Raw genomic sequence first — 274473 nt, 5'->3', positions numbered from 1 at the left:
AAAGAAGTAAGAGTGTCAAGAGGGTGGGAGAGTAGGGTAGAGGAGGAGTGGGGTGAACTTGACTCCAGGGTCTGCTCTGTGTAGGGTCAGCAAGGGCTTCCTTCAGAGGGAGAACACTTCTCATCACTGGAGGAAGAGACCTTGTCAAGGGGACTCAGACATACTAGGATTCCTGCCAACCTTGGCATCTTACATACTGCCCCCACCCCCATTTTATTTACTTTTGTTTCTTGGTTGGTTTTCTTTAAACATCTGTATGCATTTCAAGGTACAGATATAAAACTTGCCTTTTACAAATATTCAGCCTACTGGAATATATCCCTTCTATCCCACTCCTTAGAAGTGACCACAGCTCTCAGCTTAATGGATGTCTTTTCAGACTACTTGCTATGCACATGTGATATCCCACCAGCTTACAAACTTTCTTGTGTTAGCAATGCAGAGTCCCAGGCCCTGCCCTCCCCCATGCTGGTGAATGAGAACAGCCTCAGTGTGCTAGATGCTGAGTTCACAGTGTCCCCTTCAATTCCCCAAAGACACTTGAGGTTCAGGGAGGGGAGGTGGCCCTCACACCACATAACTCAGAAGTGGCAGAGCTGAGATTTGAACCCATGTCTATCAGACCCCAAAGTCCATTCTCTAAATGCCATACCTGTTGGTTTGCAGAGCTGTATCTGCTGGTCCAGTCATTTTTTCCCTTTTTTTTTTTTTAAGGAGTAGGGTGGGCATATTCCTGGAACCTGGCTTGGATGGTGCCAACTTGAAATGGGCATTCACATTGAAGTGTTTGGGTGTCTCATCAATAAGACTTGAGTCTCCTAAATCATTCACAGGAGACTCCAGATGTATATTCAAAAGGCAGCATTGGAAACATGAGAAGCATTCACATTAAAGCTAAAAAGCAATGCAAAGATGTCCTCTATGAGTTCCGTAATTTAACATTATCTTGGAGGAACTGGCCGATGCTGTTAGACAAGAGAAAAAAAAAAAAAGCTTATATAGATCAGAAAGAAATGAGAAAGATAATCTTACTTGGGGAGATAAGTAATCAGATGAAAAACTATTATAAGCAATAAAAATTCAATAAGGTGGCTGGATACAAAAGTTAAAATACAGAAACTAATAGCACTCATGTTTATGCCAGCTGCATCTAGTTAGAAGACATACAGAAGAAAAGATTACATCACAATAGCAGCAACACAAGTGTTTTGGAATTAATTTTTTAAAATGCAAAGTCTATAGGAAGGAAACATCTAAATGCTCTCTTCTCCCTCAACATCTTATTATAAAAATTTTAAAACATACATAAAAGTTTAAATAATTATACAGAGAACACCCATATACCCACCACCTAGATTCTCCAATTAACATCTTTTGTATTTCACATGTATTACACATATCAGTCCATATATAATCCTTCTGTTCATTCAAAAATCCGTTATTTTTTAAGTACTCTTTTTAGAAGCACACAAAATAAGTCTCAGACAAAATGAGAGGGCATTACCAGGGAGGGGAGTGTTGAGATACGATAGGAAGGCATTGTCATAAAATGCAAGTTCTGGCTATGTTAACTTAGGAGTTTTACTGATCCCAACTACAATAACAATCAAATTCTTTTTAACTAGAGAAGTTGATTCTAAAGTTCACATGGAAAAGCAAAGAAGAATCCAGGCAGGTTCTAGAAACAAAAATTAAACAGAAAGGGAAGTAGAAAACAGCCTTAGAATATGCTAAAATATGTTATAAAGCCATAACGATTGAAACAGTATAGTACTGACCCATGAATTGGGGAGGGGGGGTAGAAAAGAAAGTTGAGAAGTGGTCCATATATTTGTGGAAGTTTGCAATATGATAATGATGACATTTCAAATCAGTGGAGGAAAAATAGTGATGAGATAAGCAATAGCTATCTAGAAAAAAATAAAATGGGAACCTTATCTCATACTTTGAAGCAATTTAAATCCCTGAAGAGTAAAATTTACATTTATAGAAATAAAACATAATATGGAAATGATACAATAAGAGATTAATAGATATAAAGTACTTAACAATTTTTTAAAATTTACCTGGGAGAAAAAAATAAACACCAAAAACAAAGCCAAATGACAAACAAAAGACTGAGAAAAATATTTCAATTCATCTCACAAAGAACTCCTACAAATCAATAGGATTGACAACCAACAAACCAATAGAAAAATGGGCAAAGATTATGAGCTGTCAGTTCACAGAAAAGGGAGTACAAATAGTTCTTTTTCTTGTTTTGTTTTGTTTATTTATTTATTTAGGCTGCGTTGGGTCTTTGTTGCTGCATGTGGGCTTTCTCTAGTTGCAGCGAGCGGGGGCTACTCTTCATTTTGCAGTGCATGGGCTTCTCACTGTGGTGGCTTCTCTTGTTGTGGAGCTCGGGCTCTAGGCACACGGGCTTCAGTAGTTGTGGTGTGCAGGCTTCAGTAGTTGTGGCTCACAGGCTCTAGAGCACAGGCTCAGTAGTTGTGGTGCACGGGCTTAGTTGCTCCGTGGCATGTGGGATCTTCCCGGATCAGGGTTCAAACCCGTGTCCCCTGCATTGGCAGACGGATGCTCGACCACTGAGCCACCAGGGAAGTCCCCAAATAGTTCTTAAATAAGCAAAACGATGCTCAGTTTCACTCATAAGAAAAGTGCAAATTGAAACCACCATGAGATCCCATTTTAGCCAACAGTTTGACCAGGATCAAAACATGAGAGTGGGGGAATCAGGAAACAGGTTGCTGTCTCACAAACACAGCTTGCAGGAGTGTAAGTTGGTCCAACTTCTGTGGAGATCAATTTTGCAATATTTACCAAAATTAAAAATGCACAAACTCTTTGACTCAGCAATTCTAACTTCTAAATAACTATCCTACAGACATATTTGCACATGTACGCGCAGATTTATACTCTAGGAAATTCACAATAAACATTGTTTATGATAGCACAAGATTGAAAACAACCTCAGTGTTCATCACTAGGGGACTGGCTACATAAATCATGGCTCATCCATATAACGGGCTATTCTACAGCCAATAAACGTGTGGAACCATCGCCAAGGTAGATTGTTAGGTGGAAAAAGCAAGATGCAGAACTGTGTATATCACACTATCATCTGGGTATTTAAACACATACAAACACACACACACACACACACAACACACACACTATAACGGGAAGGAGAGTTAAGAACTTCCTAATGGTAATTGCCTCCTGGAAGAACTGGGAAATGGTTGATGGGTGGGAACAGAATGTAATTCTCTATAAATACTCTTGAACTTTCAACATTAACTTATTCGAAAAAAAAATTTTTTTAAGATAGTCAAGGTTGCTTGAGGAGAGCAATTTGATAGAATATCTGGTGCTAGCAATTCCGTGTTTAAGGATTTCCCACACACTCTGAAATACCCCAAGAGTGCCACGCTGTTCATAGAGCCATACTCAGATAATCATTACCTGTAATAGCAAATCATTAGAAATAACTTAGATGTCCATCAGGAGGCAAGTGGGGAGGGTAATTGTGGTGCATCCTCTGCTGAAATGCTCTCCAGTTAGCAGCAAAAATGAGATAGGTCTATATGTGGCATGTGGTTAAGTGAAACAAACACCCACTTTTATAAAAAAGTATTTTTTTTAAGTTATCTGTGTCTTTTTCTTTAAAGAATCATATAGTACAATATTTCTTCAACTATACTGCACTGGCCACCTCCATCAGAATCCAGTTGGACATATAGATTCCTGGGCTCCACTTTAGAATTACTGGGTCAGAATCTTTGGGGATAGAGCCCCAAACCTGGGCTGCTCACAAGCTGCCATGACTCAGATGGCCCCAGGATTAGGTGATGTGTGGGCCCCAAGAGGGCAGCGGGCCTCACCCATTTCCAGGGATCCTGATGGGGCTCCTGAGTTCCTTCCCCCTTTCCCTGGACCAGGCCTCCGTTATCCCCTGCCCCAAGCTGGCTTCTTACTGAACTGCTGGGATGACTCTGCACGGTCCCTGCCCTCTGGTTAGCTAATCATAAGCTAGTGCATACTAGCGGCTCGGCGCACAGTCAGTCCTGCCCTGTGCTGGGAGGGTCCAGCCCCTGGGTTGAAACTTACTTGACCCTCTCTCACCTTCTGAAATGGGGCGTCCCTGCCTCACATTCTGAATCCTAGGATGAAGGATCAAGAATAGGGGGTGGGGCAGATGGGACTTCCCTGGTGGTCCAGTGGTTAAGACTCCATGCTCCCAGTGCAGGGGCCCTGGGTTCAGTCCCTGGTCAGGGAACTAGATCCCACATGCCGCAACTAAAGATCCCACATGTCACAACGAAGATCCCGCGTGAGACCCGGTGCAGCCAAATAAATATTAATTAAAAAAGAATGAGGGAGCAGAGGCCTGATCCTTGCTGTCAGTTTCCCCCATTCTCACCCAGCAGGGGATGGAAAGGGAGGTTCTGGGGTAGAGTTGAAAGGGGAGCCCTGTGAGGGTCCACACCTGAGGGCAGCTGGGCAGGCAGCGTGGGTAGGGTTTGGGTCAGAATTCAGGGCCTTGAAGACCAAGGGAGCTCGGGGGCTGGAGTCACTCAGAAGCATGAGAACTGCCAGGGGCACTAGCTGTAGATGTGGCTGCATGTGGGTATGAAGGCCAAGAGGAGGCCTGCACATCTGAATTTAGAAAAACATCTCCCCTGGGTTATTCTTATACTGGGGGACAACTAACCTGGGGGTGTGAGGGGGGTTTTCTGAGCTTTCAGGGCAGGGCCTGGGGACCCCCTTTAAGAACTTCCCTCTCCCAGGTCTCCTGTTTCTCTGCTGCCCCCTGGCCCCACCCCCCAGGCTGCCACCTCCAGCTCTGCTCTGAGGTCAGCACACCTTGGCTTTGGCTTCCACATAAAAATCACAGCAATATTAATAGTGGCCAGAATTTTCCAAGTGCCTCCCATGTGCCTGCTGTGGGCACGTGGGCACTGGGCTGTCGTTAAGAGGGTCCCATTTCCCTCAACAGCTTTACTGAGATATGATTCACATCCCATTCAATTCACCCATGTAAAATGTACTATATTAATATTTCATTGGTTTTTTGTTTATTTACACGTTGTGTAAATCAATTTTAGAACACCCCCGATCAATTTTAGAACATTTCCATCACCCCAAAAAGAACCACATACCCGCTAGTAGTCACTCCCCATTTTCCTTTCCCCCAGCCCTGGCAACCACCAGTCTGCTTTCTTTTTTTTTAAAGGAGGAGGGGTCTTTTAAAAAAAATTTATTATTTTTAGCTGCTACTCTTCGTTGTGGTGCATGATCTTCTCATTGCGGTGGCTTCCCTTGTTGCAGAGCACAGGCTCTAGGCATGCAGGCTTCAGTAGTTGTGGCACGCGGGCTCAGTAGTTGTGGCGCACAGGCTTAGTTGCTCTGTGGCATGTGGGATCTTCCCGGACCAGGGCTCAAACCCGTGTCACCTGCATTGGCAGGCAGATTCTTAACCACTGTGCCACCAGGGAAATCCTGAGCTTTCTGTTTCTATAGATTTTTTTCTCTTCTAGACATTTCATATAAATGGAATCCTACAATACATAACCTTTTGCATCTGGCTTCTTTCACTTAGAATAACGTTTTGATTATCCCTTAGAATAATCCACAGTATAGCATGTTATCAGTACTTCATTTTTTTTATTGCCAAATAATACTCCAGTGTCTGGACACACCACATTTTATTCATCCACTCATCAGTTGATGAATATTTGGGTTGTTTCCACTTTGGGGCTGTTATTTATGAATAACACTGCTATGAGTGAGTATTCATGTACAAGTTTTTGTGTGGACATATGTTTTCAGTTCTCTTGGGTATTTACCTAGGAGCGGAATTGCTGGGTCATATGGTAACTCTATGTTTAACATTCTGAGAAACTGCCAGACTGTTTTCCCAAGAGGCTGCATCATTTTATAATCCTACCAGCAGTGTATGAGGGTTCCAATTTCTCCATATCTTTGCCAACACTTGTTATTCTCTGTCTTTTTGATTCTTGCCATCTCAGTGTGTGCAAAGTAGTATTTCTTTATGATTTTGATTTGCATTTCCCTGGGAGCATTCCCATTTTACAGAAAAGGAAACTAAGGCTCAGAGAGATGAAGAGCTTTGCCCCGGGTCCTGAAACAAGGGTGGGCAGAGGCAGGATTCTAACCCAGACACTGTTCTTTCCCCTGAGCTGCATTCCTAATAGAGCAAGAAAAATCCCTCCAAGGAGGTGGGGACCCCTCTAAAGGGGGAGGGGACCGGAGATGAGACACAAGCCCTTGGGAGGGTGAAATGAGATCCTGTGGAGCCTCAGGATTTCCTGTGGAAAGTCTTTCACTAGTTCATAGGAGGTGCTCAAAACCTGTAAGTATTATCACTCTATGATGAGCCTGTACCCTCTAGACCTTCCCAGAGGGACCTGGGCTTTTCAGGGTCTGCCTTGCACTTGGGCTTTTCTAGAAGGGACCATGTTCATGGAATAAAGACTGGCTGCTGGCCTGAAAGGACCACAGGTCATAGACCATCCAGCCCAAGGATTCTGCAACCTGTCCAGAGCCCTGCCTGCTTCATAGCCTGGTTTATCCATGTCTTCATCCAGCCAGCCAGCCAGCCTCCAACCCACTCTTCTCTGAACTTCAGTTTCTTCATCTCAAAACAGGATACATGCCTCCCTTTGGGGCTGCTGTGGCAGTCAGCACAGTGCCTGGGACACAGGGCTCAGCCAATGTCAGTCATCATTTCAACAGTTCCCGGTCCCTGCCCTTGAGGGAGGCTCGCTCAGTCTGGCTGGCAGGGGAGCTCAGGGGCAGCCAGATGCCCCAGGCTTAGTGTGGGTGATGCTCGTGATTTCTGTAGATGCACAAAGGAGTCGCCAGCTAGCCATAGTGGCTACCAAGGCTTTACTGACATGCCCTCAGGCAGATTCTCAGCAGGACCACGGCGGGTGGGACTCTAGGCTGGGATGAGCCAGGGGGAGTCCAGAGCCCAGGGCATAGTGGGAGCAGGAGCTCAGCTTGGCAGAGCAGGGTTCGATAGCTGTGACCTTGTGACCTTGGGCGAGCCACTTAACCTCTCTGAGCCCATTTCTTCAACTGTAGTATGGGGATGGTGATACCTAAGGAGAAAATGAGACCCCTAAAGTGCAGTGCCTAAACCGCCAACCTAGCCAGTCCACCCTCGTGCTCACATGCTCGGGGCAGTGCTGTTAATTATCGTGCACCCAGATGGGACCACAAACTTTTGTCAACAGTATAATGGATAAATAAGTTGATAAGTTGTAGATAGTCATGCAGTAATAAAAATGGACAAATTACAGACACATGAAACAACATGGATGAACCTCACAAATACAGCAGTGCGTTAAGGAATAGATATGGTATGATTCCATGCATGTAAAGTTCAAAAAATGTAGACAAAACTCAACTATATTAAGATGATATACATATAGGTAGTAAACGTGTAAAAAGAACATTGAGAATGGGATGACCTTAAAAATCAGGGTGGTGGTGACCTCTAAGAGGGAGGGGGGTGATCTGGAAGGCATGGGCTGGGCAGAGGGTTCAGTTATGGGGTGCTGCTTGATAAGCTGGTAGCTCACCCCTACTTGCTTTATAATTTATTTATTCACAGAACAGCGTACACATATTTTATGCTCTCTTCTGTATGTGTAGTTATCTCAAAATCTGAGAATAATTCAAGTGCCTGGTAATTGGATTGGCCCTGGACAAAGGCTGGTTTTCCTTTGACTTCTTGTGCCCCCTCCAGTGCTTCTTCTGTGCTTGAGGGGCAGAGAGCAGGAGCGAGAAGATGCTGAGTGAGGCAGGGGTGTGGGCTGGCCAAGCCCTTCCCACCTGCCCCTCTCTGGTGGCGCTGCTCCCAGATACAAATGCCCCAGAAAGACACTGCCCAGAGGCTTTTTTAAATCGCTTTATTCAGGTTGGCCGGTAGTCACGGGCTGGATCATGTGTACAGGGTAACCCACACACCCCTAGGCAAATCCTCTCCCACGTCCCCTGACTCCATCGCTGAGGTGCGGCCAGAGGTTTGAGCCAGTTCTGAAGTGGTGTTGGGCCCAATAGAAATATTTACAAATCACCAGGGGGTGGGTGCCCCCTGATCAGGAATTGTGAGGGGATTGGTATTGGGGGGCCCTTGGCTCCCAACAGTCCCAGGCCCTTGGGTGGATTCGGCATGGGTCCTGGGAGGCGGCTGGGACACTAGGAGCTGGCAGAGGGGGCTCCTGGAGAGCCTCGAAGCCCCTCGAAGGGGTCCTGCTGGTGCAGAACTCTGCATGGGGCCGTGGGGTCAGAAAGGAAAGGCCCTCCTTCCGACTTGCCATGTGAAGGGGCAGATTCCTGCCCCGGGGCGGGCAGGGAGCTGTTTCTTAGTATAAGGAGGCTGAACATGAAGGACCCACCTGGAGGCAGTGGGGTCTCCCTCTCCTCCCAGGGCCCCTGTGAGCCACCCTGGCAATTGGCCACAGCTCTCCTGGGGGCTCTGCTCCCAGTTCTTTGCCAGAGGAGAGGCCCCAGTTCTGCTCAGAAGATTCAAGTCCGAATGTGGGGAGGGGTCACTGTCCACACCTCCAGGTCCAAGCAGGGGATGGTTGGAAGGGGGGGGAGTGAGGCTGGGAGGCCCCAGCTTGGGACGCGATGGGGGACAAGCAAGCAAAGCGAAACACTGGACTCTACTGAAGCTGGTGACACAAGGGGGCAGCCTGGCCCCGGCCTGGTGCCCCACCCCAGCGTTCCGGGGCGGTTGTCCCCTCGGTGCCCGGGCCACCGTCTCTGAGCCAGGTCACGGGGAGGGTCTGAAGGGGAAGGGTTGGGCGGGCCTTACATGCTGAGCCAAGGGGTGGTGGGAGGAGGGCCGACGTGGGGGCCACAGGCGGTCTCGGGATGGGGAGGCAGCTGGACCCGGGCAGTCCCGTCCCCAGCGGTCCAGCGGCTCCTCATGCACTCGGTACAGCCGTAGGGGCGCAGGGCGGGCCGGCGGCGGGCTGGGCATCAGTCTAGAGGCTGCAGGCCTCCTCATCCACCGAGCGCTTCCGCAGCTCCTTGCCGGGCTTGGGGGGCGGCGGCGGGGCGGGCGCTGCGGGCGGGGCCTTGGGCAGGTGCAGGACGGAGTTCTCTCCCGGCTGCACCCGCAGGTAGGCCTTGACCTTGTGGTGCCGGGCCTTGCCGTCACTGAAGTCGATGACACGGCACTCGTAGGTGCCTTCGTCCGTGGGCTTCACCCGCGACAGGCGCAGCTTGTGGGAGATGTTGCTGCCCACCACCTTGACCACCTGGGGGCGACAGAGAGACGGTGACCTGGCCACAGGAGCCGACTCCGTGGGTGGGGCCCCAGACACACTCCCACGAGGGCACGAGGAGTTAACAGCAAAAGAGTAGAAGCAACTTCAATGGCCATCAACAGATCAGATAAATAGGCAGTAGTCAGTTCATTCAGTGGACTATGGCACAGCAGCGAAAAAGAATGAGCTAGAACTAGGCGTGTTAGAGCTCAGGGACATGCAGGAAGTGAAAAGATCTCATTGCAAAACTCCTACATACAGTGTGATGCCATTTCTGGAAAGAAACACGGGAAAATACTCTACACTGGTTTTGATGACTTGTGTGTGTGCAAGTTTGAAAACAGATGGGAGGGAACACAGTGGCCTCACAGCCATGGTTGTCTCTGGAGTGGAGCCCAGGGAAGGGCCGAGGACCTGGGGTAGACTGCAAAGTGAATTCTTAGCTTTGTTTCTCAAACAAACAAACAAACAAATAAATAAATGCTGATCACAAATATATCAGGATGCTAACAACTGTTCACTTGGGAGGGAGCAAGAGAGTGACATCTGTCTTTGTACTTTGGCTTTTTGCTTGTTTATTTGATATGGTTTTAAAAATTTTACTTAAAATTAAAATATAATTTATATAGAGTAAGGCACACACAGCTTAATGAGATTTTACTCGCGTGTACACCAGTGTGACCACCATCCAGAGCAAGGCATGGGACACTTACAACCCTCTGGAGCGCACCCTTGTGGCCCCTCCTTGTCAATACTCACCCCCGAGGGGTTACCCACTAGTCTGATTTCTATCAGCATAGATTAGTTTTCCCTGTTCTTGAACTCCTCCGTGTGTGGCTTCTTTCACACAACATAATATCAGTGAGATTCCTTCATGTTGCACGGCTCAGTGTGTTCTTTTTTTATTGCAGTGTAGTATTCCATCATATGGATATACCACAATCTGTTTATCCAGTCACCTGTTGATGGACATTTGGGTAGTTTTCAGATTACAGCTCTTATGAATAAATCTGCCACAAACATAAAGCTACTGTGAGTTTTTTTTCAATTAAGAAAGAAAAGGCAGTTTCAATTAAGAAAGAAAAGGACGGTCATGTAAGATAAATCGTTGGGGAAGCTGGGTGAAGGAGACAGGGGACTCTGTGATCTCTTTTTGCAACTTTCCATGAGTCTGCAATTCAAAATAAAAAGCTGGGAAAAAAAAAGAGAACAGCTGGGCCTATAGAGTGGGGGTGGTGGTAATGGGAGGGGGCTTCCATCCTTCCTTGTCCCCTTATTTCTTACAACCAAAATGAGCCTTGTCCCACCTCCTGTAGCCCCTGCCCCACCTACACAGAACAGGGGAGAAAAGTCCCCAACCGCCAGCCACGGGCCCCCTGCCCAACGATTTCACCACCAGTTGGCACTGCAGGCTCGCCAGGGCCAGGATGGAGCTGAGTGGGATTCAGACCTGTGGCCCCAGTTCTGAGCCCATCTGGTCCCTCTCCCCTTGGGGGGGGGGCAATGGGGACAGACAACCAGCCTGCCTATTCTTGCCACACCCCAAATTCTGGAGGAGGACACCCCTGCCGATCACCCTTGCAGCGAGGAGGCCAGGATGAGGAAGAGGACGGTCTCTGAGGGAGTGCATTCACTGTGCGGCCGGGCACTCACGCACATGACTTCTAATCTGCTCCGGCTTCCCTGGCCCCTTCCTCCCAGATGCCAAGCTCCTTCTGGCCTCACAGCCTTCTGGTCTCTGCCTGGGTGCTGTCTCCTTGACTCCCATTCATTCTCAAACATCACCTCCTCCAAAAAGCCTTCAGTCACATCTCCCTGTCTATTTCCTTCCTAGCAGTCATCACAATTTGAGAACCATTTTGTTTACTTGATTTTTGTTTCTCTCTCTGGCTAAACTATAAACTCCACGAGGGCAGGGATGGTACCTATTTTGTTCATCTTAGTGACCATCGCAGAGGCTGGTACCCTGCAAATAATAACGATAAAAACATTTGTTAAATGAATGATCTCACTCTAGCTCCTTCCTTCTCCAAATGAAGTGGTACCCAGATAGTACGCTTTCTGATTTGAGGCCATGCACATATGATCCTACCCACTTTACAGATTGTGAAGCTACGGCTCTGAAAGAAGCGACTTTCCCATGGGCACTGAGTCAGTGAACGGCAGAGCCGGCAACTGACCCCAGGCCTGAGTCCATGCACTCTAACCCTCCAAGGGCATGACAGAGGCCCACAGAGGGTCACGCAGAGCTGGCAGGGCCAAGGGGGGTTTCCCAGGCTCCAGAAGGGAAGAGAGCAGTGGGCAGCCACAAGGAACCTGGCCCGTCCTCCCTTATTCTGAGCCTTCCTGGCTGGTCGTCATCCCCCCACGAGGCAGGAAAGCATGGGCTTACGGCACAGCAGGAAGCAGGAGGTGGGACAGAGGCAGAACTTCCCACCTTCCCACCAGAGCAAGCAGCGGGAGACTCTTCCAGCTGCCCGCCTGGGCAGGGGACCCCTCCTCTCCGGGTACCGGGGCTGGGCCCAGCTGGAGGCCATCAGCCCTGCTGATTCCATCACCTCTGGCCAAGGGCACGGAGAGGTCCTGCGGCCCTGCCAAGCTCTCAGGAGAGTTAGGAGATGCTGCTGCAAATGCACAGCGGGGAGTGAATTACCTCAACATCTGTTTCCCTCACGGATATTAATTATCCTTCATTTGTCAACCCTACAAGGCGCTAATGGAGTAATAATGTGAAGGCTGGGAGCAGCGCTAGGGAGGGAGCACCGAGCCCAGCCCCCTCCTCCGCCCAGCCCTGGCCCAGAGGCCAAGGCCTGGGCACCAGCTCCCTCCTGCCCTGTCGCCCCTGTGTGTGGCCTCCCCCCTCAGGGAGGAGGAGGGAGACAGGGAGCACAGCAGACAGTGCTGGGAGGCTGATTCTCTGACAAGTCACCAGCACCCTGGCCTCGGTTTTCTTGGGCTAGATCCATCCATCCATCCATCCAGCTGACGATTAGCGAGCGCCCACTCCGAGCTGGGCGCTGGGGATACCGCTGTGAATCAGCCAGACCCCAGCAACATCCGCGCGGGCTCCAGGTCTAACGGAAAACCCAGACCTCACACCCGCAACCGAGCACCCCGGGGAGCTGGTTTCCAACAGGACGAAGGGAGAGGACACACACCAGGGGCTGCTCCCTCCCAGCCCCAGGGGTCTGCGCCTTTAAGCACCATCCGGAGAAGGCAAGTAATAAAAACAGTAACAACAGTAAAGGTATTGCTGGTAGCTAGTGTTTATGGAGCGCTTGATCCCTGTGAAATGATGCGCTAAATAGTCTACACCTTATTTAAACCTCATAATAACCCCATGATGTAGGCACTGCTGGGATACCCACTGTATGGGTCAGAAGACGGAGGCTCGGAGAGGTGAAGTGATTTGCCCAAGGCCACCCAGCTGGTGACAGAGACCAGGCCTTAACCACATCTCTGGGGAGCCTCCCGGAACCAGTAAACCACAGGTCTTTCTACCCCCTCCCCCGTCATTCCATAGGCCCCCAGCCCTCCATGTCTTGGGGGAGCCCAGTCCCGCCTCAGAAGCATCTCCTGTGGGAGGGGGCCCATCATCCTACCCAGGCTTGTTGTGGGTGGTGGAGCAGCCTGTTGGATTTCAACATTCACAGACTGGGCAGAAAAATCCTGCGGCCCAGGCCTCCAACACAGCCGGAGAGGCTATGAGGGGAAGAGACCCCCAGGCGGCAGCCTGGCTGTAAATCGTAATCACCTCGGCACAGGCATCGACAGGCCTTAGCAGTGCAATTAAGCACCTAATTATGCTGAAAGAGGCAAGGCCAGTCCACACCAGGACCAAGCTCAGCCTCCTCCCTGCATGCCCACGGCCCAGGCCCTTCTGGACACGGCAGGAGCCCACAGACCATCAGGTGGGCAGGCTGGGATCTTTCTCCCGAGCCGAGCCAGGAAGAATGGGTGATGCTAATTTGCGACCATGGTGCCAGACCTTTCCTCCACGTGGTCTCAGCCTAAGAGTGACGTGGTGGCCCTGGGAAGGTGCTGGGTGGGAAGGTGCTGGGTGGGAAGGTGCTGGGGGGGAAGGTGCTGGGGGGGAAGGTGCTGGGGGGAAGGTGCTGGGGGGGAAGGTGCTGGGGGGGAAGGTGCTGGGGGGAAGGTGCTGGGGGGAAGGTGCTGGGGGGGAAGGTGCTGGGGGGGAAGGTGCTGGGTGGGGAAGAGGGGTCAGTGGGCCCCCGCCCCAGGCCAGGGCTTGCCCTGAGCTCCGCCACTCCTGTGCCTCCGTCAGCAACACCCAGCCGCCAGCCCCTTGGCATGTCCAGAACCCAACCCAGAGTCTCCCCAAATCTGGGCCCCAGAAGGCTTCACCCATTCCAGCTAGACCTTCCCAAGTCGTCATCCCCACTGCTCCTTTCACACTCTGGCACAATCCATCTCTGAATCCCACTGACCTTCCCTCTAAACATCACTGGGCCCCCTCCCCTTTTCTCCAGAATCCAGATCCCCAGGCACTGGCCAGGACATCGCAGCCTCCTCCAGGGTCTCCCCAAAGCCATTCTGGCTCCTTCCAATCCGTCGTCCCGTGACAGCCAGAGAGATCTTCCCAAAACGCCCCCAACTGAGGACGCTTCCTTTGATGGCTCCCAGCAGTGGCTGCTGGGGGGACCTTTGGGGTCTCATCCCCATCTTCCCCTCAGCCACAACAGCCTCCTGCAGTTCCTCCAACACACACACCCAGAGAAGTTCCCCCTACTTCTAGTCAACCTCTCTACACTTCAGTGCTCACTTCACCTCACTCCACCTCCTCCAGGAAGCCCTCCAGACCCACCAGACTAGGTCAGGTCCTCTGTTACTGGCTTCGCTCCTTCTCATTTTGATGGTCATAGTTGTAATTTTACTTTTTATCATGAGGGATTATTGGATTAACATCCATCCCCCACACTGACTGGGAGTACCGTGAGAGCAGGGACTGGGAGTGTGTGACCACGGCCTTCACAGAGGAATCTTTTCAGTCCCAGCCAGAGGCCGGCTGCTCTATGGATGTCTCAAGGGATTTCCAAGATGGATGGAGTGATTTTTGACTCCACATGAATCTTGCCTCCCTTTCAGACATCAGAGTTCCATGCCCTTTGTATATTGTGGATCATGGCAGGAATTTCAAGAAAATACAGAAACGTCTACTGCAGAAAATAAAGTCATAATATACCATGACCTGCCGCTTGGCCTGTTAATCCTTAGTGAAGGATGCAGACCTCACGTGCTGCTCCAGTGGTCCCAGCCCCCATCCCCCACACCAGAAAAGACGCGGGATCCATATGTGTGTCATATCTGTGGGGCAGCCAAGCGGGGTAAACAGGGGTTTGACCTATAGGGTCAAGATTGATCTGACCAATGAAGCTGCCTTTTAACCATTTATGGAGATGTGGGGACAGGGGGCTGCAGTATGCTTCCCGAGGCCACTTTGGATGTACCTGGCTTTTGGGGCTTAGCTGGAGAGGAGGCGGGGCTTAGGGTAAGTGGGCCGGAGCACGAGGCCACACATATATGGAGACCCAGGCTGCCCACGGCTATTTTGGACTGAAACAGGTTAACATGAACTGAATCTACAGCACAAATGACTTTGGTTAGACCAAAGGAGGAACTAACAGCAATGAAGGCAGGTAAGCCCCCTGGGAAAAAAGGTGTGTGGAGAATTTCACCTTATTTTACAATTAGGAAGTCGGGGGCCATCTCAACTTGCAAAACTGGTTAAGGGGAAATTAACCTAAATTCCAAAAGACAGAACTTCAGTTAGGTCAAAAGAAAAGTTTCCAGAACTTGAAAATGGACATAGCAAAATTTACCTGAGCCACAGGAATAAGGTCCTGATGGTAGAATCCTCAGCATATACAAGCTCCCGAGGGAGATACTTTTAAGGCCAGGGGGTCCTTTCCCAGGCCCCAAGTTAAATGAGATAATTCATGTAAAGTACTCATCGTGGTTCCTGACATATGGCGGGCACTCAATAAATGTTAGCTGCTTTATTATTACTATTATTATGATTATCACCATCGTCATCACAGATGCCTGTCCTCCCATATAAATGATCTCTCTTTTCATTCCCTCCCATTTCCTGTAGAGAAGCTGGGCCTCCTTTCCCTGCTCCACACATGCTAGGAATGGGAGTCACGTGATTCGAATACTCAGTTTCTACTCTACTACCCACTGTCATTCGCATGGCCAAATCCGGAGGAATTTCACAGTTGCCAGAGTGTTTTCATATATTCATTAGACAGCTGTGAAGGGGGGAAAGAGAGGCCCAGGGGACTGGCAGAGCTGGACCAGGACTCAGGTCCTGTGACATTCAGGGCTGGCTCCACTGTGTCCTCGCTGTCGCACCCCCGCACTCAGCACTGCCATATCTCACCCTGCCCAGGGCCACCATGGCGGCCCCAATGGGTTACAGAGCCCATCATGGAGCCCTGCCCACACCAAACTCCCAGAAACTCACTGTACTTCCTCCTCCGAACCTGAGGCCCCCCCAGGTGCTGACGCTACCAGCGGGGAGACTGAGCCGTTTTGTTTTCACAGTTTTTCAAAAATCAAATTAGGTCCCAACAGTTAAAAATTGGGAGATTATTCCATGGAACTCGGGATTTTTAGGTGACATGGGGCTATGGGGCCGGAATTCCTGCCTGGCTCATCTAGCTCCTATAGATACAGGGCCTGCGGTCCCCAGGTCCCATAGTTTCACACAAGCCCCTTCATGGCTGCACGTCCCCTGTACACATCCATGCACAGGCATGATGCACATAGTGTTGGCATGTCCGTTTATCAAAATCTGTGTCTGGGGGCTTCCCTGGTGGCGCAGTGGTTGAGAGTCCGCCTGCCGATGCAGGGGACGCGGGTTCGTGCCCCGGTCCGGGAAGATCCCACATGCCGCGGAGCATCTGGGCCCGTGAGCCATGGCCGCTGAGCCTGCGCGTCCGGAGCCTGTGTTCCGCAATGGGAGAGGCCGCAACAGTGAGAGGCCCGTGTACCGCAAAGAAAAAAAAAAAAAAAAATCTGTGTCTGGCTTTACACTGCCACTGGCCTGGGGGTGTGTGGGTACGTGTGACAGTCACCTGATAAATATTTATTGAGCACTAACTACCTGCCAGGCGCTGTGCCAGGCTCTGGAAATGTACCAGTCAATCAGGCAAGCACAGTCCCAGCCCCACTGTCTCCGGGGAAGACAGGCCTGAGACAAATGCTCACAGGCATGGATAAGTGCAGACAGAAATGCAGCCAGCAGGGAGAAGGGAGGGATGCCGGCTGAGTTCCAGGGTCCAGGGAGGCTTGCTGAGCTGAGCTCTGAAGGAAGAGAGAGGAACGGTTTTCTAGGCAGAGGGACTGGCCTGTGCAAAGGCCCAGAGGTGGAAGGAATGGGAGGCTGGAAGGCAGCGGGTGGAAGGGGGCAGTGTGAGCCGGGTCAAGCGAGGTGAGATAGCCCAGAGGGTGAGCAGAGCAAGTTGCACAGAACCTCGAAGCCCGCAGAGAAAAGTCTGAGCCTTCTCCTAAGCTGCAGGAAACCGGGGTGTGCCTCTGCTTACAGGTGTCCACTAACTGCGCGTCTGTGTATTTAAGAACGGTCACGTGCAAGACGCTGTCTGCACAAGGAACTGGGTCTGTGCTTGTCTGTGAGTTTCCTAGCCAGAGCCCCAGAGCCCCAGAGCCCCAGAGCCCCCGCTGGTGCAAGAATCGCCGGGGCTAGGATGGGGTGGGGGGGGGGATTGCACAGTCATGCTGAGCACATTTATTTTATTTAACTAGTTAGCACCTTCGCATTCCCCTCACGTGGGGCCCAACAGCCTTGAATTCTAATCCTCTAAGTCAATTAGATTATTCTCTCCTGTGCCTGAGACGCTCCTTAAACCCCAAACAAAATCATCGGCGAGAGAGTTGCCATGAACGGGGTATATTAATACACACACAGATTTCTACCTTCCTGGGCTTAACTGATGGGCAAGAAATGGGGTGCTGCGTATGGGTGTGCCCTTGGCAGAGAGGGAGGGTTAGGGTGAGGGCTAGGGATTTAGAGAGGGTGGACCAGCAGCTGCCCTGAGCTGGAAATGGCTCAAATTTCCAGATCGCAACTCAGAAAGGCCCCGGGGCAGACTGCACAAATGATGCTTCGAAGGCCCTTGTCTGTCATCTGCCTACCTCCTGCTTGAGCTTCTGTGGGAGCCTCCCTCCTGGCCTCCCTGCCTCCGTTCTGCCACCTCCAGTGCCTGGCACAGCACCTCATGCCTCCCAATGCCCACTCTTTACACTGTGACTTCCGCTCAGGGAGCTCCTCTGCATCTAACTGGTCTTGGGGTCCCGAGCTCCCCCGCGGGTCCTTGAAGGACTTCAGAAGGAGCAACAGAAAAGAGTGATTTTGGAGGTCATTCCCACACATGCACATTCATACCCCGGCGGGCACCTGCATCTTCTATGTGTCCAGTGGACTTCTAACCTCCTGCCAGGCTGACCACATGCCCCGTGCACAAACCCAACCTGGTCCCATGGCCACATGTGTCACCAGGCCGGTCCCCTCTACACAGTCTCTTTTCTCGATCCTGCCTGCCTCTTCCAGGCCCTGCTTTGGGTGCCCTCCTCTACAAAAACTGTCAATCCCTGAGTCCCCTGGGTGCCCCACCTCACTGGGCTCCAGCGTAGCCTGAAGACAAAAAGCTGGAGGCAGCTCAGCCAAGTCACGACCTCCAGCAAGGCTTTGACCCCTCTAAGCCTCAGTTGCCTCACCTGTAAAATGGGTGAAAGCTTGCCCTTCCCCATAGAGACGGAGCAACGATAAAATGAGTCAATGCATTAGAAGGCCCGGCCAGTCTTGAAATCCTTCAGCTGTAGTCCCCCTGTCCTGCCTCACGTCTGGAGCCAGATGACCCAAGTGACCATGAGATGCCACAGCAGTCATTCGTGATGGGCCAAAAGAAGCCGGCTCAGTCTCATTATACCCTGTTTGTTCCCCAAATAAAAAATGCTGCTGAGACAGACATGAAGCATCAGGGATGCACACAGCCTTGGCCCCAACAGGAGAGAATGCGTCTTCTCTCCCCCTGTCATTTGTTTGTGCCTGTCATTCAATGAACTTGAAAAACCTCTGGCTTTTAAAAAACAGAGCCAGGCCAATTTTTCCCCCTTCTTTTTTCCTTCTCCTCCATCTTCTTGCCCAAGTTCCCTGCTGAACTGGATTTTTTTTTTTTTTTTTTAAATTACAGCTGTGTCCTCCATTAGAGCCCTTGTGAGAAGTCATTACCAAAACTCACACTTATTTTGGTCTCGTCCTTCCCTGCGTCTTCCTGCTGAGATGCTTTTAGCTGTTGGGAGCGGGAGGGTGGAGAAAACAGAGACAATGTGTTAGGATCACGGGGTGGGGATACGAGCAATGGCTAAGATTCTCGTAACCACAAGTGACGCTCTGGGGACTACGGGTCTAGAGGTTGGGGTCCTTCAGCTCTATGTCCACTCAGGGCATGGAGGTGAGTCAGAGCAAAGGAAGATAAAGGAGGTGCCTATAAAACTGACTGTGCATGTGCTACACATTCTGATATATACGGTATTTAGAGATATACAGGGAGGGTACGTGTGAACAGGCAAAAATGGTATTCGGGCTTGGTGTGTCTGTAGGAGTGTCTGTCTGTACACTTGCATCTCTCTATCTGTGAATGTGTTGTGTTTTCAGGAGTGTTTGCAGCAGACGCTGTCGGAGCCCTGCCCACATACTATCCCCCGGCAAGCTGACCCCAGAGGCATCCAACTACAAAGCCTGCAACTCTTTGCCTAAGGGCTTTCTCTGACCACTGGAGTCCTCTGAGCCTGTGTGCTGGGGGGTTGACACCTCCAGGAGCTAGGTGAGTTTAATATATATTTGTGAATATGTTAGAGGCCATTTCATGAAACATGCAAGAATGTGTGAGCATGCCTGTATGTGCATATGAAGGTGCGTCATGTAAGTGCTCATAAGTGAACAGGTGGGCAGACACATATGTGTTTGCATAACATTTACATATACACAAGCGTAAGAATGAGAGTGTCTTAGTTTGTTCCCCCAGAAGCAGACCCTAAGACAAAGATTCAGGTGCAAGTGGTTTATTTGGTAGGTGATCCCAGGAAACATCAGGAGAGGAATGAGTGAGTGAGACAAAAGAGGGAAGGAAGTCAATGATGGGTATGTCATCAAGCCAGTTACCCCCCTGGGCAACTGGAACTTACTCCCACTGGGCACATGGGGGAAAGGGAGCAGGATGCTCTTCAGTTATCCCAACCGAGGAGCAAGGGAGCTGGGGTATTTACCCTCCAACTCCCGTCAGTCATTGATAGGGCGCTCCTCCAGCCTGCCTTGCTGGCCAGCAGGCTCTGTTGTCCAGAGAAAACCCTCAGCAGTGTTGGCAGCGGGTCTGGTGGCAGGGGATGGTGCTTACCCGGCACGTGGGCGGGGACACCAATAGCGTCCGCACTCCGCCACCCCCTCCCCCGCTCCCCGCCGCAGGCTGGCACAGTGTGTGCGTGGGAGCGTGTACGAGTGCAGAGGTGAACGTGTGTGCCGTGACTGGGCGGCCTCGTGTGCCTGCACGTATGTGGAAAGGCATGCATGTACACGTGTGTGTGACAGCTTCTGTCCCTCTGGCCTGCTTCCCCACCTGTACACGAAGGGAGGGACTCTACTCCTTGGAAGGCCCTTCTTACTGGGCCCATCCCAAGTGCTCAGCCTGGCTCCGCCCCCTGCCCCTCCCCACAAACAGGCCTCCGTTCCGGGAAAAAGGGAAGGAGACAGCTGGGGGCTTCAGAGGACGAACATAGCCGGGGCCCACGCCCCTCCGAGGAGATGAGGGGCAGAGACACACTCCTCCCCGGGGGTGGGTGGGCCAGGGCTCTCCCAGCCCCACTCGGAAGTCTCCCCAGGGGCGGTACCTGGTTCGAGGCCCATCCCTGCTTGTCCGTCCAGTCCCTGTGGCTCCGCACGTACCACCACTGGATCTCCAGCGAGTAGGAGGGGGAGCCGCTCCCGCGGAAGGAGCAGGCCATCTCCACGTCCTCGCCCGTCCGCGCCGTCATGTCGTGGGGCGTCTCTGTGAACAGGGCTGTGCGGAGAAACCGGGGGAGGGGTGGCCGGGGCTCAGGAAACAGCGGGGCCGGCGGCCCGGGGCTGGTGCGGGGGCTGGAGCTGAGAGAGAGGGAGCGGCCGCGCCTGCGGGCGGGTGTGGCCTGGCTGCAGGTGGGGCACCTAGACGAGCTCCGCGAGGCTGCGCAGAGGCCTGTGCGGCGGCAGCTGGCCAGACCTGGGGATGAAGGCGTAGGCCCGGGGCCCCGAAGGCCCCACACAGCTGGGCCTTGATCCCGGAGCCCGCGGGCACCAGATTCTCAGGAAGGGAGCGATGGATCCGAGGAGGGCTTGGTTGGAAGGTGTGAGCAAGGAGGTCAGGGAGGAAGCTGCTGTTTTCGTCAGTTCTTCCCCGATTTCTCCAGTTGCCCCCATCCTGGATCATTCCCCACCCCAGGGCACAGCGTTCAGCACCGTCTTTGCAAAACCAAATCAGACCTACCCCCCCCCCCGCCCCCTCGGAACCCTTCCTCGGGTCCCCTCTGCACCAGGTTGGGGGGCAAGCCCTGCCCACCTCCCCCTGGTCTCCATTCTGTCCTGTGAACATGCCTCACTTTCTCACCTCACTTTTGCCCTCGCTGTTCCCAATGCCTGGAATGTTCTTCCCCTGGTCCCTCTTCGTCCAGCAAGTCACTCAAAGCTCAGCTGAAACTTGGTCCCCTCAGAGAGGCCTTCCCTGACCACGTGGGTAGGTTCCCCTCAACCCCCCACCTCCCACCTGCCTGGGGAATGGTCACGGTCTTGCATCGGTTCACTGCCTGCACTGCCTGTGCAAGCTGCATGAGAACAGGGACCAGCTCTCCTGTGGCTACACATCTCCTGGCACCTCGTAGGTGTGATATATCCTCCATCCTCTCAAGAGCCCCAGGAGGCGGTGGGAGACACATGTGCCTCCCATCCCTCCAGCAGGGTCCAGCTCGCCCACCAAATCCCAGAGCAGGTGGTTCCTGGGACCCAGCAGGAGCCCCACCCACTGCCATGCCCACCAGGCTGGCAGGTAAGAGAAAACAAATCCCCGCTCAGTGCGGCCCAGCACCGCTCCCCACCATATGTTCTGACACTCGTCTCTCCAAACAAATACTGTCCTGAGATGTAATTAGAATCCTTTCATCTTCTCAGGAGAGATTTTCTCACCCTGGAAAGACACCTGGCAACAGGCAGGTCACCCAGGGAATGCTGCATCCATCAGTGCCCCCATCCCATGCCCACCTTGCTGCTGCAGCCCGCCAGACACCCCGACCCAGCGGGCAGACAAGCCCACCTTGCAGCCCCGGTGGTCCCTCAAGGCACCGCTCAGCTCAGGGCAGGAGGAGGACAGAGTCTGACTGGGGGCGGGGGTCCTGCTCTGGGGCCACCTCCCTCCACCCCCTCCCCATGATCCCGAGGGCTTTGGGAGGTTCAGGATTGATAAGTTGCTTTTTCTGCTCTGCACACAGGGTTTCCAAGTGGAGCCTGACTCCAGCAACGAGTCTCTGGGCTAAGAGAAAGTCTGTGACATCCCTGACCTCCAGGGTCATGCGTTCAGGCTGCCCACATCCTCTGAGGTTCGGGAGGGACTGGCCGCTGTTGCATAACAAGGCCCATTTAATAAGAATGGGTGTTGTTGGAGTTACTGAACACAAGCCAGGCGTGGTGTGCGGTCAGCTGAGAGCTGGGCAGCAGGCTCCCGGAGGAAGGTACCCGCCCACCCGCCTCTGCCTTCCAGGTGCCCAGGCCCCAAACTGTAGAGTTGCCCTTGCCTCCCTCGTTCTTCCTCTTACACCCCCTTTCGACCTCTGGGCAATCCCATGGGTTCTGCCTCCAGAACATCTCCTGAATCTGGTCCCTTCTGCCCACTCCGACTGCCCCACGCTGGGCCAGCCGTCACCACCTCTCACCCGTAACAGTGGGGGAGCCTCCTCACTGACCTCCCTGCCCGCTCCCCGACAATTTATTTTCAACACAGCAGCCAGAGGTAATTTGGCAAAACACAGATCAATCCCTGTCTTTTCTGTCCTCAAGCTACTTTTCCACTTGCTCATTCCATTCCTGACACGATGGCCTCCTTGCTGCTTCTCCAACGTTCCAGCTGAGATCCTACCTCAGGGCCTTTGCGTGTGCTGTTCCCTCTGCCTAGAAGGCTCTTCCCCCAGATTCTCACATGGCTCCCTCCTTCCCCTGCTTCAGGACTCTGCTCAAATGTCACCTCCTCATCAAGGCCTACCCTGACCACCTCACTTAAAACTGCATCTCTGGGAATTCCCTGGCAGTCCAGTGGTTAGGACTCGGGCGCATTCACTGCCAGGGCCCGGGTTCGATCCCTGGTTGGGGAAATAAGATCCCACAAGCCGCATGGCCAAAATAAACAAATAAATAAAATTTTTTAAAATGAAAATTGCAAAATTGAATTTGTATTTAAAACAAAAAACTGCATCCCTTGCCCCAACCCAGTGCTTCAAATCCCTCTTCCCTTCCCACATACTAATAGTGCTGTCCACTAGAACGTTCTGTGACAAGGAAAATGTTCTATATCTGAGCTAATACAGTAGCTACCAGCCACATGTATCTATTGAGCATCTGAAATATGACCAGTGTGAATGAGGAACTGAATTTTAAGTTTTATTCCATTTAAATTCATTTAAATTTAAATGTAAATGGCCACTTGTAGGTAACGGCTACTGTATCGGACAGCACAGCTAATATTTATGTTTATGGTCTGCTTTCCCTTCCAGGAGGCAGGGGCGGTGCCTGTCTTGTCTACTGATATATCCCCAGCTTGGCACATAGTAGGTGCTCAATAAATACTTTTTGAATAAACAAATGAGCAGACCTGGCTGGTCAGTGGTGGAGCAGCGTCCACAGGCAGGAGGGGCCCTGTCCGAGGGTCCCAGGCCAGGCTCAGCCCTCCATGCCTGCTCTGATGCTGACTTGCCAACTCAAGCAGGACTGAAGGGGGCCGCCGAGGACCGAGCCACCAGGAGGGCTGGGAGGTGATCAGAGCGAGCCATTGGCCCCCGGTTCTGGGACAGCCGGATTCGGCTTTGATCCGGGCCCCTGCCCACCCGGTACCCTTTGCAAACAGAGGAAGGAGAGTGGTGAGGCCCCCTAGTTGGGTCCAAGGTAACCGGCAGTGTGACCCTGCTGACCAAGAGACAGTGGGAGGGACACAGCTGTGACCCTCTCCAGGTGCCACTGCCTGAGCAATGGGAATCAGAAAGTACCCACACTTCTCCCTCCTGCAAATGGAGAAAGGGGGTCCAGAGCTACTGGGCGGTGGGGGGTTTGCTCATCCCAGGATCACAGAGCTAGGAAGGGCGAAGCCAGCCCTGGAGCCTGGGCCTGCGTGACTCAGCCACGGCCCTTCTCCTCCCAGAGATGGCTGAGTGGAGGAAGCACATCTGTCCGACAGGAGGATGGGAAATGGTACATCTGGGTCTCGTGGGTGGAAGAAAGGGCAGAGATGGGATGTCCTTGGGTGGGGTTTCCATGAGGGTGAGCCGGGGAAGGGCCAGCCTCCATCTACCCTCACTCAGCCTCCCCCTGCCCATAAGCTCCCCCAGTTGACTGAAAAACCCTGACCCTGGCCCACCAGCTCTTCTTACTAATGCAGAAAATGAGGTTCAGAGCGGGCAGTATCTGGCCTGGGGCTACTCAGCAGCCAGGAGTCGGCAAGGCCAGGCTTCAGGCCCTCTCAGCCCAACACACAGCCCTTATCCCCCAACCCGGGTCCAGTGGCTGTCCTCTAGAGGGCACTGTCCAACAGACACCAAACGCAAGCCATGCAGGCAAGACATACGGCATGTTTAATTTTCTATAGCCGTATTTTAAAAAGTAACAATTTTTTTAAACAGATGAAATTAATTTTAATCATTTATTTTATTTAACCCAAGATATCAAAAAATTATTTCAACAGGTATAAAATTATTAATGAGATATTTTACATTCTTTTTTGTGCTAAGTCTTGGATATCCAGCATGTATTTTACATGATTACAAACACATCTCAATTTAGACTAGCCACATTCCCACTGCTCAGTTGCCACGTATGGCGGGTGTCCTGGCAGGTGGTGACGCTGTGCCAGCCTCAGCTCCCCTCTCCCTCATATGTCCCAATTGCTCAGAGGAGGCGGCCCAGGCCCAGCATAGGGTGGTAACCCTTCCAAGGCCATGCGGCAGAGCTTGGATTTGAATCCAGGACTGTTTGACTCCCAAGACCATGCTACTCCCAGAGAATTCTAACTCTTTTTGGTGGTAGGGCTCTTTCTTGAAAAGGAACAGTCCCAAATGGCCAACCCTGCCTTGGAAGGTCCTGGAGAGGACCCTTCCTCTGGGACAGGGTGGGGAGTCTGTTTTATTCTGAGCGTAAAGGCCTGGGTGGGTACAGAGGAGGCATTTCACCCAGGCTGAGGCAATCAAGGGAGGCTTTCCAGAGGGGGTGTTGCTCCCCCCATCCCCAGGTGGGCCAGATGGTCCTGAGCTGGAGTGGGGAGGGGCACTGGCTGGGAGAATGGAGGGAGAACCCAGCTCCAAGAACTCCTGGGAGCCAGGAGAGTTGTCTGCAGGTGTAGCCACCAGCTCTTCCTCGCCACGGTGGGCTCTGATCCCCTCAGACCCTGCCTGGAGGCACTTGGTGGAATGGGTTGGGGGAGGCACCCTCAGGATCCCATTGACTCCAACCTCAGTGGTGATGGGGGCAATGCATCCTCAGGACAAGTGGGGAAACCGAGGCTCTAGACATTTGATGGCATATCTGAGTCTTCTTGTTCCAGAGGCAGCAACACAAAGGTTTGTCTGGGCTCCACCCCAAGGAAGCCCCTTCCCCCCAGGGAGAAGCTGTGTGCAGATAACTGCCAGGAGCACAGGACTGAGCTGGGGAGGAGGGACTGAGCCTGTTTCTGCCAACAGACTTGCTGTGTGACCTTGGGAGAATTTCTCCCCCTCTCTGAGCCTCAGATTGCTCCTGTATACAATGGGGGTTGTACCTCATGGTCTGAGACCCCCACCAGCTCAGACGGCCTGAGGGAGAAAGTGATGTATGTCCTAAGAGCCATGGTTTGGGCATTGGAAGGGGAGGGGTCCCTCCTACTTGGGGGAGAAGGGGACTCTGGAGGGAGGAGGAGGTGGCCTGGTCATTCAGCCAGGCCCCGAAGGAGGCGTGGATACTAACAAGCCAAGGAGGATAAAAGGGATGGTGTGAACCAAGGAGGAAAGGAGGGAAACCCAGGGAGCCTTGTTTAAAAATGATAATAATAGGGACTTCCCTGGTGGTCCAGTGGTTAAGACTCAGCTTCCACCTCAGAGGGCATGGGTTCAACCCCTGGTCGGGGAACTAAGATCCCACGTGCCGCGCGGTGCAGCCACACATCGTCGTCATCGTGCACCATTTGCGGAGCACCTACTGCACGCCTAGCATGGTGCAGACATCGCCTCTAACAGTCTCTAATCCACTCACTCCCATTAGACAGATGAGGAAAATGAGGCTCAGAAAGGTGACATCATTTGCCCTAGACACACACACAGCTGGAATTTGAACCTGGGTCTGACCAGCAGGCATGACCAAGACCCAGGGGTCCATCAGCTCCCATCAGAATTTGTTCTGAATTATCAGGTTGAGTTTAGTCACCAGGCTCCACACGTCTGTATCCCACTTGTACACCTCCAGAGATGGGGAACTCAGTTTCTCCTGCATCCACTGAAAGTGGGCAGCCCTAATCGGCAAGAGGTTCTTGCTCCCTCTCCTAACTCTGTGACGAGGACATGGCATCAGCACCCGAGACTGGAAGGTGATCCACATTAATTTTTTTTTTTTTTTTTTTTTGCGGTACACGGGCCTCTCACTGCTGTGGCCTCTCCCGTTGCGGAGCACAGGCTCCGGACGCGCAGGCTCAGCGGCCATGGCTCACGGGCCCAGCCGCTCTGCGGCATGTGGGATCTTCCCGGACCGGGGCACGAACCCACGTCCCCTGCATTGGCAGGCGGACTCTCAACCACTGTGCCACCAGGGAAGCCCTAATTATAGATTTTTGAAAAGGATGCAGTTGTGCTCTCCAGCCCCAGGGCCCGAGCAGGGCTAGGCTCGCTGGGAAGACAATTAAAACCACTGCCCACAAATTAGGATTCTACAGGAGAATGAGAAAGGGACTTCATTGAATGCAACATCTCCTTCCTTTCTGCTTTTAATTGTATTAATTAACCCCAGGACTAGTTAACAGGGCGTCATCTGCAGGAAACAGCTTGTGACCCTGGCCTGAGTCACTGAGTTTGGCTTCTGGGAAAGGCAGGGGATGATGACCTGGAAGATCTCACCCGCCCTTCAAGAGCAGGACCCTAACCTTCTTCCTAACCTTTCAGGCCCTGGTTCAGCACACACACCTAGGGCTTGGCCTCAGGTCTGGATTCGAATGCTGTTTCCTCTAGTCCCTAGCTGTGTGAGCTGGATAAGCCCCTTTACCTCTCTGAACCTCAGTTTCTTTAGCTGAAAAAAGGGGAGAATGAGAGGACAGGGAGAGGGTTATACAAGGCAACATATGCCTCACGCCCAGCACATAGTAGGTGCTCACCAAATAGCACTCCCTTCTCTCACCTTCTAGCTCAAAATTCTACCATCACCAGAAAGATTTTAAAAGATGCTCCTTTGTAGCCTCATCAGATTATACGGTGGATGCAACATCTGTATTTCACTCACACCTGGACCACGAGACCTCTCATCCATCAGTCCTGTACCTTCTCTCCTTCCTCATTTGCTACCAACAGCTGTCCCCCCGCCAAGCCAGGGGGATTCACACAGGTCCTGAGGGGCTTGTCAACCAAGGTGACCCCAGCTCAGGCCCCACCTCCCTCCATCTCTGAGCTCAGGTTCCCCATCCCAGACCCTCTGGTCCAGGAAGCCTGCAGGGACTGGACCCTAGCCCACCCATAAGTCTCTGCCAGAGCGACAGCAGGATTCCCCTTGGGGATTGGTGGTAGGGGCATCCCCTAGTCACGGGAACCAAGGCAGAACTGGAGCTAGAGAGAGACAAAGGAGGCAGAGCAGAGAGAACCAGTGCTGCCCCAAGGGCCCCTTGGTCATCCCTATCTCAGGCCCCATCTCTTGACAGGACATATTGAGTCACCGCTTACTCAAAACCTCCAATGATGAATGGATAAGCAAAATGTGGCCCCTCCATACAGTGGAATATTATTCAGTCTTAAAAAAATGCAAGGAGATTCTGACACATGCTCCAACATGCATGGACCCTGAGGACATTAGGCTAAGTGAAATAATCCAGGCACAAAAGGATAAATACTGTATGATTCCATGAGGTTCCTAAAGTAGTCAGACTCACAGAGACAGGAAGCAGAATGTTTGGGCTGGAAGAGGGTGGATGGGGGAGTCATTGTTTAATGGGTACAGAGTTACACTTTGGGATGATGAAACATTCCCAGATGTGGATAGTGGTGACGGCAGCACTGCAACCTGATTATATCTGATGCCACTGAACTGTCCGCTGAACAACAGTTAAAATAGTGAAATTTACATTATGCGTATCTTAGCCACAACTTTTTAAAAAACACCTCCCGTGGCTTCCCAGCCCTGCAGCGGTGTGTTTTCAGGGATCTGTGCCACAAGGCAACTTTCCACTAAATCTGAGCTGTCCAGTAGGGTGGCCCTGAGCCACATGTGTCTATGGAGGGTTGAAACACAGCCAGTCCAAACTGAGATGGCTGTTCAGTTAGGTCCACACTCAATTTAGAAGGTAGTATAAACATAAGAATGTATCAATAGGGCTTCCCTGGTGGCGCAGTGGTTAAGAATCCGCCTGCCAATGCAGGGGACATGGGTTCGAGCCCTGGTCCGGGAAGATCCCACATGCGGAGCAACTAAGCCCGTGCGCCACAACTACTGAGCCCACACGCCTAGAGCCCGTGCTCCACTACAAGAGAAGCCACCGCAATGAGAAGCCTTCAATGAAGAGTAGCCCTTGCTCGCCGCAACAAGAGAAAGCCCGCACGCAGCAACGAAGACCCAATGCAGCCAAAAATAAAATAAATAGATTTTAAAAATTAAATTAAATTTAAAAATTAAAAAATAAAAAGTGTGACTCACTGAGGGCCATTTCCAGAAAGGCTGCTCTGTACCCAGCTCAGCAGGGTGCCAGGGCCAAAAGGGTGTGTGACACAGGGTCAGGAAGGCCTGCAGCCCCCGGAACTCCCAGCTGGGAGGCAGAATAGGGAAAAGGGTTGCAAAGGGAGTGTTTACAAGGAAGCCCCAGCTCACAGGCGAGTCTCACAGAGCTCCTGAAATCAGGGGATGTAAAATGTCCGTAAGAGGAAAACCTAAATAAGTGGGATGGAAAAGCCTCCAGGGAATGAGGAGGCTGGAAGGGATGGGTGCAGGGCACCTGCCCTGGGATGGACCCAGGGGAGGCACCTGGGGTTCTCTTTGTTTCCTCCTGGGCAGCCCCCAGCTTCTGGCAGGCGGCCTGCAGCAATAGGGATCGAGGTGTGAGTCAACGAAGGCTGTTTCATCTTGGAGTAGACAGGTTTCCCCTTCTCAAGAAGTGACAGGGAATGCAGTTTGTACCAAAGCTTGAGGAACTGCAGTATGCCTTATTGGGAAGATGGGGGGGCTGGGCACACAGCAGGGGCTCAAGTGCTCCCTGCAGAAGGAATGAAAGAGATCAAATTTCATGGACTCCTACCCTGAGCTAGGCCCTGTGCTGGGCTTCCTAAGATGCTTAGGTCAGGCCCTGACTCTCAAGGGGCCCACACTCTGCAGGAGTGACAAACACACAGAACAGTCTGGACGAGCGCTGGGACTGAGCCTGGATCGGCACGTACAGTTGTTCAGGGTGTGCACCATTCACAGAGCCATGAATCATAGTGCACAGAGATGTGCAGGGCACAACTGCACGCAGAAGCTCTGGATGGAGGTGCACGTGCTAAGAGAGGAAAGGGCAGGCCCATGTCTGCCTGGAGAGTCAGGCTTCTGGGAAGTGGGGACATGACTGGACTTAAACACTGATGGGGTTTGCACAGCTGGGGGTGTTCAGGACAGGAAAGGGCATACCAGAAGTAGAGTTTCCCAAGTCCAACCTTTGGGGGACCACCTTTACCATTTCTGTAGGATCCCGGTACCACCTGCACTATCATTTACTTAATATTTATTTTCGAAAGCATCTTTCCCTTTTTACTAAATAAATTCAGCTTAAAAGGAGAATTCAGCTTAAAAGGAGACTTTTATTACTGCCATAAATGGAAAATCAGCAACACGTGCCATAAAGAGAGGGTAACAGTACAAATAAACACTACGAAAACCAAACAGCGTTCGTAAATTCTAGCCAGGGGAGGTTGCCTGCTGAAGGCTACGAGCCTCAGTCCCCATTCCTCTCATTAACAGGGGAGACTGGCGAGAGTTAGGCGTTAAATTCAGAGCAGCACCGAGCAGAAACTTTCTTCTTGATCAGAAGGGCCTGGGATGCAGGTCCAGCTGACACCAGTGGGCATCAGTGGGCAACCACCGCCACCACTGTCCCCGGCTCTGGCTTCCTTGGCCGCTGGCCCAGTCCCCCACGATTCACCTTTAGCTGGCACCTCTAAGACCTTGCTCACTCTGGCCCATAGACCTGGAAGCCTTTCCTGCCACTCACCTATACGGGGCAGCATCCTGTCTGATTCACTGTGCCTTGCGCATGGGGAGGGCTAACACCCATTTCAGGAATGAGGAGGCCCGAATGCACACTAGTAGAATGAATGACCGAAGCAATGAATGGAGGGCTCCCTTCTGTGCTGCACTGCTCAGACCAGGGCAGTGACTTCCTGAGGCACTGGTTTCCCTCCCGCAAGTGGGGACAGAGCACTGTTTTTGTATTAAAACAAACATGAACATATTATGGCATAGAATACAGAATTCATGCATTTTGAATGAAATAGGAGACATCAGAGAAATACTGTCCTTGGCTGGGAGCTGTTTACTCTCCTGCATGGGGAGAAGCCCTCGTCAAGGGCCTCCATCCGATCCAGTCAGAAGATGCTTTCATCTCTGCAGCCTCAGGCTCCTCAGACCATGCTCTGCACGCTGGAGTGTTGATGTGTTGGCGAAAGGGGCAGGGGACCAAGAGGAAAGAGAGGGGCTGGGGGAGGGTGAAGCCCAGGATTTACAGGTGCAGATGCCAAGTTGCAGCTCCACGCTGACTTGTTGTGTGGCTTCGTGTAAGTTGCTGCACTTCTCTGGGCTTCGGTTCCCACATGTGTCATTGCTTAAAGGCTTATTTTTTGAGGATTAAATGAACTCACGCAGGTGAAGAGCCTGTTTCAGTGTTCGGGACACAATAGGGCCTCAACGCCCACTCACTGCTAAGTGTTAGGGACACACAAGCACATTCACCAGGTGGGGCCCCTGCCCAGCCCTGGCTGATGAACCCCCCAATAACAATTAAAACAGCTAACACTTTTGAGCACTGACTATGTGCGAAGTGCCTGGAGATGCTGTGCCTCAGTTTCCTCATCTCTATAATGGGGATAATAATAACCACCACCTCATAAGGCTATTGTAAGGATTAAATGCGGTAACATTTATAAAGTGACTGCCTGACACCAAGTATGTGCTTATAAAGATGTTCCCTTTTTATTTATTTATTCATTTAGTTGTAATTGAAGTGAAATTCACACAACATAAAATTAACCATTTTAAAGTGTGCAAGTCAGTGGCGTTTGGTGCAGTCACAATGCTGTACGACCACCACCTCTATCGAGTCCCAAGACATTTCCATCTCCCCGAAAGGAAACTCTTTACCCACTAAGCAGCCACTCCCCCTTCCCCCAGCCTCTGGCAACCACCAATCTACATTCTGTCTCTATAGATTTGCCTGTTCTGGGTATTTCACATGCATGGAATAATAGAATATGTGGTCTTTGGGGACTGGCTTTTTTCACTTAACATAATGTTTTCGAGGTTCATCCACATTGTAGCGTATATCAGATTTCACTCCATTTTGTAGAGGTGTTTCTTTAATAAAATATCTCACTGAATCCCCAATACGACCTGGGAAGTAGCCACTATCACCCTCGTCTTCTTACAGATGAGGAAACTGAGGCACAGAGAAGGTGGGGACTTGCCCAGGTCCCCTGCCAGGCAGCCCCAACACAGCCAGGTGGGCAGTGCTGGCACCTAAGGCCGCGGGCAGAGTGCCTCCCAAGGCCACCAGCGCATATTGAAGGAGACAGCAGTGGAATTACAAATCTAGGGAGATGTAAGGAGAGTGAAAATATTCTGGCACTTGCAGGATTGTGGGAGTTGAGCAGGTTTCCCCAGTGGAATTCCTGCCGCCTCTTCCCACACATCTGGGCCACAGGGGATGAAAGGGTTTGGGAGGGAGAAAGGCAAGTGTGGGAATGTGCAGGGAGGCGGGGACAGGGTGGGGCAGCCAGGGACGGGAGAATGCAAATAGGCATCCTGATGTCTGTGCAGGTACCATTTCTTTTCATCCTCACCTGTACATCCTGCAAAGCCAGTGGGGTAAGCCCATTGCACCGATGGCTAGTAAGGCTCCGAGAGGTTGAGTGGGGGCCAGAACTTGAGCCCAACAGTGTCTGATCTCAAAGCCCAGGCGTGTACCCATCCCTAATGCCTGTCACAGGCAGAGAGGGGGCGAATGGAGGAAGCATAGGGAGATTGCATCAGCCATAGTATGAGTGGTTACCCCAGAACCCCAGAAAGGAGCATCCCCAGATCCACTGAGAAGAGGAGAGAAAAGCGAGCAATGTCTGGAGGCACCAACTGTGGAGCCAGGGAGGCCAGGGCCATGCAGAACAGAGCAGAAGGGGAGAGGCAGAGACAAGGGCATCTGAAAGCCAGGTGCAGAGACCAACTGGAGAGGTAAAACTGAGGCAGCCCCCAGGGATGCTCCAGAGCAGAGCTTCTCAGGATGCCCAGCAGGCAGGGGCAGAGAGCAGAGTGGCCATACTGCCCCTCCTCCACACCCTCCCCGCCAGGGCCTGGCCTGGGTTACACCTGGCCCTACTTGGGACCTCGTTCCTGCCCCCGTCCCAGCCCCTCCTACTCCTGTCCAACTGTGTTTGAGAAATCCAAGAATGCAGCTGTAAACATGTGGGCTCTGGAGTCAAGCTGACCTGGCTTTGAACCCCAACTGCACTTCCTCGAGGTAGGCAAATCTCTGAGCACCAGTTTCCTCATCTGTAGAATGGGTATTGTGGGCACTCAACAGGATCATACATACCATGGAGTATTATCATGACGGCAATGACCAGGCTGCTATTCCTCTCTCAGGGGGTCTTGGTCCACCTCCTGCCTCCCCAAGGCTCCCACCTCCCTTTTCCTCACCTAGAAGACTAGCCTGACCTGGCCTTTTAAACACAAGGACTATTCTAGAACCAAACAAGCCCTAGTTGAAGGGGTTCTGCCCCACCCCAGGGCCTTTGAACTTACTGTTCCCTCTGCCTGGAAGGGGACTTGACAGAAAGCAGCAGAGCTGGGATGGGGCTTGGGGCACCCAGCACCTAGCTGGAGTTCAGTGACCACTGCTGGGGGTCTCTGGGGGGCATAAGGAGACCAGCTGGTGAGTCTCAGGGCCCCTGCCCGCCCAGGGCCTCCTGTCAGCTGTCAGCCAGCCCGCCCTCCCCCTCCCTCTCCTCTGCCTGCCTGAGACCATTAGTGTGGCTTTGTTTTGAGCACTATTTCCACTACCATGTGCTCTGGCCGCCGGGCCTCCATTAGGGACCCTTTCCTGGGGCCGCTGACAGGCAGCCAACAGCTCCCCAGCGAGCCAGCCGTAATTGCTGCCGCCTTGAAGGTCGGAAACGATTTTTTTAAAACCTCACAAAGCAAAACAGACACCCTGCCGTCTGCTCTCGCCTTCCCCGCCCTCAGCCGGGAACCAAGCCTGAGGTTTCCAAGAAAGGGGGGTTAAGACCCCCCCAACCCCAGAGACACCCTTAACATGCCAGGCTGGGGGAAAATAAAGTTTGGGCTCTGCTCCCTTGCTTTGAACTAGGTGGGGGGCCCCAGACACCTCTCCAAGCCCCAGTTTCCTCCTGGTCAAGATGGGTGTGTTGATGGGTGCCTGGGGTGCCTGCTGGGGTGACCATGACGAGCTTCTGACAGGAGGTCACGGGCCTCTCTGAGGACGTACATGAAGCAGAGAACCAGAATGCAGGAGAGGCAGGAAGAGAGCCTGCCAAGGGGAGAAAATTGCTCGGGAACAGGTTCTGAGGAGGGAGGAACTTGGGTGTTCAAGAAAGGAAGCGAGTGTACCTTCACACACACACACACACACACACACACACACACACACACACACACGGGCTTCCATCTCCTTTTGAGCCCACATTCCCATCATTCCCTGGACACCTGGACCAGCCCCATCATCCTATGAGCCCAGAAACTCAGCCCCCCAGCCCCCGGCAAACAGTCTCTCCTCCTGCGCTAGCCCCTCCAGCCTCCAAGTCCTGTCTGAGCCCCCATTTCAACTCACAGGGCCATCCCCACCCAAAGGCCAGCCACGCCCTGTGCCTTCCCCACTCAGAAACCCTCCAGGGCTGCCCCTGCCCCGGGAATCAAAACCAAGCTTCCCAGCCTGTTCTCAGTACCTCCAGCTGCAGCCTGCTTTTCCGGATATGCACACACGACTCTCCAAATGAAGCCCCTCCCAGGGGCTGCCAGGCAGTCAGGCAAGGCTCCCTACTGACCACCAGTCTCCTCTCAGCCCTGATGGTCCCCGGATACAGGCAGAAAAGGAGTCCGCCTCCCCCAGGAAGTCGTCCCTGACTGCACCAGGACACAGCAACCACTCTAGCTGGAAACCTCCAGAGACCTCCCTCCAATGGCTCACCTGCCCTGTTTCCTGGGCTCCCACCTCTGGCTGACTGTCCTCCATTATCTCTCCCAGTACTCACCCCCTGAAGACACTCACCAAGGACTTGCCAGGAAAGTGAATGAAGCTTCTTCCAGGTCACAAGAGAGCACTGTGTGGGGGAGTGGGGGGAAGGACTCCAGAGCCTGGCTCTGCTGCACACCGGCCCTGTGTCCTAGGGCCAGCCCTGGCTCCTGTCTGGACCTCAGTTACCTCCCCAGTGAAATGAAGGCTACTTCCCTGGAGTCCCACAGGTGGGCTTTGGGGGCAACAAACCCTCTGATGCTGGACAAAACCATGTGGCATTTTTCTGAGGAAACAATCCAGTTTTCATCAACATTCCAGCTCTCAAGAGGATCACGACCTCCAAAAAAATTAGGAACCACTAGTCTAGACAATATCCAGCGTCCCTTGTAGCTTCCCCACGTGGTCATTCACTCGTTTATTCGCTTCATTCATTCAACCAACATTTCTTGGGTGCCTGCTCGGTGTGGGTGTCGTCATCATGCACAGAATCTGTGTATGTGTAATCCTGAGATGTCCCCTGAAGAGAGAAGCATACGTGTGTGTGTGTGTGTGTGTGTGTGTGTGTGTCTACAGACAGAGAGGGAAAGGGAGGACCAAGGTGGGAGAGATGAGAAGAGGGAGGGAGAGGGATAGAGCAGACACAGGGAAAGGGACAAAGAAAGATGGAGAGAGACTGAACAACAGAGATAGAGATCGAAAGAGAGAGAAACCCACGGAGAGAGATCTGGAGGAAGAGGGGAAGGCAAGCATGTGCCACCGATGGGCAATGCCAGCCCCCCTAATTGATGGCTCTGAGCGAGGCCCCCCTCCCGGCTCCGGCTCTAACCTTCCAGATGCTCCCAGAGCCTCCACGCCTCGCATCCCAAGGGCACCAGCTTGGAGGTGGAGGCTGGTACTGACTCAAAGGCAGAGGGCACCCGCCTGGCCCCTTAGGCCAGCCCACTAAAGGACCTCCCAGGCCCCTTCCCCCACTGCCACAGCTCCTCCAACTGCACGTGAGCAAATACCCTACCCGAACATTCACTCTAGACTCAGGCTCAGACAAAAACAGCAGCCCCCAGTAGAACACTCGGGCAGGCACGCCCACACCCCCGCTGCTCCCCACTGACAATGCTGGACTTGGATCCAGGAGCTTAGACTCTCAGCCCTGGGCTCTTTCATCCAGACCCAGGCCTTCTCAGCATTCTGGCATCACGGACCCTGAGAGAATCTGACGAATCCAGGGCGCCGCTGCGGAACAAAGCACCTGCCCACAAGCCCAGGCGGTTTGGCAGCCGGGAAAGGACAGATGAGCGGGTGAAGAGCCACAAGCTGGGCTCAGGCCTGGCTCTGCCATCCAACATCTGTGTGTCCTCAGGCAAACTGCATCATCCCCCAAGCCTCAGTGTCCTCATCTGTAAAATGGGAGCGCCCTCCTCACAGGCCAGGTGAGGATTAGATGAGAGGAGGAGGGGGAAGTGGCAGGCACAGAGAAAATCCCCCATGAGTGCTGGCTGGTGTTTTGGTTCATAGCCCGAAAGGCCACTGAGAGCTAAGCACCATGTGCTGGACGGAATCCCACGCCACCGTCGGCTCCATCCTCACCTGTTGATTGGAGGACAAAGAATAGGGCTTGGGAGGATACAGATGGAGGTATTCTAGATGCTTAGAGCTTAGGAGAACTCGGCACTGTTCAGGTGGGGAAATTGAGAGGGGCAGGGACGTGCCAAGCCACCCAGAAGGTGGAGGCAGTGGGAGGGTGGATAAAAACCCAGGTTCCATTCCCCGCCCCAATTCTGGCACTTTAACTGGGGGCTGAAATGACAAAGGAGTCACTATCCCCACCTCTCAACATGGGGAGCAGCGAAGGCCCCACTCCCACCACGTTCATTCCCTGTGTGGGACCAGGCATCCCCGGAGTCCGGAGCTCCGCCCACCTAAGCCCTTGTCCCAGCCCCACCACTAAACTGCTGGGTAAAACATCCTTATTAACCGCCCACTGTGTTCTGCCTTCTCTGCCCACTTCACCAGTCTTTGCTCCTTTGGGAAAGAAGGCAGGAAAACCCCCATGACATCCCCAGCTAATAACTGGTCCAGCTTACATACCTTCTGTGATGGGGAGCTCACCACTGGGTACCTTAACTGCTCCAGGAGTGAGCGCCTTTCTCCAGGCTGAACATCATCCCTGCTTCTTAACTCATCACAATTTATACTTATATGTATCTTATAAGTTTAGTTGTCTGAGCAAGAGCCTTAACTGTCTTCTTCACTGATATGTCCCCAGTGGCTAAAAGAGCCTGGTCCATGGCAGGTTCTCAACTGATATTCGTTGAAGGAATGAAGGAAGGAAGGAATGATCAAGCTTCCAATAAATGGCAGCAGCCCCTGTTAGGCCTCCCAGTATGAGGAGTACGGAGTATGAGATGGGAGGGGCTGGCCTGCAGGCCAGCAGCCCCCAAGTTCAGTCATCCCCGCACACAGATGGGCCTGGGTACCACCCGTACTAGTATGTCGTCTGTGTTTTTCTATAAACTAACCCACTATGTGTTTTTTTTTTTTGCGGTACGCGGACCTCTCACCGTCGTGGCCTCTCCCGTTGTGGAGCACAGGCTCTGGACGCGCAGGCTCAGCAGCCATGGCTCACGGGTCCAGCCGCTCCGCAGCATGTGGGATCTTCCCAGACCGGGACACGAACCCGTGTCCCCTGCATCGGCAGGCGGACTCCCAACCACTGCGCCACCAGGGAAGCCCCGGGGGCTTCTTAAAGAAGGGTTTCAACTGGGTATGGTGGAGCTGAGTCCTCTGCTGGCTTCGAGAAAGGGGAGGGGACACAGTGGTGGGCAGGGGGACCCAGAGGAGGAGCAGCCCCTCTGCCCCCCCATCCCCACTTCCCTTCTCCACAGCAGCAGGTACCAGAGGGATCCCGGGATCACCAGCTGGGAAAGGAGCGGATTTATTCCCCCAGTGAGACCACTGCCCCTTTTCCTGTTGGAAGAATTTCACTGGGGTCTGGGGGAAGAAGATACATCCTGGGACCCCATTACCCTCAAGGCTGCAGCATCTCATATGCACCCCAAGGGACTGGGCCTGAGTCCACCCACTGCAAGGTGAAATCAGCCTTACCCACCCCAGATGTCCTTGTTGTGGTCAATAAGGATGAGGAGGGGTTCCAGTTTTGTGATTTTTCTACTAATAACATGGATTTCTAATGAAATTAAAATTATGTGAATGTTTAAAACAATACTGACTTGGAATGAGCAAAAGCTGAAGAATTTCAGACCTTAGACCTCTGCCTTATCCTCCTTGCCACCCATTCAGTCATTCCCTGCCACCTCCCTAGGCTGGGCATTGTGGAGGGTACCAGGACACAAGGGAATCTGACCTGTACCCCCAGTCATTACAATGGGAGTGGTGAGAGTGGCCGGATGCCGGCCACTGTATAGCCAGCTGGCTCCAAATCCCCTTAGGGGCCGAGAGACTCTTCCCACGACCCCCTCAACAGCTGGTTCGGTCCCTGAAGTCCAAGGTCATGGCCAAGCACCAGGAGGTGGGGTTGCTTCATGTCCCCTTTCCCCTCTTTCTGACACCTGCCCCTCACGTGGGTGCCAACGTCACTGTCCACACCACGTGCTTCCTCTCCTTACGCATATGATTTTCTCAGCCTCCAACAGAAGCTGGAAAGTCACTGAGGCAGGGTCCTGGTCTGGGGGTTGCCATGTCTGCCGCTGCACAGCTGGGGCATGCAATGTGGAGGTCACCATGCTCACTCCTTCCACCACAGGAAGTCTCGTGACCTTGGGCCTCTCCCTCGTCCTCTCTGGGACACAACAGCACTGTGAGCGTGGGCCCTGGAGCCACATTCTGGGCTCCGCCCTGGGCTCCAACACTTGCTAGGTGCGTGACCTTGGGCAAGCCTCTAACCTCACCACGTCTCAGTTTCCTCATGAAAACATCAGGCCAGGGAAAGTCCCCTCCCCTTAGGGTTCTTATGAGGATCAAATGAGACAATGCCATTTACGGCCCTGGCATGACAATAAACATTTGCTTGCGTATAATTTTCACTCTCTTTGTATCGAGCTGGGTCAGGTGATCCCAAAAGCCAAGCACTAACCTCCCATGCAATTTGGGCACACGCTCTCTTGCCCGTGGCCTTGGTCTTCCCCTCTGTTAGATGGGTAGAAGGAGATGGTCCCAGAGGTCCTGCTGGCTTGGCCTGAGCCTTAGTGATTCATTCCAAGCGCTCTATCTCCTGCCTCGGTGGCTGGTGGGTGGGAAGGGACCACTCTCCTGGCACCCCCGATCCTGCCCACTTGTTTGTCAACAGGAGACTTTCCCCAACAACCCTGCTGTCAGGGTGGCAGCGAGCCAAATTCCCCGTCCTGCCGGCTGCCTGTGGCTCCCCTTGCTTGGGGAAAAGGCTGAGGGAGCCGCTGATAGGCAAAGTGTCAAAAGCAATTGGTGTGAAGGACTTGGGGAAAACCGCTTGCGAGGGTCAATTCCCTACCGGAGGCCGGGAAACCCTCAGCCCAAGGCGGAGTGTTTACGGGCGTAATTGATAGAATAATCACCAACACCGGAGACAACGGCGAACACATTTTTAACATCATAACCTTCAGAAGACAGCACTCAGTTTTCTCCATCTCCCAGCCACCAAACTAGCCAGCTTACTGATAGGGAGATACCTATAGTTCGTTGAGGAATGCGAGAAAGCCAGAGTCATTTTTCAGTGCACAGGCTGTTTGCCAAATGGCCCGGCGGCCCCCGCCACCTCCCCCAGCGCCCCGCTGCTCCCTCCTGGCAACAGAGAAAACCTCAGGACAGTGAATCACTCAATGGACAAAGCGCCAGGCCAAACCAGGATCTTTGTCTGCTGCAGGGTGTATTAATAATTTAGGGTGTGTGTGTGTGTGTGTGTGTGTGTGTGTGTGTGTGTGTGTGTGTGTCAGGGCAGGGGCGGGAGGATGCATGTTTGCTGCAGTGTAAGGCTTCCTGGGGCTCCTCTGAGGGTCCACATACCTGCTCCAGCCTGGACTTCTTCCTCCCTTGCAAAACCAGACCAATCCAGCAGCCCCTGGCACCAGACAATTTCCCATCCCTACATGTCTCATCAGGTTTGAGTGAATACTTAAGGCAGTGGCTCCCAGACTCCAGGCTGCTTGGTAATCATCTCGGGAGCTTATTAAAATGCAAATTCCAGGGTCCCATCAACAATCATTTTGGCCAATGGGTCTGGGGAGGACCCCAGGATCTGCATTTTAACAAACTCCCTGGGTGATTGCAATGCAAGAGGTGCACAGAGATCTTCATAAAGATCCTGCCTTCCGGGGACTTCCCTGGCAGTCCAGTGGTTAAGACTCGGAGCTTCCACCACAGGGGAGCATGGGTTTGATCCCTGGTCTGGGGAAAGTAAGACCCCACATGCCGTGCAATGCGGCCAGAAAAAAAGAAGACAAGATCCTGCCTGCCGTGGACAAGATCTAGAAAGAGTCCTGGAGAAGGAGGCTAATCCAGCTTCCTGCTTCTAACTTGCATGTGGCCTCAGCAAGATCCCATCACCTTTCTGAGCTACTGGCTCCTCCTGGTGGAACCCACTGCCTTACCAGTTCTCTGGGGAAGTGGAAGGGAGTCCCTTGGGCAGAGCTGGGCAGAGGAAGGAGACCCATCACACAACTGGCCAAGCCTGCCTCAAGGCTGTCCCGGAGGAGGCAGGCCCAGAGCATAACTGCCAGACACACCTTCAGTGTAGGCACAGCTCCCCAGCTCTCTGTACAGACTCAGTGACCTTGGGCAAGTCACTGGCCCTCTCTAACCTGTTTCCTCATATGTCCAGCACCAGCCTTGCACGAATAATGTCAGCCTTAGTGAGTTAACACTGGCAAGGGGTTTGGTAGCACCCGGCACACAGTAGGCAGTTCATAAATGTCAGCTCCCTTTCCTCCCACCCGCTGTGCTCATGGCAATGAGCTAACCCTGTCTGATGAGGAAAAATCAAAGTAGCTGCCATTAATTGAATACCTACTGGGCATAGACACTGACCATCACCACCCCCGCCTCCCACTTCCCTGAGGGCTACCTAAGAGGCAGGTACCACTCACTCCCCATTCACTCCTCATGCCTTTAAAAAGCCCTCTGCGAAGCGAACTGAGTGGAGGTAGTGGAGGTAGCAGGGAGAGGGGAAGCGAGATAGATGTCCTTGCGGACCCATCTGACCCCGGGCTTTCCCTGTGACAAGGCGTTAGCCTGGCGGCTGGGCTGGGACCGAGCTGGAGAGGTGAGCAGCCACCAGGCGGCTGGGGTCAACGGACTCCTCCCCGGGACCCCCACTGCAGCCTCCTACCCCTACCCGAGACGCAGAGACGCCTGCCTAACCCTGCATCAGCTGAGGACACGCGGAGCCCAGGAATAATGAAATGATCAGGCTCCAATCTGCTAAACAGCAATTTCTGGGCTTTTTCGGCACACATAGCTTTTATTAAATTGGTATTCTCCTCCTGAACACAAACGGCTATTAGACATGACCCACTTATCCGCCGTGTCTCACTATCATTAATAACAGTTTCTTTTTGTGATTAAGTGAGTGGCTCCAAACCCTTCCCGTGGTTTCGGGCGTTTGGCCTGGCAAAGGGGCAGCACGGGGGCTCCTCGGCATCTACTACTTGGTGACTTTGAACCTGGCAGTGTTGGGAGATGGCAGTCTGGCCCCTGCAGAGCAGCCTGGCCTCCTCGCTTCTTGGGGGACAGAACGAGCCCTAGAGGGGTGACTCACTGGCCCAGAACTGCATGGCGGGTCACTAAGAGAAGCCAGGTTCCCCCGCAGCCAGTGCTGTGTCCTTGACATCCAACCCCTCCTCTGGGCCTCTGCTGGCCCTCCCCAGGGTTCAGCAGGGACGTTACAGCTAGTGGGGCAGAGCTGTGCCCTAAGCACGCCTGGCACCAGGGGGCAGGCAGAGACTGCCACACAAAGGGCAAACCCTGCTTTCCTATGGGGGGGGTCACCTTGGGGCCTCAGGAATGACAGAGTGGCACCCAGATCCTAGGGGTCTGGTGATCCAGCGACAGGATGATGGTAAACCTCAGAGCCCCAGTCCTTGTATGTCTCGGGACCGCAAACTCAGGAAAGCCCTTCCTTGGAAAACCCTCCTAGTGTAAGTTCCAACTGTGCCAAGGAACTGAGCGAGCTGAGCAGAGCCAGAAGGGGAGCGGAAGGAGGAATTCCCAGTCTCCCTTGAATGGGAGGGAATCTGACAGGGAGATGAATGTCCTGGAAAAAGCAGTGTCTTTGCCCGACAGACCCTGGGGCCAGTCTCAGCTCAACCACTCACTCACTGTGTGACCTTGGGAGAGTCCCTTTACCTCTCTGAGCCTTGATTTTTCCATCTGTAAACTAAGGATCAAAATAAGCCTTCCCCTATTTACCACCACTGCAGCCAGGTCGGTAGAAATTAGATGAAGGATAAGAAGGGTACGTGAATGGTACACAGAGCGGTTTCTATTTAACATGGTAAGGAAGAAGGGTGCAGGGAGTCATGCTTCCCAAAAGCAGAGTCCCTGAGAAGGGCTTTGGAAGCGCCCTCTACTTTCCGAAGCAATTCCACCCATGCATCATGCCCCAGCAGCCTTCTCTGATTACCTACTACCATGGCCCTCACTCTTTTCCATCAGAATAAATCACCCAGTTCTCTGCCATTTGTGCAAACCTCTCCCCAGCCCTGGGCATACAGTGCCCAGCATTGGTGCTGCAGCCTCTCTTACCAGATTGGAAGCCTTTGCAGGGAAGAGATGGATGGACAAAGTGTCTCCATTTTCATCTATGCCCTGGTCCCCATACCAGAAGGAGCCTGGCTCATGGGGGCAAGGGGCGCCCCCAGAGCTGCCAGCTTCAGACAATCCAACTCTACTGCCAACTTGGGCTCCTCTGGGGCTAGAAGGAGCTTCTGACACTCAGGCAACCAGTGCTGGGAATGTTCTCTTGCTCCCTGGCTCTCACAGTGGCTGAGTTGAGATTTCCCACCTTTCAGTCCTCCAGGGTCAAAGATGAGGACAGGTGGGTACCCTGTTGAGGGATGGCAGGGGCTTCCTGTCCCCCTGCCTCCCCAGAGGCAGACAAAAGCTCCTGGCTTCCCTCTTCCCCTTCCATGCCTCTGGCTGGAAGCAACAATGCCAACTATTCCAATGTCTTCAAGGGGCTCCCACCAAGCCTTCGTCCCCAAGATGCCACCCACCTGACAGGGGTGGCTGCAGCCCAGGCTACCAGTTCTCAAGAGGTGGGGTCTTCTGTCCCCCAGGACCTTTCCCAGTGGGGGAGGTGTGGAGAAGGAAGGGACAAGGACAGCTGTGGGGTTAAACCCACAAAGGGCAAAGGCAGATGGGCGGAGAGCGGTGGGTGAGCAAAGTGTGTTCACAAAGTGTTTGTATATGCCAATGTGTCTGCAGGCAGGCGGGCAGGCAGGAGTTGTGCGCTTGGGTGCCAGCTGGCAGGGTCTGAGTGCTCCAGCCCTAGTGCCTGCTGTGTGTGTAGTGAGCATATGAGTGAGAAGGGGTATCTGAGATGGTGTCTGGAGATGTGTGAGGGAAGGAGTTGTGAGTGTGAGAAAGCAGTGAGTGTGGCTGTGTGTCCGTGGCTGTGAATATGTGTGTGGTCGTGGAGGTGTGTGTATCGCAGGGAGTTGGGGGGGGATGGGGGGGTTGGAGAGAGCCCTCCGCGAGAGGGGCATAGGGGGTGCCCCCTCCTCCGCAGGGGTGGCCAGGGAGCCAGGGCCGGTCCATAGACCCGGCAGGGGGCGCCCCGGGACTCCCGCCACCGGCAGCACGGGTTCTAGCCCGGGGACGGCCAAGTTGGAGCCGCGCGGCCCAGGGTGGGGTTTGGCGTGGAAGTCCGCGAGGGCGGCGACCCAACTCACCGTGGCCGGAGATGTGGTTGTCCCAGGGCGCGTGGCCGGCGGGCCGCGTGGCGCCGCCGAGTTGCAGGAAAAGTGCCAGGTAGTGGAGGGCGCCCAGCGCCACGCCGAGCAGGGCCCCCATGGTGCGCGCTCGGGCCGCGGGCGCCGCCGCCTCACATCGGGGCTCAGGAGACCGCAGACACCACGCCCGCCGTCCCCTGCCCGGTGCGGCCTGGTTGCCCCGCTGCGGCTGCTGCCCCTCGCCCGATGAACCCGGTCTGGCCCCGGCTCCAGTCCTCGCCCGGCTCCGGCCCAGCCCCGGCTGCGGTTAGCAAGCGCACGCCCTGCCGGCCGTCTCCGACTGCGGGACTCTTCCCTTCCGCGGAAGGCCACTTCGCTTGGCGCCGCTGCCGCCGCACCCCCTCCCTCCCACTCCCTCCCGCCCGCCCAGAGGAGGCGGCGGCGGAGGGATCTGTCTCTTGATTTATCATCAAAGTTTTGCCCAGGCTGGGATTTTTAAAGCGGTACCCGCAACTTCCCCGGCTGGAGAGAGCAGGCCGGGGGGAGATGGGGTGGAGGAAGCCACCCCAGGGACCCGGTTCCTGCAAAGCATAACACCGCTGGCTTCAGAAACAGAAATGCTCTCCATCGGGAAAAGGAGAAAAACCAGTCGACCAGCCGCCAGACCCAGCGCGCTCAGGAGGGTCTCCTCAACTTTGCTAGCAGGGCGGTGCCGGGGTCAGGGAGGCACTTGGGGGTGGGGTGGAGGTGAGGTTGAGGTAGGATGGGAACCTGGGCTGAGGCACAGGAGACCTGGTTAGACCTGGTTAGACCTGCCTGCCTTTGGCTCCCAGTGTGATCGTGTCCGGGTGTCTACCCCTGTCTGAGCTTCAAGGTCTTCAACTGAGAAGTGGGAATAATAGCTGCCTTCAGGGATCCTGGTGAGGATTTACAAAATCGTGTGTGTAAAGCGCTAAGCATAATGCCGCCTTCGTGGTAGGAGCTCAATAGTTATTACTGTTGCTGTTCCCCTCTCTGGGACTCAGTTTTCGTGTCTGTAATAGTGGGCGTAAGGCAGGCTAGTTGCTGGGTCTTCTTCTAGCTTAGAGATGCTGGGCCCTGCACAGTGGATTGGATCGCCCCCTTCTGGACTGTAGGGTTCCCTTCCTCGGACAGATGGGCATAGTGGAATGTTGGGCGGGTGGTGAGGGGGAAGGAGGTGGTGGTGAATGAAGCCATTTTCATTCCCAAGAGCAGGAATGCAACGAGATACTCCGATTCCTTCTCCAACTGCTTAAGTGGGGCTGCTGGGACAGACCTTCAGTACAGACACAAGGCGGACCTACTGTGGCCCCATTTAAAAGAAGATTAAGCACATTAAATCAGAGAAGTAGCTTCTCTGAGGCCCCACAGCGAGTCTGGGGCTAAGTCCCTGATTCCCGGACAGGGTCCCTCCTGCTCTCATCCCTTGTGCTTTGCCAGGCATCATTCCCGACGGCCGTGTCCGCCGCTGTTTCAGCACCACGGAGGAGGACAGCGTTAACCCCGACACCCATTTTTTTTTTTTTAAATAAATTTATTTATTTGTTTTTGGCTGTGTTGGGTCTTCGTTGCTGCACACAGGCTTTCTCTAGTTGTGGTGAGCGGGGACTACTCTTTGTTGCGGTGCGCGGGTTTCTCATTGCGGTGGCTTCTCTCGTGGAGAACGGGCTCCAGGCGCGCGGGCTTCAGTAGCTGTGGCCCGCGGGCTCAGTAGTTGTGGCTTACGGGCTCTAGAGCACAGGCTCAGTAGTTGTGGTGCACGGGATTGGTTGCTCCGCGGCATGTGGGATCTTCCCGGACCAGGGGTCGAACCCGTGTCCCCTGCATTGGCAGGCGGATTCTCAACCACTGCGCCACAAGGGATGCCCCACGGACACCCATCTTTTCAAGCTCACCGACCGCACCTCCGCGGGCTCTTAGATGGGCAGGTTCAGCACCAAGGACTGACCTTCTGATTTCCTCCCTCGCCCCTGCCGAATGGGAGTCAGCGCCTGAGACGGCCCACATCCGTCTCCAGACCACACACAGGTGGATCCCGCATTGTGGACAGCACCCCAACTTTGAGAATGAAGTTAAGCCCGAAGGACAGCTTCTCCCTCCACCCCTCCACCCCTGTCTTTACTCTGTCCTGCACACCCCTTTACAATAGTATGGCGGGCAGCACACCAGTTGGGGCCTGTGGTCACCAGCAACAATACAGTTTATTTGAAACTATGCTCAGCACCCTGAAGTGTCGCGCACTTACAAATACTGTTTCTGCACAACTGACAGCCCTCACAGGACCGGTGGCGCGGCACTGCCTTCAGCACGGCAGAAGGACAAAACCCCGTCCTAGCTCATTCCCACCCATATTATCTGGAGGAAGTGGCCTTTTATTTATTTATTTATTGCCTGATTAATTTACTTCTCACTTCCTTCCCACTCAGAGGTGGTATTTAGGCTATCCTGGGTTGACCAGCTGTCTTGGGTACGAAAGTATTTCCTCATTCATTAATTCGATTGACTCTCACTCCCAGTGAAATGGGCTTCATTGCCCCCACTATAAAGATGGAGAAACTGAGAATCTTCAAGAACACATAGCAGGGACTTCCCTGGTGGTCTAGTGGTAAACAATATGCCTTACAATTCAGGGAACACGGGTTTGATCCCTGGTCAGGGAACTAAGATCCCACATGCAGCAGAGCAACTAAGGCCACCTGCCACAACTACTGAGCTCGCCTGCCTCAACTAGAACCCGCGCCACAAACTACAGAGCCCACGCGCTCTGGAACCCGCGTGCCACAGCTACAGAGTGCATGCGCCCTGGAGTCTGCGCACAACAACCAGAGAGAGAAAACCCACAGGCCACAACAAGAGAGAAGCCTGCACGCCACAACCAAAGATCCCGCATGCCTCAACGAAGGTCCCACGTGCTGCAGCTAAGACCCGACACAGCCAAAAATTTTAAAAATAAATAATAAATAAATAAATCTTAAAAAAAAAAATTGATCACATAACAGCACCAAGAATGGAACCCAGGATTCTTTCAATCCCAGGCTGAAGCCTCTCCAGGAGAATGTAACGGCAGAAATGGGGCCCAAACCCAGGGCTTTCTCCTCTTAAACCTCAGATTGGAGGGAAGGGGGCAGAGGCAAGGGGACAGGGAGAGATCGGAGACTAGAAGAGACAGGAGAAAACAAGAGACTCTGCTTGCGGGCTGCAGAGGAACGAGGTCAGGGTGGGACAGCAACTCCGCCACTAACCCACTGACTGACCTTGAGGAATCCTTTTTTCTCATAGTCTGGGACAGGGTTAAACTCTGTAACCTCTGAGGTTCCTTCAAGGAGAGACCTCCAGGGATTTAATGAGTTTGAAAAGGCTCATGCTGTAATAGCTCTGCTCAAAACCCTCTAATGGCCTTGTTTATCACAGAAATCTTGACGTCTCTGGTTTGCATTCAAGGTCCCAGCCTCACCTCCTGCACATGCCAGACATCATTCGCCCCATGTTCTCTCCCTGAACATGCCCTAGCTTCATCCCGTCCTTACCCTTCCCAGTGCTTCCCCCTCCAGAAGCATGCCTTCCCCTCCGTCTAGCTGAGTCTTCCATTGGCCAAGGTCCAGTCTGCATCCCCCACAGGAAGAAATGCCTGCTGCCTTCTCCCGATCTCTGAGCCTCTGTTGGCCCATTACTGTCTACCCAGCGCTGTGCTAAGAACTTTACTTATCCCACTTAATCCTCAGAACTACCAAGCCGTATAGGGTAGAATAGTGTGGTTATAAGTATGGGCTCTCATTTTGAATCCTGCCAACTGCTAGCTGCGTGACCTTAGATAAGTTACTTAACTTTTCTGTGCCTGAGCTTCCTTACCTAAAGATAATACCTCCATCACAAGATTATTGTGAGGATTAAATGACTTGCTACATGGAAATCACTTAGAACATTGCCTGGCACATAGTAAATAGTAATACACAGTAAATACATAGCCATATACATGTTGGCTATTATTATTACTGTTATTATTAGTTACAGATAAGTAAACAGATGCTCTGAAGGTTAAGTATCTTCCCCACTGTCTCACAAGACAGTGGTAGAGCCGTGATATGTTTGACTCCAGAGCCGATGTTCTTGGCATAATACACATCCAGTTCAACCTACCCAGCTTAGGAAACTAAGACCCAGAGAGGATGAGTGAATTCCTCAGTCACAGAGCCAACCATGACAGAACTAGATCCAGGACCTCTGACTCCCAGCTCAGGGCTCTCCCAAAATACCAGACTGTCCCATTTGTATTTCTTACAGCACCTAAAATGTACTTTACAGTTTATGAATCACATTTACATCCATGTCTCATATAATTCACGCAACAACCCCTGAGGCCGCTATTATTTTTTATTTATTTATTTAATTTATTTATTTTATTTCTGGCTGCATTGAGTCTTCGCTCCTGTGTGCGTGCTTTCTCTAGTTGCAGCGAGCAGGGGCTACTCTTCTTTGTGGGGCATGGGCCTCTCATTACGGCTTCTCTTGTTGTGGAGCACAGGCTCTAGGTGCTTTGCGGGCTCAGTAGTTGTGGCTTGTGGGCTCTAGAGCACAGGCTCAGTAGTTGTGGTGCACGGGCTTAGTTGCTCCACGGCATGCGGAATCTTCCTGGACCGGGGCTTGAACCCGTGTCCCCAGCATTGGCAGGCGGATTCGTAACCACTAAGCCACCAGGGAAGCCCGAGGCCACTATTATTACCTTCCTTCTTTTACACATAGGAAACTGAAGCTCAGAGAGATGAAGTAGCCTGTTCAACATGGCACAGGGAAGCAGGGCAAAAGCTGGATGTGAAAGGACGAATCCTCAGCCCATATTTCTCCTTTGTGTAATTCTGCCTCTTTTCTGCTTTGCGATCCAAGTGCAAACAGCAGACACTGTGGAAGCTAAGAGCTTAGTGGAGGCACAAGGTAAACAAAAACTATTCCAGGAAATAGTCTCTAGGAATTCACCAGGGCAGGTGGCTGCTGTCACTCATTTCACTCTGGGAACACTCTAGGAGACAGTGAGCTTCCCATCCCTGGAGGCAATTAAACAAGCATCTAGTGATCACGTGGATGCCAAGAGGCAAATATCACTGTTATTTCCATGACCCAAATGAGGCTCAGAAGGTGAACATCATGTTAAGGATTTCAGTCAAGAAAGACGATCTTTTAAAAGTTCCCCTCAAGCAGGGGATCTCGCACTGTCCCTTGCCTCTGACCCAAGCTCCCTGGAGAGTCCCCAGCCTCCCCTTGACCCAGGGAGGCCAGCCTCCCTTTCCTCCTTGAGAGGTGTCACTTGAGCATCATGGCTCTGTCAGTGGTAACAGCCATAAGATTTGTCCTTTTAATCCAGAATCAATAGCAAATTTCATTTAAAAATAAATTAAACCAGGCATTGGGAATCACTCACCACGTGGGCCAGGGAGCTATATAGCGCCGTCTAAATGGCCCCCTTCTGCTCATCTATCAATGCCAAAAGGGGGGAAATACCTAAGCTGCCTGATTCATGGAGAAACTACCTGAATGTATCATCTGCTAACAATGAGCAATTGAGCCCCGAGTTGCCCCTTTTAACACACCAATAACATGTGCAGCGCGGCTTCATGAGAGCTTATCGGAGACCCCACGGTCGCTGGCTGGGAGGGAACCCATTTATAAGGGGGAACAATGGCTTCAGTATGTAACCGCCTAATTTCCAGAATGCATTACTGAGCTCAGAGGAGCAATGGAATTCTATTAAACTCTTATCTGTCATGGGAGGGTATGAAACCTGCGGGGAAATCCAGACTTAGCAGAGACATGCCCAGAAAGGACTAGGGCTGACCCTGGGAGGGGGTGAGCAAACCCAGAGGGGAAGAGGGGGCAGGCGGGGCCCTGCATGGGTAAAAATATGTGCGTTAATAGAGCTCTGGTTTCCAGCGATTATGTTTACATCAGCGAATAAAACTTGGCAATAAAACATCGGAGCTGTGTCTCAGACAGCATTTCCTTTTACAGCCTGGTGTATTTCACTCATTATAACAGGAGGCAAGGAGCTTGAGGTGTCCCCATTTCTCCCCCTTTAATTAAATTTCCTAAATTACTGCCCAAAATTTGGATAAAGCAAAAGACTTACAGCTCTCCTAATCTCCATCACGGCTCCCATCCCATCATTGTGGTGGCCCTGACTGTACCAGGATCCAATATTATTAAACTGAAATGCTGTGGGCATTGCCTGCCTGGGCTCTGGTTTGTAAAAGGAGATGCAGCCTCAGGAGAAAAATTGGCCCAGGCTCAGAAAAGAGGCCTGGGTTCTGGGACTGACTTTTCTATCATCTTGCTGTGTGACCTTGGGCAAGTTACTTCCCCTCTTTGGGATCGATGAGTTCCCTTTTTCTGCAAACATTCATCTGGAGGCTTTTAGAGTTGATTGGGGTCTGGGGTACCCTTTTGAATGCACACTGGGGTGACTTAGGGAGCTTTAAAAAACTAATAATGTTCAGACCACACCCCAGAGATTCTGACCCAACTGCTTTGGGTGAGGCTAGGCCTGGTATCAGGCTTTTTCGAAATTTCCCAGGTGATCCCAGTGCACAGCTGGGGTTGAGCACCACTGGCCTAGACACAGAGTTATGAGATGTTAGTGGACTTCAGACTCTCTGGGGAGGCTGGTTGTGTCTGCAGAGTCCCAGGCCCCACTCCTGGGGGGTCTCTTCCAGTATGGCTGGGGGAGATATCAGGGACTCTGCCGGCTTACCAAGCTCTCAGGTGTACCTCGAGCAGGGATCCAGAGGGCCACAGTGAGGACCCCGACAGGATGGGAGGACAGGGGCTCCTCCTCTTCTGGTCCTTGAATTGGGTCCAGCCAGCCTCTTGGGGCAAGGAGGCCACCTGCTCTCATGTGCAGTGCAGCACAGGGGGCCGAGCTGTGACCCCCTCCCACCCAGGTCTGGGACACTCTTCTCCTCTGATGACTGATTTCTTTATCCGTTCTCCCACAAGCTGGGCAGGAGCCGTGAGTGCCCTCTGCAGTCAGGCCATGTCTCTGTCACGTGAGCCTCCAGGTTTCCTTCTGCCTAGGTGGCTCACCCATGATGCAGACCCAGATCCTCCCATCTTCGTGGATTCTGAAACGTCATCTGCACTCTGCCTCCCTCAGAACTCATGGACCAATTAGGAAGCCCCTAGCTAGGCTGAGGGCCATGCCTGGGCCAGATGCCAGAGACAGGGGGAGGTCATCCAGGCTGGCCCCTGTCCCTTCTAGGCTGAGTAACCCCATGAAGACCTGTGGGGCCACTCTGAGGTTTTCTTTCTGGATTGCAGCCTGGGTGGACCACATAGAGTGAAGACATCATCTAAAACCTAGAATTTAAAATAACTCTGTTTTTTAACAGAGAAGGGTCATCCAGGATCAACCACGGTTGCCCCATTGTATAGATGGGGAAACTGAGGCCCAGAGAGGGGTGAGGACAAGCCTAGGGTCTCACAGGGAGGAAATGGCAGAGCCAGGCCAAGGACCCAGGTCTCCTGACTCCAGCTGGAGTCTTCCCTCCACATGTCATGAGGAGAGCAGACAGAACCCACCATCAACTTTGCAGCCAGGCAGCTACTCCAGAGGCATCCCACTCTGGGGTTTCCCAAAGCGGGCACCTGTCTGAGGTCCAGAGAACCCCCCTAGGCCTTGGCTCTCAGGTTTGAACCCAAGCCCATAAATTGCACTCTACCAAGGCCAGTGAAACGTGCACGAGCTGTGTATTTGTGTTGTCCCAGCAAGGAGCCTAACGATAAGCCCCATCAAGGGCAATTAACTGCATCAGAAAGACGGGGTTCCTAGGGCCCTTCACCCTGCCAACCGGGTGCTTATTAAACACGACAGGACAGCAGGGTCTCTGCCAATTTCGAGGCTCTGCTTGTGGGAGTGTTTTTAAAATCCTGAAATGACGTTAATGGTGTGGTTAATGCCAGTCTAAATATTCCATGGCTGTGAGTAATTAGCTAGACCAACACTGTCCAGTAGAAATCAAATGCGAGCCTGCATGTGTAATTTAAATTTTTCGGGAATTCCCTGGTGGCCCAGTGGCTAGGATTCCTCACTTTCACTGCCGAGGGCCCGGTTCAATCCCTGGTTGGGGAACTAAGATTCTGTAAGCCACGTGGCGCAGCCAAAAAAATAAATAAATAAAAATAGCTTCTAGGGGCTTCCCTGGTGGCGCAGTGGTTGAGAGTCTGCCTGCCGATGCAGGGGACACGGGTTCATGCCCCGGTCCGGGAAGATCCCACATACCGCGGAGCGGCTGGGCCCGTGAGCCATGGCCGCTGAGCCTGCGTGTCCGGAGCCTGTGCTCCACAACAGGAGAGGCCACAACAGTGAGAGGCCCGTGTACCGCAAAAAAAAAAAAAAAAAAAGCTTCTAGTAGCCACAATAAAGAAAAGTAAAAAGAAACAGGTGAAGTTAATTTAATAATATATTTGATGTAACCCCCAAATATTGTCATTTCAACACATAATCAATATAAAACATTATTCATGAGCTATTTTACATTCCTTTTATGTATAAGTCATCAGATTCTGGTGTGTATCTCACACTGATGGCACATCTCAATTCGGACTGGCCGCATTTCCGGTGTTCGGTAGCCACATGTGGTTCTTGACTACCCTAGCAGACAACAAAGAGCTGAACCACTCAAGGGGGAGGCTGGGATGTCTCCACAGACCCCACACAGAGGGAGGGAACAGGAACCTAGTGAGCACATACTATATGCCAGGCACTGGGACTGATGTCACTAAATCCCCACGACGAATCTGGAATGTAGGTGGTGTTCACCCTATGTTATAGCTGGGACAACAGAGGCTCAGAGAGGTGAAGTGACTGGGCTGAAGTCACACAGTGGCTGGGACTAAGGTCCGCTGCCCGAGACTTCTGCTGAGGCTCAGTGAGGTGGCCTTACATGAGCCTGAATCCTCAGGAGTTATTTCCCTCTCTTTTCCCCCTCAAACATCTTTTTGAGATTTCTGGCTGCCGAGCAAAGGGAGCCTGTGGAAGGGGTTTGGCCAGCCTCGTCCTGAGCTTTGGAGAGGGAGCAGGGCACCAGCGCCAGGGTGGCAGCAACGACAGAACCCGTATCACGATTTAAATTAACTAATTAGTTGTACAACTAGCTGTTTAGCGTCTGTCTCCCCTCATCGACTGTGAGCTCTTATAAGGAAAAAACAGTGTGATCTTTATTCCTCATTATATCCTCAAGGCCAAACAGCCTGCCCCAGCCAGCTGCACCTGGTAGGCTCTGAGTTCGCTTCTTCTGCAACCTCCTCCATCACAAGGAGCTCCAGAGGAGGCTCCTTCCAACTCTGAAGGGCATGATCTGTTTGAAAAGGCAGCCCCAGGCCTGGGCTCAAGCTCCTGCTGGGCCGTTTACTTACATGTGGCTTTGGACAGGTCACTTAAGCCTCCTGAATCTCAATTTCCTCACTTGTAAAATGGGAATAAAAGAGCCCATTTCATGGGGTTGTTTTAGGACCAGAGGGAAAGGCACATGGGACGCACTTTGTTCTCTGCTGTGTCTGTGTCAGTTACCACTGGTGCCTTTATTAATATCATGGGACTTACATCACAACCACAGGTGGGCCCTCGGTGGACTCTCTGGGCCAGAGAAGAGGGCTCTGTTCCTCTTAGATGTCTGAAGACAGGGCCCAGGCCCGCATGTTTTCTTGTCTGTGCCCAGGTGTCCCCAGCCCCCTCTACCGCCTGAGTGCCTTTGCTTGTTTTCTTTCCTTCTTTCCTTTCAAGTGTGTCTGGAGTGCCTGCCATGTGCTCTGTACCAGAGCTAGACCTGAGGGGTCCCGAAGCTGGTGACTCTCTTCACAGTGCTCATCTTGTCACTCAGGCCGAGACCGGGTGCTCACCACACCTCACAGGACCCACCATGATCTGGGCCTGTCACTCATCACCTCTCTGCCCTTATCTTCCTTGCTGTCCCCTCGCCTCCCCTGCTCCAGTCACACTGGCCTCCTTGCTGCTCCTCAAATATTCCAGGAACACTCCTGCCTCAGGACCTTTGCATTTGATGTTCGTGTTCTGCGGAACACGGTCCTTTCAGACCCCCAGCCTCTGATCAAATGTTGTCCTGACCACGTAATATAAAACTGCGGTCCCCGCCCCTCTGAAGCCCCTTACATTTCTGTTTTTCTGAACTCTGACCATTATCTGCCACATTGCGTGTTTATTTCTTGACTCTCTGTTGCCCTCACTACAATGGAAGCCCCATGAGAACAAGGGCAGTGGCTGTCTCGTTCTCCAGCCTGGATCCTGGCACAGAGTGGGTGCTCAAGAACTATTGAATGAACACACAAATGTGGTTTTTGAAACTTGTTTGTGCCGGTCTCCCCCAGGGACTGGGATGTCCTCGAGGGAGGGGCCGAGCTGGTTTTGCTCATCACTTTGCTCCTGCAGGGCCAAGCACACAGTGGGCCCTCAGCTGCTACTGGCCGTGTGGAACTGGGCACATCACACTCCGGGAAGGGTTATGACTTCGTGTTACCATGACTCGCAGTCGTCGTTTGCTGAGGGTCTGGAATGTGCCAGGTCATACGTCAAGCGCTTACCTGTTTTTTCATTAAATCCTCACAACACTGAAATGTAGATATTTCATGCCCATTTTACAGATGAGGAAACTGAGTCCCGAGAGGTACCCAAGGTCTTCTAGCTGGCAAGTGCAGATCCGGGGTCCAGCATGGCTCTTCCTGACTCCAAATAGGAAATAACACTCCCTGCGTTGGCCCCTCTGGGCACTGAGCTGAGTGCGATGTTCACTGTCCTCCTTGCAGCCACAGTGACCCCATGAAGTCCCACCACTGACATCCTTGTTTAATGATGAGCAGCCTGAGACTTAGAGGGATCAGACGTGTGCTGAAGATGACACAGCTTGTGGCCACCAGGTGACCTGTCTCTAGGGCCTGAGCTCTTAATCGCAAGAAGGGTGTTGTTTGGAGCCAAAATCTCTGTTGACTGGAGGGGAGAGGGTCAGCCTGGCCCACTCCTGATGATGTTGGGATTTTGTCCCCCATCAGGTGGACCTGGGAGTCAGGCACGCCAGGCCCTAATCAGGCCCTCTTTCCCTGCATTCTAAGTCACCCCTAGTAGCCATCCTCTCTCTGCACTACAGCTTTTCCCATCTCGAAAATGGGAGGGTATAGCTTGATCATCACTGCAGAGCCCTTCCAGCTCAATACCATAGAAGGAAATGAGGGATAATGACTTGACCAAGATATACAAGGTTTCCAACATAGATCTTTAGACACCTGGGCCATTGTTCTCCACCCTGAAGAAAATGCCCTTTAAAGCCAGAGCTGTAGTGTTAAACCAAAGGAATGACATTCTAATGGTGAAATTTCAGGCAAGGTTGGGGGTAGGGACAAGTCTTGACCAACTTGACCCAAGCTGCTGGGCCTGGGTGGGGGGAGAGGGTTTTCCCCAGGGGTCCCTGCTGAAGTGAACACATCATCGGGCATCCTGGGTCTCTCATATTAATGATCTATTGGGAGAATCCGGATGGAGGTGCCGGGTAATTATATTTAAACAGCTGGAACTTGCTCCGGAGTTTCATGCCACTTGCCAAGGCCTGTAAATCATGCCACAGCAGCTCAGGGAGGGGATAAATTCCCCTCTAATTCAGGAACACCTCCAGCTGTGATCTTGAATGCAGTACAGCACCTTGGGGGTGTGTGTGGCTTTCAGAGCTTCCCCACCCCCAGGGGAAGGCAGCCTTCCAGGAGCAGAAGTAGGCGAGGGACACAGGAGGCTGAGCAGAAGCCCATGATCCTGGAGGTGCAGCCCTCCCACCCCCGCAGGAGAAACCTGGTTAAGAGCCACAGGGCAGCTTCAGAGGCTCTGAAGAGTTCCCAGGACTCTGTGCATGTTTTCGTTTTTCTGTCCATCCATCCATCCATCCAATTTTGATCATCTATCCAATATCTCCTCTTTGCTAGTGCGGTGTGTGCAGTGGTGAAAGGTCACCCACTGGCTTCAAATCCCACCCTGTGTGACCTTGGGAGGGTCTCTTCACCTCTCTGAGCCTCAGTTTCCTCGTCTGTGTACCTCCCCTCCCCCAACCGTAGGGCTGTTGCAAGAGCAGATGAGACAGAATCTCAGCATTCATTTTACCAACAGGCACTGTGCCTATGGCTTTAAATATATCATCGCATTTAAACCACCCAGGGAGGGAGGCCAGGATTACCCCCATTTCACGATGGAGACTGGAGGGGGTAAAGAAACTTGCCCAGAGCCACACGCTGACTTATTCTTGCTAACTTCTACCCACGTTCACCGCACTTTTCTTTCCATACTCCCGTCCACCCCTTTCCCCCAAACCCCACCTGTTTCAACACCCTTGAGGGTGGAGTTCCGAAGGGACACATGCTCACAACCCACGTGCAGGGCTGTGTGCAGCAGAACAAACACTGGCCTCGTTTGAAGCCAGACAGAGGCAGGCTTGAAGTTGGTCTCACTCCATCCCAGCTGTGTGATCCTGAGAAAGCTACTCAACCTCTCTGAGCCTCAGATTCCTGATCTCTAGAGTGGAGATAGTGATCCCTATCTTACTGGGTTTCATAAAAATTAAGTGAGATAAGCATGAAAAGCCCTTCTTCAGCACACAGTAGAGGCGCAATAAATGTTAGCTCTTGATTTGTCTGTCCTCACTCTCTCTAGGATACTCTAGGATACTCTCTCTAGGATAATCTATAGCTGTCAGGGTCTCTGGATGTCATCTTATTGCCCTACTTCATTGTACAGATGGGGAAACTGAGGCCCAGGGAAGGGCAGAGACTTCTGTCACTCTGGAGTTTTGCTCCCTCTCTGCGCCTCAGTTTCCTCAGAAGAATGAGGCAGTTGGGTGAGGTGACCTCTAACGTGGAGGGTAGCAGGGGGTTATGAAGGAAGCGGGCAAGTGGCCGAGCTGGGGCCTGGAGGTAGGACTGGAGGGAGTTTGACCGGGTCCACATAAGGACAAATGTTCCCACAGTCAGAGCTGTCCTGCTGCCGGACCGGCTGCCTCATGAGGAAGTGAGCTCACCATTGCTGGAGGTATGTAAGCAGGGGGCGCTGTGGGGAAAGACCCCCGCACTGCCTGGGCAGTTGGACACATGACCAGGCACACAGCCTGGAATTGGGAAAGACACAGACTCTAGAGGTCAGTCTTAGCTCCATCCTTATTAGCTGTGTGACCTTGGGCAAGCTGGTTTAGCTCTGAATCTCCAAGGGCACCTAATCTAGACAACAGAGATACAGCCTTGACCTTGCAAGGTTTTGAGAAGCTGCACAGGGCCTGGAGCCATGTAAGTGTTTGGTAAGTGCGAGCATCTTCCCCAGCCCAGCCTGCACATCGAGGATGCAACTTCTGGCCGTTCACAGGACAAACCAGCTGCTTCATTCCAAGCCCAGCAAGGGCCTGGGCCCCATTTACAGGGCCTCACGGAGTGCTCACCTGGGCCCTCGTGCCCAGGTGGCCCTGGCCTTGACCCTGGAGCCTAGGAGAAAGGGCAGCCTTGAGTGGGCCCCTCACCACGCTGGGTGCCCCCTCCAGATCCATGGGCCTGTGAATTTTTTCCTCTACCCGCCTCTCCCGTCGCCTCCGTGCAGGGAGGCCCAACCTTTCCACGCCTCCCAATCACGGCAAACTGCCTCATCAATCATGCTCTCTCTAATTAACTTCTAATTTACCTCTTTAGTCAAATCTGTTTACAATCAGAGACAAGAAAACATGCAGCAGCTCCAGGTGCGGACGTGGGACCAGCTCCAGGGAGGTAGAGGATCAATCAGCCCTTGACCGGGGTGGGAGCCCAGTAAGGGGTCTACAAGGCAGGGGCAGGGGTACCACTTGGCCCAGTGCCCTGGCCCCCAGCAGCCTGGCATCCAACACCAGCCCCGCATCCCCCAGAGGGCTTTCCTGCTGGGGCCCCCAGCCGCAGATCGCCAGCCACCACCTGCCCTCCCCACCCTTGTGCTCCCCTCTCTCTGGTTTTTCTGCCTCACTAGGTGGGGAGCGCCCCATGGGCATGCATCCTGCCCCTCACTGGCTGTGTGGCCTCAGAAAATGACTGGACAACTCTGAGCTTCTGTTTCCAGGTTTGCAAAGTAAGGGGTAAAGTCACATCACCCAACTTGCTGGCGGCAGCCTGGCCAGCCGTGCCTAGACACCGAGCTCCGGGTGGAAGGGCACAGGCCTTGTTTGTTTGGTTTTTGTTTCTGTATTTTGGATGTTTTAAATTTAAAAAAATTTGAACTAATGTCCAACTTACAGAAAAGTTGCAAGCATGGTATGTGATATGCTATTACCTCCAAATTTCAGTGTGCATTTTCTAAAACAAAGACGTATTCTTACATAACCACAATATAACCGCAGGGATAGGGACATTTGTGTGGAAATATCACTGTGTCTAATCTCAGCCAGGGCCTGAGTTTTAAGCCCACTGCATCACTTGCTGGCTGTGTGACTCCGGCCAAGCCACAGGGCCCCTCCTAGGCCCCGCTTCCACATCTAAAGCAGGCGGTCAAGGTAACAATCTTATCTCTATCTTGCAGGGTTGCTGTCGGTGTGGATTCAACGAGTTGCTGGGTGATGGGTGGGAAGCAATGTGGTAGAGGGGGTGCGGGTACTGCCCCTCTCTCTGTGTTCAAGGTGGAAAGGGAGGCTAAGGGGGACCTGTAACCTGTTCTAGGTCACACGACATGAAGGCCAGAGTCAGAGCCCTGGAAGAGCCTGGCCTGGAAGAGGCTGGACCCTGGGATGGGGGACCCAAGACTCAGACAGCCCAGTGACTTAGGCCCTTTGACCTACGTTAAGGTGGAAAGTAGGGAATTCCCTGGCGGTCCAGTGGCTAGGACTCGGCGCTTTCCCTGCTGGGGCTCGGGTTCCATCCCTGATCGGGGAACTAAGGTCCCACAAGCCGCATGGCACAGCCAAAAAGAAAAGGTAGAATGTGGACAGCAGGGAGGCAGTCGAGGGTTGATGATTATTAATGGTGCACCAATAATACTAACAGTGACCAATGAACAAGTCACCTTGGAGGAGGCCTCTCACGGGGGCTGCGGGAGATGGAGGGCGGAGTGAGGATGCCCTGACGGTGCACCAGGCCAGTACATGGGACTCTCGGAGAGGCCTGTGAGCCATCGAGCATGCGGGGGCCGATGGGGGGACACCTGCTTGGCCCTGGCTCCCAGCCTGTCTTCTCACAGGAGACGCCCTCCTCCTCATTCACATGTACACCCACTCAGGGGTTCATTCTGTTCACACTCGTTGTTCTCTCTGACTGGAACATTCCTCCAGCTCTGCCCTTGGCTGCCCTGCTCACCTTTCACGTCTCAGCTGGAACATCACCTCCTATGAAAGGCCCTCCAGAACCATCTTATCTCAAGTAGAACCTTGCCACTCCCATACAACACACTCTCTAATTTGCTCTTTTTTTAAAAAAATAAATTTATTTATTTATTTTTGGCGGCGTTGGGTCTTCGTTGCTGCACGCGGACTTTCTCTAGTTGTGGCGAGCGGGGGCTACTCTTCGTTGCAGCGTGCGGGCTTCTCACTGCGGTCGCTTCTCTTGCTGCAGAGCATGGGCTCTAGGCGTGCGGGCTTCAGTAGTTGTGGCACTCGGGCTCAGTAGTTATGGCTCACGGGCTCTAGAGCGCAGGCTCAGTAGTTGTGGCGCATGGGCTTAGTTGCTCCACGGCATGTGGGATCTTCCTGGACCAGGGCTCAAACCCGTGTCCCCTGCATTGGCAGGCAGATTCTTAACAACTGCGCCACCAGGAAAGTCCCTCTAATTTGCTCTTTACCTCATTACCTTATTTTCTTCATCTCACCTATTTCTATCTGAAATTATATCATTTCATTCTTCTTCTTTTGATTGGTTTAGCTTGCTCTGTGCCTGTCTCCTTCCACTCATGAGTTCCTTGAGAGCAGGGATCTTTGGGCTTCCCTGGTGGTCCAGTGGTTAAGACTTTCCGCTTCGACTGCAGGAGGCACAGATTCGGTCCCTGGTTGAGGAACTAAGATCCCACATGCTGTGTGGCCAAAAAGAAATAAAAGAGTAGAGAGCTTTGTTTTGCTCCTTTCCATCTCCCCAGAGCCCGGCAGAAACACAAAGCTCAACAAATATGGTGGAATGAACTTTGAATTCACCTGTTCGTTAATATCCGCCTTGTGCCTGTCCATGTGGGGGATGCAGAAATGGAATTAGACCGATGTTCTGCCCTCACATGCTCACAATCCTGCCTAGTATGTAACTGCAGGATCTCAGCAAAGCCCAGCCCCCTGTACCTAACACTACTGATGGGATAAAACCTCCTGGGGCAGCCCTCTTGGGGGGGTTGGCCAGATGAGGGGCAGTGCGCCTGGGGCAGCATCCAGACAGAGCCCTGGGTCCTGTCTAGGTCAGAGCACTGGGGCCAGGCCAGTGTGGGCTCCAGTCCAGCTCTGCCCAATCTCACCCGGCCCCGATGGCCCTGGCTGGAGACCTGAAATGACACCGGCTGTCCGTGAGGCTCTGGAGGAAGCTCTGAGAGGGGGAACGGCTCCAGTCCAGCGTGCACAAGCTCCAGTTTGTCTCTTTGTCTTTTGGGGTGTGTGTGTGTGAACCCCGGCTGGGGAGCCCCTTCCTCGGGAGCAGGCATCTTATTCAAGGACTGGGAGATGCATCCTGTCTGGAAGCCTCAGGGATATGATGGCTTCGGGTGACGGAGAGGGCACCTCAGCTGTCTCCCTGCACTGTTTGTTCATATTTCTATTCCCTGCCTGTGTTCCTCGTTTCGGCCCATGTAAGTAGGTGTCCAGGGGTGTCTCTGATTCTGCTCCGATAGAATTTGCCTTGTTTAATCAGTAACAGGATGGCTGCCTCTGACAGCTGTTTTTCCCAGAAAAAACAATGCTATTAGGGATGGGGTGAGTTGGGAAGCAGCAAGAATGGGGCCTCTTGGCTTAAGTTCACCTTAGCCACAGATTTGTGGGCGACCCCGGTGCCTGTCACTTCCTGTCCCTGGACCTCAGTTTGCCCATCTGTAAAACGAGGGGAGTCAGACTCTGTGACCCCTCAGCTGGGACTTTGAGACGTAAGGGTTGGAGGTGGTGCCACAGTGGAGGGTGGGCTGAGTTCGTGGAGCATCCCTCACTTGGATGCCGGAGGAGAAGAGGCATTTAAACCCAAGGTGGCATTTTTATCGCTGTGTTCTTAATTGTAATTACCATTTAATTAGATTAATGATAATTAATAATACTAATAATGTACTGTCCTTTGTCTGGGACAATGACATTGCAGACCCACCGTCCCAAAGTGGAGCTGGGCTGCACTGAACCTCTCTCCTCCTCTTCTCTCCCCCCCAACCCTCTTTCTCCAACTTTGTCTCCCTTTTCACCTGTGCTCGGCACACTGGGTTGTGACCATCTCTTGTCACGATGGTCTCCCTATTAGACCACAAAGTGCTCCAGAGAGCTGGGGACCAGTCCAGGCATCTCATGCCCCGCTCCACCCCGCAAAACATAGAGGAATCCTCCCAGAGAGGGGACTGATACCTACTAGATGGCAGGAAGGGTAAGTGGGCGGGTGTGTGGGTGGATGGTTGGAAAGATGGATAAATGCATTAATGAATGGCTTTAGTCTCGGGCCTGGGAGGTGACAGTGCTATCCGACCCCCAGAGGGGACCCACCTCTGCTCTCAGCCCCCTTCTCCCTGACCGAGCCTGGCCCGCTAGAACTCCATAATAGCTCTCAGATACATCTCCTCCTCTCCATCCTCAAGGTCATGGCCCTGGCTGAAGCCACCAGCACGCTTGCCTAGACAGCAGTACCAGCCGCTGCCTGGCTCTCACAGCCTCCTGATCTACCCCTTTCTATCCATTATGTGCAAGACCGGAGCGTTTTTCGGACTCATATACATACGTGACCTGCCTCTCTCTGGTTCAGAACACTTCCAGGGCCCCTCTGGGCCTTCCGAAAACAGTACAAACGCTTGGCCTTGGCATTGGAGCATTCCTAATCTGGCTCCTGCCCACCTCCCTGCCCGCTGCTCTGGCCACCCTGGAGCGGGCACACTTCCTCCAACACGCTTTCCCTCTCTGGGCCTTTGCCATGCTCTTCCCTCGGCAACCTCTCCCCTCCTGCCCCGCTCCCTCCTCTCCACCCAATTCTCCACCCTTCACAGTTGAATTCAGATGCCACCTCCTCCACGAAGCCCTCCATGATGCCCCAGGGAGAATGAGCTACTCTGCTTGCCCACAAGTGTTTTTGTGGGTCTTTGAAAGTATCCTCCCCCTACTCCCCACTTGCTTTCCAAGTAGAATCCCCATTTCCCACAAGAATGTGGGGATGTATTTTATTAACCCTTCTTGGGCTTTGAGTTCAAGTCTCAGCTCTCACCTGCAATAGCCTGTGACCGTCCAGCCTCTTCCTCTTTCCGACACTTGATTTTCCCATCTATAAAACGGGGACAGCAGCTTGCCCTTCACAGGGCTGTGGTGACAACTAACTGGATTTGGGTCTGTAAGGTCCCCAGCTCATAGCTGGACTCTTTCCTGCCTCCCCACCTCTGCCTGCTCATTTCTGTTCCTGGAAGCCCCTCCTGTCTTCTTACCTGCGGAATTTCCACTCTCCCTTTTATTCCTGGGCCAGAGCAGCCTCCTCCAGGAAGTGGCGGGGACCTTCCCAGACATAATTCAGTTCAGATGTTCCCACTGCTTCCCACCCTGACTCAAGACGCTTTTGTGGCTGCCGCTCTGACCACTGTGAGCCCAGGCTGGGCGCCGGCCCCTCCCGACAGTGGGCCAGAGGGACAGGAGGGGAACAGATCCTGTCCCACACGGTGGCGCTTCCTCCATGCAGGCGGCCAGAGTCTCAGTCTCCACCCTTCACTCCATCATTCATCCTCTCATCCTCCCTCCCCTCAACCATTCCCTCCCTCCCTCCTTGACTCAGTCATCGTATTCCACACATTTCTCTTCTCTGCGTAAAATCCTCCGATGGCTTCCCATTGCATGCGGGAGACAATCCAAACTCCTTACTGTGGCTGACAAGGCCCTGTACGGTCTGGTCCCAGTCCCGCTCTGCAAACTCATCTCCTCCCGCTCTCCTCCTCATTCTCATGGCACATCTGGCCGTTCCTCAATAGGTAAACCACACTCCTGCCCCACGGCCTTTGCGCTTGCTGTTTCCTCTGTCTAGCATCTTATTCCCAATTTCCCCTGGCAGCTGCTCCGTTCAGCAGTCCTGTCTCGACTCAACATTACCTCCTCAGAAAGGCTGACCATCCAGACCAGAGTAGCTGCCCTTCCTTCCAGTCACTCTTTTATGTTCTTTATAGCTCCTAAGCACCATCTCAGGCTGCCTTGCTGGTTTATCTCTTGCTTGTTTACTTCTGTCTTCCCTGCTTGGAAGGCAGCAGGGCAAGGAGCATGTCTGCCTGTTTGCTCTCTATTCCCATGGGCTCCAGGAGAGTAAGTGCTCAGAAATTATTTGCTGAAGAAATGTTGCAGGAGCACCACCTGGGTGGCAGGCCCTGCGCTGGGCACAGCAGAGCAGAAATGGATGAAACGCGGCTCCCACCCTCAGTCAGTTCATAGGGCAGGTGGGGAGAAGTGGGCTCAGGGGAAGCTCACTGGGGGTCTGGGGAGGGCAGAGAGGGGGTGGAAGAGGCGCTGGCGGGGCTCAGGGCTGAGGGCAGAGTGTGTGGGGTTCTCGGCACCTCTGCTTATCACACTCTGGCTGATGGGGGTTATATCTGCCTCTGTCTCTCCCATGAGGCTGGGAGCCCCCCAAGGGCAGGACCTGTGCTCCTGCTTCCCAGATAGGGAGCCAGTCTCAAGGAATGAGTAGGGTCAACAGGAGTTTGGGGAAGTGGGAAGTGGGGCAGGTTACAGAGAAGGAAGGGCGTGGACAAGGGCCTGGGGTCGGGGACATCAGTGCGGGCTGTAAGCAGTGGCTGGACAGTAGCTCAGGCCCACCCATGGCACTTCGGTTCAATTCCCCAACCCCTTAAAGAGCACTTGTTGGGACTTCCCTGGTGGCGCAGTGGTTAAGAATCCACCTGCCAACCTAGAAAAATGGTACAGATGAACCGGTTTGCAGGACAGAAATAGAGACACAGATGTAGAGAACAAACGTATGGACACCAAGGGGGGAAGCGGTGGGTGGTGGTGGTCGGATGAATTGGGAGATTGGGATTGACATATATACACCAGTATGTATAAAATAGACGCTAATAAGAACCTGCTGTATAAAAAATAAATTAAATTAAATTAAAAAAAAAATAAAAAGAATCCATCTGCCAATGCAGGGGACACGGGTTCGAGCCCTGGTCCGGGAAGATCCCACATGTTGCGGAGCAACCAAGCTCATGCGCCACAACTACTGAGCCTGCGCTCTAGAGCCCGCGAGCCACAACTACTGAAGCCTATGCACCTAGAGCCCGTGCTCTGCAACAAGAGAAGCCACCGCAAGGAGAAGCTCACACATGGCAATGAAGAGTAGCCCCCGCTTGCCACAACTAGAGAAAGTCTGCAAGCAGAAATGAAGACCCAAAGCAGCCAAAAAAAAAAAAAAGCACTTGTATAAAATACATTGCTCACTCTTTGTTCCTAAAGGACCTTCCTTGGCTTGGGTGTTCGCTGATGGATGGATTGATGCCCTCATGGGTTTTCTCCTTCATTCTGGAAGGTATAAACAAAGATGAGTCAGCTCCCAGTCCAGTGGGGAAGGTGAACAAGAACACCCAATAAGATAAGGATATCAGGGAGGATGATATGACCACTGATCAGCACATTATAGGTGCTCAAGCGCTTCCTGTGTATCAGCTTGTTGCTGGTCTAGACAGTGAGTAGTATTGTATAGTATGATCGCCCCATTTTATAGATGAGGAAACTGAGTTAGGCAGGTGAAGTGACTCACCCAGGGTCACACAGCTGGGGAGAAGCAGGATTAGATTTGAACCCAGGTAGCCTGTCTCCAGCATCCACGCCCTGTGTTCACTGCCCTTGTGGGTCCACGAGGCCAGCCTGGTGAAACTTGTTTGTGCATCTTTTAATCTTTCCCAATTACAGAGAGACTTTTGCTTGCAGCTGCTAAAAGCAAGAACCTGTCCTCAGGCCTTGCTCCCAAGAGGGCCGGAGCAAGGTTGGGGGTAGGGAGGAAGGCAGCTGGCACAGGCCATGTCCTGCCATGGCCACTAAATGAGCTTAACTGATAACCACAGGCCCAGGCAGGCTGCCGGCTGGGTCTGTTCATTTGGCCAGGCTTCCTGGCCTTACACCCACTGGCTGGGGGAGGGTGGCATTGGGGCCAAAGGAGGGGCCTGGGGATCTCCAGTTGTTTAAGTGCTGGCAGCCATGGCCAGCATCAGTGACACGGTTGTGTGACCTTGGGCAAATTCCTTGATCTCTCTGTACTTCCTTATTTGTAAAATGGAGGCGAGTGTGGCACCTTGGAGGATGCTACAGGGATGCAGCAAGGTGCTGGGGACAGTGGCCTTCAGTTCAGAGACTACCCGGCATGTAGTAGGCACTCAGCAAAATTTCCACCCCAGTCCTTCAAAGGCCTCAAGAAAACAATCTCAGCCCTACCACGCTTGAATAAAGCAGAAAAAGCCTGTGGTGAGAGGCTGGAGAACTGGACTCTCATCTGGCTGTCTCTAACTGAAGGGGTGACCTGGACCCTAGCTCTCTCTGGGCCTCAGTATTTTCATCTGCAAAATGGTATAACGATAGTTTCCACATCGCACGAACGTGGGGAGGATTCGAGGAGGCAGGCATTTCGTTGGCGCTATAATGTAGCTGGCACTAGGGTAGTTTTGGATGGCTGGCTCTGCAGATCCTGTGTGATTTTAGGACAGTCACCTACTTTCTTGGGGCCTCTGTTCTCTCATTTGTAAAACATCTGACCCCAAGTTCTGCTTCCCCCCAGCTCTGTCGTTCCAGGAGTTCAGCAGTGTTGATCGCTGCTTCCTCTGAAACCCACCCAATCTGCTTTAGATGAGGAGAGAGTAAAGTCCTCGTGTCCAGGGGAGGGGGGAAAAGTGGGGGCCGGAATTTTTGTGCCCATTTCCCAGCTAAGGAGACTGAAGCCCCTGGATTTTAATGGCAAGACATATGTCACTGCCCACTGCTCCCTCTTGTCTGTTCAAGCTGTGGGGCTGGCGCAGGGAAGGACCAGACTCCCCTGGGCCCCAGGAAGGCCTGGGGAGAGGGGTCTGGGTCTGGATTCTCCAGGGCGTGGGGCTGCGTCAGCTCAGAGTGGAGGCAGGGCCTGAGGGTGGGTGGGCACGTTGATTGCAGCCACTCCTCTCTCCCTGCAGCACCTGCTTCTGATGAAATTTTATGGCAGGTGGAAATGATATGACTCCATCAGCCCTAAAAGCACTTCTATTTATTCATTAAAGATATTTGTTACTGAGCAGCCCTGTGGCGGCCCCACCTGACTCCTGCCGGGCCGTGAACTTGCTCCCACTCCTCAGTGCTGGGGGAAGCCTCCACAGGGCAGGGGGCCCCTCCCTATAGAGTGACCGGCTGGCTCTGCCTCAGCCACATCCCTAACCCCCTGTCTCTAACCCACTACCTCTTCCCGGTCCAAAGCGCCAGTATCTCCTCTTCTTGGGTCTCCTGCTTCCATGCTGGGCTCCACAGTGTGAGCTCCATCAAGCCGTCAAAGGGATCTTTTCAAAACCAGATCGCATCCCTTCCATGCTCAAAACCCCTCAGTGGCCCTCCAGGCCCAGCAAGACCTGGCCCCTGCCCACCTCTCTGGCCTTATCCTCCACCAGCCCTGCCTCACGCATGGGTCCAAAGTGGCTTCTTTCGGCTATTTTCTGGAGAATGACGGTGCTCTCTCTCTGCCTCAGGACCTTTGCACCTGTGCCTTTGCTTAGAACCCTCTTTCCGGCTCTTGGGCTGCCCAGCTCCTCGACATCATTCAGAGCTTAGCTCAAAGGCACCTCATTGAGGAGGACTTCGCAGACCACCCATCTTCAGGGTCCCCCATTAACTAGTCTATCATTTTGCACTGAGTTTGCTCCTTGACAGTAATCACTCTACATGTTTACTTGTTTATTGTCCTTCAGTCCGTCCCACGAGGACGAGGACGTGAGCTCCTGGAGAGCAGGGACAATGTCTGTTTTGTTTCCAGCTCTGGTGGGTGTTCAGTAAGTGGTGTGGGGGAGGTGGGTGATGAACTCCCAGGCACCATGAGGTGGTCACAGGTGTGGAGTTCCCCGGGCTGGGCCCTCAGAGACCCTCTCAGTCCCCAGATGAAGGAGAGCTGAGATTCTGAGAGGGTGAGGCTCATGTCTCACAGAGGGTGGGCTGGAGGCTCCTGCCCCTTGTCCCCTGCTGTCCTCCATCTGGGTGTTTCCTGGATGGGTGGCCTTACTGAGGCCTCAGGGGCTGGAGCCGGGCTGGAACCTTCCTCAGCTGTGGCCAGATCACGGCCTGGTTTCTGAAGACCTGCCTCTGGTGGCTCTTCCCCAGCTGCTCTCTAGGGCTTTAGAGCAGAGCCTCTTCCCAGGGGCTGTGGGAAGCCTCCTGCAGCCTTCCCGCTGCCTTAGGGGTGGTGGCCTTGCTCCTTGCTCAGTTAATATCAGTGTATCTGGGTCCTGGGCACTTTCTGCATGACGTGCGAGGCCAGATCTTGCTTGAGGGGTCAGAATGGAGGCTTCATCACCATCCAATGGAATCTGTTTCTCCATCACTCAGGGACTGGAGATTTAACTAGAACAAGCTGTGACTCTGGACAAACCTGACCCCCGAACTCCTAGGAAATCACCACGTATGTGGTTCTGTCAGGTTCTGCCACAGAACACAGGTTCTGCTCACTCAACCCCGGCCTCGCTGGCCTCAGGGTAGCCAGGGCCTATCCAGTGAGGTAACTGTGAAAACCCCCTCATCTCCAAAGGCCCCCTGCATTGTCATGGCCCCGTTCCTTTACCTGCGCAGTTCCCTCTGCCTCCAATGACTTTCTGTTGATACCTCTTGGGTGTTGAGACTCACGGCCATCCTAAGGACCCTGAAAGTCCGTGAAAGTCACTCAAGACACAGTTATGGTGCTGGGTCCCATCTCTCCCAATCTCTCCTGCTAGGTTTGGGGGCCCCTCTCTGCCCCTCACCTCTCTTGAAGCCCATCATCGCTCTCTCGTGACACCCTGTTCGGCTACCGTGGGGGGGTGGTTCACACTGCCTTTCAATCTGGGGGGCACGGTTCCAGAGCCCAGAATGGGGCCTGGCACAGAGTGGGAGCTCAGCAAACGCTTCCCGGGAGGTGAATGGCGGGAGGCAACGTGGGACGCGGAGCGAGGAGCAGGGAGGTGCTGGGTGAGGGGTGTGAACTGGTGGGTGGGCAGAGGAGGCGATGATGTGAACGGCAGGCAAGGAGCCTCGCTCCAAGCGTGCCTGTAAGTGGCTTCTCCTCCTCGCTGCTGCGGTGGGAAAGCCTAACCTTCTTCCAGGGAAGAGCAGCCAGGGAGCCTGGCCCCGGGGCCCTCACGCAGGTGAGTGTTGCAGCCACTGCTCAGATGTGGCGTGAGAGACACGGGGAGAAAGCAGGGACCCTGCAGGGCCGCTGGGGGATTCAGTTACGAGGCTGAGCCGGCTGCTTCTCTGGGGCTTCTGCTTCCAGTGCGATAGGGCGGAGCCCCTCCTCTGCCACGTAGTTGGGGGACAGTGTGGCTCTGGGGTCAAGAGTGTGGGCTTTGAAACCACTTTGCTGTTCCCCTCCCAGCTCTGTCACTTTGTAAGCCACTGACCCTCTCGATCTGCTTTCCTCATCTGTGAAATGGATTGATAATAAAAGTACCTACACCTCACGAACGAGGGTTAAATGTGCTAATTTGACGAGCTTATAGCAAGAGCTTCAATGAGTATCAGCTAATATGGCACACACTCAATAAATCCATTCTTCCGAAACACCGAATGACTTCACTCATAAGAGAAATGCAAATTAAGACAGTAAACTCCATTCCCCGATCAGAGAGGCAGAGATGAAGACAGCTAACACGGCCACGGAGGGTGTGGGGCAGCCCTCACATACACCACTGATGGAAGGAGGGCAACGTGACAATATGCATCACGGTGAAAATTGCATATCCCCTCTGACTTAGCAATTCTGCTTGGGAATTTAAACTCACACATGTGTGAAATGACGTTCTATACAAGGATGTTCACTGCGGCATTGTAATAGCCAAAGATCGAAGACAACCTAAATGTCCATTAACGGGATTAACTGAATTACGGTACCGCTCTGCAATGGAGCTCGGCTATTAAAGGAGTAGGGGAGGGGACTCTGTGCGTTGGGTAGATGTAGAGTGAAAAGCAAGGTGCAGACCAGAGACCAGGAGATGCCACCGTTTGTACTGACTATATTTTATTCACTTGAAGACACTGAAGACTGCCTCCGAAAGGATACTCCAGCTCATTAGCACTGGCTGCTTCTGGGGAGGGGCCTGGGTGGGCCGGAGATGCAGCTGGCAGCGAGACTTATGCACTGAATCTCCTTATGTACCTTCTGAAGTTTATGCCAAGGGCATGTGTTACCTAACAAGGGAAAGGTGACTGGAGGAGCGCTTGCCATTTTCTCGGCACAGATAACGAAGGCCCACCTCTGTGATACCAACCACTTTCCATGTGTACCGGGGAGCAAGACAGATTGAAAAACGTGGCTCCACTTTTATCTCTACTGTGGAGTAAGAAAATCTAATCAAGAAGTTTTTGCCTTTAGGAAAGCGAGTCTGGTCTCCCTGTTGGCACTAAATTGACGCTTTGGTAACGGCAGGAGATGCCACCTGGGCACTGGTGCTGCTGTGAGGGTGACTGAAGGTTGCCTTCCAGCTTCCCTGACGATGCATTTCCCCCAGATAAAGAAGGAATGCAGCCTGCATGCAAATTTCTCTAAATTAGACACGGCCCATCTTGACGCCGCTGAATTCAGGCCGACCACCGTGAGCAGAGCAGCAAGCTGCAGAGGAGGAGGAAAATGAAATCCTCATTTCCCTCAGGAAGAAATTCTGGCTAACAGTGCTGAAAGACTATTTTAGTGCCGTGTTTAGATAGGAAAAGGAATACCGCCTGGCTGGGGTGCCATGTCCCGGACTCAGCTATGGACACAAGGATGGACACGAAGGGGCTTTGTTTGAAGGGGAGAGCTTGGGAAGCCCATGAGTGGCAGACGCAGAAGTCGCGTTCAGAACCACAGGGCAAATGGGGCCTTTATTTGAGCCCAAGAAGTCCTCCTGGAGGGGTGGGGCTGCTTGGTAAGGCAGAATCTCAGCCCTGAGCAGACACAAGAGGTAGGACCACACCCCTCGAGCCTGAGGGTGAGCAAGATTAATGATGAGGATCTCTCACTTGTTCTTAAAGCTTTTCTCAGCCTTGAGTGGAGGGTTGTTAAAGTTAGCTGAGTTTAGAGATTTCTCCTCGTCCCGTCTCCTTGGTCTCCCAACCCCTGGAACCGTACGCTCTTTCTGAATCCTAAGGGATTGTACCTCACATTCCCCTCAAACCCTCCCATCACAAAACTGATGGAAAAGGGGACCTCATCCTCATTTGAAAGTGAAGGTGTGAGTTCAAACTTGCTTTTAGTACAGGGACTTATTGGAAAAACAAACTCTCAGGAGGCAGTCTAACATAGGAAGCGGGGCAAAGTGTGTGTGGGGCTTCCCTGGTGGCGCAGTGGTTGGGAATCTGCCTGCCAATGCAGGGGACACGGGTTCGAGCCCTGGTCTGGGAAGATCCCACATGCCACGGAGCAACTAGGCCCGTGAGCCACAACTACTGAGCCTGCGCGTCTGGAGCCTGTGCTCCGCAATAAGAGAGGCCGCGATAGTGAGAGGCCCGTGCACTGCGATGAAGAGTGGCCCCCGCTTGCCACAACTAGAGAAAGCCCTTGCACAGAAACGAAGACCCAACACAGCAAAAATAAATTAATTAATACTATATTGCTTGCAATTATATAATACTACCTTGTCTCACATTTTGAAAAAAAAAAACAACAAGGTAGGGGGGACTGTAGTTGAGGAGGTCAGTGGCCTGAAGCCCTACCCACCTTCTCTTCTATGTTGGCTTCTGATGCACTTGTGGGAAGCCTGGGGCTCAGGTAGAACACAGCTGGAAAACTGCTGGACAGAACTTCTCTGGATGGATAATCAGGTGACAGCAGTTTCTTCCGGGGATAGGGAGGCCTGGGGGCAGGTGGGAGATGGGAAGGGAGACTCCTCTCTGCATACCTATTGTTAAAATTTGAACTTCTGTACCATGTACAAGCATTACCTGGGTAAAAACAAAATTTAAAAAGAAAATAAAGCTGAAGGACTAATGATCTAAGTACAAACCTTAGTTCAAAAAATTTAAGATTCTGAACTTATTTATGAAACAGAAACAGACTCATAGGCATAGAGAACAGACTTGTGGTTGCCGAGGGGGAGGAGGGGTGGGGGAGGGATGGGTTGGGAGTTGGGGATTAGCAGAAGCTCACTATTATATATAGGATGGATAAACAAGGTCCGACTGTATAGCACAGGGAACAATCATTTTGCTGTACACCAGAAACTAACACAACATTGTAAATCAACTATATTTCAATAAAAAATAAAAAAAATTTAAGATTCTATAGGTTACATTCGTTGTGAATTCATTAAATCCCATATGGACAGTGGAACAGATCGAAGCGGACTGTATCAGTCAGGGACCTGTGATTGTCTCCTGAACAGAGGCAGCTCAAGGGTGGGCAGAGCACGGGCTGTGGAGTCAGACCTCGCTTTGAATGCCGGCTCCGTGCGTACTGGTCCCAGGGCCTTGCACAAGTTACTTACTCTCTGGGACCTCTCTTTTGGCTTCAGTAAACCGGGGATAATGATGCCAGCAGGGCTGCTGTGCAGGTTAGAGAGAACGGACGTAACGTGAGTGCACATAGCAGGTGTTTGATACATGGTCGCTATTATAATTACAGGAAAGTGAGATTAAAAGATAACTAAATCCATATGTGACTGTAGGGCAACTGTGATTCTGTAACGGGCCCTGGAGCAGGCTCAAGATGCCTCCCTGGGGAGTGCTTACCTCATGGTGATAACAGGCACACCGTCCATCTTCCCGCCAGGCTGGACGTGAGCACCGAGAGGGTAGGGCCTGCCTCACTCACTGCTCCGTCACCAGCCCAATCCGGGGTGATACAGGTGCCATCTTAATACGAGTCCCCCTGGGGCGCTGCCTGGGATGGCAAACAGTTTCTCCCGGCGTGTCAACTCTGGCCAGACGGTGGTGGCCGCCTGGAGCCCTGTCCCTGGGGGCTCACTGAGCAGCCAGAGCTGCTCTGACTGAACGGTGGCCACGGGCACAGCACAGAGCATGCGGTGTCCCTCGCAGCTGGCCTGCTGACCCTGGCTAGACACTTCATTCTAAGTCGGCTGTCCTCCCACTCCTCACTCAACGAGGACTCTATGCTCTGTGACAGAATAAAAACACACCAAAGGACCGCTGACTTCTGTAGAGGAGGAGACCAGCTTTCTCACAGTCCCTGTAAAAAGGGTGAGACTGCAATTCTGAAGCCACAGACATGTGAGGGAAGGACAAAAGAAATCACCAAATGGGTATTATTACCCCCACTCTGCAGATGAAGGAAGTGAGATTCAAGAAGGTGAAGTCACTTATCCAAACTGCCACAGCTGGTAAACAATGCAGCTGGATTTGGACGCCCTGTCTACTCTAAAGTGGTAGCTCTCACCCTGACACTAGGAACCACCTGGGGGCTTAGGACAGTACCAGGACCTGGGCCTCACTGGACATTCCGATTTCATCATTCTGGGGTAGGGCTCAACACTGATATGTATTTTTAAGCCCCCTTCCAACCAGAGTGACTCTGACATGTGGCCGGGGTTCAGACCGCTGCTCTGAGGACTGTGTGCTCTGCGGGCGGCCTCGCAGTGCCAGGAAGCCCTCCCCAGGGTGCTTTTGCAGGAGCCACGTACCTCGTGTTACATGCCCAGGCTCTTCGTGTCAGGGCCGGAAGCCCCAGAGAGGTCCCCAGTCCATGCCTTCCCCTTTCCAGCTGCAGATGGGCAGCCTCACCGCAACCCCCCGGGCAGCCACAGTGGCCACTTTATCACTCATCTGCTCTCAGAGCCTCAGTTTCCTCACTGGAAGGGGGAGGCCAACCACTAAGCTTCCTCAGATGCGTTCTGTGAGCACTGCTGGGAAAGGTGTTGGGTAAAGGTTAGAAGGTACAGAGAACACCAGCCCAGGAATACCAAAACTAGCTTTTATTTGTCCAAAAGTCACATCGAGCTCCGTAAAAACTGTTTCTGGGGGAGGCCCAGAGAGAGTCCCTGCTGCCCAGGGCCAGGGGCCGCTAGAAGTTCTCCAGCAAGCCCAGGATGCGCTTCTGCTCGCTGTCCCGGAACTCCGGGCTCCGGCCATCCCCGATGTTCTCCGCATACTCTGGGGAGACAAAGGCAGGGTTAGGCATGAATCTGAGGCGTGGGGTCCTTCGTGGCCGGGTCACATCATGCCTCTCCCTGAACCCCAGCTCCCGTGGGGTGTGTGCTGCTCTAATGCCTCCAGTGGCAGCCACGGTGGCAGTTGTGTGCAAACTCCTTGGTCTTGCATTCAAGGCCCACGGGGGAAAGGGCCCAACTCCCCTGTCCCTGCCCGCATTCCCCTCCTAGCTGCAGCCTTTCTTCACTTAACACACACAGTGGATGCTATTACGGGCAGGTGCTGCCCAGACCCAGTGGTTCTCAGAGCGGGAACCCCAACCAACAGCAGCGACATCACGCAAACTTGTTAGAAATGCAGAGCTGGGGACTTCCCCGGCGGGAAGTGGTGAGAACTTGGCACTTTCACTGCCGGGGCCTGGGTTCAATCCCTGGTCGGGGAACTAAGATCTCACAAGCTGCGTGGCGCAGCCAAAAAAAAAGAAATGTAGAGTTGGGGGTCCAATTCAGACCTACTTATTAGGTAGCTCTGAGGACGGGGCCCAGCAGTCTGTGTGAACAAACCCTCCAGGCGGTGCTCATGCTGCTCACATTTGAGAACCACTATCTGAGGCAACGGGGATAAAGTCCTGATCAAAACAGGACAGGTGAAAATCTCTGCACTTGTGGAGCCTACTTTCTAGTGGAGGAGACAAACCGAAAGGTAAATAAAATATATATGGTGGCTGTCAGAAGGCCTCACAGAGATGGGGGATTTGATTAAAGACCTGAAGCAGGTGTGTGGGGGAATATCTGGGAGCGAGTGGCAGAGGGGCAAGCAGAGCAGGGGCTGAGAGGGGAGTATGCCTGGACCCTCTGCGGTGAGCAAGGAGCTCAGAGCCGGGGAGGGGCGGGGCACAGGTCGTGTCGGGCCACTGTAAGGACTTTGGACTTTCCCCTGAGATGAGAAGTTATAAGAGAGTTTTAAGCAGAGGAATGACATGATTTGACTTTAGCCAGCTCACTCTAGCTGCTGTGTGGAAGATACCCTTAAGGTGGCAAGGGCAGAAGGAAGGAGATGTGATTTGATTGGTGGTTTGGTCCAAGGAGGTCATGGTAGAGGTGAGAAGTCTTCAGATTGTAGATGTATTCTGAAGGTGGATCCAGCAGGATTTACTGAGAGACTGGAAATGGGGCGTGAGAGAAAGAGATGTGGATAGTGAAGTTGCTAAGAAATACGACAGGGTAGTGGAGAGGGTGACAGGGAGCTTGGAATTCCTCCAGGGAATAAGGGAAACAGGTGTCTGCACCACCAAGGAGGGGGGCTGGGGTACAGTCCACTGACATGAGATTGAAACAAATGGGTGTTTTTTGGAAAGAGGGAGGGAGAAAGAATGGTCTAGAGACGCCCAGGAGGAGCGTGGAAGGCCCCTCCTCCGTCTCCAGTGGTAAAAGGCATGTGGGAGAAAGTAGGTACCACTTGAGAGGATCCATCCCCGGTAGAGACAGTTTTAGTTAGAGCAGGAAGATAAAGGAAATACGCCTAAAGAGGATGGGAATACAGGACATGATGTTGATGACAGAACATAGTCAAAGAGTTGTAAGGTGGGTAAACATACGGTCCCGTTTCCCCTGTTATCCCAACAGAGTACTTAACACACCTCCATTTTATTCTCAAAAGTGTCCTGGCCCCCCCAGATTATGTGGTCAGCTGGTTTTAGGAGGCGGGAAGGGGTGCGATATGGCACAGAAATGATGTGTGGAGCTTAGGGATGAGCGTGCAGGGCCTGTGTGGTGAGTGGGGCCCTGGGTTTCCTGTGGTGGCTCCCAGAGCACAGTGGACGGGGACGGGGGACGGACAGCCAAATCCTCTGTGTGCTGACCGTGCCCTGCCCCCGCCCTCAGACAGGAGATGGTGCAACACTGTGGGCTGTGTTTGTATCCTGACTCTGACTCACAATCCTAGGTGGCCTTGCGTGGTCTCCCCCTCAGCAAATGCATGTAAAGAACCTATAATAACAGATGTTCAAGATGTTCAAGATACGCTAGCTCCCTCCCTGAGCCTGCTGCTCAGGCCAGCAACATCTCTCTCGGGGAAACACCACACATCCTTCTGACTCCTGTTCCTGTCCTCAGGCCTCTGTCTCCACCGCAGGCCTGACTTCTAGATCATCTTCTACTTGTCCCCTCTCTCCCTCTAGACTGACAGCTTCATGAAGGTAGGGGCTTTCGCCTTACTTTCAGCTAAATTCCCAGCAGAGCTTGGCTGAGAGCCAACTACCAGTCTGGTGCTGTGAATAAGCTCTCAAAGCAGTGGCTCAGGAATGAGTGCCTGCGGGTCTGCCCCCAGCTCCCTGCCTGGGGTGGCCTGAAATGGAACAATAGAAAACTCTCTTGCAAGAGGCTTCTGCATAATAAAACATCTGTTCATCCAAATCAGACAAAGAGTGGGGAAAGGGAAGAAAGCCTGCAAACCCTCCCCTACCTCCCATCCCCCACCATGATGGAGAAATACCTTGCCCCTGCCACTTCTTCATTTTTCCTCCATCCTCTTTATTACTTTGGACATGTGCCGGAAAACGGGACTTGGGATTCAGACATGTGCCAGCTGTGTGTCTCTCCCTGGAAATCATCCTCTTCTGTTAGGCCCATCCATCACCTCCAACAGCAAACGGCTGTGATCCCTTCTATTAAGTCTCCTTAAAGGGAGGGCTGGGGTGATGGGAGAACAGAAACTGGGCTGCGGGAGAAGGTTAGGGGCTGTATGTAAGTGGTATCTCTTACTCACATGTGAATGATCTAGTCGCTGCCCCAGGAGAGAGAGAAATGACCATTATAGCATTTAATACCCTCAGAGGCATGGTCTGAAAGCAAGAGTCTTAATGGACTGAACTAACACTTTGTTCTCCTAATGTATTCTCAGACCCAGGAGAGAGGGAAGTGGAGAAACAGTCTGATCCTTTGGGGCAGTGATTTTTTTCCAAGTAAAGCCAACTTCCCTGGAAGGACCTAATCTCTTTCTAGGGATGCGCAGAGTAGAGGACCAAAGTCTGTATCAATCCCCTGCTGAATCACCCCTCCAAAGGCCTTAGAAAAACACATGCCACCGCTGTACACAGAGCACCCACCCAATGGACAAGTCTCCTCTGTTGCTCCACATGTGGGGAAGGAGGAAACAGTCAGATTACCTGCTCTCTGGAGATGGGCTGTGAAGGAAGTTAGTAGGATCTGGAAGAGGGGCTATCCTGTACAGAGTGGAATGGGACCTCACATGTGGTGAACACTGTTTACGTGCCAGGCATTTATCTATATTGTCTCATATAATCTTTGCAGCAATCCTATAAGGCAAAGAGCACCATCTCTGTTTAGAGATGAGGAAACTGAGGCATATTAGAGAACTGAAGCAACCTGCCCAAGTCTAGGATGGTAGAGGAACTGATATTCAAACCAAGAACATGTGTCAGGAGTGAAAAAGGCACGTCAAAAGCCATGGGGGTGGGGCTGGGGAGCCGGTCCCCAAAGTGGCATCCTCTTACCTAGGCAGTTATCTTACCCTGCCTGTTCCCCATCCTTTGGGGAAAAAATCTCCCAAGCAGCCCAGCCATGGCAGGGCATCTGGCTACAACATCCTCATAAAAGGTAAGGCTCTTCAGTGCTTTGTGACCACCTAGAGGGGTGGGATAGGGAGGGTGAGAGGGAGACGAAAGAGGGAGGAGATATGCGGATATATGTATATGTATAGATGATTCACTTTGTTATAAAGCAGAAACTAACACACCATTGTAAAGCAATTATACTCCAATAAAGATGTTTAAAAAAAAAAAAAGGTAAGGCTCTGGAGGGAATGTCCTGGAGTAAAGGGGTCTCAGCAGCCAGAACAGATGTGGAGTGGGCTGCTGGGGCCATGCTCCCTCATGCCAGGTCACTGAGTGTCAGGGCTGGCAGGCCTCTCAGAAATCTACTGCAACTGCATGGACAGGTGACCGGCCAGGGTCCCGCAGCAAGCCAGCCACAGGGCCAGGCCCACCGGGTCTGACAAGCCCCGAGTGCTCTCCCACTGGCCGTGGCAGCTGGTACCAGCTGTGTACCTCACCTCTCACCCTCTACCCCTTACCCCAACTCATTCTTTGTTTCCAGAGCAGAATCCTATTTGGAGCAAACCTTGGTGGCGCCAGCTACCTCTGGTTATTAAAGCTGCTGCAGCAGTTTATAAATATTGAACAGATTCCTCCCAGAGGTCTTGGGAAAGAGTCCTCTTTGCTCTGTGCGCACACGCGCACACGTGTGTGTGTGTGTGTGTGTAAGAAAGGGAGAGAATGCAGGAAAAAAAAGAGAGATGCCAGATGAAGGGAGAACTTCAGGGTAGGGGAGAGGGAGAGGGGAGACAGGAAGAGCGTGAGTCGGGCTGGAGAGTGAGAAAGACGGTGTACACATAGACTCCCTTCTCGACTTCCCCAGCATTTTCAAATGCTCTTACAATAAAGGCTTTGATGGAGATCAAAAACAGGCAGCAGTGCTGAACGCATAAATATTAAAGCAAACTTTAGACAGCAGGTTTACTATTCAGACATGGAATACAAGCTGTTCTGTTTTTGGTAAGAGGAAGAGGGAGGGACACCCGGGCTGGCGGATGGGGAAGGACTGTCTTTGAGGACGGAGACTGGGACCAGCGCTCACAAGCCTGGTTCAGATCCCTGGACCTTAAGCCTTAAACACTCACCCTTGAAAAAGTGCAGGAGGAAGGGTGAGTGGGGAGAAAAGGAATGCCAATATTTTTACACTGAAAACCCTTGAAGACATAGAAATAATCATAAAATAGAAACTGGGAAAGTAAAATCCTTGAGGTCTAACAGAGAGTCCTTAACGACAAGGATGAGTGTGGAGCGACTAATGTCACTTCTCTAGGAGGAGGATGTTGTGCTGGGGCTGCAACTGGGGATATAAGCTTCATCAGAGATCTGACTAAAATGAAACCTACTTAAAGGAGGAGGAGAAGGAAACTTACCCTTTGCTTACAGCGCTAACAGGGTCACATCCCTATAGACCATTTTCCCACAGACCTTTCAGCTGCTTGAAAAAGCACCACCTACCCCTTCCACCCCCACCAGGCCCTGAGGAGTATGGCCTGGGTGCTGGTCCACGGGCTTTCCTGCCAGCACCGGTGAAAGGATTAGGCCAAGGAAGGGAAGGAAGGAACCTGCATTTACTGAGCAAATATTCTGTCCCAGGCCCCCAACTGCATCTCAACCTCAGCCTTCCTTGGGGCAGTATTCACTTTCGGTTTGTTTCTTACAGAGGAGTAAAGGAAGGCTCAAACCGGTTATCTACTAACTTACCCCAAGTTACAGAGAGCCAGAATTCTTGCTGGCCTGTGCCTCTCAGCTCTGCTTATTCCTGCGTGAGCTGGGATGTGAATCACAACGGTGACGGTAGCTACCATTATCAGGCACTTATTACGTGCCAACATGTAGGCACTTTACCTGCAGCACCTCATCTAATTCCCACAGCAACCTTTTGAGGCAGATTACCCTCATCTTACAGACACTGTGGCTTAGAGAGAGGGCAAGTAGCTGCCTAAGGTTAAACAGCCCCTCCGGGGTCCTTTCCTGCCTCCCAACCCTAGAGGCCATAGCAGCCATGGCCTGGTGCAAGTCACACACATCAACGTGTCACCGAAGAGAAACCCTATCAGCTTCTGCGGCTTTCAAATCACAGAGGCAAAGCTCAGCTTACCAAGAGCTGAAATCAATATGGAAATACATGTTTATGAGCTTCTGAGAGAAGACTTCAAGCCATAAAGAACACAAGCAAATCAAAGGGCCGGGAGCCAATCTCTGAAAGCATTCTGAAGTCTTTGGCTCAGTCTTTTCGCCACTAGTGACAAGAGTTTTGAGTCAGTAATCCTCTAAGCTTTCCTCTGCCAAACAGCCCAGCACCACCTGATCTTCCAACAACTTTCACCAGTGACTAAAGCATCCAGGAGACTCACCAGAGGCTTCTATGCTAACCCCTGGCACAAGTATTTATACGAAGAAGTATTCCCAGGTCACAGTGCCTACTCCATATCCAAGGAGAGAACCACTCAGTGTACCTCTGCATCTGCATACGGAGGTCCTTCACAGGCTTCAGGAAGCCGTCTCCTTACTTACACTCATCAACCTCCCAGGAACGGAATATACAAGGTGGTTGCCAGGGGCTGGGGGAGGAGGGAATGGGGAGTAAGTGTTTCATGGGTACAGAGTTTCAGTTTTGCAAGATGAAAATAAGTTCTATGGACAGGGGGTGGTGATAGCTGCAATGGTTAAAATGGTAACTCCTATGCATATTTTAGCACAATTAAAAAAAAAAACCCCAAGCACCTCCTCCTCTGTGCAGCCTCTCTGGATCTTCAAGCTCCTTTTTAATCTGCAGCAGAATTAACCGTGCTTTCTTGAGTCTCGCTCCACATCTTAGCACTGACTTCCATCTGCTTTGTGTTGTGCTTATTTATTTCACATGTGATGGCACTGAATTGCCCTGGGGACAGGGCCTCCTAAGTGTCTCACTCATCTAAGGAGCCCACCTAGTGCCCTGTGATGCCAGTGGGTACTCTGTAAAGGTGGATGCCCTGAATTTTCTTTCTTAAAATGCAGTAGGAGTGTATCAGCCAATTGGTACAGTTAGAGCTCTCCTTTCTGCCAGATGGAAGACCAACTGAGTCTGGATCCAGTTTCCAGCATTTAATAGTGACTTGGGTAACATCCCTTAACCTTAACCACAAGTCTTGGTTACCTTATCTGCAAAATGGAGACTGTAATCCTGCTTTTAGGACCGTCGTGAGAACCAGAGAACATACATTAAAAGCCTGGCACAGAGGACGTGCTCAGGAGAGACCACTCTACCTACTGGTCCCGGATTTCTGGAACAGCACAAAGAAGCCTGAAGCACCACCTCAGCAGTACCCTCAATAAGCATTAGCTGAGCCCCTTCTCTGCGCCAGGCGTGGGCCAGGCACCAGAAGGTAAAAGCCAGGACGACTGTCACTGCCCTTTCAGAGCGCGTGGTCCTTCTCTGGCACAGAGACCACCGTCCCCTAGGCGGGCACCAGAGGCCTTAGGCCAGAGCTGCTGCCAGTTCAGGGAAAGCTGGACTTTGGGAGCACTGAGTAAGCAGTCTGCAAACCAAGGGACTTTAATGAGCCATCAATTTTTCCCAGCTCTCTTGGCACCCCCAACAGAAAAGGAAGGAGGCAGATCGTGAGAAAGGGGACTGAAAAATAACGGGAAGGGTCCCCTGCCGGGCTTGCCTCATCAGCGTTTTCCTGGGACCTCAAGGGATACGTCAGCTGCCCTCCTGCCGGCAAAACTTAGGACATATATAGGACGTAAAATCAAAGAAAGAAGCTTGCATCTAGTTAGCACGTTAAAAAAAAAAAAAATGGAAGCAACTCAAACTGAAAAACAAAATTAAAATCAAAGAGGACAGACTGATGAGCTGGCTTTCTTTGTGAGGCTTTGTTTTTTCGTGCATTGTGATGGAATGAAGGGTGGAGGCAGGAGGGGGAGGGCGTGAAGGCTTTTAAGAGGTGAGCCTGAACAGAGCCCAGACGCCACCCCTATCCAACCCTGAGGTAGCCTCACCCCTTTTCAACCTCAGCACTGCTCGGAGCTTGCTCACTGCACCACTTTCAGGGGCTGCTGAGAGGCAGCCTGTGGCACAGCTCCACCGCCCAACACCGCAGGCAGATGGGCTTCCTGGGGCCAGCGTGAGCCCTTTATTATAACCTTAACCTTCCATCTGGAGAGAACACTTTCTTTTGTTTGTTTTCAGTGGTCAGCGTCCTGTGAGGACTTCTTTGACCTGGGCAATGACATCTAATTTCCTGGCTTTAAATATCACCTCCATACTACTGACTTCAAATTGTCCAAACAAGCACCTCTCCCGCCCCAATGAGAATGTCTACTCTCTGCTGGCCAACAAAGGGATGCAGGTGCTACCCGTAACCCAAACTCACCGTGTACCCAACAGAACTCGAGAGACTTGCCCAGCAATACTCCCAACCCCACCCAATGCTCCAGCCTCCCTCACCCCTGCTTGGCCTCCACTGATGTGGCAGAGTCCGTATGAAGGCCACTGATGTCCTGTGTTGGACCTTTGCTCCTTCTGCCTGGGACGTGCCTTTCCCTCTGGGACACCATTCCCAGTCCTGGGACCAGCCTCTCCTCCCCTGGGATTCCTTGGCATGGCCTGTGCCTCCATTACTGCCCCCTTATCACTCCCTTAACGCTGTTCACAACTTTAACACAGCACCTAGCACATCATAGTTAGTTTCGAGTATCTCTCCCAGCTAGACCATGAACCCTCAAGAATAGGGATCTTGCTTATTTATTCTTCCTTGTATCTCTAGTACTGGATACAGAGCGTGGCACCCGGCAGTGCCAGCTGAGTAGTTGTTGGAGTGTGTATTTCACTTAGCTTGGCTATGGCCGGTCATTTCTACATCTATGTTCCCCAGGAGACGCTAAGCTCCATGAGGGCAGGTGCTGTGTGACACCTTAGTAGCACAGTATTAGCACTGTGCCGAGCCCTGAGGAGAGCCGCAGTAAACGTTTGCCAATTTAAGTTCACGCAAGGGTAGGGTTTAATTCAACAATGTTTAAAATATTCACCGGGTGTCCATTATGTGCCTGGCATTGCTCTAGGTGCTGAGGAGACACGGAGAACGAGCCAATGTCCCTACGTCACGGAGCTTACATTTTAATGTATGAGACACACAAACCAAGGAAACAAAGACATAAATAAAAGTAATTACAGACTGTGATAAGGGCTAGGAAGGAAATAAACTGGGTGCTATGATGGGAAATAACACATGGAGAGAAGTGGATTGATTCAGGATGGAGACTGGAGGCAGACGTGGCAGCTTTACTAATGGATTGGCTGTGAAGGGTGATGGCGAGAGAGCTGAAGGGCCGGACCTGGGTCTGGGAGGAGGGATCTGAGAGTCTGGACAGAGCGGGAAAAGAAAGCAACACGGGAGAGGAACAAGAGTGGTGGGAATGAACACAGCATCTGTGCAGGCTGCTCACCTGCTCACCTGCCCAGACAATCAACAAATGTCTATTCAGCACCCAGTATGCACCCAGTGCTCTAACAGGCACTTGGGGAATAAACTGGGATCTGAGGGAGACAGAGGCTGGCTCACAGCAACTGAAAATCCTGAATAACCTCAGGTATATGTGTTAGGATCTCTGAAAGAAAAGCATCCACCTACTACGTGTCAGCACCTGTTAAAAACACTTTTCCTTTCTCAGATCACTGTTTTGATCACAGGAATGGAGGTGCAGGGAGAAGCCTAAATGCAGGAGAGTAGAGCTGAGAGTAATAAAAAGTTCTAATTGAACATGTGGGCGTTGAAAGTAAATGCCATTTAAAGGCTGGGGTTGCAAATCACCACAGCTGCACATTAGGGAGGAGGTGGCATGACACTCTGAGCAGTAACTCATGTGAATGTGACACTGAGAAAGAGGGAGCACCCATGATGCCACTGTGGAAGATGCTAGGCCAGGCTCATGAACAAGTTCCCCCTTTCCTCTTTCTGAGGGAGAAGACAATAAATTCCAATGCCTTGAAGGCTCCATCTACAAAATGGGCACCACGGATTTACCATCCCCACCCTCCTGGGAGGGCTGTGCTGATCGTGTGATTTCCAGTCCTGTTTTCACTCACACAGTTCCTTTGTTTTGGAATGTCTAAGACCCAGCTCAATGTCACTGTTCCCACAAGGCTTCCCATGGGGTTTTCGCCGTGCCTCACTTACAAGGCTGCTAACGGTAATCATCACCATAACAGTGCGTAATGCTCACGATAGCTAACATTTGCCAAGAACTTATTAACTTGAGATTTTCCATACATCATCTCAGTTAATCCTTTTACCTAGTCTATGAGGTCCCAGAGCAGTTAGATACCTTGCCCAAGGTATCACAGTAAACAGCAGAGCCAGGATTCTGTTTCAGGAGCCAGATCCCAGAGCCCATGGCTCTTAACTTCTCTTCACTTTATTATATGTATCAGTTATCTCCACATTTCATCTCCCACATGTAACAGGAGTTATAAGCCACTTACAGGCAAACCCTCTGAGTAAATCTAGCCTAATCTCTCATCTTAGAAGTGCGCAGGACAAGGGTCAGAGAGAGAGAGATGATGTGCCTGCAGTTACGTCCATCACGACTCTCTCTCTGAACTCTGGCATTATCAGTACTGTAAAAGCCAATACAGGCTTCTAGCTGCCATGTGTGTTAGTCTGTGCTAAGTGGCTCGAGGGTGGAACTGCACCACTGAGCTGATTGAGAGCATGCTCACCGACTGGAGGCCCCTTGGGAGCCACTCCAGCTGAGTCAGGCCCAGCCAAAGATACAACAGCATTTGAGAGACCCGTTGGGGTAGGTGAAGGAAATTCGCCCAAGCACTTTCTGTTTGCCAGGCAATACACTGGATGCTATCATGTAAGTATCTTGTGAACCTTTGCAAAATTTCTTCTAGATCATGCTCACACAGCTGGCGGAAGGCAGAGCTAGCACTGGAAAGCAGGCATGCTTTTTCTACTACACCACACTGCCTCAGATTCACTTCCTTCTGCCTTAATTCCAGGTAGTTCTTGTTAGTTCCTTGTTTTTTACCCCTAAGAAAGCAATTTCCTTCCACTACATGCAGCTTAGAACTAGATTTTTTTCTTTATTTCTTGTTTGGTGTTTTTTTGTTTTGTTTTTAAATTTCCAACACCTAGTGCTCCTTGTTTGTTATGTGTTTTTAAAATTCTGGAACTAGAGGGTTAGAGGCAGAGAATAACTAGGTTAGTCTTCGGTATTCTGACAAGATGACCTGGACACACACTGAACTGGACAACACACTTAAGCCTTCAGTGCAGAGAATGTTATGCACCAAATTCCAGGGATATTGACAGAGACAGAAAGCATCGTCTAATTTCCCTGGAGCCCCAGACACAAGCAACGTGCAACTCACCCTTGATGATGTGCCTGACAATTTTGATGGAGCTTCCACGCATGTTTAGGATTTGGTGAACCCTCTGGCGAATCTAATAAGGAAGGGGAAGAGTGGAAAGAGAAAGAAAAAGCATCATTTGCCCTGGTAGACATCAGAATACGTCATTTTGAAAGTATTCACCTCACCCCATCCCTAAAAGAGAGGGCCCACATAGAGTGAAGGAATTCAAGGAGAGTGTGATTCACTCCATTCTACCTAAGCAGCTGGCAAGCAAGGAGTCAGGGAAGGAAGGGCCCATCCAGGGGCAGCCCCCTCCTACCTGGGGCACGTTGGCATTGCAGATCTCTGCCATGATGTAGCAGATGTGCTGGAGAACAAAAAGCCCTGCATCCAAGCGCCGGAGGTAGAACTCATCCTCAATGTCATTGTCTATGATTTCTCCACGCCGCACCATGTCCTAGAAATGAATGAACGTTTGGGAATACAAGCCACACAGTGAGTGAAGGAGGAAAGAATAGGTTTCTAGTCCACCCATAATACACAGAAGAGTAGTAATTACAACTACAACAACAAAAGAAAACCACTCTGCCTCGATTTGCCTCCTGCTTCTCCCATTACTCTAAAGTATCTTATGTTCTCTTGTTGGTCCAGGGAGTCAAGATTAAAGTCCATTTTTCCTATACAGTTACTCAGGGCCAAAATGATCTCATCAACATATTCAACCTGAAAAAATAAGCTGATGGGGACACAAATCTATTCATCTGCTTCTACTCATTCTTTACTCTTTCGTTCCAGCCTCCATAAATAACCTCTCTACAGACATACTTAACTCTCCTTCCCTTCCAAATCAAGTTAACCTAGGGAAGAGAGCTGCTTTCTCTACAATTCTGTCTTGGTATCCTGGTGATGGCACAGGTACCCAATCTGTGTGTCCCTTTTGGCTTACATTTTGTTAGATGCAAAATGCTGCCCATCTTTCCATTTCATTCCACAAGTTCAATACTCCCTCAAGGCCAAAGTCCTAATGAGTGATGGGAGTCTCTTTCCTAAACTTTTGTAACCCCAGACCTATCAGACTTGCTGTCCCCATATCTATTCCTCTCTAGTAGATTCTTTAGAAAAAACAAAAACAGCTTTATTGAGATACAATTGACATACCATACAATTAGTATAGTCAGAGTTGTGTAACCACCATCACAATCATTGTAGAGTATTTTCATTCCCCTCCACCTCCAAAGTCCCTCATCCAGTGGATTATCACCACCTTTGCCAAGAGGGCTCTTCTTCCCAACTCAGGGACTTTAGGGCCTTCCTTCCTAGGGATTCTGGGGTATCTCTCAAGCCAACGCTATTTTTAAGCTACCTCTCCTACAGAGCCTTCCCTGATTACTTAAAGCTAAAAACTCCTCCTTTCCAAAATTCCTGACAGCACCCTTGCAGGTCACTCCATGACACGACCTCTTCTGGCACGTCATATTCACACTGATTTCAGTTATCATCAGCTCCCTGTTTCTACAACTCCCTTTATTTCATGAGGGTGAACCGTGAGCTCTGTGAAAGTGGGGACTGAATTTTGTCTTTACATCCCCAGCTCAGTAAACATCCATGCAGTGAATGAAAGGAAAAAGACATCTCCGTTTTAGGCTGTCAGCTCTCAGGGGTCAGAACTGGATGAGGGACTCATTCTACACGACTAGCGACTGGTCTAAGAAGACAGGTGCTTAAATACATGCTTTTGATGACAACAATCCATTTCTTAATTCCGTCAGTGGTTTTATGGCCATGGTTCCCTCTGACAACTCAGGCTCCTGTCACTGACAGAAGCCCTTGGGACCCTGCTTTCCACTCTCCCAAACTCGAAGGACTTACCACTGTGGTCATCAGTCTCCAACCAGCATCCTTCAGAGACTATTTAGATGCAGATAACATGCTTCTTTATTTGCCCAGGGGGCCAGCCTGCAGCTACACAAGGCTACTTTTCATCTCACTCCCAAAGGCCTCTGTCTGAGAGGCAAAAGAGGGTTCTAGATTTGCCAGGCCTTGTACTGCCCAGTAAATCACCACCACTAATTCATAGCTTTGTTTAGTAGCAAATTCCTTGGTAATCTGGTAATAGTGCTAACATTCATGAGGTCGTCCTGGAGCACTAGACTGACGTCCAAGGAGTTTACAAGTAGAAGGGCCTCTTTAGTTTCTCATTTGCTCATAATCATAACTTCCTGCTCCAGAACTCCTAAGTGTTCAGAAGCTGGGGGCCCAGGAAGGAATTATTCTTGACTTTCACTCATGCAAAAAGCATTTGCTGTTAATACTTCACATTTCTATAATGCTGCAGAGTTTAAAGTGTTATTATGTATATGGTCCTTATTACCAAATTTAAAGAGAGCAGGGAAGGGATTATTAATCCCACTGTACAAATTAGAATCCAAGGCACACAGAGGTTAAGTAAGTTGCTCATAATTACCAGTTACTAGAATATGGACTCCCCGGGGGCAGGAATCCTGTCTAATTCACCTCTGAGGTGGAAATGAATAACATGAAGCACAGTGTTCAGATCTGGACCCTGCTAAGTGTCTAGTGGCAAGAACACCTTTCTAAGCATTGAGTTAAGGCAGAAAAGGAATGAAAATGGAGGTAAGGGGATGCCCTGGTCTTAGTCACCAAGAAGCTGACTGTCTATCCGGGAAGGTCACAGTAACACAGAAAATGACCAAAAAGTAAAGGGATACAGTGCGCCCACAAATTTAAAGTAATTACAAGTGGTGGGTGCTAATCAGGGCTGGTTAAGATGTTAGGGCATTGGGAAGAAGTGACTTTTAGGTAAGGTTTCAAGGATCCTGACTGGCAGACATAGCAGGATGAATGCCCTAAGAATGAAGGCTTTCCTGTGGTCCGAAGCCTTATGCAAAATGCCTTATGCAGTTCATACTTTCTGCTCACTAGCCCCCGACCCATATACACAGCACAAACAGGCCTGCCCTCCCTTTTCTGGCCCCTTCACTTTTGCTTGTAATGTTGGTACTCTTCCCAATCCCCAATCTCTATCATAATGTATTTAAAGTCTAAAACGTGATGCTCCTTACAAAACTGCTCCTGAGATCTTTAAAAACGTCTCAGTGTTTTCTAACTTGCTATGATTTTTCAATCCTCAAACCCCCCAAGTTTTGGATTTGTACCTCTTTTATGGCACCTCCCATGCCCTGTCCTGCAATAGTTACTCAGATGTGTGCCTCTTTCCTGTGTAGGTTCCTTGAAAGCAAGAGTTGTAAAGTTTTAAATCATCTTTGTACCCTAGAAAGCACCTTGCATGGTACTTTTTTGCATAGCAGACTCTTGAAAAGCATTTGTGAAACAGGATTGGAAAAATGCAGGTAGAAGTTCAGCTGTATTAATGAGCTGTGTGTGCTAAGACTTCTGTGGATGGGGTAGGAGGGGAAACATTAGGAAATGGGGAGGGACAGTGCCTTGGAGGGCTAGCTGGTGGGAGGCTTAAATGCTGGCCAGAGAAGTGAGATATGATGAGCTGCAGACTACACTTGCAGGAAAGTGAATGAGAATGTGCCAACACCTCTATGATGGACACATCGGCTTAAAGTGTTGAGAGGCAGGCAGAGTGTACAGCTCGGAGGCCACAGTATCAGCCTATGTGAGAAGTATATCAGATGGGGAAGAGAAGAGGGGAGGGGAGGGGAGCAGAGGAGAGGACAGAGACCAAACCCTTAGAGGTTTCCAAACATGGGAACTTGGAGAGAAACATATTCATTCATCTACCTGGTAAAGATTGCCTGAACACCTAACTATGGGCCAGGTATTACATGATGTACCAGGGGCGGCAAAGATAAATAAGACAGTCTACATAATCAAGGAATAAGACAGTCTACATAATCAAGGAGATTAAAGTCTAATGAGGTTAACAAATATGAACAAACTTCTTTTTAAAATGTAGTGATGGCTATTATGAAGGACCTCTCAAACTGTACTGAGTGCCATGGGACTCCAGAAGAAGGACAGACTAAGTTTGTTTTGAGGAGTCAGGAGAGTTCAAGGGAAATGTAACATTTGAGCTGGATTCTGAAGGAATTTGACAAGCTGGAAAGAACATTCTAAACAGAGGGAACAATAGCATGGGTCAACTCGGCTAGGGTGGAAGAGAACAAGAGCGGAATATCACTGTCATTAAGAGAGAGAAAGAAGAGAAAGAAGGGAGTGCTTCTTTGCTTATTAGATCCTAGCTACCGGCAGATCACAGTTTTTGATTGATTACGACATACCAGGCGTTGTGTGACGCAGTCTGAATAATAGCCATTGCTACCACCATCTACCCACCTTGGAGGAGCAGCTAATGTTTACTGGGGGCTTATTATAGTGCCAAGTGCTTTACCTATACTGATTCCTTTACTTCTCACAAATATTACGCGGTAGGGATTGTTACCCCCATTTCAGATGAGGAAACTGACTCAGGCAGAGCAACCTGCCTAAGGCTAGTGGGTAGGAGAACTGGGATTCAAATCCAAGAATGTGCTCTTTTCCTACTACCATGGTTGTGTAGGTATACGTTTTAGAGCTGTTTGGAGAACAAAGGAAGATACTAAATAACAGAAAGGCTTAAGAAATAGAGTTTAGCAAAATTAAATTTCTCCAATTACATCAGAAGTGCCCCCGGTGATTTTTTCTTTTTCATACTCTTCCCCACAATCTGATCTTCTTTTAACCAGACATAATGTACCTTCCAATTTCTCTAAATACTGTCATGTGGAAAGGATTGGACCCAAGAGAACATTGACAAATCCTATTTTTTCCTCTTTCCTCAGAACTTCAAGACTCTAACAACGTGCAATTCGACATTCTACTTTTAGACACAAGGCCACATGATTTGAAAGTGAAATTTTCCAATGTAGATCTGAGATATGATTACAGTTCATCTCCAAGAGAGGCGTCACCATCACCGCACTGAACAGGCACAAAGATGAAACACAGACTGGCTTCTAAGACAAAGTTTGTGCCCTGACAGATTTAGAAGCATCACAGAAACCAGCACACAGAGAAGGTGACTGCTGTCAGGATAGTCCCTAATCTAGCCTGTTACAACTCTGAGGCATGGAATATTTACTGCTGAGTGGATTCACGGAAGCTGAGCACAAATGTTTACTCCATGTTTAAAGGGAAATTTAAAAAAGCAGGGTGATTATGTATTATTCTGATGGAAAATAAGGAAGTTTGCGTACAGTTCTTTTAGGCTTCTCAAGTTCTGGTCTGTTTTAGAAAGAAGTAGGATGGTACGTCACTTTTATTATCCACCCGTCTCACAATGTGTGAACAGAGTCAACTTCTTATAAATGGATTAATGCATTTTTGGCTCTTTTTCTTCGTTTCTAAGACACTAGATAAAAATCTGATCTTGAGATAAGGACTTGATATGGTTCTTTGTATTTCTGTGCGTGAGGAAGACCTAGACATCTTAAAGAACTAAGCAAATGGGATCAGATCCCGACTCCAATACTAACTTACTAGTGTCTGTAGGCAAGTCATTTAACTTTTCTTGGCCTTGGCTTCTTTGCTTGGAAATTAGAAGCCTAAGCTGGATCAGGGAAGGGAAATAGGGTTCCTGAGTGCCAACTCTAATTCACTGTCATGGCTGTAGATTACCATATTGGAAAAGCGTTGTGCAGCCAAGTTGGAGCTTAGTAGAGGAAGAACACTGCAATCAGTCAGCACTGTTTACACCAATCACAGGCTGGAGAGTGTAGGGGGGCTGACCTCTGTCTTCCCTGATCAGGCCTTCTTGAAGGTTCCTTTTAGCTTTGATAACCTGTGGCAAATCTAGGACTGAAGCACCTTCATAACCAGATGCAGTGAGTTTCTGCCTGCATATGGGTAAATGGACAGATGGGAGCTGTTGACTGACAGTGCTCCTAGACAGTCAGAAGAGCCACTGGGAGACATGCCTCAAGTAGAAGACACAAACTGTCACCTCAACAGGACATGTTTAGTACTGACAATTAGCTCGTCCTCTCATCAATAAATTAAACTTCCCTATAAGAAAGAGACAACCCCTGGATCTGCTACTATATTAGACAGGCTATTTTAAAACAATTTGGGCAGGCAAATCAAGTGCTCTTAAAATGGGAATATGGGAGAGGATTGGGAAGATGGCGGAAGAGTAAGACGTGGAGATCACCTTCCTTCCCACAGATACATCAGAAATACACCTACACGTGGAACAACTCCTACAGAACACCTACTGAACGCGGGCAGGAGACCTCAGACCTCCCAAAAGGCAAGAAACCCCCCAGGTACCTGGGTAGGGCAAAAGAAAATAGAATAAACAGAGACAAAAGGATAGGGACGGGACCTGCACCAGTGGGAGGGAGCTGTGAAGGAGGAAAGGTTTCCACACACTAGGAAGCCCCTTCGCGGGAGGAGACTGCGGGAGAAACTTCGGCGCTGTGGAGGAGAGCGCAGCCACAGGGGTGCAGAGGGCAAAGTGGAGAGATTCCCGCACAGTGGATTGGTGCCGACCGGCACTCACCAGCCCGAGAGGCTTGTCTGCTCACCCGCCGGGGCAGGCGGGGCTGGGAGCTGAGGCTCGGGCTTCGGTAGGTCGGGGTCAGAGCGCAGGGAGAGGACTGGCGGCGTGAACACAGCCTGAAGGGGTTAGTGCACCACGGCTAGCCGGGAGGGAGTCCGGGAAAAAGTCTGGACCTGCCGAAGAGGCAAGAGGCTTTTTCTTCCCTCTCTGTTTCCTGGTGCGCGAGGAGAGGGGATTATGAGCGCTGCTTAAAGGAGCTCCAGAGACGGGCTTGAGCCGCGGTTATCAGCGCGGACCCCGGAGACGGGCAGGAGACGCTAAGGCTGCTGCTGCCGCCACCAAGAAGCCTGTGTGCGAGCACAGGTCACTATCCACACCCCGCTTCCAGGGAGCCTATGCAGCCCGCCACTGCCAAGGTCGCGGGATCCAGGGACAACTTCCCCGGGAGAATGCACGGCACGCCTCAGGCTGGTGCAACGTCATGCCGGCCTCTGTCGCCGCAGGCTCGCCCCGCACTCCGTACCCCTCCCTCCCCGTGGCCTGAGTGAGCCAGAGTCCCCGGAGCAGCTGCTCCTTTAACCCCGTCCTGTCTGAGCGAAGAACAGATGCCCTCCAGCGACCTACACGCAGAGGTGGGGCCAAATCCAAAGCTGAACCCCGGGAGCTGTGCGAACAAAGAAGAGAAAGGGAAATTTCTCCCAGCGGCCTCAGAAGCAGCGGATGAAAGCTCCACAATCAACTTGATGTGCCCTGCATCTGTGGACTACCTGAATAGACAAGGAATCATCCCAAATGGAGGAGGTGGATTTTGGGAGCAAGATATATTATTTTTTCCCCTTTTCCTCTTTTTGTGAGTGTGTATTGTGTATGCTTCTGTGTGAGATTTTGTCATAGCTTTGCTTTCACCATTTGTCCTAGGGTTCTGTCTGTCTGCTTTTTTTATTTTATTTTACCTTACTTTATTTTATCCTCTTTCTTTCTTTCTACTTTTTCTCCCTTTTATTCTGAGCTGTGTGGATGAAAGGCTCTTGGTGCTGCAGCCAGGAGTCAGTGCTGTGCCTCTGAGGTGGGAGAGCCAACTTCAGGACACTGGTCCACAAGAGACCTGCCAGCTCCACGTAATATCAAACGGCGAAAATCTCCTAGAGATCTCCATCTCAACACCAACACCCAGCTTCACTCAACGACAAGCAAGCTACAGTGCTGGACACAATATGACAAACAACTAGCAAGACAGGAACACAACCCCACCCATTAGCAGAGGGGCTGCCTAAAATCATAATAAGTCCACAGACACCCCAAAACACACCACCAGACGTGGACCGCCCACCAGAAAGACAAGATCCAGCCTCATCCACCAGAACACAGGCACTAGTCCCCTCCACCAGGAAGCCTACACACCCCACTGAACCAACTTTAGCCACTGGGGACAGACACCAAAAACAATGGGAACTACCAACCTGCAGCCTGCAAAAAGGAGACCCCAAACACAGTAAGATAAGCAAAATGAGAAGACAGAAAAACACACAGCAGATGAAGGAGCAAGATAAAAACCCACCAGACCTAACAAATGAAGAGGAAATAGGCACTGTACCTGAAAAAGAATTCAGAATAATGATAGTAAAGATGATCCAAAATCTTGGAAATAGAATGGAGAAAATACAAGAAACATTTAACAAGGACCTAGAAGAACTAAAGATGAAACAAGCAACAATGAACAACACAATAAATGAAATTAAAAATACTCTAGATGGGATCAATAGCAGAATAACTGAGGCAGAAGAACGGATAAGTGACCTGGAAGATAAAATAGTGGAAATAACTACTGCAGAGCAGAATAAAGAAAAAAGAATGAAAAGAACTGAGGACAGTCTCAGAGATCTCTGGGACAACATTAAACACACCAACATTCGAATTATAGGGGTTCCAGAAGAAGAAGAGAAAAAGAAAGGGACTGAGAAAATATTTGAAGAGATTATAGTTGAAAACTTCCCTAATATGGGAAAGGAAATAGTTAATCAAGTCCAGGAAGCACAGAGAGTCCCATACAGGATAAATCCAAGGAGAAACACGCCAAGACACATATTAATCAAACTGTCAAAAATTAAATACAAAGAAAACATATTAAAAGCAGCAAGGGAAAAACAACAAATAACACACAAGGGAATCCCCATAAGGTTAACACCTGATCTTTCGGCAGAAACTCTGCAAGCCAGAAGGGACTGGCAGGACATATTTAAAGTGATGAAGGAGAAAAACCTACAACCAAGATTACTCTACCCAGCAAGGATCTCATTCAGATTTGATGGAGAAATTAAAACCTTTACAGACAAGCAAAAGCTGAGAGAGTTCAGCACCACCAAGCCAGCTTTACAACAAATGCTAAAGGATCTTCTCTAGGCAAGAAACACAAGAGAAGGAAAAGACCTACAATAACAAACCCAAAACAATTAAGAAAATGGGAATAGGAACATCCATATCGATAATTACCTTAAATGTAAATGGATTAAATGCTCCCACCAAAAGACACAGACTGGCTGAATGGATACAAAAACAAGACCCGTATATATGCTATCTACAAGAGATCCACTTCAGACCTAGAGACACATACAGACTGAAAGTGAGGGGATGGAAAAAGATATTCCATGCAAATGGAAACCAAAAGAAAGCTGGAGTAGCAATTCTCATATCAGACAAAATAGACTTTAAAATAAAGACTATTAGAAGAGACAAAGAAGGACACTACATAATGATCAATGGATTGATCCAAGAAGAAGATATAACAATTGTAAATATTTATTCACCCAACATAGGAGCACCTCAATACATAAGGCAAATACTAACAGCCATAAAAGGGGAAATCGACAGTAACACATTCATAGTAGGGGACTTTAACACCCCACTTTCACCAATGGACAGATCATCCAAAATGAAAATAAATAAGGAAACACAAGCTTTAAATGATACATTAAACAAGATGGACTTAATTGATATTTATAGGAAATTCCATCCCAAAACAACAGAATACACATTTTTCTCAAGTGCTCATGGAACATTCTCCAGGATAGATCATATCTTAGGTGACAAATCAAGCCTTGGTAAATTTAAGAAAATTGAAATTGTATCAAGTATCTTTTCCGACCACAATGCTATGAGACTAGATATCAATTACGGGAAAAGATCTGTAAAAAATACAAACACATGGAGGCTAAACAATACACTACTTAATAACAAAGTGATCCCTGAAGAAATCAAAGAGGAAATCAAAAAATACCTAGAAACAAATGACAATGGAGACACGACGACCCAAAACCTATGGGATGCAGCAAAAGCAGTTCTAAGAGGGAAGTTTATAGCACTACAATCCTACCTTAAGAAACAGGAAACATCTGGAATAAACAACCTAACCTTGCACCTAAAGCAATTAGAGAAAGAAGAACAAAAAAACCCCAAAGTTAGGAGAAGGAAAGAAATCATAAAAATCAGATCAGAAATAAATGAAAAAGAAATGAAGGAAACGATAGCAAAGATCAATAAAACTAAAAGCTGGTTCTTTGAGAAGATAAACAAAATTGATAAACCATTAGCCAGACTCATCAAGAAAAAAAGGGAGTAGACTCAAATCAGTAGAATTAGAAATGAAAAAGGAGAAGTAACAACTGACACTGCAGAAATACAAAAGATCATGAGAGATTACTACAAGCAACTCTATGCCAATAAAATGGAAAACCTGGAAGAAATGGACAAATTCTTAGAAATGCACAACCTGCCAAGACTGAATCAGGAAGAAATAGAAAATATGAACAGATGAATCACAAGCACTGAAATTGAAACTGTGATTAAAAATCTTCCAACAAACAAAAGGCCAGGACCAAATGGCTTCACAGGCGAATTCTATCAAACATTTAGAGAAGAGCTAACACCTGTCCTTCTCAAACTCTTCCAAAATATAGCAGAGGGAGGAACACTCCCAAACTCATTCTACGAGGCCACCATCACCCTGATACCAAAACCAGACAAGGATGTCACAAAGAAAGAAAACTACAGGCCAATATCACTGATGAACATAGATGCAAAAATCCTCAACAAAATACTAGCAAATAGAATCCAACAGCACATTAAAAGGATCATACACCATGATCAAGTGGGGTTTATTCCCGGAATGCAAGGATTCTTCAATATACGCAAATCAATCAACATGATACACCATATTAACAAATTGAAGGAGAAAAACCATATGATCATCTCAATAGATGCAGAGAAAGCTTTCGAGAAAATTCAACACCCATTTATGATAAAAACCCTGCAGAAAGTAGGCATAGAGGGAACTTTCCTCAACATAATAAAGGCCATATATGACAAACCCACAGCCAGCATCATCCTCAATGGTGAAAAACTGAAAGCATTTCCACTAAGATCAGGAACAAGACAAGGTTGCCCACTCTCACCACTCTTATTCAACATAGTTTTGGAAGTTTTAGCCACAGCAATCAGAGAAGAAAAGGAAATAAAAGGAATCCAAATCGGAAAAGAAGTAAAGCTGTCACTGTTTGCAGATGACATGATACTATACATAGAGAATCCTAAAGATGCCACCAGAAAACTACTAGAGCTAATCAATGAATTTGGTAAAGTAGCAGGATACAAAATTAATGCACAGAAATCTCTGGCATTCCTATACACTAAGGATGAAAAATCTGAAAGTGAAATCAAGAAAACACTCCCATTTACCACTGCAACAAAAAGAATAAATATCTAGGAATAAACCTACCTAAGGAGACAAAAGACCTCTATGCAGAAAATTATAAGACACTGATGAAAGAAATTAAAGATGATACAAATAGATGGAGAGATATACCATGTTCTTGGATTGGAAGAATCAACATTGTGAAAATGACTCTACTACCCAAAGCAATCTACAGATTCAATGCAATCCCTATCAAACTACCACTGGCATTTTTCACAGAACTAGAACAAAAAATTTCACAATTTGTATGAAAACACAAAAGACCCCGAGTAGCCAAAGCAATCTTGAGAATGAAAAATGGAGCTGGAGGAATCAGGCTCCCTGACTTCAGACTATACTACAAATCTACAGTAATCAAGACAGTATGGTACTGGCACAAAAACAGAAATATAGATCAATGGAACAGGATAGAAAGGCCAGAGATAAACCCACGCACATATGGTCACCTTATCTTTGATGAAGGAGGCAGGAATGTACAGTGGAGAAAGGACAGCCTCTTCAATAGGTAATGCTGGGAAAACTGGACAGGTACATATAAAAGTATGAGATTAGATCACTCCTTAACACCATACACAAAAATAAGCTCAAAATGGATTAGAGACCTAAATGTAAGGCCAGAAACTATCAAACTCTTAGAGGAAAGCATAGGCAGAACACTCTATGACATAAATCACAGCAAGATCCTTTTTGACCCACCTCCTAGAGAAATGGAAATAAAACCAAAAATAAACAAATGGTACCTAATGAAACTTCAAAGCTTTTGCACAGCAAAGGAAACCATAAACAAGACCAAAAGACAACCCTCAGAATGGGAGAAAATATTTGCAAATGAAGCAACTGACAAAGGATTAATCTCCAAAATTTACAAGCAGCTCATGCAGCTCAATAACAAAAAAACAAACAACCCAATCCAAAAATGGGCAGAAGACCTAAACAGACATTTCTCCAAAGAAGATCTACAGGTTGCCAACAAACACATGGAAGAATGCTCAACATCATTAATCATTAGAGAAATGCAAATCAAAACTACAATGAGATATCATCTCACACCAGTCAGAATGGCCATCAGCAAAAAATCTAGCAACAATAAATGCTGGAGAGGGTGTGCAGAAAAGGGAACACTCTTGCACTGCTGGTGGGAATGTGAATTGGTACAGCCACTATGGAGAACAGTATGGAGGTTCCTTAAAAAACTACAAATAGAACTACCATATGACCCAGCAATCCCACTACTGGGCATATACCCTGAGAAAACCATAATTCAGAAAGAGTCATGTACCAAAATGTTCATTGCAGCTCTATTTACAATAGCCCGGAAATGGAAACAACCTAAGTGTCCATCATCGGATGAATGGATAAAGAAGATGTGGCACATATATACAATGGAATATTACTCAGCCATAAAAAGAAATGAAATTGAGCTATTTGTAATGAGGTGGATGGACCTAGACTCTGTCATACAGAGTGAAGTAAGTCAGAAATAGAAAGACAAATACCGTATGCTAACACATATATACAGAATTTAAGAAAAAAAATGTCATGAAGAACCTAGGGGTAAGACAGGAATAAAGACACAGACCTACTAGAGAATGGACTTGAGGATATGGGGAGGGGGAAGGGTAAGCTGTGACAAAGTGAGAGAGTGGCATGGACATATATACACTACCAAACGTAAAATAGATAGCTAGTGGGAAGAAGCCGCATAGCACAGGGAGATCAGCTCGGTGCTTTGTGACCACCCAGAGGGGTGGGACAGGGAGGGTGGGAGGAAGGGAGATGCAAGAGGGAAGAGATATGGGAACATATGTATATGTATAACTGATTCACTTTGTTATAAAGCAGAAACTAACACACCATTGTAAAGCAATTATACTCCAATAAAGATGTAAAAAAAAATGGGAATATGATTAATAGAGATTAAAGAGAAATTCCAAAAACTCAGTAACCTCCTTAAGTATTGTAAAGATATCGTACTTTACAAAATTTCAAAGTGAAAATCTATATATATATTGAATTGTATTTGAAATATGACAGGAGAGTTAAGATTTAAAGGATGTCTTCCACAAGTTAATTCATTCAACTCTCACATTTGAGAAGAGTGAAGGCGACCGTTTTCTCTGTGAAGCAATGACAACTCAACATCCACATACAGCATTTTTTACTTTTCAAAGCTGCGGATCTGCATTAACCTCACTTGCTGTATATGCCTGGTGTTGGGTATGTACAGCAAACACCATTTTCAGATCTCACAGATGGAAAAATTGAGATAGATGTCAAATGACTGTCACTGAGTTTCGGTTAGAGACTTGACTGGAACATGATTTCCTACTCCAAAACCTTTTTCTGTTAGTCCTTTCAGTCTGACAAGGGATGGGCAGCAAAAATTGAATAATAACAGCACAATCTCCTGAGTCCTTACTGTCTGCCAGGCACTGTGCTAATAAGCACTTTCGTGGATTTCTCATTGTTCCTTAAACCCCAAGAGGTAAGAATCATTACTATTTTCACTTTCAAATGAGAAACTGAGGCTTAGAAGAGTTGGAGAACTCTCCAAAGGTCACAAAGCTCAGAGCTGAGTTAAGTGCTGGAGACAGGATAAAAACCCACACAAGTCTGGCTCCAAGCCTATGAGCACTTCCATAGTTCAAAGAAGGAAAAAGTCTTTGTTTTATAGACTTTTTCTGGTATTAGCATATGAGCATATGAGTTCTTTATGCCATATCTGTGAATTACTGCAAACCAGCAGCATTAAATGTAAGGTCGTCTGGCTCCTTTGCCTGTCTTTTCCTTACAAATTGAAGAAACTTTAAAAAAATAAAAGAGGGGGGTGGGAATCTATAGCTAGACCAGCAAATTCCACATGCAACTTGGGAGAGTTAAACCAAAAAAAAAAAGACACTCTGAAAGGTTTTATTTTGTTCATTCCATAAGAGAGGGCTAGAATAAAAAACCTAGATGGTAATTCAGTGAGTAGCTCATTAAATAGAACAGATTGCAATTCACAGCAGCATAAACCTGTTTGGGGGCTGCTAAAATAAACAGCTTCGTCTCCAAAGACACACAAGGAGGTGGTACGTGTGGCATCAAGGTGCCATTTCTGCAGGGCTGTGTGTGTGTGTGTGTTCTAACCCTCCTCCAGCCACATCCTCACTTTAAATGTTCATCTGTCTTCGGGAGCACTACCAAATCACTACCTTTCCAGGTGCCTCTATCTCTCTCCGCAGGCAAGTCGCAAGCCTCCAAATGAGCGTGTGGATGCTACTCCTCATCTGCCCCTGACAGGCAGCGAGCTGCCCCTCGCTGATGGAAGGAGACAGTCATAAAAGAAGCTGCTATGAAGCCAATAGGAATCCCTCTTTTCTTAATGAGAGAGGACATGACTCAGAAACCCAGCAGGGGTCACAGTTACTGTCTGTAGTCATGGGCAGGAATTGCCCCACCATTGAGAAAAGGCCAATTTCCTTTCTTCTTCCAAAGCAAAGGGAGAGATAGGTATGTGGAGTTGGGGGAGGCACAAGCAACAGCAAAACAGAATCTTCCTCCAAGAGCTTCTGAAATAGGGCAGACTGTTAGAGAAGGATCCTAGGACTGCAGGTCACTTTCAGCAGGGGAAACAGAGGCTGGAGAATTAGTAAAAGGGATTTGTTTTTTTTTTTGAGAATATACAGCTAACTGATAGCAGTTCTAATAAGAATCCAAGGATATCAGGCCAGAGTTTGCCCACGAAGGGAAAACTATGTGTTAGGCCAGCCTTAACACATGAGCATGTGCCAGGTTTTTACAAACAATCTCATTAATTTTCAAAATGACCCTCTAATAAAACTATCATGAAAACTAATACACATCCACACACAGGGCAAGGCATTTCCCCAAAGAACAGAATTTATGTGTGGCAGAGCTGGGATTTAACCTTTGGCTGTATGACCCCTGGGTTCATGTTCCTCCTATGGTACCATGATGCCTCCATCACAGGTAGGCCATCCATTTCCAAATTCACTAAAAATAAGCAAACAAACAAGTAGACTATTAGACTGTTCACCTGAATTTTCACAACATATAAGCCAGCCTTGAGAGAACCAGGGCTTCTATGAAGTTGGGAGACTGTGGACCCCACGGAGAGAGGACAGAGAGGATGAGAAAAGCAAAACAGAGTGCTCAAGGCTACACTGCAAGGTAAGAGTCAGAGGTGGGGGGCCAGAACTTCTCCTCCAATGGTAGGAAGGATGACTGTGATCGGGAAGGGCGCGGGCAGGGAGGCAGGAGAGAGTGGGTGAAGGGGCATATGGCTAAATCTGCATCTAGGAAAGAGGCAAGCAGGACAGGGAAAAACACCATAGCATCCCCTGCCCCACCACCTCTGGCTTCTACTGACTGTCAGCTGTGTTCTGCCAAGTTTATAGACTGAGAAGTTTGGGAACCACTGTTTCAAGAACAGCTGAGAGGAACTCTCAGCAGGACTCCCTTTTCTTAGGCTTGCCCAGGAGCTTCCAGCAGTTAGCAGAAGACTTGACAGCAGTCTCACACTTCCACTGTCTACACACCTACCAGTGCTTTACGATCACCAATCCCACTCATTCATTCCTGCGCTTTACCCCCTTTGTACAAATCCTTAAATGAGTTTCAAATGCTAAGGAAACAGTCAAAGTCTGTTTCAGACATCACGGCCTGTGGATACTGCTTCATTACAAGGAGTCCCTCTTTCTCTTTCCAGGATAAAGCCTGGGATGATTTAACTGTGGCAAAATTAGCATACAATTTGTAAGTCATTATGGTGCAAAGTATGTGGCGAGAACACTTTATTGAATAAACGTGCTGAGAATAATTTTCCTAGGAACTAAAAAAAGGAAAACCTCTCTTCAAGGCTCTCCTCCTTCTTTTAAAATCCCTGCCAGTATCTATATAATTATGTCTTACTTCTGACACTCAGAAGCCTGGCATTTCTGTACATTTGACCAACAGAAGCCAGAAGGAACCCATGAGAAGTCAGGATATCTTCCCAACAACAGGGACCTTGGCATTTTCTGGGCTTTTTGTTGCTTGGGGAGTCAGGTGAAATCTGCTGAGACAAGCACCTTGGGTATTTATAGATCACAGAGAACTGCTGCTCACTAGAAGAGTCTTAAGAATTACATGACCTTTAAAAGGTTAACCAGGAAGCCCAAGGGTATGTTCAGATACACTGTGGCCCTGAAGTCGCATGGACACTGAATATAACGTGAAAGCATTGGGCAACTGCCCAAGACGTGAAATTCTTTCCTAGTTACAGATTACTGTAGGTAATGCGACTTGAACTGAGTATGTATACAATTATCAGTTTGTCCTGTAGACTCTTCTAAATAGGAGTATCTTTCTGTGTTTAATATAGCTACAGGTATGCCACAGAATTTACACAGTTGTAAAAAATATTTTTTTGATGATGGGGCTATTCAGAGAAAACAAAAATTAGGGTTAAAATGAGAGTTTAGATGTAATGTAGAAAACTCAGGACCCTCTATCTTCCTTAATACCCATGGACAAATATTAATTTTATCTCAGGAGTAGTTGTCCTTCATTTACTGCATGTTAATCACTATGTAGGTCCTAAGAATATGATGAACAAGAGATTCGAGTCGTAGAGACAGAGAGCAAACAAACATATAAAATAATTACAGGTTACGAAGAAGCACTGGCATGGGGACACTACTTTACATATGGGTGTCACTGAAAAGCTCTCTGGGGGGTGACATTTAGGCTAAGACCTGAAATTAGAAGGAGGCACCAGTGTGAGAAGAGGCAGGACAGGGGGAGAAGCAAATGCAAAGGCTATACAGCTGGAAGTTAACGCACAGCAGCAGGAGAGGAAGTGGAAGAAGTAGAGGGGACTCAGATCACACAAAATCTTGCAGTATTAGGGAAGGAAGAGAATCATGTGTGCAGAGAGGTGGTGGTAGAAACAGTGCTCACAGAGAAAAGAAAACTAAAGGTTCTCTGGCCACCTCTACAGGCCAGGACCTGTGGAAGCAGCTTTCACGTGTGTTATAGCTATGTCACCAAATTCCTAAATATGTAATTCCTCACAGACCCACAGGTTGGGACGTATACCTTAAAAACAAAACACCAGAAAAGAAGAAAATAAAGCTGGGGAAGTTAGGCTATTTGCCCGCAGTTGGAGACCCAGAAGAAGCCTGGCTCTAAAGCCCGTGCTCCCCCCTCACACCTTCTGCCCTGGAGTATAACTTATCACTCGCCCCAAAACTTAACTTGGCTTCCCACTGCCCCTCCTTTGCTCCTGTTCCTCTCTAGTCTGGAAATGGCTTATATGTCTCCTCCTTTTAAGGTTCAGCTTGAATTCTGCCTCATCTACAAAACTGTTAGGGGTGACTCGAGGTGCAGATGGCTTCCCCCCTGCTCCTTGGATTCTTCCAGCCCTCAGCAGCAGCAGCAGTACTCCTGGGGCCCATTCTTCTTTTGACACTTCCACCTGTGTTCGCCCCCAGCCAGTGCCTAGCTTAGTGCCTTGCACAGAGCAGGTGCCTGAGAAACATCTGCCAAATGACTGGATTCTTTTCAGTGAATTTTGGTCAACTGCAAACCATGGACACTTGCACCGTGCCCATGGGAATCTGAAGTTTGCAGGGAAGATAGTGGCTCCGAGACACTAAAAATGTCAATACTTGATCCCCCTTCTCTTGGTCAATACCTGACCCTGTTATTTAAGGTGTTTTTTGTTGCAGACTTGGCAGAGTATATGAGATATTTATTCATTATGGATATGACAGTCAACGTTATCAAATGCCTGAGAAAAAAGTATTCAATTCAGGTCAACAAATATTTGCTGAATTCCCAGTAGGTGTAGGACATCCAAGTTTAACGGGGGTGGGGTGGGGTGAGGCAACAAATCGTTTAAGAGAGACTTAAGAGAGTAGGTTGCATGAAGGAGAGACGAAATGAGGTGGTTTGTTCCAGGTCACTTCATACCTGTGAGGCGGCTTCATCTGGCAGGATGAGCCTGAGTGCTGGCAGAGAGCGCTGCTCACAAACACGTCCCTCCCCCCCACACCCCGCCACGACTCTCCCAGCAACACTGAGGCTGCTGAGCACTAATAGCGTTGGAACGTTTGCCAGTGCCCAGCAAAACAGCCTTGGCGTCAAGGAGACAGGTGTTTGTCAGGGAACGGCGGGGCCCTGCGCCTGTGGCACACAGAAGCACCGTGAATGCTGGCGAGTGGCTGCAGCCATTACTCTCCGTCAGTGCTAATCAATTTCACACCCTCTTCAATGCTGATAATAGATAATCTTGTAGGAAGCAGCCCAAGTTTCTTTTTTTTCTTAACATCTTTATTGAAGTATAATTGCTTTACAATGGTGTGTTAGTTTCTGCTTTATAACAAAGTGAATCAGTTATACATATACATATGTCCCCATATCTCTTCCCTCTTGTGTCTCCCTCCCTCCCACCGTCCCTATCCCACCCCTCTAGGTGGTCACAAAGCACCGAGCTGATCTCCCTGTGCTATGCGGCTGCTTCCCACTAGCTATCTATTTTACGTTTGGTAGTGTATATATGTCCATGCCACTCTCTCACTTTGTCCCAGCTTACCCTTCCCCCTCCCCGTATCCTCAAGTCCATTCTGTAGTAGGTCTGTGTCTTTATTCCCGTCTTACCCCTAGGTTCTTCATGACCTTTTTTTTTTTTTTCTTAGATTCCTGCTCCCTGATGCCCAACAGCTTCCTCTGGTCTCTCTCAAAAAACAAAGGAAAACAACACCCTCCCCCACCAAAAAAAAACAAACAAAAACCAAAGTCTATTCCAGGTTCACCTCAGATGAAGCATCTGATGGTGCCAATGCTCTGGTCTGCTTGGACAACTCCTTTTGGGTTATCTGGTAAGGAGGGTGCTCTTAGGAAAAGGACTGCCTGGCATACTTAAAAGTTACATGGGAATTCCAAAGGAAGCTAGGAAAATCTAACAACAGCAGTAGCTTTTACTTATTGAGCAAAGTAAATACATAGTTTATGCTTAGTCTTCATGATAGCACTGAAAGGGAGGTGTTATGGCCATTTTACAGATGAGAAAATCACAGCTCGGAGAGGTCAACTCATTTGCCCAAGGTCTCAGAGCTAGGAAGCAGCAGAGCTCAAATTCAAATCCAGGCTTATCTGACCCCCTACCTCATGCGCACCTTTCTACTAGGCTGCTGCTGGCACTCCATGAAGACAGTCGCTGATCAACCTCTCATTGTGCTTTTAACCCATTTCATTTTCAAAAAATGGCAGTTACCAAAGTATGCTCACCTGAATCTGAGGGAAAACGTTAAGTTGGAGGGGATTTGAGAGACCGCCTTTGCTGATGCCACATTATGGCTAAGAATCTGGGGCTACACAAGGCGCAGTGACAAGGTGTGGCGAGGCAGTGATTGTGAGGTGCATGCCCGCACTAAAATCCTAGCCCTCGGACTCCCAGGTGCGCCTTCAACCAGCCCTAAAAATCTCCTTCAGCAGATAACTTGGGGAATTCCGTCAGAGCAGGAGTTCTAATTGTCCCATGGCTGTTTCCCTACAAAAGTCTAGGGAAAGTTCAATTTGTTTCTGATTATCATTCAGTCAAAGATGAAGAATATATACTTTGGCACTTTAACAAGCACTAAGTGTCGACCATGTACAAGTTGCTGTGAATGGAGGAAAAAAGGGAAGAGGAAAGTTTAATCAAAGAATAAAATAAAGGGGGTGAGGTGTGTGGAATGAAAGGACTGTGTGTGGAACATGCTGGTATCTGAAGTCCAGCCTCAGAATTCAGAGTCTCTGCCATTTACCCTGTAATAGTATCACCACATTAAAGAAGAAAGTCCCAGTCAATCAATTCAATCAATCAACAAACATCTGAGGACTTACTAGGTTTAGAGAGCACAGGGAAATCACAAGAATGATACATATGGTTACCTATCTACTGGTATTCATAAATGAAGGTATAGTTTGTGAAAGGGAATGGGTGGCTTAGAAGGGCACAGACAACAAGGTCACTGTTTTCCCCAAGCTCTAGTCTCTCACCCTGGCCTGAGGCACAACCTGAGGGAAGATGCTAGTGTAATTCCCAATGTACACAGCTCTGCCTCATGGCTGGCCTGCCCCAACACAGACGGGAGGGGTGCTGAAGCAGGCTCTCCCACCAGTGAGGCTCAAAAGCCTCCAGTGTGTCTTTAAGGCAAGAAGAGTGAAAAGAAAATAGAGTGATATAGCAAATCCAGATCACGAAGAAAATGGGCTCTACTACAGACTTTGAAAAAAGCAAAAGAAGGATCATTGTGCAACATGACCATAGACTGAGGGTACTTCCCTGGTGGTGCAGTGGTTAAGAATCTGCCTGCCAATGCAGGGGACATGGGTTTGATCCCTGGTCCGGGAAGACCCCACATGCCATAGAGCAACTAAGCCCGTGCACCACAACTACTGAGCCTGTGCTCTAGAGCCCACGAGCCACAACTACTGAGCCTGTGTGCCACAACTACTGAGCCCGAGCGCCCTAGAGCCCAGGTGCTGCAACTACTGAGCCCACGTGCTGCAACTACTGAAGCCCGTGCTCCTCCACAAGAGAAGCCACCGCAATGAGAAGCCCGCGCACCACAACGAAGAGTAGCCCCTGCTCGCCACAACTAGAGAAAGCCCACACGCAGCAACAAAGACCCAACGCAGCCAAAAACAAAAAGAGAGAATACAAATCAGACATTAACCAATATGAAAACCTGCCCCGATTAAAGGGACAGATGAGAAATCAACTGAGGACAGAGATAGCAGAGAACAAAATAGAAGCAGATGAAAAATACAGGAGGTAGGATAACACCCTAGGTAAGTATGGCTTGTCAAGAAAAAACATCTAGCAGGTTTCATCTCCCTCAGCAACCACCTCAACAGACAATGCGGCTCAGTCACTCTGACCCGGTTTGCAGGCCGTGCTGCAGAGCTTTGAGCTCCCTTCTCTAGGTCTCCAGGTTTCATCTGCAAATGAGGGAACTGTATTCAATGACCTCACAGTTTCCTTCCAGTGCCTCCCTACGACTACAGAAGCCAGCAAGTGTGTGTGACAAGACACACTCTGCCACTGTGGTACCAAGTCACAGCACTGTGCTTTGGTCAGATTTTCGAAGAGAAGCTCTTATCAAGGGTACTTGTGCTACCACCCAGACTCCCAGGTCAGACCGGGATCAATTGTACACATCCATCCTCTTCAGGGACTTCACTCCTGTTAAAAGGGCAGTTATAACCACTGGCGGACTGTCATCTGCTCAGCTCTTACGACATGTTAGGTGGCACACAAAGGTAGATGGCACCTTTGCCCTTGCCTGTCCTGTGGGGAGATACAAGGTGCACAAGGGACCCAATGGAGTGCAAGTCAATAGCTGGCAAAAGATAGGCAGGGATACGTACGTGTTTTTCCCCTTCAATCTTCTTGTCGGCCACCTGCATTGCATCCAGATATTTAAAATGCAATTCCATCAGCCTGTCAACCTGAAAGAGAGATACTTCTCAGGCATGAGTGAGAAAGAAAGAGTATACCAAGGCAAGAGAACACGGGAGCTCCTATTCGTCTTACTGTCACTCCCCACAAAGGGAGAGCCACTCTACCACTTCTCACTCTGGATATGAGCTTTGCTGCGGAACACATCAGGAAGGGATCAAACGGCTCGGGCAGAACAAAGCAAACACTTAGCATGGATGCAGTTTGAACACAGGCCATTCCCCAACGACGCTATGCATTCCCAGCCCTTCTAGGTCTCCCCTGAATTCATGTTGTTAAAAACAAACGAATAAAAATTCAAGTCCCATCTTGCACAGAGAAGAAGCATGAAGTTACATACTTGATATTCACTTAGAACTATACAGAAATTTCTTTTGTCAAACTGAAACCTTTCATGTTCAGATTCTGCCCCAGAGCTGATCTTTTTTTAAAAAACGGTCTAAGTAAAATCTCTTTTGTTGCTTTTCAGTCAGAAGAGAGTGCAAGAAAAACTCCTTCACAACTTAAAAAAAGCCCCTGACTTTTGCTTAGCAATAACCTAAAAATCAGTTTCAAACTTAGCAAAAGTCATGCTTCAAACATGGCCTGAGGAATACTGAGTGGGCTTGAAAGTTTCATTTTTTCCCTAAGACTTCCAAAAGATTGAAGGAACACTGTGAAGCCAGCCTAAACTTCTAACCTCTCTTTTTACTGGGCTGGCACCACTATGGTTCTTGGCAACCCTGGTATTTACCCAGGAGCTCGTATTGATTAATAGTAGATGTTGCTTCAACACAGCATCAGACAGTCAGGAAGACTGTGCCCAAACCTTCCCTGGTTAACAATGATGACCCTAAGATCTTATATATTTCAGTTTACAAAGTATTCTCATATCCACTCTTTCCTTAAACGTTGGGAAGTGTGATAAGGCAGGCAGGGAGGATAGACGGCAACCCTAACTTTAAAGGTGAGGAAGCTGATGCACAGACATTAGCTAATGTCACCAGGGCGACATGATCGCTAAGATGTTCTGTGTCCTAACCCAATGGCCTCTTCTTCTTTCTTTTTTTTTTTTTTTTGCAAACAACAATTGCACTTATTTGTATTACTTACATGGTAACAAATGGTTTCACTGCATATTAAGAATTTTTAAAGCACTGACCTGATCTTTTCCTCCTCATCTTAATGATCCATAATGGTACACTGTTGCGTACAGAAATGGTTTCAAAATATTTGGGGTCAAGGGTGATGCATTAGGAGATGAGAGGCAGAAAAACCTTTGACATCCAAACCAATGGAGCCCGGATGCTGGAGAAGATATTTTGGGGCAGGAACACTTAACCCAGCACTCCTCAGATCGCATCAGGGAGATAGTGATTCTATTCCCGCTGGTCCCAGTCCCATCTTTACAGTCCAACAAGCACCCACCTTCTCACTGTCATTTTCAGTGAATTTATTCAGAAGCCGGGTCCGCTGCTGCCCTCTCAGGTTCCGCAGGAGGGAAGCCAGGATTGAACAGACATGCTCTGGGTTGGGAAGGAGAAAGGAGAACATGCTGTGATCAGAGCAGTAATTATTACCTCTCTTCAAGCCTGGTCTGGTTCTACTGAAGGAGGAATAAGTAGGTCTTCCCTGACTGCTGCTACTTCTTAATAAGACAAGAACCTAAATTGTGTCAATGGAAAACGGAACTGATTTTCACATACGGTGCAAGAAACGTATTCAAAAGGGATTATATCCCCAAAGACAACTTGAGCAAGTGAATCAAAACTAAGTTAGAATTTCTGTTCTGCCTATAATTAATTGAGTTTTATTGTCTGCAACAGAACCTCAAACTAATCCCCCCATTTACAGAAATAACCGGTAAATAGAGTATGAATACTAACCATGAGGTGAGCACATAACGAACAAATAAGACATGTTCTACCATATTCTCAAATTACCTTATAACTTTCCCAGGTAAATATCTGAGAATTAAATAAGAAATATGAAAGGGTTCCAGTGCTATCACTTACATTCTGGTGCACCTAAAATCTCTACCTCAAGTTTAAAGACAGCAGGACAGTAAGGACTTCAAAAGGATAACAATGTTTTTTCAGTCCACATAACCTATAGGCTTCTATTATGAGATACTATTCTTCTAGCCAGGGAAGAAAAGGGTAATTGAAGGGTATATCATAGGCTTCAGCTGTAAAGAGGTTCTTTTCTTTAAAAAGGATTTTAAAAAACCAAGGATAATGATGTTGAAAAGGAGATGGCAGAGTAAAGCTTGTTTTGAAATAAAATGCTCACAGTGTGGGCAACAAATATTCTGTTTGAAAACTGACCGAACATCTTTAAATGCCAAAGTTTGAGTTCTCAAAAAGTCATTTTCCTCACTTATATCAGAGAAGCATTCCTCACTACTTCATTTCCCCAATCTCTTAATGCTAGAGTTATTCAGTCTTTAGACTTCTATTTCTACCTCCTACTCCTTCTTCTAGCCACTTTCACCTCCCTGGGGATCTCATCTAGTCCCACAGCTTTAAAGACCATTTACGTGCTGACAACTCCCAAACTTGTGTCTATAGGCCAGTCCTGTTTTCTGAACACAGGCTCATGAATTCACCTGTCTACCTGCTCTCTCCACTTGGTTGTCTAGCAGGACTGAACATGGTTTTGGAACCAAGCTCCTGAACTCCCTCCTCAGGCCTGTCCCCAGTTTGTTCCACTGAGTTAATGGCAACCAGGTCCTCCAGTTTCTCAAGCCAAAAACAGTGGCGATATCCTTGATTCTCTTCTTTCTCACACGTCCCACAGAAACCTTGTCAGCTGTAGTTTCAAATTACACCCAGGACTCCATGTCTTCTTACTGCTACCCCACTGCCATTACACTGGTCCACAGCACCATCACCTCTTGCTTGGAATACTCAGCAGCCTGCTTGTGGGGCTCTCTGCTTCCACCCTTGCCGGCTTTGGCCTGATCTCCATAGAGCAGTCCGAATGATCCTTTAGGTTAAAACCTAAGTCAGACCCTATCATTCTTCTGTGTAAAACCCTCTGATGGCTCCCCACTCACTCAGACTAAATGCTGTTTCTAACGTCAGACAGGCTTCTGCCCTGGGGCCTCTGTACTTCCTGTTTTCCTTGCCTGAGATGCTCCTCACCAGACTATCTGCATGGCTCAATCTTCACATCTAGTTTTACTCAACTGTCATCTTCTCAATGAGGCTTTTTCTTGACCACCCTATTTAAAAATGCAGGGCTCCAACACCACTGATTTCCAAGTCTTAACTACTTTATTCTTCTCTTCGGCATGCATTATCTTCTAAAATACTGTATAATTAATTATTTGTTTTGTTCACTGCCACCCTTCAATTAGAATATAAGCTCCTTGAAGGAAGGGATTTTAGTCTGCTTTGTTCATTGGTATATCCCTGGTCCCACAACAATGTCTAGCACATAGTAGGTGCTTTAGAAATACCTGCTGAATAAATGGGAAGAAAGCAGGCTCTCAATACAAGTTTTTGGTGGTGGTGGTGGTGGTGGGACCAGACAAACAAATCACTCTTGAACTCTGGGTATTTTTCAAATGCCTTTGAATAGCTTTCACCTTTTGTATATAGTGCCTATCCCAAGTTCAGAGTAATAGCACCCTTGCATTGGTAATATGCTCTCAAACCATCAGTTACAAAATGGTCCTTAAAGATATTTTGCATTTGGGAGTAAGTGGATGACTTTTTCTTAGGGAGCGATCAGTTTGAATAAAATATCTCTAGTCAGTAGATTCACTTTTTTAAGTATAAATTTTTTCTAAAATATGCTGTGGAGAGAGGTATTATACCTTCTCAAGACCCCAAGTTCTCCCCAATATCTTTCTTCTAACTTCCGATGTAAAGCTGGGATTGAGCTGGTATAAGCTCCACCTTCATAAAAAGGAAGGGGCACGGAACAGGAGTAGGGTGAGATGAGGGCAGAAAGTGGCGAGTGGACAGAATAGGACCTGCCTTCACAGGAAGGCAAAAACCATCATGAACCTAGGGTAAGGAACCAAGACAGCTCAGCTCAGGGTGACAAAGTATAATAAGAAGGGACGTCTTTGGAGGCTCACATCAGGCAAAAACAACAAAAAGAACAAACTTCTGTGTATGTCAAGGAGAGAAGATTAGAGGAAGGAAGAGTGGGGGACATAATCAGTTCTGCAATCTTGGGCCAAGCAACTGGATGTGGCTCTGATCTCTTCAAGCTGGTGAACAGATGTGGGACAGGCCATAAAAAATGCAGTGAATTTTAACAAGCTTAGTTTTGAAACTTTGAAATTACTCAGCATGACAACTGCTAACAACTTCCATGTATATATATGACAATCTGACAACCACAGAGGAAGAAAAAAAAAAATCAGCCAGAGAGTTCTCATAGATTATCTAGGCCAAATCTCTTATTGTACCTATAGACAAATCAAGGCCCAGAGAGAAGTGACTTGTCCACACAGCTAACTGGTGAAAGAGGTAGAACCCAAATTTCAGATTACTCACTCAATCATTCACTGACCACTTACCTCTGTGCCTGGCAAGCACTTGGTTATCAGGGCCTCCAAACAACATAGTATCCCTACCCTTAAGGAGCTCTGTGTTTAGTGGGGAAAACAAAACAATAATTACAGTGCAGTGTGACAAGTTCCATCACTGAGGTAGGCAGAGGGGATCTGGGGAGCACAGACAAGGTATAGCTGACCTAGAGGAATTCCCACTGGAGGTAACAAACAACTGAAAATCTTAAAACAAAACAAAACTAAAAAGCCATGGCTGACAACTAGATAGAGAAGATAGAGCATTCCAGGCAGAAGGAACAATATATGCAAAGGCCGGTTTGGATGGCGTATCACATACACATGCAGGAGGAGAGGCCAGTCAGGTGGGGAAAGGCTGGAGAAAAAAGAGACAAGGATCCACCAATGAATTTTAAGCTGTAGACAGATAAGACTAGATATGAGTTTAGACCAATCCTTGGCTGCTAGATTCCTTTTAGAGATCAAGATAATGTTTCTCTTTCCTGATAAATTTTTTGTGCTTTTTACCTGAGTTACCTCTTTGCCTTGGCTGTTAAGAAGCTCAAAGGTGAGTCCATGCTCAACCACAGGAGTCAATTTCTTTCACTACTTTATTATTGACTCTCTCCATCCTCCACCAATGGATTTTAAAGTAAAAGGAATGGATGCATATGGTAAAAACCAAACTATACAAAAAGGTATGAATGTCCTCAACAAATATTTATTGAGCACGTACTAATATTTCTTTTCCCATACTCCTCTCACTACCCTGTTCATCTCTCCCAAAGGACAAAAAACTACTAGTATCTTGTGTACACTTACAGGAGGGGAAAAACAATATATATACATACACACACATGTATGTATATATACATACATGTGTGTAAATATATACACACATATATTCTCTACTATATTTTTCCATATCAGCACATACTTTTTTTTTTAATGGCTGTCAGGAATTCCACTGAACTTATTTATCATAATTTAACTAATGCCCCAGTCATGGATATTAGGTGGGTTCCAGTTTGGCGTTGTTTGTTGTTTTTGCTATTAGAAACAATGCTGCAATGAACGTCCATGTACACGTATCCTGGCACGTATACCTTTATTTCTGGCATGGATACACTTTTGCACATATATTCTTATGGCAAATTCCTAGAAGTGGAAGTGGTGAATCAAAAGCTATTGACATATAAAATGTTGAAAGACATTGACAAATTGTCTTCCAAGAAGGTTGTACCAATTAACTTCCACTCTCAGTATGTGTATGTGTGTGTATCTCTGTGTTTTGTACATACAAAAAGCTTTGATGATTACCTTTTATATGTGGGAAGCATGTAACTTAGTAGGAAAAGCTTACATTTTGGAGTCAGACAACATAGGTTCAAATCGAAACTCCTACCACTTGCTCAAGGGCATGACCTTAAGTACTTGCTCAAGGGCATGACCTTAAGTAAGTTAATTAACCAGAATGTGCTGGGAAATACTTACATGCACATACACATATATCATACATACACACTGAGAGTGGAAGTATAATTTTACATACATAGTGTAAAAGAGTATCTGTTTTCCCATATCCTCACTCAGATTGGATATTATCCAACTTAGAAATTATGACAACCTTGTAGGTGAAAAATGGGATCTTCTTTCGGTTAGCATGTTTTTATTTTTATTATGAATAAGATCAAACACCTTTTCTGATGTTTACTGACCATTTGTATTGCTCTCTGTGTGAACTGCCCGGCCTTATCCTTTGCCCATTTTGATTTCTATGAGCTCTTTGTAAATTAAGAATATTACCTTTTTGTCTCCTACACTGCAAATATTTCCCCCAGTTTGACATCTGTCTTTCAACAAATTCTTACTCGAAGCTAAGATTTAGTATCACCATATTGTTTTGCTGTAAGTTGCTTCAAATTCTGGTATGAAAGTAAGCAGGGTACAATAATAACTGTCACCAATTTATTGTGTATCAATAACAGTAGGCTTGAGTCTGTACACAATTTTCTCATTGAATCTTCACTACTAAGCTATGCAAAAGGTACTATTCTCATTTCTGATTTATTATGCAGAATCCAAGTGTCAGAGAAGTTAATCAATTTACTTAGTAGGTCATGTCCTTGAGAGAGCGGTGGGAACTTAGATTTGAACCCATGTTGTCTGGCTCCAAAATGGAAGCTTTTCCTACTAGGTTACAGGCTCCCACATATAAAAGGTAACCATCAAAGCTTTTAAAGAAGAAACTTTTATGATAAAAGAGATCAGAAACTAAACCATGTAAAACCTGAAAATGTGCTTCATGGGGGGGCTCACTGTGTCCAAAAGACAGGCACTATGTAAATGTGGATTAACAAAAAAGTCAATAGTTTTAACGAGAGGAAAGTGAAGCGAAAGGCCATATGGAGGTAAGACATGAATAACACCCTTCTTTTCTCTCTTACTGAATTACCCTTTCCAGAAGCAATTTCTAGCAGAGTCCAAATAAAGTGACTTTGAGTCCTGGGCAGTTCCACAAATACTAAACCAAAACTTCTCAATAATTCTCCCACTTAATCTTCCTGATTAAAATGGATGAGGAGTTGCAAGAGAATGTTCTTTTATTTTTTGGGGGGGTGGGGGGGCCACGCTGCGCGGCTTGCGCAATCTTAGTTCCCCGACCAAGGATTGAACCCAAGCTCTGGAAGTGAGAGCGCAGAGCCCTAACCACTGGACCATCAGGGAATTCCCAAGAGAATGTTCTTTATATACCTCAACAAGATGGGATGTGGGGTGCTGGTGGCACAGAGAGAGTGTCAGGAGCTGTGATTTTCAAAGAGGAAAATATAATATAGAGGAGAATCATTTTTTCTGGAACTAGATCATATTAGCATGTATTTCCACAGCTCATCCCAGCCTGGAACAGGAGATACCTTGATCAATTGCAGTGGTATACTAAGAACAAATGACATATACCTATTAGTTTGGGATTTTAAGTAAAGGACAGGTTGTCACAGGCAGACCTGAATCTGCCTATATTCTTTGCATCTCTCTCTCTGGGTGCTGTGGCTGGTCGTAGGTCACTGGTGCCTGCCAGATAGGAAAACACTTCATTCACCCTAAGTTTTGCGCATACACATGAGTGCAAACACACACACACACACACACACACACACACATGCTTTCATTAGCCACTAATAAATGTAGCTTCCCTAGGAACAGATTTCAGCCCAAGGTGGTGTCAATTTCTCACGCACCAAGGAGATGGGGAGAGCTGCTGGCACAGAGAGCAGGGGAGATAACAGGTTTATCTGCTGGCCAACACCGCTCAGCTGCTCTGTCATTTCGACAGGATAAAATGGAGGTGAAAGATGGCTATGGAGCTGTCAATATAGACAGGGTGGATGTGGTGGCCCCACTACAGAGAACAACCTCTAAGGCAGGACCCAGGAAGAGCAGAACATATGCACGCACGCGCACACACATTAAAGGAATCCACAGGGGAAGGTCACGCAAATCTACACTTTGAAGTCACTAGGTAAGGAGGCAGGGGTCTTGGTGGAGAATTAGAGAGCCAGTATTGAAACTGTGTGCCAGTGTGAGTCCCTTCCTGCTGGGTGCCTTGCTCAACAGTCAGACAACTGACTGCCTCAGACACTAATTAGTGAAACTGCCTAGAGGAGTGGCTCTGGCCCATTCTTCCCCCAGCTCAAACCTTCCCCCAGCTTCAAGGCCCCTCCAGAGTGATTAGCAATGGGTTAGACCCCCCTGGATATATGCAATGGGGGCTAAAAGTTTGATTCTCTAGGGTCAATCAGAATTCTGTAATTTTCAGAGCTGAAAGGAGAATTAGAAATCTTTGGTTCAACTCCTCTGAGATTTCGAGTATAGAAACAAAAGCCCTGATAAAGGATGTGATTTGCTGCTTCCAGTCAAAAGTACCTTTCTAGGCCACTGAAATCTAGATCTGCAATTTGTCCCCCCACTCCTTATTTTTTCCTTCTTAAAATCATGACAAACACTTTTGAGAATCTGATGAACCCTTATGCATGCTATTCCCTCCCGTATATATAGATACGAATGCCACATTTCCATGAAGTTTCAGAGCGTTCCCATCTCTTAGGGATGGCTCTTGGGTTAAGAACCCAAGATCTAGTATAGATCAGAGGTCTTTCCAGAATGGCACAACCAGACTGTGGCAATCACTCTAACCAGCCTCCTGCAGTATGTGCCACTTTTGTAAAGAATGAGATGGAAGTGCATTTCCCATCCTCATCCTTAAAAAAGTATGGTCCAAACCCCAATAGGCTAACGTCACCTCTCCCTGTGAGGAGAGTTATTCATCCAGACGGGCCTATAAACAACTAGGCCTATCAGTGTCCTACTGCTGTGAGGTACACTGAGAGGACTAACTCCAGGGACCTCCTCCAGAAACGCCAAGTGAATTAATTAATTATGTGGGGCTTCAGGATCAGACAGACTTGGATTCAAATCTTGCCTCTGACACTCACTAGCTGGTTAAGCTAAACCACTGGCATACTGTTTAATCTCCGAGCCTCAGTTCTCTTATTTGTAAAATGCGGCTGTCCCTTCTATCTATTAAATCCATTGTATCAAATGAGATATGTACACAGTAGGCACTCAACAGACATTAGTTTGAGATCTGCTGCATTGAAAAAGAGCATCACAAGAGATTCTCTCACTGAGGCACCTGCCAGAGATCGCCACCTCACTCCTTCCGTACTGCATCCTGATCACATGTTGGCAACTGAACATGTTTCAGTCGGCCTGAGCTATTCTAACTAGCCCCTGCTGAGATAAATAGGAACTTAGATGGCTTGACTTTCTCAGCTGGTAGGGCTATTTTCTACAACTCGAGATTTGTTCTAACTCTAAAATGGAACAAGGCCAACTTCACTCAGACTCTTTAATCCCACAATAAATTAAAATAAAGACCTTATGTGTGGTTGCCTATAAAGCCAAATAATACAAGATTCTGGGAGACCTGCAAACAGCCCTGAGGTGGGCAGTGGCTATTTATCAGTAAGCTGAAGGACACAGCACATCTAAGCAGAGATGGTCCTTGCCTTTTGATCTTGCTGCAAGAACTGAAAACACAACACATGATCTGCAGAGGAAATGAAAAAGACACTCTCCTTTATGAGTTTTATAACCACAGGACAAGTAATTACAGGGCACCAAGTGGTACATACACCAGCCATTCCTTTACTCAAACTTCTGAGTACCTACTGTGTGCCAGGCAATGTACTAAGTACTGGGACCGTAGAGATGAAAGAAGATGGTCCACTCTAGAGAAGCTCATCCTCATCATCTTATGGGCAGGGCTGGAGGTGTTACACTGGCAAGTAAATGTCTGTGAGCTCACAACCCCAAGTTTTCTATGGCAAAGCTGGTAGACAGAAGCTAGAATTTTGGGTTCTAGGAGCACACTTAATTCTTGAAGCACATATTTGGACCACATTCTCGAATCCTGGGACAAATGGACTACTATTTATATTAGCAAGTCTCCCAAGGTGAGGACTGGGGTGGAGGTAGGGAACAGAGGGAAGAAGGTGACAAGGTGCACAGTAATAATCCCCAAATGTGACTTCCTCATCCTTCTGTGCCTCTGGATTTCGGAGGTGTCCCACTTCCATCTCTGTTGGAGTTTTGGTCCCATGAGGCAGGGGAAGATTATATTTACCAGAAAGGAAAAGGAGGCATTAACCAGCTGAGCTGGGCCACAGGACTATCTTTGGGACAGGAACTGACACTGATTTATTCATTTATTCATAAGATAGAATCCTACAACATATAAGATACAGTGTTTGGGGACTGAGACAATGAGACAATCCTGCCCGCTAGGTGACTGAGGTATACTATGTCTAAAATTACTTGACAGAAAGTGATAGTGAATGGGGAAGGGGCAGAAACTACTCATGAGGCAAATACTCTTCCAGTGAGGATATCTGGAAAGGCTGGTAGGCAAGATGGCACTTGAGCGGAGCCTTGAAGAACAGAAGCAGGTAAGAGAAGAGCCTCGGCAGGAGAAGGGGCAATGGGAACAACATTATTCCAAACAGATGGACAAGCGTGAAGCAAAGGCATTAAGTTGAAACGTACAGGGTACAGGCAATGAACTGGGAGGAGACCAGTGTGGTGGGAGGGAAGGGGGACAAAAGGTGATTAGGTTGGAAAGGTGGGGGAGGGGTGCAGATAATAGATAAATGTACATGCTGGACTATGGAAAGTGGACCCTAACCAACACCCCAATGGCCTGGCATTTAAATACTGGCCCAGCATGGCTCATTGGGGAATGAATTCAGGGCTGATCTGCCCACCCAGCTTCAGAGCCTGCACCTCCTTCCAGCAGCCCAAATGGTTAAGAAAGATATGGGTCAGCCAGAGTTCTATTCTTAGGATGGAAATGGTCCCTGTACTTCAACCAGCAGCCCATGTCATGGCAAGATCTTGCAGGGCCACTTTAAAATTCAAGGCCATGCTGAAGAGCTGCCTTTGTTTAAGGCCATTAGCTCTTTTGTTTTAATGAAATCACACAGAAGTGATCTTCCCTCATTTCTAAAATGAAAGCCATCTCTGTTTTATTGCTGAACCTTGCTGCCCACCTCCCCCTGAGCTCCCCCAGATGGAGAGACATCCTGCTTTCTGGTAAGACTCTAGATGCAAACAGGATGTTTAAAATACCCTAATTAGATCGATCTTGACTTCAGCACTGGTGTGTTGGAATACAGATTAATCTGTTCCATGCCTGGCACCGGCAGCTGAAGCAGCAGGAGGCCCTGTCAAATAAAGCCATAACATCACACTGCTCTCCCTTTATTATTATTTTTTCCCTTTTTACATTTCATTATAATGGACATCTGCCTAGCAGGGGATGTGGTAACCCAAGAAGAGTCATGCATGTGCACTCAGCCACTCCAGTTGAATATTGATGCAAGTCAAACACTCTTTTAAAGACAGATGGATCTGTGTTAAGCATCTATATATAGTCCCTTTTAACACATACACAAAATACATATATTCCTATTCTTCACAAACATTTACTGAACCCTGGCAGGCACTGGGCTAGAGACTGGGGACATAAAGAGGCAAAATTTATTGTAAACCTATTATGTGCCTATGTGTGCTCTGCATGTATTACTTTATTTAATTCTCACAACAATCCTTTGAACCATGTTTATTATCCTCCCCATTTTACAGATAAGAGACTAGAGACTCAGCTAGGAAAAGAAATTTGCCTCCCAGGGTTTCACAGCTAATTAGGAAGTAACCTCATTAGTTCCACTATAATAAAACTTGATTATTTTCCTCAAGAGTTAAAAAATACCCAATAAGCATATTAAAAAAGCATTCAGCCTCAGTAGTAATACAAATAAAATCATGAGATAGTTTCATTTGATACAAGTTTTCAAAATACCTGACGCCTGGAAGGCTGTGGGGAGCTCCCGTAAACTCTCCTACACTGCTGGCCCTATGAGTACTGATGACGCAGTACTGAAACCGCTTTTGCTATGTGAACCTCCCCCAACAGATGGTAAGCTCCTCCAAGGCATGGTCCATCTTATTCACTGACACACCTCAGTGTCTAGCCTTGTGCCAGAGATTCAACTAATACTGAATTTGACATCCTAACTAAACAGCGTGGTAAGTGAGATGTGAACTTGGAATATAAATGATGAGACTCCTGAAGGCCATTTTTCCAAAAAGTAGTTTTTAGTATGTTTGTTGTTTGCAATTTTGAATGCATTTTCCATTGAAACAGGCCCACTGAAACCCATTTAACCTGAAATACGGCCAAAATTAATTCAGTATTCTCATTTTTCAGTTGCAGTGAGATTCTACAAAGTGTCTAAGCATCTACTGGCTACAAAGCAGTATGACAGGTGTTGCTTTTTAAAAATTTAGTTCCACTTCCCCATGGGATTTCTTTCCTTCCTTTCAGAGTTCCAGTAGCACTATGGATTTAAGAAAGTGTTTAAGTGCTAGCTTAACTAATTTACGGATTTGAATCTGTGGGAAAATGGGCCTTACAGCAAGAAAGGGATATGTATGCCCAAGAAATGCTTCTTTCTGCTACACAATTATTCTCCAAGAACTCAGAGTGAAACAAAAACAAAAACAAAAACAAAAACAAAAACGGAGGGATGTGGCATCTAATTCTCCCAACTCAGGGCTTGAGCTGAAAGCATGAAGTTCCCTAAAAGTCTAATGTTCATATATCAGGGAAGGCCCATATCTTAGATGGGCTGAAGGAGAGGTCCATGGAACTCTAAGTGTCTGCCACGTGTGTACGCAACTGTCTCCTTGGAAAATGATTCCAATCTGTAGTTTTCTATGGCTCCTACAAGGTGCTTTGTCAGTGAAACCAACCCTATCACTCCAGCAGAGGCAGTGTGGATTGGGGAATGATACTGGTTCTGGGGAGTACCACACTGAGATGGCCTAGACAAGCTCTGCCCAAGAAAGGTGTTCTATACCAAGTGGCAGCATCCTGACTGGTAGAGACTGCCAGCTACCTACCCAATTTCTCTTCTTATTTCTTACTAAAAGAACCTATATTTACTTGGTAATATGCCCAGCTTAAAAAAACAAACAATAACAAACAAACCACCACTTCCCTTATAGCTAGGTATGACTGTGTGACTAACTTTGGGTCAAGACTTAAGATGAACTGGTATTTGGGACTTCCAGGAACGGCCATGACCCCTTCTGCCCTGCTCCCTTCCCTTTTGCTCTTCTGTGGATTAGAATGTAGACATAGTAACTAAAACTCTAGGAACCATCTAAGACCATGAGGCAATCCTGAAAATGGAAGCCAGGCATTTTATAGGTGCCTGGGGCGCATTAACAAGCAAGCAAACATCCCTGGCCCTGTGATAAGGAAGAGAATGACAGAAGGAAGCCGGGCTCGGGCTGACACTGTGAAAGTGCCAGTCCAGTCCTGCTGACCTCTGGGCTGACTTTACATGAGACAGAAATAAACCTCAATGTGTTCTATTTTGTTTAAGCCACTGTGATTTCGAGTCTCTGTTACTAGCAACCAACTGCAATTCCTAACTGATATACTAATTCAGTAAGTTCTTTTCCAGGAAGTCCAAAGACAGACTGCATCCTGAGAGTCAGGTATTTACCCCAAGAAAGCTGAGTGTGCAGTCTCACTCATTTTTGGAACCAGCCACACATCCCAGTGGGGAAAATCCTAGAACCAGGAGTAACTGCTGGTGAAAGGTACATTCCCCTCTTTTCATCTGTCTTGAAGGATCTCCTCAGGACACTTTTCCATTATATTCTGGAGAACCTGGCTGGAAGGACTGATACAACTTTTTTTTTTTTTTAATTAAAAAAATTAACCCTCATCCTCGTAATGGCAGAAGTGCATGCCTGGAGTTTCAGCACCTTTGCTTCCTCTCTGCATTCCCAGCAACACTCACATAAGCAGTACTCACACCCAGCAGCCGTATTCTGAAGAACTGGTATGAGACGGCTCAGATGTGTGGTTTCTGACTCACCAGCCTGAGTCCTTTCGTAAGCCCCCTTGATGAAGCCACCTGAATGTCAGGTGTGGCTGGTTAGAGTTTACTTTCCTTTAGCACATCACTTAGGAGTATTTCATCTAAATTAAACTGACTCTGTGGCCTAGAAGCTCTTTCAGGTTTAAAAAGGTAAATTATACAGTTACCACTCCTCTCCCCACCCACGCCCTACAAAAAACATTAAAAAATCTTTAGATCCTAAAATGAGAAAATCATTATGAGTATTTGTAATGTGGCTTTTATTTTTTTAAAGAGTCCTTTTCAATGGTTAGCTTACTGTATTCTCAAATAAGCCTAAAAGGTTAGGAAAGCACAGCAGAACCCTGTCATAACATGGATTTGGATATACTTGAGGTTAAACCTAAGTGCCAGAATTCTCCCACATTCTCCCCTTCCTCAGTGATTTCTTCGCTATTCCAATTTCCCACTTTCCAAGCATCAACCTGCCTTGGCTCAGGAGAGCTGATCATCACAGCCCCAAAGCAAGGGAGGTATTTTCACACTCCTCTGAAAGCCATCCCTGGATGCCTGCTTCAGATCAGAAATTCAGTTTAGGGGGAACAAAAAAGAAAGAAAGAAAAACCTGTTTCCAGGGCCTTCAGGGAATGATCTAAACCTACCTCTGCATGACTTTCATCTTATTCACCAGTCCTGCCTTTGCACTCTTCAAACAGCCACTGCTCCTCCTCCTATTCTTCCCACATTTAGCAGTAAAGTCCTCTTTTAAGCTGCTGCAGCCTCACCAACTGTTGGGCTCCACACACACTTCCTCCAGACTCCAGGGCTTCGCTGATTTCCACAGAAACCAGAAAAACCTGCTCGCAGACCCAAGGCGGCCTTATGTTCATTTTCTTGAAGTCTGACTTCTTAACCCTTTTTCCATCAGCCAGTAATACAGCAGTGAAAGTACAGAAGGAATTTCAGTGCTGCACTAACACAGTTCTTTCATTTCCATTGTGAGACTAACGAACTAAACCATTCTATAATCTTGCACACACAAAAACTACCGGGAAAACACGCCGTCATCTCTGCGAAGTTGCTTCAGGAACATATTCTAACACGTATTAGACTCATAATAGGGAGGAGATAAAGGAACCTGGCTAATCCTAAAAAACACACGGCATCTGGGAAGACAGAGTCCATATTGTTTTACGAACAAGATATAATCAACAATTGGCAGATATATGGAGTACTTTGCCATCATCATTTTCTCACAAGCTAATTTTTCCATATACTCAGTGCAACCATTTTACAGTTGCACAAATAAAGAACTAAGGGTCTGAGAGATTTACGTGCCTTTCCCGACGGGTCTTCCTCCCTTCTTCCCTCCCTTCCTTCCTTCCTTTCTTCCTTCCTTCCCTCCCTTCCTTCCTTTCTCTCTCTCTCTTTCTTCTTTTTTGCCTGCTCAGCTTGTGGGATCTCAGTTCCCGAGCCAGGGACTGAACCCGGGGCCATGGCAGTGAAACCCGAAGTCCTAACCACTAGGCCACAAGGGAACTCCCCAATGGGTCTTTCTTAAGAGGAAAATAACCATTTATTAGTGTTACATGCCAGCTTACTGTGCTAGGTGCTTCACATACTCTTTCTCATTTTATGTTCATGACCACACTTGGAGTGAATTATTCTCCCCATTTTACAGATGAGAAAAAGTAAGGCCCAGAGAGGTTATATGTTTTATCCAAGTTCTCAGAGCTAGTAAGAGCCAGAGACTGATCTGACCAGTTTTCTCTCCACTGCCCCAAATCTGCCTTTTTAGTGGTAAACTAAATTTACTAGCACCCAAATTTCTGAGGTACTTCTTAGAAAACTGAGCTGTAAAAAATAAGCAGGGAGCCCATTTTGAACATAGCTATAAATTGAATGTCAATGTCCCTTGCTTTATACAAAGCAGATGGTTTCTGGAAAAAACTGACTTCAAAGTAATTTCTCTGAAACAAATCCTACTTGTTTACCACTGTGGAATCCAAGATGCACTCCCAAGGAAAGAATTCCCCAGCCTGCTTCATCATCACTGTCCCTGCTGGCAGTGGTATCCCAGAACTCCCCTCAGCCTGGCTTCGTGCTTTTCCCTGCTCAGTGAGACACCCCCACGAGGACTACAGGAAGTCTTCCTGCTCCTGGGAAGCCTCAGACCTCACCCTGGTAGCTCCTGGAAACTGTGTGTAAGATAGTAGGACATATGTTGGCACAGGGATTGGAAAACAGAGATTTTATTCTCCAGCGTGACACGAATAAGTACAGTAATAATCAGAAAGGCACTTTTCCTTTCTGGCACCATTAGGTATTCAACAAATAATGGCTGAAGAAAACTTTAGAGTGAATGAACTCATGGAAGACGTCAGTCGAGGATTCCTTTGAAAGGCCACCTTACAAAGGTTTTCACAGACTTCCTAAATGACTCCTAGTTCTGGGCAAACACCTCAAGATGACCTCCTAAGTCATCAAGCTATGCTCAGATGCGGGCACCTCTCATTTTAAAGCTTAATCCTGAATTGACTACTTGCAAAATGTCTTCTGCAGCCTGGAACTTTGACAGAGATAAGACATGCTGGGAATACACATTTCCAGAAGTACTTCTTAAATAAATGCCATGTCGGAAGGAGAAGGGAAGAGGGCTAACATTTGTTAAGCACATACTATATGCCACAATGAATCTGAGAGACAGATAACTTACTGAGCTCACTGGGCAGGATGTGGGTCTCCTTCCACCACTGTTTTATTGCTTCGGGGCATGTCTCACGCTTCTGTTGCACGGTTTTGTTGCTAAGCAAGCCTGCTTGGTTTTGTGCGTAAGCAAACCTGATTTCTCGAGTGATCAAGGGGTCTCCTATAGTTTTTCTCTACTTACAGTCCCCTAGTGGGATTAACTATTTAATCACCTCCTTTGTCCTTCACCCTGTCCCTGTCAGTTTTATAGATCCCTGCTACTCAGTGTGGTCAGAGGACCAGCAGCAGCGGCACCACCTGGGGGCTGGTTATCAACACACAACTTCAGGCCTCACCCTAGACCTACTGGAGCAGATTGTGTTTTTAAAAGATCCCCAGATAATCTGTCGGCAGTATAAACACTGAGAAGCACTGTTGTAGATGCAGTATATCCGAGATCAATGAAGTTAACTAATGTGCCAAATGTGATATTGTGATTTATAATAAGAACTATTATATTTGGTCCTTGTCCCCATTTCTGGCAAAGAGCTCCTAAAACCCTTGGAATTTTCTAAGTGATGAAAGAACGGTGTCTCTTGTTATGTTAATGTTATGTTGCTAGGAGAACCAACCAAGAGATTAGAGTGATTGGAGGATTGCAACTTTCAGTCCCAACCCCAGATCTGGGAGGGGAGAGGGGCTAGAGATCGAATCAATCACTAATGGCCAATGATTTAATCAATCACGCCTATGTAATAAAGGCTCCATAAAAACCCCAAAAGGATGGGGTGTGGAGAGCTATCGAGGTGCTGGGAGAGCAGCGTGCCTACAGGGCGGGCATGGAGGTTCTGTACCCTATCCCCATGCCTTGCCCTGTTCATATCTTACATTTGGCTGTTCCTGAATTATATCTTTTTATAATATACTGATAAGTAAAATGTTTCTCTGAGTTCTGTGAGCTGCACAGAACCCAAGGCGCAGGTCTTGGAAACTTCTGGTTTATAACCAATTAATTGATCAGAAGTACTGATAACAACCTGGACTTGCGAATGGTGTCCAAAAGGAGTGGGAGTGGGGCAGCTGTAGGACTGAGCCCTCAACCTGTGGAAAATGCTCCTTTCTCCAGGTCTATAATGTCAGAATTGGACTGAATTCTAAGACAGCCTGCTGGTGTTCGAGAACTCTTTGTTGGTATGCAGAAACCACCCTCACCTTCACGCTGGAGACTGAGTCTCAGGACACCTAATTTAGTTACACAACTGGTATAAGCTGGGATTTGAACTCCAGTCTGCATGTTCTATAAGCTTTTCCCCCTACACTATTAAGAGCTATGCCAAGCTTACAGCTCAGAAAAACACATCTAACTTAATATAAAACATATAGAAAAAACTTTATAACAAGATTCATTATTTCAAAAATTTAGGTTGATGTTATAAAAAATGTTCACATCCCACATTACAAATATGCCCCCCCTGCCAAATTCACATCTTACATAATACAAAAAAACTTGGTAATAGAGCTTTTCTGCCCTGCCTTGCAAGTATTATAAATTTTCCTGTTTTATTTCTAGAAATAACTAAAGGTTGCCTTGGTGATGATTAAAAGTCATTTAACTCTGGTTTTCAGTTGTCTCTTTAAGACACTAAAGCATAGGATCAAGAACATAGGCTTTAGGTTCTAGCAGACATTAATTTAATCTGTGCACGATTTGAGAAAGTGCTTAACTTCTTGGGGGCTGTTTCCTCAGTAATAAACCAGGCTAATGATACTCCACAAAGGGCTGATGTTAGGGATAATGACATCATGGATATATTGGAACACAGCAAATACTCAGTAAATGTGAGACACCACCACAGCCATCATTGTCAACAGTAACCTCAGACTGGCTGGCACATCATCAGGAAAATCAGCCTGCTAACGAGAAAAGCAAACACTGTTATTCCATGGGCTTGCCAGCCAGCAGGCATACTTAACAGAGACATGACTTATTAGTAATCGATACTTTTAAGAAAGTGGTAGGCATGTTTTTAGTGATTATCAAAATGATACGCTTAATTTATTTTATGGTAACCCTGCAGCAAATATGGAACAAATTAACCATCATTTGCTTTCTACTTTGGAGCCAGAGACAAGGAAGAAAAGTGTCACAAGGAAACAAATGTAAGGAATGTAGAAGAGACAAGGGAAAAACACTGAATGTAATACACACCACAACCATATTGTACGTGTGCATAATCTTATAGTATATAAAAACACTTCCCCATACACCATCTTATCCAATTCTCACACACTGTGAAATATTATTATCTCCCTCTTTAAGGGTGGGGAAACTGAGGTTCAGAGGGTAAATGACTTACCGAAGTCACAGAGCCTATGGTAGAAACACAAATCCAAACCTTCTGAACCCAGCCCAGGGCTCCTTTCTAATAGGCTACTTAAGGGATTTAAAGCTACTCCTGGCAAACAGAGGTGCTCAGCTGCAGAAAATCACCCCATGATGGTTACAGCAAGGTTCTCCAACCGCATCCCCAGGGTGACCTCCCCAGCTCAACACATAGATCCTTTAATAAACCTGAATCTTAGAGAGAAAAGAGATGCTTCACTTTAACCTGATACCTGAGAATAATTTGTTTGGGGATGCTTTGTTTGGCTACCAGAAGAGTAGTCAACATCTTTTCAACCTCCTTCTCATGCTAATTATATTTCATCAGCATCTGGACACCCATAAGCAAAATCAATCTGACTATAAAAGCAAGCCAAAGACATTTTCTTACCATAAGAGGAACAAGCAAGTAAGATTGCAACATGATTAAATACACAGAGCACTTCCCCAGCAACCTGCAAGCTGCTGTGTACAAAAATCACATCCAATATCACAAAAGTCCAGGAAGGTGGACACTAACAAATATCTCACACATGTAACTGTATTCTTTATGAGCAGTGAAATGTATACAGGTTTATTTTCAGTTTATCTCCTTCTACCTTATATCTACTGTTAGATGCCAACATGTCTAACACATTAAAAAAAAAATTTGAAAGGCATCTTCACTTCCCTTATACTATAACCAAGTGAACTCAGGCGTATTAGCCTTCAGTCCACACCTCCTTTCCTTACCATCCTGAAGTCCCAGCACAGTAACAATACTTGGAAGAGGCAACATCACCATCCAAGCACAGCTTACCTTTCCAAACTGCTATCACCTCTACAACCTAATCATTTCACCTGAAATCTATCCTGCCTTCTAAAAATATACAGTCCAGTTTCCTAATTGTATTGAAAGACTCATCCCTGTCAAATATGCCCAAGACACACTGAGTAAAAACAGCAGGTTACAAAACAGCATATACACCATGGATCCACTTATACAAAATTATATGCACATGTATCCAACCCCCACCCATAACACAGATGTTTGAATGGATAGTGTCCACGATGTTTCTAGTCATTAACTCTGGGTGGTGAGATTGGGGGTGATTTTAACTTTCCCACCCTTCTTTTCCACAATGCTTGACTTTTCTACATTAGGTTAATTATTCACACTCAGAAAAAGCAATAAAGATATTTTTAACAAGGTTTCCCCTAAGACCCGCCATGTCAACAATCTTCTCTTGGCCCAGAGAGAAAGTAAAAAGTACGCTTACCAAGGCTTATGCTCTGAGCATTCTGGCTAGTGGGTCTCAGCACTAGCTGAGCAACAGGCTCTGGAGCTTTTAAAAAATACAGATGTTTGGCGTTCCGATGCTCAGAATTCCTGGAGGTGGGGCCCAGGCATGGGTATTCTGTCAAAGCTCTTCAACTGATACTCATCAGTGAGGGTTGAAAACTATGGATTCATGTCTCATTCTCAAGGGGGCCAAAAGAGGGAGAAAATAGGCCAGAGTGCTGAGTGAAGTGTTTAAAAGGCAGGCAACTGCAAAGTAAGCAGATGGGAATGTTTAGGAACAGAAATTGAAGGCTGAAGCAGTGCTGAGCTTCAGGCCTGAGAGGCCACCGAGAAGAGAGTAGACTATCAGTGGACAGATACACCCTAAAGTCGGAAGCCAAGAAGAGGTGAACAAAGTGTGGCAGGGCAAAATGTTTGGAATTGAGAGAGTTTACGCGGTACTGGGTGCAGGACTACTGATGACTTAAAAGAAATCAAATAGGAAAAGACACCAAGCAGTTCAAATTAGGCCCACTACTACTAAGCAGCACTGATTTATGATTAAAAGAAGAAGTAGAAGAGCACTGCATATGGTTTAATTTTCACAAACCATGGAAAAATCTTAGCTTAAAATCCTAGTAAGGCCATGCACTAGCTGTGTCTTCGGAAAATGACAACTTCTTTATGCCTCAGTGTTCTCACCTGTAAAATGTAGGTAATAATCCATGGCTCACAGGGTTCTTGTGAGGATTAGGTGAAATGATATAATGAATGCTTTCACCTGATAGGTTTTTGCCTACCAGAGTACTCAACAAAAAAAGCCCCCAGTGGTAACATTAGGAAGCATATCATAGTAAAGATTACGTGTTGAATTTTAATAAACCAGGTTATTATAAACCAGTTTAATAAACCAGTTAATTACTGCCTAGCCCCTAAGTTACTTCCTCATTTTGGCACCACCTAATGCTACAGAAATAACCTAAAAAGGTTTGGCTATTTCTCAACTGCTGCTTCAACATTCCTGGTATTTGTTTTACTTCTATAAAGGAGATACACTGCACACTAAACTATTTCTATAAAACTTAATCAAGATTATAAATGAAAACTAACAGAGTTATACTGACAAAATAATAAATGTAACAGTGGAAAACTCTATATCCAAAACAAGAATTCAGCTAATGCTACCACTAAAGAACTAAGTTTCTACCTGGAAAAATGAAAAACGCAAAAGAAAAACAGTGATAGATGTTTCTCCTTCATCCTTTCCACCCAGGCCTTCAATATCAAAATTGAGTTTGTGCTAAATTAGCTGAAATAGTCAAAATAATTAAAATTAGTACTCTACCTATGACCTATAAAAATTTGGGGGAGTCCTTTTTCACTATAACACAATAAAATAACTGTAAGAACAGCAATAACTATTAACATTAATGAATGCTTACCATGTGCCAGGTACTGCCCTAAGCACTGTACATATATTAACTCAGTCAATCCTCACAACAGCTCCGCAGGGTCCTTCAAGGTCTGGCTCCTGCTTAACTAATCTAATCTGGCTCCATGCTCTTTTTACCAAGGGCTGGTGCCAGACTGGTCTCAGAGGGTACTCACGGCAAGCTTAATAAAACTACATATCCACCAGCATTATGCAGACTGGTGGGACCAGAAACTCTGAGAACATGTCCCAGAAGGCTACATTTTAAACGGATTTCCAGATGGTTCTGAGGGGCAACTAGTTTGAGGCTCACTGTGGTCTGTGCCTCCCACCTTTTATTTTATACACGCTGCTTTTTTCACTTGATATTCCTTCACGTGGCTAACTCAGACTTAAGGTTTGGCTCAAGAACCACATTTCTAAGGTGGAGTTGTTTCTAACCTCCACCTGTTCTCTCACCACCTAGGTTAGATTAGGAGCCCCTGCTCCGTGCTCTCTTCTACCACTTTACCTTGTAATATAAATACAGGTTTCCATGTCTCCCTAGCTGCACTGTGAGCTTGTTCACCTTCCATCTACAACACCAAGCCTGGCACAAAGAAGGGGCTAGTGGTTTGTTTAATGAAAGAATGAATGAAGCCTCACTGACCTACCTTTAGGGCTCTTATCCATAGAAACAGACCCTCTGCAAGAGCATCAAACTGAAATAGAAGGGTATAGGACCTCACTCAAGGTGATGAATTTTGACAGGACCAGCACAATCAGGATTATAACTGAGGGTCCAGATTAGTAGGCCATCATGATAAACTGGCTGTCCCATCTCTTGGTAGCCCTGTTATGACCCAGCCTCTCCACATATGCAGTCCTGGTGCACAACTGGGCTTCACACCCACGAAAGCCAAGGAGTTTTGCTCCCTACACATAAACATGAAAACTGAGAGAGGTAAGGATGACTATTTTTGAAAGGAGGCTGACATGCAGCAACTATTTTACCATTTATTAAATGTCCACTTGCTAGAGACTATGTAGGATGCTCATTATCATTATTCTTCACACAACAATTTGAGAAAGGCTTTATCTGCCTTGTTGATTGAAGAGGAATTCAAAGTCCAGAAAGAATAACTTGTCTAAGGCCACCAGCTATTTTGGGGGTAGAGCTGGGATTTGAAGCCAGGTTTGTCTCCCACAAAGACGATCCTCCTCCCCCTACCCTGTGCTGCCTCTGGACACCAGCCAGAAGACCGCTGGAGCCACCTTGGTGTTAGAAGCAGCTTTAGAAGCAAACCTAGGCTCAAATTCTGCTTTTGTCACTCACTTGCTAGAAGGTATTTGGTAATTAACAAACTCTTTGAGACTCATCTATAAAAAAACGATAGAAATGCCTAATTCATAAAGTATATACACCTGTAAAGCCCTCAGTATACTCGAAGATGCTCAATAAAATGTGAGTTGGCCACTAACCTCCTCCCACAAAAGAAAAGAGCAGTTTTCCAGGATGGTAAATACATCCTTTGTTTCACCGTCTTCCTCAGTGGCAAACAACTATGCTGTGCTCTACTTGGGAAAGGCCCGTGGGTTAATCCTTATATGACTGGAACCAGTTAGCAAACCAGATGTGTAACACTCAAAATCATCCCCTCAAGCCTGATGAGAGGAACCCTAAGTCCAAACACATTGCTTATTTCAGCATCCTTATATTTTGTCATCTGAGGTCAGGAATGAGACAAGCAGCTGGAGGGAGAAAAAAGAAATTGATCCAGGAACTATTCAGTTATAAGGTTTTCAGATAGCGACAAAAAACAACAGCCAGGCATTTCCATCCTTGTTTAACATAAAGTCCCTGGTAGCAGATGGCTTAATGCTACTCTTAAAATTAAATACCATTTACTCTTCACTTGTTCACTATTCTGAGGACTACAGCCAACTCTTTGGGATTTTTAAGCTCGGGGAATACAAAAGGAGGGGGTGAAATCTTTGAATTCTCTGTTTACATGATGTAGAGAAGTGAGGACCTGGGGATCCCTAGTACATCCTCTCTGGGAGAGGTTTTTGTCTTACATTCCACATAAGACTGGCATGTTTATGGTCTACCCCTATGAATGGCAGATCCAGGGAGAAAAAGGATTTTTTTCTGTGGGTACTTCGAAAACTACCAATAAAGTAGAAGGAAGAGGAACACAAAAGGGAAACCTATCCTCAACCCAGCCACTAATATTAATGAAGCAGGCACTATGCTAATCATTTGATCTGTATTATTTCATTTAATCCTCACATAGCAGCCTTATGAAATAGATTCCAATATTATCCCAAATTTACAATTGAGGAAATACAGGCTCAGGGAGGTTAAGCTACTTTTCCAAAGTCATAGAGCTAGTAAATGGCAGAACCAAGACACCAACCCAAGTCTTGTCCTGTGCATGTGGGGAATATTAGAGTTAAGCATGGTGTGTTGATTTCTGCCTTGGGTGCCATTTACCAGGACAGGAAAAGCAGAAGAGACTTGGGTGATGAAGGAATGAGTAAAGTTTTGAATGAGCTGAATTTGAGTATCCGGTGCAGTTGTCTTCTGGTTAATTAGTTGTGCTGATTAGAGCTTGTATGAGAGACAAGGCTGAAGAGTTGGGAATCACTGGCAAAGAGATAGAGGTTAAAGCTACAGGTAGTAGATGAGATCAAGGAGAGTATGGGGAGTAAAAAAAAGAACTGGGGGAAGACACCGCCAATCCAGACAGACAAAAATGAATGCTTGAGGGACAGGCTGAGGCAAAGGATCTGGAGATTTGGAACACTGGGAAAGAGCAGCTCCCCCCAGGACAGGCATTCAGTTTTATTCCTGTCACATGTTAGGTCTGTTAAATTTTGAACATAGTAGGAGCCCCAGTAAAAGTTGGCCCCAAATGATGCCATGTCATTACCACAGCCCACCATGGACACATTAAAAATATTTCTTTTTTGCTTATGTTGGCTAAACTCCCTTCTTTTCTGACTGCAGGAAAGGTTTTGCTATTTCCCTCTCCTAAGCCTGGTAGGTGGTGGGAGCTCTGGTCTGCAATTCCTCACTGTTAGGAGTCCAAGAAGCACCAGGCAACTGTATACCTCCTGACTTGAGGAGTCCACGAGAATCACCTACAATTGTCTGCAGATGACAGAAAAGTATTCTTTAAAGCAGTGACCTGTTATCAACTGCTGTCATTGTTGATGAGGTAAAATGTGTGCATACGCCTAGCATGCACACACACACCTACACACTGCTTGGTAGCTCACCCCCTTAAAGCTCATAATAGCCTCTAGGGGAACCATGCTGAAACAGTGCAATTAACTAGAACTGCTATAAACTCAATAAGTCACCTACCTAATGAAGCAATACAAGGAAAATTGGACCTATTTTAATAAGAATTTTTAAAAGAGACAAGAAGTAAAGGTCAAATGCCATTTCTGGATCCCAGCTCTTTTCTTCCTCCCTCATATTCTGAAGCAGTTAATTCCAAGGAGACAACATATACTGTGCTATTCTTTATAAAACGAAGGAGGCAGCCAATCATGCTATTGCACCCAAGGGCAAATTTTTTTCCTTCCAACCCATCCCCCAAGCTAAGTGCCTCCCCTGATCTATTTCAGAAGGTTTTATTATGCAAAACTGAATGGATTTCAATTTTAATTCTTTTCCTTCTCCACCCCAACTCACAAAAGAAGAACTACATTACCCACAATTCTAGGTTATAAGGGTGGTTTCTGCTTCTTCCCTCCTCTCTAGAGCCAGCTTAATCTAGAGGCTGTCCTCTCTCAAAGCTCTTTTCTTGGCTTTAGGAACATGCTGTTTTTATGCCGCTCCACTATTTAGCATATCATGACTCCTGACATTCCCGTCAAGAATGAGTTTGCCCATTCTCATGCAGCAATCATACAGCGATTAGATCAATTAGACCGCAGGCCAATAAAACCCACACTCTCCCAATCCTCCCACACCCAAGGTGTAGGCAGTCTCTTTGCCTGGCTTCCCAGTGACGTCTTAGAAGAATGGGTATATGTGACTAAGGTCAGGGTGGGCAGAACTGGAGACAGATTTAGTAGAGGAGAGAACTTACACTTCTTGAAGTGCCTACTCTATTCTAGAGTCTGTGCTAAGTTAATATCTGTCACCTCACCTGACCCTCACAACCACCCTATGTGGTAGATCTAGCATTTTACCTAAGGCTCAAGTAAGGCTCGGAGAGTTTAAGAATTAACCCAAGATCACGTGGTTGACAAGCAGTGGATCATTCTGTACCACACCAGGCTATATTGCTACCATCGGAGTTTGGGGAAGATTCTAAGAGATGACAGGGGCTAAGACTGGACCAGGATGAACTTAACCCTGATATGTGACAAGCCCCTGAATCTGACAAGAAAGGAAAGCTTACAGGGCAGCCCTCCAGAGGTTCTGGATGGGCAAGCTGATTCCCAGCCCATAGTCCTTTATTAGGAGTTGCTGGATTCCCAAAAGAAGCTTGTCATAGGGTGGCCTCACCTATAAGGAAGTTCCATCCATAACACGTCTCTTAAAGGCATAGCTCTAAAGGAGGGGGGAGGAGTTCTGCCATAATTTCTAAGCCCATGAGACAAGGAAAAACTTAAGGCTAGGAACCCACTTGTTTTGCTTCCAAACAAGCTGGTCACCCCAGGTGTATGACCAACAACTGTCAACTGTATTGACTCAACCTTGCAAGGTTCTGGGGAGAGCCCCAAATCCATGTCTGTCTTTAATGAGCAGTCTTTTAGGGAAGTGGTTATCCATTCATGCAGTCAGTAAATATACACTGTGTATCCACCACATGCCAAGCACAGGACTAGGCCCTGGGACGCAGAGGTGACAAGACTATTGGTTCTACAATCTTAAGGACTAGGAAGTCAAAGTCCTGGGTCCAAGAGTCCACTTAATAGGAGGTTCTATTCAAGCCTAGGAGCTCATGTTATGTTTCCCTGAGAAAGTGACATCAAAACTAAGGACTAGGGCTTCCCTGGTGGCGCAGCGGTTGAGAGTCCGCCTGCCGATGCAGGGGACACGGGTTCGTGCCCCGGTTCTGGGAGGATCCCACATGCCGCGGAGCGGCTGGGCCCGTGAGCCATGGCCGCTGGGCCTGCGCGTCCGGAGCCTGTGCTCCACAACGGGAGAGGCCACAACAGTGAGAGGCCCGCGTACTACAAAAAAAAACCAAACACTAAGGACTTGAAGGATGACTATAAGGCAGGCAAGCAGACAGGTCAGAGAAAATTGTTACAGATGGAGGCAAGAGCATGGTAGAAACCTGGGGCTGGGCATGTTTGCAAATACTTCTGATGGTCTGAGCTACCGTGCTCTAGCTTACCACACAAACCTGGTCTACTTCCTTCAGAAAGGTCAGCACATGGAGAGCAACCCAGAAGACAGGACAAAGAAACCTTGCACAAGGTGCCCCTGCTTTGCCCTGCCTCCATCCTCACCCCACCACCATGGCCAGGAGCAGGAGCAGGGGTGGGAGAAGGGCCGGGGCTGTGTTTTCTCCTTGGGGGTCACTCTTTGGGTGCCGCTGTATTCAGGATGCAGAGCTCATCCTCACCAGCCATTACAGTCCAAACGTGCCTTCCAGGAGCTGTCTTCCCAATCCACTGCCCTCACTAATATAATGTTATCAAATTCCTAATGTGGGTACTCTAAAGCAAATGTACTGCTACCAGCATGCCACTAGGCACATTTTTCAGAAGGAAAACAGCTACTCACTGAATCTGTCATTTCTCTTCTCAGCGCCATGCACACAGAGCAAGAGCCTGCTAAGGGCTGTTTCCCTTCACTTTCTTCAAGCATGCTCAAAATGTACCATCAAGCCTCTCAATACAACCCAGCAGGTCAGCCACCCACAGTCCTCAAGGAGTTTCCTGGATTATAGGACAAAGCCTTGAAAACTAGGGCCTGCGCCTCAGGATCTTAAGGTACAGATATCAGAGCTTCTAATTCACTAGTCTAGTTTCCGCATCTTACAGAGCAGGAAGGAAAACGCAGTTGAGAGAAGTTAAGCAAAGGGTCTAAAGTCACACAGCTATTTAGCTGTAGAGCCGCAGCTTGGTTCCTTTCTTAGCTGACTTCCTTATCTTAAAAAACAAGGATACCACTTCATGGGTAAGGCCCAACTAAGATAGCATATAATGCAGCAGAACTAGGAATGTGGCAGGTTTTCAATGAATAGTGTCTCCAAAATTTTATCTCCTCGATCTCCAATACCACCCATTCCCTCTCCCATGGCCTCATTTTGCTGAATTTCCATTGAGGAAAGAAAAAAGATCAGCAGTAGCCTTAACATGTTCATAGCTGGTGTTTGGTCAGTATCTGGTTTGAGATGAACTGAACTCTCTACATGTTCTCACATCTCTAGTCCATAGTTCTTCCCCTGCCAGACTTCCTGTTGTCTCTGGAGAGCTGCTTTCATCAGAGAAGATATCACTGGAGGTGACCACTGAAGTCATCACCTTCACCTTTAGCCACTCCAAGTTGGTACAGACTAAGTCGAGTCAATTTGAGAAGTGATAGACAGGAACTCCCAGACTTTTACCTAGGAGGGTAAGGAATGCAAAAGATCCTGCAGATACCTATGCCGTTCTACTAATCATGATGAAAAAAAATCAAACCATGGGACAGATGTTAACTTCTGACAAGACAGCCAAATTAGCCAGCCAATCAGCCCAGGTCCTCGTCCTTCACACACACCACCTCCTCGTCCCCCTCTTAGCACCCTCCCCATACTTTAAAATAACCACCCAACCATGTAAATTCCCTGGTGCAAGTATCTGTTAACCTCCAACAGAACTGTCAGTGCTCATAAATCCAGGGCCTTCCAGGTTGCACTGCGGCTATTCACTGGGGAGAGGGATGCAGCAGGCCACTAGACAACAGCAGGAAGAGAATGGCCTAGCAGTAACTACTCTGCTTACAGCACCGCAATTCATGGCATTTTGCTGGGAGTATGCACCATCAGGGAGGAGAAACATAAAAAGGGGAACCTGGGCTGTAAGTAGTTTATTTCGGCAATTCCTAATGGTGGCTGAATCACACTTTAATACAGAAATACATGAAAGCACTACTCTGGCGGTGACATGTGTTGCCACCTCATTACTCTTTTCAAAAGGGTCTTCCATCAGAGAGACTCCTCGCTACAAATTATAGTGAAGAAAACAAAACCTTCACACACAGACTTATTCACAGGCCAGAAGGGAATGGAACCACTAGGATTCAAACAAGCAGAGAACCAGTGCAACAAAGGCCATCAGTGATCAGGGGTCTCTGGGTTGCTTTTCCATGCATAGAAAATAAGCAAATAAAAAAGAAAAAGGTAGCACACTTCCGCCTAAGAGTCAACTCCTCAGCTGCATGACAGAGTTTTTCAAAGTAGCTCTCATTGCCCCCCATTTCTCCTAATGTATCTTCATTAGGCTGACTTCTCCAGTGAACCCTACCTTCATGCTCCTTCTCAGTGGTTCCCACTTTCTTGATCTTCCTGGGAGATTTCATAAAAAGGGGAAAGATGGTTCGTAAGCCAAGAATATCAACAAACTTATGGCAATTGTCTGTGCCCTCGGGTCCAATCATGGCATGGTCCAGCACTTTCAGGGCACTGCTCCGGGAGATCTTCTTTTCTCTGGGAACAGAAGAGGTTTTCATGAGTGTGTGGTAGTCTTAAAAAAAAAAGAAAGTGTATTTACTGCAATACTCATTACAACGGAAAAAAGAAAAATAAAAACAAAACAATGTCCACCAGTAAAAAAAATTATTACATTATAGTATATCTACATGGAATATTACACACTTTGTTAACAATTAGGAGAGTATGTGGTAGAATGAACAAGTTCTTACAGTCAGAATGATAAGCACAAAAGATAATATTCAAAATTCTGTATGAAGCATTATCTCAATTATGTAAAATATATACATTAAAAGAGACTGGAAAGAAATAGATCAAGATACGAACATGTTCAAGGTGGTAGGATTATGGATCACCTATTCTTCCTTTTTCTTTCTTTTTAACAGCTTTATCAAGATATAATTCACATACCATACAACTCACCCATTCAAAATGTACAATTCAATGAATTTTAGAATATTCACAGATATGTGCCACCATCACCATAGTCAACTATAGAACATTTTCATCACCCTGACAAGAGATCCTCTACCCTTAAGCTACCATCCCTCTACCTTCCCCATTCCATCCTAGCCCTAAACAATCACTGATCTACTTTCTGTCTCTATGGATTTGCCTACACTGGACTTTTCAATTTAAATGGTATCATACAATACTTAGTCTTTTGTGACTGACTTCTTTCACCTAGTATAATGTTTTCAAGGTTCATCTATGTTGTAGCATGTATCAGTAGTTCATTCTTTTCTATGCTTGAATAATAGTCCACTGTATGGAAATGTCACCATTTATCTATCCATTCATCCATCATGGACATTTGGGGTGTTTTTACCTTTTGGCTATTATGAATAATGCTGCTATCAACATTCATGCACGTGTTTTTGTATGGATATATGTTTTCATTTCTCTTCGGTGTATGTATACCTAGGAGTGAAACTGCTAGGGAATATGGTACTCTATGTTTAAGCCTGTTGAGGAACCATCAGACTTTTCCAAAGCGGGGCTACATCATTTAAGATTCCCATTAGCAGCATATAAGTGTTCTGATTTCTCCACATCTTTGTCAACACTTATCATCTGACTTTTTGGTTCTAGCCACCCTAGTGGGTGTGAAATGGTACCTCACTCTGGTTTTAATTTGCATTTCCCTGATAACTAATGATGTCAAGCACCTTTTCATGTACTTATTGGCCATTCGTATATCCTCTTTGAAAAAATGTCTATTCAGATACTTTGCCCATTTTTAAATTAGCTTAACTATCTTTATTATTGAGTTGTATGAGTTCTTTATTCTGGATACAAGTCCCTTAACAGGTAAATGATTTGTAAATACTTTCTTCCATTCTAGGCGATATCTTTTCACTTTCTTGACAGTGCCCTTTGAAGCACAAAACTTATTTTTTTCTTCTGCTGTTTGTGCTTTTGGTGTCATAGCTAAGAAACCATTGCCAGGGAATTCCCTGGTGGTCCAGTGGTTAGGACTTGGTGCTTTCACTGCAGTGGCCTGGGTTCAATCCCTGGTCGGGGAACTAAGATACTGGAAGCCATGTTGTGCAGTCAGAAAAAAGGAAACCACTGCCAAACCCAGTGTCATGAAGATTTACACCTATGTTTTCTTCTAAGAGTTTACTAGTTTTAGTTCTTACATTTGGATCTTTAATTTATTTTGAGTTAATTTTTGTATGCACTATTAAAGTGTTAATGATGACAAAGCATGCTATCCTGGGTCAGAACAGCCAGCCAGGATTGGGTCCCAGTGAGTGGAGGAAAGGAGAGTAGATAAAAAGCTGCTGACAGTGCCCTTTGGTGCTAGACCATGCTGGTATACCTGAGACTGTTCCATTTTTAGCACTGAAAAGAAAGTACAACATCCTGGGAAACCCCTCAGTCCTGGGCAAACTGAGATAGTTGGCCATCCTACTTGGTGCCAACCTCAAAAGATCAAGGATGTATTGTGAATATTCCTACCTTTATTCCCCTTGCTATGGGGAATAAACAAATCAATCAAAACAATCCAAGATACTCACAAATGACATTCAACCCAACTACTGAGTTTAACAGAAAAAAAAAAAGCTTCTACTAAGCACTTGCCTCCATACAGCAGGCACTACACTAGCTGCTAGGAATTATAAGCTCCCTGTCTTTAGCCAATTTAAGAACAGGTAAATAAAAATAATTTCAAAAGCCCAAAGCTGGGGCTTCCCTGGTGGCGCAGTGGTTGAGAGTCCGCCTGCTGATGCAGGGGACACAGGTTCGTGCCCTGGTCTGGGAAGATCCCACATGCCGTGGAGCGGCTGGGCCCGTGACCCATGGCCGCTGAGCCTGTGCGTCCGGAGCCTGTGCTCTGCAACGGAAAATGCCACAACAGTGAGAAGTCCCCATACCGCAAAAAAAAAAAAAAAAAAAAAAAAAAAAAGCCCAAAGCAATGAAAATTTAACTCCAAGGAGGTGAGAGGTAGAGATAATTAACTTTATCAAGGAGAAATCTGTGAAGGTGTCAAATGAAAGGTGACATCTGAACTGAGTCTGAAATATGAGTGTTTGTCAGGAAGAGAAGGGAGAGCCATGACATTGGTGGCAGTGGTGGGTAAGCGACCCGGGCAAAGGTATAGGAGGCCTGTAAGAACATGCCACTTGGGGGAACTGGAAGTAGCTCTCAATGACCAGGGGTTGGGCTTCCCTGGTGGCACAGTGGTTGAGAGTCCGCCTGCCGATGCAGGGGACACGGGTTCGGGCCCTGGTCCGGAAGGATCCCACATGCCATGGAGCGGCTGGGCCCGTGAGCCATGGCCGCTGAGCCTGCGCATCCGGAGTCTGTGCTCCGCAACGGAAGAGGCCACAACAGTGAGAGGCCTGCGTACCGCAAAAAAAAAAAAAAAAAAAAAAAAAAGACCAGGGGTTAAGAAGATGACTAAGGGGAGGTGGGCAGGAACAGGTCATGACAGGCCCTAGATGTGCTGCCAGGCAACCTGGGCTCCATGCTGTTGACATTGAGAAGCCATGAAATGTTCAAGAAAAGGAGGACTCTACACAGATAGATATTAGAAAGCTTAACCTGGCAGTAGTGTGATGAAGGGACTGGAGTGACAGAGCTTGGGGTCAGTAAGCATATGTAAGAGAATATGACAAGAGCGTAAGTGAAAATGACAAAGTTCTGATAACTGCAGTGGTGTGAGAAAGGCATATTTGTGAGACATGAAATCTTAAATATCTGGAGCAGGGTAAATAAATTTCTAAATTCAATAGGAAGTGTATTTTTTGCACCAAGATGAAATTCTAAAAGGAGAGTAGACAAATAATATATATGTTTTCACTGCAGCTGGACTTGAGCACCCTACTCTACAAACTTAAATTTACAAAGGTTATGGCTAGGGCAGATAACCATGTGAGCAGAAATTAGGAAACTGAAATACAATATCCTTACTGTTTAGTCACTCAGAAAAAGTCCTCTTGAAATGAATTACAGTCATGTAACAGGGCACCTTCCATTACCATGCAGCATACATTCAAACATTTCACACGTAACAGAATTGTTTGAAATGCTAAAGGTAAATGACGCTGGTTTCGCCAAGTCTCTTTTTTTCCCTGCCTAAGCAAATTCAACAAACAAAAGATCTTAAAAGTAAAACCCTTCTTCAGGTAAGCAGTTAAGACACGTTTAAAGGGGGCAGTAATTGCATATTGATCAGGCAAGCTGGATGGAGGTGAACGTTGGAATACTCACTGGGCTCAAGTTCAGGCTTTTAGCAATCAATAGCTGTTTGGCCTTTCTTGGGTTGACTTTATTTGAAATATTTATTCTACTCGAGGACAAGCAGTTTATCTTAGTCTTGGCTGGGTTCATCAGGTTGTTGATCATGCCAGGACCAATGTGAACGCTGGCCTCTATAACATGGGTGGTTGTGGGAAATGACTGAGTCACCTACTGCTCCCTCTTCTGCCCAGGTGAGCCCTCTGATGAGAAGGGAAGGTGAGGAGTGGGAAGTTTCCGTTGTTGCTTTAATTAGCTTATTCTTCTTTATTATACAGAAATACTTTTGTAGTGAACATGCATTCTGAGTATAATTTTTTTGCTCTTTCATCAAATGTAATATTTATGAGGCATCTAATAGGTGCCAGTTATTAAGCTGAGGATGTAGAGAGAGGCACAGCTCATGCTTCTGAGGACCTCAGTTCACAGGGGAGACAGACGTGCAGACAATGAAGAGCCAAGTACTACAATGGAGGTGTACACAAAGTAGAACATGAATGCAGGAGGGAGGGCTGACTATGAGTCAGGGAGGCTTCACAAAGCAGATGATGCCTGAACCAAGTTTCACTGCATGTCTTTCCCAGACAGGCAAAAAAGATAAGGGTATTTCAAGCAGAAGGAAACAGCAGCACATGCAAAGGCATGAGTAAGCATGGAACATTCAGGGAAGTGGTGCATGGTACTGCTAGAATATAAAGAGCACGAGGGGCAGCAGCAAAAAATGAAGCCTGCTGGGCTTCCGTGGTGGCGCAGTGGTTGAGAGTCCACCTGCCGATGCAGGGGACGCAGGTTCGTGCCCCGGTCTGGGAAGATCCCACATGCCGCGGAGCGGCTGGGCCCGTGAGCCATGACCGCTGAGCCTGCGGGTCCGGAGGCTGTGCTCCGCAATGGGAGAGGCCACAACAGTGAGAGGCCCGCGTACCGCAAAAAAAAAAAAAAAAAAAAAAAAGAAGCCTGCTGATTTTGTGTATTGGAAAGATCACACTTGCCACAGTGGGTTGGACAGTATTGGGGGAGGAGAGGGAAAGAAGCAGAAGAAAGAGGGGAAATGCATTAGAGGTAGAGACACTGATAAGAAAGGCAAAGTAACAGACTATGAGTGAAAAGAGTTGAGTTAGATCGAACCTGAGGTGCCTGTGAGACATGGCAGTGATGTTCAGCTTAGACTTGTGGGTCTGAAGTCCAGGAATGAGATTAAAAACAGAAGGAAATATATAAGAATAATTATATCTATGGTTAGTAATTGAACCTATGATGTGAAGATTACCCTGAGAGGGGGCAGAAAATATGCAGAAAAGAGGGATTAAACCTTGGGGAAAATTTATTTGAAGGACAAGTAAAAGAGGTAAAGTCTACTCCCTCCCCGGCCAAAAGAGACTGAGGAATTAAGGAGGGAAAAAACGTGATAGGCATTCTTTAAAAAATACTGTGAACCATAAACTTATTCTGGTAAAAAATTTGGATAATGACATATGAGATCATTTTTGTTTGCTTTACAATGTACATGATTAAGTTCCTATTAGCTCCCAAAATATAATATCACTTTCCGGGGTCCAGGACTTCTATGAATTTGGCAGTAAGATCAATATGACTAAGTTCATAGCTGCTCTCAAACTACAGTGCCAAAGAACACTGGTGCTATGGCAGTGCTAAGAGATATTCCACCACTAAAATAGAATAATGGTGGTCTTCTGTATTGCTTGATACATTTTTTCAATTGCTATTCCCATCCATTTCTTATAAACTACTGGTACCAACCATTACTTGACTGCCTATGCCAGAAAACGAAACAAATATGTAGAGAACAGAGGTAAGATTTTTGTTTCTAGCACTATGGTGAGCTAGATATGCAGAGAAACCTCGCGCAAAATGGCTGAGCAGACAGTGAAGTAAGATAAATAATCAGTGACCAAAAAACCAAGACTCTAGAGAGCACAGGCTGGCAGGTTGGCAAATTTTATGAAAAGGGTCAGACAGAAAATATTTTAGGTTTCACGGGCCACGTATGGTCTCTGTGGCATCTTTGTGTTTGTGTGTGTGTTAAAATATTTTTAACGCTTTTAAGGTATAAAAACCATTCTTAGGTTCTTAGCTTACTGGCCATAAAAAAACAGGTCTCAGCCAGATTTGGTCTGCAGGTCTTTAATTGCCAAACTCTAATAAAGAGGATCAACAAAGTCCAATCTGGTTCTTTAGAAAGATCAATAAAATTGACAAACCTCTAGCAAGAATGATCAAGAAAAAAAGAAAAGGCACAAAAAATAATAATGGTAATCAATAGAAAGGGAGAAAACTACAGATACAGCAGACATTAAGAACAACAGAACAAAGGAATAATTCTATGCCATAAACTTGGAAAACAGGTGAGATGGACAATTCCTAGGAAAATATATTTTCCCCAGCTCAAGAAAAACAAAAAAATCTGAATGGAGAGCTAGTCAAAAATCTCCTCCCAAAGAAAACTCAAGGTCCAGAAGGTATCACTATCAAGTTATACTAAGCATTCAAGAGCAAAATAGTTCCAATTTTACTTAAACTCATATAGAAAACAGAAAAATAAGGAAAATTATTCAACTCATTTAATAAGGCTAAAACAAACAATTAACAACCTCTGACAGCAAAACTTTTCTGAGACAGTAAAATTACAGGCCAAGCTCATTCATACATATAGGTATAATATTCATAAATAATATACAGAATCCTAGAAAACATAAAAAAGATGGGCTCATTCCAGGAATGCAAGGTTAGTTCAATATCAGAATATCCATTAATGCAATTTTCACTATATTAATATTAAAAGATTATTTCAATAAATGTAGGAAAAGCATTTGATAAAATTGATTGATCAATTATGTGAAATCTGTGACAATTAGAGAAGTTTCCTTAATCTGATAAATGCTGTCTCCAAAAAACTTACAGCAAATATTATACTCGATGGCAAAATGCATTTCCTTTAACACCAGGAACAAGACAAGTTTGCCCTTTATCACTACTCATACTCAATGCTACACTAGAGGTCATAGCTAGTAAAATTTAAACACACACACAAGTTAACAAATTACTAAAAAGATATATGATAGAAAATAATCTTGTTTCCAACTATTAACCACTACTCTCTAAAAGAGGCATATACCCAGTGGTTTGAAACTAAAAGTTCAGCTAGCTCTCCAGAAAAAAGGTGCTGATTTGTTGTGTTTGCCAATTTACGTGGTGTAAATGCTCCCATCGTAGTATATTTCAAGTCACCAACATGATCACTAAACACAGTGTTGGAAAGAGAGGTGTACAAGCAGTTTTCATGAGCCTATATGAGCCAGCTCTAACACATCACTGCTTATACACCCTCCTCCCACCACAGACATCAGGTTTGGCCATGTGACTTTTAATGGCCAATTAGATGTGAGTGTAAGTAATATATGTGTCTTTAGAGAAGTTTTAAGATTTATTGCATTATCCAGTCTTTTCCCTCTGCCATGAGAGAGTCATGTCCCATTAAACATTGCTCCTTCAGCCTGAATCCTCAAATAAAGATGTAAAGCAGAGCTTCGGATGGCCAGTGACAGATGTACCAGGAGTAAAAAACAAACATTTGCCATCGAGAGTCCCTGAGATTTGGGGATTGTTATTGCAACAAAAGCTGACCAATACATGACACAGCAAAGTTGTTAATAAAATATCAAAACACAAAAGTTAATTGCATTACTATCTACCAGCAATAAATGGTAAGAAAATATAGTTTAGAATGTATTTTTTTTTTAGTATATAATATACTGTTAGACTTCCACTTTGGGTCAAGATGGAGTAACAGGGACTGGATTTACATCCCCTCCCATGCCTAAAACAAAAAAATGAAAGGATAAAATATGCAAAACAATGGTTTTCAGACACTTTACATCAGGTAGCACAGGAAGTAATCCCTGAGAGAGGGAAACACATGCAATGAGCCCAGTTGGCTGGTAGGAGAGAATTTCTATGCCTCAGGGCAGGGAGGAGGCACAGTGAGGAGTCTGGGGAGGCCACTGTGGCTGGAGTTCACAGAGCAGGGTACCAGAAACAAGAGCTGCACAGAGATCTGAAGAGGGTACCGGCTGAGTCTTCAGTTCAGTATTGATTAGAATATGCATGAGGAAACTAACCAAAGCTGTAGAAAAGAAGCACCTTAAAGAAGAAGGGGAAACAATCCCTAGAGCTCACAGGGGCCAGGAATAGTTTGTGTTCCCACCAGTTGCAGTGGAAAAGCCTGGTGAATTCCCAGTGCAGCAGGTAAAGTACTCAGAAGGGTACTACTTTAGTAATGAGTTAAATTTGCCATAGACTAAATGCTAGTCTGGTCGCACCTCATAGTAAGCTTAAAAGTAAGCCTCAAAAGGAACAACTATTTCCAATTAATTTAACTAGAATCTAGAACAAAGTTCAAGAATATTTACTAACAACACTGTAAATCAACTATACTCCAATAAAATTTAAAAATAAAATAAAGAAGCACACACATACACCAACACACCCACACAGGAATTTTTATAAGTATACCAAAAAGAAATCCAAATTCACAAAATCTAAATTTCAGTAAAAAAAAATTAAGCATTCAGACATTCAAAGAGATAGGAAAACATTAACCATAAAGAGAAAAAAAATCATTAGTAAAAATAATAGAAATGACAGAATTAGAAGACAAGGACGTTAAAACAGTTATTATAACTACATATGATGTATTCAAGAAGATAGAGAAAAGCTTAAGCATGTTAACTAGAAACAGGGAAGATATAAAAAAGACCCAAGCTGAACATCTAGAGAAGAAAAATACAACGTCTGATGAAAAACACACTGGATGAGATTAACTGCAGATTACACACTGTAGAAGAAGAGTAAGCTCAAATACATAACATTAGAAACTATCTAAAAGAAAACAGAAAGAAAAAAAAGCCTGAAAAAATGAATAGATCACCAGTGAGCTGTACTTAGCCTAATATACAGTTCACCCTTGAACAACGTGGGGATTGGGACACCAACCCTGTGCACAGTCAAAAATCTACGTATCTTATACTTGGCCCCCCATAGCCATGGTTCCTCCACATACACAGTTCCTCTGTATCCACAGACTCAACCGACAGTAGATTATGTAGTACTGTAGTATTTACTATTGAAAAAAAATCTGTGTATAAGTCGATTCATGTAGTTCAAACGTGTGTTGTTCAAGGGCCAACTGTACATGTAACTGGAGTTCCTGAAAGGAGGATGGGGGCAAAAAGAAATATTTGAAAATATGATGATTGAAAATTTTCCATATTTGATGAAAACTATAAACTCACAGATCCAAGAAGCTCAATGAACACCAAACACAAGAGACATGAAGAAAACAACACCAAGGGACATCATAAATTATTCAAAATCAATGATAAAGAGAAAATCCTATAAACATCCAGAAAAAAAGACACATTACATATAGAAGAACATATAAGAATGAAAGCAGACCTCTCATTGCAAACTAAGCAATCCAGAAGACAGTGCAGCAACACTCAGAGTACTGAAAGAAAAAAAAAAAAAGCCTATTAACCTAGAATGCTATATATCTGGTGAAAATATCATTCAAAGGTGAAGGCAAGTAATTTTTCAGACATACACAAGTTGACAGAAATCATCACCAATAGACCAGCACTACAAGAGATGTTGAAGGAAATCATTTAGGAAGAAAAAAACTGATACAAGATGGAAATCTGGATCTACACAATGGAATGAAGAGCCCTGGCAATGGCAAATATGTGGGTAGATACAAAAGACTTTCTTCTTACTTTAAAAAAAATCTCTTTAAAAGATAATTGACCACTTATGGACTTCCCTGGTGATCCAGTGGTTAAGAATCTGCCTTCCAATGCAGGGGACATGGGTTTGATCTCTGGTTGGAGAACTAAGATCCCACATGCCGCGGGGCAACTAAGCCCGTGTGTCGCAACTATGGAGCCCGTGCACTCTGGAGCCTGTGCACCACAATTAGAGAGAAGCCTGTGAGCCACAATGAAGAGCCTGTGAGCCACAATGAAAGATCCCGCGTGCTGCAATGAAGATCCCACATGCCACAGTGTAATTAATTAATTAACTAATTAAAAAAAAAACCCAGGGGACTTCCCTGGTGGCGCAGTGGTTAAGAATCCGCCTGCCAATGCAGGGGACACGGGTTCAAGCCCTGGTCCGGGAAGATCCCACATGCCTCGGAGCAATTAAGCCCATGTGCCACAACTACTGAGCCCACATGCTGCAACTACCAAAGCTCACGTGCCTAGAGCCTATGCTCCACAACAAGAGAAGCCACCACAACGAGAAGCCCGTGCACCGCAACAAAAAGTAGCCCCCACTCGCCGCAACTAGAGAAAGCCCGCGCGTAGCAACAGAGACCCAACGCAGCCAAGAATTAAAAAAAAAACAAAAAAAAACCCAAAAGATAATTGAGCACTTAAAGAAAAAGAGCAACAGTATATAATGGGGTTTATACCATATGTAGAAGTAAAACGTGTGACAACAGGAGCACAAAAATCAGGAGGGAGAAATGGAAACGTAGAGTTGTAAGGTTCTTACACTATAGCTGAAATGATATAACACTACTTGAAGACAGACTGTGAAGAGTTAAAGATGTACCCTATAAACCTTAAAACAACCATTAAAAAGGCAAAGAGGAAGAGCTAATAAGCCACGTGAGAAAATAGTATGGAATAATAAAAAAATACCGTGAATCTAAAAGAAGGCAGACAAAGCAAAAATGGGAACCAGAAAAAGAGATGGGAAAAATAAAAACAATCCACAAGAGGGGAGATTTAAACTTAACTATAAACCACCATGTTAACAATCACATTAAAAGATATACTATACTAACACTAATCAAGAGAAAGCTGTGGTGGCTGTATTAATATCACAGTAAATGTCCACCCAAAGATTTGTACATGAATATTAATAGTAGCTTTGTTCTTAAAAGCAAAAAAACTGAAAATCTGAATGGCCATCAACAAGTGAATAAACAAACTGTGATATATTCAGAAAATGGAATACTATCCAACAAAGAAATAGGGACAAACTATTGATACACATGGCAGAATCTCAAAATAATTATAGTGAGTTAAACAGGCCCAACTAAAAAAAGAGTAAATACTATAATTCCATTCACACAAAATTCTAGAAAATGCAAACTAACCTATAATGGACAGAAAGCAAATCAATAGTTGCCTGAAAACACTGAAATAGGGGAGAGGGGTTATGGGTTACTAAGGGGCACAAGGAAACATTCGGATATGATAAATATGTTTGTTATCATGCTTGTGATGATGGCAGGATGAGTCTAAGCTGATGGAAGGGCTCAAAGATAGGTCCTACACCATTTCCTGCCAGGTAATCTTGGTTCAGTTTAATCTGCCTTCTCTGCCACAGCACTTTCCCATTTATAGAGGTAACACCAGCCTGGAGGGCCGCTGGAAGCATTACTTTGTACTTTTGAAGCATCTTTCTGATTCCTAGAGATCAGGTACAGACTCCTATTACTGATCTAAGTGAGAATGGCAATATTCAGTGAGTGGGGAAAGGGATGTTTGCTGGACAAACAACAGCAAGATCTGTGTGTGCAACTTGGAGCAAAAACTGGCTACAGCCCCATTAGGAAGCACAGCTGAATTCTAAAAGATCTGCATTATCATTTTGCTCTTGCAGTTGAATCTGGAGACTGAAGGTCAGAAGAAAAGGTTCTAGAATTTAAAGGCACCACCACCACCACCACAGCAACAACAAAACCTTTTGTAAAGGATCACAAGAATAAAACTGCGATAGAGTTTGGATCTTCACATGTTCATTAGGAACAAAACCAATAAAGAACAAAACCAAGGGAATAAAATTTCAAGGTTAAAAACAATTCCCCAGGCTGGCCTACCTACCTATATGCTTTGGTACAAACTTACAGCCCAGAATTGGGCCTGCAAAGACTTACTTTGCAAATGGTATACCATCACTACTTTGTTTTCTTTGTCAGAGACAATTTTCTTTAGATTAAGGAAAATCTTACTAAAAAAAAAAAAACTCATAGGAAAAAAGAACTGATGGCTTCTGAAATGGATGTATCTATGTACCCTTCTCTTTCCTTTCCTTTTTTTTTTTTTTGCCTATACAGTTAATAACCAGAATGGGTTCACTGTATTTCTGTTACACAACCCCAAGCTGTAATTGTACACACCCCTTGGGATCACGGTGGTCTCTTCTTTTTCTAAATGGAACAGGGTTTTACAACAGAAGTAATAAGCTTCATGTCAACATTTCCAAGGAAATTGACAATGTAGTTTTTCTGTCTCCCACTGGTTTTGTTGTTTCTTAAAGAACACTGAACCATTTGATACAAGGACATACTGTTAAAAAGTGGTTTGTGGAGGCAAGAAGCAAACATTTGGAGTACAGTCTATAATTAAACCTAGTATACTGAAATCTTCTATTTGTAGCAAAATCTTACCAAAGACAGGCATCTGTAACCAAGTACAAAGAAATGGCAAACCAGTCCCAATCCAGGGGCAATGAGGGCATTTTTATAGCTCCACCCTCATTTCCTGCCAAATTCTAAAATGGCTATACCCCCATAGGTATAATCTAGTCTTATTAATACCACTTGGTTCATATTCATATCTGAACTCTCCTGCTGCTAGCCAAAGACCATCCAAATATCCTCTCTGTACCCTAACTCTTGACTACCAAACGAAAAGAATGAGACCAAGATGCCTGACACACACACAGGGACTCTGGCTCTCCCTTTCAGTACACAGTTCTCCACTGCCTAAGAGCCCCTGCAGGTCCCACCCTCACCTCATCTTTTCTCTTTCCTTATCAAAACGCTACAGCCAAATGAGAAATCTTTTTTTTTTTTTGAGTTCCTATACTCTAGGACGGCTACCTGCTGCTTTTTCCACAGCATGAGTTCCATTTTAAAATATCACCTCAGCAATCTTTTCTCCTTTTCCAAAATGTCTTCATCTATCCTTTGGCAGAGAGAGAGAAAAAAACAAACAAAAAAAATAGCCCTTTTTTCCTTATTGATTCTGTCAGGCACTGTGAAATCCAGGCACTCTTAACACAGGAATGAAAAGAAGTCACCTGACAACTAAACTGACACTGGGGTGGAAGGGCAAACCAGAGGGGAAAAGCTTGTGAGGTAAGGGGTACTAGACCTCTGAACAGTCCCCAGAAACAAAAGCTGAAACTCAACTACAAATCTACATGAAGGACTGCTTTGAAACTTGAGTAGAAAGGTTATAAGAAATGAATAACCAAACCATAACCCTGAAACACCTAGGAGTATGATGGAAGAAGAGTTGAAAGGGTGAAGTATTCCCAAGGGGGATAAACTGAAGTGCGGGCACTTGAGTTGGCTTCTGCTCTGAAGCCCAGCATGGCCACAGGCCAAAGAGGGCAGTGAGCCCAGGCCTAGAGCTGATGCCTGGCTTCCCTGGAACCTTGAAGATCAGGCTCACAACCATCGTGTAGACTGTTTTATGTTCTTCACACACTAAAAAATTTCACATGGGAAAATAGGACTAAATATCTCTTGGCAGAAAATTGTGTTCTCAGCTACATGGCTTTTAATAAGTCACTCCTCATTCTTTGGGCCTATCTATGGGGTCTGCCAGCAATTCTATGACCCAATGACTCTAAACAGCAAAAATATTTCTCAGATTTTTCTTATTCATTTAGAAAATATTTACTGGGAGCCTAATGTATACTGTTGCTAGATTCTGGGGATATAAAATGGAAAACCTGGTCTCTGCTCTCAAGAGTCTTATAGTAGGCTTCCCTGGTGGCACAGTGGTTAAGAATCCACCTGCCAATGCAGGGGACATGGGTTCAAGCCCTGGTCCAGGAAGATCCCACATGCCGGGGAGCAGCTAAGCCCGTGAGCCACAACTACTGAGCCTGCATGCTACAACTACTGAAGCCCGTGCACCTAGAGCCTGTGCTCAGCAGCAAGAGAAGCCACTGCAATGAGAAGCCTGTGCACTGCAACAAAGAGTAGCCCCTGCTCGCTGCAACTAGAAAAAGCCCACGTGCAGCAGCGAAGACCCAATGCAGCCAAAAATAAATGAATAAAATAAATAAATTTATATATATATATAAAAAAAGAGTCTTATAGTACAGCCAGAGACAAACAGATGTTACACACAGTGGTAAGTGCTCCCACAGAGGTATGCAAGGGATACCACAACCTAAGCTCTACAATCTAGAGGGTGAGTAGGGGTGTAAGGACAGGCCTAGGAGAAGTGATACAGGGGCAGAAGCTTCTTAAAGAAGTTTAGCCTAAACATCAAGGGTGAATCACCCAGAGAATACAGCAATGTGTTAAGGAATCTAAAGTAGTTTGGTTTAGACAATAGAATGTAAATGTGTGGAAAAGGGAGAATGAGAAGACATGGTCACAGGAGAATTAGGCAGAGACCAGATCGTGAAGGGACTTGGTAGCATTTCGAACGTTCATAAACAAATAAATAAAGCTTCATTTTTTAAAAAGTAAATTTCACTAATAGAAAAGAAACAGAATAATTTCCACATTTTCACAGAAGAAGGAAAAGAAAGAACTAAAAGACAAGACAAAATAAAATAAAACCATGAAGGAAATCATCAGAACAAAATAAACAGAAGAGGGACTCCCGTTAAGAATCTGCCTGCCAATGCAGGGACACGGGTTTGATCCCACACGCCGCAGAGCAACTAAGCCCGTGCGCAACAACTACTGAGCCTGTGCTCTAGAGCCTGTCACAACTACTGAGCCTGTGCACCACAACTACTGAAGCCTGCATGCCCTAGAGCCTGCAAGCCACAACTACCGAGCCCACGCGCTCTTGGGCCCATGCGCCACAACTACTGAGCCTGTGTGCCACAACTACTGAAGCCCATGTGCCTAGAGCTTGTGCGCCGCAACAAGAGAAGCCACCACAATGAGAAGCCTGCACACCGCAACAAGAGTAGCCCCCACTCACAGCAACTAGAGAAAGCCCGCGCACAGCAATGAAGACCTAACACAGCCAAAAAAACCCACTATGTTTAAAAATAAATAAATAAACACACAAACAGAAGAAAAGGGCCAAACATAATTGTAATAGAAACAAGTACATCAAATTCATCTACTTAAAAACAAACTCCCGCATTGGACTAAAAAACCAAGAAACAGCTATATGCTCTTAACAAGAGTCACATATAATATAAAATGACATAAAAAGTTAAAGAGGACCTTCTCACGCCTGTGGCCAGGGCTAAGAAAAGCTCCCTCCAGGGCTGACCTTCTCATGCCAGCTGCCAGGCGCTAAGGCTGGATCTATCACTCCTGTGGCCTCTGGCTTTCCCATGCACCTGTCGCCACCAGAGCCCTTGTGACCCAGGCAGTCATGCCACCTCCGCACCCTGTCCTCACCAGGGCAGACCCAAGTGCTCCAGGGCAGCCTCAGGAGCAGACTCCTGTGGGTGGCTCACATGCAGAGGTGAGGCTAAAACCACAGTTGAGCCCCAGGGCAGGGTGACTAAGGAAGAGGAACAAAAGTCTTCCTGTGAAGCTGCACAAGCCTCAGATGAAGTCCTCGTGATCAGCTTGGTAAACCCTGCATCTACAGAATACCTGGATGGACAATGAGTGTTCCCACAAATGAAACTGGTCTAGCTCTAGCAGCTGCAGACTAGTACGTACAGGAGGTGGGCCAGGTCAGAGCCTGAGCTGCCCCCAGAGTGCCCACAGTGGGACCAGAGACCTAACTAGAGGTTGTAGAGGGCCTCCTGGGGAGCCAAGTGCTGGCTGTGACTCATGGTGGGGGGCAAGGATGCTGAAAGCTGAGACCCAGGAAAATATAATGATTACTATTTTTTTAAATGTTTTGTTCTGTTGCTGTTTTATTATTATTGTTTTTATTTTTATTTGAGTTTTTAAAAACTTCTAAAATATATTTCAATTTTTTTATATTTCTCTTTCTACATTACTTTTTTGTTCTGTGTTTTTCCCTTTTCTTTTTTTTCCTTTGTTCTGTTTTGTTTAAATCTTTTTTGCTTTGTTCTATTTGTTCTTATCTTTATCTTTTAAAAATTATCTTTGTGTGCTTGTTTTGTTTTCTTTGCTTTTTCCTTCAGTTTGCATTCTGCTCCTGTTCGGTTTTTATTTTTTTGTCAATTTTGTTTTTAATTGTTTGATTTCATTTTGGGGTTCTTTTGTCTGCTTGTTCTCTTGTTTTGTTTTGGTTTTTTTTTGCGGTACGCAGGCCTCTCACTGCTGTGGCCTCTCCCGTCGCGGAGCACAGGCTCCGGACGCGCAGGCTCAGCGGCCATGACTCACGGGCCCAGCCGCTCCGCAGCATGTGGGATCTTCCCAGACCGGGGCACGAACCCGTGTCCCCTGCATCGGCAGGCGGACTCTCAACCACTGCGCCACCAGGGAAGCCCTCTTGTTTTTTGTTTACTGTGTTTTTGTTTCTTTTTTTGTACGTTTTGTGTTTGTTTCTTTGTTTTTGTTTGGTTCTGCTTTTACCATCTGTCTGGGGCTTTGTCTGTTTCTTCATTTGTTTGTTTGTTCTTAGTTGTTGTTGTTGTTTGCTTGTTTTTATCTTTGCTATCTGTCTTCAGTTTTCATTTGTTTTCTTCCTGCCCTTTTTTTTTTCCCACCCTCTTACTGCCAAGCCATGTGGCTTGTGGGGTCTTGGTTCCTAGGCCAGGTTTGGGGCCTGAGCCTCTGGTGTGGGAGCGCTGAGTCCAGTACACTGGAATGCCAGAGAATTCCCAGTCCCAGGCAATATTAAATGGCAAGAGGTCTCCTGGAGGTCTACATCTCAAATCCAAGACCCAGCTGCACCCAAATGCCTGCAGGCTCCAGTGCTGAATGCCCCACACCAAACAACAAGCAAGACAGGAACACAAACCCACGCATCAGCAGACAGGCTGCGTAAAGTCGTACTAAGCCCACAGACACCCCAAGAACACACCAAGTGATGTGGCCCTGCCCATCTGCGTGATGAGATCCAGCTCCACCCACCAGAACGAAGGCACCAGTCCCTCCCACAAGGAAGCCTACACAAACCACTGGACTAACCTCGCCCACTGGGGGCAGACACCAGAAGCAAGAGGAACTACGACCCTGCAACCTGCAGAAAGGAGACCCCAAACACAGTAAGTTAGACAAAATAAGAAGAGAGAGAAATATATTGCAGATGAAGGAGCAAGATAAAAACCCACAAGACGAAAGAAATGAAGAGGAAATAGGCAAGCTACCTGAAAAAGAATTCAGAGTAGTGACAGTAAAGATAATCCAAAATCTCAGAAAGAGAGTGGACAAAATACAAGAAACATTTAATAAGGACCTAGAAGAACTAAAGAACAAACAAACAGTGATGAACAACACAATAACTGAAATTAAAAATACACTAGAAGGAATCAATAGCAGAATAACTGAGGCACAAGAATGGATAAGTGAGCTGGAAGAAAGAATGGTGCAAACAGCTGCTGCAGAGCAGAATAAAGAAAAGAGAAATGAAAAGAATTGAAGACAGTCTCAGAGACCCCTGGGACAACATTAAACGTTCCAACATTCAAATTATAGGGGACTCAGAAGAAGGGGACAAAGAGAACGGGTCTGAAAAAATATGTGAAGAGACTGTAGTCAAAAACTTCCCTAACATGGGAAAGGAAATAGTCAATCAAGTCCAGGAAGCTCAGAGAAATAGCAAATATGAATAGACCAATCACAAGTAATGAAATTGAAACTATGATTTAAAATCTTCCAACAAACAAAAGTTCAGGACCAGAGGGCTTCACAGGAGAATTCTATCAAACATTTAGAAAAGAGCTAACACCGATGCTTCACAAACTCTTCCGAAATATTAGAGGGAGGAATACTCTCAAACTCATCTATGAGGCCACCATCACCCTAATAGCAAAACCAGACAATTTATCACAAAAAAAGAAAATTACAGGCCAATATCACCGATGAACATAGAGGCAAAAATCAGGCAAACCGAATCCAACAACACATTAAAAAATCATACGCCATGATCAAGTGTGATTTTTCCCAGGGATGCAAGGATTCTTCAATATATGCAAATCAATCAATGTGATACACCATATTAACAAACTGAAGAATAAAAACCATATAATCATCTCAATAGATGCAGAAAAGGCTTTCAACAAAATTCAACACCGATTTATGATAAAAACTCTCCAGAAAGTGGGCATAGAGGGACCCTACCTCAAAATAATAAAGGCCATATATGACAAACCCACAGCAAACATCATTCTCAATGGTGAAAAACTGAAAGTGTTTCCTGTAAAATCAGGAACAAGACAAGAGTGCCCACTCTCGCTACTATTATTTAACATAGTTTTGGAGTCTTAGCCACAGCAATCAGAGAAAAAAAGAAATAAAAGGAATCCAGACTGGCAAAGAAGAAGAAAAACTGTCACTGCTTTCAGATGACATGATACTATACATAGAAAATCCTAAAGATGCTACCAGAGGGCTTCCCTGGTGGCGCAGTGGTTGAGAGTCCACCTGCCGATGCAGGGGACACAGGTTCATGCCCCGGTCCAGGAAGATCCCACATGCCGCGGAGCAGCTAGGCCCATGAGCCATGGCGGCTGGGCCTGCATGTCCGGAGCCTGTGCTCCACAACGGGAGAGGCCACAACAGTGAGAGGCCCGCGTACCGCAAAAAAAAAAAAAAAAAAAAAGATGCTACCAGAAAACTACAAGAGATAATCAATGAATTTAGTAAAGTCGTAGGATACAAAATTAAGGCACAGAAATCTCTTCATTCCTATACACTAACAACAAAAGATCAGAAAGAGAAATTAAGGAAACAATTCCATTTACCACTGCAACAAAAAGAATAAAATACCTAGGAATAAACCTACCTAAGGAGGCAAAAGACCTGTACACAGAAAACTATACGACAGTGACAAGCCTCTTAGATAGCCTCATCCACCAGACGGCAGACAGCAGAAGCAAGAAGAACTACAATTCTGCAGCCTGGGGAAGGAAAACTACATTCACAGAAAGATAGACAAAATGAAAAGGCAGAGGACTTTGTACCAGATGAAGCAACAAGATAAAACCCCAGAAAAACAACTAAATGAATTGGAGATAGGCAACCTTCCAGAAAAAGAATTCAGAATAATGATAGTGAAGATGATCCAGGACCTCGGAAAAAGAATGGAGGCAAAGATCGAGAAGACGCAAGAAATGTTTAACAAAGATCTAGAAGAACTAAAGAACAAACAAACAGAGATGAACAACACAATAACTGAAATGAAAAATACACCAGAAGGAATCAGTAGCAGAAAAACTGAGGCAGAAGAATGGATAAGTGACCTGGAAGACAGAATGGTGGAATTCACTGCTGTGGAACAGAATAAAGAAAAAAGAATGAAAAGAAATGAAGACAGCCTAAGAGACCTCTGGGACAACATTAAACCCAACAACATTCACACTATAGGGGTCCAGAAGGAGAAGAGAGAGAGAAAGGACCCAAGAAAATATTTGAAGAGATTATAGTCGAAAACTTCCCTAACATGGGAAAGGAGATTGCCACCCAAGTCCAGGAAGTGCAGAGAGTCCCATACAGGATAAACCCAAGGAGAAACACGCCGAGACACATAGTAATCAAATTGGCAAAAACTGAAGACAAAGAAAAATTATTGAAAGCAGCAAGGGATAAACAACAAATAACATACAAGGGAACTCCCATAAGGTTAGCACTTGATTTCTCAGCAGAAACTCTACAAGCCAGAATGGAGTGGCAGGATATATTTAAAGTGATGAAAGGGAAGAACCTACAACCAAGAGTACTCTACCCAGCAAGGATCTCATTCAGATTTGATGGAGAAATCAAAAGCTTTACAGAGAAGCAAAAGCTAACAGAATTCAGGACCAGCAAACCAGCTCTACAACAAATGCTAAAGGAACTTCTCTAAGTGGGAAACACAAGCGAAGGAAAGGACCTACAAAAACAAACCCATAACAATTAAGAAAATGGGAATAGGAACATATATATCAATAATTACCTTAAACGTGAATGGATTGAATACTCCAACCAAAAGACACAGGCTCACTGAATGGATACAAAAACAAGACCCATATATATGCTGTCTACAAGAGACCCATTTCAGACCTATGGACACATACAGACTGAAAGTGAGGGGATGGAAAAAGATATTCCACGCAAATGGAAATCAAATGAAAGCTGGAGTAGCAATACTCATATGAGATGAAATGGACTTTAAATAAAGAATGTTACAAGAGACAAAGAAGGACACTACATAATGATCAAGGGATCAATCCAAGAAGAAGATATAACAATTATAAATATATATGTACCCAACATAGGAGGACCTCAATATATAAGGCAACTGCTAACAGCTATAAAAGAGGAAATAGACAGTAACACAATAATAGTGGGGGACTTCAACACCTCACTAACACCAGTGGACAGATCATCCAAAGAGAAAAGTAATAAGGAAACACAAGCTTTAAATCACAAAATAGACCAGATAGATTTAATTGACATTTATAGGACACTCCATCCAAAAACAGCAGATTACACTTTCTTCTCAAGTGCACATGGAACAGTCTCCAGGATAGATCACATCTTGGGTCACAAATCAAGCCTCAGTAAATTTAAGAAAATTGAAATCACATCAAGCATCTTTTCTGACCACAACAATAAGAGATCAGAAATCAATTACAGGGAAAAAAACGTAAAAAACACAAACACATGAAGGCTAAACAATATGTTACTAAATAACCGAGATCACTGAAGAAATCAAAACATACCTAGAGATAAATTACAACGAAAACATGACAATCCAAAATCTGTGGGATGCAGCAAAAGCAGCTGCAAGAGGGCAGTTTATAGCAATACAAGCCTACCTCAAGAAACAAGAAAAATCTCAAATAAACAATCTAACATCCTAAAGGAACTAGAGGAAGAAGAACAAATAAAACCCAAAGTTAGTAGAAGGAAAGAAATCATAAAGATCAGAGCAGAAATAAATGAAATAGAAACAAAGAAAACAGCAGCAAAGATCAATAAAACTAAAAGTTGGTTCTTTGAGAAGATAAACAAAATTGATAAAGCATTAGCCAGACTCATCAAGAAAAAGAGGGAGAGGACTCAAATCAATAAAATTAGAAATGAGGGCTTCCCTGGTGGCGCAGTGGTTGAGAGTCCACCTGTCGATACAGGGGACGCAGGTTCGTGTCCTGGTCCGGGAGAATCCCACATGCCGCAGAGCGGCTGGGCCTGTGAGCTATGGCCGCTGAGCCTGCACGTCCAGAGCCTGTGCTCTGCAACGGGAGAGGCCACAACAGTGAGAGGCCCACGTACCACAAAAAAAAAAAAAAAAAATTAGAAATGAAGAAGGAGAAGTTACAACAGACACCACAGAAATTCAAAGCATCTTAAGACACTACTAAAACAAACTCTATGCCAATAAAATGGACAACCTGGAAGAAATGGACACATTCTTAGAAAGGTATAACCTTCCAAGACTGAACCAGGAAGAAACAGAAAATATGAACAGACCAATCACAAGTAATGAAATTGAAACTCTGATTTAAAATCTTCCAACAAACAGAAGTCCAGGACCAGATGGCTTCACAGGTGAATTCTATCAAACATTTAGAGAAGAGTTAACACCCATCCTTCTCAAACTCTTCCAAAAAATGGCAGAGAAAGGAACACTCCCAAACTCATTCTATGAGGCCACCATCACCCTGACACCAAAACCAGACAAACATACTAAAAAAAAGAAAACTACAGACCAATATCACTGATGAATACAGATGCAAAAATCCTCAACAAATATTAGCAAATAGACTCCAACAACACATTAAAAGGATCATACACCATGATCAAGTGGGATTTATCCCAGGGATGCAAGCATTCTGCAGTATATGCAAATCAATCAATGTGATACACCATATTAACAAACTGAAGGAAAAAACCACATGATCATCTCAATAGATGCAGAAAAAGCTTTTGACAAAATTCAACACCCATTATGATAAAAACTCTCCAGAAAGTGGGCACAGAGGGGACCTACCTCAACATAATAAAGGCCATATACAACAATGCCACAGCAAACATCATTCTCAATGGTGAAAAACTGAAAGCATTTCCTCTAAGATCAGGAACAAGACAAGGATGTCCACTTTCGCCACTATTATTCAACAGAGTTTTTGAAGTCCTAACCACAGCTATCAGAGAAGAAAAAGGAATACAATTTGGAAAAGAAGTAAAACTGTCACTGTTTGCAGATGACATGATACTATACATAGAGAATCCTAAAGATGCCACCAGAAAACTACTAGAGCTAATCAATGAATTTGGTAAAGTTGCAGGATACAAAATTAATGCACATAAATCTCTTGCATTCCTTACAGTAATGATGAAAAGCCTGAAAGAGAAATGAAAGGAACACTCCCATTTACCATGACAACAAAAAGAATAAAATACCCAGGAATAAACCTACCTAGGAAGAAAAAAGACCTGTATGCAGAAAACTATAAGACACTGTTGAAAGAAATTAAAGATGATACCAACAGATGGAGAGATATACCATGTTCTTGGATTGGAAGAATCAATATTGTGAAAAAGACAATACTACCCAAAGCAATCTACAGATTCAATGCAATCCCTATCAAATTACCAATGGCATTTTTTACAGAACTAGAAAAAAAATCTTAAAATTTGTATGCAGACACAAAAGACCCTGAATAGCCAAAGCAGTCATGAGGGAAAAATATGGAGCTGGAGGAATCAGACTCCCTGACTTCAGGCTATACTACAAAGCTACAGTAATCAAGACAGTATGGTACTGGCACAAAAACAGAAATATAGATCAATGGAACAGGATAGAAAGCCCAGAGATAAGCCCATGCACCTATGCTCAACTAATCTATGACAAAGGAGGCAAGGATATATAATGGAGAAAAGACAGTCTCTTCAATAAGAGATGCTGGGAAAACTGGACAGCTACATGTAAAAGAATGAAATTAGAACACTCCCTAACACCAAACACAAAAATAAACTCAAAATGGATCAGAGGCCTAAATGTAAGACCGGACACTATAAAACTCTTAGAGGAAAACAAAGGAAGAACACTCTGTGACATAAATCACAGCAAGATCTTTTTTGATCCACCTCCTAGAGGAATGGAAATAAAAACAAAAATAAACAAATGGGACCCACTGAAACTTAAAAGCTTTTGCAAAGCAAAGGAAACTACAAACAAGACGAAAAGACAACCCTGAGAATGGGAGAAAATATTTGCAAATGAATCAACGGACGAAGGATTAATGTCTAAAATACACAAACAGCTCACGGAGCTCAATAGCAAAAAAATAAATAACCCAGTTAAAAAATGGACAGAAGACCTAAAGAGACATTTCTCCAAAGAAGACATACAGATGGCCAACAAACACATGAAAAGATGCTCAACATCAGTAATTATTAGAGAAATGCAAATCAAAACTACAGTGAGGTATCCCTCACACCTGTCAGAATGGCCACCATCAAAAAATCTACAAACAATAAATGCTGGAGAGGGTGTGGAGAAAAGGGAACCCTCATGCATTGTTGGTGGGAATGCAAATTGATACAGCCACTATGGAGAATAGTATGGAGATTCCTTAAAAAACTAAAAATAGAACTACCACATGACCCAGCATATACCCAGAGAAAACCATAATTCAAAAAGACACATGCACCCCAATGTTCATTGCAGCACTATTTACAATAGCCAGGACATAGAAGCAATGCAACCTAAATGTCCATCAACAGAGGAATGCATAAAGAAGTTGTGGTACATATATACAATGGAATATTACTCAGCCATAAAAAGGAATGAAACTGGGTCATTTGTAGAGACATGGATGGACCTAGAGACTGTCATACAGAGTGAAGTAAGTCAGAAAGAGAAAAAGAAATGCTGTATATTAATGCATGTATGTGAAGCCTAGAAAAATGGTACAGATGAACTGGTTTGCAGGGCAGAAATAGAGACACAGATGTAGAGAACAAACGTATGGACACCAAGGGGGGAAAGTGGTGGTGGGGTGTGTGGGATGAATTGGGAGATTGGGATTGACATATATACACTAATATGTATAAAATGGGTAACTAATAAGAACCTGCTGTATAAAAAAATAAATAAAATTTAAAAATTTAAAAAAAGGATTATAAAAGAGACGTAAAGAGGTGAAAATGAAAAAGATGAAATGAAATGGAAGATATAGAAAAGAATGATACAAGGACAACATATTAATAACCTTGAAAGTCTATGAAATTGAAAATTTCTAGGAAAATATAAAGTATCAAATTGTCTTTAAAAACCAGAGCATTGATGAAAGAAATCAAAGACCTAAATAAATGAAGAAATATACGATGTTCATGGATTGGAAGACTCATTATTGCAAAGATGTCCATCCTCCCCAAAAGAACCCATAGATTCAATATGATACCAATCAAAACCCCAGCAGAGTTTTTCTAGAAATTAACAGGCTGATTCTAAAATTTATACAGAAAGACAAAGAAAGTAAAGAACTAGAATAGTTAAAACAATCTTTAAAAAGACATTAAGTCTGAGGATTCACACCATGTAATTTCAAGACTTAACCATAAAGTCAAAATAGGGTTGTGTTGGCAAAAAGATAGATACACAGATCAATAGAGCAGAATAGAAAGCACAGAAATAGACCCACACATATATAATTGATTTCTGACAAAGGTGTAAAGGCAATTAAACGGAATGTGGACAGTCTTTGCAATAAATGGTGCCAGAACTGGACATCTATATACAAAAATAATAAATAAAACAAAGAACCTCAATTCATATCTCACACTATATATAAAAATTAACTTAAAATGGATCACAGACCTATAAATGCCTAAAACTGAAAGTTGTAAAAGAAAATATGAAAGGAACAGTTTGAGACCTTGGGTTAGACAAACACAGTTTATATACCATACCAAAAGCACAATTTAAAAAATATTTTTTACAAATTAGACTTTATCAAAGTAAAACTTTTGCTCTTTAAAAGATACTGCTAAAAAATGAAAAGGCAAGCCACAGACTAGGAAAACAATATTTCTAAAACATGTATCTGACAAAGACTTCTACCTAGAGTAAAGAACACTTAAAACTCAATAAGACAACCCAAATAAAATTTAGACAAAAGGTCTGAACGAAGGTTTGACTTTAACAAAAGGTATAAGAAAGGTCAATATGAACATGAAAAGATGCTCAACAACCTGAGTAATCAGTTGTATGCAGATTAAAGCCACAATACATATTCACTCAAATGGCTAAAACTAAAATCTGACAATACCAGGTATTAAGGAGGATACAGAGCTACTGGAGTTCTCATGCCTTGCTGGTAGGGATATAAAATGATACAATCATTTTGGGAAACAACTTGGTAGTTTCTAATAGTAAATTTTTATTTAATATATGACTCACTCATTCCACTCCCAGGTATTTAACCAAGAGAAATGAAAATATATGTTTATCCAAAGACTTTTAAGCAGCTTTATTCACAACAGCAAAACAATGGAAACAACCCAAATGTCTAGAACAGGTGAATAAATAAACAAACTGATATGCTGGAATGCAGAAATATAATCGAATACTACTAAGCATAAAAAAAGAATCACACTACTAATACATGCAAAATAAATGAACCTCAAAAACAACCTGCTGAGTTAAATAAGCTAAACAAAACGCATACTGTATGACTCTATTTATATGAAATTCTAGAATGACAATGTTTGACTGGGGTCAAAGGTGGATTGGTGGGAACTTATTGCAAAAGTGATCAAGGAAATTTTGGAGGGTGATAAAAATGATCTACATATGCATTGTCCGATATCATAGCCACTAGCCACATGTAGCCACTGAACATCTGAAATATAGCTAAATTTCAGATTTAAATTGAGGAGCTAAAATTTAAATTTAAATAAATTTAAGTTTAGAAATTGATATTTGATTCAGTTATTGGGAAACAGTTAAGTATGTTTAGAGAAACCTAAGTATGGGAATCTACTTTTTCAACTGTAAATTTTATGAAATCTAACTACAAATCAAGTACTGTAATGAAAATTTAGCACTGAATTCAGATGTTAATGTAAAATACACACTGGATTTTAAAGACTTAGTAGAAAAAATAATGCAAAATGGCTTAATAATGTTTTTATTGATTACATGTTGAATTGATTTATAATATATGGCATTAAATAAAACCTATTATTTTGTTTCTTTTAAACTTTTTACTGTGGCTACTACAAAATATAAAACTATGTATTGCCAACTGAAAGTTGTCACTTGCCATCTACCTCTACAAGGATTAGGTCACTAACCACAGCAGTCACTGACCTTCAACACACCCTGAAAGGAGTTCAGGGGGGAGATATCAGGAATGAGGCACTCTGTGCTCTGGCAAGAACTGGCAGAACAGGCCTCCAGAGAGTTATTTTCAGAAGATTTTTCGTTGTTGTTGAAGTATAGTTGATTTACAATGTCGTGTTAGATGCAGGTGTACAGCAAAGTGATTCAGCTCCATTATAGATTCTTTTCCATTATAGGTCATTCCAAAATATCAAATATAGTTCCCTGTGCTATACATTAGGTCCTTGTTTATCTATTTTATATATAGTAGTGCATATGTGTTAATCCCAAACTCCTAATTTATCTCTCCCCCCAACCCTTTCCCCTTTGGTAACCATAAGTTTGTTTTCTATGTCTATGAGTCTATTTACGTTTTGTAAATAAGTTCATTTGCACCATTTTTTTAGATTCTACATATAAGTGACATCATATGATATTTGTCTTTCTCTGTCTGACTGACTTCACTTAGTATGATAATCTCTAGGTCCATCCGTGTTGCTGCAAATGGCAATATTTTATTCTCTTTTATGGCTGAATAATATTCCATTGTATATATACATACAGCATCTTCTTTATCCATTCATCTGTTGATGGACACTTAAGTTACTTGCATGTCTTGGCTACTGTAAATAGTGCTGCTATGAACATTGGAGTGCATGTATCTTTTCAGATTACAGTTTTCCTCTTTTCTAGATATATGCCCAGGAGTGGGACTACTGGGTCATATGGTAACTCTTTTTAGTTTTTTAAGGAACTTCCATACTGTTCTCCATAGTGGCTGCACCAATTTACATTCCTACTAACAGTGTAGCAGGGTTCCCTTTTCTTCACACCCTCTCTGCATTTATTATTATTTTTGTAGACTTCTTGATGATGGCCATTCTGACTGGTGTGAGCTGATGCCTCATTTTAGTTTTGACTTGCATTTCTCTAATAATAGCAATGTTGAACATCTTTTCACGTGCCTGTTGGCTATCTGTATGTCTTCTTTGGAAAAATGTCTATTTAGGTCTTCTGTCCAATTTCTGATTGGGTTGTTTTTTTTGATATTGAGCAGTATGAGCCGTTTGTATATTTTGGGAATTAAGCCCTTGTCTGTCACATTGTTTCCAAATATTTTCTCCCATTCCGGAGGTTGTCTTTTCATTTGATTTATGGTTTCCTTTGCCGTGCAAAAGCTTATATGCTTGATTAGGCCCCATTTGTTTATACTTGCTTTTATTTCTTTTGCCTTGGGAGACTGACCTAAGAAAACATTGTTATGATTTATGTCAGAGAATGTTTTGCCTATGTTCTCTTCCAGGGGTTTTACGGTGTCGTGTCTTATATTTAAGTCTTTAAGCCATATTGAGTTTATTTTTGTGTATGGTGGAAGGGCAGGAGAAGATTTTATGAGACTAATTTCTTGTAACCTCTCATATCTAGAAAAACAGTAAAATCATTAATCTGCTCCTTGCGACTAGCAGCAATCCTCTGCCGAAATGTGTGCTTGATTGCACACATTCCCCTTCACCAAAATCATATATGTACTGACCTCCCCCCTTACCTCTTCAGAACAGTTCCTCAGAGCTATCTGAGAGGCTGTCTCCCAGGCTATAGTCCTCATTTTGCCCCAAATAAAACTTAACTCACAACTCTCACGTTGTGCATTCTTTTCAGTCGGCAGTATCTTGCATCTTCATTGTGGTGAAAACAAAGGTATATACATTTGTCAAAATTAAAATTAGTGTTTGATTGCATATAAATTATGCCTCAATAAAGGTGATAAAAGTATTAAATTGGGTAGTATTGGGTTGGCCAAAAAGTTCGTTTGGGATTTTCTGTAAGATGCTACAGAAAACCCGAACGAACTTTTTGGCCAACCCAATATATATATATATATATATGTATGTGTGATAATTTGTGCATATAAATGTATAAATGACAATCTTGTTGGTGACCTTTCCTTATCAATAATCAGAAACATAAAAAAAAAATTCTGTGGACATGCAAAATTAACTGTTCCTCTCAATAGTTAACACATTTAATTATATTATGGTTATTTAATGTTGGCCTCCATCACTAGCAACTGAAGGCAGGAATCCTGTCTTGTTCATGTCCGTATAAGCCTAGCACTTAACACAGTAAGTTAACATAGCACTTTACCAATGTTTTAAGAACTGCAAAACTGTCCCAGCCAATTTATATATATAGTCTAATACCCACAAAGATCCCTGCAAATTTGGCATTATTACTCCCATTTTTCATATGAAAAAAGTGAGGGTCAGAGGACAGAAAGCTTAGAGTAACTCACCAAATATCCAGAACTAGTAAGTGAAAGAACTATGTTCCAAACCCACATTTGCCTCAACTCCAAAGCCCATTCTTCCACACTACACCATACTCCCACCTCTCCAGGTGGGCATTTCATAACTGTTTGATGAACGTCTAAATCAAAATAAAGATTAGTATTTAGGGGCAATGGAAGCACAGAAATTTTCCTGAACTTCTAGTGTTACAGCTTCATAGTCTTTGAATGGGTTCCCTTGAGACAGAGAGCAACTTGGCAGCTCTTGCTAGAAGATCAAGAAGGATGAATCTAGTAGGAAAAAAAAATTCCCTCCCAATTAAACTTTCCATTTGGGAGTCTGAAGAAGAAAAATAACACAGAACAAAGAGCATGGGAAAGAGAAAAAAAGAAATGCTGAATCTGCTAATATAGTTAATTAATGTGAAAGAATTAATCTAATAGTAACTTCAGCATTCAAATATGAAAAGTTAGGAGATCCTACAAAGGTACAGTTTCTAAGTCTTTTGGAGCTCCTTTTTAATTAGGCTCCCAGAATCTCAGCATTCCTGTTTGAATAATCCATATTTCTGGTTATTTATTCAGCTCCCCACTGCTGCACATTTACAAGCCATATGCTACAGGAATACATCACCTCATATTTGCACTCAAACATCCAAAGACACTGGCAGTTCAGACCTTTAAGAAGCTTAGAGAAAAGTCCCTGCAGAGTATAGTTTTAAGGTTAGAAGGTCCAGGAAGCCAAATGCATCTTCTTTATATGCTATTTGCTTGAGAGAAGGTGGGTCATTTCAACAAAAGGACAAGCAATTAGAAGGGTAAAGGAGAGAAACAAACAAAAGGCTCAAGAGAGTAAAGCTAGCAAAAATCAGCTGAACACTAAAGGTCTCTGAATAATTCCAATGCCCCTCTCTGCACTTTAAAATAAATTTTAAAAAACAATTCCACAAAGGAAGATTCTTCAATCAATCTAAGGTCTAGTACACATTGGACAAACCAAGAGGTCTACTGTGCCCCTGGGCCTACACAGGCCTTTAAAGAGGAGAGGTTTTAGTAACATATACCTTGATAATCTTAAATACAAAAATAGTTTAAACACAAAAATTTGTAGAATTTGTCACTGGAGAATTTTTTATAACAACAAAACATTGGAAATACCCTCAATATCAATAACAAAGTAAGACTAAGTCATAGTCCCTTAGAGTGCATTATTCAGTTATTGAAAACTCTCATGAAGGTTATGTCAAAACATGGGAAACAGCATGTTAAGTTCAAACGAACAAACAAACAAAAACAGTATAGAAAATTACATGTGTGGTAGGCCTAAAAAGCTGTTAAAGAGAAAACAATTATGGGAAAAAAGACTACAAGGAATATGCACCCAAAGTTGGGCTGTGTTCAAGTGACAGAGCTGTTTTTTAGCTTCTTGGAGGCAGGAATCCTGTCCTCCAATTCTGTATAAGCCAAGCACTTAACATAGTACCTTATCAGTCCTACTACTAACAGTAGTTTTGCATGTCTTATATTCTAGGCTATCAAATTTATTAAAAATTTTTTTCAATGAAATAAATTAACAGAATTTTAGTGTACTTGAATATGTTTCAAGACAGCGGACTCTGGCTCAATTTCATAAAGAATAATCCCATGATTATAGTCTCTCGCATCTCTCAACTGAAAAAACTGACCATTGATACTACAACTCCTTCTCTGGTTACCCCTTCACACCATTTCTCTATTTCCCTTCCAAGCCAGATTTCTCAAAAGAATTATCCATAACAAGCTATCTCCCATTTACTTCCAACTTTAGGATTCTGTGAATTATACTAACATGATAATTACTATAAATATTTTAAGAAATTAAAGCATAAATAATAAGATATACAAGAAAGCACTATAAAGTTCCAGAACTGTCTTGCACATTTTCATATCTCCTATGCTAGGCACATAGCACATGCGCAATGCATTATTGAAAATAACACATAATGAAAAATATGTATAAGTGAAAAATATGAATTATATTCTGCTGTCAATAATAAAAATACGGACAAACATATGGCATAGACAGGTCTATGTGGAATATAAAGAAAACTGGGCTAAGTTTAGAAATTAACATAGGATATGTTGAGAAGTTAACGACTAGATTTCCCAAAACCAACACACTATAAGAAGGAGCAAAAAAACCATTTCCCTTTGATGGAGTGGTCCTATTCCCAAATGACCTAACCACAGGGCACAAACAGACTGAAATATACTTTTTATTCATCCAATCTAACTTTAGAAAAGACCATACACACACTTGAAGACTTTACTGTTTTATATATCTAGGAAACTCAATGGAATAAAAGGCCATAGCTACATGTTCTTGAATCCAGGCTAACAGTGAGGAGTTCGGCAAAAAAAGATGGAGAGCTAGGAGATAATAGGAGATAAGAAGCATACCTTAGCATGAGATTCATCAGTTGAAGACCCTCACCCTTCAGGAAGCGCTCACGATTGGAACTGAGCATTAGGCAGGAACAGAGTGAATCAAACAGATTCTCCATCATCTCCTGCTCCTCGGCTGTGCTAGGATTGTGTCTTTTAAACACCTGTCAAGTAAAGATATCAGGAAGCACAGAACCATAAGAGAATGTCTTTTCATCAACCAGCACTCAACAGTTTCCAAAGCCCATCTACTCCAAAAACCCTACAACTGAGGAAACAGAAGCTTACCAAACAAAATTCTCATCAGTTTCCATTATAGAGAAACTGGGCTTTCTGATGCACAGGTTAAATAAATGGCTATCAGTTCATGCAAAAAACCAGAACACTCAACTGACCACTGAGTCCATGAATAATTGATAGTTCCAAGGAGGCAATTTAACAAAAACCAACAAAACCTTTTCATTGTGAAATATATTAACATGTAGAAAACTCTATAAAAGACAAGTATAGCTAAATGCGTAAGGTGAACACCCCTGAAACCAGCATTCAGATCAAGAAACAACTTTGCCAGCTACCCCGCAAAGCCCTCCACTTGCGCTACCCAACCACATTTCTTCCCCTTCTAAAAGAAACCACAGTCCTGAAGGGCAAATCTTGGCTCAATATAAGGAACACTTTCCTAACCATCAGGGCTACTGAACTGCCTCATAGACTAGTTGTGGCTCTAAATCATGGGAACAGCGAAAAGCAGTTTTATCTTTGCCAGAAATACATGGCATGTTAAGAGGAAAGCCTTTTAACAGTGTATGCATACCCATACAGTCTACTACAAAATGATCAATAATCTTGCGGGAACAGGACTAAGTACTTTCCCAGAATTGGGAGATTCACATTTCAAAGCTCTATTTTTTGGGGTGGAGGCCAAGCCACTCAGGCTGCTGGCACCAAGACGAAAGCTGTATGCAAACTGACATCTCAGACACTCCCAACACTCTTAAGATTTTATCCAAATGATCTATTTTCAGTCCTGGTTTTAGAATAGCACAGATGAGATTTGTTAGAAAAAAAAACTTAACAGTATTTTCAGAATGCCAGCAGAACAACATTTCAACAGGATTTACATTTCTTACAACGAGCAAATGGCAATTTCTAATTTCTTTTTCCAGCCTCCAGTGCCACATCCTTCCCTATCCTCCTCTCTGACCTCTGTCCCACTGTATTGGAACTTGTACTCCTGAAGCTTACTTATCTGGATCCTAAATGAACAGACTCCAATTTAGTGGCAGACTGATGGGAAAGCAAGTGAATAATCTTGGGAGTGGGTCAACTAAAAATAATTTGGCATTCTTGGCTCAAGAATATACACTTAAGCAGGAAGCACACCTCTGTTGGATTGATAAATATCAGAAGACTGAGAAAGTCCACACCAGATACACAGTGATATCTGGTCATAAAGAGCAAATGACTAAGAAAAGGAGGCAAACCATGTACCTCCAATGTGACCTCAAACCTGCCAACACATTCCATATGGCTTGCATCACATGGCTTATTCCTTCCAACAATTTCCAGCTCCACCTCCCATTTAAAGCAAGCCATGGATCTTCACGGCAGACAGGAAGCATAAGAATTACTCACGGATAACTGCTGAAGAAGCACATCGATTCCATCCAGCTCCCCAAGCAATTCCCTGTTTTCTAAAAGGGGAAAAAAATAGGAGAAAAAAAAAATGAAGCTAACTGTCAGATTTTACAGCCGTCTAACACTGATACATCAGCAAACAAAATCAATACAGCTTGACAGAGTACAAAAGCTGCACAGAGAGCGAGAGGGAGAGCAAGGGGATGCCAAAGGCAAGAGAGCTTGCTGTCATGATCTGAAACAAGCCTGGCTCCTATCCTAACAGAATATCAATACCGAGAGGGAGCCTCACCATCATTGTCCTGGAGCAATATGGCCAGCACTTCACTACAATACAGTTTGTTGGCATCAAAAGGCATCTTTGCCTGTTGGGAAATAGGAGAAATGAGAAAAACGTTAAGGGGCCTTGCTTCCTTCCCCAGGACAAATTTTTTCACAAGTACTAGGATCTGAGTTAGAGAGAAGCAGAAGTTATAAAGGGAAAGGGCAGGTTAAGGGTAAAAAAGGTCTGCCTCTGCTCTCAAGAGACCAGACTCAAGCACTGCATAGTAAAACCATAAACAGCAGATGTACACAACAGCTCTCACACTCCTAAAGCCCAGGTGCAAATGTCACCTCCTCTGTGAAGCCTTCCCAGATTCCCCATTTTGAGTCTAGGGACTATTGTCTAGCACATAATACATACTCAAATGAGAACTGGATAAATGATTGAAAGTTTTGAACATTTAAGACTAAAATCCATCATGAAGCTTCATTCACAAGTTACAATCATAAAATTAGGCTGTAAATTAGCTGATAGATGATCAGAGAAGCTGAAAAGAAAGCAAGCTCTTGTTTTGATTAGTTGAATGTCTTTATAACAACGTAGTTCCTTTTGGATTTTTTTTTAAATGCTTAAAATTTAATTTGAAATCATAAACCTAACTGCTCATGGGCCATAATCTGCCTACTATTTAAAAAGGAAACCATATTAAATATGCAGAAATGTGTTAATATTTTAACACCCAAATTATTACCCACAATTCTTTCCCTGCTGCATGCTCTGCTACTTGGAGTTGCAGAGGGGACACATCTACTGCAGAGCCTATTTTTCATGGTCATCCACATTGTTGCCCCAGTAGTGCGACTCAAGTGCCTCATCATTAACAATGCCCCTTGGATAAAGGTACACAGAGAGGAGCGCAAGCCTCATCGATGTGTTTTTATTTACCGTACCCTTGATCCTTAAAATGCAGGCACAAAGACCACGACTGTTAATCAGCAGCAGCCTTGCTACCTATCCAGGTTTTTGAACTAACATATAATTATGTTATGTTATGTTATGTTATGAACTAACATTATAATTATGTTATATGTTTATGACATATGTTATATGTTTATGACATATGACATTATGTTATGTTATGAACTAACATTATAATTATGTTATATGTTTTTGAACTAACATATAACATATAATTATAACATATAATTACTGTACCTGGAAAGGACAGGGGAAGTGTTTATACTGAAGCTAATACCTCCATCCCCTTAGTGCCATTCACAGTTCTGTTTGGACACTGATTTTGCACTTAAGAAGGAAGAGTGGCCCCTAATGAAGCAACACCCAGCATCTTTTCAGTTCTCTCTGCATGTCTTCCCCATCAAGCCTAAGTGCACCCCATAGGGTTTCAGAAGGCTAACCGGGTATGACCCATCTTAGGTTAAAAGATCTGTAAATACAAGGTCTTATGTGTGCTGACTGCAAGTTATGCTCCCTGAACAAGCTTAAGGCCTTGTTTCAAGAAATTCAGTACAACAGCCAGGGTTTAAATGCAATCTGTGGCGTTTTTCACTTTAAGAAAAATAGTTTTATACAAATCAAAATACAAAAGTGAAAAGCCAAGGGGTGAGCATGTCTATCAGAATGAAGGATTCGCTAATAAAATCACTTACTCAAATGATTTAAGTTCAAGTATTGCTAGTTTAAATTATTTAAGCCACACCAACTCATACGCAGCTTTTTAAGGGGTCAGGATTCTTGTTGCAAACAAGATACACTCAACTGAAAGAAGCCAAAAGACATCAGGCCACTAGAGCAATAGCCTTTCTGTGGTTCCAATGCCTCTTGTCTTTTATTTGATTTTATAAACTCCTGTCTCTAAGGTAGGAGAGAGGTTTCCTCTTTTTTTCCAACAAATATTTATTGGGCACCTGCTATATGCAAGACACAAAAATTGAACGTGACAGCAAACAGAGGTGAATTTGACATGAAACTGGCCCATTGTTACATCATTTAAAAAATTACACTGAATTAAAGTTAATTTTATCAAGTAATACATTTATGTTAAAAAAAATAAATAAAAGGACATGAACCTGGGATGAGACATACCTAGATTTAACTCACAAGCATGTACTACCTACGTGACACTAAGTCTGCAGTTCCCAAACTGTGTGCCAAGGTACCTGGGACATCATATTGAATTCAGAGGGGATTGCAAGGATTTACAGGATTTACAAGGAAAGCACAGTGACATCTCACATCTGCTGATGAGTGAGCACGTTAACCACTAGCTTCAGGTACATTTCTTTTTTTTTTTTTTAACATCTTTATTAGAGTATAATTGCTTTACAATGGTGTGTCAGTTTCTGCTTTATAACAAAGTGAATCAGTTATACATATACGTATGTCCCCATATCTTTTCCCTCTCGCGTCTCCCTCCCTCCCACCCTCCCTATCCCACCCTCCCTATCCCACCCCTCTAGGTGGTCACAAAGCACTGAGCTAATCTCCCTGTGCTACGTGGCTGCTTCCCACTAGCTAGCTATTTTACGTTTGGTAGTGTATATATGTCCATGCCACTCTCTCACTTTGTCTCAGCTTACCCTTACCCCTCCCCGTATCCTCAAGTCCATTCTCTAGTAGGTCTGCATCTTTATTCCCGTCTTGCCCCTAGGTTCTTCTGACCATTTTCTTTTTTTTTTTAGACTCCATGTATATGTGTTAGCATACGGTATTTGTTTTTCTCTTTCTGACTTACTTCACTCTGCATGACAGTCTCTAGGTCCATCCACCTCACTACAAATAACTCAGTTTCATTCCTTTTTATGGCTGAGTAATATTCCATTGTATATATGTGCGATGTCTTCTTTATCCATTCATCTGTTGATGGACACTTAGGTTGCTTCTATGTCCTGGCTATTGTAAATAGAGCTGCAATGAACATTTTGGTACATGTCTCTTTTTGAATTATGTACATTTCTTTTGATGACATCTTTTCTTTGTGAAGTTGGGTTTGAGTGGTTGCTGTGATAAAAGAACTATGTGAAAATCAGTGTGGAACAGGAATGAAGATGGTTGTGTTCAATCTGATTCCAAGGTTTTAGAAGTTGTGTAGTACAACTACACAAGAGGTACACACATCTACTGGTAAGTAATTGTGGTATTTAAGAATGAAATAAAAAATATATTTTATTTTAATTCATGCATATTATTTTTTTGAACGGCTACTAAAGTCTTAGGACATAAATATGTATTAAATTTGTTTGGACCTAACTACTTTAAATGGGACTGGTAGGTCCTCTTTGGCATAGAACCCTGTAAAAACAAAATTACTGAGATACTGATGGCACCATAAATTAAGAATGGTCATCTATGACCGAAGTAACATTTCCTGGTCTCAAGTTTCTTTATCTGTGAAATGGAAACAATAAAATAACATCTTCTTTGGAGAGTTGCTCTGAGAATTAAATAATATGGAAGTACCTAATACATAATAGTTGCTATAAGTTTTTCTGATGATTGGGATCAGAAATATCCAGGTTAGAATCTCAGCTCTAACAGTTACCAGCTATGTGATCTTGGACAAACTACTCTGCCTCTCTAACCTGATTGATATCTCTTACGTTGAGTGAAACTGGGCTAGATGGGAAAGCAGGAGACTAATCTTTCATGCCTAGCCAAAAACAAAAGTCACCATGGAAATTTTATTTCTGTTTAAATCTCAGCCAGAGATGACAGCCTCCAAGCCTGCAAAATACCAAACTGCCAAACTACAAGGACATTTAGTCAAAATCAGGAGGAAGGAGAATTTATTTAGCAGGTATAGCCTCTTGGATTTTGCAAAGCTAGTCAACAGGAGTTGGAGCTTTGGGGGCTCTCTTCTATCCAGGAGCCTGATGATCCTAAATCTTTCAGCTGTCAGAGTAATTACAGAGTCAAGCATAGGTTTGTACTCAGCATGTACTGGCCTTGAATAAAATTAAACTTCACCTTTTTTGGAGCTGCTGCTTTTTTGGAAAGTACAAGACATTTATGCTACCACCCACAGCCAGAAGCTGCAGATTATTTCTGCGGCTCACCTCCGGTACCTGGAACACATGGGGCAGGTTCAGACACAGCTACAGCCCTGGACAATAGTCAAAGCAGATTGTGCCCTACAAAAATCCCATCTCCTGGTCATAAGAGGCTAAGGACTTAGCATCAACCAGTTGTACATGTAGTATAACATAGCCAATTCTCATTTCATTAGCTCAAGCGCCAAACATTGAAACTGTTTTTGAAGCAATGATTTAATTGGAAACAAAAAGAATCTCAATTTTGTTTCCTTGAAAAAGAAAAAAGTTTTGGTGTTATTTTCAATAGTACACAATATGCTAATAAGTTTGTATTCCCCATTAAAAAGTGAACTATGGTGCAGTGTCTCTCATACTACTGTTACCTGCTTACCTGTTAAACCATTTAATGTAATCCTCCGCAATGGGTTTTATCCTTAATAGCAGCACAAATGAGTGAGGTTTCATTTAGTGAATGAAGAAATCCATGAGTATCTCTGTATACTGCTAGGCTACCAGTACATAAAGGAGATTCACCAATGTGCCACTCAGTTACTCAAGGACTACTGAATAAACAGGGGATGATCAGTTAAATAGCAGGGTTTTATCAAGCAATGTAAACATAAGTACTCTAGGATGAGGGTTCTCAGACTTCAGCATGCATCAGAATCACCTGGAAGGCTTGTTAAAACACAGATTGCTGGCTCCACCCCAAGCTGGGCAGATTTAATGAGTCCGGGGTGGGTTCAAGAATTTGCATTTCCAACAAGTTGCCAGGTAATTTTGATGCTCCCCATTGGGAACCACACCCTGAGAACAATCCGGAGGAGATACACATATGATGGAGTCCCAGTCCTTGCTCTTAAGGAGTTTAAGGACATTGGGAGAAAGACAAGGAGCACATATAAAAAGAGGAAAGTCTGCCAGGTGATGAAGAAAAGATGCTCCATGAAGGTAAGGGTCACACAGTTATAGGCATATGTTACAACCCAGGTCTGCTAACTCCCAGAAGAGAACCAGTAGAAAAAAAATAAAATGATTGATATTCAGGAAAGAAAGAGGGCAATATGGGCTGGGGGCAAAGCAGTGCTATGGAAGCGGTGCATGAAGAAAGTCTGGAGGCTTGGGTTTTAATTCTGGCTCTACCAGAACTAGCTGCATGAATTTGGGCAAGGCGCTTAGTCTCTACAGGTCTTGATTTTTAATTTTTTATCTGCAACAGAACTTATAAAATTCCTTTCAGTTCAAAAAATGATGGAGGCAATGTGGAAGAGTAGGGATTTAAGTTGGTTAATGAAGGTGGTGTATAATTTAGAATTACATAGGCAGGAGTCATTCCTGGGGGATGGGGGGAACATGAACAAAGACAAGACACAGAGGTCAACACTGTTGACCCTTGTTGACCTTTGCAAAGGGGGTAGGTACAAGAGATGTCTGAACAGTAATAAGGCCAGTGTTTCAAAACTGAGAAATGAAAGGAAAAAGGAAAGAAAAGAAAGATCAGGCCGCGTTAAAGGGCCTTGAAAAGTAGGCAGAGATGGTGGAATCTGACGCAGAGGGCAGTAGCATCACTCTAGGAAGGTTCTTGAATAGGGAATGGCATAATGAAAATGGAGTCTTAAATTAGTTTGGGAGCAGTGCGGAACAAAAATGCTCACATTTCTAGAGACCAGTGGATCTTAGTGAGGGTTGTACATTTATAATCACAGGTGGAACTTCTCTAAAATACACCGAAGACAGAGGCTTGAGACAGTAAGTCTGGGAATCTGTATTTTTAGAAGTTCTGCTGGTGAAAGTAAGGATCTGGGTCCAGCACTCATTCTGATTCACCATGATATTTATGAGGGTGAAGATAAAAATAAGCACTTTCCTAGGTTATGAGAAATAAGAGCAAGGCATTGGTTTTAAAGACATGCCTTCTTACTGGCCGCGCCCTTACGCAGAACCTTCTGTCATTAACGTTCTGGGCAGCACAGGATTTTTCTAAGGGTACTTGCTCACTAGTAAAATAACCAAATAGCATTTTAATGTTTAGATACCCCAAAGCCTTGAAAAACTGTTTCAGAGACAGCAACACGGCTATTTATGCCTTGAGGATTGCATAAACACTATGCCTAAAAGGCAAGAGTCAAAAGCTTGCAAGACTACCAAATGGACCTCTTTATTACTCTCATAAGGGTAATGGTATCCAAGCCAAACACCCAAAGGTCTCGATTTCCCTTCCTGTTACTAATCCAAAAAAAGACTGGCAAGTTTAAACACCTTTCAAAAGGCAGAAGAGGCCTTACATTCTGGTTTAATGAAGAATCCTTGATTCAGTATCAAGTCTCAAGTAACTGGGAAAAATTGGTCCTGATTTCAAAAAGACAAAAACTATTGGATTATTTTGTATATTTTAAGGTTAAGGCCCCAACCTATGGCTACCCCATCAACAATTCAGGTCTCTGCCATCTATCCTACCCCCTTAACTACGTGTTTTACTTTCCTCTCCCCTACTCCTCACCCCCAAAATGTCTCAAGGCTTTGGAGAATAAAGATTTGTTGAATAATGAGGAAAGAAGAAACCGAGGGAGATGTGAAGGTAATTACATGCGGAAACCAAAGGACATCAAAACTCATGAGAGGAGGTTGGAAGGAAGCTGCAACCTTCCTTGAGAAAAGGAAGCTGCAAAAATGACAATGAATGAATTAACCAGACCTGATTTTTCCTGAAAGGAAAGGCGAGGGCGAGGGTGTGTGTGTGGGTAGGAAGTTGCAGTCTACTGAACTATGCCTTAAGTTTATCCTCTGCCAGCAAATGTGCCCATACCCACTGATGACAATGTACAGCAGGCTAGCTGAATATCCTCAAGTCATGTTATGTAAGTCTATGTTACAGATATAATGGGAACAAAGGGTTAAATAAGAAGGATTGGGGAAGACCTAGACTGTCAGAGAGGGAGGGAACCATGGGGGCATATGATATCTTAGGCAGAATCTTCTTCCTTAGCCCTACACCAAGACAGTGCGGGACAAATCGGACCTGATGCACCTCAGACTTTCTGCATCTCTATGACACTCTGAAGCACAGCAAGGCCAGGACTACTTAAAGAATCATACCAGCTACAAACACGTCTTCCTCTTTCTCACTGAAAAGTTGGGAACCCTTGCTTGCCGAGATGATTTCAGTAGCACATAGGCAGTTCCAAACTGCCTTCCATCATACCTTTGGTTAACACTATCCTGAGAGAAGCTCTTACCTCTCCCTTTCCTCATTTACTCTCCGTGACAGCACTAAATGTTAAAAAGATGGTCAAAAGGACTATGCTAGGAAGGAAAGAGAATGAATAATCCAACAGAAATATGAACAAAGGATATAAATAGGAAGCTAAAAGAGATGAATACAAATGGCTAATAAAAAACTGAAAGCCAATACACTGTCCTCGATTTTAAAATTCCAAATTAAAATGAAATACCCATTTTCACTTATCAGTTTGACAAAATTTTAAGTTTGGTAATACCCAATGTAGGTAAGGGAAACAGACCCTCTCAACTATTAGATTTTGCAATATCTACCAAAAATGTTAATGTGCATACCCTTTGACCTATCAATTCTATTTCTAGGAACTTATCCTACAAATAAACTAACACTAGCGTTCAAGGAAAAAAAAATGTGCATGTGTACATGGGGATATTCACTGCAGCACTGTTTTAACAGTGAAAAACTATTATAAACAGGAGAATGGTTAAATTGACTTTGGTACAACCGTAAAATGGAATACTAGGCAGCCATTAGTTCAGCGAAAAGATCAACTTGCAAAAGAAAATAATATATCATTCTATTTGTGAAACACACACAAACACACTCACATACTCCTATTTACACAGAAAATTTCTGGAAGGATAGATAAAATATTGTTAACAGAGGCTGTCTCTGAGAAGTGGAACTAGAAGGAATCAGCAGAGGAGAACTTCTCAGTATAAACCTTCTGTACCACATGAATTTGTGTTGACAACATGTTTATATTATTTTCAGGGGCATTAAAGGGTACTTTTAAAACAAACAAAAGAAGAGAAGCAAAGAAAGAGGCAAGAGTTGCCAAAAGATTCCCAAACTAGATCACATAGCCTAGGAATAACAATCTGTGCCGATGACCCAGCATGAGCTGTGCCCAGAGCAAAGAGAGGTTTGAGCTACAGTCCCACAAAGCCAAACTTACCTTCAGCCTCTTCAGCAGCCACTGCAGAAGACCCTGCTGGGCAGCCTCTGTGCACATCTCAGGCCGGAACTCAGCCATGTTCTCCACAATAGCTGAAGGGAGACAGACACCAGTAATTTGGAAGGGCAACTTTGTTTCCATCTTCAACAAGCTTGCTTCCCATGACAGACATTTTATTCCTCTTTCCACTTCCCTGTATTCCTCCCAGCCAGATGCTGTGTTGTCATTTTGAGATTAACCAGGGAGATGCTATGGTTTTTCTTTTTTTTCTTCAAGTTATGTTACAAGTAAAACTCATAACTGAATGTGATGGAATTCAATAAAGGAATAGTGAAAGATTTTCTGTGTTAACAGGGAACAACACTACAGCAGTGTGAATATCCGCCTAAGAAGGCCCTCTTAATCTCACTGTACTAGAGTCCCTAAGGCCTGTGACTAAAGAAACAGGGGGCTAGCCAGAAGCCTTAAGGAAAAATCAGGGGATGAATTCAGAGCCTCTTCCTCTCCTGATTCATCCATTTTCAGATCTCTTTCTCTGGATACTGCAAGGGAAGCAAGCATGATCTTAACTGAACAAAATAATGTGCACAGAGGGGAAAGACCATGCTGGCAGAGGTAACCGTCAGGTACTCAGAAGCAAACATAACTGGTCCTGCTATCTCCTACAACAACCAAATTACTGTTTAAGGGAAAACTTTTAAATGAGGAGACAAAAAAAAGTGATTGTATGATTATCATGCTAAAAAAAGGACATTAAAAAAAAAACCCAAACCTGTAGTCTCATTCTATTGCATCCAGTGCTTTCCTTCCTTCAGGGCTCCATCCGCTCCCCATCCCAGGATATGTTGTTATCTATCATAAAGCAGATCAGAGTTCTGTGCTCTTTAAGCACAACGCCCAGCGGGTCTAAGTCTTGAGGAGAAAGGGCTGAAGAAAGCACTACACGTCCTATCTGCTTCCTCACTCATGCCAGCCTCACCAATGGCAAGTTAAAGAATGACCAGGCAGCCCCTCAGGGAGTGGATACAAAGCTGTGGGAGCAGAGTAGCAACAAGACCCCTGAGAGATGAAGATCATTTTAATAGCTTAATTACTTTCTCACATTTTCTAAGAAATCAGCTCATTCATTTTAATCTCCAATGCCTTTATCTTATTCTGCTTACACTTTAGGTGGCTTTCTATTGTCCACTAGGATAAAATCCAAACATCCTGCCAGGGTTTAGAGGTCTTCCATAATCTGGACAAACTTACTCCTCCGGTCCCATCTCCCACCACACCTACCTCACACTGCCACAGTACATTTCTAGTCTTCCCCCAAAGTCCTTGCCCATTCATGGCTTTACAAATGATACTGCCCTGCTCGTCTCACATTTCTCCGTCAAAATGCCCCTGTCAGGACTTCCCTGGTGGCGCAGTGGTTAAGAATCCTCCTGCCAATGCAAGGGACACGGGTTCGATCCTTGGTCTGGGAAGATCCCACATGTTGCGGAGCAACTAAGCCCGTGCGCCCCAACTACTGAGCCTGTGCGCCTAGAGCCTGTGCTCCAGAAGAGAAGGCACCGCAATGAGAAGCCTGCGCATCGCAACAAAGAGTATCCCCCGCTCGCCGCAACTAGAGAAAGCCCGCACACAGCAATGAAGATCCAGCGCAGCCAAAAATAAATAAATAAATGAATAATTTTTTAAAAAATGCACCTGTCTTCATATTCAGCCCTAATCAGCTACCTGCTCCTACCCAGCAACTTGGAGACCCTTCCTCTTCACTTCCATAGTGCTCCCCACTATTATACCATTTGTCACCCTGTATTACCTTTCCTTTCTGTTCAAGACTTTCCCATCACTCTGCCTCTTAAGAAGAACTGTGCCTAATTCATCTTTAATTTACCCAGTGCCTAGAACAGTGCCTGACAAATATCGGATGGTTAATAAGGGAAAGAGGGGTGAATCTCCTGAGCTGTTGGTAAGGGACCAAGTTGAAAGTAGACAGATCTTCATAGACTGCCAGACCAGTGCTTTTTCCATTACATCAGGCTCTTTTTATTAACTGTCAGTTAAGACTTCTGATGCTCTTTCTACTCAGCAGAATTCAGCATTAGGCTAACAGATGGCAATGCCAAATTCTGGCTCTAGACTACAGCCAACCCCCAAATCACAGACTGTTGTGTTCTCTCTTCTCTTACTCCCTAGGTGCCACGTCTTCCTCCTTCTTTATGATAATCTTCACAGTAGAGAGCATAAAACTATAAGAGAAATCTGTGCTAGACACAAAGGAGCTGGGAGAAAATCTAATCTCATCAAAATTTCTACTTCTGCTGGGCCTTGTTCATTTCTCAAGCTCTGCTTACAGATATGTCACCTTTGGTTTTATAAGACAGTGACCAGTGATAAAGAGGACTACCCAAAAGCACGATTTTAAATAGGCTATTGGTTCAGCAACTTTGCAGGGGGAAAGACTGGAGAGACTCAAAGAGGAGGAGGAGGAGGGGAGATATTGCAGAGGAATCCACTTAAATGAACATATGATAAAGGGGCAGCCAAGTTAACAGCAATATTTCAACTCACAGTTTACACGGCAAAGTACACATAAGAAGTGAAAGAAATACTCTTCTTCAAATAAAATGTCCTATAAAGGTACAAGCATACCTTGGAGGTATTGTGGGTTTGATTCCAGACCACTGCAATAAAGCGAGTATCACAATAAAGCAAATCACATGAATATTCTGGTTTCCTACTGTATATAAAAGTTATGCTTACACTATACTGTGTGTAGTCTATTAGGTATGCAATAGCATTATGTCTAAAAGAATGCACATACCTTAATTTAAAAATACTGGATTAGTATATAATGCTAACCATCATCTGACAATGCAGAGTTGCCATAAACGTTCAATTTGTAAAAATGTAATATCTGCAAAGCATGACAAAGTGCAATAAAATGAGGTATGCCTGTATACAGCTGTTCGAAAGTTTGTAGTTCCACTGAAGGGAAATGTGAAGAACCAACAGAAGGGGATTCAAAAATGGTAAAATATACACTTTCCAAAGCAAAAAAAAAAAAAGAATTCATTCTGCATAGACTTCATCCTAACTTTTGGAGGCAAAGGCAAAGGCCTGCTCAAAGAAGCCAGCGGTTTTTGTCCAGGAATGATTCTGCTTTTATTACCGCAAGCCAAAGCAAAGCAGCAGTTATATGAAATCTACACAAGGGTCTTCATTTGGGAGCAGAAAAAAGGAAAACCCTCCTGCTGTTGACTCTATAATGAAGGAGGAAGGAAATGAGTACCAAACCCCAAAACAAACAGAAAGAAACTCAGAAGATGCTGGCACCCTTCCCCTTACCGAGAGTGTTGTGGACGCCATCTGCCTCTTCTTTCACAGACTCATCCAGACGCTCCAGATTCTGCACAAGCAGTGCCACCACTTGCCCGTCCACCTTCAGCAACAGGGGAGCAAAAGGAGAATGGGATACATGTCACAAACAGTCTCCAAAATGTTGTCATTCCCATACTCCTCTACTGAATGAACAAAGTAAACAACCTGCCGCTTATGGTTTACAGTATGCTCTCCCATCCCAATACCTCTTTTGAGGCTTGAAGTGACCCTGAGGCAAAGAAGGGGCAGGCATCACTATCCCTAACTTTAGATTGAAGCTTAAGGGAACAAGGTAAAATTCAAGGTTACATATTTAACTGAGTGACATACTAGCACTTGAACCTAGGCCTCTGAAATCAAGTCCTGTGCTCTTTCTACTTCTATGCGGTATTTAAACACCTTACAAAAATGCCATCTTAAGTCAAGTCACAAGTTTATTCAAGTCAAAAGCACATTTCTAGACCACAGCACCAAGAGATATTCAGTTGGGAAGTTTACTTGCCATATTTACACTAACATCAAAATTTAGGGTTAAACTCAAAACATTCCTAAGTTTCTACATCAAGCTTTTATGAAACTATTACTTTTGAAGAACTTCTGACTCCTTCTCAAAAAGAATATTAACAGAATAAAATACCTTATGTTTGTATTACACATAATGCATAAGAAAGCAATTACATTTCTCTTATTGAATTTGATTCACATAACACTTACAGGAAAATTTTAGTAGCCACATCATATACATGATATTCAAGAGATTAATGACTTAGCCAAGACCACACAGCTACTAAGCAGTGGCAGCAGAAGCAAAAACCAAGCTTCCTTCTTAGGTGAAATAATGCTTACACTGCTTCACACTACCTTGTGGCACAATGTGTGCCCTTACAGAGACTGCCTTGGGGAACCCTGAGGCACACCAAGGAAGATAACTAAGGAAACACCTAATAATCAAGAAGTGATTATCTATCTGGTAATACATTTCTAAGTCACAGACAATAAGTAAACCTATACTGGAAGATAAGATCTGCTGCATACCCATGGTATATCCTCTCTCTCATCACCTCAGTTTCTTCACTTAGGAAATGGGAAAAAGTTGTAAAGATTAAATGAAATTATATGGCATACTTTACCCTGGGTCTGGTTCAAAAATTAAGTAGAGAGTTTGAATCTAGCCCTTTACTTCTTCTGATACCTGATTATGCACTGTTCATATCTCCCATGGGCTAAGAAAAACTCAAATTCTTTGAAGGCAGGCACTGCACCATCATTTATCTTGGTACACTCCTCAAAGTCAAGTGCAATACTATACATTCAGTAATTTTGCTAAATTTAAATAAACTGACAAAACATTCTACTTTGTGTACTGTAGTCATATTTTTGTCTTTTGTTTTTTTCTTTTTGCGGTACGCGGGCCTCTCACTGCTGTGGCCTCTCCCGTTGCGGAGCACAGGCTCCGGATGTGCAGGCTCAGCGGCCATGGCTCACGGGCCCAGCCACTCCGCGGCATGTGGGATCCTCCCGGACCGGGGCACGAACCCGTGTCCCCTGCATTGGCAGGTGGACTCTCAACCACTGCGCCACCAGGGAAACCCTGTAGTCATATTTTTATATACATTGCTCCATTTACTCTCATGTAATCCTCACAACTTTTACAGGTGAGAAAAACAAAGGTCCAGAGAGGTTAATTAGCCTGGTCAAAGTCACAAAGCTGGTGGCAGAAGTGACCAACTCCGAGACTATTTTTTCCCATCATATCCTGTCACTTCAATGAGGGGAAAAGAAAGGAGAGGAAAGAAAGGAGAGAGAAGGAAATGATCTCATTCAACTGATGCCTCCTGAACACTTGTGTATAAGGCACTCTATGGACAATTCAAACTGAGCCTGAGGATGGAACAATGGCAAGAGGGACAGATCTTCAAAGAAGATCTTTACTCTTTCTGGGTGAGACTTAAGGGAAGCATCTGGATGGGGGAAAAGCTGAAGTTGTTGACTAATTTGGGATACCTGAATCACGAATGAAGCAGATTTTTCTAGGCTCTCCTTTATGCCCTGGTGTGAGAAGCAATGAAAGACACTAGTTGCAGATTGGAGGGGATGCTGATGCCAGAATTGAGAACTCCTGTAAATACGAGAAAGAGCTGTTTCCCTTTCTTGTATCAAGGAGATATACAGTCTTGCTCTCAAATCTCACAGCCAGAAAAAGCTTCACCAAAGAAATCCACTGCAATATTTTCCTTAATTAATTGGACAATTTGCGTATGTGAGAGAAAACAGGAAAACATCTGGGGGAAAAACATGAACCATATCACAGTTTGTTTTTCCCTACATCACCCTGACTGACTTATAATCTCCCTGAATCCTAAAGCAGCGGACACTGCAACTCTGTTGGGTATCACACTGCTTGTCGGTTCTGCAAACTGCCTCACCGGTTTCAACTGCTTATTGATGCTTTATGCGCATTATCCCCCCATCCCCTTTCCTTGATTCCTAGTTATGTTACCCATGGTCTGCTGTCTGGAGAGTGGTGGGGACAGTGGCAGTAAGCAACACATTCAAATCCCAGAACTGAATGGTTATTGGTAATGGGTGTCTGGCTGGAGGAAATCTTTTTTTCTTGCTACAAAAATCTAACTTCTAACAGACAGCCTTTTTAAGCTTGCAAAGTGTGAAACTTTATGTTTAGCTGGGTTAAATGCAATTTTATCTGAATGCAGGAGGGTCAAAGCAGTCAAAATACATTTAGCTGAGAAAACCCTCAGGAAAACATTTGTATTAAGCATAGCTCCAGATATCATCTAGTAAGAAGCACAAATTAGCTTTCTGTCCCTCTAAACTCTTGGGTCTACCACCTTCCTGCCTGTTTTGGACCTGTGACTAACTCTGAAACTAAAACCAAATCCTGCTTAGGGATTAAAGCATCAGCTAGAGTAACCCTGGCCTTGGAAATCATGACTGTCTTAAGCCTGATGTTTTCTGATAAGTCATTGGCTTTTTCCACTTGTTACCAGGGCTCCCAAACAATACTCCACCAGGTCCTACTGAGACAGGGTTCAAGGGCATGATCAGTCATATTTTTCCATTTGACCAGAGAGGGTAGATACAAGAGAAGATGAGGAAATAAAAAAGGGATAGAAGAGGGGAGATGAGAGCGTTTGAAGGATTCCTTTTCTATCTTGCACAACCTGCCAACAAGGTTTCTCAAGAGTTTGACTGGAGCTTTTCTACCTACTATGAGTTCTGGAAATTTCATATTTAAAAAACAATAATAAACCCTCCCCCTGCCCTACACACACACCCACTGAATCTTGACCACGCAGTAAGTTTTGAAAACACACATAGTAACATGGTCACAATGTAACTTAGGCCTGCTGCAACCTAATATATCCTCGCTTCCACTCTTGCCCCTCCAATCCATTGACACAGCTCCCAAGAGTGGTCTTTCTAAAATGTTAGGTCAGACTATGTTACTACTCCCCTGAACACTGGCAAGCCCACCCGAACTTACTACAAGGCCTACAAAGCCCAGTGTGGTCTGGCCCTGACGGTGCTCTCTCCCTTCACCCCAGCTGTGCTCCAACAATACCGGCCTTTTTATTGTTCCTTGAGTATGTCAAACTCATTCCTTGCCCTTGGTCATTCTGAATGGCTGGCTTCTTCTCATCACCCAGAACTCAGGCCTTTCCTAACTATCTAATTTGATGTGACTCTCCAGTTGCTCTACAGGACATCATTCTATGTTAATGCTCTATGTAACAAGGAGTCATTACCTGTTTTCTCGTTTACTTATTTACTGTTTCTCCCGACACTAGAATACGAGCTCCACAAAAACAGACTTTGTCAGTCTTGCTCACTGCTACATAAGCAATTCTTAGAATCCAGAACACACTAAGCATTCAATAAACAATTAGTGAAATGAATGACCAAATGAATTCTGCTTGAGAACAAATACAGATGAAGGTGAGGACGTGAATAGAAATGGGAAGGGATAAAAGTGGTAGCATCCAGAAACTTACATAAGTACCCTTGGAACAACCAAAAACCTGCCAACTTCAGCCTCACCTGAGCAGCACAAATGCATTGCCACCAGCTCAAGCTTCAAAATTTACGTAGGGTTAATTGAGGGCAAGAATGGGTATAGGGCAATCTCCTGGCTCTCCACATCAAAGCCACATTGTGAAACTATAGTAAGTGGTGGCTCCCAGCCACATTTCCACCTCCTCTGGCTGTGATCCCTCCAAGCACCCTCACATTGAAGCCTCCCTACAGGGGCCATGGCCAATACCTACAGCTCTGCCGCCCCTCCTGGTTCTTCCCCATCAGAAGGGATGGCTCTCTCCTCCTCATTTCCAAAGAAGCTTGCATCTCTCACAGTCATTCTTAATGCTCTGCCTTGTATTATCATTACTTATTTCATCCTCTTTTTTTTTTATTAAACTAAACATCTATCCCCCCATGTCTCATTTAGGTCCACACCATTCAGATGTTTTTGGGTATTTGTTCAAAATGTTTTTTGAACATTTGCTGAAATGAAAAAAAATGTTTGTTGAAGTCAACAAATATTCACAAACATTTCACTGTGTGGCATGTGATATACATCCTTTTAACTTGACATTTACTAAGTACTTAATATGTCCCAGACATTTATACCTTTATTAATACCTTTATTAAGACAATGGCTAACATTTATTGGGTGTTTACTCTGTGCCAGACACTGTTCTAAAGATCTACTAAGTATCTCATTTATTCCTCACTTCAGCTCTATGCAATAGGCACTACTGTTATCCCCATTTTACAGAAGAATGAACTGAGTGCAGAGAGGATAGGTAACTTTCTCAAGGTCACACAGATGGTAAGTGACAAAGCCACCACTTTGGCCACTCCCCTGATCGGGATCACATCTCAGGGAAGACAAACTTAAAAACAGTGCCAGGATATACACAGTGGTAGGGGAACACAAATTCTGCTGAAGTGATGAGTCTGAAAAAGACTCAGGAGAGATAAGGTTTAAGTGAGGCTTTAAAGAATGAGTAGTATTCCAGATAGCCCAGGGGAAGCAAGCCTTGCCAAGCTGAAGGCAGATGTGAGCAAAGGCATGGGTTTGCCAAGCGCATGGCAAATTTTGGGACTAGTGAGTAGGGAAATGACTGTAATCTAATCATGACTCTCAAGGAGTCCAATGTCCAATGTCCTCTTAAGAGAGGCATGCCAGAGAACTGCCATCAAAGCACACACCCTGTGTTCCCGCTCTTCAGAAAAGAGTGTATTTTCCAGGCTACCAAATCAACTTGTTACAAAGCACAAATATTTGCCTTTTGCATAAGTAATAGCAGTGGATATAAACCAAACCTTAAACCCCAAAGATCCCTGAGAATACCAGGACAGCACTCTCTCCCCACAAATGTGCTATTCTATTGCTTAGGACCTCCAAATGAGAAAATGACCAAGGCAATAACTGCAAACTGAACATCACAATAAATTCTACTACATGTTCTCTAGCCTCTGCTCATTCAATTCCAGGCCTCCAATATTGGCCCCAAATTAAAACTACGAAGACAACTCAACCCTTGTAATATGAGAATGCTTATCAAACTTCTTCCTGAACGCAGCACAAGGGTAGAAAAAAAACAGATGAAGACCACCTGCCAGTTCTGCTCTCTGATATTTACTGATGGCTCCTGACTGGCGGCAGATAAGCAAATAATATATGGGAGTCTAGAAATGTTCAATCGTTTGTGATTCACACCAGCCCCACCAGTATAAAGCTGTAAGAGTCAAAATCTTAAAATAATATAATAAGAAAGAAACTAAACAAAACAAACAGAAGACCCTGTATAGCAGCTACCTAATGGCTCCCCAGACTGAGGATGAACTGTCTCTTCCCAAACAAACAATAAAATCTGCAAGATCCAGCTTTCATTGGTGGGCTTGGCAACACAGAAAACACAAAGGGGGCCTTTGTGTGAATTGCTGTTTCTGGGTACGTTTTACAGGCAGCAGACCAGCTAGCTGTTCCTCTCTTGTTTCCTCTATTCACACAGGCAAAGGATGATAATTAAAATCAGCCCAGAGTCCAGGCAGGAAGGCTCACTCAGGGCCACTGTAATTAACCTCTGAAAGGTAAGACTACACAAATGACACTGTGGGGACATGCAGAAGGAGCAAGCATCTTCCTTCAGATGCTCCTCCAAACAAAAGGACACCCCGACATCACCCTTTTCTGTCTGCACAGTGGTTCAAAGGAAAAATAAAGGTCCTGAATTCTACAAAAGTGGCAGTTTGCTCTAGGAAGGAGCTTGAAAGAAAAACGGCCATAGAAATTTTCATCATACTCAGTCACAAATGGCCCTGCGGGACTCCAGCCTCGCTCTCTGTAAGAGACAGTCCTTCATATCCAGTGGGTTCACAGCCCCTTCATTCACACCAAATGGTAGCTGTGAGCAAGGCACATGGGAAATTTCTCGTGTCAAGAACCTCAAGACAGAAAGGGTGAGGAGGTGGTGGGGAGTGTAGCAGTGGGGTCTCAGAATCATTTGGGGCCCTCGTCCCAGCCACTCTGATTCAGCAGGTCTTGGATGGGGCCAGAAAGCAGCCTAACAAGCACCCCAGGTGCTTCTAATACAAGTGGCTACATGGACCTTTGATAAACTCTGCAAACTGCATCAAAACCAGTACCTATTAACATTCTTAACCAGAGAGAAAAGACCAGACAGCAGAAGACAACAGAAAGAATGGAAAATCAACAGAAACTTGAGGGAGATAGCTTGGTGGGTGGGCAGAGCTCCACAGGCAGTATCAGGGTAAGAGGCTGGAGTAGAGTCACTCCTGCCACTGGCCAGCTGTGGGGCCCTGGGGCCCTCTCCCATGCCTGGTAGGAGGGAAACTGGTGCTGTGGGACAGGACTGCAGTGGGGATCCCAACATGCAGAAGCTCATCTTTGCTGTTACAGGGACTGGCTGACAGTGATGCAGTGGAAGGCTTCACTTCTGCACCTGGGCTTCCTCAAGGGTAGGGTGAGTTGAAGAGATTACATCACTTCACCTCACATATAAATTCTTTGAATTGGCTGCTTCCTGGAATAATACCTGAAGAAGATTCTGAGGCCTTGCCTAGGCTCCACAAAAAGGAACACAGAAATCAGCTGACCCTGTCTTCTGCAGTCAGTGGCTGCTACTTGGACCTGGATGAGCTAGAAGGTTTGTTCTTGTTTTTAAACATTCTCCGATTCCCTATCCGTACAACAAATAATAATGATACCTGTCTTTACTAGCGCTTGGGATTATAAAGCCCAGAGGAGAAAAGAAACTCTTTTCTGCAAAAACTCTTTGTAAAAAGGTCAGAAGCAACACAGTGAGGGCAGGCGTGCAGGAATGTGGAATCAAAGAGAACACAGGTTCAAATCCCAGCCGTGTGACCACGGGCGGGTTGTTTTGCCTCTCTAAGCCTCAGCTTCATGGCTATAAATGGGAATTATAGCAGTAATACCCTTCTGAGAGGTTACAGTGAGGATTAAATAAAGTGTAAAAAACAAGAAAACGCCTGCCTACAGCACATATTTAATAAATACTAGGACTCTACAACCCCTGCCCTAACACAGTTCCAAAGAATAAAGTACCCCACATGTTGCACTTCACTTTCCTACTCTCCTCATTCAGTCCCACCTTGCCACTCACGGGCCCAGCCGCTCCACGGCATGTGGGATCTTCCTGCTCTGGGGCACGAACCCGTGTCCCCTGCATCGGCAGGCGGACTCTCAACCACTGCGCCACCAGGGAAGCCCTGGCTTGTTTTTTTTTTTTTTTGCACTTTACTTTCTTACTCTCCTCATTCAGTCCTGCCTTGCCACAGAGCTCTTCCTGACACCCAGCCCGTGCCACTCACAGAGACAATGGTGGGGAGGATGCCAACACCGCACACACACCTGCAAAACCCAGAGGGACACGTAACTTACCAGAGCGTCAATGAGTACTTCTGCTCCTTCTTCACTCTCATGGAGGGTGTCTATGTCTGTTAATTCCTGAAGCAAATCGACCACAGCTATGGACACATGTGAAAAACGTTAAGGGTAACACATACATATGAAAACCCAACTGACATTTTATTAAAATATTTGGTTCCCTTCCATTTCCTGGTCAATCGCTTCATCACCATTTCCCTTTGATACACTCTAGTTTTATTAACATCTCTTCAACAAGGTTTTACTCACAGTGGGTGTTCAAAAAATGTTGGTAACTGCTTCACTTAGTTCCTTTCCTTATGCTGCCTTCCTGGCAACTTATTCCATAGGTTCAGTGCATTTTCATAAATTTCAAAACTTCAAATAGATCACTTGGGAGGTCACTTTTCCAGTGAGAAAAAGGTCAACACCCTTAAGCTTACCTCATAATTTAAATTCTCGGAACTCAGTATAATCTTAACTATCTTCCACACTTCACCTTCAAAGACAGTAATGATTTCTTCTGAGATAAGATGGCTGGTGTTCACCAAGGAGTCTTCAGAAATCAGGGCATGACAAAATAGGTTTAAAATGTAGAGGGAAGGATCTTCGTTGGACTGTGCTAGACCCCACCAACCTCCCTTCCTCTTAAATACCATGTTGCTTTGGACATAAAAGGAAGGTGAACAATGATGATTAAACACAAGGCAAAAAGAGAGACAGGGACATACAGGAGAAAGAAAACATGAAGGAGAGAAAAAAGGAGTTATGTTTGGAAACTGGAAGCCCAAACTAAACTAAGTTTCCCTTCCCTCACCTTGGACGCATACACACACACACACACACGCACGCACGCACACACATGCGCGCGCACACACACACCACTTGCTCTGTCAGCCAGCATTTACTGAATGCTTATGATGAGTGAAGCACTGTGATAGTGACAAAGGCAAACCTATTCACTCCGGGCCTCAGTTTCCTCATTGATAAAATGAGGAAGTTACGGTAACTAAAGACATTTAAAAAAATTATACACCACAGGCAATTACCAACATGTAACAAATGAGGAATACAGACAACTTGAACTGCACACATTCTGAAAAAGGAGCAAACTGAACTGGGAAATAAGGAAAGATTTGCTACAAGATGACTGGTCAGAAAACAGGCCACTAAATAGATGAAGGCAGGTAGGCTAGAAAGCAAAACATCAGGAATATAGACAGAGAGATTAGAATGTACAAAGGTATATGAAGAGGAGAAGAAAGAGGATTAGGGACGGGGGAGGGGAGAAAATGATAACTAGACTCATGAAGAAAATAATATCTTGAAAGAATAACGTAATAGCTGTGTGCAGGATGCACTAAAGCACTGTGAGTGTTGGGTTTGGGGGTGGGTAGATGGGGAAAAGCCAGGCCTGAAGGAGGAAGACCTGCTCCGAAGCTACAACACACAAAAGAGCCCAGAAGTGAGATGACAAGGGTCAGAATCAGGGCAGTTTCAATGCAAACTGGAAAGAAAAAATAAAAAGAAAGATACAGGACATATTAACAAGAATGATAGGACCCGCTAACTGCCAACTGATGTTACAGGTATTTTTTGAACATCTTTTGCTAAAAGAAAAGGTATTCAAAGGTTTGTTTTATTTATCTATACCTGACCAGCTGACCATCATGAATAAGTAATTAAGCTTTCCGTGTCTTATTCTTTCACACTTTAAAGTAATATATACGCAAAACTTGGGTGTGCTATGAAATTCTATGTGTATAATGAGATTAAAGGTCTTTGGATAAAACTCCTTCATGCGTATAGTATATAGTCTTTATTAACAAAGTAACCAGAAAGCTCTTGACACAAAGACCACGTATCAAACATGATGTATAGTAAACTAAAATACGTAAATTGTTTGAATTAAAAAACAAAACAAAACAGCCTAACCAAACTAACCTCTAGAAATTCTGAGTAGTAGGAATTAGTAGTTCTCCCTCTCTAAACACTGCTGTAGATGCCATCATAATAACTACCATTTTTAAAAAGTCATCATTATGCCAAGCACTGTGCTACTGAATTCTCACAGCAGCATTATAAGTGTGATCCCCATTTTACAGATAAGAAAGCGAAAGCTCAGAGTGGTTAAGTAACTTATCTAAAGGTCACTGCAATAGTAAGGGAGAATGTTAGGTCCACCTGATTCCAAAAACAATACCTTTGCCCGTACTCTTCATATTAATGCACAGGGGAGTATAAACCAGGTTTAAAAACAGCTAGATTCAGGTAAATTCTAGCTATTGACCCTACTATAATAACAGAGAAAAGGACTGTCACTTACTTCATCATAAATTATTAAAATCCCAGGAAAAAGAATAAAATGCTAACAACTCCTCATTCTCTTCATCTGAGAAGCTCCCATATTTATTCTCTTGAAAAGTTCTTACGTATGAGATGTAAAATTCTTATTATTTTTTCACCTGCTTATTTAATATGCATGATGACATTTCATCCATCCATCTATCCATCCATCCATCCATCCACCATAGAGTCAGATGTCTATAGGACAAGGATGTGAATTGGGCATGCAATAAGTACTATCATTACATCCCCTGAATAACATCATGCCCCACTAAGTACTTAATAACTATGACTATTAATTAAACATTAGCCTCAAGAGACAGGTGGGGCATATATGAAAGAACAATAGATGAAGAGTCAGAGCAAACTCGAGGACGGGGGTCATATCATATTTATCTTTGCTTCGTATCTTTAGTGAACCAAACTGTCCCCAAATTGTTAATACTATGGAATCTTGCTCAAGCTCCTTTATTTCCTTACAGCTTAGTTTCCTCATCTGTTAAGAGGTGATAATGATCTCTGCCCAGCCTATCTCACCCAGTAGCTATAAGGAATAAATGACATCATGTATGTCAAAGGGCAAGTAAATCCAAGTACTGAGAAAATAAGAAAGCACTAAAATAAAGATTGTTGTTAGTCAATTCTTCCCACAGAATGGCCAAACCCTCATTATTGCCTTCATTTTTTCTAAAACCTCTAAAATCTAAAATTTAAGCTAACAACAGCATGATCCTCCCTTTCTGGGTCACAAGGGGTTGGAAGATCTAATTTTATATTTCAGCTATGCCACAGAAATTCAGATTGATCAAGTCCTTTTTCAGCCTCTAAGGTCTTATGGGACAGTATCATATTTTTCTTTGATTATTCTTATACCATGCTCACAAATGGGTCACATTAAACCTGGGGGAAAAAAGGAAAAGAAAATTTGACAATGGTGATCGTTTTATATAGGAACAGAATAAATGTCTAACTTTTACCAAGAAAAGTCATTTCTTATAATGGTCCAGTAGATATCTCCTTGCCTACTACACTCCTGCCTCAGTTGAGAAGTCAAACAAGAAATCACTTACCAGCTACCAGGTCTGGTAAACAACTCATCAATCCTACCATTAACTGATTTTACATAAATTCTCAACTTTCACCAAATAGCATTTCAGCAAGGCAGTAATGAGTCCATAATTGTAATCATCAACTCCCGAGTAATATAATATGATCCAGAAGATAGAGGTCATTTGAAGACCAGAAAGAGGAATAAGAAGTGAAACTAAAGATAAACAGATGAACTCTCAGTCTTAATGAGAAAATTCAGCATGGTCTGCCACCCATCCGGCATTTCTTCACAAGCAGACTCGGGGCATGGGTGATAGGTTTTTCCACTGTAGTTACAATTTCATTTCACAAGGTAAAAGGCTCTCCCATCCAAGTGCAATAGGAAAACAGAGAGCCTGTCTTTGCGAATTACCAAAACACAGTTTTTGATAGCCTATTTTGTCATGTCGGGTAGAAAGGACACCCCACTCACTCCCTCTGCACCTGTCCACTGCTGGGGCAATAAGCCAGTACAATAAGAGGCGAAGTAGAAAAGACCAGCTGGGTACAAAATGGCCCACAACACAATGGCTTTTAGAAAAAGAGGCGTGTTTGCTTTTATTTTGGCTTTAGATATTTGATTTTTTGGCGTCATCTCATGTAGAGTCTTGGGACAGAAACGGGGCATCAATTTCATTAATCTCCAGTGAGATGTGACCACAAGGAACAAAATTATTAAAAGAAAAAAAAGATAAAGAGGAACAAAATATATTAAGCAGATGGCTTTTTTTAAAAGTCCTTTCAAAAATGCTTCTTTAAGAAAAATGACCAGTTTGGATTCACAGTATGTAACTGATTTAATGGAACAAATCTGCGGTTTTTTAGAAGTCTTTTTTTCTTTTATTCCTAGATTAGAAGAGTGATTAGATATAGCTCAATTAATGCTGATGAATTTCTAAACAGACAAAACTGTCTTTTTCTCCTTTTAAAATAATGGCACAGAACTACCTAGAATGAATCTAGATTCTTAATTTTACCCCAATCCTTAATCAAAATAATATGAGGGAAAAAAATGTCCTCATTCAACATTTATTAAGTACCTACTAAATGTCAGTGGGCACTGTTAGGCCACAGGGGAAATGTCCAAAGCAGGCTACAACCACCCTAGCCTTCCAAGGACATGGAATTCACCTAAAACTCATAAGCAAGATCAAAAGTTACATTAAGAGGTCCTTTTCCTAGATTGCCATTTTGGCACTCTTCTCCTAATCTAACTTACTTCAGAGCATACTTAAATGGCTCCAAAAAAATGGGTGGTTTATCAGTACAGATTATCAGGGAAGTTAGACTACCAATCAGGAAAAGAAGTAAATTCTTTTCAGTGTAATTTTTTTTTAAAAATAAATTTATTTATTTATTTTTGGCTTCATTGGGTCTTTGCTGCTGCATGCAGGCTTTCTCTAGCTGCAGTGGGCAGGGGCTACTCTTCATTGCCGTGCGCAGGCTTCTCATTGCGGTGGCTTCTCCTGTTGAGGAGCACATGCTCTAGGCGTGTGGGCTTCAGCAGTTGGGGCTCCCGGGCTCTAGAGCGCAGGCTCAGTAGTTGTGGTACACGGGTTTAGTTGCTCCGCGGCACGTGGGGTCCTCCTGGGCCAGGGCTTGAACCCGTGTCCCCTGCATTGGCAGGCAGATTCTTAACCACTGCACCATGAGGGAAGTCCCTTCAGTGTAATTTTGATTCTAGAAATATCAAGACAAGAATAGCTCCTAGCAGAACAACAGCTTGACATATAAAGTCTTGTTAGACAGTGCTTGCAGGAAAGCACTGGAGCAATAGCCAACTCCCTCCCAGTCCAATTAGAAGAAAGCCCTTAGGAGGTGCAAACCCTTCCCAGCCCTACTCCTGCTCATTAGCACTGGGGCTCGAACACAAGGCACCCCTGACTACTGTACACACCCTCTGGGATAATATGGTGTGTCGTATAGACCCAAACTGCTCAAGTGCAATTGATCCCTGCTGGTCTAAAAAAATCCTGTCTGCCCTTTATTTTCCAATTTCCACAATAATTCTTCACAAAATCCAACGGGACAACTTTGCAAGTTCTCCTGGCTTTCTAGAGTTTGAGAAAACTAAGCAGTAATTTAGAAAAGAATAGTGCTAACGACCACTCCCTATTTCAGACAAAACAGAGCTGTCCCATCAGGACCAATGATCTACTCTGTAATTAACAAAACAAATCTCTCCCTTCCTGCATATTAGCATGCAACCAACTGTACTGATGCCCTAAGTTAACAGTACAATGAGACCTCATTTTTCTGAATCACAAACGGGTGGAGAGAAAGCAGATTTGAAAAAATCTGGTTTATATTATTCAATAGTTTTTATTAAAGAATAGGGCACTTAGCTGAGAAGCAGTGGTCATGATTTTAAAAATAAATAAAGCCATGGACCTGATATTCCTATAAGTTTGTAGTGACTACGTGAGCACATCAGCTTCCAGCACGTGAGGAATGGCAATTTCCATTGCCACGGTAGAAATCATGAAAATAAACTTGAAATGCACACTAATCTCCACATCTATCAAAAGCTTACCCATCTCCAATGCCCAATTCCCTAATCACTGCCAAACCAGAGATGACCTACGTTTTCTCAGAACACCAATGGTACTTCCTGAGCATAACACTTCAAGGGCACTTACCACACATAGTAATGTGAGTGTTTTTGTATCAACCAGAGTTATTTTTTTTAATTAATTAATTTATTTATTTTTGGCTGCATTGGGTCTCCGTTGCTGTGCCCAGGCTTTTCTCTAGCTGCGGCGAGAGGGGTCTACTCTTCGTTGCGGTGCGCGGGCTTATCACTGCGGTGGCTTCTCCTTGTGGAGCACGGGCTCTAGGCGCGTGGGCTTCAGTAGTTGTGGCACACAGCCTCAGCAGTTGTGGCTTGCGGGCTCTAGAGCGCAGGCTCAGTAGTTGTGGTGCATGGGCTTAGTTGCTCCGCAGCATGTGGGATCTTCCCGGACCAGGTCTCGAACCCGTGTCCCCTGCATTGGCAGGCGGATTCTTAACCACTGTGCCACCAGGGAAGTCCTCAACTGGAGTTATTATTTGTTTCCCTGATAGCACCCAACAGAGCTTATCATACAAAGGAGAAACCCGGTAAATGCCATGATCTGCCATAAGGACTTTAGAAAGGATTCCACTGACTCCTCCCTCAAATTGAGAACACAGCAAATGACATATAAAAATAAGATATTTATGGATTTGCTGCCCTAATTTTTTTTTTCTTTTGCTGATAGCAGAAGAGGTGATTAGCCACCAACTGGGGTTCTATCTTCCTCTTGTTTTATTCCTCCTTGGTCCTTTAGGCAAATTGAGTAAATTTGGTTTAAACTGGGCCACAGAACTGACTGTTTACCAACACCTTAAGAAAATATCTTTAGGGACTTCCCTGGTGGCGCACTGGTTAAGAATCCGCCTGCCAATGTAGGGGACATGGGTTCGAGCCCTGGTCCAGGAAGATCCCAGATGCCGCGGTGCAACTAAGCCCGTGCGCCACAACTACTGAGCCCTCATGCCACAACTACTAAAGCCTGCAAGCCTAGAACCCCTGCTCCGCAACAAGAGAAGCCACTGCAATGAGAAGCCCGCGCACTGCAACAAAGAGTAGCCCCCGCTCGCCACAGCTAGAGAAAGCCCATGAGCAGCAATGAAGACTGAACGCAGCCTAAATAAATAAATAAATAAATAAATAGGGCTTCCCTGGTGGCACACTGGTTAAGAATCCACCTGCCAATGCAGGGGACACGGGTTCGAGCCCTGGTCCGGGAAGATACCACGTGCCACGGAGCAACTAAGCCTGTGCGCCACAACTACTGAGCCTGCGCTCTAGAGCCCGCAAGCCACAGCTACTGAGCCCACATGCCACAACTACTGAAGCCCGTGTGCCTAGAGCCCGTGCTCCGCAACAAGGGAAGCCACCGCAATGAGGAGCTCGCACACCGCAATGAGGAGCCCGCGCACCGCAACGAAGGGTAGTCCCCCCTCACTGCAACTAGAGAAAGCCTGCGTGCAGCAATGAAGACACAACACAGCCAAAAATAAAAATAAATTAATTTATAATAAATAAATAAATAAAATAAAAAATAAAAAACCTTTAAATGTACCTTTGATTTTATTTTTCTGTAGAAACACTCCAAAAGGGTCACAGAAAAAAGGGCTCTGAACATGTTTAAGTGACTTATTTTAAAGGAAAACTTGTTTTAAAAAGCAATATTTCTAAAAGGCAGCAGCTGTTGAATCCCACCTTGTGTTCCCTCCTAATGCATTCAGAGTGACTCTCCAATCCATGTGAGGGGTGTGCCCCTCCCTCTCTGCCCCTCACCCCCAGAGGTGCTCTTCACGGACCAGAATTCCTCTCCACAGCCAACTGATGGCTGAGCTCCAGCCTCTCAAGGGGGGAGATGAGGCACAGAAGCGCTGACAAGCCCTCACCAGCAGCAGTGATGCAGAGCGCCAGAATAAACCCTGAAGCTGCTTCTCACGGTTGAAAGGATGAGGCACAAGCTGTTTTCTCACATCCTCTGCCTCTTAAGGTTACAACAAACCAGCCTCTGATCCAATTAAAGTCCCTATAGTTTATGTTTTCTCAGAGAAGGACAAAGCAAAGATGACCTGTGCTTGCTGGGACCATAACCAGCCATGTATGGTCTTGGTTGATAAATGAAGAGTTAAAAAAGATTAAAAATTTAAGTCCTGACTGCCACGAAATTGTTTATTCATGGTAAGGTGTTTCAGGCAGTTACAGCTGTACAACAGTAAATTGTTAACAACCGTTTCCCGAAGAAAAATTTCCATTATAGATCACAGATACGACAAGAAGCAGAGTGCAATGCTACTGGGAGATCAACATTCCAACTGATAGAGGATATGTTAGATGCAAGTCAAGAGGGCCTACCCTTTCTTGAAACCACTTTCAAGAAAAACGGTACTTTGAGGAGGATGACATTTACCCTAATTGCTGCATCTAATTAAAATGAGGTAATTTTAAAAATTTCAAATGCACTTTAAACTTGATGTAGGGCATAATTTAAAAATCAGATTTAAAAAAATATCATTAGGGCAGCAGGGTGAAGGTTAGCAGACAAGAAGGGGAAAAAACAGTTTAGCTCTCAGAAAATAGGAGGGAAATGGCAGTCTGTCAAAGTTATTATAGGGGGGACTTGTTTTTTTCCCTTCTTAAAGACCAGAACGTAACAACTTGGAACATCTGTGCCATTGTCTTTCCCAAACATCCCGATGTCAAGCACATTTCTTGTGTCAGTCTTCTCCCCAGCAGGAACCAGGTTGGTGAATCAGCAAAGTGTCAGCATCTTCAGAAAGCTGCCACTATTATTTTGAGTTAGCAAGAATAAAAGAAGAATAAGAGTTGTGTTTCCAGAAACAAAATAGGTGATTGCTGTATTAACACACAAGGTAACAGGTGACTATACAACTCTGTCAGGGATGTAGTAAATCCTACAGGGAAAAGACTCAAGGTGCATTAGAAATGACACTGGACTGGTAATCAGGGGCCTGGAGTGCCAGCCTCAACCTCAACAGCTAGTGGTCCAACATCTAGACCTTAGACTTGTTACTAACTAAACAAATAAGGCCCTGGACTAAGTTAACTCTAAGGTCTGTTTGGATTCTGAAAATCTACCATTCTTAGGTGAATTGAAATGTGAAGTCACAATTAGAACTCTTGGTTACTAACTCTGTGAGGACCAGTTAGTACCTTGAATAGGGCTATTTGTATGCTAGATACTCAATATGTTTACTGACGGATACTGCTTGAGCATCAGTGCAGCCTATGGTTCCTGGGGGTCTAGCACAGTGCCTGATAAGCACTCAAAGCCATGTCTACCAAATGAATTCATGAGACCCATACTAAGCTCACCCAGAGACAAGCTAATTGACTAGGGTCCTCGTACAACCCAGAACCTCCCGGTGATGAGTATGGGGAATATACTCATCAATCTAGGGACTGACAGAAATTCTCAATACTGTCTAACATTCCATGAATTATCAGAAATGGCTTAAAAGATCACCCTTCAAGAAGCCTGCATTAAGATTATTCACTGATTTATTTCTATGAGAATTATCAGGCAGGAAAGAACCTAGTCAGACATGCTCTCAGGAGAGAGATTACCAGAAAGATGAAAATAACATGAAGCAGCAGCAGATTTCCCATGAATATCACTCAAGCAGACTAACTACATTTGTCTCTTACCTTCGGAAATCTGTATTCAAACAGAAAAACTATTGGAAGAGAATTTGCTTTAATGACCGTAACCCCAACCACAGGTACATCAAAAACCTTTTCCACTAAAGCTGTTTCACATCTGATAGCAAAGACAAAGTATAAAAAGGTTTAAGTCATGATTCAGCTTCAGTTAAAAGTAACATTTACTAAATACCTACTATGTATCAGAAACTGCTTAGCACTTATATGAACTCCTTTGATCCTCTCAATAACACTGAAAGGCAAAAGTTTATACATATATATATATATATATATATATATATATGAATGTTTATATTTTTTTCCAGTAAATGCCATCCACGAATATACACAGTATCATTCCCACAGAAGAGTCTATAGCATTTAAGTCTTGAAAACAAGGTGGCAACTGAATTCACAATTTTTAGATCCTTCAGTAATTTAACGTTCTATGCCCTTAAGGCTGTTAGACCTTAAGGTATCCAGGTCTGGTTACGTCCCAGTGACATAACTCATCTACTTTGGCAGATGAGAATACTAAGGGCTGGAGGGGCACCAAATTTCATACAGGGAATCAAACTTAGACTGTCTGTTTAGGTCTAATGCTGTCAACAAATACTAAATGTTATTGTGCACCCAGCCTCTTTTAAGGAATTGGGAATATAGCAGTAGACAAAGTAGATAAAAATCCCTGTCTTCCCGGACATTCAAATGTGAGACTAGAGGAGGGTTCAACTCCACTGGGCCATCTGTTAGCAAAATGATGTCTAGATCAACAGATGTAAATCCTGTCTGGTTTTGCCTATATAATGGGCCCCCAAATCAAGATCCTGAAAAATTAATGCTGTTAATGTATGAACAGGATACATCACGATGAATTCTAACACTAATAAGAGCAAGTAGGACAATTAAGGGCTGCCCAAGATTTATTAATAGATAAAAACCAGACTTTTGAATGAGTAAAGAGCAGTGTGTGATTCAAGATGGGAGAAAATTAAAATGGAAATAGAAAACCAAACGTGACAGCAGACATCAGCAGAGACAGACAGGAGAAGAGAGTAAACAGCATTCCCCCACCACGTCTGCCTTCCTACTGAGGACAGATCTGAAAGGATATCTGTATTATCATGTCCAAGCAACCCGAGAAGAGACTGAACAGCATTCAGCTCTACCAGAAGGTGGTACAGGTCTGGCATGGTGGCCACCACGTGCATCTCCTGAATGATGTCATTTAGGTCCAGCTCAGATTCCATAAACCTAGGAAGGGAAAACAAGACAGCATTATTGAAAGGGAAGGGGTACAATCAGTACTGAGGAGCAAATAGCAACATAATCCAGACAGAGAGACAATCTGTCAAAGTGTCTACAACAGACCAACCAAGAAGTATGCTCGTCCAAAAATCATACTGTCACACAATTTCCTTGGGAAATCGATTTCCTCATTACAAAAATCAATCTCGGATTCAGATCTCACTACAGGGTTCCCCTTACTCTTGCAGTCACAAGTTGCCTTTTACAGGCTTCGAAAGCATTTTGCAGCATCAGGTGCTCTAACTGCCCACCAGTCCTGTGGATTAGCTACCATTACCCTTTGGAATGGCAATTCACTCTGTTGTCCTGAACATCGTTATCCTACTGATCCAAAAAGGGCTTCTCTTACCTACCACTTCAGATCAAGAGCCAATTATTCCCCTTACCTAAAGGAAAGTACAGAGATTCTGCTGCCATTCGGAAATACCTTCCCCTCCCCCACACCCCTTCCAATGAGCTGATTAAGAGAAAGATCCCAAAGTAAAGTCTGGCATCCTGTAATCACCACCATACCTTAAGTAGCATGATACTTCACTCACATTTCCACACCTGAACCTTTCTGCAAACCTATGCCCAGGCACAAAGAACAGAACTGCTTTGCATTCACCTCTGCATGCCCTCCCCCAGTGTTTGACATAGAAGAAATGCCCGGTAAGCCTTTGATGAACAAGACAGGAAGGTTTGTTCTGAAAAGGAAATAAGCTAATCCATGTAAAGCAACTGAAAAAATAACTGGCGGAGAGGAATCAGTGGTTAAACACACTCTGGAGCCAGACTGCCTGGCTCTGAACCTCACTTCTCCACTTACTTAGCCTCTCTTTGCCTCAGTTTCTTCATCTGTATAATAAATGGGATAATAAAGTTACCTATCTCATAGGCTACTGTAAAAAGTAAATGAACAAATACACATAAAGCACTTAAAGAATGTCTGACATGCAAAAAGCACTATACATTTGCTCTCATTTCTATTACTACTACTAACACATATAATATGTCTATCTTCCCTTCCAGAATGTAAGCTTCTTAAAGACAGGAATTATATCTTTTGTCTCTATGTATCCACAGATGCCTGCTTAACTGAACTGAGGCCACAAAGAAAAGGAACATAAGCAGGGACTCCTGAACCTCCAGATGCTGAGGAGCTGGGCAAATCTCCAGAACTCTGGAGATTCTGTAAGAACAAAATCTGGAGACTGTAATTTTTTAAAATATGTCCATAATTTAGACAATATCTTACCACTGTTTTTCTCCATTACCATTTTTAATCATAACATTTATGTAGTTTTTTCTGATTATAAAACACCACTTTTTGTAGAAAACTGGGAAAAGGAAAGAAGAGCCCTCAAAAAGTAAACCGAAATCATCTATAATCTTATTAACCAGAAATAACCATTGATAATACTCTGGTATGTTTAAGTCATTTTTCTCAACTCATAGCCTTCCCCCTGCCTAAAAGTAGCCTACACAGTATACAGTTCTATATATAATTTTTGCTGTTGTTAACATAGTCTGAACAATTCCTCTTATCATTAAACATTCTTCTACAGCAGGAAAAGCCAGTATCCAATAGGGCTGTCAGTCCTTCTTCTCCCTTGGCAAAATCCCTCACTGAGCACAGCATCTCCCCCGCTGAGCCCAGACATGGCTTCAGAATCCTTCTCAACATAGTGTTCCAAGAAAAGACTACCAATCAATCATGGAGAGGGAACAGATTAGGCCTATCTGAAAGTCCTATTCTAAATAATACATTTTAAAAAGCTACATGGTGTTTCCTTGTATAGATGTTCCATAATTTATTTTACCAATCCCCCTTTGTCAGACATTCAGATGGTTTCCAATTTTTTCCTTTATAACAAATGGCACTAAGATGCATGTATTCATAACTATCGTGTGAGGATAATTCCCAGGAAGGAAAGTACCAAGTCAAAGAGTATGCATAATTTAACAGGTTTTGATATATTCTGCCAGAAAGGCACCAATAGTGTATGAACTCCCTGTTTCCCCTCACCCTCTTCAAAAAAAGTATTATCTATTTAAAATCTCCTAATTGAGATGGGAAATGTAACTTTTTTAAATTTTGCTTTTCTGATACCACCACGGTAAAAATTTTGTTAATGTTTACTAGCTATTTTTATTTCTTCTTTGCCCATTTTTATATCAGGGTGTTCATTTTATTATTGATTTATAAGCACTCTATATATTAATGAAATTAATCTCTGTGATACATTGCAAAAAAAAAAAAAAACCCAGAGAAAAATATTTGTCCTTTAACTTGTACATTGTGCTTTTTGACATAAAGGCTTTTAATTACCTTTGCCTTATGAACTCTATTTTACCTGTATGCTGAGCAAGGTTTTTTCTATGCTAAGATCAGATATATGGTGTACTTTTATGTTTATACATTTTTAAATGTTTAGGAGTAATAAAACTAAAATTTATTTCAGTGTATAATATAGGGCAAAGATCTAACTTTATACTCTGCAAATGTCTGGCCAATTGCTCCAATACTATAATCTATCTCTTTTCCACAAATTTGAAGAAATGCCACCTCTATCATACACTAAATTTTAATGTGTACTCTAACCTGTTTATGGGCTTTTCACTCCATTTCACTGATTTGTCTGCAAATTCCTGAGCCAGGACCATACTTTCATAGTGTTACAATATATTTTATATCTGTTACTGCAAAACACTCCTATGTTAGCTTTCTTTTTGAATGCTTCCTTGTCTATTCTCACCTGCTTATTATTCCAAGTAAACTTCAAAATTATTTTTGTCAGACCCCCCCCATACCACTTTTTTTTTTAAGTCTCCTTCCACAGTGCTTACAAATAGATTACCTTTTAAATCACTAGTTCCCCATCACCTAAAGTGTGGAAACCAAATCAGAATCATGACATGGAAGGGCTGGTGCAGACTTCAGATATTCCACGGGGCAGTAGATCTGTTTAATCTTTGAATCTAATGGGCTCAGCAAACCTCTAAGGTTTATTTGCCTTACATGGGTAGTTTAAAACAAAACAAAACAAAAAATCTGATTTCTTGAGAGTAACTTGACAAAAGATTTTTGCAGCTCACTGGGAAGAATTAGCAAGGGAGACTGGGCACTAACTAGTAATAAACAAAATCATCTTGCATACAAGGAAGAGATTTGGGGACTTGAGTGATAATTAGTGAATGAATGTCAGCCTGGAGAGAAGCTTCTGGTGGTATCCTGCAGGGCTCCCTCCTTAGGTCTGTTTAGATCAACTATATTATTTTATTGTTATGTTTTGATCAACAACTTGGGTGAAGATATATAAAAGGCAAACTTAACAAATGTCATATAACACAAAGCTTATAGTGAACACAGCAGCTGACAGAATCAATTCAAAGAGTTTCTGACAGGCAATGATGATGGGCCAAATCTAACAGGAGAAAAATTACCTAGGGTCTACATGGAGAACGCATTGAACCAAAAAGTCAAGTACAAATACATGGGGCAGGAGAGACACAGTGTAGTAAGAGGACATGTGTAGAAAGGACCTGATGGTTTTACTCAACTGTAACCACAATACAAATCGGACCACCAAACAGTTCTGCCAGGACAGAGACTATTTCTCAGTCATCTCTGGACACCTAGCACTGGGCACACTCTCTGGTCCACTGCAGAAGTTCAGCAGATGCCTTCCAAATGAAGGAGCAGAGGAAAGTAGCTGCCACAAATGCTGTTATGGTTTTAGGCTGCTTAAAAGAAAACAAGATAGTTATGCTGATTAGATGACCATAAAAGTCTGTGACATCTGTTATGGGAACCATATTTTAGGAGGGATATGGACACTAATTTGGGGAAGCAACTGAGGTTATAAGGAGTCCAGATATCCTCTCACAGGAGGATTTGTTGAAATTCTTTTTCATTCGGAGTTGAAATCTTAAGAGTCAGAGCTGCCAAATGATGAAATAGGTTTCTCTGGGAAGTTAGATCCTTGTCACTGGGGGTAATTAATAAAAGGTGATATAAAAAAATCAATGATGAGAAGGGAGAAACGGACTGTACCTTTCAGTCTCTTCCAACTTCAAAATCCTTCTTCCAAATATGCAATCTTAATCAAATATCTTTAAGTTTAGAAAGTCAGAAAATTATCACAACAAAACGAGCAGAAAGTCAACTGTGAGCAGGGAAACAGCATAAAAATACCACTGGGGTCCCATGTGACATGAGTAACGAGATATAGTGGGAAATGCCTGGACGTAGGAATGAAATTGACCTGGGTTACACCCCAGCAACATTATTTACTGGCTGTGTAACCATTAGCAGTGTGTCAATAAGTATTTATGGGCACATACTAGGTGCCAGTCACTGTGCTAGGTACTGAGGATATAACAGATAGCAAAATAATCCCAGTTGCCATCCTCACCGAACTCCTAGCTTAGCACAAATATAAATAATCTATTACATACAATTCACTGTAAGGATATCCAGCGTTGCCCAAGAAAATTGCCATTGGAACACAGAGCACTGGGCTCCAGCCTCGTCAAGGGAGACAGAATATTAACTAACCTATCTCTAAAACTCAACTTCCTTGATCTTCCTATCTGAATTATAGTGAAGATTACAAGAGATAATAAAATGCCTAACAAGTGTTGGCATGTAGTAGATAGTCAATGAATCTAGATACCCTCAAGTTTGCTACACTATAACAAAGAAAATTCTCTTTTTGCTGACAAAAGTACAAGCCTACTCATTTAAAATCACACACTACAGTATTTGCAGACGGCTGCCTAGGGATTAGGTACACCTTCAGCAACAGATGACTCACAGCTGGGGGGAGAGGACCAAGCTAGAGGTCAACGGGAAAGCAATAGAGCAACATATTAAAACAGTAACCCAGGCTGAGATGGGGTCACTGATTCCATCTGGTAGGATGGAGAATATTCTGCTAGCTTGCCCACGTACATTTGCTTCAGACCAGCAGGATGTTCTCCCTCAACCACAAAAGTGAATTTTAGCAAGTGATCAGCAATGTTCAAAAACACTATAAGAACAACAGAAACCAACGAGTCCTCCTGCAATCACAAAACCAGCTGTAAGTGCACAGACAACATGATGCTTCCTTCACGTGGCTAAATCAGCAGTTCTCAAAGTGTGGCCCTGGGACTGCAGGTGGTGGCTGGAGATCCTTTCAGGGGTTTATAAGATCAAAACTATTTTTACAACAACTCCAAAACATTATTTGCCTTTTTCACTCTCATTCTCTCAGGAGTGTACGGTGGAGTTTCTCAGACAACTATACAACAATGTGATGATACCATTGCCCTAATGGCTAATGAAATGTGTACTTGAATATTCTAGAATTTTCTTAGATAAGTACTTTGGGGTACTCAATAATTTAAGGGCGCAAAGGGATCCCGAGACTAAAAAATTTGAGGATCACTAAACTAAATAATTCTGCCCCTGCAAAAATGAAGAGAAAAACTACTAAAGGACTTACTAGGGAAACAGCACACTCTACCAGATGTGATGTTTGGGAGAAAGATCACACAGTGCAAAGTAGAGGCTGCATAAGAGAAGTGTCAATTGAATCTGAAATGCACCCAAATGAAGAGAGGCATTTTTTGGTATGCAATCAAAATGACAATTGCATATATGGGAAAATAAATTTGAATGTTTCTGATCTCAACTGGAAAGTTTCATTCAAATATGCTCTAGCAATTTTCATTTTAATTGCACCTTGCTGGTCTAGAGAATTATAAAAGACACTGCACCAGTAAGAATTCAAGAACTCAAGGTTAAAACACAATGTAGTTTCCTAACTGCTTTTCGATGTAAAAAAAAAACATGTTCTTTATGTATAATTTCAATTTTCAAATGTTTAGATTTTAAAACTAAAATAGTATATAAATTTTGTGTGAATGGAAAACACTGTTGATATTTTTAAATAAAACAACATTTTCTTAAAACCAGTTCATGAATTGTAACAATACAGCATCTGTCGTACCTAAGATGTAGATGGTGAACATAAGCTGCAGAAACTCGCTGCTCTAAAATGACAAGTATACCTACCAAGCGGGCAAAGGTAATACTGCCATTCCAAGAAGTAAATTGGATTTCTTAAATTTCCAGTGTCATCAACCTGTGGCATAGCTGCCTCATAATGTATCCTCGGGTTCCAAGCAATAGGGATGTAGTAAATATGACATCAACTATATAAGATCTCTCTTGTTTACTGAGTGCCTACAGTATGGCAGGTACCGTGCTAGGTACTACAGAGACAAACAATACACACCAACTAAAAGGAACACAGAGTCTAATGTAGGAAGACTGCTGAGTAAAGAAATAACAAAACAAATGGCAAAGATGTTGAGAGATCAAATTCATTGTGGGCAAGAACGCAGGGAAAGAGACCTGCTGGTGACAGAACTAAAGGATATGGTGGGGGATTTGGCAGTAGCTATCAAAGTTTAAAATGCACATGCCCTTCAATCTGGGAATTCAACATTTAGATGTGTATCCTATAGAAATACATGTACACTAAGACACATGTACACAGAGGTTCACTACAGCATTGTTCATAAAAGCCAATATTTAAAATAACCAAATGTCCATCTATAGAAACATAATAAATAAATCATGGTATCTCCAAACCATGAAATGCTATGCAGCAGGCACAAAATATAAGGTAAATATGCATGCACCAACATTGAAAGATCTTCCGTTATGTGACCAAAAAAATCAAGGTGCAGAATATGTACAGTATGATTTAGGTAGGAGAAAAATATTTGCATATTTATATATATGTAAATAAGTGTACAGAAAACAATCAAAAAGGATACTCACAGAAGTGTTCACAGGCGCTATCTCTAAGTAGAGGAACGGAAAGGGGATCAGTGCAGTGAAGGACAGCTTTCATTTTTCATTCTACTATGCACTATTGGTATTTTTTACGATGACAATCTATTCATGTATTACTTATATAATCAAACACACACACACACACACACACACACACACACACACAGAGCAGTATGACAAATGCAATTACTGCTGCATGACAGAGGTCAGCACAAAAACTGATAGGACTCTGGTGTGGGGAAAGCTGAGCTCTGATCTAGCTACTCCTACTGTCAAAGGGCGCTGTGGCCCAAGTCCAGTAACCAGGTTCTCCCCTCTCCTCCTCCTCATCCACGGTACAGAGAGAACGTAGTGGACCACATTAGCCTTACCAAGTTGCCATGACAACAGGATGCCCTCTGATACCTCTGTGCCTTTGTTCCTGCTAGTCACATTGCCTGGCATGCCTTTCCATGTTTTCTGCCTAACTAAAATCAAAATCATTCTTCAAGGCCCAGCTCAAATACCACCTCTTCTGTGAAGCCTTCAATAGCCCCCGACTTGGTATTCACTGCTTCTTCCTCTTTGCTCCCACAGTACTTTGCTTATATTTCTTTTAAAGTATACTTCCTTCTACCATGCATTTATAGTCAGTCTCCCTAGTAACCTTTAAACTTGAGTGCAAAGACTATACTATTCAACTCCTAATTGCCTAGGGGCCTTAGGCATATTAAGATTCATTAAAAGTGTATGTCCTAGGAGGGAGGAAGGGAGGAAAAGAGAGATTTAGGACATTAAAATCTGTATAAATATGAAAATCCATTTACTTAGGATTCAAAACTGAGGCAAAGTTATCAGACTCCTCATTATAGCACTTCACAGCGCACTGAGGAGCTGGTGTAGTAACAACCATATTAACTATCATTTCATGAGCACTTACTATGTGCCAGATACTGAGCTAAACACTTGCCATTATTCTCATTTATTCTTCACAACCACCCTGTGAGGAAGGTACTATTTCTTTATACAGATGAGACACCTGAGGCTAAGAAAGGAGAAATGACTTACTCAAGGTCATGTGGGAGTCACACCCATATTTGTCTAACCCCAAAGCCTTTGACATTTCTCAACAGTAAAGCTATCACTAATGGCAGCCATGGTCAGTCTTCCTGGGGCCTTGAGAAGAGTAATGCAAAAAAGAGTTAACATAACAGGCCTGATCCTTAGAAGGGCCTGGTCCTAGGCTGGCAGCTGGGAACCTGGCTTTTGAAACAATTCCTAAGTGATAAGGTTGCTTTGCCCATCTGGGGCACTGAACATCTGCTTTCCTTCTGTGAGTCTGGAATTTTGGTAGCTGTTGCTGGCAGAGTATGTTATGATCTGTCTTCAATAAATACTCTGGTCTCAGAGTCTCAAATGGGCTTTCCTAACAGAAACACTGCACATGTGATGATGTATTTCACTGCTGGAAAAAGGAGCAGGTCTGTTGACCCCTCCCAGTGGAAGGGAGAAAACACAGGAAGCCTGTACATGAATTTCTCCAAACTGCCTGATGTGTCTTTTTCCCTTGCTGATCATATTGTGTATCCTTGAGTACCACTGACTCCGAGTCCTGTGAGTACTTTTAGTGACTTCCCAAACATGTGGGTCATCCTGGGAACACAAAATACACAAAGAGCAAAACAAAATAGCAAACAAAACATCTCAGAGGAGAAAGGGCAAAAACAGCAAAACAGAGACTTACTTCTCTGGATTGTCTGGAAACTTGATCCGCAACTCTTGGTTTTTGTATGATCTTTTTTCAAATGTAAGGATCATCTTCTTCACTGAGCTTTCATCCAATGGTTCTTCCTGGGGTAAAGAGACAAATGCAACAATTTCAGTCCAAAGGGATTTCTTATTCACTAATCACTACTTCTTTCCCGTGGCTCTTACATGCCATTCTGCCCCTCACCTTTCTGGATTAACTGTACAGTAAATACTTTACCTCCCCCATTAGAATGAGGGTTAAGGGCGTACATCACATGCTACTTTGTATCATCACTCTGTGTGTCTCACATCTAGCACAGGAAGTTCAACTTAAGGTATTAAAGACTCACTCATTCAACAAATATTTCTTGAGCATACTGTATGGCATGGAGTAAGCAACGATACTAAATGAATATTGTTTAATATTTATTTCGTCCTTCTCTTCTGTTGTACAGGTAAGATAACATTTAGAAGTTTAAAGAACTTGTTCAAGGTCAAACCCTGAGTCAGTGGCAGTGCCCCTCAATCTTTTCCCTACACCGGGGGTCAGCAAACTATGGTCCATACGTCAAATTCAACTTATAGCCTATTTTTGTATACCCATAAGAATGGTTGTTAATTAGCAATAGTCACTGCTTTGTGTTTCTTATATTATACATTACTGTATCTAGTCCTTACTAGCTACTGAGAAGGGTATCAGACAGGTACCTGGAATCCCGATACAGCAACAAGAATTTAGTAACCTCGCTCAGAGGAAGCATAAAAAAACTAGCAGACCATACAGAACATTCTTACTTCATACAGTGGAATAATACCTACAAAGGTAAATAAAGTGAATTTTTGAAAACAGAATCATTCGCCCCCCCCCAAAAGAAATCTACACTAAAGTTTCAGAAATGTTTTTTCCTCAGTTTAGTTCCCAGTTTAAAGTAATGTGCTGCAGTGCGCGCTGCCTCTCTAACACTCTCCCAACTCCTAGCTTCGTAACTTTGTAGTCATTGACCAAAACTCACACCAAAAACCAATAAAGAAACTGCTATTAAGAGAACCAGAAGGGCTTCCCTGGTGGCACAGTGGTTGAGAGTCTGCCTGCTGATGCAGGGGACGCGGGTTTGTGCCCTGGTCCAGGAAGATCCCACATGCTGCGGAGCGGCTGGGCCCGTGAGCCATGGCCGCTGAGCCTGTGCGTCCGGAGCCTGTGCTCCGCAACGGGAGAGGCCAAAACAGTGAGAGGCCCGCGTACTGCAAAAAAAAAAAAAAAAAAAAAGGAGAACCAGAAATAGATCCTTCTGGAAATCACTGAATCATCTCATAATTTTTTAAGTACCTAAAAATGTTAGCTATGAAAGCACTGAATCATCTCATAATTTTTTAAGTACCTAAGAATGTTAGCTATTAAATTTAGATTTTGGCATATTGAGGTTCTTTTTTTAATTTACTTATTTTATTTTTGGCTGTGTTGGGTCTTCATTGCTGCGTGCGGGTTTTCTCTAGTTGTGGTGAGCGGGGGTTACTCTTTGTTGCGGAGCACAGGCTCTAGGTGCACAGGCCCCAGTAGTTGTGGCTCGTGGGTTCTAAAGCGCAGGCTCAGCAGTTGTGGAGCACGGGCCCAGTTGCTCCGTGGCATGTGGGATCTTTTCGGACCAGGGCTCAAACCCATGTCCCCTGCATTGGCAGGCGGATTCTTAACCACTGCACCACCAGGGAAGCCCCGACATATTGAGTTTTGAAGTGGGAGATACCTATACATTCATTTTGGGCATGACACCTTTCTTAGATTTTATCAATGACTCCTGGACCCTGAGGTACTCTGTTGGAACCCCACCCGCTCCCCAGTGTCTACAGCTTTAAGGAGAGGTACCCTGACTTGGTAAAAAAACTGAAGTCAGTGCCCTGACTCAGTCAGGACTCAGAGCTTAGCTTCACTACTTACTACCCACGTGGCAATGTTACTTTGCTGAATATAATCTTCAAACCCTCACCAAGTCTAACTGATTCTACCTCATAAGTGAATTCATCCACTTGGCATTTAGAATAAAGTCCCAAATCCTTCACATGACCTGTATAAGGAAGGCCTGGCAGGATTTGGCCCAGTAATCTCTCCAACCCCAAACCTCTGTTAGTGGCCCATGTCTGCTTATTCACTGTTGACTCTCCAGTGCCCATGATAGGGCCTGGCACACAGGAGACATCCAATGAAGATCTGTTGAAGGAAGGAAGGAAGGCAGGGAGAAAGGGGAAAACTACTTTAGGTCATCATAGAGATGACCTAAAGACATGAGGTACATAAAATTGTTTTATAAACTATATGACACTCTATTAATATAAGCTGTTATTGTAACTATTAGCATGATTGTTAATGTACCCAACTTATCACTGGGATTTAACTAAAATAATTTAAATTGCTAGGAAAGGGTTAAATCACTTTCAGGCAATCTCAGTACCTACAGCTTTTCTTTCCCTTAGCTAACATCCTGCCAACCCTGTAGGAAAAAACTTTATTAGTGTTAATAATACAGCTCTCATAGGATTCCCAAAGTCTTAGCCTCTCCAGGGTTTGGCCTTCCCTCCTTTAATTTCTCTCCAACACTGGGGGAAAACCGAATTATCAGTCTTAGTCATCAGCCACAGCAGTATCTCCAATAGCTCAACGTCAGAAACCAGAGGGAGATTTCAGAAAGATGAATGCTGGTGACGTAGCACAAAAAGGACAATAATATTTTACAAGTTCACCTGACTTTACAGGGGCAAACATCACTTGTTTTTCATCAAATGGGACTTTGGTGGCAGTGAGAAAATAATTCCTGGACTTGTGGCCTTCCATGCGTCATTTTTACAAAGCGACCTCTTTTTCCCTGTCCCTTAACAGAAGGGCTGGTCCCACATCCCGTTTCTGTCTTCCAGGCTAGAAACCTTATACCCATGACAGCTACTATCCTAATCCTCCAGTACCAGCCTTGCCCGACACGGGAATTATACCTGCCAATTAACTGCTGCTGCAGGGCTAACAGATTGATCAGAAGCTAGTAAGGAGGGAGGGGGAGAGGGAGGATGTGCTACACACACTGTTTGTCTAAGGCTGGCAGGGCTGCTGCCCTCAGAGAGGAAATCCAAGACTGTTTCTCACCACAGATTTCCAAAGTGTCACCGCCTCTTAGGGGCAGACCACCGAATTACCACTGGTAGAAATCCTAATGAGGACAGAGTTACTGTCATAACACAATAAAGACCTTTTTGGAATATGAATCAATTTTTTTTCTTCTCAGATTCACACTCCAGCTTCATTTTTTAAATCCAAACTTAGCATCAAGTCTTCGAGGGAACCAAAAAACAGCTGGCTCTTAAGAATCTAATTCGTACTGAACAAAATGCCAGAGTGAAATAACATACAAGTTAACACTTAAGGATTTAAAGAGACACAAAAGTAAGGTCACATTATTTTTAATCACTGATATTTTACCTTTATTCTTTTCAGCTTCATTCATTTATTCATTCAATAAATACTTGTTAAGGGCCTACACCAAGTTCTAGGCATTGCTCTGAATGCTAGAGATACAGCTGTGAACAAAACAGAGCCAGTCCGTTCTCAACAGAGGTTGGGGAGAGGACAACAAATGAGTAAAATAACAGACAGGAATTTCAGATCATGATAAGTGCTGTGAAGACAGTATACAGAATAAAGTGATAAGAGAATAAGAGAACAACTTGCAGGGCTACCTCAGAGACAGGAACGACTTCCCTGAGGAAGAAACACCTGAACTGAGACCTGAATGAGAAGAAACCAGTCATGTAAAAAGCATCAGGGGAAGAAGAGCATGCCAGCAGAGGACACAGAAGTAAAAAGGTTCAGAGACAGGAGTCAGTGCAAAGGCCCTAAGGCACCTTGAGGAACAGCAAATAGAAAGGGCCTTGGGTATCTCTTTCCCTAAGCCATATTTTTTCAGTCACATCTAAATACCTAATCCCCTAACTGCGCCTTTAATTTCAACTTTGTTGCTTTGCGAAGGCCATCTCAACTGCCTGAAAAGCCCTTCCTCCACTTGTTTGACAAAATTCTACTCCTGTTTCAAAGACTATTGACTGTACTTAAAAATGAGTGCCCTCTATGTGTCCTCAGTACTGGCTAGGAAGCCTCTCTGACCCTCCTCAGTCCATACTAATTGCCCCACAGTTCAGTGCTTGGGCCTCGATTATAATATATAATCCAGAATAATTTAAAAACTCTATCTGTAATGTTCTTTGCAGTTTGTAAGATGCTTTCCCAACTCCATTATTCCACTTAACTTCCATGTCAGCACTGTGAAATAAGTATTCTTAACCCCATTTTACAGATTAAGCTGGGAAGTTCAGGGAAATTAAGCATTTAGCACTGAGTTACACCCTACAGATGCTATGTCAGGGCCGAGCACCTGAGCTCCAAGCCCAGCTCTGCCACCTTACCTCTTCCTCTTCCTCCTCACCCTCTCTGTCAATGATCTGAAGCAGCCGTTTTTTGTCGTCATCTGCTTCTTCTACCGCAGTCATTTCCTCCTCCCGAAAGCGGCCACGCTCTCGAGTACCAGCTTGTCTCCGACGCATCTTCAGCTCTTCCTCTTCATCATCCCGGGGACGTTTTGTGCCCCTGTTGGGCTAAGAAAGAGAAAAATGAAACACAGGATTTTAGAGTTGGAAAATATGTATAAGGGCGTACATACCAAGCATTCTAAAAGTTTTCGGAATTCCCTGACTGAAAAACACCAGAGCATACAATTTCTCGCACAGAATGAAGTAAAGCTCTAAGTGGTTATTTTTCAGACCTGCAACGATTCTATAAACACATGATTACAGCCACCTACAAGGCAGCTGGTTTTTGTTACAAGTATTTTTCAATATGCAAAGTTTAGCACTTCACAAAAGTTCCTGTATATACAGAAATCACGGGGAACAAGGCTACTTTGAGAAGGGAACGCTGGGCTAAGCTCAATTTACTAGTTAGGATTCAGTCCCCAACACCAATCCCTTAGTACCTGGTTTTAATTCAGAGTTAAAAAAGATTATAGTCACTCACAAGTAATTCAAACAGAGAATATTACATACACAACTTCCAAGGGTCTACAACATTCTACATTCCTACTTTACAGCAGAGGAGAGTAAGGCCCAGAGGTCAAGTACTACCCAAGGTCACAAAGCCAGGAGCAGCACTGAAAATAGAATGGCACTTCCTGACTCCTAGTCCAGGGCTTTTCCCACCGCACTGTTAGGGTCTCATTCTCCCTCTGACAATGCAATCCATGGAGGAGTTTTTACAATTGCTTGCCATTCAACTGGAATAAAACAGGGCACTACTGAAATGGGCCTCAGAACTGAGGAAAAAGAGCCCCGCACTAGATATCAAACAGCCCAATATCTCCATTCAGCTCGAGTTACTACTGTGCAACTTTGGGCACATCATTCAACCTCTCTAAGCCTTACTTTCCTCATCTGCAAGTGGAGATTATCACCCTTTTCTCCCTGTGAACTTCAGAAAAGATGTTTTTGTGTGTATTTTAAAAATTTTTTTCAGCTTTATTGGGATATAACTGACATATAACTTGTGCAAGTTTAAGGTGTACAACATGATGATTTGATTCATATATATTTTGTGAAATGATACCACAATAAGGTTAGTTAATACCTCTATCACCTCACATAATTACCTTTCCCCACCACCACTGATGGTGAGAACATTTAAGATCTCAGCAACTTTCAAGTATACGATACAGTATTATTAACTACAGTCACTCTGCTATACATTAGGTCCCCAGAACTTATTTACCTTATAACTGGAAGTTTGTACCAAACGGTGGCAAACTGTAGTGAAAGAACACTAAACTATAACAATACTAAACAAATATATAAAATTATTACTATGAGTTAACTAATCCAAATGATTCTGTCTTCCCCAACACAAAACATTTGTGTTAGGCTCTTCAACGAGCTTTTCCTTATCTGTTACAATAACTGCACACACCAACAGTGTGCTAGGTACAACGTGGTATGTTACTACCAAAGTGAAGAAAATGCTACATTCACTGCCAGCCTGCTAAGTTGCTTCTGGTGATAACAGACAAATTTCTATTATACATGATACACATCTCACCCTGTGACTTATAACCCACACTGTTACTGAACTCTGCTACCCGAGTGGTACAAAGGCATTCCCCTCTATATTCATGTACCCTGCTGATTCCACATACCAGGTGCTTCAGTAAGTCTACGCATATGACATTGCTTAGAAAACTCACATTAGACAATTCGGTTTGTGGGGTACCACCTGCTATTTTTCACTCTGTTCCTGAGTCTCCCTGGGATGGATTATAATTTCATATGACCACACTCTATTTCCATAAATATAAAAATTACAAAAATCTGTTGTCATCATTACTAGTCTACATGTTAAAAAAAAGAAGAAGAAAAAGAAAAAGGAAATCAACATGCCAGTAACCAAAGAGTACAAAAAAAAGGAGGTGGTGGTTTTCATGTGAGGAGAAGGAGGTAGCTTGCTCCTAAAGGAGGGCAGGCTTCAAACTAGGTAGTTCCACAGCAGGTAAGGAACCTCAGCCCTCTGGGAGCACTAATTCTTTCAGACTCCTAAAACAAGCCCTGCTGCGGTTCTATTAGTGTGAGCCTATTGCAGCAGCCAAATCAAAGCATGAGCTCCACAGTCCTCCATGGAGAGGGGATTTCTGGACTGTTTATCTCAGCGCAGAGAGAAAAGGCAGTGGACCACAATTAAAAGGGGAAAACTAAATACTGCCACAGTTAAGAAATGCAAAAAAAAAGAACAATGGCAATGTCTCTTTTGAACACATCTTCCAATCCACTTCTGTAAAACAAACATTTCAGAGGTCCGGGAGGAGTTTCATTTTTACCACTAATAATTTCCACTGAAATAGCACTTTCCTTCTGCAGAACTTAAAGCACTCCTTTTAATCTTCACCCCATCTCTGGGGATGAGAAGTAGTTAACAGTTCTATTTTATAAGCAGGGAGACAGGATGCCTGAGATCCTTTAATAAACTCTTGCAAAGACAACCTGGTGCCTTCTAAAAGTTGAAACTGATCTCTGGGAAGTTTGCCAATTTCCATGATTCCAGGACCCTAGCTGAGACAGATCTGAGGGACTTTCAGGCAAGAACATATACCCAAAAACATAAGTCATACAAGACGTTAGCCAAGTTAAAATAATATTTGTTAAACCATTCATTCAACAAATAATTTATTAAAGAATTCCAAGGCTTGAAGGATCCTCAAGTAATCAGCCTGGCCTAGTACCAGTCCCAGGCTTCCATTAGGGTAATGTCTAAATAGGGACACAGGGATAGACAGGGCTAGAACGGATTCTTGAGACAAGAATAGCTTTGCTAATCTTTATGAATAGTCTAAGCACATTCCTAAGAGGGCAACCTTTAGGTTTAGCCACTGTATCTCCAATTTCCTTCCCCCTCACACAGGGTATTCGGCTTTAGCTCCCCTCATGGAGGACAACTCTGTAGCAGAGCACAGCAGAACCCATCCCACTGGGATGCTTTGACATGGTTCCTTGACAAACATAACAGCTCCCACCCTCCCTCTCCAACAGATGGATAAGCCTCCCAAAGGCCCGATATATTTTATTTCAGCATTTTTCTCTCCCAAGGCAAAATTTTAAAAACTTCTGTTCTTTACTTCTCTACTCAACTCTCAATTCTTTTTCAGATACTAACCCTCCAAATAGAGAAGTTCCTACTCATTTCTGAAATTTGACCATTCTGAGTAATAAAGGTTAAAATTCATTTCTTTAACAAATATATAATAAGTGCCAACTATATATAAGGCACTGTGCTGGGGACTGGGGACACATGGCATAAAGACAAACATTGCTTTGCTATCAAGGGGCTTAACAATCTAGGACATAGCAGTCCAATCAAAATATAATACAAGCCATAGATATAATTTAAAATTGTTTTAGCAGCCAAATAAAAAAAGAAACAGATGAAATTAATTTCAATAATATATTTTATTTAATCCAATATATCTAAAATATTAGCTTTTCAACATGTAATCAATATAAAAATTACTAATGAAGTATTTTACTTTTTTTTTTTTAATACTAAGTCTTTGGAATTTGGTAGATGTATTTTACACTCGTGGTGTATCTCAACACAGAAGCAGCCCTATTTCATGTGCCCAACAGCCATGTGCAGCGAGTGGCTACCATACTAGACATCCCAGGTTTAGGGAATTTTCATCTGAGGGGTTCCTGTTCCCTGATAATGTCAAAATGAAATTGGATTTCTGGCAACACTGAATGAAATAGGGACTCATATACAGCTGAAGTCCTATTTGTAAAAGATCCCCATTAAAATCTGTGAAGCTAACAACACCCTGCCCCAGAAATAAACTTCTAGATTATATTTACCAGTATTCACCACTGAGAGAGTGATCAGTTATACAAAACAAAGCAAGAATATGTAAGTGGGGAAGAACCTAGGAACTGCCAAACTGATTTCACTACAGAAGAGACAAAGGACTCTGGATCCAGAAAGGCAGCACTCACAGCCTGTCAGAGAGGTCATCAGCTCAGGCTTGAGCTCTCCTTGCGTTTTACACAACCAATCCCAAGAGGATTAAGCCAGTCTTACCAGCCACCTTTGGAGATTAATTTGTTTTGGTATCTGAAAGGTGTTTGGAATCCCTCAAGATGAAGGAACGACAAAAGAAATTGTTCTTAATAAAGTCATTTCTCTGCTTCTGCTGCCCACAGCAGAAAAATGATTAACTCTTAACTTCTGATGTAGTAGAACATCAGCCTTTTAAGGATTTTTACAATCTTCTACATTCCCTGCCTTATTCCCAATAGGTGGTGAGCGGAATAAATGCTCACTAAGCATTTGCCACCATCCAACCACACAGCTGGTACCCTTTCTAGGATACACAAAGGATTCCCACTTGCTCAAAGCTTATAGGAAGCTCCAAGAATATACATATAATATGTCTTTACTTTCCAAAAATCTTGATGCCTTGTGTGTTTGTGTGTGTATGATGGATGATATATATACCCATCCCCCTAGAAATAGAAATCAAGACATCTCCATGAAAGCTTTGAAAGAATTAAAAAATTAAATAAGCAATCTGCCTAGACTAGTCCCTGCATACCCAGACAATATCCAACCTAAGCTTTAGGTTTCATTTCTCTCCCCCCCTCCTCTTTTTAATTAAAAAGCAGTGAGAAGCTGTAGCTATAATGAGGGGCTGTGGGAAAATGCAGTTATATTGGGCTCAAAGTAATATACCATAGGAAGAGGCTACATCACCAGAACGAATCCTAAATTAAAACTCCACTATGAAACCAACCCCATTTCCTCTGAGCATGCAATCTATATTATCGCATTTATGGTCTGTCTCGACCTCAATTAGACTTGGGGGTGGGGGAGAAGAAAGGGGACTTCTATAATAAGCAATAATGGTATCATTATGATAAATTATGAAAACACACAGTGCAATTATTAATGTGAAGAGCACATTTGTACCAGGCTATAGCAATGTAGATGTATACTGCGGGGGAACATCTAAATATAGCTCAATATTCCAGGTTACCTGGCTAAGAAGTGGAGTAATTTTCATAAAATGTACTTTCATGTTAATGGAAGAAAAATATGTTCACTTTTATTAAGGAAATGGAAAAATTCAAAGGAAATCTTCTATTAACTTTATAATAAACCAGGAATTCTTCACCTAGCATCAAGAAAGTCACATATCTTCAGAAAAGGGCCTTCCAAGTGGGGGCATAAAGTGCTGTTTCCTAAATATCAAACAATGGGAAAGACTCAAATGTGAGCTGAAAGAGATAATCTAGTTTATCCCTCTTTTTACAGAAATAGGGAAACCTGAGCTCGGTGGGTTTAAGCACCTTGTCTGTGGTAGGCAATAATATAAGCCTTCTAATTCCCAATATAATTCGTCTCCTCCTTCGCTATACTAACTAGTCACTCCTAACCTGTGTGCAATGGTGATATCCTGTTTGGAGAATGAATTTTGGAGTCAGATTTTCCTAAATTCAAATCCTGGTCCCTCTACTTAGCAGCCCTGGGAAGTAACTTACCCATTCCAGGCTTGAGTTTTCTCAATCTATAAACTAGGAACAACCCGCACTTTCACACAGACATTTTATATATATATATATATATATGTATGTATGTATGTATGTATGTACATAAAGGCCAATGTTTCTAAAGTGCTAAACACAGTTTAGCCCACAGAAGACAATACGTGTATCTCTCCTGGACACACCTGACTTAAAATCAAAGAACCTCAAGGTTGGAGAGGGTGTTGACCATTAATAGGTGTTAAAACAAGGATCCCATTTTTAACATCAAAATATTTGACAGACCCCAACCCAGCTGCACTTTTTTAGTATCCAGTAATTGAGAAAATACACAATGACAACAAACAAATACATTTCTATGTATTTGGTAATACTTTTCATTGAATTTGTGTTTTTAACTCCCACATTTACAAGAGAGAAGAGAAGACACAGAGAAACAGAAAAAGAGAGACTGATTAATTTTGAGAGAGATTTTGAGAGATTGAGATTCATTCTACAGAAAATGCTTGTGTATATCTGGATTCAAAACCTCTTGCAATAATTCTGAGTCACTAGAGACAATCCAGACTTTAGGAATCCTTGATCTAACTCAATTATCTTTCTGAGGTTTGAAAACCCTTTAAAATATTTCTGCTAGGCATAGGCTGGGGTTTCCTAACACTTTCGGTGACCAGAAACTTAACCTCCTCCTAAACTGCACTCCCTCCATCTCTGGATCGCTCAGAGAGTTCATTCAATTAAGGGGAAACATTTCAACTTAATAATTTTCTTCCCCAGTCCATAATCTTTCTCCTTAAAGCAAGATAAAATAGGTTTAATCTCACTCTCACATTTAAAAAAAAAAAACACTTTATATTATTTTAAGACAGTAATCCTATTTCATTCTTCCTCTCTCATTGCCTTTTCCTTTCCAGAATAAACACTTTCAATATGAGATGGGAAGAATGTATGCAACATAGTTAAGGGAGGTGTACACATAATTAAATTCCTTCCTACCTTTATTTGGGGATTTCATAATTTCAAAGCTTTCTGATACCTCTTCAGGTGATTAGACATATGGAATGTCACAAACCCAAGCTTGTGGACGGATTGCTTTAACCAATACGAAGTGCTCAGAAATCATCTGCTGTTAACCTCACCTGATTACATTTTGTCAGAATAAAAAGGAGTTTTCAAACATTCATTTTTACCAGATGCTAGTGAGTGGCCTGACCCAGAAGTTACAGATAAGCTGCAGTAATGAGTTTTCCCTTGCCTTTGCTGGCTGCACATTCACTGGTGACATTTTACAACTAGGGCTTCTGGCTCAATCAATATTTGCAGGCATGAAACCTGCCAAAGTTAACATCAGGGCTCCCTTGCAAATTTGCTTAAGGCATCAGAACTGAAAAAGCTCACAATCTCTAATGCTGCAACTATCATCAGCCAAAGTTCATAATTAGGGATCAGAGTCATCAGAGACAGAAAATTCTACCCACTCAAAGGGTTGTTGTGATGGTTAAAACATCTTACAAAGAGGTTTTGTGTAAGCTATAAAGTGCTATGTCAGTGTAAGGGTATATCATTATCATGCTTTTAAGAAATATCTGAGTGACTAGAACAAAAAAATCACACAATTTGTATGGAAACACAAAAGACCCCGAATAGCCAAAGCAATCTTGAGAAAGAAAAATGGAGCTGGAGGAATCAGGCTCCTGACTTCAGACTATACTACAAAGCTACAGTAATCAAGACAGTATGGTACTGGCACAAAAACAGAAATATAGATCAATGGAACAGGATAGTAAGCCCAGAGATAAACCCACGCACATATGGCCACCTTACCTTTGATAAAGGAGGCAAGAATATACAGTGGAGAAAAGACAGCCTCTTCAATAAGTGGTGCTGGGAAAACTGGACAGCTACATGTAAAAGAATGAAATTAGAACACTCCCTAACACCATACAGAAAAATAAACTCAAAATGGATTAAAGACCTAAATGTAAGGCCAGACACTATTAAACTCTTAGAAGGAAAACATAGGCAGAACACTCCATGACATAAATCACAGCAAGATCCTTTTTGACCCACCTCCTAGAGGAATGGAAATAAAAACAAAAATAAACAAATGGGACCTAATGAAACTTAAGAGCTTTTGCACAGCAAAGGAAACCATAAACAAGACAAAAAGACAACCCTCAGAACGGGAGAAAATATTTGCAAACGAATCAACAGACAAAGGATTAATCTCCAAAATGTATAAACAGCTCATGCAGCTCAATATTAAAGAAACAAAGAACCCAATCCAAAAATGGGCAGAAGACCTAAATAGACATTTCTCCAAAGAAGATATACAGATGGGCAAGAGGCACATGAAAAGCTGCTCAACATCACTAATTATTAGAGAAATGCAAATCAAAACTACAATGAGGTATCACCTCACACCAGTCAGAATGGGCATCACCAGAAAATCTACAAACAACAAATGCTGGAGAGGGTGTGGAGAAAAGGGAACCCTCTTGCACTCTTGGTGGGAATGTAAATTGATACAGCCACTATGGAAAACAGTATGGAGGTTCCTTAAAAAACTAAAAATAAAACTACCATATGACCCAGCAATCCCACTACTGGGCATATACCCTGAGAAAGCTGTAATTCAAGAAGAGTCATGTACCACAATGTTCACTGCAGTTCTATTTACAATAGCCAGGACATGGAAGCAACCTAAGTGTCCATCAACAGATGAATGGATAAAGAAGATGTGGCACATATATACAATGGAATGTTACTCAGCCATAAAAAGAAACAAAATTGAGTTATTTGTAGTGAGGTGGATGGACCTAGAGTCTGTCATACAGAGTGACGTAAGTAAAAAAGAGAAAAACAAATACCGTATGCTAACACATATATATGGAATCTAAAACAAAAAAAGAAAAAAATGGTCATGAAGAACCTAGGGGCAAGATGGGAATAAAGACGCAGACCTACTAGAGAATGGACTTGAGGATATGGGGAGGGGGAAGGGTAAGCTGAGACAAAGTGAGAGAGTGGCATGGACATATATACACTACCAAACGTAAAATAGATAGCTAGTGGGAAGCAGCCGCATAGCACAGGGAGATCAGCTCGGTGCTTTGTGACCACCTAGAGGGGTGGGATAGGGAGGGAGGGAGGGAGACGCAAGAGGGAAGAGATATGGGGATATATGTATAACTGATTCACTTTGTTATAAAGCAGAAACTAACACACGATTGTAAAGCAATTATACTCCAATAAAGATGTTAAGAAAATAGATGCTCAATAAATATGTATTGATTAAAAAAAAGGAAATATCTGAGTGGCAATTCCAGATATTCATATATAATTATATATTATGCCTATACAAGAATCATGGCAATATGCCACCTTTTTTTTCTGGAAGAAAAACAGGTACCAAAAATTCCTCAAAATCTCCAAGCAAAGTCATTGCAAATATTAAACAGAACCCTCATGTACTGATTAATTCCCAATTTAAAAAATTACAGGTACTAAGAGTACAGTAATTACTGGAGAATGTGGGTTTTACCAATGTCCACGGTGTGGGGGGAGGTGAGGGGGAATCAATGTATCAAAAATTAACATTACCAAAGATCTCACTTATGATCTGTAATCTGACTGGCTGACAAGTAACACGAATATGATTTATAATTTAAATCACTAGTCATGAAGACACTACTTAATCAATTTTTCCTACCAAAAAAATTCTTACTCCTTGTTAAAGCCTGAATATATATCCATCTCGTTTCCAAAGGGTGTGTAGATTTCTTTTTTGGAAGTACAAACTATTCTTTAGCATTCATGATTTACTTTGACATTTTCTCTGATTTATTCTACAGCTGCATCAGCTGAATATTGATTCTGTTTCTTTATCAAGCCTAACAGAGGCAGATACTTGTAAAATCATTGTAAGGTAAACTATCTCCATTTTAACAGACATTATGAATGTTTTGTCAGCTACATCAGAACCATGATCATTCACTCATTCACTCAGGAAGTGTTTACTGAGCTAACAGAACCTGAACATCACTCTACTAGGTGTTGGAGGGAATATTAGACATCAAACCAAGAACAACAGAACTGCACTGACCTAAAAAAAGCAACACAGTATACAATGCAAAGAGCAGTGGACCAATAATCATAAAAATCTGGGTGCTAGTGAATCACTTAAAAGTCACATGACCTTAGGTAAGTCATTTGACTTACCAGCACTGCATTTAAAAAATGCTCTGCCCTTGCTCTGCTACCTCACAGGATTGTCTTTAGTAAGATAAGGGAGAATAAGATTAAATAAAATAAAGATACAGCACTTTAAAGAAAAAAGAGCCTAGGATTCAATTTCTTTTAATGACAGCTAACTGCAAAGTCCTATATATACAACAGACTTTTCAGCTTTTGACAAGGAATAGAATCACAACTATGATTTCAAAAGAAAAAATACTGAGTAGCCCATAAGCATGTAAAAAGGGGCCCAGTCTCATTAGAAATCAGGGAAATGCATATAAAAACCAGGAAATATCATCTGGTTGGCAAAAATAAAAAAATTAAAATCTGGCAATATCATGTGTTAGTGAGGATATAGAGAAACAAATTAAAACATGCTGATAGAAGAGTAAATGAGTACAGAGCTAATTGGTGATACCTAGTAACACTGAAGATGCATATATTCTATGACTATCCCAGCAGTTCTACTCCTAGGTATACACATTAGAGAAATTCTCAGACATATGCACAAGGACATATTTAAAGAATGTTCACTGGAGCATATTTGTAATAAGAAAAAAAATTTCAATGATCACTGGATGCATACATAAGCAGTAATCATTTTAAAAAAATGACTGGGAATAATAATCACCAAATTCAGGATAGTGATCGCTTCTAAGAAGGGTAATAAAGAAGTTGGATTAAGGACGGCTACACAATGAAATGGTATTAGGGAAGGGTACACAGGACACTTCAACTGTATTTATAATATTTTATTTCTTAAAAAATGATCTGAAATAAACTTGGCAAAATGGTATGGTTATGCACATACTTAGGGGGGAAGAAAAAGGAGACCACTAGAAGCTAGCAGGGAATCATGCAGAACAAGTCATGCCCAACTGGTTGTAGTCCCTTGATATTGTTACTGCTGATTAAGGTTAAGGGTTTACAATACCTACAGAGTACCTTTATCTCAACAAGATCTTTCACAAAGTCACTCAAGTGGGCAGACGGAGAAATGTGGATGAATGGTAGTATAGAGAGATAGATTCATAATAGGTTAAACCAAAAGAGTATGAGCAGTATAAAGTCCCTTGTTTAAATTCAAAAGAGCAAATAAAGTCCCTGCCAGAGGAAATATGACTTAAAAATAATTCATTCAGGAAACAGCTGATGGTTTTAGTTAATGTCATTTTCAACAGGATGGCCAACTTTAATTTTTTAAAAATCTAATGCATATTAAGGGTGCACTATTAGAAGCATAACATCTAATTCGACTACAGTCCCGTAGCGCTGAGTTAGCTACCACACTTGAAAAGAGGCATTACAATCTCAATATTGCATGAGCAGGATAGTACAGGGTCTGGAAACCTTGCCATAGAAAAAAACCAATAAGGGAATGAGAGAAGAGTTAGGGAGGGACCCAAGAGTCACCTTCAGTTACTCAAATGATGCCTTGGAATGGAGTAAGCACGTATAGTGCTACCACGAAGAGCAGACCACCTTCCTTTCCCCTTTTGTTCCAGCTAGAAAAACCCTACTCAGCCTTAAACTCCAGCTCAAAGGCCACCTTCTCTAGGAGTCATCCAAATGCTCCAGTAAGACCTCTGAGCTTCCTCAGCAATGTATCATATCAACACACAACACGTGCATTAATAAATCTCCATCTCCTCTACTAAATCATATGCTAGGTCCTCAAGGGTAGGTGCCCTGAGATCTGACCCTTGCTGCTAACACCTCAGCACCCCACAGTGCGCAGCTCATAGCAGGTACTTAACCCACATTGCTAAATCAATGAGAGACAAGGGAAGAGGGCAGATAAACCAATGAACTATCCAAGAATCGTAATTCACTATTAGCAAATGTATACAATGTATGCATATTCTCAGAATTTCTTGGATCATTAGATTACTGCAACCAGGCAGAATTCATCTGTTCTATGTGTTCTATCTACATATTTAATCATTTTATGCCACCCTGGGCTATATAGCTTAGTAAATTTTCTAATGATGGCACCAAGTGATATTCAGAGGGTAAGAAGAGTAAAACTCAGATTCAGACAAAGTGTATCCATACAACCTCATAATTTACAGATGAATAAACTAAGACTCAAGGATGAGCCTGAAGCCACAGAGCTGGGTCTGGAATCTAACTCTCACTTTTACAGCAGCAGTATACACAACCCCCCAGTCAGCTTTCCCTAGTCACAACTTCAGAAACTATCATCTAAAGGCATAATTTGCATCATCTCTCCCTGCTGCCATCATCGTTCAACCAACACCAAAATCCCTCCTGCCACTTTTCTGCCCATGCCGTTAGCCAGGAAAGCTCTTTTCTGTAGTTGCTTCTTGCCTGTTTGGAAGCTCACTGACCAGAAGCGCTTACTGTCATCTGTCTATATGGAGCTTTTGGTAAAACTCCCTCCGCCAGATCATCTGGGGAACCCACAATGAGCCCAGGGGTTACCCACCTTGAACACCAGTCCACTTTGAATCTTTAAACATTAAATAACAAATTAATATGGCAAAGCTATTTTAAATTATTTAAACTATTTCCAAAGGCTCAGACACAAGAAATTCACTTTATTATTTAAATATCTAACACAAAGGTTAGATATTTTATAAGTGCATGTCACAGAGGCTGGGGGAGGTGGAGTATGCATTCAGCAACCAGCAGACCCACCCAATGGCTTTGCAAGTTACATGGCACACCTGTTACATGTAATCGTGATGACAGAGACGTCTCCAGCCCGTGGACTACTGCCTCTAGCAATGCACAATTCCATTAACACTAAAGTGGGGAAGAAAATCTTTAACTACTTTTTCTATAAGTTGCCTCTAAGGTCATTGCCAAGACTCAAAACTGCATTCCTCTTTCAAACAGCAGGAGTGATTGTGGCGGGGAGGCAGGGCAGCGTATACTAGCAAGAAGACAGACAGGAAAGAAAAAAGTGGAGATATTTTGAGAAAATGGGAAGGGGCGGAATATTCAGAGCATACTGAATGGCCTGGGAATAAATGAGTGAGAACCAGATCATAAGTGAGAAACGAGTCATGTTATTTATTTACAAAATCTAGGTCTTTCACAGTTGCTTATTAATTCCTTAAGGGTTCCAACATGGTTTTGATCTCTAGAGCCTAGGACATCAGCTATTACCATTATTCCTTTTAAAGCTTACAACTTATCCACATAAGTCTGTTACATAATAGCTGCCACATTTATTTCAAGGAAGACAGAACTCACATGAAACTTTACCCTGAGTATCTTGTTAAAAAGAGTATTTTTCAACATTATGGGTAATACTTTAAAGTCTGAAAATGTAGCACGATTTTACAACACAATTTCCAGCACTAGAGTGCCGACTTACCTATCTCTCTCAGCTTGAATGAAGTATCTAGTGTTATGGCATCTGTACATGCCTGTTGATGAGTCCATCAAAAACAATGAAAAGAGATGGCTTCATGTCTGTTTTCTTCTAAGATGTATTTTATCTTCCTCAATCCAAAGGTTTTACTATTTCTAGAAGCTTTACAAACCACTAGAGTTAGCAAAATACCTCTGTTCCCAATAAAGACAAGGATGGTAAATGAATTATTCTTAGAGTCAGAAATATTTCCTCCGCCCAGAAAACAGAAGGCACCCTGACCACCTGTCCATGTGGAATATGATCAAAAGGAATTCTTTGGTAGCCTGGGTAGCCTCTTGCCCAGCTACGAATTCCCTCTACAAGCTCTATCTCCACCACAACTCTCTCAGGAAGGCTATAAAATTGACTTCAAAGTGATTTCAAACTAATAACTGCTCACTCCAAGAACATTTTAGGGTACTCAATTTCCTAGCAATAGCATCTAATAGACCAGATAAGCCAAAACACACACCTCGCTGGGTGGGAAGAAACTCTACCAAGGGTTAAGATAATTAAGTAAGTGTCTTATACAGAAACAAATTAAATAAATAGTAGAATAAAATAATTGTTTTGAACCATCTCTTTCCTTTTTAAAGTTTTCTTTGAAGCTTGGTAGGCTTTTGGCATCAAAAAAACTTAAGAATTGACTGCCTTTAAAAAATTACCTTAAAACAGTGTAAAGACAACTTTTTTTTTTTTGCATCATGCAAAGACATCATTACATGTTATAATACCTTTACTTTTTTTTTTTATAAAGGAAAGCAAAGTGAATTTTCATAAGCATGTTTCCTCTGTGGGTGAATCTCTAGTTGGTTACAACCAACTCGAGAGAGCCATCAAGGCAAACTACCCATTAGCTGTCAATTTAGAATGATTCTAGAAAGCTAGCCCCAGAGCTCCACCAGTATCTTTTCAACAACCTCTTAATCTTGTTTATAACACCTGTGTTAAAGCAGCCTGACATCAATCCTACTCACTTGTCTCAGACTGAAATTACTTAGAAACTTGAGAATTCAGGTAAACATATTAAATATCAGAGAGTCACTGGCTGAAAACCCTGTACACAAGGGAATTCGGTCACCTCTTTTAAACAAAGCTGCATAGATAAGCCAGGATGGGCCTCAATAGGCAAAGTCAGATATAAATCTTACAAAGAGCTTCTCAGGAGGCACTGAGGTCAGAGATTCGCAGGATTTAAAGAAACAATGAAGAATTCTTCCTACAGCTTCCTCACCAAGCGATTATCCAAGCTTTGTAACAATGACCATTAACTGTGTGCTTATTACATACCTGGAAATTAACATTTCATTATCTTTTCAATCCTCACACAACTCTGCCAGGTAGGTAATACCATTCCCTGTTTCTTCAAGTGAGGAAACCAAGGCTCAGGTAGTGGCTTGCTTAGCGAACTGCCTAAGGTCAAAGAGCTAGCAAATAGTGGAGACAGGACTCAAACAGTCAATCTAAGCCCAAAGCTCTTGCTCTTTCCAGGGCACCATACTACCTACGACCATGTGATTGGGAAATCACCCCACCTTAACTGGTTTCTGTGCTTACTACTAATCTGTTTCCCAAGGCTACTTAAACTTAAGTGTACTTTTAGCAGCTCTACCACTTTCTGTTTTAGAAACCCATATGTGTCCCAGGCCTGTACAAAACATAATGTACATAAGAAATGATGGTAAAGTAGTCCCATTTATAGGGGAGCATGGTGCAGGGAGGAGAAAATGGATTTTAGTGGTCAGACACTTAACTTTGTTGTTACCAGTGTGTGACCTTGGTCAAATCACCACACACTGAGATCATCCTTGGAAAAAGCTCTCACAGCGAGGAAGTGCCTAACCCAGAAAAAGTACTTAATAAATGTTTAAGAAAAAAAATCAAATGGAAATGCATGTGCCAGATATAACCAACATGAAATAAAAACTAACCTTGTTAGTTTTATCTTTTGCCTATAAGGTTGGGTAAAGAGAAAACAGCAATTATGTCTCACAATAGAGTTGGTATAAATCTGGCTAATAAATGATTAATCTCTTGTTTTGGAGTCAGAGACAGCTCTGGTCTTTAAAACAACTCCAGTCAACTCTTGGGTTATTAAAGTACTGGAATCGGACTTTTATCAAGATCATCAACTGCTATTTAAGACAAGTTTCACCCAACCCACTGTCTCCTATGACTAGGGCCACTATCATTCACAAACACAGCTTAATCTCCTTCCATCAAGATGTAAGAGACAAGAAAGAGAAGACAACTGTGGAGGTGCTAAGAGTTAACATAAAAAGATACCTGGAAGAAACCCAAATTCAGCCACCTAATCATTGATTCACTGCTTCATTCATTCATCCCTTGTTCTTTCCTTTCTTCAGTCAAGAGACATTCATTGAGTATTTACAGCAGGTACTGAGCTGGTCACTGCCCTAGAGGAACTCAAAGTCCAATGGGAAGAAAGATATGTAATCAAATAATTCCAATACAAAATTGTTGGGAAAGGCAGTCTCATGCATGCAGTATTTCAAACCCCACTCAGTCACATAAAAACGGGCCTTGGACCTCAATACTTCTGTACAAGAGATAAGGAGCCCATACAGCCTATGCCTGGCTTATCACTTTGTATAGGAATATCTTTCCCTGTTTCAGGCTCAGCAAGTGTTCCTTTGTTCTGCTTAAGCATGTATGTCAATGGCCCTTAGTCATGCCACTAGCTTTCAGGTCTGGGTCCTCCTGCTGCTGCAAGAAAGAGGGGTGCACATAGGCTAACTGTCCAGCATTGGAAGGGGAGGGCCCTGCTAGCCACAAGGGACTGAGTACACTACTGGGGCTGATCTTGCTCTGTCTCTTCTCTATGTGAGTAAAGCACTGTGCCATCCCGTGCTTGACTGTGTTGTGTTTTCCTTGGCAACTTCAATACCAAGATGCAATGGACAGTGTTTGAAGTGCTCCCCTGGGATTGGTAACTGATGCACGGTGTTCTGCTTCCCTGGATTTGATAACCAGGGCACGGTGTTCTACTGGACAAGAATGATATATGTGGTAGACTGGAGGCAAGTACAAGGTAGGGTGATGGTAGCATTCTGCTGCATTCTACTCTCTAGCGTGTTTCTTTTTTTAAGCTACCTTCATCCACTGAAGCCTTCTATCAGGAAAAAGATTCTACCACCTACTTCTTGAGTGTCTTTGGGCAAGTCACTAAACCTCTGTGAACTAACTTTCCTCACCTACACAATGGGAATAAGAATACTGACTTCCCAGGGTTGCCTTTAGGGTGAGACAGAATAACATATCAAATCAAATAGCACAATGTCTGGCTCTCAGTAGGCTTCAATACCTGGTAGTCCCCAGCCTTCTATTTTGTTCTTTTGGCTTGGTGACATAGGGAGGAGAAAACACATAGTCTTTTATCTCATTAAAAGTATGACAATTCCTACAAGCTCCTCTTTGAGGTGTTTTTCATTCACTGCAAATCAGGAACATACTAAACCTATAAGTAACCCCTTCTCCCACAAACACAAAGATAATCTGTCAATTGAAGGCATATCTGCCATTAATGCAGAGGCAATACTTCAAGCCCAGCTGCATACCTACCTCCTGGTATTATCCTGTTAGGCTTGGTGTCATGCTCCTGAAAAAAAGCTATACTCACTGCACTCAGCAATCAAAGTGCCTCTGCCTCACACAAGATGAACCATGGCTAAAAACTGCTTTCTTTAATTAAAATAAGACTTCCTCAACCTCAGCACAACTAGAATGTGGAGCCCAATATCAGACTGTCAACCAGTCTCCATCTTGCTCTAATGGTGGTTTGAAGCACACAGAAAAGTAGAGGGAAAATTGCTAATTTAAACAAAATATTTAATCCTCTAATTATGCGACAGGCTCCAGGAATATGGAAAGTGATTTGCAATCTTCATTATGGAATCCCCACCAACCACTAGCACAAGTCATGTCAGCCAGAAGGCAAATGCCATCTCTTTTTCCGCCACTGGGCCTTCTGTGTCCTTATAAGTTCTGTGGGGATGGAAGAAGAAATCTTTGGAAAAAGAGAAAAATGAGGTACAAGAATCAGAATTTCTGTCTCTCCAAGTTCACTACGCTGAATGAGGTGTAAGGATCCCCCAGTGAGAAGCCAGGGAGATAATATTCAGTGACTACATTGGCAGGCTAAGCAGACTGAGGGCCTTTGAAACTCTCAAGTCTTGTAAAAACTGCCCAACTCAAGTGGTGCTTAAGTAATTCTTTTTATTTGCTGAGAAGTCCTGTCATCCTCCTCTCATCAGTGGTAAGAGATGCACAGAAAATTAGGTGGTGCCCAGCAACGGCACCTCTGGTCAGAAGGAAATCTGTTCCTCTGCGGATATGCTTGTACCACTGCTAATTTGTGTTAATCTCTGCCCTTTCAGATCTCTATGTGCCAACTCAGGGAAAAAAAGTCCCTACCAACTAACTCTGACAAGTCTGATGGCAGAACTCCCACGGGAGAATCAGCAGACAGCAAAGGCAGGCAATTATTCCCCTTCATTAGAGAGAGTTCTTTTTAATTTTTTTTTTTAATTTTGAAAACAACAAGTAGCCATTCACAGGCACTGCTCACTGCAGTCACTTATACAACTGGCAGAAACTGAAATTCCCCCCAAGCCAACTAAAAAAGATGTCCTGGAAGTAGCCAGAAATGACTATGCCCCTTTAATTACCTACCCACTGTAATGTAAAACCAGACACAGAGAGGATGGCCACAGCAGATCTGGGCAAAACAGTGGGTGATATTTAATCATCAGTCCAGACCATCTGCAACTGTTTTGCAGAAGCACATGAAGTTTATGGATTCCAAAGCTTCCTACAAGTTACCAGGTACTGAGGGTCAGCTGCACTGTCCTCAGGTCCACCAGAGGCTGCTTTCTTCATTCTCTCCAGGCCAGGGTGCTCAACAAAAGGTACCAAGCCCACATTTTCTGTGCCAAGCCTGGCACTAGGAGAGTGTTGCTTCTTGATTAAGCCAGAACCCAGATTAAATGTTTAGAACTGGGAAATTCTGAAAACAACCTAGGCGGGAAAGCAATTATTCGAGGGAGAGCACAGCTTCAGCTGCGGCCCTCCACAGCACAAAGGTGAATTCTATCCCCTTTGAACGACTAAGCTGGCCAGATTTGCTCCCCTACAATCTATTCTCCATTTGGCAGAGGCAGTGATCTTTTAAAACTTAACCAAACTGTGTCAGTCCACAGCTTAAAACCCCTAATGGTTCCCCAATGTACCAACAATAACATCTAAACATTTTAGGGCTTCCCATCCTCCCCACAGCAGACCTCTCTGTCCTTATCTCGGTCCCTGCCTCACTCGTCATGCTCTAGGCCATACTGCCTCAAACATGACAAGCTTGGTCCCACCTTAGGACTTTTGTAGTGGTTTTCCCCTTGGCTTACATTGCTGTTCCCACAGCTCTTCATGTGGCTGGATCCTTCCCATTATTCATTCTCAGCTCAAATGTTACCTCCTCAGAGAGGCCTTCTGGAACCTTCTGATGATCCCCAATCATTCAATTACATCAGCCCATTTTTCCCTTCATATCTCTATTTAAAATATCTTCTTTTTGTTTCTCTAGTACTATTTGTTTGCATGTTTAGGTGTTCTTATTTATTTGTATTTGTTTTTCTTGTATATTTTCTGTCTTGCCTCCCTGGGTATAAGCTCTATAAAGACAAGGGACAGCAACTGTCTTGTGTATCACTCTATTCCTGATGCCTAGTATAACATCCTGCATTTAGTAGGCATTTAATAAATTTGTTGAATAATTTAAAAATGAAAGGCTCGATATGGATTACTAATCTGAATGAAGTTTACTAGCCCTTGAAAATCTGGATTGGCTCACAGCCTGACGGTGAGCATGTGTCATAATGCCCTAGAAACATACAAAACACCAGCAGAGAACTGATGTACTATTAATGGTTAAGTCTATTAAAGATTCCAAAAGTAATTTTAAACTTAGTTACTCTTAACTGGGGGGGTGTCAAATAAAAATGTAATTAATCCTCAATTTTATGTACTAACAGAATAAGCACATGAATAATGCCAAAGTGTTCAATAATTGATCATACCTGCCTTTGGAATATAGTCAGACACAGTCAGAGAGAAGCATCAGAATACTCTGTGCTTGACTTCAAATCCTTCTCAGTTCAGTCACTGACTTTGGACACTGCTGGGTAGGTGAAGGGAAGTCTAAGGAGCCAAAGTAGACAATCTACTTACAGGAAACTGATAATCTAAAATGAGTTAAGAGGTGAAAATGCACTGTGGTAGCCTCACTAGATCTTTCACTGAACTCAGGATGAAGGTAATCTAGTTTGTTCACCAACCCACAGTGGAGCTGGGGTTCCAAAGTTTCGGCCAACACACTTTCAGATCACTCACTCCTGGAACTCTGTGGAAAAGAAAATGTTCTTGAACTATTCAGCTGAAATACTAGAATCAGATGGCTGGCCTTGGAGAAGCTAAGAGTATTCCTGCTATACTTTCTCCTAATTCCATTTTCCCTACAGCTATACAAGACTCAGACCAAAACCAATCACTTCCTTCAGGAACATTAAAGGAAAAAAAGAAAAAGAAAGGAGTAATTTGTAAATGAGATTCCTGGCCCTAGAAAAGAGGAAAACTGAGATATCTTAGTAATATTGCAGCGACCTGGGGAAAAGAATTACTGTGTTGATGACACAATCCTTGATATCAATGTCTGCTAACTGTGGTAGAATAGGGTTATACTTTAATCTATTGAGAACAGTTCTGTACTGTGGAATGTGTGCGTGACAAACTGTTCTCATTTCCTTTTATAGCATTCTAAACCTTAATCTCCAAGACACCAGTGACCTTGGGAATACTAAGGCAGCTTTGCAGAATTCGAGAAAAACATTTTTTCCTTTTGCTATACCATATGTGTTTTTATAATTATATCAATAATAAAAATTGACAGCTAGCATGTACTAGGCACTTACCATGTGTCAGGCACTATATTACTTAGCACTACCCACACTGTCTCATTTAATCCTGCATCTTTAAGAAAAAGATGGTAAAGCGGAGATTTTTTAAAAGATGGTGGGGCAGAGACAGACACTATTATATAATCTGCATTTTAAAGATGAAGGCCTGAGGCTTAAAGAGGTTAATTAAGTGACCCAAGGTCACATAGCTACCAAGTAGCAGAGGTGGGATTCAAACACAGGCAGCAGTCTGCCTGACCCAGAGTTATTGTTCATCCACTACACTAAACATTAAAAGACGTCTAAAATGGGCACACTCAGAAGGGCATGTATTTTGAATTATTTTCTCCAACAGTGCTAACAAGCTATCTTGAACCATCCACATTCTCCAATGTAGTCATTTATACATGTGAAAACTTCTCTACTGGGGTCTTATAAATGCAACCCCCCAATTTAAACAGTGACACCTAGTGAGAGACTGAAGAAAGGTATGGCTGTATTCCTCAAATTCACCTCCAAATTTAGGCATCTCAATAAGACCTATCTCCAAGGAAGCTGAAATAGGTAGGACTGGAGTCTAGACCAGAGAAGGGTGTTCTGTTGGCACACAGAGGAACTAAACCCACATTCATCGTGCCAATATGAGATCCACAAAGAAAAAAATGAAGACAAACTAGAAAGCTAATTATTTGACAAAGTCCCAAGAGTCTAAACTAAGATGGTGGCAACTGAAATAGAAAAGAAGGGACAGAGAAAAGGCTACTGAAGAAGCAACAATTCCCCTGCAAAGCCTTCCCAAGCTCCCAACGGCAGGGCTGCTCCTGCCTCTAGGCCACCACATCTTGCTCATGCAATGGCACTGTGTACTGGATTATCAATTCTCAAATCTGTGGGATGCTCCCCCTTAGACTGTAAGCTCCATGAAAGCAAGAACTGTGACTTATGCATTTTCAGATCCTAACACCCTCCTGACTCCTGAGAAAAGAGCTAGCCCTTTGCTCAAGAGTTTGTATTTTCCACGAGGAAAATAACTTTGCCTTTCAACTTTAAGCCCCTTCATCTTTGAGAACTAGCTCCAGGGCTTTTTTCAAGTCTGCTGGACAGCTACACCCTTGACTGAAAAGCAGAATTGGGGGTAGGTGATGAGGGGGCGGGTGGAGAGATGCAGAGAATTATACCAGAGCATACGCTCAGAATGTTCAGTAGTCACATGAAACCTAAATCAGGACTAGTGAGCTAAGAGTTTACATAAAGATGCTGAAAGACAAAAGAACGGGTGATTCCTCTAAGATGAGGAACCAGGTTATAGAATAAAATTCTAGTGAAGAGGCTCTAAACAAACACATGAAAGGATGCTCAACATCACTAATCATTAGAGAAATGCAAATCAAAACTACAATGAGGTATCACGTCACACTAGTCAGAATGGCCATCATCAAAAAATCTACAAACAACAAATGCTGGGAGAGGGTGTGGAGAAAAGGGAACCCTCTTGCACTGTTGGTGGGAATGTAAGTTGATACAGCCACTATGGAGAACAGTATGGAGGTTCCTTAAAAAACTAAAAATAGGGCTTCCCTGGTGGTGCAGTGGTTGAGAGTCTGCCTGCCGATGCAGGGGACACGGGTTCACGCCCCGGTCCGGGAAGATCCCACATGCTGCGGAGCAGCTAGGCCCGTGAGCCATGGCCACTGAGCCTGCGCGTCTGGAGCCTGTGCTCCGCAACGGGAGAGGCCACAACAGTTAGAGGCCTGCGTACCGCAAAAAAAAAAACTAAAAATAGAACTACAATACGACCCAGCAATCCCACTACTGGGCATATACCCTGAGAAAACCATAATTCAAAAAGAGTCATGTACCACAATGTTCACTGCAGCTCTATTTACAATAGCCAGGACATGGAAGCAACCTAAGTGTCCATCAACAGATGAATGGGTAAAGAAGATGTGGCACATATATACAATGGAATATTACTCAGCCATAAAGAGAAATGTAATTGAGTTATTTGTAGTGAGGTGGATGGACCTAGAGACTGTCATGCAGAGTGAAGTAAGTCAGAAAGAGAAAAACAAATACTGTATGCTAACACATATATATGGAATCTAAAATAGAAAAAAAAGGTTCTGAAGAACCTAGGGGCAGGACAAGAATAAAGATGCAGACGAAGAGAATGGATTTGAGGACACAGGGAGGGGGAAGGGTAAGCTGGGACGAAGTGAGAGAGTGGCACGGACATATATACACTACCAAATGTAAAATAGATAGCTAGTGGGAAGCAGCCGCATAGCACAGGGAGATCAGCTCAGTGCTTTGTGACCACCTAGAGGGGTGGGACAGGAAGGGTGGGAGGGAGACGCAAGAAGGAGATATGGGGATATATGTATATGTATAGCTGATTCACTTTGTTATAAAGCAGAAACTAACACACCGTTGTAAAGCAATTATACTCCAAGAAAGATGTTAAAAAAAAAAAATGAGGCTCTAGAGGTTATCATACTAAGTGAAGTAAATCAAAGACAATACTATATGATATCACTTATATGTAGAGTATAAAATATGATACAAATGAACTTACTTACAAAACAGAAACAGACTCACAGACATAGAAAACAAATTTATGGTTACCAAAGGGGAAAGGGTGTGGGGAAGGGATAAATAAGAAGTTTGGGATTAGCAGATACAAACTATTATATATAAAATAGATACACAACAAGGTCCTCTGTACAGCACAGGGAAGGACAATTCAGTAACTGAGGTAACAGATTTGAATCCAACTTTCTTGAAGTCTAACATGAAAGCAAAGAGATACAAGCCAGCAAGCAGACAAGATATTAGAACAAAAGCTTTCCAAAAGAGCATATTTGAAGGCACATACTGGTTCATTCACTCAATCATTAAACAATGATTTATTAGGCATCAACTAGCAGAGAGACACTCTCTAGGTGCTGGTCCCTGCCTCTCAGTTCACTGCCTAGGGTGCAAGGGGGCACAAAAATACAATGTATTTTGTGAGTATGAAAAGAACTCATCACGGGAAAAAGAGAAGATAAGTTTGCAAAGGGAGGAAGTGAACTTAAGAAAAAATGTCACTCAGAAGATGAAACAGAAAACACCCTGAAGTGGGAATATCAATAAGAATAGCAATTTATTTGTTACTTATAGTCCCACTAACAATAAGTAACTTCAGAAAGCACTAAACTGTCATGCCAAAAGAGCCTATTTCATGATGCTGTAAAGTGACATCATGATTATGACAATATTCGCAGAGTTAGAGGTAAAATGGGGCTACCAAAGAATGAAAGATATATTTGAGCACAAGTGTCCAGGCTTCCAATAATGTTTCTTATACACACACCATCGACAAAAAAACAGAACAGAAAAGCTCAGTTATAAGCTACAACACAACTCTAAGAAAAAAAAGCAGATAATAAGTACAAACAATAAACACATGCAAGGGAAAAATGCTTATTAAAGCAAATGAACTAACACATTATATACCTACTATATTAATGAGAAAAAATTAAATTATGACAACTAGTAGTATCGAGATTGCAGTAAAACTGGAACACACACTATTGTTAGCACTGTAAACTGATAAAGGATTACTTCCACATGAGCACTGTGTATTGCCTGACATACCTGCAGCTGAGGCCACCCCATCATCTCCTGCCACTCCGCTCCATTCACTCAATGCTCTGAACATTTCACTCCCATGCTTTTGCTGTCACTAATCCTAGTCAAGAATGACTCTCCTCAGCCTCCTTCGGTACCCACAGAATTTCTATTCATTCATCAGGGCTGAGATTCCAATGTCATCTCCTCTTCCTCAATGACCAAACCAAATCCATTCCCAGCAATACATCCCCTCTCCAGGCACATCCAATCGTTCCTTCCATTGTGCTCCCATAATACTTTATTCATACAGTTAGTTGTTGAAAGGTCTGTATCGCTCCTTAACTATGAATTCTTTAAGGTCCAAGACCATATCTTAATCATTTTAGCCCATGCAATACTTCGCACAGGAGATGATGGCACGTGATAATTACTAATGACAGATGTGAGGGGAAAAATGCCACATGAATAAAGAAGTTCACTGCAATATTATCTCCAAGAACAAAATCTGGAAACCACCTAAGTACTCGATTATAGAGGAGCAATTTAGGGAAAAATGGATGGTCTATGACTTGAGCAAAAAGTATGTAAACATTAAAAACAACATGAAGACTATGTAGAAACACAAAATATTTCTGGCAATGTTAAATTAAAGCACAGAACACAAAACAGTATGTATACAATGGTTATAGCCATGCAAAATACATAAGGACTGTGGGAATATAAAAATATTTTACTGGATTAGGGTAGCAGTTTCCCTTTTCTTGAATACTTTAATACTATTCCTGTCAGATTATTGTCATTAAAATTTTTTACTTCAAAAGAAAGAAATAAGAAGGGAAAAGGAGAAAGATTATAGATTCCAATAAGCCCCTGCAATCCAAGGAAATGCTATATTACTGACTGATAGGTGACAAGAGGAGTGGGTGCCTGCAATATTGCCAAAACCAAGGGTCCCTGACCCCAATCTGCCTCAAAGAGAATACTTCTCATGTCACAAAATAAGTCATTCTCAATGAGCCAAACTGCACTAAATGTGAATTCTTTATTGCAAAACTTCAAAGGTAAGAACTTTTTCCAGACATCTGTGGAATCAGTATTAATGAGAATGCCCTGGAGTTCATATACGTGCCTACGCAGCAGAAACTTCTCAGCCAAGGAACTGCTGGGCACACTTCTTGATGAGATGTCTAAGCCCGAAGGCATCAAAAAAGTACATTTCCATATTGGGAACATAACTGGTTTCCTCTTTAAGACTTTTTCCACCACCACCTGTCCACATTGTAATTCTCCCATCTTTTCAAATGAATAGTTAACATATGTCAAGGATATAAGGCATATACTGAGGCACTTGCTGCCTAACTCTATTACTAGAAGAACCAATCTCAGCAGAAAACTGGAATCTTCCCACCAAGTTGCTCCAAAAGTGAAATTTAGAAGGCATCCAAAAAAATGTCAAATACTTTTAATAAACATTTTTGGCATTACATATTTTCTTTATTTACCTTAGTCTCTGAATTTTAGGAAAATAAAGAACCAGAAGTCATATAGCTCAATCTCCTCATTTTACAGTGATGAAAAAAATGATGTACAGAGAAGGGAAGTGACTTATCCTGAATCACCCAGATAAATAATGATAAAGGTAGGATTAAAACTCAAATCTCCCAGATTTTCAGCCCCAATTCATTCTTCTGCATCAAGCTTTTCTTATCTCTTGAAATCTCTGGAGCTCTTCACCTAAATAATCAGTATCACAGAATTTTAAAGCTAGAAGGGACCTCAGAGAAACTTACCTAATCCCCTCATTAGGCATATAAGGAAACTGAGGCCCAGAAAGATTAAGTGATTTGCTCTCAATATCTGAGATGGCAGGGGCAAAGTATAACTTAAGCTCAAAATACTGCGAACTAATGGCCATGAGAAGGGAGGTGAATGTCTCAGAGAAGATTTTAAGAGGAATGTAGATCATTCTAGACCAGGGGTGGGTCTCAAAGTGTGGTCCCTGGACCAGCAGCTTAAGCATCACCTGGAATCTTGTTAGAAATGCAAATTCTAAGGTCCCATGGGAGACTTACTGAATCAAACTCTGGGGGTGGGGATGTTCAAATCAGACCACCTTTGTCCCTGAGAAATGAACTTTAGTGGTCATATCGAGTCTACTTTGTAAATGACAAGTATAATCAAAAGCACTTAAGATTTATGCATTCTTCTATACATATACCATACTTCAACTTTAAAAGTTTTTAAAATTGGAAAACTAGATTTGGGTCTTCGGTTGGTTCCAGTTCTGGCTCTGCTCCTTACTGGCTGTTTCATCTTGGGCCGGTAACTGACCTCTCTAGCTTGAGTTTCCTCTTCTATAAAATAGGCATGCCACCTACCTCAAAGGGCATGCTGAGAATTAATGTAAGAACATATCTGAAAGCACTTTAGTTCAGCACAGCACAGTGGTTAGGAACTCCAACTCTGAGGCAGGCACTTTTTTGTACCTCAGTTCCCCCATCTGTACAACAGGGATTTAAAACAGTACCTTCTTCATAGGGTTGTTATAAGGATTTAGAGAAATGAGGCAGGCACGCAATGCATCTTTCATGGCTATAAAAAGTTAGTTTTCAAAGAGCTTTTGCGTCCATTAACTCAGGTAATCCTCATGACTTTCTACAAGAGGATGGGAGCATTTATTATGGACTAGATTCTAGACTGTACCATCTTTTAGGAACAGGAAAAGTGGGCACTGATCTTACAGACAGAAAAGTGTGTGAGAAGCGCATGTGGGGAATGAACAGAGCTGGAAATAAGATCAGGATTCTGGTTTCGACTCTTGTCACTACCTTGGCCCACAACCTCAGGGACGTCCCTTACCGAAATGAAGTTCACTTTTCATTTATAAATATGTGGGCTGAATGAGGTTATCTATAAGATTTCTCAAAATAAAATTCAAATTCCTTATCGTGGCCCACAGGAAGGCCTACATAGTCTGTCATCTGCCTACTTCTCCAGCCTTATCGCTTATCATTCCCCTGCTCATTCACCAAGTTCCAGCTACATCAGTCCTCTTCCTGATCCTCTAACAGGCTGCACCAGCTCCTATTTTAACAACTCACAGCCTGTGTACCTGCTATTCATTCCCTCTGCCTTGATTATTCTGCGCTTTTCACGACTGGCTCCTTCTCAACCATTGGTCCTTTAATGTCCGTTCCTCAAAGTCCTTCCTAGACCATATTATCTAAAATAATAGGCCCTGTCTCCTGCTCCCAGCGGTTACCTTTAGCAGCTCTGTCCAATAAAAATATATTGAGGGCCACAAACAAGCCACATATGTAACTTTAAATTTTCTAGTAGCCACATTTAAAAAGTTTTTAAGAAGATGATATTAATTTTAATAATTTTCTTTAAGCCAACATATCCTAAGTATTATCATTTCAGCATGGAATCAATATAAAAATTAATATATTTTACAGTCACTTTTTTCATACTAAATCTTGAAAATCCAGTGTGTATTTTACAGGTGTAGCGGATCTTAATTCTAACTAGCCACATTTCAAGTGTTCAAGAGTAACATGTGACCAGTGGCTACCACACCAAACAGCACAGCTCTGTAGTATACCCTGTGTATCCTTCAAAGCACTTACCACGATCTGAATTTCTCATTTGTTTACTTTCTTATCTTGTTACTTCCCCACCAGATTATAAGCTCCACAAAAGCAAGAACCTTGTCTGTTTTGTTCAATGTTGTATGCTCGGTAGATGCAGTACATATTCAATAGATATTTCTTGAGCAAATGAATGAACCTCTTCTAGCTTTAATATTCTATGAGTCAGTGGGCTCATATGTAGGCCAAACAGGCATATAACCACTCATTCAACAACGCTCCTATTTCCTTTCTTCTTTCACATCCTATTACTGTCTTAAAAAGGAAATCACCTGGCTATATGCCTCCCATTGCTTACAAGTTCTTTCCCACGATGTCTAGTTTCCAAGGTCAGTTCTATGTATACCGGCTAGGGAATTGCATGAATATAATTGCTAACGTTTTTCAAACATTTACTCTTTGACAAGCATTGGGCTAAACACTTTACATTTCACAGCAGCTTCAAAACAGACTTATATGATAGCTACTTTCTTGCCCCCATTTACAAGATGAGAAAACTGAGGCATAGAGAGGGTAAGTATTCTGCTCAAGGTTACAGTAGCCAGTTAGCAGCAAAACAGAGATTCCAAGCCATAGGGCTTCAGGCTCATGGTTCTTAATCCCTTATTCTCTACTGCAGAGCTGTCCAATGGAAATGTAAGGCCTGCTATACATGTAACTTTAGTAGTGACACAAAAAGGCCAGCAGCTACATTAAAAAGTCAACAGAAATAGGTAAAACTTATTTTGAATATATTTTATTTCACCCATTACCCATATATGATTAATATATGGGTAATGGGTGAAATATATAATTAATCACTATGATCAATAATCAAAGTAATCGACATGATCATGTAATCAATATAAAAATTTTACTTTTTTAATACTGATTCTTCAAATTCCAGTGTGACTTGACACTTAGAGTACTTCTCAATTCAGACTAGTCCCATTTCAAGCGTTCGATAGCCATATGTGGCTAGTGGCTACCATACTGAACATTTAGGAAGTCAAAAGTGGGGGAAAAACGTTGAGCTGGGAGCCAAAAGATCTCATCTCTAATCCCAGCTCTTACTTGTTGAGTGACTTAGGACAAGTCCTTTCTACCTTCTGGGCCACTGTTTCCCCACAAGTACTCTGAGCAAGTGGGACAAGAAGAAGATTCCGAGGTACCCATCCCATGCTGGAATGTCAAACATCTGTCAATAACTGCAATTAACATGGGTCCGGCTTTCCACACTTTAAAATCAGCTTTCACATCCATTGGTTGATACAGTCCTGAAACAAACCTAATAGGTAGCTATTACTGTCTCCACTTTATACATACAAAAGCTGAGGCTCGAAGAGGGCGACAGGACTTGTCCCAAAGCCACAGAACCGGTCAGTAGAGAAGCTGGGGCTCAAATGCAAGAAGGGCTAGTGCTCTCCCACCACGACCACCAACTCAATAACTGGAGAAGAGAGTTTAAGGGGGATGGTTGTAAAGATAGTTTGGGGCCTTCAGAATAGTTGAAGTGAGCCAGGCCCCAGGGCAGGGTGAGAAGGAGCCCAGCCTTTAGTTGAGAAGGGGCCCGGGCCTTGGGAAGAAATAAACTGAAAGAGCCCAGGAGAAATTCGAGGGAGTTACGTGAAATCAGAGGCTAGGACCCGGGTGACAGGAAACGTGAGGGGACCCGGGGCTGAGGTGGGAGAAAGTGAGATGAAGGGACTCTGGTCCTACGACTCCTGCCCGGGTGAGAGGACGGTCCCTCCAGCCCTCCTCGTCCGTCATACCTGGTAGCTCAGAAGTTCGCCAACGTCCATGATTCCAGGTTCAGTCAACACCGTCTACTCTGATTCCCTGCACTCACGACCAAACCGCGGTCCCCACATGGGCGGCTCCAGCCACACGGCTGTAAAGCGCCTTGAGCAGGGGCCGCAGAGCCAATGAGGTAAAAGTGCTCACGTCGCGCGAGCCGGCCACACTGCGGTAAACGTGTGGCTTTACGGCCACACTACCGTAAAGCGCGCTGCATTTGACAGCACTACTTCCTCCCGGAGCCTGAAGGGGGCGGGGAAAGGGGGCGGAGACTTGATGGAGGGCGGTGCGGTGAGAGAAAAGATGAAAAGAAGCAAGGTTTATCACGCGCCTCTGGCGTGCAGGGTGTTTTCCTTGCGCTCTCATAATCCATTCAGTGACTAGGCAGTTTTATCCCTCATTTTATCCTCAATTCGCAGATAAGGAAACTGAGGCATTGAACTGCACTGTCCAGTACTATACCCACTAACCACTTGTGGCTACTGAGGGCTTGAGCTATGGCTAGTCTGAATTAAAATGTGCTATAATTGTAAATAAAATACCCATCGGATTTCTAAGACTTCTGTTGATTACATGTTGAAATAATATTTGGGGTATATTGGGTCAAATAAAATATAAAATTAATTTCACCCATTTCTTTTTACCTTTTTAAATGTGGGTAGTAGAAAATGTAAGTTACACGTGTAGCTCCCTTTGTAGCTTCCATTGTATTTCTGTTGGACAGTGCTGGCTCAGAAAATGTATTGTCCAAGTCCATATAACTATTACTGCCTTCAAAACTGTTGGTGATCACACTTCCCTGTCTGGACTTCTGTTTATTCATCTGTGCAAAGGCCAGAAACTGGATGATCTTGTTTCTACCCAAGAGATGTAAAAAGATTTTCTGTAGGAGAAAGTTGCCCATCATCGGAAGAGAACAATTCAGAGTGCATCTGAGCTCCTGGGATTTAAATAAGGCTCTGTCTTCAACGGGGGCTAAGCCTCTGCCTTAGCCCCTTGGCCATTAGCCCCCTGTTTTACATGTTCATGATATTTGTCTTAGTCCGTTCAGGCTGCTATGAAAAAACTACACTGGCTGGCTTATAAACAACAGAAATTTATTTCTCACAGCTCTAGGGGCTGAGAAGTCCTAGATCAAGGCGCTGGCAGGTTCCTTGTCTGGTGAGGGCCTGCTTTACTGTTCACAGACAATGCCTTCTCACTGTGTCCTCATATGGCAGAAGGGGGTGAGGGAGTTTTCTCCCACCTCTTATATAAAACCATTCATGAGGACTCTACCCTTAGGACCTACTCACCTCCCCAAAGCCTCACTTCCTAATACCATCACCTTGGGAGTTAGGATTTCAGTTTTTATGAATTTGGGGGGAACACAAACATTCAGACCATCATAATATTTATAATCATCTTCCCCATCCCACCTCCACTGTCTCCAATGATAACAGAAATTACTTTTATTCCTCAAACTGCCAAATCCTCTCCTCTTCTGCCTAGCCACTAACCTCACACCTCGACCAACTCTTTCTCATCCTTCAGGTCTCAAATGTCACTTTCTTAGAGTAATCTTCCTCTACTCACCTTCGGTCCAAGTAAGGAAACTCTGCTCATTATTCTCTTTCCTAGTACCTCCTACTGAACATGTATCTCAATCTGTGCTTAACGGTTAATTACTTGTTTATTGACAGCCTCATTTACTGGACATAGGCTCAATGAGAGTAGGAACTGTGTATGTCATGTTCACCATTATATCCTACAACAAAAACCCTAATACAGTGCCTGGTACAGGGGGAGGTTCCACAAATGGGCCTCATGGGTCATGGTAAGGAGATTGGATTTTCTGCTAAGAGGAAGATATTGAAAGGTTTTAAGCTGGGGAGTTTTGTGATTGGGTTTATGGTTTTTAAGAATCACCCATGCAATCTGCTTTGAACCGAGTTATTTGAGTGTCTTTTCCCCTCCTACTGAGCTGTGAGTGTAGACTGTGCCTCATTCAGGGAGGCAGGCTAGAGTACCAATGATGGGAGTGTACCCTTTGGAACTGTGTACCCTTTAGAACTATGTCCTAGTTCTTGGTATCTGGAGCCAGCCTGTAAGACAGGCGTGCAAGATCCTATGGTTAAACTTTCAGGAAATTTGCGAGCCAATTGACATCAGGTTGGTTGCTTGAAATCTGCCATGGAGGGGGTATTTACATTATGGAAATCAACATATGCTACAAATCAGGGTTATTGGTTTTTCAGAGAGCTGGTTGTTAAACATTTACCAACACACCACTGATTATGATTCTAGCCAAAGTTCCACCACAACTACCTGTGTGCCCTTGGGCAAGTTACTTTCTCTCTCTCCAAGTTGCAGTCTCCTCATATGTAAGGTGAATTATTCATTCATGCAACAAGTGTTTACTGAGTGCCTACTCAATGCCAGACACAATTCTAGGCTCTGAGGATATCGAAGTTTATAAAGAGAAAAGTTCCTGCCCTCTTGGAACCAACACTCTAGTTGGGGAGAAGATGTTAATGAGGAAGATATTGTTATCATCTTCATTTTACAGATGTGGAAACAGAGGCAAGTGACTATGTGCCTGATTGCCTCCCCTGCAAAATGGAGATTCAACTGGATTTACATCATAAGATTATGGGGAATTTATATGAGATGCTGCATGCAAAGCACTTAGCTTGGTGCCTGGCACAGAAAAATACTCAATCAATATTTGACCTTAATAATACGAGGAGTTGAGTGGGAATGGGGGAGAGGGAGGGTGGAGAGGGGAAAGATGAGCTCAACGCTTATACCCTTTCCTTAGCAGGCATTCAGTCATGTCTGTGTGTTTGTAGATGCCAGGCCTTAAAATATACAATCATAAGGCAAAACCCTATGAGAACCAGGTTTGGGGAGCATCCTGCAATAAGGATAATGTAGTTGCCAGGGAAGGTTTCCCAGAGGAGGTGCCATTTGGACTGGGGTTTAAAGGATGAGAAGAGTTTGCCAATAGGACATGGGGAAAGATGGGGGATCTGGGCAGAAGAAACAGCATGAGCAAAGACAAGGAGCTGGACAGGGCATAGGGTGCGTGGAGGAAATGGTGGGAAGTAAGGCAGGAGAGGGTGGCTGGGGAAGATCATAGACTTGCCACACTTAGCACATAAAAATACGACATCCAGTTATGTCTGAATTTCAGTTAATGAAAATTTTTAGTATAAATATGTTCCATGCAATATTTAGTAACATACTGAAAGCTTTTGGTTGCTTATCTGAAATCCAGATTTAGCTGGGCATCCTGTATTTTATCTAGCAATCCTCACCATGGAGGATCTTGAATACCACATTAAGATATTTCGATTTTATCTTGATGGGAAAGGTCTATTAATAATTCCTTGGGAGCCTCCCCGGGGATGAAGCTTGGGGCCCTCATCCTTCAGGTCTCAGCTTAATGTCACCACATCACAGGCATCTTCGTTGACTATGAGATCTATGACAGTCCCTCCCTCCCCACAAGGTTCTCCATCAACCTTCCTGACCATTATCTTCAGAACACTTGTGACTTGTGTTTCTCTATTTATCTTCTTTTCGCTCAGTGAGGGTCTGTTTTCCCTTCCGTATTCTAAGCTCCAGAAAGCCAATATTGCTGCATTGCTCACCATGGTAACCTTATAACCTAACACAACACCTAGCACTCAACTGGCACTCCCTAAAGTTGTTGATTTAATAGATGAGCCAGGGAATCCCTGGCAGTCCAGTGGTTAGGACTCCGCGCTTCGACTGACCGGTGCCCAGTTTCTATCCTTGGTCAGGGAACTAAGATCCCGCAAGCTGCGTGGTGCAGCCAAAACAAAAAATAAACAAGCAAACAAAAAATCAGAGGCTGAGAAGGAAGACTGTTCCCTTCCGATGACTAAACAGCTAATCTATATAATGGGCATTAATTTTAAAAATAGATAAGCCAATCAATCTACTAACTGATTGATACATTCCTGGCAATAATATTATCAAATACCTTTAAATCCTCACCCCTCCTAACAAAATGCTATTCCAATTTTAAAGATGAGGAAGTGAAATTTCAGAAGAGCTTTGTTTATGCTAAGTGAGCTAAGTCAGACAGAAAAATAATAAATACCATGTGATTTCACTTATATGTGGAATCTAAAACAAAACAAAACAATGGAAATAGAGAACAGATTGATGGTTGCCTGAGGCAGAGGGTGGGGAGTGGGCAAAATGGGTGAAAGGGATCAAAAGGTATACATTTCCAGTTATAAAATGAATCAGTCATGGGATAGTAATGTATAGCATGATGGCTATAATTAATAATACTGTATGCATATTCGAAAGTATCTATAAGAGTGGATCTTGAAAGTTCTCATCACAAGAATAAATAATTTTTATAACAAAGTATGATGATGGATGTTACCTGGACTCATTGTGGTGATCATTTTGCAACACATACAGATAACGAATCATTACACTGAACGCTAACATAATGTGATGTAAATTATGTCTGAAAAAAACTAAGGGAAAAAAAAGAAGAGCTATGTGCTATGCACCACGTAGTCCAAAAACGTGATATTGATGATGATTTGAGAGTGGCATCCACGAGAGAGATTGCAGAAGGGCACCACCCTAGAGACCAACTGCTGGGCTGTAACCTTTTAAAAAAGATCTTACGTGGAAAAATTACCCCTTCTAGAAATTTTTAAATAGCTGTGGGCTGCCTAGTTTCCTTAAACTTCAAGCTTTAGATGCTCCAAGATGTAATCAGAGTCTCTTCCTCCATCTTTCATTGCCCCAGTAAATTATTTGTGGGAACAGCCTTTAAGAAAATATCTTCAGAAAAACACTCATAAAGTATATTTATCACCAATATTGAGCTCCTACGCTGCCACCATGGACTGATTGGAAACACATGACAGTGCCGAAGAACTCCAGGCTCCTCCATTTAGGCACTGATTGAGGAGGGGAAGAGTTGCAGGGTAGGCAGTGGAAAGGGAGATATATTTTTCTGGAGAGCAGAATGCAATTATGCAATTTCTGGGGTTCAAGAGGAGTCCCTGTTCCCTCTGCCTCTCACTCCCCAAATCCAGGTCTCCAGGTCCTCTCTAATATTTTTAAATAGTGAAAACTGAAATGTAGAGTGTTTAGTTACTTGCCCACAGTCGTAGTATAAGTAATTGGCAGTATTCCAATCCAAGCCTGTCTGGCTACGCACTACACAGTAGGGATTTGGGCTCAGCTAACCTTTCAAACAGTACTGACACTTATGATCCAGGCACAGCTGATTATTGAATGCTGAAGAGTAATTATCTCTCCCAGCAGGCACTGGTCTCAATTAGACACAAGGAGAATTTACGTTCTTAGATACACCGTGAGCCAAGTAAGAACTCAATAGTCCGGGATATGCAATGAAAAGGAATTATTTGGGCTTTTTTTTTTTGAAGTATGATAATAGAATTGAACTACACTGTCCTAATCTTTTAAAGATACATACTGAAATCCATGTATGAAATAATATTATGACTGGAATTTGCTTCAAAACTATCCAAGGTGGGATAGGTGTGGGTGTGGGTAGAAGCATGGATGAGAGGGTTATCGGTGAGTTGATAATTGTTGAAGCTGGGTGATGGATGCATGGGAGCTCATCTTATTACTCTCCTGGCAACAGAATGTTGGCAGCAGTTCCAGGCGCAATAACATCAAAAAGAATAAAAAGGATTATCTTTTCCTGAGGCTTTCTCTTAGGAAGGAAGGAGAAGGAAGAAAGGATGCCGGTAGGGACCAACTTCGTCTATTGCACAAAAAAGGATTCTCCAGTCAAGTATGTAGGGCTGGAAAAGCCATGAATGCCAGTACTCACAATGGTTCATAAGAATGTAATGAGTCTCATAAACACTTAATTCTGAGGGGATCCCCTCATCAATGCCCCACACAAATGAGCCTCATGAGTCACACCTTCCACGGAGGCTTTCATAATAAGGGCTGGAGGGAATTCTTTCTGCGGTCACTCTTAGGGGTCAGTGAAAGGACATTGGTCCAGACCACTTCTGTCTTAGGAAGTAAGCAAACGCTTTGCCAGCGAGCGGAAGCAGCTGTTTATTACCCAGCCTTAGCACTAAGGACGTGGATTAGTTATCTATTGCTGTGTAACACGTTACCTAAAAATGTCGTGGCTTAAAACAACGAACGTTAATTATCTCACACAGTTTGTGCAGATCAGCTTAGCCGGATAGTCAAGGTCTCTCTTGAGATTAAGGTCAGGAGGTCAGTCACTTCCGAGAAGGGTCAGTCACATGCCCAGCAGGTTGATGCTGCCTGATGGCCAGAGACCTCCATTCCCTGCCACGTGAATCTATTTGGCCACCCAAGTGTTCTCATACCATGATGGCTGGTGTCCCCGAGAGCAAGTGATCCAAGAGAGATCAAGGTGGAAGCCGCAATGTTTTTTTGTGACCTAGTCTCAGAAGTCATAGTTCATCATTTCTGCAATATCCTGTGGGTTGCACGAGTCACAACTATTCTTCGTGGGAGGGGACTACACAGGGCATGGATGCCAGGAAGCGAGACTCATTGGGTCCATCTTGGAAGTGGAGCCTCCAGTGTCAGTCAAGCTTTCAGATGATGCATCTCACATCTTCACTGCAACCTCATGAGACGTGGGGCGCCAGAATTGTCCATCTAATCTGGTCCTAAGTTCCTCATCCCCAGAAAGAGTGAGATAATAAATGCTTTGGTATTTTAACCTCCTGAGTTTTTCAGTAATTTGCTATGCAGAAATAGATACACAAAATTGAAGCAGGTTAGGTGCCAAAGAGTGACATTCCCAGCATTGACTGCCACTGTGACCTATTGATAAACTGAGCATCTGATTAATACCCATTAGACTCCCCAAACCATTCCTGGCAGATATCAATGAAGGCAGAGAATGGCCCCACACCCCAGGTCTACTGGAGGGGCAGCTGCTAAGTTTACAACTTCTCTTAGAGGATCACAATGCATGTTAGTATATTAAAAGCTCCAAGCAAGCCTTGCAGGGGAAAACCTGTTTAACTGTTTTACTCAATGTTTTCCAAGCCTATTTGACTACAGAAACCATTTTTCATGGAACATCTGTGGAAACACACCTTAAGAAAAACTGCTCTATGTCAACCTCCTCAGAAGTTTCAGAAAATCCTCTACTCAGAGTGAAATCTCAAATTTTTACTTCGAAAAATAGCTATGCATATCCATATATATATTTAGTCCCTCAGACTCTAAGCCCTATTAGATATGCTGGGACACGCCCCTTCTTTGAACCTTACATGAAAAAGATGCAAAGGCTTTGTGACGTTAATGATGATGCTCTCTGAGTAGTAGGCTATGAGTGGCCTTAATTTTCTTCTTTTGGTTTATTTGTATTTTCTCAATTTCTATCCCGAACAAGTATTACAGAAGTAAATAATAAAGTAAATATATAAGATATATAAGTATCTATAAAGGTAATAAAATAAAACCATTTTTAATCTCCATGCTATTTATTAAAGTTATTTGTAATGCCACACCTTGGGCTTTGTAAAATTACATAGATCTGTTCGTTTTGGATGCACACTGTTCCCCTCCCCGCAACACACCTCTAAACATCCTGTTTCTCTCCATGATAAATAACCACTGTTGGTATTTTAGGAATAGGTTTTTAGAGAGCTTGTTACATTTTCTATTTATATTTATGTTATATGTTTTTGTTTATACCACCACCTTATTCCAGAAAGGATTTAAGGTGGCTTAAGAAGATACATAAAACACATCAGGGTAACATAACTTAAAAGAAGGTGTAAGAAAAAAAGAAAACATGGAGAAGAGCATACCATGGAGATAGAAAGGAAGCTAACACAGAACCACACAGAGTCCTGCTGACTTGCTCCAGGGAGGTCACTAGCTGGTTTTAAGTAGCTAACTAGTAAATATGGAGACAGAAACTTGTCCATTAATTAATTGGTCCCTCCTACTCCAACCAGCTCATCTAGCAGTTTTCAAATTTTGCTCCTGTGGAATACATCCATGAACTGGACCCAGCTGTTCTAAAATCCAGTTGTGGAGAACTGCTGGTTGTAGGCCAATTCATGGAGGGAAGGGTTAATAGGTAGAATTGCCTTCACTGGTAATTTTCCTCCAGTGCATGTCCTCCAACTTTAGCACCTGCTTCTACTTTTTATGGCAGAGCCCAGTACAAGATGGTATTTGATTTTAACACAAAATTATTGGACTTCCCTGGTGGTCCAGTGGTTAAGAATCCACCTGCCAGTGCAGGGGACACAGGTTCAATCCCTGGTCTGGGAAGATCCCACATGCCGTGGAGCAACTAAGCCTGTGAGCCACAACTACTGAGCCCACATGCCACAACTACTGAAGCCCGCACGCCTAGAGCCCGTGCTCCGTGACAAGAGAAGCCACCACAATGAGAAGCCCACGCACCGCAACGAAGAGTAGCCCCTGCTCGCGGCAACTAGAGAAAGGCCGCGCGCAGCAGTGAAGACCCAGGGCAGCCAATAAGTAAATAAATAAAGTAACATCCAAGCTGTCCTTTAAAAAAACAAACAAACAAACACAAAATTATATATTTACTCATTTAAAACATTAATTTGTCACTATTTCATGATATTTTGCAGGAAGGACAATGATTTCAAGGTATTTCTCTATCATCTGGAAAAGTTGGGGAAGGCCAGGTTTGGGGAAGGTGCTATCTACAAGAATTCAATTGAGTGGCCTTGCTCTGACCACCGGAACAAGCTTCGCACCTCTGTGGAGCAGGTGCCAGAGGTGCCAGAGAATTAACAGCCCACCCCATCCTCCCACTCCAGAATAGCCCTCAGCCTGCTAGGACTTAGTAGATAAATGCGCAGCTCCCTCACTCCTCAGGTGGGATAACTGAGCTACGTGTTTTTCACTGGTTCCCAGAGGTCCTGCCGGTGGTTCCTGGAGTCACTCCCCTAATAAACTCTGTATATCTGAATTCTTATCTCAGGCTTTTGAGAGATCCCAAATAAGATAGTGTATCATAAAGACATTGAGCACAGCAGGGCAGGATGGGTACTCCAGTCGTACAGGCAGGAGATGCTTGGGGCTTGGACTGAGTGACACTGGGCATGGAGAAAAGTGGAGGGGAAATCAGCAGGACCAAGATATACACTGGATGAGCAGGAAAAGGAAGAGGGCGATAGGGAGGCTGCCTCCTGGGCTTTGTCGTCCCTAGAAGGGAGGGCAAGGGGAAAGGTCGAGAATACATATGTTAATAATTTTGTGCACGTCGCAGAACAGCTTGAAACCATCAGATTTTCTGGAACTCTCTGCTGTCTTCTTGCCCTGCCTTGACTCATCAGACTCTAGAACAACCTAGCTGCCATCGTCGGGGGAAGCCTGTGTTTTCTCCTTCAGGGCAGGATCCAATAACAGTGTTCTCATTCCGATAAAGGAGGCTGGCGCACAGGGACAAAATACTGAATTAAAAACAATAGCAGAGCCGCTGAACTCGCACCACCCCTGAACTGCCTGTGCGTGCCTTTGCTCTGCGAATTGGTAACGGGAGCCCCAGGGAAATACTGTCCAAGAGAGTAAGGAGGAGGGAAGGTGGGGGAAGTAGAGTCAACTCTTAGCCACAGTTGGATGAGCCAGCACCCGGGAGCAAGGAGTCAGCTGCCAGAAACCCGGCCCTGAGCTGCAGGCTCTGGTCTTGGTCCTGTCTCCATGAAGCTACCTTCAGGGAGGAACTCAGATCCTCTGAGATCAGGCATTCTTGGGTTTGCAGCCTGCCTCTACCACACTGCTTGACTCTGTGACCTTGGGTAAGTCCTTAGATACTCTGAACTTCAATTTGTTGGTGGTGGTGTTTCAAGGCCCAGCACATGCCAGTACTGTGCTTAGCACTTATTTAATCCTAACAACGACTCTATTCCCATTTTACAGTTGATGGAACCAAGGCTCAGAGGAGTTAAGTAACTTGCCCAGGGTCACACAGCCAGGTGTAGCCAGAATTCAGATAAAACGATGTGAACCTTGCACATGCCCTGTTAACCATCACATGTTACTCTCCTTCAGATAAGAAATCTCCTATTTTCAAGGTGTTGGGGGATCCCCATGCCACTGGAGGGAGAGGGCTCTCTCTCTGTCCTTGATATAGCATCTAGTCTCACACATTGTTATGTTCTCTCTCTCTCCCTTCCCACCCCTAAACTCTTCATTTCTCTCCTCCAGCCCTTCACTAGCCCAAATTACAAATTCCTCCCCTTGGCCCTTAGCCAGCAGTTTCCCATAACCATATCATCACCTTCTAGCCACCTCACTTGACATCTTAGCGCCTGCTCACATCCATGACCTAAGAGGGCTCACCTGCCTCCAAGGAAGCTTATCAAGGTATCTCCCCAACCCAAATAGTTGTTTTCGGGAAGAATTCTGATGCCCACTGTTTCAGTGAACAATGTGTCTCCACCATGTTTCAAAGCCTGAAGCTCAGATGGGGTCCGGAACGGAGCTAGGGGTTTGGACATTATAAGTGTACTGGGGCTGTCGAGGCTGTGCCATAGAAGTGAATGGGGCCTCCCAGGGACAGTGAGTGGAGTAAGAGGACAGAAGCCCTGCCAGGGCCTCAGGGACAAGGTTGGAAATAAAAAGAAGGAGGTGGTTGCACAAATCCATCTTCAGGGCAGAGACCCTGAAATGTGAAGGGCAAGCCAGGCCCTGGGCAGCCCAGGGGCTTGGGAAGGTGTCAGGCAGCAGTCTTGTCATTGGGACAGAAATTCAACTTGAACTAATCAAGGCAGAAAGGAGAATGTGCTGGCTCCTGGTATCTAAGAAAGATTGGCTACTCTAGATTGAGGCCAGGCAGTGGGCCCTTGGGTCTCAGCAAATCAGGCACATGGGCTCAGAGGCTGCCAGGACCGTCTCTCCATTCATTTCTGCTTTCCTTGTTCTCTCACATTGCATCCTGACTCCTTCCATATAATGGGAAGCATGACTACCTGTAGCCTCCAGATCTAAATCCCACAACTTGTACCTTGGAAAGAGATTGGCTTTGCCTCTAGGTCAAAAAATCCAACGGAAGTTTTCTGATTGGTTTAGCTCTAGTCCACTGTCCACCTATGATCCAATCAACTATGGCCAGAGTGGTGGAGCCAAGTTAAAATATGCCCACTCCTTCGGGAACCATATAGATGGATAGAGGAAGGAGGGAAGCGGGGGTGGAGTGTGGGGAAGGGGAGCAGGTATGGCAGGATGAAAGTAGGCCCAAAATAGCAATGGATATCCTTGACGTCAGGAACTAGTGACATCAGCATTAAGTCCAAGGGGTGCCTCTCAGCAATGAAAACCGCAACGGGGGGGAAGCCAGAGAGTCAAACAGATCAAGGAGGGAAAGCGAAGGCTCAAGCCAAGCCAGAGAGAACCAAACACTGTGGGGCAGGCCAAGGGCTTAGCTTTATTGTCTGCTGGCTATGTGCTGGGTAAGGCCCAGCCTGGGATGGAGATGCTGTCCATCTGGGGCTGACCTATGGCCGCAGAACCTCAATCCCACCTGTTATAACTCCTGCCAGAGAGTGTCTTGATCCAGCAAGTGCCATGACCTGACCCCAGTACCTCCCTTCTCCTCCTCCAGATTCAGGAATGCAATTCTAAGACCTCAAAACCTACATAGCCACCAGTGTTATGGGAACTGGATTTGGGCGAATAGAGATCAGATGAGTCTTGTCCTAGGATGAGCATGGGGAGAGTGTAGAGGCTTTCACAGAGGCAAAAAATTCAGTAATGACCATAGCAACAGCCAGCACCAGTATGAAATATCGAATAGTTATTACATACCCTGCACTTGTGCTAAGCAGCCCTTTTCGTGCATTACTTTATTTTACCATCAAAGTCCTAAGATGTGAGTATTCTCCTCCCCAGGAACTGAATCTCACAGACGTTAACTGATCGGTCCAAGGTCACACAGCTAGGTAGCAGCCAAGCTGGGACTTGAATTGTCTCCATCTGACTGCAAAGCCTGTACCTTAAGCTTCTCCAAGCCTGAGTGGTGAAAACAACCACTTGGCTTGGCATCCTTTTTACTTCTTGTGTCAGTCAGAACGCTTTGGGCTGCAAAAATGAAACCACCAACTTAGTTGATTAACAATGAGAAAAATGCATCAACTCAAAGATTATTAAGTTCAAAATTTTGATGGCTGTAGGAGTCATTAATTCAGCAGCTCAATGATGTCCCTTCCATCTTCCCATGGTGTCATCATTAGTGTGTTGGTTCATCCACCTGGTCACAAGATGGCTGCTACACCTCCAGGCATCACGTACAGACATGACCACAACCTGCAAAAGAAGAGGTACTTTCTCTTTCTGAGCAAGAAAACCTCTCCCAGAAGCCCCTGAGAAAACATTCCTTATACCTTATTGGCCAGAATTGTTCCCACTCCTGTTTCCAAACCAATCATTCACAGGGGAAATGGAAACTTCATGAATGGTTTGATAGAGCCCATGGCCATTTGTAGGAGGATGGATCACCCCCAAAAATCAAGGCTCTGTTAGAAAGGAGAATGAGGGCAGTGCACAGTTTGGGGTAAACAAACAAAAATGTATGCTACTCCTCTCTTTTTTCTTCCCAATCTCCAAAATTCTCTTTCTCTACCGGTTAACATTTTATTCACCCCTCAAGAATCAACTCAAATATTTCTTCTCGGCAGTCTTCCCTGACTTTTCCCCATCAGATTAATCGCTCTCTTTACTATGCTTTCAAGGAACTTGACACATGCTACTTATGTGGTCTTTACTACATCCTTATGCGGAGAGGTCAGGCTTTGGAGCAACTGGACCCAAGTTCATATCCCAAGTCTGCCACTTCCTTCACAGGGAACTTTGGATATATTACTTCCTCTCTTCAAGCCTCAGCTTCCTTGTCTGTAAAGTACACATTCCTTTTTAGGCAGTTTTGAGGATGAAGGCAGGTAATGTGTCTGGGATTATTCAGTAATCTCCTTGGAAGGAAGAAAGGGAGGAAGAAAAGAAACTATCAGGCCGGACTAAGCAAAACTCAACTCTCAGCAAGAAAAGCAAAACTCATTCCAAGTTGCCAACCACACGGCCCCTTTCCCCTGAAGTTCCCCTCCCCCTCGTTCTCCCAAGAAAGTCGTTTTTCATCCCCAAAGTCATTTGGTTTAGAGAGAAGGGGGAGATGCAGTGGCAGGGTCTGTATTGTGCCTGCCCTGTCGCCATCCATCACCTGGCCGACAGGAACTCACCTCCCACAAATAAAATTATGACAAGCGTCTCCGACCCATCTTTCAGCCGTCGCCTCCCTGTTTCCATCATCTCTGACATTATAAGCCATCAGCCAAGCTGTTTGTCACGCCTCTGACAGGGCCTTGGCATCGCAGGCAGGAGGGCTGTGCTAAGGTACGGCTGGACTCAAGGGTGGGTGTCCCACCCACACCTGCCACTGGTGATCTCGAGCTATTTCACACGTGCTCTCAGAAAGCGTTTCTCCCGGGAGGGAGAGAGGCAGGGGTCCAGGTGTGGAGCAGAACTGGAGGGGAACATTCATTCATTTATCCAAATTATTTAGCAAACATTAATGAATATCTCTACTGTCCTGACCCTGTGTTAGGCACAGCTGCAGCCACAGAGAGAAATTATGCACAGGCCTTGCTCTTGAGCAGTGCCCAGTGCAGTGGGGGAGTGGAGAACAAGCCGTTTCAACAGATAGTGCCCGCACAACTGTGGCAAAAGCAGTCTAAGGATTATGGGCGCACAGAGAAGGGTAGGAACATAGGGAAGGCTTCCTGGAGGAGGTGGCATTTGAGCTGAGACCTGCAGGATATGAAGAAAAGACATGTGAGGGTACAGTGTGAGCAACTCCTTAAAAGGTTCCCTTTCTTTCTTCTCTGCAGGTTTGTCTACTTATATCCCAAAGGGCAGAGTGGAGTGGAGATCTGGGGAAGAGAATCATATTCCAGGCAAATGGAATGGCATGTACAAAGTTCTGTAGTAGTTTCTTAGGGCTGTCGTAATAAATTACCACACGCTTGGTGACCCAAAATGACCAAAGTTTATTCTTTCACAGTTCCAGAGGCCAGAAGTCTAAAACGAAGGGATGGGCAGGGCGGGCACTTTCTGGAGGCTCTGAGAGAGAATTTGTTTCATGTCTCTTTCTTAGCTGATGGCTGTTTCAGGCAAGCCTTGCTGTTCCTTGGCTTACAGATGTATCATTCCAATCTCTGTCTGAACATGGCTTCCCCTCTGTGTCTCTGTCTCAAATCTCCTTCTCCTTTCTCTTATAAGAACATGTCACTGGATTTGAAGCCCACTCCAAATCCAGGATGATCTCATCTTGAGATCCTTAAGTTAATTATATCTACAAAGACTCTATTTCCAAATAAGTTCACATTTGCCGGAACCCGGGGTTAGGACTTGAACATATCTATTTTAGGGGGACACCATTCAACCCAGTACAGCCCCAGAGACCAGAGAGTATTCAGGAGACAGAGAGTGGCTAAATGTGGCTGGAACATTTGAGACTGGGCCAAGTTCAGATCCCATCTCTGCCACTAATGAGCCAGATGACCTAGACCAAAGTCCCTTAACCTCTTTGAGCCTCGGTTTACTCACCTGCAATGTGAATTGCCCACCGGACCTCTCAGGATCCTGGTGAGGGTGAAATGTAGTCATTCCATTAAAGGGCCAGCTCCTCAATGGGAGTATATCAATAAGGGACCTTCTGGTTGTAAAAGACAGAAGCCAGCCCACAGTGGCCTAAGCCAAAGAAAGCTTATTCGCTTATGTAGCTAAAGAGCCCAGGAATATGCCTGCTTCGGGCTCTGCTGGATTCAGGGGCCCAGAAGACATATTCAGGATCCAGTTTCTTTCCACCTAACCTCACTGTCTTCTGCTGTCTTGTTTCATTTTCAGGTTTCCCAAGGCCAGCCTTTTGCGCTGGCTATCTTCCTTGGGCCCTGCAGATCTGCTCTCTACCCTGGTCCACTCTGCTGTGTGGCGTGGATTCAGCCAATGGGAAGCAATGGCAGGCAATCAGAGGAAGGGAGAAGAAGAAGACAGACTGTTTCTCTTTCCTGGGTTCCTCCCTGTCAGCTCCCTCTACCAAAGGCCCCAGCTCCTGCCAGGCAGAAGCCTCTTGGAGCCACAGCTACTCTCCCTGCATTCCAGTAACCACACAGTGTTCTTGACCTTCAGACCTAGGGGTGCCAAAGGCTCCCCACTGTCTAGCCCAGAGGAACTGTACCACCATCTGCTGGATTCCCTAAACACTGCTGTGATTCCCTAAATACCTTTGTAAATAGCCCCTTGAAAACGCTCTCCTGAAATTACAGCTTGAGTGCCTCTGTTTCCTTCAAGGACCCTGCCTGATGCACCCCGGCAGCTCACGGTTCTGTGTGATCCTCCTCTCCAGGCGGTAAGTAAGCCCCATGTGGTAGACTATAACATGGGTGGCCCTGGTGAACCATGCCTCCCAGTATTTGCGCCCTTCTGAGTCCCCTCCTACAGTGAACACTGGACTTGGCCACGTGACTTGCTTTGACCACTGGAATGTTAGCGTAGGTGAGGCAAGAAGAGGCTTCAGAAGCACTTGTGCATTTGTGCTTGACGTCTTGGAATGCTCCCTTTTGGAATCCTGATGCCATGCTGTAAGGAATACTAGGGTATCTTGCTGAAGGGGAGACACCATGCAGAAAGATCCAGGAAGATGATCTGCCACATGGGGAAAAAGGCAACACAGGGGAGAACTGAGGTACCCCAACTAATAGTGGCCACAAAGGTTCCAGACCCTAAGAGAGATGCCTTTGTAATAAGGGGAGAACAGTGATTTGCCCTAGAGGTGTGAGGTATTTAACTCTAACATCATTTAGAATTGCCAACACCCAGTGATAAAAAGCAGACTGACTTTTAGTTAGTGCTATTATCATTTTTAACCTTTCTGCAAAAAATGCTTCTCCTTATTGCCAGCACCTAGGGTGGACCATGCCCGCCCCCACCCCACACACACAACTCTATTGCTCCCTGGCCCTTCCAGTCCAGCCACAGCTGAATGCAGCCACTTGACTGACCCCCGCCAACATCATGTGGAGAGAAGCACCACTGTCAACCTACAGAATCTTGGGAAATAATAAATCATTGCTGCTTTAAGCCACTACGTTTTGGGGTGGTTTGTTACACAGCAATGAATAACTGAGACATACCAGCAGCTCCAGCTCTACATTGTTGCAGGTTCAAGGGCAACTAGAAAGAGCCCTTTCCGGCACCCCTGCTTAAGTCCTGGAATCACTCTGATTGGTTTCCCCTGGGTCATGTGCCAGCTATGAAATAATTGCCTGACCAGGGGAACATGATACACTGACGGGCTCAGTCTGGGTCACATGCTTTATCCTGGAGCAGGAGGTAGAGCCACACTTGGACCACTGGACTGAGAGTGGGGGATGGAGGGGTTCCTAAGGGAAGATGAGGGAACAGGAGGCTGGCTGCTAAGGACAATTTATGGGGGTAAAACTCGGGGAAGATTATTCTTGGTGCTCCCCATCTAGCTACCATTTGTGCCTATAAGAAACGGATAGGGGAATTCCCTGGCAGTCCAGTAGTTAGGACTCTGCACTTTTACTGCTGTGGGCCCAGGTTCGATCCCTGGTTGGGGAACTGAGGTCCCGCAAGCTGCGCTGCACAACCGAAAAAAAAAAAAGGATAAAAATGGACCCCCAGTGTAAAAGTGTAAAAGATCCCCTATGCTGCGATAAGAAGACCATAAAACTTTGGCCATGGACAGACCTGGCTTCTCTCACTTTCTTTTTGGAAGCTGCTTTGGGCAAGGTGCTCAACCTCTGTGAACTCATCTGAAAAATAGGTTAGTTAATTCCTGCACAGATGCGTGGTGGGGGTAAGGGCGGGGTTCAATTAGATCCTGGCTGGTGTGGTGGACAAAGAGAGGGGCTGCCCATACACCCCTTCAAGAAAGGGCTTGCTGCCCGGGGGGGGGGCGGGCGGGGGGCGGCAGCAAACAGCTGTCAGCCCTTCCAGGGCTGCCTCAGCCGCAGACAGCCACCTGGCCTGAGGTCACACCCTTCCCAGGGCAGCCTGTGTTCGGTCAGTGGGGGAGCCAGGGTTTAAATGCTTGATGCAGAACCGCTCTGCCAAAGGAAACCATAAACTAGATGAAAAGACAACCCTCAGAATGGGAGAAAATATTTGCAAATGAAGCAATGGACAAAGGATTAATCTCCAAACTTTACAAGCAGCTCATGCAGCTCACTATCAAAAAAACAAACAACCCAATCCAAAAATGGGCAGAAGACCTAAATAGACATTTCTCCAAAGAAGATATACAGATTGCCAACAAACACATGAAGGAATGCTCAACATCATTAATCACGAGAAATGCAAATCAAAAGTACAATGAGGTATCACCTCACACCAGGCAGAATGGCCATCATCAAAAAATCTACAAATAATAAATGCTGGAGAGGGTGTGGAGAAAAGGTAACCCTCTTACACTGTTGGTGGGAATGTAAATTGATACAGCCACTATGGAGAACAGTATGGAGGTTCCTTGAAAAACTACAAATAGAACTACCATATGACCCAGCAATCCCACTACTGGGCATATACCCTGAGAAAACCATAATTCAAAAAGAGTCATGTAGCACAATGTTCATTGCAGCTCTATTTACAATAGCCAGGACATGGAAGCAACCTAAGGGTCCATCAACAGATGAATGGATAAAGAAGATGTGGCACATATATACAATGGAATATTACTCAGCCATAAAAAGAAATGTAATTGAGTTATTTGTAGTGAGGTGGATGGACCTAGAGACTGTCATGCAGAGTGAAGTAAGTCAGAAAGAGAAAAATAAATACCGTATGCTAACACATAAATATGGAATCTAAAAAAAAAGTTTCTGAAGAACCTAGGGGCAGGACAGGAATAAAGGCGCAGACGTAGAGAATGGACTTGAGGACACGGGGAAGGGGAAGGGGAAGGCGAAGCTGGGATGAAGTGAGAGAGTGGCATGGACTTATATACACTACCAAATGTAAAATAGCTAGTGGGAAGCAGCCGCATAGCACAGGGAGATCAGCTCGGTGCTTTGTGACCACCTAGAGGGGTGGGATAGGGAGGGTGGGAGGGAGACGCAAGAGGGAGGGGAAATGGGGATATATGTATATGTATAGCTGATTCACTTTGTTATACAGCAGAAACTAACACAACATTGTAAAGCAATTATACTCCAATAGAGATGTTAAAAAAAGAAAAAAAAGAACCACTCTGCCAGTCAGTGTTCATTCCAGAGCCGCCTGCTGGGTAGAACCAGCATCAGTTGATTTCCCCTCTTCCCCCGCACCATCCAATCCTGCTTTCTCCCCTTCCTTTCACAGGTGTTGATCTCTAATAAATATCTTGCATCCCAAACTCTGCTTATGGAAATCCCAATCTGTGATAGACGTTTCAAATGCTTAACCCAGCACTCGGCACTTAGTAGTCTGTTGATACAGGTCTACGGAGTGAAAACTGGCCCCTTGCTCAGGAGAATGAGAAACGGCGAACAGTTGGGGCAGGCAATAGAGGCTGGCGTGGGGACTGCCAGGCGTTAAGCAGCTGTTGTGGAGGAAGGGGCCTGGGGCTGGCAGAGGCCGCTGCTTCCTCACAGAGGAGGGGAGGGTCTCTCCAGGGACACCTGCTCCACCCCCATGCATCTGCAGCCCCCAGCTCGCCAAGCAACCGGATCAATTAGGAATGAGGCCTAACACATGCTGGCAGGCCTGAAGACAGGCAAGTCAGGGCTCTCCTCCAGGCTGGGCCCAGCCCCACGTGGCCTGTCTGGGGTCCTGAGGCCTGGTGGCCCTTGGAGAGGTGGCAGAGGCCACTCAAGTCCTAAAGTAGAAGACCCCTCCTCTATTTGTAGAATCTTAAGAGTTCTGGAATCTTGGAAGGGGAGATTCAGTGTTCCAGGACCGTCACAGAACTGGAAACGATACTATAGAGTCTTGGAACAAGAAAATCTCTGGTTTAAAGGATCCTGGTATTTTGAGGCCAAAGGGGCCAGGAAGGCTCTTCATTTGAGCGTTTCTCTCCCTGAGAACTCTGAGTGCAGACCCTAATCGTGTGGCCTGGAGGCACTTACCACCTTCCTCTAGGTGCACAGGAGAAAAAAACAGACCCTACAGGAAGCGGGGAACTTAGACAAGAGGGAGGGTATCATAGCTGGAAAGAACGGTATGTGGGGATGGGATGAGGAACTGTCTTTATGAAAGTGAGGGCTTCAGATGACACAACACAAGTAAATCATCTGACCAGCACATTGTAGGTAATAAATGTTACCTCACTTCCCTTTCACTTTTGCTCACAATTCTCTGTTTTCTACATCTCCAAATTATCCACATTCACACTGAGGAGTTTTGGGAAAATACAAGGTTATCTGGAAGGGAGACTCTGAACTGATTCCACCCTCCCCCCGCCCCCCCAGAAAGAATCACCTATCACAATGTATGGGGACCTGTGCTCAGTACAGGCCAGGACATGCTTCTGTGGAAGCAGGAGGATTGATGACTGATCACAGAAAGAAACCCAGGAGGGGGATATCTGAACAGGGTTTTGAGAGTAAAAGAGGAGTTCACCAGGCAGAGGGGGTGGTGGTGGAAGGAGGGGAATTCCACGCACTTTCTGTGCCTGTTAAATGAATTGGCAAGGTCTCCCCTTTCTAATCCATACCTTAGGTATGAATTCAAGCAGATACCCACTCTGACTTTACAAATGGAAAAACTGATGGACACGGGCATATCGAAGCAATCTTCACATCTATTTCCTGTTTCTAAAATCCCCAAACCAAGAATACAGAGGGAATAACAATGTGTCCTGAGCCCAAGTTAGACCTTGAAATGGAGAGATATTTTCAAGGGTCAGGGCCAAAGTGAAGGCATTTTTGATAAAGCTAAATTTATTTCACTTAAAGGTCTCTCTTTATTCCAAGATCATGTCCTTCCTACTTTGGGGGTGTTGAAAATGGCCTTTCATTTATGAAATTAGGTGACAGTAAATGATCATCACAGTTTGGATTTTTTTAGTGTTTTCACTTGGCAAAATAAAAAGTTAATAACCCTACACTGGTTCTCAAAACAAAATTTTCTTACATCATACCACTCCCTCAAACCGCAGATTTTCAGAACTGCCGAGTCAGAAGCCATTGGTGGTAGGAGGTTCCATCTCACCACTTGGGCGCTTCCTTCTGTCACCTCCCCAGAGTGATCCTTCCTGGCAATCCTGCCTAAAATGGCTCCTCTCCCTCTCCGCATGTTTTCTCTCTGCTCCACCTCCTTGTTTCTTCCATTCAGAACACTTACTCTTGGCAAGCATCTTGTTAACGTGCACACACGCTTACTTATAGTGTTTTCTCTATTTGAATGTAAGCAGCACGTTCTGTCAGGTCAGGAGCCAGGTCTGTCTTTTTCACACACCCTCCCCAGCACCTAGCACAGTTTTTAGTGTATAGTGTGTGCTGGGGAAGTGTTTTTGGAAGGAAAGAAGAGAGGAGGGAGGAAGGGAGAAAGGAAAGGCCATGGAGCTTGGGCACTCAGGCTGGAGAACATCAGGGGCAGTAGAAGGTAGAAGATGCTGTGGGGACCCTGTGCCAGAGCCTTTCATCCTACCTTTCAGCCTCAGCCATGGTGCACAGCACCCATGCACACTGCCAGCATCCTCCCTCAAGTGCCCGCTTAGTCTCTTAGCTTTTCCACCTCAAGGCTTTCTTGGGAGCCCTGATCCCTTGCTCAGCCCACCCACAGGCACAGCCCAGAAGTACAAGGGAGTTCATGCCCCCTGTGGCGATGCTTAACACCTAGAGGGAATGGGAGTTGGTGTATAAGTGCCCCAGCCTCCCATCCTCGGGGTGAATGATTCTACATAGTACTCAGAGGGTCTTCCCAGGACTGAGCCCCAGTTGTCCACAGCAGCGACCACCTCCTTCCCTGTCTCCCCACTCCCTCACTCCTTGCTGTGCTCACCTCCCAAGTAAATTACATGTACCAAGTCCTTGTCTCAGGCTCTGCTTTGGGGGAACCCAGTCTAAGACAAGCTGGGTCACTCCCTTGCATCTCAAAACTTCCCTTTTGCTCATTCTCCTCTCTGAACCCCAAGTTCCACCAGCCCTGCTGTTGCCAGGTGACATCTAGAGAATCACCGCCCCTCCCCCATCCAGCAGACAAGCTGGCAGGTCTTGACCATCTTCCAACCTGGCCCTCATTCTGAGAAGTTTCAATGAAGGGGCTCGGCACGGCATGTGGGGGTCCACATGCTTTGGAGACAGCCAGGGAGGAAAAGGCCTCTCTAAACAAGTCTGTAATGATTAAATCACCTGCCGTCCCTCTGCTCCTCCCTGCCTTTTGTGCTTTGGCTGAGATGTTACCTCCAATCCATTATCTTCACTTTCTTCTCTCAGCCTCCCCAGCCCTCAGCCACCTCAGCGGGAAGACTGAGCTGGGCTGAAACAGGACAGCCCAATGTGACTACAGAACTTTCTAGTTTACCAAGAACTTTACAGGCTTAGAGCTGTTTATAAAGCCTTTTCTGTTTACAAGATAATTCACTAGTACTATTATTGATGTTGTCTTAATACAAACATTTATTAACCTCAGGGAGAAATTCCCTTTATCTTGCCAAGGAAGAGTAGAGCCTGGCTAGAGAAGTCGTGTAATCGAAATTCATTTCTTTCATTCATTCATTCCTTCATTCTCCTTTTGATTGCTTCTTTGTGTCCAGGCCCTGGGGATACAAGATGAAGCCCTTCCCACCAGGAGCTTGCAGCCTGGTAGGGAAGTATTTGAGCCTGAGTCTAACCAGGAAACACTTGAATATTTACAAAAGAAGAACTTTAGGAAATGGAAGGCGATGGAAGAGCTGAGAAGCCAACTGGACATAGTGAAGGAGCCCAAAGACAAGTAACAGCTGGTGGCTGCCACCACCCCCGGACCTGAGGGACGGAAGGCAGATGAAGTGCCAACAAGTATTCGTGGAGCATCTCCTCTGTGCTGGCCGTTGCTAGATGCTGGGGATACAAGGATGACGAAGACGGCCATGGGACTTGCCCCCATGGAGCTGGTGGTCTACTGGGAGAAACAGACCCTAAAAAACTTATTAGAAATGATTGTGTGAGCACCCATAACGGGCAAGGTGCTGTGACCAAGCCCATACTGGTTGTAAAAGGAGGTGTGTAATAGGAGAACCTAACCTAGCCTGGGGGGCAGGGAAGGCTTCCTGGAGGAGGTGATGGTTAAGCTGAGGGTGAATGATGGACAGGCATTATTTAGATTCCACATCACAAACTCTCACCTCTACGGGGGCCTGTGATCAAGTGCTTGGCCCTGCATGCCCAGCTTGGGCCAATCTCCCAGCATCCCTGGGAGACCCCACGTCTGGCCATCCATGCACGGACACACTCTTGGCTGAAATGATGGCCTGGCCCACCACTGGGCTTAACGATACCTCCTAGGCCACCGTTGATGAGAGATTCCTGCCTGGGCTAGAGCACCTGGAATGCATTCAAGCCCAGAACAAGCCAGTGCCTTCAGGAACAGCCTGACCAGCACTGAAGCTTGTTCTCCAGACCCTGCTGGCCGCCTGGAGCCTTGGCAGACAGTCAGGAGGAGGCATCTGGGAGGAAAAGACAAAGAGAATTTGATTTCCATTTTGCTCCTGGTTCCCTGTTTTCAGTCCAGATGCCTCCAGATCTAATTCCAAATAAATAATTGTACAGAGTAACCCAGGTCCCTTGGTGATTAAGTAAACACACTGAGGCGGTAGAAATTGAATTAGTGCAGTGTGCTCAGCCATTATTACCCACCCCTTCTCATGAATATTAATGAGGGTTTATTAAGAAATGTAAATGCTGCCTCAGGGGGTGGGAAGATGGGGGGGCGGTCAGGGCAAGAGGACAGGCTGTTCAGAAGGCAGCGTGATTGAAGGCATTTTAAAAATTATGTCAGATCTTTCTCTTCCGCACTGTGGCCATGTTTCCGGATGCTTCATTTTTATTAAAACGAGGATAAAGGAACAAATTTTAATTCGAGGATAAAATTAGCATTTTCCAAGCAGTGTTGGCAGCAGCAAGAACATATTTTGCCAGAAAATGGACATTCGGGCGGGGTGGTGCGGAGTTGGAGGAGCTGTGGCTGATGGACGATTAGTTCTCTCAGTTCATCTCCAGGCAAGGGAGTAAACAAATTAATCTCTGAATGGGGAGCAGCCTGGAAGACGATGGAAGCCTGGAGGATCCAGCAGTGTCTTTGCTGGGAAACCAGAAAGTGTCATCCAGGCCTAGGATCTCCTTTACTGCTGGTTCAGAGAGGTTAGGCACTTGTGTGAGGTCACACAGCGAGGTAGGGCGCTCCGCCTGGGTTCTATGCGCAAGTTGGGAACGGGGCTGTGTCTCTGAGACAAGCTTTGAGCAGAGAGGCAGACTCTCCTCCCACCCTTAACGCTTGACCTCCAGGACCCTCTGGTTGTCTCACCTCTGTGGCTCCAGCTTCTGCCCTCACCATTCCTTCCCAGTCTGTGCTGTCAGGTTCATCTCCCCACTTTCACTATATTCTGTTTTTGCTCTGCGATCTTCAGTGGCTCACTATTGTCGTTTGGCTGAAGATTAAACTCCTTCTTCTGACATTTAAGTCCCTCCAGGATCTGACCACAAATCCACTTTTCCAATTTAAGTACCCACTACCCCTCACAGCTGCAATCAGATGCATCTAGGAAAGTGAGAAGGTGAAAAGGAAGGAGAAGAAAGGAAGGTGGGAAGACAGGAAAGAAGGGAGAAAGGAAGAGAGGGAAAGAGGAAGGAAGAGAAAACTAGTGTTAAGTACCCAAATGCTCCGGATTTGCTAAATATCTTACCTAATAATAACGGTGATGATGGCGATGATTGTAGTAATTGCTATCATCTACTGATGAGAGATGCCAGCCCCGGCTTAACGCCACTAATCCTCTCGCTGTCACTGTGAGGTAGGCATTGTTATCTACCTTTTACAGAGAAGGAACTAGACAACACACACACTGTAAATGACAGAACCAGCCTATTGGACATTGAAATCTGAATTCTTAACTATTGCACCTCCCACATCCCCTGGCAGTCATTATTATCCCCATTTTACAGTTGAAGACAAGGAGGCTCAGTGAAGTGATTTGTCCTACAAATACCCAAAAGAAACAAACAAGCAGAAACGAGAGGAATCCAAATTCTTTAAGCCAGGCTTGCTCCATTGTCATGAGCACCATTCCTGGAGAATCCAGGTAAAATGACTGAACAGCCTGGTGGCCCCTGCTTCCCACAGCCAGTGGCATCCGGTACTCCAGAGGAAACTCAAAAGCTCTCAGAGACACAGCCGAGCTGTGCCCCCAGCAATGTCCACCAGATGAAGCCTGCAGGTTGGTCCTCTTGGTTCCCAAAATGTCCTCACCCAGGGCCACGAACCCCAAGCCTGTGGAACAAAGCCCAGATGTGGAGTCCAAGCACTCAGCTCCCAATGCTGTGCTCTGCACAGGAAAGAGTGAATCTGATCAAACTCATGCATTTTAACGACTTCAGCATGCCTCGCTCCATGCGATTGCAGGAATAAAGGCTGACAGGTGCAGCTGAGTTAATCAGAGAGGATAATAGAGGAAAAAACAGGAATCACTGGCCAAATTGCAGCAGAGAAAAATAGGGCAAAATCATGAGACGTAAGTCAAAGGTATCCAATTAAAGTGTGATAATGTTTAAAGGGCAAGAACCGCATTCTCAGTCCCTTGGAAGTTCTAGTGCAACACTTACCATGAGGATGTGTGGAACAGTGGTACATGAGATAATTTCTGGCAGTACACAGATGAATAATTTTTTAATTTGAATAAGGACGTTTCACGTGTGTTAGAAAAGATATAACTAGCACATAAAACCTATAACTAGCACATAAAATTTGATGTCTAGAATGAGTCTGAACCTCACCCAAAGAAGCCATTTAATTGCCAGTCAATTAAAAGAAAAAATATTTTAAAAAATAGTATAGATGGAAGAAGAATATGCAAAAAAATATGAAGTTGGCACTTATGTGACTGAAGTTTGGGAAACAATATTCTATTTCTTTATTACTCCAAGAGGGGGGTCCCTGGATTAGCAGCAGCAGCATCACCTAAGAGTTTGTGAGAAATACAGAATCTCAAGACCCTCCCTAGACCTACAGAAGCAGCAGCTGCATTTTAACAAGATTCTCTGGTGATTCATATACCTGTTCATGTATACTTTGTTTTCAAAGCACTGATCTATCTTATTTATCACTGGGAGCAATGAAAACCTTTTAAGACTTGGTCCCAGGGAGAGAGCACTGGACTGGGATTCCATTCCAGCCATGCTCTTTGACTCTGAAGAGTTTAAAATCTTATAATTACAGAAGAGGAGACTGAAGTCCAGAAAAGGCAATTTCAAGATTGCAATGTGTGATTTTTCTCAACTTTGGGACCAGTCCAGGTCTCCAAACATACTGGCTGGTTCAGGAGGAGATTGTTGACAACAAAATTGCTGTCAACAATGTGATGTGACTTTTTAAAAATTGTTTGTTAAAGACATCACAAGGGAAGAAACCTATAGAACAATATATTTTATAAATACAGATGTAAAAATCCTCAATAAAATACTAGCAAAGCAAATCTAGCAATAGATAAAAAAGATTATACACTATGACCAAGTGGGATTTATCCCAGGAGTACAAGGTTGGGTTAATACATGAAAATCAATTAATATAATACACCATAGCAATAGAATAAAGGAAAAAAACCACATGATCATCACAATAGATGCAGGAAAAGCATTTGACAAAATCCAACACCCTTTCATTATTAAAAAAAAAAAAACTCAACAAAGTATGAATAGAAGAGAACTCCCTCAATCTGATAAAGGCCATCAACAAAAAAAGTACACCTAATGTACTCAATGTGGCCAAATGCGTTTTCTTCCTAAGATCAGGAGCAAGTAAGGAAGCCTGCTCTCACCACTTCTATTCAAGATTATACTGCAGGTTCTAGCCATGGCAATTAGGCAAGAAAAAGAAATGAAAGCATCCAGACTGGAAAGGAGAAGTGAAACCATTTCTAATTGTAGATTACATAATCTTATATATAGAAAATCCTAGGAAATCCATATTTTTAAAAAACTTTTAGAACTAATAAGTGAATTCAGCAAGGTCACAGGATACAAGATCAATTTTCAAAAGTTAATTGTATTTCTATACACTGGCAATGAACAATTCAAAAATGAAATTAATAAAACAATTCCATTTACAATAGCAGCAAAAAGAATTAAATGCTTAGGAATAACTTTAACAAAAGAAGTGCAAAGCTTGTAGTCTGAAAATTATAAAATATTGTTGAAATAAATTAAAGAAGATCTAAATAAATGGAAACATATCACATGTTCATGGATCAGAAGACAATATTTTTAAGATGGCAGTACTCCCCAAACTGAAATACAGATTCAATGCAATTTCTACCAGAATTCCAGCTTTCTTTCTTTCTTTCTTTTGTAGAAAATGGAAAGGTGATTCTAAAAATCATATGGTATCTCAGGGGACTTCAAATAGCCAAAACAATCTTAAAAAAGAGCAGCAAAATTAGAGGGGTCACACTTTCTGATTTCAAAACTTACTATAAAGCTACAGTAATCAAGACAGCATGGTAATGGATAGAGATAGATCAATGGAACAGAACTGAGAGTCCAGAAATAAACCCTTACATTTATGTAAACTGATTTTCAACAAAGGTGCCAATGGGAAGGAATTGTCTTTCCAACAAATGGTGCTGGTACAACTGGATATCCACATCCCAAAGAGTGTAGTTGGACCCCTACCTCACACCATATGCAAAAATTAACTCAAAATGGATTATAGCCCTAAGTATAAGAGCAAAAACTATAAAACTTTAAGAGTAAGTCAACCATAGGAGCAAATCTTCATTACTTTGGCTTGGTCTCTTAGAGCACCAAAAGCACAAGTGACAAAAGAAAAACTAGATAAATTTCATCAAAACCAAAAACATTTGTGCTGTAAATGATACCATCAAGAAAGTGAAAAGACAGCCCATAGAATGGGAGAAAATATTTGCAAATCATATGTCTGATAAGGGACTTGGATCCAGAACATATAAAGAACTCTTACAACTCAATAATAAAATGATAACTAACTCAATTTTTTAAATGGGCAAAGAATCTAAATAGGCATTTCTCCAAAGAAGATATATAAATGGCTAAAAGCACATGAAAAGATGCCCAACATCACTAGCCACTACAGAAATGCAAATGAAAACCAAGAGATACAATTTTATACCTACTAGATAGTAACTAAAAATAAAAGAAGAAGAAGAAGAAAGAAAAAAAAAGACTGATAATAACAAGTGTTGGTGAGGATGTGGAGAAATTAGAACTCTCATTCACTGCTAGCGGGAATGTAAAATGGTGCAGCTGCTTTGAAAAACAGTCTGGAGGTTCCTCAAATGTTAAATACAGAGTTACCATATGACCCATTCATTCCAACTCTATGTATACATCTAAGAGAAATGTAAACATACGTTCACACAAAAAAGTGTTCACGAATGTTTATAGCAGCATTATTCATAACAGTTAAAAAGTGGAAACAACCCATATGTCCATCAAGTGGTGAATGGATAATTAAAATGTGATATATGCATACAATGGAATATCATTTGGCAATGAAAAGGAATAAAATACTGATATATGTACAATATTATGCTAAGTGAAAGAAGCCAAAGTACTGCATATTGTATGATTCCATTTATATGAAATTTTTCGAATTGGCAAATCTATCGAGGCAGAAAGTAGACTAATGGTTGCCTCTGTCAGGGTCAGGGGAGGGTTTGTGTGGAATTGGGAAGAAATGAGGGTGACTGCTAATAGGTACAGTATTTCTTTTGGGGGTGATGAAAGTATTCTAAAATTGAAGTGGTGACGGTATCCAATTACTCTGCCAATATACTAAAAACCATTAAGTTGTACTCCTTAAATGGTGAACTGTATGGTGTGGTAACCCCTCAAAGATGTCTGTGTCCTAATCCCTGGAACCTGTGAAAGTTAGGTTACATGGCAAACAAGAATTAAGAATGCAGGTGGGATTAAGGTTGTTGATCAGCTGACTTTAAAATAGAATAGAATAAAACACAAATAAACCAGGGAGATTATCCTGGATTATCCAGTGGGCCCAATGTAATCTCAAGGGACCTTAAACATTGGAAGAGGGAATCTGAGGAGAGAACCAGAGAGATGGCATTGTGAGAAGGACTCATCCCAAAGTTGCTGACTTTGAAGATGGAAGAAAGGAACCACAATCCAAGGAATGCAGGCAAGCTCCAGAAACTGGAAAATGTAAGGAAACAGAGTCTCCTAGAACCTTCAGAAACACAGCCCTGCTGACACCTTAATCTTAACCCAGTGAGATCTGTGTCAGACTTCTGATCTACAGAAGCGGAAGATAATACATTTTTGTTAAGTCACTGAATTTGTGGTGATGTGTTGCAGCAGCAGTAGAAAACTAATACATATGGTATGTCAGTTATAGCTCAGTAAAACTGTCTTTAGAATGATTATTATCTTAGGCTACATAAATAGAAGCATGGTGTCTAGAAGGAGGAAGGTGATGGTCTGCTTGCGATCTAAGTGAGGCAGACTCCATCTGGAGCTCAGCTCTCAAGGCCACACTAGACGAGGAACGTGGGAAAACCAGGGTGGGCAGAGAAACGTCACTGCGATGGTGAAAAGACTCAAGATGATGTTGGGATGTTGGGTGAGCAATCACCCCTGAAGTGGGATGAGTTTAGTGGGGATGAGAAGACAGATCCTGGGACAATGGAGTGTGTTACCTACAGGCAGGTTTCAGCTTGAGATGAAGATGAATTTTCTTCTTCTTTGTTTTAAAAAAATATTTTGTTTCACCCAAATACATGTTTACTTAGAAAAATTAGAAAATACAGTTAAGCAAGGAGAAGGAAAAACCCCACATATTCACATAACATTTTGTTGCAAGTTATTAAGGCTTCTAGATGACCTGCATGGGAAGGTAAACTGTGTCCGTCTTTTATTGTCATGTTCCCAGAGTAGGTAGATGATCATGGAATGCTTATTGAATGAATACATAATGCACACACACACACACACACACACACACACACACATTTATAACTTACAGAAATGGAACTTGACTGTACATATTGCTTTATAATCTTCTCTTCCCCCATTACCAATATATTATGAGCTTCCTTCCAGTTCAATAAATATGCATTTACATTAGGGATGTAATAGATACTGCCAGACTGCAAATACAGTTCAGGAGGTCTGTGAATTTGAATGGGAAAAAAATTATATCCTTATTTCCACTAACCTGCAACTGAAGTTTCTCATTTCTTTCAACTTCAATGTAGGTAACAAGACATAGTAGCATTAGCAGTATCCTTGCCATCGGTAGTGATCATAGATGTTTTCACAGCAAATTACCATCGTTGCTTGAAATACTGTTTACTCGCATCACTCTTTGGAAATGCCAATGGTTATTACACCTGCCACTAGATCTTGTTAGTGAATGTAATAAAGAAACATGAATACTACTATATCAGAAATTTTAAAATATTTAAACAGCTGTATTTAAATATAATTGGTCTTCTTAGAAAGCTTAAGCATCTTATTTTACATGTTTAAAGCCATTATTCTTGAGAAAGGGTCCACGGGCCTCACCTAAAAGGTCCATGGCACAGCAAAGGTTAAGAAACTTTGATCTACACTGTCACATGTTTTCTTAATTTTTATCCTGAAATCATTTTAAATTTACAGAAAAGTTGCAAAAATAGTACATGTACTCCCCGCCCAGCTTCTCCTAATGTCAACATGTTACATAATCATAAAATAATTATTGAAAGCAGGAACTTAACATTGGTACAATGTTATTAAGAAATCTTTAAATTGAATTCGAATTTCACCCGTTTTTCCACTAATGTCCTTTTTCTGTTCCAGGACCTAATCCAAGATCCTACATTGTATATAGTTGTCACGTCTCCCTGGTGTCCTCCAATCTGTCATAATTTCTCAGTCTTTCCTTGTCTTTCATGATCTTGACACTTTTTAAAAAGTGTTGGCCAGTTAATTTGTAGACTGTCCATCAGTTTGGATTTGTCTGATATCTTCTCACAATTAGATGGAGAGTTTGTATTTTTGGTAAGAATGGCACAAGAGTAATATTGCGACCTTCTCCAGGCATCACATCAGGGGTACATGATGTAGACATGTCTTATTCCTGTACATAATGGCTGCAGCGTATCTATTATATATTTAATTGGATGTAACATATAACTTACTTAATTGGTCCCCTTCCAATGGACTTTTAGCTTATTTTCAATTTAGGGCAGTTACAAATATCACTACAATGAAAAAAGAAGTACAAGGCAGGGCAGCCTGAAGGAGCAACCAGCAGCCAGGGGAGGTGATGAGTATCCTGTCCCTGGAGGCATACAACAGCAGAGTGGCACCAGATGCCATTTCCACTTCCCCAGCAAAGAGCATCTGGTGTCCCAGCAGACTGACAAAATGCACAGGGGCAATAACAAAGGATGCTCCCCTCCCTTGGATCTCCACTCAGGTGTCCCATCAGCAAGGCGAGGCCTCAGCCCAGGTGGAGGGTAAAAAATGCTCCCCAGAATAGACCAGGTCTAGTTAGTATTCTGAGCTCTCTGCTCTACTGATGGCTAATTGTCCCTAAGAGCTGAGATCAGTGGAGGGGAAAATGGAAGGCAGCCTAACCTTTGCTGGGCTCAGAGAGCCAGCCAGCCTCCCAGCAGAAAGGTCTGCACTGCCACTCAGCTCGACCCTCCTTTCTCTGCTATGATTGCTAATGGAGCAGGGTGGCTCAGAGGCCCAGCATCCCGCAGAGGAGTAGCTCTGTGACTTACCCAATCTCAGGAAGTTTGGGGGCTGCAGGGGAGACAGTGCTGAACCTTCTAGTTGCTGGGTTCCTAAAATGTACAACGTACAACCATTGTGGAAAACTGACAGTATCTGGGAAAGCTAACGGCATACCTAGTCTGTTACTAGGTACATACCCAACAGAGTAAGTGCTCACGTCTACCAAAGGATGTTCATATAAGTTTTATTCGCAATCACTAAAACCTGGAAACAACTCAAATGCCTATCAGCAGAATGGATAAGCAAATCATGATATATTCATACAATGGAATCCTACACAGCAATAAAATAAAAACAACAAGCTACTGCTACAAGCAACAGCATGGATGAATTCCCAGATGTTGTGTTGACTGAGACACAAGAGGTCATACTGAATGAGTCTGTTTACGCGAAGTTCAAAAACTGGTAAACTATGGTGATAGAAATGAGAATAATGGTTCCCCTTGGAAGGGGGTGGTATTGACTGGGAAGGGGTCCATTGTGAGGGGGCTTCTAAGATGCTGTGCTACATCTCAGTCTGGGCGGGGGTTCTGTGAGTATATACCTAAGTAAAAACTCATCAAATGTATGCTTAAGCTTTTATGGCACATGAGTTATGTTTTAACAACAACATCAACAAAAAGATGGGTGATGGCCAGGGGCAGGCTGTGCTGGCCCAGGGAGGTGGGAGAGGGAGTGACAGGTCCCAGCTTTGTCAGGACTTGCTATGTGAACTGGGCCACGAGATCAAGTGCTTCAGGTTCTTCCACTGGGGAGGGGCTGATGCCGCCCGCTGCCCTTGCCACGTTATTGGGAGGAGAATCTGGGGAGATGCGTCAGAAACCAACTTCTAAATCAAAAACTGATGTGTGTGCTGACTCCTCCAATATGTATTAATCAACTCGGACATGCAGGCAGATTAGACCCAGTCCTGGCCCTGGCAGGAAGTCTCTGACTAGGCAGGGATAAAGGCGACCAACGCCCAAACGAACAATTACAACCCACGATGAGGGTTATAGAGAGGCCATCGGGCCTGGAGATGGTAAATAATCAAGAGGTGGAATGGGGATGGCGGGTCAGGAGAGATGACTTAGAAGCAGGGAATTAAAGGACAGGAAGGAGCCGGGCCTGCAGGACAACATTTCAGATAGAGGAGTCCTTGATGGCAGAGACCTCGCAGCTGGAAACAGCTGCGTGGGCTCACAGGGAGGCCTGTGTGGCCAGAGAGGGCAAGCCAGGGAGTGGGGTTCATGGCAGGGGCAGACCGTGCACAGGGTGGGCAGGGTAAGGGTTTGGGGTTTTACTGGAAGCTTACCGGAAAGACACTGGAGGACTTTTAATCAAGAAATGACATGATCTGATTTGTGATTTTAAAAGATGACTTCAGTAACTAGCTAGGAGCCAAACACAAAAGATTACATACTTGATAATTCTATTTATGTGAAATCCAGAGATCTCCCCAGACTAACCAGTAGTGATGGAAATCAAAATACTGGTCAACTTTGAGGGTCGTGGTCTTGGAGCTGAAGGGTTGGAAATGTCCCATATCTTGATGTAGATGGGAAGTAAGAAAATGCAAAAAGTTGTCACAATATATACGTAAGTTTGGTGCACTTCATGGAGTACAATACTATCTGTATGCTATACCTCAATAGAAAAGCAAAATAAAATTTGAAATTGCTAACATTTTTATTGGCTAACTATTTTTTTTTTTTTTTTTGCGGTACGCGGGCCTCTCACTGTTGTGGCCTCTCCCGTTGCGGAGCACAGGCTCCGGACGCGCAGGCTCAGCGGCCATGGCTTACGGCCCAGCCGGTCCGCGGCATGTGGGATCTTCCCGGACCGGGGCACGAACCCGTGTCCCCTGCATCGGCAGGCGGACTCTCAACCACTGCGCCACCAGGGAAGCCCTGGCTAACATTATTTTTTAAAGTAAGGTTTATTGAGGTATAATTTCCATGCAATAAAATCCCCCCTTTAAAGTGCGCTGTCGGATGAGTTCTGACAGATGTGTACACCAGCATAACCCACCACGACAATCAAGATATAGAACATTTCCATCCCCCCCCAAAGCTGCCTTGTGCCCCTTTGCAGTTGCTTCCCACCCGCCTCACCCCCACCCCCAGCCCTAGCTCCTGGCAACCACTGGTTTCATTTCTGTGCTTATAGGTTGGCCTTTTCCAGATTGTCATTAAATGGAATCGTTCAGCGTTTAACCTTTTGAGACTGCTTCTTTCACATAGCAGAATATTCTTGAGATTCATCCATGTTGTTGTGGATATCAGTAGTTTGTTTCTTTTTATTGCCAAGCCATCTGCCATGTATGGATGTACCACAATTTATTTATCCATTCACCAACTGATGAGCCTTTGAATTGTTTCCAGTTTGGGTCGGTTATGAATAGAGCTGTTATAAACCCTTGCAGACAGGTCTTTGGTGGACCTAGGTTTTCATTTCTCTCGAAGAAATATGTTAGGGTTGGGATCGTTGGGATATATGATAAGCGCATGTTTAATGTTGCAAGACACTGCCACAGTGTTTTTTGAAGTGATTTCCAGGTACTAAATACATTATTTCATTTTCTCCTCAGAATGGATGAGGAATGTGAGGCCCAGAGAGGCTAAGCAATTTGCCCAAGGCCCCACAGCAAGTAGTTGATAGTGCTGGGCCCCCAGATCCCACACAGGAAAACCCTGCTCTCAAGCTCCTCCAGAGGGGCCGCTCTCATGAGCAGGGCCAGTGGGTGAGGGCTGGTTTGCCCAGAGCCAAACTCAGACAAGTTCCAGACTAAAAATTAGGACCGTGACAGAGGAGACGGCAATGGACCATGTAACCCCTCCAAGAAAGAAGAAGAAAGAAGAGCCAGGCGACATGAAAGCGGAGAAAATTGCTGGCTACAAGCCAAGTATTAATTCACTTGAAGTCAGCCTTTTCCCTCTGCTCCCAATGTCCCTTGGTCCCCTGGCAAGTTTTCAGATTAAAGTGCTGAACACTCCCCTGTCTCCCCTGACCCCGAGACGATGAGGGCGGGCAGGGCTGGGGGTTATGGCCAGAATATTGTCTGGATCCAGCAAGCCAGAACGCCCACCCTACTCCCAACCTCAGACAAAACCTGGACCCTGGCTTGCTGGGAGGTGGCTTCCCCCAGCCCAAGACAGGTCTGACCTCCACAGGGGCACAGGGGGAATGGAGGTTAA

General features: G+C 44.8%; 2 protein-coding genes across 5 annotated transcripts; both read right to left on the bottom strand.

Moving 5' to 3' along the window:
- Positions 1-6758: 6758 nt before the first annotated feature.
- VSTM2L (V-set and transmembrane domain containing 2 like) lies at positions 6759-43541 on the bottom strand. Of its 3 annotated transcripts, none has more exons than XM_022592450.2 (4): positions 43162-43533; positions 20238-20407; positions 18593-18643; positions 6760-9299 (listed from the first exon to the last, which is right to left on the bottom strand). In XM_022592450.2, the coding sequence occupies exons 1-4, from the start codon at positions 43280-43282 to the stop codon at positions 9024-9026; spliced, it is 618 nt and encodes a 205-aa protein (XP_022448158.1). In that variant the 5' UTR covers positions 43283-43533; the 3' UTR covers positions 6760-9023. The 3 variants fall into 3 exon arrangements, with proteins under 3 accessions (XP_089752986.1, XP_022448158.1, XP_089752987.1); XM_089896861.1 differs by lacking the exon at positions 6760-9299 and adding an exon at positions 9306-16277 and having other exon boundaries at positions 43162-43541; XM_089896860.1 differs by lacking the exon at positions 18593-18643 and having other exon boundaries at positions 6759-9299; positions 43162-43534.
- Positions 43542-72421: 28880 nt separating this feature from the next.
- CTNNBL1 (catenin beta like 1) lies at positions 72422-240462 on the bottom strand. 2 transcript variants are annotated; one of them, XM_022592451.3, is made up of 16 exons: positions 240305-240460; positions 211036-211224; positions 206591-206697; positions 197842-197981; positions 187103-187200; positions 179122-179215; positions 175783-175874; positions 167562-167634; positions 167267-167325; positions 165647-165795; positions 134567-134748; positions 106745-106842; positions 105247-105327; positions 83889-84026; positions 83588-83660; positions 72422-72614 (listed from the first exon to the last, which is right to left on the bottom strand). In XM_022592451.3, exons 1-16 carry the CDS (start codon positions 240332-240334, stop codon positions 72526-72528), a joined length of 1692 nt encoding a protein of 563 aa, XP_022448159.1. In that variant the 5' UTR covers positions 240335-240460; the 3' UTR covers positions 72422-72525. The 2 variants fall into 2 exon arrangements, with proteins under 2 accessions (XP_022448159.1, XP_089752980.1); XM_089896854.1 differs by lacking the exon at positions 72422-72614 and adding an exon at positions 72621-75329 and having other exon boundaries at positions 240305-240462.
- Between the last annotated feature and the right edge of the window lie 34011 nt (positions 240463-274473).

Source organism: Delphinapterus leucas, chromosome 15 (assembly GCF_059928025.1).
Source record: "Delphinapterus leucas isolate spDelLeu-1000000601 "Yukka" chromosome 15, BTC_Dleu_Yukka2, whole genome shotgun sequence".
Classification (NCBI taxonomy): domain Eukaryota; kingdom Metazoa; phylum Chordata; class Mammalia; order Artiodactyla; family Monodontidae; genus Delphinapterus; species Delphinapterus leucas.
The sequence above is the reverse complement of the archived record's forward strand: the minus strand, read 5'-3'. Positions and strand labels throughout refer to the sequence as shown.

Coding starts and splice junctions, on each gene's coding strand:
- VSTM2L (XM_022592450.2), bottom strand. CDS start 43,282: ATGGGGGCCCTGCTCGGCGTGGCGCTGGGCGCCCTCCACTACCTGGCA. Junction 20,408..43,161: donor CAACCACATCTCCGGCCACG/GTGAGTTGGGTC, acceptor TTCTCCGCACAG/CCCTGTTCACAGAGACGCCC. Junction 18,644..20,237: donor AGGGATGGGCCTCGAACCAG/GTACCGCCCCTG, acceptor CGCTCCCAACAG/CTAAAAGCATCTCAGCAGGA.
- CTNNBL1 (XM_022592451.3), bottom strand. CDS start 240,334: ATGGACGTTGGCGAACTTCTGAGCTACCAG. Junction 211,225..240,304: donor GCGAACTTCTGAGCTACCAG/GTATGACGGACG, acceptor TCTCTTTCTTAG/CCCAACAGGGGCACAAAACG. Junction 206,698..211,035: donor GTGAGGAGGAAGAGGAAGAG/GTAAGGTGGCAG, acceptor TCTTTACCCCAG/GAAGAACCATTGGATGAAAG.